At 35.5% G+C, this 288,358-nt stretch overlaps 1 long non-coding RNA gene across 1 annotated transcript; it reads right to left on the reverse strand.

The window, feature by feature from the left end:
• Window positions 1-13,386: 13,386 nt before the first annotated feature.
• On the reverse strand, window positions 13,387-204,259 carry LOC141580407 (uncharacterized). The gene is made up of 6 exons (XR_012512615.1): window positions 204,181-204,259; window positions 163,115-163,190; window positions 46,516-46,632; window positions 35,760-35,841; window positions 23,049-23,220; window positions 13,387-13,950 (listed from the first exon to the last, which is right to left on the reverse strand). It is a non-coding gene; the product is annotated as an uncharacterized LOC141580407 (long non-coding RNA).
• Window positions 204,260-288,358: the final 84,099 nt, after the last annotated feature.

Genomic DNA, 288,358 nt, shown 5'->3' on the forward strand with positions numbered 1-288,358 from the left:
TTTTGGTCTAAACATAACACATGGAAGTGAAGTCACTCTAAGTCACCTACCTGATTGTGGCTTTGAAGGAATACGCTAGTGTGAACACTCCTCTTGCAATGTAAGATCTTATCAGATCCATAATTAGTACTATCTTAGGTTTGTCTGCAAGTGCCAAATTAAACAGGATTTCCTTGAAAAGTTCTTGGACAGGTTAGAGTTTGCAATGGAAAGATTTAACTCTGAAGACCTGGGTTTAATTCTAGCTTTTATCTTGAGTAGAGTCTTTAACCCTGTTGGGGATCATTTCACCTACCGTTAAATGAAAATAACAATATTTGCCCTGCTAGATGATAGAGTGAGCTGCTAAGGTCATTTCTATACATATAAGAATAATCAGACATCCATACCTTTAACACTAAACACATTTAAATATAGGAAATTAGTGTATAGTTGACATAAAAGACTTCTCCAAAGGTGTATTTATTCTGCCCAGGATAACTGGCACTAGGAACCGAAGGCCATTTCTGGATCCCCTTTCTGAGGCCTTTGTAACAGTGTATGGTTCCTCACCTAGACATCAATAATGCTATTAGACTCCAAGTGTTTGTCACACTGTAAATATATCTCTCAGTATTAGTCGTAACTTACCCATCATTTGACTTCAGCTTACTGAACTTTTGCCACCAATTTGTTAATTTAGGTAATTCCACATTACTACATATTTTCCTTATTCCCATAGTACCCTCATTAGGATGACAATTTACCGCAGTTTCTCACCTAAAAATATTGAGTTTCTTTTAGTCAAAACCAACATTAACAATGTACAGTTGGCACAAGTGCTATAGAAAGGTAAAAAATAAAAAAGAAAGAAAATTAAGTTACATATGAAGTAGGAAAGAGTAATATGATTAAAACATACGCAATGTTGAAATTAAGGACAGCTTTAGCAAAGTGGAACAGTGTAGAGGAATGCCCATGAATGGAGAAGGGCTGAAGTTTCCAGAGTGGACTTGTCTGTTAATGGTTCTTAACTTAATCTCTTAGAACTCTCAAAGGCCAGGAACAGAGTTTCTGTTTTTTGGCTTTCTGTTTTGTTTTGCTCCACGATACCTCATTCAATGCCTGAGTGTGATAGCTATGGAATTTTAAAATGTGCTGATTGATTGAATAAATTAAGAATTTCTAGAACAGTGCATAATAAAATTTGTCAAAAATGCACATTTGTAGCTGGGTGCTGTGGCTCACACCCGTAATCCCAGCACTTTGGGAGGCAAGGCAGGTGGATCACAAGGTCAAGAAATTGAGACCATCCTGGTCAGCATGGTGAAACCCTGTCGCTACCGAAAATAAAAAAAAATTAGCTGAGCATGGTGGTACATGCCTGTAGTCCTAGCTACTTGGAAGGCTGAGTCAGGAGAATCACTTGAACCAGGGAGGCAGAGGTTGCAGTGAGCCGAGATCATGCCACTGAGCTTCAGCCTGGTGACAGAGTGAGAGACTGTCTTAAAAAAAATGCACATTTGTATTTTTGGAGACTATCTGGAAACTGTTTGCCTCAGAGTTCTTTTAGATTTTTCAGATGCATTTTACATCATTGGAATATAACAAAGGTCAATATTTTGCATTTATTTTTTTTAAAAGCCAGCAAAACATAGTTATTTTAAAAATTATTAATAGGTCTAAAACAGCAGTAGGAGAAATGAGTTGGTTTTTTTTTTTTTTTCTTCTTCTTCTTTTTTTTTTTGGTCTAGTGCTAAACTTAGGTTTTATAATCAGTTGGCATAGAGATCCTAGTGTGGAAACCTGGCTATCTAGGAACTTGTGTCTTTCTAATCTATATTAAATCTATTTAATGTCTGTCAACAGTTTGTATCAAAAATAAATTGTGATGTTTTCATACACATTTTCACTTAGGCACTTTATCAGTTCATCATCTAATTATGAAACTCAAGTTAGTATCCAAAAGCATTTTAAAAATTGGGTTCTAAGACTATGAACGGGAACATTTGACTAGATTTTCTGCTACTAATTTTTTCAGTGGAACGGGGTGCAAAAAGCATCTGGTAATTTTCAAAGTGTTGACTGGAAGGGAGGAGCCCCAAGTTCCTTCCCACCCTGGTCATTCAATTGTTTTGTGACCTTCAAAAAAAAATCACTAAATCTTTCCATTATTCTGCTTAACACATTTACAAATGTCTCTGTTTTGTGTGGTTTTTCTCTCTTAGAGTTTCTTTTCATAAAGATTTGTAAACTAGTACTCACATCTAGGAAGAAATTTTCTTCTGAGGCAGATATTGATGTGAAGAGGAAAAAATAAAAAACACCTGCATCTGTGCTAATCGTTTGCATTTTAACTGACTTGTAAATTATTTCATTAACTTATTTTTCTTTGTTTGGACATTTCTGTGTTATAAAATTATCAAGCTCACCTCATTTTCTAAAAGGGCAGTACTCCTAAAACAGAAACCAGGTGAAAAATCACCTCTTAATACTGTTCTTCTTTTTAGCTATGCTTTCAACATTTTGTAACATTGATTTATTCAAAGCTGATTGCTCTCCTTCATTGAGTTGTCCAAAATAATATCCTGAGAGGTTACAGAATCCCTCAGGATGTACAAGTAATTTAAATTATTTCTTTGGCTTTGCAATATATTGTACTTTACATTTCATCTACATTTGTGTTCTTCAATCACTCATTTATTATATATTTTTATAATTCTCCACAACTGCTCATTTTTATTAGGAAAATTAAATATTGTAATTATGTATTGAGAGCATATTTCAGTTGCTTGTTATTCACTATCATCTATTGTTATTAACATGCATATTGAAGACACAAGTCTCTGGTTTAGAACTCCAGGGAACGTCATTATCAACTTCCTATCACTCTGAGAATTCTCTTTTTATTCTTACATTTTACTTTCCACTTTGTCGCAAATCTTTAATCTCAGACAAGATTTAATTTTTCCATTGTAAACTGTTTTATTAATACCCTTCTGTGAGATGGAATTGGATTAAAAAAATAGAAAGCTATTTGGAAATCTAAATAAAGTACATTAACTGATAATCATTTGCAATTTATCACATTTAAAAAAATGTTGTTTTAAGGATAAGCATAAGGCTCTGAGTTATCCCTCATATCTCTATCTATAGATATAAATTAACATAAATAGTACTATCTCCAACCATAATTCTGCTTTCACAGAAATAATTACACATATGTAAAGGTAAATTTCCAAAAGCCATGATGATGTAAATGCATTATTGACACACAACTTGTGAATTAACATTTTAAAATACGGATCCACCTCATAGAATTTATCTTAAATATTGTACTTATATATGTCTTAAAAATTATTCACAAGCCAATTGCACTAATTTCTCTTCCAAAATTATTCAGTAGTTATTGATTTTCCATATTTTAATTATACCAAATAATTCCCCTTCCTATGCTGGTAGCACAGTGTATAATACAAGATCATTTCTAAATCTATTAATAAGCTTAGACTTCTTTGTCCTATAACATAATATAAATACATTTGCCTTATTAATTGACTTACAGCAGAGTTATGGAAACCTAGAATGCTGATCAGATTTGGTGATTTCAAGAATATTTCTATAAGGAACTTCTAAAGATTGAGCAAACATTTAAAATGATATCTTTTAAAAATGAATCTTGGTGACATGTAAATAAAATTCTTTAAGGTATAAAGAATATAGATATAGAAAAAAAAGTCACATTATTTCATTCTTGTGCCAAATGTGATCACTGAGCTCCAGACAAAGCAAGAATGAAGAGTTTTTTATTAGTAGATATTCAGGAATTTACAAGTAATTTTCTTAAAAATACATATAAAATGGAAAGAATTCCAAATCACAATTGGAATTATCTGACAAATTATTTTGCTGTAAAATGCAGAGGTTGCAGTTGAATTATTATCAAGGTAATTGACCTTTATTTCTGAGGTTGAGATTGTTTTGCAATGTGTTTTTCATTTTAACTAAATAAATTAGAAGATAAAAATAAGATTCTAATGGAGGCACTTAACATTTTCATCAACCTAGGCACTTCTCCTTAAAAAAAAAAAGACCTATATATAAAACACTTTCTGAAGTTTTTATTTTATTTCCTTACATTATTTTTTACTATTGGCCTAATATTTAATGATTATTCATTGTTTTATTTTAAATAATTTCAATATTATATCATTAGCAACATATCTTCTAAATATTGTCCTGACCACTCACATATTTTTGAGAGTATAAAATGTTTTATTCATACCTGAAAAGAACACTTTTGAAAACTTCATAATAATGCATACGACTAAAATTAGGCTTCCTCTGTTGACTTTCTTTCGCTGAAGGCTGAAATTAATTTTATGCTTTGTTTTTACTTTTGGTGCTAAGATTGATAAGGTTGCTGTACACAATATTTAAGTAGTGATGTGTCTTGTTTACAATTTTCTGTGGTCCATTACCATTGCATTTGAGAGGAACCATATGATTATGGTCTTAAAGGTTGTCCTGTAAATATACTAATTTTGTTCCATTTCCCTACTGTCCTTGTCAATAGAATGCCTAATTCTCCAGTCAATAGAATGTCCTTGTTTTGTTTTGTTTTGTTTTTTTTCTGAAGGACTTATAAGACTGTCAACAGGATGGATTAATTTTGTCCTTCTCTCATCATAAAATGTTTGATCCTAATAAAGAGTCAAGGTCGAATTTACTCTCACTGTGCAAAGTTTTATTGAGCGATAACATGGCAAAAAATGAGTCTATTCTTATCAGAATCTTTAAGTTGTAACTTCATGGTTTGTGTTGACTGTTGCAAAGCACTGAAGAAGTATGTGTATGGTCAAATAACTTTCCCAGATGTAACTTTTAATGTGTATTTATCAACTCTTAAACTGATAATCTGTTATTAGAGTATGCAAATATGATTATCCAAGAAAAGCAATAGTTTGTATCTCACACCAGTTAGAATGGCAGTCATTAAAAAATCTGGAGACAATAGATGCTGGAGAGGATGTGGAAACAGGAACACTTTTACACTGTTGGTGAGAGTGTAAATTAGTTCAACCATTGTGGAAGACCATGTGGTTATTCCTCAAGGATCTAGAAATAGAAATTCCATTTGTCCCAACAATCCCATTACTGGGTATATGCCCAAAGGATTATAAATCATTCTATTATAAAGACACATGCACACGTATGTTCATTGTGGCACTGTTTCCAGTAGCAAAGACCTGGAACCAACCCAAATGCTCACCAATGATAGACTGGACAAGGAAAATGTGGCACACATACACCATGGAATACTATGCAGCCATAAAGAATGATGAGCTCATGTCTTTTGTAGAGACATGGATGAATCTGGAAACCATCATTCTCAGCAAACTGACACAAGAACAGAAAATCAAACACCACATGTTCTCACTCATAGGCAGGTGTTGAACAACGAGAACACATAGACACAGGGAGGGAAGCATCACACACTGGGGGGGTCTGTTGGGGAGGGTAGGGGTGGGACAGGATGGGGTGGGGAGGATGGGGAGGGATAACATGGGGAGAAATGCCAGATATAGGTGATGAGGGGAATGAAGGCAGCAAACCACCTTGCCATGTATGTACCTGTGCAACAATCCTGCGTGATTGGCACATGTACCCCAGAACCTAAAGTACAGTTTTTAAAAAAGCATGTCTTAATTAACTAAGGCTCTAAGAACAATAGAATTTAAAACATTTCTGATTTTTTTCACTTTTTCTCAAAAACTGTATCCCAGTTCATATTTCTCATGCTACAATCACATTAGCTCATTGGCGCCCAGTGACTTTATATGCCCAAGGCAATGTGAAACTTCTTTATCTTCTGAAGCCAAAGGTATTGCTTCATCTATCTGGTCCACAATGTACATCAGTAGAGGAAACAACAGTGTTCATTTCTGGCCTTCCTGCTACTCCATGTGCCTCCATACCAGTTACAAAGGCCTATTTATATCTCTGGTCCTCGGTGAGAATTTTTTTTTATAATGGATACTGTTTTCTTTTATGATTCAGGGAAACTGTTCTAATTAGGTGATTGGAATCACACTGAAATAACTATAGTACGTTAAAAAGAACAGCATGGAACAAGTGCCATTATGATGAATGATTGATTCTAAGACAAAAGTTCTTAGCATTACTCTTGGAAAGCTCTCTCTGTATTTTCCTTGGTAGAATCTTAGAAAGGGATGCTCTTTCATGACAAAACATACACTGACAAGTTAGCAAATCTACAGAAAGGGGACTATTTTTTAAATTTCACTAAAGGAACACATAATTCAAGTATTTCTTAATGTTGTTTCAGATCTAACAGCTGATTTTTTTTTTTTTTTTTTTTTTTTTTTGAGATGGAGTCTTGCCCTGTCGCTCAGGCTGGAGTACAGGTGGTGAGATCTGTGTTCACTGCAACATCAGTCTCCTGGGTTTAAGCAATTCTCCTGTCTCTGCCTCCCCAATAGCTAGGATTACAGATGTGTGCCACCATGCCTGGGTAATTTTTTGTTGTTGTTGTTGAGATGGAGTCTCACTCTGACACCCAGACTGGAGTGCAGTGACGTGGTCTTGGCTCATTGCAACCTCTGCCTCCAGGGTTCAACTGATTCTCCTGTCTCAGCCTTCTAAGTAGCTGGGACTACAGGCATGTGCCACCACCATCCCTGACTAATTTTTGTATTTTTTAAATAGAGATGGGTTTCACATTGCTGGTCAGGCTGGTCTTGAACTTCTGACCTTGTGATATGCCCATCTCAGCTTCCCAAAGTGCTGGGATTACAGGCGTGAGCCACTGTTCCTGGTCAACAGCAGATATTTAATATTTATTCATTAAGACTCCAGCCAACCAGACACAGTGGCTCACAACTGTAATCCCAGCACTTTGGGAGGCCAAGGTGGGTGGATCACGAGGTCAGGAGTTCAAGAATAGCCTGGCCAAGATGGTGAAACCCCATCTCTACTAAAAATACAAAAATTAGATGGGCATAGTAGCGGACGCCTGTAATCCCAGGTACTCAGGACGCTGAGGCAGATAATTGCTTGAACCAGGGAGGCGGGGGCTGCAGTGAGCCCAGATTGAGCCATTGCACTCCAGCGTGGGTAACAGAGTGAGACTCTATCTCAAAACAAACAAACAAAGACAGGACTCCAGCCAACACTGCTGAGTGACTGCTGTGTGGTATATTCTGTGTGACACTTTACAGATTCAAAGCTATAGAGTGACAAACAGAATCATCCCCAAATGGTGCTAGAAATGAACTGGGTTTCCTGGATAGTCAGCTAGCTGCAATTTGGAGATCCTCTGCTCTGTTCATCAGGAGGGGTTGTGCCCAGCCTGACTTTCCATGGATCCCAAGGTGCCCAGTTAACATTCTCAGACAACTATTGTCAACAGGCAGCATCAAAATTCAGACTTTCTGGCACCCAAATTGATAAATTCCTTTCTCACAACTGATGGGATTGAGTTTCTGCTCAACCCATCGAAAGGGGAAGCAGGACTCTCTCCTCTAGGAAGCACATTTATGCTTCATGAACAGTGGGGAGGCCTGGGCAAGCAGCAGCCTTTCCAGCAGATGATCAGAAGACTGGAGGGCCTGTGCCTTTTCTTCTATTGTTGACTGTTGGCTTGGAAATTCACCCAGTCAGGTACTTGTAGTACATGCTATGAGTGTGGGATTGGATTTCTGTGAAGGTGACTGTGCCCTCTGTTCTTGCTCCTTTGTTGTAGGGCAAGCCTGTGACAATGACTCTTTCAGAGAAAAGCAGGCACATAGGAGACTAGAAGTTGTAGGTTCTAGCTGCCTAGGAGCAGCAACAATAGGGCCCTTGGGAGATTGTAACTCTTTCTGTGGGGTGGAAGAAGAAGCTGCTTTCTGATAGGAGAAGAATTCTTAATCTAAGCTGTCTTGCTAGAGTATTTAGAATGAGTCCTCAGTAACTTTTAGACAGTCCTATTCTAACACCATAAAGGTTGACATGACACGTCCCCAGCTTCAATATTATTAAAGTCAAGCAAGGATAAACCAAAAATGCAAAGAAATAATTGTTAATCATGGCAGAAGGAATATAGTCTGTTATGAAGGTATGGTAGAAACTTTGTTGCTTCCCTAGCAAATATTATTTTCATCTTTCTGAGTAGACATACCTTGTACTTGAAGCTGTGAACATCGTCTACTGAAACAAAGCTGCATTTTACAGTCTGTCTTGCAACTGGGATTGTTGAAACTAAGTTCTAGCCATTGAGGTATAAGCACAAGCTTTGGATTTCACTTTTAGAAGCCTCCTTAAAACAGGCAATATATTTTTTTCTTTATATTTCCTTCCTTCTGCTGCTGCATCAGTGGTAAAAATTGGAACTGTGTTTTCTTGAACCAGGAGAGAGAGCCACAGCCTTATGATGTTGGGGTGATAAAGTAGCTGTCCCTAAGGACTAAAGAGCCAAGACAGCCTCCCAGAATTGGCAGAATTGGCTACCCCCAGGCTTCTTTAAGGCAAGAAAAATTTATCTACCATCTTGTTTAAGTCATCGTTATTCTGGAACTGTTGTTTTGGGATTTAGAATAACTAAACCTAATCCCAACTGATAATGTTTTCAGAACCATCATTGTTTTGGAGTTGAGAGAGGTAGAGAGGAAAACAGTTATATACCAGGACAAAGGCATGGCTACCAGAACACTTTAGAAGTGTCTTTATTCACTGAGGAGCCAGTTACCTTTGTACCAACATAATGCTGCCTGGCCTCGACCTAATTTGTTCTTGGCTTCTTGTAAATAAGCGACTTCCAGCAAAGGAAATCAGAGGTTCAGGCAGGAAGCAAGAACATGAGGAAAAAAACAGGGCAACCACATGACATAGAATGACAGGGAACTGAATAGACACAAACACACAAACGTATACACACATATATGTATACGTGTGCATAGGTGCATATTGTATGTGTGTGTGTAAATATATATGTACAACAGTATGGGAAACTGTACTGTATGTGTGTACACAAACAAGTCTAGACAGATGTACGTCCATGTATATACATTTACATAAGTAAATGTCATATCCCTCTTTATCCAAACTCTTTGCCCATATGAAGCTTACAGGAAGTCCTTTAAGTTGTGAACTAAATTAAAGAGGTTGTTCCTTATTAAAATATAAATGCTACATGAAAGTACCTCAGAGTGGCAATCTCAATACAAATGATTTAACTGTTCAAAACTCTATATCATCTGAGTGCTTTGCTTTGTCTATTAAAAATGACAAACCTTCAAGACCTCAAAGAAATCCGTAAAGATTTTGCTCAAAAGGATACTGAAACCTTTCTACAGAGCCAACATGGTGGCTTTTATAGATTATGAGGGTTATTAAAAAATAAGATCACATTTATCAGAGTAACATGGAAAAGCATCCCAGCATGCTGTAAGTAACAATGGAAGTCTGTATTAATTTATAACTATCATACAGTGTTTTCGTAACACAATCCTGAGCTTTGAGTGAAGCAAATGTGGCTTATTGATAGTCTTGATTTCTAAGTACTTGACATCTTGAGTGAAATACTTATACCAAATAGCTTTACTAGTAAAATTGTCAGTTCTGGTTTTCACTTCAAATGCAATTATTAGATAATGTTAGCTTACAGATATTGGTGGAATTTCTTACAAGTGGAAAATAATAACATTTTGATATTTAAAGTCAACTCTTGGTAGACTTTATTAATGAGGCATACTAAATCTTTTGCTACAGACCCAAATTTATTTTGCATAGCAAGTAATTTTTTTTTTTTTTTTTTTACAATTTATCTTACTCAGAAAAGTGTTGATATTGATAAGATTCACTGAAAATCAATTTTGGGGAGAAATAGTAAGAAAAATTTAAAGCACATTTTTGAATTATAAACAAAATGGAAATTTAATGTGGCCCACAAAGAAATAAAAGAATAATCTGAAAGTTATTTTTACATTATGAGCACGCATTAGTAATGAGCAACACCTTTTGTTCTGTGATTTGTGATTGTTCATGGAATTAAATCTTCACTCTCCCTGTCCCCCGACTTTCCTTCCTGGTTTTAACCTTCACTGTGGTCTGCTTCAGTGTTACTACTTATATATTATTAGAATGCTCTGCAAAGACCGTAGGTTCCCTCAGTGGACAAATGCTGTCTCATTCAGCTAGAGAGATGTAAGTTTTTGTCAGATTCTTTGCTTACTCATTGCTGCCCACAGTGAAAATCTATCCTGTGGCTATTGTTACAGCTACACAGCCTAAGAATGCCTTGGGAAGAGGGTTTCTAGTGAAAATTCTCTGCAGTTGTTAATTAGTAAAACAAGCAAATGAAAGTAATTTAGAGAGCAATTTCTCAGTGTTTGCACACAGCCTTAAAAGGATTTTGCCTTTTGACTCAATAGTTTCCATTTTAAAAATATATCCTAAAACACACACACACACACACACACACACACACACACACACAGTCCCCAAAATCAGAGTTTGATAAAAGTTGTATGCACCAAGGTATTTATAACCACTTCAATTATAGTATTAACATTTTTTTTAAATATAGAGTGTCTCCCTCTGTCCCCTCAGCTGCAGTGCAGTGGGGCAACCTTGGCTCACTGCAGCCTCAGCCTCCTGAAGTGATCCTCCCACCTTAGCCTCCTCAGTAGCTGGGACTACTGGTGTGTGCCACCATGGATGGCTAATTTTTGTAATTTTTTTTTTGTAGAGATGAATCTCACTGTGTTGTCCAGGCTGATCTAGAATTCCTGAGCTCAACCAGCCTCCCACCTTGGCCTCCGAAAGTGCAAGGATTACAAGTATGAGACACAGTACCCAGCCTGGAAACAATTTTCAAAACAAAAATGAAATAATTAAGGAAACTATGCCATGAAGAGTCAACATTACATGTTCATAAAAAATTGGTGATAGTAATATTAGGGCAAAATGGGAATATTGGGTATTTTTGGCCAATTTCAAAATGCTGTATCAATGCTATTATTTTTTTAAAAAAAGTTTTAAATTTGTACAATAAAACAAAATAAATGCATGATACATTTTAAACACAATAAATTATAAATTTATAATAAGACATGCAATAGAATTACAAATTTACATTTTTCATTGAAATGTAAACATAATGAAGTATTTTGAGGAACAAAATAAAGTGAAAAATATATTTATGAAACATTTAAAGCAAAATTATATTTGATCTTTTTTCAAAAAAAAGCACTATCTTCAAAAACGTGTCTATATAGTCAAGGTTAAGTTATGAGCGTATTTTTGTTCATTACCTGCAGCTGAAGAAGCCCTTTCTGATTCTATTAGTCAACAAAATGGTGCAAAGAGAGGCAATGAAATAACTCCAAATACTTTGCTCTAAATAATTACTTTCAAAGAATATAAAAATCTCAGTTGATAACCTTGTGGAGATATTTTAATTAAGATTTTAGGCTTTTTTTTCTGATTTTGCAAACTTCTCATTGATAGTAAACTATATATTTTGTTTCATTACAAAGCATATTTCCCTGTTTTGTCCTTTAATTTTATCATGCAGAGATGAAGCTTTAGTGCAGACTTACCTTTATCAGTTTCAATTCCGATTTCTTCATAGTCCATTACTTTGAAATGTTTTTGAAATAGAATAAAAATTGTTCTTGAAAAGGAAGGTTTGCAATAACACAATATATCTGTCTATTAAGACTCAGTAGCATAGAACTGGCTAGATGAGTGATTTGTCTTTTCACATTAATTATATAATAGAGTCAATAATTTTATCTGAATAAAATAATGATGCTGATTTCAGATTTTTAAGATGCCAACATGACGACTTAATTTTTTTTTTTGTTTTTTTTTTTAGAGACAGAGTCTCCGTCTGTCACCCAGGCTGGAGTGCAGTGGCACAAACTCAGCTCACTGCAACCTTCATCTTCTGGCTTCAAGTGATTCTCCTGCCTCAGCCTCCCGAATAACTGGGACTACAAGCACATGCCACCACACTCGGCTAATTTTTTGTATTTTTAGTAAAGATGGGGTTTCACTGTGTTAGCCAGAGGGTCTAGACCTTCTGACCTTGTGATCTGCCTGCCTCAGCATCCAAAGTGTTAGGATTACAGGCGTGAGCCACTGGGCCTGGCCTGACTTAATGTTAATAAAACAGTATCAGAGTATTGATTCCTAAAAATAGCCCCGAATACTGGAAAAACTGACCACAGTAAGTATTGTAAACACTTAAATGGTTCTTATAAACACTATTCAGTGACATGGAGGATTATTAGGGTATAATTTTAAAAACAGAAAGATACATATTACATATATAACGGTATTTATAATACTATATAGTAAAAGTTTGTTATACACAAGTGTGGTGATATATGTGTGTGTGTGTGTGTGTGTGTGTGTGTGTGTATATATATATATATATATATATATATATATATATATATATAATGTTTTTGTCCATGTTTCCTGGCTCATTAACTCCCACGACCCTTTTTATAATGCTGGGGGGCTTTAGGCCTCAGGAACAGTTCTCGGTAAACAGAGTCTCTCATTCTCTTTCTGACCTTCTCTTGCCCTCCTTTCACCTGCTCCTTTTTCTCTCCAAGGCAGAAATCTTCTCTTGCCTTTGTGTCTTAGAGCTGGTTGTAAAGAAATTCTCTGACCTACCTCGTAGGTCATGAGATCCCCATTTCAGAAGAGTTCCTGCCCCACATTCTGAAGGAAGGATGCTGCATGGAGAGGCCAATAATCTAATCAGACAGGCTTTTCTGGGTTTCTCCATTCAGCCCATTAGTATTAGATCATAGCCTTTTTGTTCAATCACTTATAAGGACAATTCTCCATCCTTCAATCATGAAGTCTCCACAGAAGCCCAAGAGGACAGTTACCTGAACATGTGGAGTTTCCTGGAAGGTAGCAGGCTCTGCTATCTCCAGGTAGATAGCAACAAAATTGAATTGGAGAACACCCAGCTAGTGTTGCAATAGAACCCACTGCTTTCTTGCTCTGTGGAAACAAAACACACACACATCCCCAACCCACAGAAGTCTTCTGTCTTGATTGCTGTTGTGGTATGAGAGTAGAGGGGAAGAAAAAGTGTGAATTTTTTCGCCCTACAGAAGCAGCCAGTTTAAAGCATTTGGTGGATGAAAATGTATGTACATTTTGAGATAACTTCATGAAATAAGTATGCCTCACCATTTTTCAAATGAAGACCTGAATATGAAAACAACTTAAGTGTCTGTGGACAGATGAATGGTTAAAGAAAATGTGATATATACATATGTGATGAAATATTTTTTAGCCTTAAATAAGGAGAAAATCCTATTTGTGATGACATAGATGAACCTAGAAGACATTATGCTAAATGAAATAAGCCAGGTACAGAGAGACAAATATTGTATGATCTCACTTATCATAGTATCTAAAATAGCCAAAGTCATTGAAACAAAGAGTAGAATGGTGGTTGCCAGAGGCTGGGATATGGAGAAGCTGGGAAACAGGGAGATGCTGGTCTGAGTTCCATGTTTCAGTTATGCGGGATGAACAAATTATGGAGATCGAGGGTACCACATGGTGACTATACCTAATGTTACTGCATTATTGTATACATGAGATTAGCTAAGAGAGCAGTCAATGTGCTCATCACACACAAACACAAAAGTAACCATGGGAAGTGACGAATGTGTCAATTAATTTGTTTGTGTTCATTATTTCACAGTGTGTATTTATATCAAAACATCACGTCATACACCTTAACTATATAAACTTTTGTCAATTATACCTCAATAAAGCTGGGGAAAAAAGAAAAGAAATGAATATCTGAGGCTTACCAAGAATAGAGTGTGTCTGACGTCATTTGCTAGTGAGTGGCAGTGAGGTGGTGCCTAGATCCCGTCTGAAAGCCTTGGTTTCTACTGTCACATCAGCATTTTAAAATTGGTTTGCCTGCAACCCATAGCAAGAGATTTGTTCAGCATTTTAATCGCAGTACATGGGCACGCACACATAAGCACACACACGATGCTGTATGGATACATGACTCTAGAGGGTGACATATTCTAACTCATCCTTTTTAGCTTGCATCCTAACAATTTGGTACTGCATGTTGATGAACTAGATCCACCTCTCCTGTCAGAACAACAGGAAAACAAACTTCCTCTTTTCAGGAGGGGCCTCGAGACAGCCGAATGTCTTCGCCAATTATTGCCAGAAAAATATCTATCAATTATGAAAAAACCAGAGTTACTGTTTTACACAAAATCATGTGGTATTTTCATAGACAACACTAAAGCATGTTGTTCAATTTAACTCTTCTGTTTGCTGAGTAACCACTCACAGGGATATCACTGTTCAAAATCAAATATGTTACAAGAAGCTTGTTACTCAATGGGTAGGCATCAGAAATGCACAGATCTGGAGTTGCATTATGAGGAATTTTCCGGGCCCTATCCTCAAGTACACCTGCTGCATAGCTCCTATAGAGGCAAAATCCTGGCAGGATTTTAAATCTTAATGATCAGTTCTTTGCTCCTTTGTGTCTTGAATATTTATTGAACACCTAAGAGCAAGACACTGTGCAAGGTCGTAGGAACGTCAGGGTGAAGAGGACAGTTGGAGCCTTGCAAAGCTTATGACTTTGTTGTTTATATTTGTTATGTTTTAACTGTACTTTTAGAACCTAGAACTGGTTACTTGGCTTTGCTATTTAAAGGTCTAAAACATTTTCCAAAACTAAGCTCCTCCACTTCGCCTCCCCTATTTCCTCCTCCAAACAGAACAAAAAATGAAACAAAAAATTCCAAACAAAACAAAATCCCCTATATGGTTTGAATTTGTGTCCCCCTCACAAATTTCATGTTCAATTTTAATCCCCAGTGTTGAAGGTGGGGCCTAGTGGAAGGTGATTAGATCGTGGGGGTGGTTTCGCATGGTTTAACACCATCCCACTTGGAGATGTCATTGCAATAGTGCATTCTCATGAGATCCGGGGTTGTTTCAAAGTGTGTGGAACCTCTCTCCTCGCTCTCTCTTGCTCCTGCCCCGACCTGTCAGATGTGCCTGCTGCTTCTTTGCCTTCCACATGATTATAAGTTTCCTGAGACTCCTCAGAAGCAGAAGCCACTATACTTCCGATACAGCCTGCAAAACCATGAGCCAATTAAACCTATTTTCTTTATAAATTACCCAATCTCAGGTATTTCTTTATATCAGTATAAGAATTAACTGAAATCTGAAACTGAGGCCATTCTGTCCTGTTATTTGAGACACAGTCCTTTCAATTACCCTTGACTTCTCTCTCACGCCGAATCTAAACCATCAGCAAATTCTGTGAGCTCCGTCCTTTTGTTGTTGTTGAGACATAGCATCATTCTGTTGCCCAGGCTGTAGGGCAGTAGCACCATCACAGCTCATTGCAACCTCCACCTCCTAGGCTCAAGGGATCCTCCCATCTCAGCTTCCCAAGTAGGTGGAACTACAGGCACACACGACCACACCCAGCTAATTTTTGTATTTTTTGTAGAGACATAGTCTCACTATATTGCCCAGGCTGCTCTCCAACTGCTGCACTCAATGATTCTTCTACCTCAGCCTCCCAAAGTGCTAGAATTACAGGCATAAGCCACTCTTCCCAGCCCAAGAATTATCTTCACAATCTATTCAAAATCATTTCACTTTTTACTGCCACCATCACCTTGACCTTGATCCTAGCTGCCATTATTGCTTTCCTGGATTTTCCCATTAGTCTCTTACCTGGACTTTCTACTCCCAATTTTGTTCTCATATAGTCCATGCTCAACACAGCAGTCAGAGTAATCATTTTAAGATGTAAATTGTATCACGACACTACTCTGGTCGAAACTGTCTAATGACAATTCACATTCATTCAAAATCGAAGCCAATGCTCTGCCACTGACCCACAGATCCCTGCATAACCTGAACTCACCTGTATCTGTCTAATTTCACCTTCTATAATTCTGCTTGCCTCACCCCCAAACTAGCGCAAGTGCTGGTCTCCTGGAGGACTTCAAGTTCCACCCTAATTTTCATATGACGTCGTTTACCTCAGTCACCAGCTTAGTGTTGGCATATGGCTTTTGCACTTCAGGTATCCGTTCAAATGTCACCTTGTAAATGGACCCTTTCTGACTACACTATTAACAAAACCATAATGCTAAATTTGTCATTCCTTTTCCAAGTTCTTTATTTCTCCACTGAATTTACTACCATCTGAGAAAATACATAGTTTTTTTTTTTTTTTTTTTTTTTTTTTTGAGACAGAGTTTCGCTCTTGTTACCCAGGCTGGAGTGCAATGGCGCGACCTCGGCTCACCGCAACCTCCGCCTCCTGGGTTCAGGCAATTCTCCTGCCTCAGCCTCCTGAGTAGCTGGGATTACAGGCACATGCCACCATGCCCAGCTAATTTTTTTGTATTTTTAGTAGAGACGGGGTTTCACCATGTTGACCAGGATGGTCTCGATCTCTCGACCTCGTGATCCACCCGCCTCGGCCTCCCAAAGTGCTGGGATTACAGGCTTGAGCCACCGCGCCCGGCCCATAGTTTTATTATTTATTCTGTATATAAGTGTTCATAAACTGAAACTCATGGTTATAGTTTATTACTAGAAAGGATACAGATTAAAATGAGTTAAGGGAAGAGACACACAAAGACCAGTTCAGGAGAGTTCAAACGTCAAGATTCTAGCTGTGCATTTTCACTGGAGAAATAGTGTTAACTCCTCCTGGCAACAATGTGTGTGTATAGAAACACACACATTGCACATATATATGTGCATATATATGCTATATATATAAGTTAATATATATTACATATATATATTATATATATATGTATCTTTCCTGATAGATTGTAAGATATACAAGGGTAGAAACTTATGTCTAATTTGAACTCTTTACTGTGGGACACACAGTGTGTAGACTAGTGCCCAGCATATAGCAAACAATAATGTTCACTGAATGATTAAATCAATGAATCAATCAGCAAGTCTATCAATTTTGAATGGTAAATAAACAAAACCCCTGTAAACTAGTAAGACAGACAAGATAATTGCCTTCTGAAGCCAGCAGTCTAAAAAGAAAGATAATTATATGTATATGTGCATGTATGTGTATATATATATATATATATGCACACACGTGTATACACACATATAAATATGCATATATATATTTATATATGTATATACACATATATAAATACACACACATATATGTCAGTATATACAGATATACAAATACAGTAGCATGAATTAGATCCATTGTAGAACATTGAACATGTGACTTGTTTTAATGTGGCTGCCTGCACAGTTTTTTTGTGTGTTAGAAATGAAAGCATTTCCTAAGAAGTCCTATTCTAAGAGAGCAGGCCATCAGGCGAACAAATGTGTGTCATTACTAAGTACAAATTTGGAGAAGAGTCCACAAGAACACCCTCATTCTGACATCACCTGTTGAATTTAGAGGTTCTTATGACTCTTCTCAGTTGTGATAATTCACTAAAGGGATTCACAGACCTTACTGAAAGCTATGAAACTCATGGTTATAGTTTATTACTATGAAAGGATATAGATTAAAATCAGTTGAAGGAAGAAACACATGAGGACCAGTTCAGGAGAGTTCAAATGCGAAGCTTCTAGTTCTCCACATTCAGTGGAGAAATAGATAGTGTTAACTCCTCCTACCAACAATGCGAAAATATCCATGGAGTATTACCAACTGGGGAAATTCATTCAAGCCTTGATGTCCAGAGGTTTTATTGGAGTTCAGTCTCACAGACCTGGTTGGCCTTTAATGTGGCTGACCTCACTCTCCAGACCCTCCAGAAATCAAGCTAATAATGTGTAACTCTAACTCCCTAACATAAATTACGTTGTTAGCATTGACTATTTGATATGGCCCAAGGCCTTCGGGTTAAAAACAAAACAAAACAAAAAAAAACGCTTATCAGGCAGGACATTCCGAGAGTCTCTTGTCTTATACATCTAGAAATATAATTGCTGATTGTTAGGTATTTTTTTTTTTTGCTAAGTGAGTATAGCAAAATATAAACTTTCACTTAATCTAGGAAAAGCAAGGGAATTATACACAAGAAAATTTAGGGTACTGGTACTTCTGGGTGAAAGATTAAAAGTAAGAGATACAGGAGGACTAGATAGTACATATAGTGGTATCGGGTTTATTATTATTCTTTGAAATGTGTGTTTATACATAATCTTTCATCTGTATCAAATGTTTTATAATACAAATAATTTATCAAATTTTATAAACAATGTAGTTGTGAGTAAATAATTCTTGCTATAAATTAAAGGGGCTCTGTATTCTAGAACTATTAAAATCATTTTCCTATACTGTTGACTCAGGGTATTCTCCTTCTCTTTAAAGATCTTACAGCATTTATCATAGTTATATCTACTCAGCAGGCAGCCAACAAATATTAAATGATAGCAATTATGACATTTATGCTTATGTTAATTTCTGCTGTGTTCTTTAGGTTGATGTTATTTGGACAATTTGTTCTCTCATTTAGCTATTCTACTGAGGTTGAATTGTAATAAGCCAGAGTTTTTGGTTCACGTCAATGTAAGTCACATGATTAATTACACATAAAGACCAACTTGCTTTCAGTTCAATAAATTTCACACCTGACCTTTTTATTAGAATCTATATATTCTTTAAATTAAACACCTTTAAACTAGAAATTATGAGGTACTTCATGAATATTAACTCATTGGGTGCCATAAAATTTCAAGAGAGGTTGTTAATATTACTATCCTAACATAAACCTAAAAATCTTAATTTTTTACAGGTGTGTAATTGGAAGGTAAATTAGGCATAAATTGTTATAGGAGTGTTTTCAAGTATTTGATAAATGAATTATTAATCCTTGCAAATAGTCTGCACTCACTCTGTTAAAAAGCAGTGTCAACATTTCTTGACAAGGAAATTTAATATTGTGTAAAAAAATATAAACACCTCAATAGATTATCTCAACACTCAAAAATTAAACCTTAAAATAATTATCTCTAGGATATAGAGATGCCACACCCTGTGGCTCATTACCGACATGTTTCTTCCTAGGAGCCATAATCCACATCTAAAGCACAGGCTTTGCATTCAGAAAGCCTGGTTTTGAATCTTGCTTTTGCTGCTTGCAAGTTCTGTGACTCTGGGCAACTGAATTTTGCTTTTATCAGGGAATATAAAGACTATATCTGCCTCATAGTTTTGCTATAAGCATTAAACGAGATGATGCATATTAAGCACAATTTCTGAATGTAGTAATTTTCAATAATGGTAGGAATTTTCAGTCATTGTTTCATAATAAATCTACAAATTCTAATATGGAAATATTTCCACCGAGACCCATGTTTACGATGGACTTGATTTTAAAAGATGAAAATTTAAATTAAAAAAAGTTTACCTTTCTGAAAAGTAATAGACTTTAGCTGACAGATTGTGTTTGAGCCTAGTGCTAGACAAAATTAGGAAATAGTAATTCAGTCCCTATCCTAATTTCACTTCTACTTTTATCCTTCCTTTGATTCGATTTGAACCTTTTGCTAGGTCTCCTGTTTCCAGCAGTCTCCCAAACACAATTGTCTTCTTTACATCTAATGCCTCACGTTATACATTACATTAGCTAATAAAGACTAAGCCCTTGCAAAAATATCTACACTTTTTTTTTGGTCATCATTGTTGTTTTGCTTGTTTTTTGAGATGGAGTCTCACTTTGTCACCCAGGCTGGAATGCAGTGGCACAATCTCAGCTCACCGCAACCTCTGCCTCCCAGGTTCAGGTAATTCTTTTGTCTCAGCCTCCCTGGTAGCTGGAATTACAGGTGTGTGCCACAATGCCAGCTAAGTTTTGTATTTTTAGTAGAGATGGGGTTTCACCATGTTGGTCAGGCTGGTCTCGAACTCCTGAACTCAGGTGATCCACTTGCCTTGGCCTCCCAAAGTGCTGGCCTTAGAGGTGTGAGCCACCGCACCTGGCCATTATCTGAAGTTTGATATCAACACACAAGAGAGTGACTCACTTATGTTGAAATTTTATGACTAAACAGATCATTAGATGACATGTCATCACTTTGAGCTGCCTGTTCAATCTTTCTCTTGCCTTTTTGGCTTACTTTAATAGTGTTGATAGTGAGGTGACTAGGATAGTTATACATACTTATTGATATGGTTTGGATTTGTGTCCCTGACTGAATTGCATGTTGACTTAAACATCCAATGTTGGAGGAGGGGCCTGGTGAGAGGTGATGGGATCATGGAGGTGTACTCCCCCGCCCTGCCCATTGCTGTTCTCATGATACAAAGTATGTTTTCATGAGATCTGGTTGTTTAAAATTATGTAACAACTCCTCCTTCTTTCTTCTTCTCCAGCCATGTAAGACATGTCTGCTTCCTCTTTGCCTTCTGCCATGATTGTCAGTTTCCTGAGGCCTCCCCAGTCATGCTTTCTGTACAGTTGTGGAACTGTGAGTCAATTAAATCTCTTTTCTTTACAAATTCTCCAGTCTCAGGTTGTTCTTTATAGTAAAGTGAGAATAAACTAATACAGACACAAGGAGTGAGGTATTACTAAAGATACCTGTAAATGTGGAAGAGACTTTGAAACTGGGTAATGGGCAGAGGTTGGAAGATTGTGGACAGCTCAGAAGAAGATAAGAAGATGAAGGAAAGTTTGGAACTTCCTAGACTTGATAAATTGATGTGTCCAATATGCTGATAGTGATATAGACAATGAAGTCCAGGCTGAGAAGTTCTCAGAAGGAGATGAGGAACTTATTGGAAACTGAAGCAAAGGTCACTTTTATTATGCATTAGCAAAGAGGTTGGAGGCATTGTTCTTCTGCCCTAGAGATATGTGAAACTTTGAATTTGAGAGAGATGATTTAGGGTGTCTAGTGGAAAATGTTTTTAAGCAGCAAAGTGTTCAATAGGTAGTAAGGCTGCTTCTAAGAGCATAAGCTTCTATGTGTGAGCAAAGAGATGATCTGAAACTGAAACATATTTAAAAGTGAAGCAGAGGAAAAATGTTTGGAAAATTTGCAGGCTGACCCTGTGATAGAAAAGAAAAACCCCTTTTCAAGGGGAGGAATTCCAGTAGGCTGCAGGAATTTGCCAAAGGGTAGAGAAGCCAAGTGCTAATAGCCCAGACAATGAGGTAAAAGGCTTAAATGCACGTCAGCCTCTCTAGTCACAGGCCCAGAGGCCTAGGAAAAAATAATGGTTTCATGGGCCCTGCCGAGGCCCTCTGCTTCCCCGCACAACCTTAGGACACTGCTCTCTGCATCCCAGCTATTTCAGCTGCTGCAGTAGCTAAAAGGGTCCCGGATACATGGCAAACCACTGCTGCAGAGGGTGCAAGCCATAAGCCTTCATGGCTTCCACATGGCGTTAAACCTACAGGTGTGAAAAGGGCAAGAGTTAGGCTTGGGAGCCTCTCCCTAGAGTCCAAAGAATGTATGAAAATGCCTGAATGTCTAGGCATAAGTCTGCTGCAGGGATGGAACCCTCATAGAGGACAGTGCAGAGGGGTAATGTGGGATTGGAGCCCACACACAGAGTCCTCACTGGGGCACTGTCTAGTGGAGCTTTGAGAAGACAGTCAGCATCCTCCAGACCCCAGAATGGTAGATCCACTGAGAGTCTGCACTGTGTGCCTGAAAAAGCTATCAACACCCAACGCCAGGCTTTGAGAGCAAGCTTGGGATCTGAGCCCTGCAGAGCCACAGGGAAAAAGCTGCCCAAGACCTTGGGTTCCCACCTCCTGCATCAGTGTGACCTGGATATGAGACATGGAATCAAAGGAGGTTATTTTGGATCTTTAAGATTTAATGACTGCCTTGCTAGGTTTTGAACTTTCACAAGGCCTGTAACACTTTGTTTTGGTTGATTTCTTCTTTTTGGAAAGGGAATATGTACCCAATGGCTATACCCTCATTGTATTTTGGAAGTCACTAACTCTTTGCTTTAACAGGATCCTAGGCGGAAGGGACTTGCCTTTTCTCAGGTGAGACTTCGGATTGTAGACTTCAGAGTTAATGTTGGAATGAGGTAAGAATTGGGGACTATTGAAAAGTTATAACTGTATTTTGCAATGTGAGAAAGACATGATATTTTGGAAGTGCCAAGGACAAAATCATAAGGTTTGTATTTGTGTCCCTGCACAAATCTCACGTCAAATCATAATTCTCAGTGTTGGAGGAAGGGCCTGGTGGGAGGTGACTGGATCATGGAGGCAGACTTCCCATTTGCTATTCTTGTGCTAGTGAGTGAGTTCTCATGAGATCTGGTTGTTTAAAGGTGTAGCACCTCCTTTTTCTGTCGCCTTCTCCTTCTCCTGCATGTAAGACTTGGCTGTTTCCCTTTCACCTTCTGTCATGACTCCCAGCCATACTTCCTGTACAGCCTGTGGAGCTGTGAGTCAATTAAATCTCTCTCTCTCTCTTTTTTTTTTTTACAAGTTTTTTTTTTAAACCAGTCTCAAGTAGGTAAGTCTTGATAGCAATGTGACAGATTGTAACAGACTCTTACACACACACACACACACACACACACACACACACACACACACTGTGTAAAGTTTGCACTGTGTTCCATTAGAGCACCTCCCCAAGTTTTGCACATTTTTAGGTTTCTCATAATCTTTTCCCAGGACTCTTCTGTCTACATATTTCCTCTAATGTTGTCCAGTATCATTTCATGCAGCCATTCCTAATGCAAAGACTGAAAAGAAAAAAAGAAGTATCCTGACTGGCTGTATTTACCCTTCCAACTCAGGCAGGATAAGTTTGGTTTCTGCTTTGGGAAACTTCTATGTCCTCCCAATGTCTCACCTATAGATATCCTTCTCTGAGCTGATTTCCCTACAAACTTCTCACAGATTGAGCCACTTCGTTCTTCTTTCATAGAATACTTAAAATACTTTTAGTACAGCATATCTATGTTGTATTCAAATTGTACATTGACTACCTCACTTTTTTTTAAAGTGACCTCCCAAGTTTCTGAGCTGTACCTTTTCCAATCCATGTCTTAAGAGCCTTGTAGAGGAGGTTCTTCACATGCAGTAATGCTGATGAAAGATTGAGAAATCGACTTTCCTCTGTCCAAAGTGTCACCAGTAGTGGGTCGTGACTACAAGCTGTCCAGTTTCTTGGCGTTTTGAACAAAGAATTGGACATAACACCCTGCAAAGCAAAGAAACAATGAAGCAACAAAAGAACGAAAGCAGGGATTTGTTGAAAATGAAAGTACACTCCACAGTATTGGAGCAGGCCCAAGCAGCAGCTCAAGGATCTAAATACAGAATCTCATTGGGTGCAAACACCCCCTAGAAGTTTCTCATTGGTCACTTCATGCTCACCTCATGTAAATGAAGTGGTAGCCCACAATCAGTCTGATTGAGTGCAGAAAACAGCCAACTAGAGGCTGAAATGAAGTTACAAATGTCACATTTCTGTGCAAACATCTGATTAGTTGCAAGAAGCAACCAATCAGGGGCTAGGGTGAAGTTACAAAGTTATACTTTGTATGCAAATGAAAACTCACTGCAATCAATCTGATTGGTTGTGGGCAGCAACCATTCAGAGGCTGGAGTGAAATTACAAAGATACAAATGAAGACTTGACCCTAAATCGGTCTGATTTGTTGCAGACAATTTCCCATCTGTCATGCAGAAAACAAAAATGGGGTTTTGCAAAAGGAGTAGCCTCTGGTTCTTTTGTTACTTAGGTGTGGAAAGTGAGGGTTTTCCTTTCAATTTAGTTCTGTGAAGTCCATGTGAAATAGCCTTTGGTTCCCTGCCTCCACACCCTATTCTCCTGCCTCAAAATCAGGTTTCCCTTTTGTAATTTTGGCATTTATAATAATTTATTATACACATTTATCTTTAGGGGTCTTCTTGAACACACATGGCCTTGAAATAATAACTTTCTAAACACTAATAGCTATTAATAAACAAATAAAACAAAATAGAATTAATCAAATTGATCTGCTTTTTAAGTATTTAGATTTTGAACTAGGCTTGTATTTATTTCTAAAATGTTTGAGTGGAAAGAAGGAAAATATTTACCAGATACTTAGAAAGTAGAAAAATCAGCACACAATATCAGTCAAAAAATCGAAAAAAGTTAAATGATTCTTAATTTACTTTAAGAGAGCAACAATTTAAAAAATATTTAGGGTTAACAATAACTAAAAAAACGAAAATATATGGACACCAAAATATACAAGTATGGGTATTTTACTTTCACCATCCAACTGAGAAATTCCTGTTTAGGCAAGATTCTGTCCAGTCAGAAGTTTGGTTGATAAGCCATCTTCATGAAATACATGATAATAATGCAGAGAGAGAGAGAGTGTGTGTGCATGTGTGTGTGTGTGTGGAGAGAGAGAGAGAGACTGCAGGATTTGAAAGTGGAATGCTGATAGTTCTATTTCAAGTATATCTTAGGAGGTAAATATAGTGACAATCTAATCATATCTAACAAAAATTTAGCCAAAAAAAATTCCAAGATCTCTTTTTGAAACAAGGCTTTACATAATACACTTTCATTCATTACAAATCTCACTCAAGAATACAGATAATGATACTCTAAAGCCAGTGAGTGAAATAGGCAAGTAATTTCTAAGTTTGGGTTAAACTTCCTTATTCCCTTTGACCTGTGGTACTCTGAGACTTGTACGTGTTTTCACTTCTTCACCTTTTAAGTAATACAGCTTAATTTCAACATATTAAAATCAGTCACGAAAATGCTCTTTCAAAGCATTTTAAAAAGCTTCTGCTTACTAGTGTTTCAGTCGTAATTTCAAATTTGCTAACTTCCTTTGCAATACATACTATAGTTTCAGTGTTTCCTCTTAAATCACCACCTCGTTCATGATAAATTGTTGTGATAAAAAAAAGTGCTTCATCTGGTGGGAAGAAGGAACTATTCATTTTGCTAATGTACTTCACATCTGTCATTTGCACTCCCTAAATACCTTGTCACCACGTGAAATATAAACCTTACAGAGGAGGTCTACGAAGTGTGTTTTTATTTTAAGAGTCACTATCCATGATGTAATTTGGAACATTGGAATGACTAGATCAGTCTTTTCTTTTTTTCTATCAGTACCAGAGACAAAGCATGCTAACTATTGAAATGTCAACTTTCATATTCCTGATAAATTGAGCAGTATTTCCAGGATTTATTCTAAACTCAGATTTTGAGGGTGGGACTGACCTTTATGAGCCCATTCATCACAGTTAAGTGATTATTTGTGGTTGATAAGGAATACCTATTTTCTATTGACTAGAGGAATTTTTATTTGCAGTAGATTTTTTTTAAAAAGCTGTCAGAGGAAATTTGGGTGGAACCCTGTCAATTCAGTTAATTTAAGTCTGAGAGTTATTATGGAAAAGAAGGAAGCAGATATCAGCTCTTAAAAAAGACATCTACATTATCCAGAATAGTGCTCATAAATATTATACATTCAAATATATTTTTAATAAGTGAATGTTGAGTAATGGATGACATAAAATATTTTTTTCTAAATAAAACTTTGCCATAATATTAAAAAAAAATTGGCAGGAAAAATCCAAAAGGGAATATCTCTGTTAAGAGATTGTATTCTTTTATTCTTTCTGTTCTTTTATCAAATGATGCAGTCGAAGAGAGAGATCTGAATGAGATGTAATGTAAGTGTAGAAACAGAAGTCTAGAAAATCATCTTCATTATATGTATTTATTTGTACAATCTTACTCTGTCACCAAGGCTGAAGTGCAGTGGTGTGGTCATAGCTCACTGCAGCCTCGAACTCCTGGGCTCAAGGGATCATCCCCCATCAGATGCCTGAGTAGCTAGAACTACAAGTGCATGCCACCATGCCCAGATAATTTTGTAATTTTACTTTTTGTAGAGAAGGGGTCTTGCTTTGTTCCCTCGGCTGGTCTCAAACTCAAAGCAATTCTCCAACCTTTTCCTCCCAGAGTGCTTGGATTAGGGAGATGAGTCACCATGCCTGGCCATCTTAAATGTTTTTAACAAATTGTACATTTAAACTATTTAACCTAGGAAATATTTAAATAAATTGAGAGAAAAATATTTTTTAATTACTTAAGGCCAATCATAAATTAAAATATATCTGAATGGAAATTTACACATAGAGGTTTTCTTGTTTTTAGCATCCAAATGAGAAATTCCTGTTTAGGTACAATTGTCAGAAGTGTGATTGAAAAATCATTTTCATAAAGTACACATTAATAACCTAGTATTGTGTGTGTGTGTGTGTGTGTGTGTGTATGTGTGTGTGGGGATAGAGAGCTAGTTTTGAAATTGGGATGCTGATACTTCCACTATTTCCACTGTGAGTCATTTTAGAGATAAAAACAGTGACTCATCAGATTTAACAAAAATTTGGCCCAAAATCTAAACTTTAAGGATCCCTTTCTGAAATAAGATTTTTACATAATACACTATCATTGTTTATTAATCACACTCAAGAATAAATAATGATGCTCAAAAGCCATCTCAATAATGAAGCAGTAAAATATTGTTCATTTTATCTTTATTTCATCTTTTAAAGTCTGCTTTTGTTTATGTTTATACTGTATTTAAGACAGATTAATCCTGTATGGAATTATATAAATATATGTATATTTGGTACTAAAAATGAAAAAGATATATGAGCCTAATAATAGAATTCTGGAGGTAACTGATAATGGAACTAACTATAGAAGATTGATAGAGCTTCAGAACTTGAGAGGAACTTGTGAGAGATAACAAGAAGCCTCAAACACCTCGAATTTCATGTGGATGGAATGGGCAAACATTGTGCTAAGTGAAATAAGCCAAATACAGAAAGACAAATACCTCATATTTTCACTTACATGTGGAATCTGAAACAATAGAACTCATAGAAACAAAAAGTAGGATGGTGGTTACCAGCAACTGGGAGGTAGGGGAATAGGAGGATTATAGTCAAAGGGTACAAAGCCTCAGTTGGGGGGTGTGTTTTATTTTTAGAGCAATTGCACAGCATGGTGAATACAGCTAGTAATTGAGTCTTGTATGTTTCAATGTTGCTGAGAGTAAATTTCTAATGTGTTCATCAACAAATGTTAAATATTTGAAGTGATGAATATGTTAATTAGCTTAATTTACTCTTTCCATGTTGTATTAAAAAAGCAGAATACAACTCCTATAAATATATACAATTGTAATTTGTATATAAAAATAAAAATTAGAAAACCTTTCTGAAACTGTGTGCAAATCTAAGTGCATGTGCTGACCTGGACGTTTCTAAAAAGAGCCTTCAGAGCTGTCACAACATTGTGAAAAATAGTGACTAATTTTAGCTTAAAAAGAGGCATACTATTCAACACTTTACGCATTTATACTGAAAAATATTTAAATATATGAGAAACAAATATTTAGTATCTGTTAAGATGTTTGAATAAAATAAATAGGATTTACCATAAAATAAATAAGGCTTCAGAGAATGATATAGGTTGCAAAAATATATAATTGTGTCAATTGACTGAAATGCATCAAATAGCAGGTGTGACAACTGATAGCTAAAATGATATTTAATAGAAATTCATATGGGAGAATTTCATTTTTTATTTCCCATTTAGTCATCAAAAATACATGACACATAGAATAAAATGAAAACAGATGAAATGAATTTCCACAGGAGTTATGCCAAGTTTCACCTTCTCAGTGAGATCTTAGGATCTTAGGAAGTCCAGAATCCATTCCTGTGATTATAACTGGAATGTGCAGAATCTGTGAATTACTTCTTCATTCTGCCAACTGACACATGGCTCCATGTGATTGAACACAAGGCAAAGGGAGGCAAGTTTGTTGACTAAGACATCAGGAATTTTTTTCCTTGCTCTCTTCTCTGCATCCCTCTCATTTTCTTCTCCTTCTCCCTCCTTCTCTCACTCCCTTTCTTCTTTTAAGGTCACTTCATGGTTTTAAAAGTTACAGTGCCTTCAAAAACTATTATTCTGACATTATAGTTTCACAAATCTTGTCAAACATAGGTGTTAAAATGCAGTACCTATGGTCACTCTGTTCTGAATTTAATTTCCTAAAATAAGGAATAGAGTCTAGACTAAGTTTTTTTTTTCTTTTTTTTTCCCTCCACCTTAGCTTTACTGCATTATAGACTAAGTTTTAAAGTTGCACTAGGAAGGGTATTTATTTGTTAGCAAATCTAAAAGCTTTCCTCAGTCTGTATGTTAATAATCTTGTGGCAGTGATACAGTTATTTGATGTCACTCAATGAAAAAAGGAAAATTTACAACTTGTTATGAACTTTCTATCACTTATTGAAAGAGGTACATAAGTTTTATTGTGTGTTAATTTGTGGTAGTCTTTCAGCTTCCTGCAATTTATTTAAATGTATTATTTTTCAGCAGGAAATCAGTAGTAGAACATTTTCAAGAGGTAGCATTAAAAAGTCTGACATATAAATATATTTCAAATTTCATGAACTATATCAAAGCTGGTAACATATGACATGAACATTCAGAATTATAGCTACAGATTATTTTCCTAAAATGTTTATTTATGTATCTTAATGCAGCTCATGAATGTTTATTTTTAATCAAAGACATTATTATAAGATATCTAAAAGCAATTGCTATTAATGGTATGAGTACATTTTTATTAAGTGAATTTATAACTTTAAAATATGAATTAAACTTGATTCTTGTCAACTTGAGAGGTTTTATGAATATAATATGATTTATTTACTCATGTTTAAATGCAAAGAAAAAACTACTACTTTTAAATATCATAATAATTACATGTATTTTTAGTTCAGATGTGCTATTTGAAATACAAGTATAACTTGCTAAGAAGTGCCTAATAATTATTTTAACACCATTTGTTAAAAGTATTTAATAAAAAATAAGTATGTTTAATTTACTTGCTTTTACTTTATTTTTATGACAGAGTCTTACTCTGTCACCCAGGCTGGAGTGCAGTGGCACAATCTTCGTTCACTGCAACCTCCGCCTTCTCAGTTTAAGCAATTCTCTGCCTCAACCTCCTGAGTAGCTGGGATTACAGCCGTGTGCCACCACGCCTGGCTAATTTTTGTATTTTTAGCAGAGACAGCGTTTCACTATCTTGGCCAGGCTGATCTTGAACTCCTGACCTCATGATCCACCTGCCTCGGCCTCCCTAAGTGCTGGGATTACAGGTGTAAGCCACCGTTCCCGACTCAATTCCCTGTTTTTATGCATTAATACGTGGAGTAAAGCACTTTAATCTCTGTATATTTTAATCTATCTTTTTATTTTTTATTTTTTTTTATTTTGAGATGGAGTCTTGCTCAGTCGCTCAGGCTGGAGTGCAATGGCTCGGTCTTGGCTCACTGCAACCTCCACCCTCTGGTCAAGCAATTCTCCTGCTCACCCTCCAGAGTGGCTGGGATTACAGGCATCCACCACCATGCCTGGCTAATTTTTGTGTTTTTAGTAGTTGGCCAGGCTGGTCTTGAACTCCTTATCTCGTGATCTCCCAGCCTCGGCCTCCCAAAGTGCTGGGATTACAGACATGAGCCACCACGCCTGGCCTAACACATCTTTTAACTCATAAAAAAATTATTTTAATAGAAATAAACAATGCTCTATGATCAGTGACTTTTTTCATTTATCAGAAAAATGTTTCATAAATGAAACGAAATGGGAAAAGTTCAGTCGTCCCCCTGCAGGGTGTGAGACAGGGGTGGGTTGCTTCTTCAGTGCCCCACCGCTGAAACCTCTAGGCCCTAGGGGACCATACAGATAGGCAGGCTGTGGGGCTCCAACCCCACGACACTGTCTAGGGGTGAATGTTTACATCTCCTGAAGCCCCAGTGGGCAGATGTTCAGGGCACTCTCTCAGTTTGCCGTCTGTCGGTGGCTTATGAAAGAGTGCAGAGTTTTACTGAGTGGAAGTAGCTCTCCGCAGATAGGGGAGCCAGAAGAAAGGTGGGGTTCTCCCTCTTGGCAGCCCCTCCTGTCCTCCGACTGCCCCAGCCAAACTCCGCCACGTCCCGCCCTTTGGTGGCCTGCCAGTGTGCCCTCGTTTGTCCTGTGCTCTTCTGCCAGCGTGCTCCCCTTGAGGTCCTCTCGACGTCCAGCGGCTTGTGTCTTCTGCCTGGTTGGTTCCTCTAGAAGTCCAGTCGCTTCTGTCTCTTCTTTGCTATGGTCTCGGGTTTTTATAGGCCCAGGATGGGGACGTGGTGGGCCACGGTGGCCTAGGGAAATGCAACATTTGCGCGAAATGGCAGGAGTGCCTGTCCTCACCTGGGTCCGTGGGGGTGCAGCCTGAGCCAGGGACCATGCCCTTCCCCACCCGGCACTTCCCTTCCCTTCTTCTGTACCATTTACAGGGGCCATGCGCTTCCGTTTCCCGCCCTCTCGTATTATAAGCTTTTCCGAAAGTCTTTTTTTTCCTTTTGAGATTAAAACATAATCTAGACTCCAGTCTCAGTTGAACATCTTATGGTTTTATTCTTGACACTCATAACCTTAATTGGCATTAGTGGGATTTTTTTTTCCCTGTAAAATGGGATAGTAATGTCTGTTTACCCTTCTCACGTAACAGCTTTTTTGGAGGGAGGTGAAGGTTTTGAAGACCATTTGAGTTAATGGCAATGAAATAATGTTTGACTAATTAAAGTAGAATTTAATATCAGTATTATGTTATTTGTGATCTATAAAACAACACTGATTTTTTATCTTGGAAATAAGTATGAATATTTATTGCTACATAGAAAATTGGGGGATCTATATATAATCCAATCCATATATTTCACAAATCAAGAAAAACCAAATGAAGGATGTGTAAAGTGGTTAGAACCCTAAATACATTACACACTCCAATTACCATGATGCATTGATTTCTATGCCAATTCATTATTTTTGCCAACAGATTTCCATTAAGTTTCAAATCTATCAATTTGAATGTTCTTAGCATGAAGAAAAAATTAAATATTTAAGGTGATGAATATCCCAATTACCCTGATGTGATCTTTATACATTATATGAATATATCTAATTATCAAATGTACTCCAAAAATATGTACATTTATTATGTATCAATAAAAAAATAAATTATCTGATAAATCTATATATTTTACTGATAAATCTATATATTTATATTGGTTTATACAGGGTGGATTAACTACCAAAGACTGTATTAAAGTTGAATGAAAATGTAATCTGGTTAAATTTGCTCAAAATATTAATCACTACCATTAGCACAGTAATCCATTGTATTAGTATAAAGCTTTGTGTGACAGTGCAACTTTCAAATAAAGCATTAGCCAATCTTGACAACAATAGTACAAGATAGAAATTATATTGCATTTTAGAGAGGGTTAATGCTTTGCCCAAAATCATTCAGCAGGCAAAATTCTTTCTATATTGAATCTACTGATCCCCAACAACATGATGAAATTGAAGCTGTGTTAGTTAAGAATTAAGTTCATTTAAATATTGTTTTAAAATACTGGCATATTAACTTACAGGTACATTGTAATCTAATTTAAATATGACTCATTTCTACCCAAAATTGGTAGTGTCTTAATTTAGATGTCTAATTCAATTAATTTCAGTGGCTATCTTAACTATTTAACTTAATTTCCTAGAATTTTTCTCAATTTCTACCTAATATCTGTTCCAGCATGTCATGTTAGACCCTTAAGTCAGCCTTATGGGTGGATGCTAAGGAAAATAATGGCACAGGCATTACAACATAGGCACAAAAATATAATTCGAGACTCCACTATGACTTAAATTTTGGAAATAGCTGGGGGATTTGACTCTTTTGGCTTTTATTAAATGTAATAAAAATATCATCCTGTAAAATAGCTTGGATAGATTTTTCTAATGTTGCATTTGAATGATATTTTATAAAGTGACGGCTTCAGAGCAAATCGACTGGTGTTAGGAGAATTCTATTGGCTCTTTTCATGATTTATTAGCACAGCAAAAAAATCTGCTGCTCATTTTAAGGTACATAACATTGTGATTTTTTTTTTTTTTAGATGGAATTACGCTGTTGTTACCCAGACTGGAGTGCAATGGCACGATCTCGACTCACTGTAACCTCCGCCTCCTGGGTTCAAGCAATTCTCCTGCCTCAGCTTCCTGAGCAGCTGGGACTACAGGCGTGCATCACCATGCCCAGCTAATTTTTGTATTTTTAGTAGAGCTGGGGTTTCACCTTGTTGACCAGGATGGTCTCAATCTCTTGACCTCGTGATCCACCTGCCTCAGCTTCCCAAAGTGCTGGGATTATAGGGGTGAGCCACCGGGCTCGGCCATAACATTGTGTTTTTTTTTGTTTTGCTACCATAAATAATTTTGGCTCTGTAATAAGAGATATACAGTTGTTCTTCTCTATCCTTGGGGAAATAAGTCAAACAAATGACAGGTATGATACTAAATAAATATTCACAGCATTTGAATCATAAATGATTTATTTTTGAGTAGCAATTGAGTTATGCTGTCAAAAGAAATGTCATTTTGCAATGATGTATTATTAATCTTTAATTCTGTTCTAAATCCCACCCTTTTCAACCTAAATCCTAATTTACAAAGATTTTTGAATGTAAATAAAAATATCTCTAAATGTTTTGCACTATTTTTTACAGGTATGAATTTTTTGTGCATAAGTTGTTGCTGTTGTTTAAAATGGTGGTGGATAATAACTTTTTATTTTTGTTGCATAGTGAAGTAAAGATAAGATCATTTGCTATGATAAAATCCTACTCACGTAACCAAATGATATGTTATAATATTTAATTGTTTTTCTCTATTATGAATATGTTTTGGTGTAATGTATATAATTGCTTATTTAACTATTTACATATATAATTATAATTATATAATTATAATTATGTAATTTTTGGTGTAATGTATATAATTGCTTATTTAACTAAACATAAAAACAGAAACAAATCAATTGTATTCTTTTTTTTTCTTTTTTTTTTTTTGAGACAGAGTCTCGTTCCATTGCCAGGCTCCAGGTTGGAGTGCAGTGGTGCAATGTTAGCTCACTGCAACCGCTGCCTCCCGGATTCAAGCAATTCTTCCACCTCAGCCTCCTGAGTAGCTGTGACTACAGGCGTGCACTACCACACTCAGCTAATTTTTGTATTTTTAGTAGAGACTGGGTTTCACCATGTTGGTCAGGAAGGTCTTGCTCTCTTGACCTAGTGATCCGCCCGTCTTGGCCTCCCAAAGTGCTGGGATTATAGGCGTGAGTCACCACACCCGGCATCAATTGTATTCTTAATACAAATTAAATTAATTAATTAAATTAAATTAAATTAATTAAAAACAGCCCTTTTAATAATTTTTTACATGCATTTGATCACTAATTGTTTTCTTAAACATATTTGAAATAGCAGATACTTTTAAAACTGTTGAGACATAATTTTATGAGTAATTATTCCATGTACATCTGTGGGAAAAAATAAATATGTTCATAATTATAACTGCAGTTTGTTTTGATTTTCACAGTGCATGCAGTAAAACAAAATATATTTTATGATTTTCCCAGGTTATATAGTGCCATTTTGTTTTGTTTGTTTTGCTTTCAAAATGCTCAACTTCCTATTAGCTACTGAAAGATGGGACAGAAAACATTTTTTAGAATAGTGTAAAATTTAGGTGTTCTTTATTAAAAGACACTGCCTTTACTGACAGTTTCTTTGTTTCAAAAGAAATAAAGAATATATTTTTTTATTGATGATACAGAATTTTCGTGAGCAAGAGCCTGCTGCATATGGCAGTATTTTAAATGGGAAACTCTCTGGTTGTGGGAAGATGTATCCAAAAAGGAACCACAGCTTGAATTTGAAAGTGTCTTTCAGATACAGATGAGGATATTTTCAGAAAAAAATAAATATTACATTTCTGAGACGGTGTTGCTACTTGTTCTTTGGAAAACATACCATCCCAATTCTACATGAAACTAAACTGGTCAAAGTATTCCTTAAAACATACATGTGTGGCCAGGTACAGAGGCTTATGCCTGTAATCCCAACACTTTGGGAGGCCGAGACAGATGAATCAGGAGGTCAAGAGTTCAAGACCAGACTGGCCAACATGGTGAAACCCTGTCTCTACTAAAAATATACAAAAATTAGCTGGGTGTGGTGGCTTGTGCCTGCAATCCCAGCTACTTGGGAGGCTGAGGTTGGGGAATTGCTTGAACTAGGACCTGGGAGGTGGAGGTTGCAGGGTTGTAGTGAGCCAATATCATGCCACTGCACTCTAGCCTGGGCTACAGAACAAGACTCCGTCTCAAAAACAAACAAACAAACAAAAAACACATGTGCATGTGGGGAACACTCCCGTGTGAGACCCCTAAAAGGTGTGAGTCTCACTATACGGTGAGTTTGATCCCAAACACAGTTTCCTACTGGAGGCAGTCGAGCTATCCGGCAACATAGGAACTGAAAGATGAATGATCAGTTTCTAATATCAACCACAATATCGTTTGGGCCTAAAACTATGCGTTGCTGCTAGACCGAGTGACCCCCTACCGGCAACCAGTTCCTGCTTTTAACCTTTTTATGACTTTAAGAATAATCCTTAAACCTTACTTACCAGACTGCCTTGTACCCTAGATAATGGTTTAACTGTCAATATTTGCAAAGCAAAATGCCACCATAAGGGATGGCTTTGATTCCTGACTCAGAGATTCCTGAATGGGGAAATTGAGTTAAGTTGAGTTAGGAGTAGACAAAGGAGAATTCGGTTAAAAGATATTCTGATAAGCAAAACCAGAGATACCTGCAGCCAGGAGGAATAATGTCTGGATGCAAACAAGCTTTGTGATCACAGGAAATTCTGTTGCTTTTTACAACCACTGATTGTGTATCTGACTTTTCAATTGTATAGGCCATGTGAGGCATACATTTACATTTCTCTTACTATGACGTAAACCAGAGCCAAGAAAGTGTATTTATTCCTGGCCTTTAAAAAATAAAATTTGCTGTTTAGGCACAGCCTATCAGCCCTCCAGACGCCTCGCTTTCTCTCTCTCTGTCTTTATTATTTTCTCAGGCACACTCCCTCTTCCAGGTATTGGGACCCTCTTGCAGGTCGAGAGACCCCCGGGCAGATGTGCCTACCCGTCCGGACGGTCCACGACATGTGCATGTTTGTGCACACACACAAATACACATTTATTAAAAGCTCTTTTTAAATACTGAGCATAAAATGGAGACATGTTAGGGACAAAATATTAGCAGTTATACAAAAACTCATTATATTTTGTCTGGAATAGAGATTAGAAAGATAATTATCTGAGGAGTTTCAGTAACTTTCAGCAACAGTTGGGAGTATTTTGAAAAACTCATAGAATGGGGGCAGATGGTGTAATTTACTGTATTATTATAACTTCTTCTTATATACTGGAGTATGCTTATGTATGTATTTTTGGGTCTTCACAGCATTGTAGAAACAAAGCAGTAAATTCCTTTGCTTTTTTCAGATGAGGAACCTTTAATAATTTGCCTCTGGGTTAGGGTCAAGGTAGAATTGAAACACTCAGGTGTTCTTATTTTTCTTCTCATGGTACAGACAGTCACACACACTATCCAGTTTCTTTTTTACATTCTATATATATATATATTTTTAATGGAGAACAAGCATCTGAAGTGGCACCAGGTCCAGCTGATCCTCTATTCACTAAGTATGTCTGTGATTGACCTCAAAGTCCTCACCTTTAAAAGGGAAGATTGAATTCCATATTCTTCTTTTGTTGTTGCCCATTCCACCATCTAAGACATGAGGATGATTTTCAAGCTAGAAACAGAGTGCATACATGATTAAGAGAAATTATAGACTTAAATAAAGATGAGACTCTAAGATATGTTAAAGGGCTTTGTATAAATCAAGGAATACTTGATAATTGGGCTGCTTCAAGACTCAAAAATCATGAAGCTGTGCAGTCATGACTGCTGACACTTAGAGGGCAAGCATAAATTCTTCACCAACAAGGCACGGTAAGTCAACTTTTAAAAAATTATTACAATATTAGACTGGTAGATTAGTCTAGATGTGTATTTTACTGTGGAATGACAATATTTTTGTGTTCAAGATATAGAAATCAATGCAGGCTAGATAATCAGGTTGGGTGGGTTTTTAGGAGAACAACTATTTCAAAAGAGTGTTGACCGATAGGTAAAATTAACCTGGCATGTGGACTGTAATGATTGACCATTAGATACTACAATTAACTATTTCTTGGAATATATTTTCTTCTATTATTAGAGATCTGGTTCAATATTGTCATTGCGGCTTCCCAAAATTCAGTCTTCTATTAGGTCTTCTTTTCATTAAAGAAATATTTTTAATGTTGATATGTAAAACTCTAAACATCCTGTTCAGTTGTTTCTGTTACTGAAGCAGTATGTGTCACCTAAATCTTTGCCTCCTTTTTGACTTAATCTAAGAAGACAGAACTCTGAGACCTGTGCTTAATGTTGCTAAATGTTTCTGTGTTATAAATGTGTTGTTATTCATGAGGACTTTAGTTTGGCAATAAATGTACCACTCTGCATAAAAGCAAACAAAATGCTCCAAGACATTAATGGAGAGGATTCCAAGATGGCCGAATAAGAGACAACTCTGGAAAGCAGCTTCCAGCGAGAGAGATGCAGAAGCCAAGTGGTCTCCACAATTGCAAATGAGGTTCCAGGTTCATTTTGTGGGTCTGGTTTGATAGTGGGAATAAACCAAATAGGGCAAGTTAAGATAAGGCAAGGCGGGGCACTGCCCTACCCAAGAGGTGCATGTAACTGACTGGAGGACAGGAGATCTCCCACTCTGGGACATCAGTTCAGATGCAGTGCTCCACCCAAGCCCTCTACAATCCACAGAACAGGAGATCTTTGATGGGCTGAAAAGCCCCAGCAAGCTGCCTGAACAGTGCAGAACAGTAACTTTGGCCAGCGCCGGGAGTCAGCACAGATCTAGGCGGAAGCACTGGCTGATGTGAAAGCCAGAAAGCCTGCTGGACGGAGGCACCCACGCCGCAGAAAGAAGAGGAACTGAAAACAGGGAAACAGCCCAAACAGCAGGATGCATCCCCCCTGCACAAAGCCCAGCAGGCTAAAAAACTCGGACTCCAGAGTTATGCACCCAGAACATCAGTTAGAGAGCAACCAGAAACGATCAAGCTCTGCAGGGGGAAGGGCAGCTGCCATTGCAGAAGCCGGCCAAATTTTCCTGAGTAAATAAAAGTCGCAGCTGCTCCATTGAGTCCATGACAAACTAGCAGCGCCTCTGCAGGCAGACAAAGGAAATGCTACATCCCCAAGCAGCTACTGAGATCAAAACTACATAAATCCAATAAGATGGGAAGAAACCAGTGCAAGAAGAATGAAACCATCAAAAACCAGAACACCTCTCCCCCACCATGAAATCACAACTCCTCACCAGCAAGGGAACAAAGCTGGCCGGAGAATGAATTTGACAAATTGACAGAAGCAGGTTTCAGAAAGTGGGTAATAACAAACTTCTCTGAGTTAAAGGAACATGTTCTATCCCAATGCAAAGAAACTAAAACCTTGAAAAAAGATTAGACAAAATGCTAACTAGAATAACCAGCTTAGAGAAAAACAGAAACAACTTGTTGGAGCTGAAAAACACAGCACAAGAACTTCGTGAAGCATACACAAGTTTCAATAGCCGAATAGATCGAGCATAAGAAAGGAGATCAGAGACTGAAGATTGACTCAATGAAATAAAATGAGAAGGCAAGAAAAGAGAACAAAGAGTGAAAAGAAAGGAACGAAGCCTTCAAGAAATATGGGACTATGTGAAAAGACCTAATCTATGCTTGATTGGTGTACCGGAAGATGATAGGGAGAATGAATCCAAGCTGGGAAACACTCTTCAGGATATTATTCAGGAGAATTTCCCCAACCTAGCAAGGCAGGCCCACACTGAAATACAGGAAATACAGAGAACACCACAACCATACTCCTTTAGAAGAGCAACCCGAAGACACATAATTGTCAGATTCACCAGTGTTGAAACAAAGGAAAAAAATGCTAAGGGCAGCCAGAGAGAAAGGCTGGGTCACCCACAAAGGGAAACACATCAAACTCACAGAAGATCTCTCAGCAGAAACACTACAAGCCAGAAGAGAGTGGGGCCAATATGCAACATCCTTAAACAAAGGAAGTTTCAACCTAGAATCTCATATCCAGCCAAACTAAGCTTCATAAGTGATGGAAAAATAAAATCTTTTTATGGACAAGCAATTGCTGAGAGATTTTGTCACTACCAGATTTGCCCTACAAGAGCTCCTGAAGGAAGCACTAAACACAGAAAGGAAAAACCAGTACCAGCCACTGCAAAAAAGAACCAAATGATAAAGACCAACTACACAATGAAGAAATTATGTCAACCAAAGGGCAAAACAACCAACCAGTAATAAAATGACAGAATCAAATTCACACATAACAATATTAACCTTAAATGTAAAAAGGCTAGATTCCCCAATCAAAAGACACAGACTGGCAAATTGGATAAAAAGGCAAGAACCATTGGTGTGCTGTATTCAGGAGACCCATCTCATGTGCAAACACACATAGACTCAAAATAAAGTGATGGAAGAAGATTTACCAAGGAAATGGAGAGCAAAAAAAAGCAGGGGTGGCAATTCTAGTCTCTGATAAAATGGACTTTAAACCAACAAAAATCAAAGGATACAAAGAAGGGCATTACATAATGGTAAAAGTCGCAGCTGCTCCACTGAGTCCATGACAGACCAGCAGCGCCTCTGCAGGCTGCAGTATAACAAGAAGAGCTGCAGCATAACAAGAAGAGCTAACTATTCTAAATATATATGCACCCAATAAAGGAGCACTCAGATACATAAACCAAACCCTTGACAACCTACAAAGAGACTTAGACTCCTGCACAATAATAGTGGGAGACTTTAACACTCCACTGTCAATATTAGATAAATAAATGAGACAGAAAATCAACAAGGAAATCCAGACTTGAACACAGATCTGGACAAGGGAACTTAACAGACATTTACAGAACTCTCAGCCCCAAATCCACAGAATATACATTCTTCTCAGCACCACATAACACTTACTCTAAAACCGACCACATAATTGGAAATAAATCACTCCCCAGCAAATGCAAAAGAATGGAAATCATAACAAATAGTCTCTCAGACCACAGTGCAATCAAATTAGAAGTCAGGGTTAAGAAACTAACTCAAAACCACACAACTTCATGGAAAATGAACAACTGACTACTGAATGTCAATTGGATAAACAATGAAATGAAGGCAGTAATAAAGATATTCTTCAAAACCAATGAGAACGAAGACACAACATACCAGAATCTCTGGGACACATTTAAAGCAGTGTCTAGAGGGAAATTCATAGCACTAAATGCCCACATGAGGAGGAAGAAAAGGTCTAAAATTGACACCCTATCATCAAAATTGAAAGAATTAGAGTAGCAAGATAAAAAAACAAAACAAAACAAAACTCAAAAGCTAGCAGAAGACAAGAAATAACTAAGATCAGAGCAGAACTGAAGGAGATAGAGACACAAAAAAACCTTCAAAAAAATCCAGGAGGTGTTTTTTTTTTAAAAGATCAACAAAATAGACCACTAGCCAAACTAATAAAAAAGAAAAGAGAGAATAATCAAATAGACGTAATAAAAAACAAAAAAGGGGAAATTACCACTGATTCCACAGAAATACAGACTATCATCAGAGATTACTACAAACAACTCTATGCACACAAACCAGTAAATCTGGAATAAATGGATAAATTCCTGGACACTCAATCTCTCCCAAGACTAAACCAGGAAGAAGTTGAAACCCTGAATAAACCAATAACGAAGGCTAAAGTTGAGGCAACAATTAATAGCCTACTAACAACAACAACAACAACAACAACAACAACAACAACCACCACCCAGGTCCAGACGGGTTTACAGCCAAATTCTAGCAGTTGTGCAAAGAGGAGCTGGTACCATTCCTTCTGAAACTATTCCAAATAATACAAAAAGAGGGAATCCTCCCCAACTGATTTTATGAGACCAACATCATTCTAATACCAAAACCCAGCAGAGATGTAACTAAAAAAGAAAACTTCAGACCAATATCCATGATGAACATTGATGCAAAAATCTTCAATAAAATACTGGCAAACAGAATCATGATCAAGTAGGCTTCATCCTGGGGATGCAAGGCTGGTTCAACATATGCAAGTCTATCAATGTAATCCATCACATAAACAGAACCAAAAACAAAAACCACACAATTATCTTAATAGATGCAGAGAAGGCCTTCGACAAAATTCCACAGTCCTTTATGCTAAAAACCCTGAATAAACTTGGTATTGATGGAACGTACCATAAAATAATAAAAGCTATTTATCACCAACCCACAGTCAATATCGTATTGAACAGGCAAAAACTGAAAGCATTCTTTTTGAAATCTGGCACAAGACAAGGATGTCCTCTATCACCACTCCTCTCAATATAGTATTGGACGTTCTAGCCAGAGCCATCAGGCAAGAAAAAGAAAGAAATGGCACTCAATTAGGAAAGGAGGAAGTCAAATTGTCTCTATTTGCAGATGACATGATTGTGTATTTGAAGACCCCATCGTCTCAGCCCAAAATCTCCTGAAACTGATAAGCAAATTCAGCAAAGTCTCAGGATACAAAATCAATGTGCAGAGATCACAAGTATTTCTATACACCAATAATAGACAGAGAGCCAAATTAAAAGTGAACTCCCATTTATAATTGCTACAAAGAGAATAAAATACCTAGAAATACAACTAACAAAGGATATAAAGGACCTCTTCAAGGAGAACTACAAACCACTGCTCAATGAAAAAAGAGAGGACCAAATGGATGGAAAAATATTCCATGCCCATGGTTGGGAAGAATCAACATTGTGAAAAAGGCCACACTGCCCAAAGTAATTTATAGACTTAATGCTATTCCCATCAAGCTACCAATGACCTTCTTCACAGAACTGGAAAAAAACACTTCAAACTTGATATGGAACCAAAGGAGAGCCCACAGAGCCAAGCTAATTCTAAGCGAAAAGAACAAAGCTGGAGGCATCATGCTGCCTGACTTCTAACTATACTACAAGGCTACAGTAATCAAAACAGCATGGTCCTGGTACCAAAATAGAGATATAGACCAATGGAACAGAACATAGGCCTCAGAAGCAACACCACACATCTACAATCATCTGATCTTTGACAAACCTGAGAAAAAAAGCAATGGAGAAAGGATTCCCTGTCTAATAAATGGTGTTGGGAAAACTGGCTAGCAATGTGCAGAAAGCAGAAACCCCTTCCTGACACCATATTCTAAAACTAACTCCAGATGGATTAAATATCTAAACATAAGACCTAACACCATAAAAACCCTAGAAGAAAGCCTAGGCAGAACCATTCAGGACATAGGCATAGGCAAGGACTTCATGGTTAAAACACCAAAAACAATGGCAACAAAAGCCAAAAATAGACAAATAGGATCTAATTAAACTCCAGAGCTTCTGCACAGCAAACGAAGCAATCATGAGAGCAAATTGGCAACCAACAGAATGGGAAAAAGTTTTTGCAATCTACCCATCTGTCAAAGGGCTAATATCCAGAATCTACAAAGAACTAAAACAGATTTACAAGAAAAAAACAAATACAGTCAAAAGCAGGCAAAGGATATGAACAGACACTTTACAAAAGAAGACAGATATGGGCCAAGAAACATGAAAAAATGCTCATCGTCACTGGTCATTAGGGAAATGCAAATCAAAACCACATTGAGATACTATCTCAAACCAGTTAGAATGATGATCTTTAAAAATCTGGAGACAACAGATGCTGGAGAGGCTGTGGAGAAATAGGAACCCTTTTACACCATTAGTGGGAGTGCAAATTAATGCAACCATTGTGGAAGACAGTGTGGCGATTCCTCAAGGACCTAGAAATAACCATTTGACTCAGCAATCCCATTACTGAGTATATATCCAAAGAATTATAAATTGTTCTATTATAAAGACACATGCACACATATCTTCATTCTGGCACTGTTTATAATGCCAAAGCCCTGGAATCAACCCAAATGCCCACTGATGATAGACTGGACAAGAAAAACGTGGTACATATACACCATGGAATACTATGCAGCCGTAAAAAATGGTGAGTTTGTGTCCTTTGTAGGAACACGGATGAATCTGGAAACCATCATTCTCAGCAAACTGACACGAACAGAAAACCAAACACCACATGTCTCATTCACAGGCGAGTGTTGAACAATGAGAACACATGGACACAAGCAGAGGAGCATCACACACTGGGTTCTGTTTGGAGGATTAGGGGAGGACAGTAGGGGGTGGGGAGGTTGGGGAGTGATAACACGTGGAGAAATGCCAGATATAGGTGATGGGAGGATGAAGATAGCAAACCACCTTGCCATGAATGTACCTATGCAACAATCCTGCATGATCAGCACATGTACCCCAGAACCTAAAGTACAATTTAAAAAAAAAAGCAAACAAAGTGCTTTATTTGTTTGAGTGTAATTACATTTTCCTTCCTACAAAATATGTTTTTCCCACTTTTTCCCATAAATAATGTTAAAGTATTTTAGTTAACTTTCTAATCGGATAGTTACATTTTACATATCTTAATTAATGACTGAAGACTTAAAATTTGGACATAGTCTTTAAGAAGAGATGCATTAAGATAATTCTAAGATATATCCAAACTCTTAGACTTCTAAGATGTTTCCAAATACTTAGAAGTCTAAGAGTTTTCAACTAAACCAAGAATTATACTCTGAAAATACTATACCTGGCATTGCACACTTTTCTCGCAATGCTGACATATATTTCTTTTAGAGATGTTGGTGTATGTTTTACTAACATACACTATGTTAGGGGAAAAGTCAACAGCTACATTAGTAATACTATACTCACATAGATGTTCCATTTTGTATACTACTTTGCTATTTGTAGCATAGAATTAAAACTACATTATCCATAGTAAGGAAAGACATAACACAATATTTTAAAACAAATAACAACTGAAGAAACTCTGCAAAACTTTTGCTACACAATGATTGAAATTTAATGTCAACATTGTTACTGTTGATTAACTTTGAATCCTTAATTAAACTACATGTTGTTTCTAAAATGTTTTTAATGTGCAAAAGTCTACAGGTAAAAATTCATTATTACTTCATCTTAGATTACTTTACTAGATTTCAAATATGCTCTATTTTATGTAGTGTTGATATTTTTTCAAACATGAACTAGATATCCATCTGCTATTGCAAAATGATGATCTACCAACATAGTACTCAATATTAGCCTATTTTATATTACCATATCTTTAGTTGTATGAGCTTCTATTTTAGGTGGCTGATCAAAATTAATGTGGTTCCTCTACCCAATGGCATTTATTTTGGTTATAAGATTAGAAATGTAAATTTGCAATAAAAGAAGAAAATACAAAGCTGGTTTTAATGAATATTTTACACATGACTAATTAACAGAATCCCCGACAGGAATTTGGAAGTAATAAGAAATTGACTGAAGATAAATTAAAAATTAATAAAGGAGTCTCCAAACCATTTTGTTTATGAACATTTAACAGTTGCTTTCTTAGTTATAAATATTTCACGCTGTTTTGTTATTCAGTATGTATTATTCTTGTAGTGTTCATAATTTTGGAGGTGATTAGACAAAAAGAGAGTAACACACAAAACAAAATGTCTTTAAAATGTTAAAAACCCACCTTGGGAAAACTTGCTAATGTAAAAATAACGGCTTAATATTCATGCTTTTTGTCTAAAGATATATGCAAAACAGATTCTTATGTCCATATAAGGATCAAAAGCCCTTAAAAGGAGCAAAAGAAAACTCAGCAGCTTCATTTCCATGAACAATGTAAAAGCTTTTAGAGAAGGCTTCTGAGCAGAAGATAATGCTGGTCTTTGTTAAACATTTTGAAACTTAGTTTAAATTATATAAATTCACTCTTGCAAGTAACTTGGTGAGAATATCATCCCAGAAGTGTACTCTCAAACCATCTTTCTTCAAGTATATTATGTCTTAATTTATTCAGGTACCTGAATATTTATAGGCAATTTCCCTTAATGTTTGCAAACTAAAGGCATAAGTTGAAGAACTTTAGCTGCAATATGTCAAAAAAAATTTTTTTTAAGCAAGTTCAATTTCTTCCCAAATTTAAAATGGAAGAACCAATTTGAATGACATTTATTTTCTGTACCTACTATGTCTAAATAAAAACAACACCGAATGACTTTCAGTTGTACTCTGTACATAATAAGTAAAATACATTTGGTAAATGTGCTATATACGAATAATTTAAAATGTAATTTTCAAATACATAGAAAGTATTAATTTTATTCATAAAGATATATGTTTTGAATATTTGAATTAACATCTACAAATAATAAGTTACAAATAATTAGTGAAAGAAGCAGCTCTTAAAGTTACCTTAAGAATATACCATACATTTCTTGTAATATTAAAATCTCTTAGTATTTAAAACTCAGTAGAAGTTTCAGAAATGTCTCATAGGGAAATAATAAACATAAGAGTGGTCCAATACTGAAAGAATTTCAAAAGAAAATGAAAGTTAGATTCTCAAAGTTGGATATATCAATATTCTTTAATCTTCTCTCAAATCTGAAATGCTGTAATAAGAAACTTTTAATGTTCTTTAAATATTATATATCTTTTAACAAGAAAGAAATATTTCCCACGTAACCTACAAATGTTAGAACCAAATTTAATTGTACATGTTCTGATGCAAACTGTTCTCATTACTATTTCAGTTCTACTATCAATCTAGCTGCAAGATAAATATTCCACTGTTCTTCAACAGATCCTCTACAGCATAAAAAGAGCACACTATATATTGGTGTTAAGAATCAGAATCACTAATGCCTCATGAATTTCTTACTCTAATTTGGGTTTTCTATAGTACAGTGAAGTTTTTTTCCTAACGATAAAGAAGCAAAAAGACTTAAGTCAGCATGGCATTGTAATTCATTCATAGAATGCAGTGATAGACTGCATTCTATTAGAAGAAAGGAAATGAAAATATTCCAGAACAGAAAAGAAAAACCAAGAGAAAGAGAGAAAGTGATATCAGAGAGGGAGGAGAAGAGGAAGGGACTGGAGCCTTCAGCTAACAGTAGTTAGATGTTATGTGTTACATGCAAAGCACATTGGAAATGAATTCTCTAAGACTACATAATAATTCTTTGGTTATTCTTTCCTATCCTTTAGCCAGAGCAGAATGCAGCATTAGGGGACATTGTGCTCTCCCTGGTTTTCATTTCCTCTACCTCCACCCTTCTCCTCCTCCTCCCCTTCCTCCTCCCTCTTTTTCTTTCATTCTCTCTCCCTCCCTCTCTTTTCTCTCCCTTATTCTCCTTTCCTATTCTCTTGCATATTCTGAGAAATATAATGTGCCAATAAAACTCTAGAAAAATTTGTATTTTTGGAGCTAGCAAGTGATAATTATAGACTCTGTATTCTTAATAATATTGTCATTATAAATTCTTCTCAGCCTTTAAACAAATGCAAAGACATTTTATTGTATTTTTGCTTTCGTCATTTGCAAGAAAAAATCTTCTTTTTCTATCAGCAAAATATTAATAAAATTTTTATCACCACCAAGTAAAATTTATCTTCAAGAATCTAAATGGCTGCAATGAGACATTTGATACCAAACTTGAGTTGAGATATTCATTTTGACTTTTAAAAGTAAAGACATAATAATATCCTTATCTACTAATTTACCTACCTGATAGCTATACTATCAGGCATTCTTATTTCATTAGTTATGGGGACGTTTTCAATATTGAAATAAACTACTTAGTATTCATTAATAGGTACACAATGTAACCTAAAGTAAAAAACTCAGATCTCTGCACTGCAACTTTAGTTTTGATTGCTATCATTTCCATCTTATTCTGTCCTTGGTAATTCTTACAGCTAAGTGGGTGAGTAGAGCACACAAAGTTACAGATTTACCTGGTGGTTTTTTTTTTTTTTTTTGAGATAGAGTCTTACTCTGTCACCAGGCCGGAGTGCAGTGGCCGGATCTAGGCTCACTGCAATCTCTACTTCCTGGGTTCAAGCGATTCCCCTGCCTCAGCCTCCCAAGTAGCTGAGACTTTAAGCACACACCACCACATCCAGCTAATTTTTTGTATCTTAGTAGAGATGGGGTTTCACCATGTTGGCTAGGGTGGTGTTGATCTCCTGACCTGTGTGATCCACCTGCCTGGGCCTCCCAAAGTGCTGGGGCTTGCAGGCCTGAGCCACTGCACCTGGCCCTGGTCTTCCAAGCAGATAACAAACAAGCAAATACATATATTCAATTAAAATCAAATTTATTTTAAAACATAAAGGTAACTCTGATTCTGCACTAACCTGAGGTCTATTGAATACTTCGTAGCTGTAAACTCTTCAATCTTTTATGTCTTCCAGGGAATCAGTATAACAGTGGGCAAGTTGTTTCATTTGGGGTATTTCAGGACACTCTATTATCTGAAAAAATTAATGAATCTATTCAGTTGCTCATCTATTAGGCACACTAGTAAAATAAATAGTGGTCTAAATACAAGCTTAGGAGTCAGGCAACTTGGAGTGTAATTTTAACACCTTTTTAAGCCAATTTTAGTATTCTCAGTAATGCAGTAAAGTGATATTTTTCAGTCCCTCAATTCTCTCACTGGGAAAGAAATTGCTGGATAACTTAAAATGTGTCAATAATTATTACTTAATAATGGGAATATAATAATAATTGCATCCATTTTTAAATAATTTTCCTTCAAGGAAACGACCAGAGAATTCCCTGTGAACTAATGGAAATTACTCTGTCTTTATTCTGTTGAAATTTTCTTTCCAAGTAATGAGAATCAGTAAATGGCATTGGGTGCTCGATCCAAGCCTCAGGCAAACTGAAAAACAGGCAAACAACCAACAGATTTCCTTTGCATTCAAAAATAAAAAAAAGGTTAGAGAATTGAAAATTAACCATTTCATAGACACCCTACTCTCAGAAAGGATGAAATTTAATGTTAGGTGTTAAATACAGAAACTTTCTCATTCTACCTAATGTGATAATATTCTAAAAGTGCTACTAACATCCGCAGTTATACTTGTTTAACATAGCATCTTTCTGAAAGTAGTTGAACAATAAGCAACATTTGAGAAAACCACCACACAAATTCTATCCACAGTGAAGGAACTCATATATAGTCTTGGCCCTCTGAAAGCAACCAAAAATGAAACCAAACAATCATATACAACATACACCACAGTCATACCCTCAAGAGAAAAAGAATGAAAAATTTAACAGTCTTGTACAAATGATAACAAATTCAAAAAAAGAAGCAACAGCTGTTTCACATAAGAAGGAATCAGTGCCAGATCTCTGGCTGTAAGCGTTATGATAGCTTCAAAGGATCACAGTAACTCTCTAGCAATAGATTCTAACCAGAATGAAAATTCTAAAATAATAGACAAAGAATTCAAAATATGGGTTGCCAGGAAACTCAATGAGAAAGAAGAGAAAGTTGAAAACCAACACACCCAAACTATAAAAATGATTCAGGATATGAGAGATGAGATGGCTACATACCTAACATAACTCTGGAAATTAAAAATTCTCTGAAAGAATTGCAAAACACAATAGAACGTTTTAAAAATAGACTAGAACAACTAGAAGAAAAAAATTCAGAGCTTGAAAATTGGTCTTTTAAATTAACTCAGTCAGACAAAAAAAAAGTTTTTTGTAAGAACAAAGCCTTTGAGAAATATAGGATTATGTAAAGCAACCAAATCTATGATTTACAGGCATTCCTGAGAGATAAGAAAAAAAATAGCAAGACATATATGAGAGAGTAATTTTGGATTTTTTTTTTTTAACCTGGCTACAGAGGTAAAAATCCAGATACAGGAAATTTAGAGAACACCTGCCAGATACTACATAAGATGAATGTCACCAAAGCATATTCATAGTCACCAAGCTACCCAAGGTCAATGTTAAGGAAAAGATCTTAAAGACAGCTAGAGAAGGTCAAATCTCCTGTAAAGGAAATTTGGTCAGAGTAACAGCAGACTTCTCAGCAGAAACTTTACAAGTCAGTGTATATGCTGCTAAACAGAGCTTTGTAAATAAAGGAGAAACAGCCTTTCCCAGACAACTAGAGGACAGATGCTAGAAAAGTTTGTCCACTAGACTGAACCCATAAAAAATGCTCAAAGGAGTTCTAAACATGAAAACAAAATGATAATACTTGCTACCATAAAAGAACATGTAAGTACAAATTTACAGATCCCATAAAGCAATTAAATGTTATACTACAATGTAACTATCAAAAACATGACACAAACAAAACCTTATGTATAACATATAAATACTAATTTTGAGCATACATGACCTAAATTCTCTACTTAAAAGGTATATAGATTGGCAAATTGGATTTAGAAAATGAGACTGAACCATCTGCTGCCTTTAGGAGATGCACCTAACATGTACTGACAGCCAGAGGTTCAAAGTAAAGGTGGGGAGAAGGATACATCATATAAATGAAAAACAAAAAAGAGCAGAGGTTGCAATTCTTGTAATAGATAAAACAGACTATAAACTCGCAACAATAAACGAAACAAAATGTGCGCACACACAGACACACATACCCACACACGGAAGGGTGTTGTATAAAGGGTTCACTTCAACAGGAAGATTAAACTAACCTAACTATACATTGTATACCTATCCAATACTGGAGCAGCTAGATTTATAAAGCAAATACTACTAGACCTAAGAACTTCAATTAACCCAATATTCTTTTACTATGAAAATATTTATAAAGCATGTACTATGCACCAGAGGGTTTTCTAGATTCTAGAGGTTCAGAAACACACAAGAGAGATAGGGCTTCTTAGCTTCTAGAGCTCATCTTTTAGTAAGACGACATTAAATACATAGACATATAAACAATAAAATAATTAACAAGGTAAGGGCTGCAAAGAAATACAACAAATGATATGTATGAATATTTGACAAATGCTGCTACAAGCCTTTTCATTATTCATTGTTTATTGCTACTAGAATATCGCTGTCGATGTGGCAAAAATTCTATTTTTAGGTGTTTCTTGTGAAATACGATGCAGTTCTGAATAATAAAATGTCAGAAGACTTGAAATTTCTGGGACCATTTCATTCCTTTCACAGGTATACCCGCTTCTTTGCTGTTTACTTCCTCCTGGCTGGAATGTGGAAATGATGTCTGATGCTGGGTAGCCACACTGATTATGTCAAAAAGACAGGACAAAGGCCTTGATTTAAGTTTACCAATTGCCTGCATACATCTTAGGTAAGAGAAAAATAAAGTTATAACTCATTTAAGCTATTCTTTCGTGAACATTTCAGACACATAGGAATCCTACTTTCTAGGATTTTTCTGCTCCAGAAAATGATGGTAGATGGCTAATATGCTGGATAGTTAATAAAGGCTTTACTGGTACTTTAACATGACAAGAAGTGACCATGAGCATAAAAAAATGCTATATGGAAAAAAGCATTCTAGACAGACAGAAGACCTTATATGAGACCATGCATCAGACATGTGCTTGATCAATGTGGCCAGATTGTCATGAATTATGGAGAAATTACCTGTGATTATAAATAGGTGGATAGAAGACACTGTCCAGTAAGTGTATCACTGGAGACTGGATTTTTGAAGGAGGTGGGTAAAGCAAAAATATGGAGAGGGATAATAAATGAGAAAAATAATGGTTATTTCTTTGGAGAAGTATTGCTTAGTGTGGATAACAAGACCAGAGACCAGATGAACTTAGCCTGCAGAACAACTTAGTTTCCTAGCCCTTACCACCTGCATATATAATACCTATAACCAATTACTCTACTACTAATGAATTAGTAATGTCTTTATTTTAATGTGAGTAGGCAGAAAGTATTTGACATATTTTCTTTCTTAAAACACAGAGTCAAATATATTATTCTCTATTTGAAAGTGGCCTATATACCAGAAATTTTATTTTCAAAAGGACATTATATTTATATTTATTTATGAATACAAACAAACCTAATATCTACAATCTGAAAATTAGATATCTGAAATTTCAAAAAAACATGAAAATCTAAATGAAAATAAAAAATCCACACATAAGTGAAACCCTATTGATATTGATTTGTTAATGATTGATGTAATATTATATTTAAGCTATTACACATTGTACTCATGTGACTATACTCTTATTGAACTGAGTCTGTATTCTTTAGATTCAAAGAAACATAAATCTATAGAAAAACAAACATTGCACACTGGAAACAATACAAATTTGATGTTAAGAAATTCTATATCTGCTGATGTGGAAGAAATAGCATGCTATTGCTGAGATAGTTCATGAATTTCCACAGTTAGCATGATCTTAATAAAATTTTGGAGCAATAAAACAAAATATAATCATTGATGATACGTACAATTTAAAACAACCAATCATTGTATATTTTCCGTTAACATTTGTGAAACTTCCAACTTTGTTGAATATCAAATCTTATAATTATTCCTTTACCATAATTATTAGTTGATGTTTAAGTTAAAATAAATGTTATTGCAAATTTAAATGCTATGTTATTGTTTTACTTTTATTATGAAAGCTACTCTTTTACCATTTCCTGAAGTAAAGCTTTACCACATGATTTATAACCTTTACCAAAGTGATTTATAAATGCAATTTGTTTTTAAATAAAAGTACAGTGGTACAATGATGGAAATTCTTTTAACTCAAAACTTTTAATTAAAACCTAAAATATGTATGTCATTGTTAAATAAATTAAAATTTCCAGAGCCTTAATAAGAAAAACTATTTGTTAAGGGGTCCCGAAGCAATTGTGCTTTTGAAGATAAGGGCTGAAACAACTTTGTTCTGGCATTTATTTTTACTCTACTTAGCATTTAAGTCCTGCATTCATGGAAATTTTCTCTATTCTTTGTGTAGGAAAGCACCATGGGTATATCTACCTGGAAGGGAGGACCTTTTGCAAAACCAAGGAGACTAAAAAGGGGTCAAATAAAAACGTGGAGAGTTGCCCCCAAAACCCTCCAAAAATATGACTTTTTTTTTTAAGAATCATAAGAGATTATCTTTGAGGGATTTCTGCACTAAACTGTAGTATAAGAGGAAAGATTTTGCATGGACCCATCAGGGGTGTAGTATAACCAGCAGTATTAATAGGGGTTTTATACGGTAATAACTTGCAAGGAGTGGATGAACAGCTGGGGAACAGTTTGATTCACAGATGCTTCCACGTTGGTAGAAGGCCTGTGGTGAAATTCATGGATGTTTTACAAATAACAAATCCATTGCCATTCCAGCTGTGCATCCTCAAGCTGCAGTTAATAGTAAAGGGTCCTTATGCCAAATGCCCCCAGAACTAAAACAAAATTGCTTGTATAACACACAGCCCTGAATAATAACTGGTTAATAATTCTTCATCTGTCAATATTTAAAGCCAAGGTTTTTATTTATCATCACAGTGAACGAGTAAAGTACATGAGATGCAAACAGGAACCCTTCATTACACTTACATGTCTGCCTTACCGTTCTTAGTTATCAGGTTTGGTTCTGAATGTTTACATACGCGTAGATCCCCACTAATCTTGAGACTCATTCCTTTGGCAATTTGTTAAGGCTTAGGGTCTCAGGATAGATTTTCTTCACTGTATAAAGCTGTGTGGAAATGTGAACTATGCCAGTTAAGTGAGTTCAGCAAGACATAATCAAGCAGTATGAAAGCTATTATAATGTTAAGGATCTGGTGGCAATTCTGAATTATTCATTAACCTTCACCCTTTTACCAGCTGATGTGTGGTGTTCTCTGAGTGTTACTTTTATTGCAAACTGGAAAACTGTTCTAAAATACAAGTTTTGCTTTTGAAAAAAAAAATCCTTTCCCCATATATATGCTAAATTAAAAAATACTTAGTGCATAATATAAAATTTAAAGGTATTTCATTTTTATTTGTCATTAAGAAATTTTGGATGATTTATTCCATATAAAACAATAAAAAGGGAGGAGTTGGGGATTTGGGCAGTTTGAGTAGAATCAGTGACTTGTAAAGCAAAAGTCATCTGCAAAAATACTGTTAATGTTAAAAGTCTTGTAAACCATGCTAATGTTTGTGTTCATTCTCATAAATAATATCAAAATGTGACAAAATTATATAAGTGATGATAGTTTTTAAAGGTAACAAATAATTTTAAGATCATATTCTATTGTTTTCTACAATTGAACTGCAGAAAATTTATTTCTTTTTGAAACATTTATTACTTTGGCTTTACCCATGTACTCACAGGTGCATTAATCAATGGATACTATTACTTGTATCCAGGAAGGCAATTTAATCATTTAAGGGTGACTTACTTTACTTGGGGTTAATTTGTAGGCAGCTCTAGAGCTCTGGGGTTTTAAGAAGTTAGTGAAGGTAACAAAATGAAAACTAACAGCTTTCACCCTGTATGGCTATATTACATGGCAGAAATTGTACAAAGCACAAATAAAAGGCCACTGCAATCCCTAAGATTGACTTGGCTTGAGGAGTGTCATTGTGCTTTGGGTGTCATTGTCACCACTGGAGGCTATTTTTGTGTAAACTGATTACAGGAAGTCTGTAAATCCAAAACAGATGAGTAAAATAATCTTCCTGGAAGCAATTGTTTATGATTGCCTATGTCTAGAAAATAATGATGCACTGTCATTTTAAAATGCAAGTGCTTTGCAGACTCCAAAATATGTATGTATGTGCACGTGCATATATACATATATATATATGTACACACATATGCACACAAAAAAATTAAAAAATTGTATCTCACTTCCACTCTGTGAAGTAAATGGTTCACTTTCCATTATTTCCATTTTACAGTTGAGGATATTGTGGTCCAGAAGAGTTACATGGCTATTAAGTGGTGAGGTTAGTTAGCTCTAGCCAAATCACAGATGGACCCACTAGAGTTCCTTGTACCTTCTCAGGCATAGAAATGGGAAGCCTAACATAGAGGCAAAGACTGTACTACTGTACTGCAGAAGACATAATAATAGGGAAGGGTTAAAAAGGACAAGCTTTGGTGGCTTACTGGGCAAGAGTGGGATTAAAAATGAAAATGATTCAGAATTTTAAGTCAATGACACTGATAATAAGAATGTACAATTTTTTAAAGTTAACTTTTACTTTGAGATGAATTCAGACTTACGAAAGAGTTGTAACAATAGTATAGAGTGTCCATATTCTCTTTACCTAGGTTGCACTAATTAACATCTTACATAACTATAGTGCAATTATCAAGACTAAGAAATCTATATTGTTGTAATACTATTAACTGAACTATAAATTTCACTCAGAAATGCAGATGAGATAATCAATTTCATTTATTTGAATAAGTAGCTTCTCATCTCCCATTTTATTTTTGTTTGCATTATAAAACACCAATGCTTACTAGACTCTAGATATGAGACATCAGTCTAGCCAAGATAGACTAATAGAGACCAGGTTTACTCTCCTGCCAGAAAGAATCAATGAAAAAAAAACCCAATAGTTTTCAAGACACTATACATCAAGAAATGGAGGGAGTTGAGCTGATCTTCCACCATAATTTTCCACTCACAAAAACTGATTTCAGTACTGCCAAATGCAACAGGTGTTATTTTCTTGGAAGACTCCATCATCTTCCTGAAAGATTGTATTATCTTCCTAGAAGACCCAGGTAGCAGAGCCATTCCACCACCACATAGGGTAAGTTGGGTTTGGTGGTCAGCTGAGCCTTCACAGCAATGAGACTTAATAAATAAGGTAGTTCAAGCATGGCTGGTCACCACTCGAATTCATTCCTCCCTCTTCTTGTCAGTGGGAGGATCAATCCTCACCCTACCTGGTATCAATAAAACTAAACGAAGAGGTAAAAGTAAGTGCTGGTATACACATTTTAGTTTATTCCACCTCTAACTTCACTGACATCCAGTTGAGAACGGAATATCCATATCCACTAGGCAAAAATGAGAATAAAGTGGTTGGAAGTCAGGTTAGCTAAAATGCTGTTTCTGAATATAACTCCGTAACCCCCCAGCATGGCTTGCAGGTTTAATGGGTTGCTGAGCATCCATCCAGGAGGTAGAAAGTAGTGGTGGAGACAAGTCTAGTTAACACTCTGTTTCCACCAGGTCCTTTTCTGGGTGCAGTGGGACCAAATGGACAACTAAACTTCTGCCTTCCCTGGGTTGGCAGCAAAAAGCCAATATGCATTTGAGTTCTTCATTTCCATCTTCTGCAAAGCAACAGAGCCCTTGGGGAGCTGATCTTAATCCTCCACTCAGCAGTGAGTTGTTGTGAGTAGATGCCATACTTTTAAAGGGAAAGTATCAGCAGGTCAAGAGGGAAGCTAACTGCCATCCCCAGCTGTCTTCAGTGGAGCAGCATGAGTCAGTACCTCGTGATTGCAGGAAAGTGTCTACACGGTATAGTAGAAAGCTGAATACACACACACAAATGTCCTTAGAGTTACAGCTAAACAGAAGACTTTCTAAAAAATGGTTAAATAGGATCAAGAGTGACATTTTATAATATCATATAGGTTCAGAGTGCAATTTAAAAATCATTTCTCGTTCTAGGAACCAGAAAAATGACAGTGTGAGAAAATGTAATCAACAGATGCAAACATCGAGATGAATCATGTCGATATTACCTGACAAGAATTTTGAAACAGCTTCAATAAGCAATTACAAATTCTTTTTAAACAAGTGAAAAAAATAAAAATCTGCAAATAGATAAGAGTTAGAGAGAACTAGATGTAAATTATAGAACTAAAAGATCTAATAACTGAAAACATATTAAAGAATGGGCTTAATATTAAAATGGAGATAAAAGGAGATAAAATCAATGAACTTGAGGACAGAGCAAGAGAATTTACACAATGTGAAAAACAAAAAAAGTGCTTAAAATGATCTGTTGGACAATCCCAAATGGCTAAATTTATATCACTGCAGTCACAAAAGGAGAGAAGAGTACTCAAAGCATTTGAAAAGTATTTTAAGCAATAATGGCTGAAAACTTCCCAAGTTTGCATAGAGACAAAAACCTGCAGTTTCAGAAAGCTGAGCCAATCCAAATAAGATAAACAAACACATCCATGTAAGTACACATCATAGTTAAATTCCTGAAAACCAGGAGAAAAAAAAAAAGCATTTATTGAAAGCAGCCATAGAGAAACAACACAGTAATTATGTACTAACATCGATTTGAATTACAGCAGATTTCTCCTCTGAGATCATGAAGACCAAAAGGAAGTAACACATTTTTTTTAAACACTGAGAGAAGTGAACAACAACAGATTTTATATCCAGCAAAAATATCCTTCAGAATTAAAGAAAATAAATACATTCTCAGATAAAGAAAAATTAACAGAATCCATTGCTAGCAAAGTTATCCTTAACAAATGGCTAAAGGAAGTTCTCTAAGCAGAAAACAAGCAAAATTAGAAGAAACTTCTAAAAGGGAAAAATAATATCAGAATTCATAAAAATAAGGGAAAATAGATAATCTTCCTTTTCATGAGTTTCTTGAATCATAATTGATGGTTGAAGCAAAAATTACAATACCATTTGATGTGATGCCCTATGTATGTAGAAGAAATACTTAAGACAACTTTTTATTTCAAAAGTGGAGAGGGTAAAGAAACCCAAATGGATCTAAGATTTCTATACCTCACTCACTCAAAATTCCTTAACATTGATAAATAATAGAGTACAACAAATTATGTTTTCATATTGTAATACCTAATGAAACCACTAAGGAAACTACCAATAAAATGACATACTCTGATGCACTATAAGTAAAACAAGATATAATCCTAGAAAATGTTCATACTGCCCACAGCAGTCTAAGAAAAAAGAAACAGAAGAACAGGAAACAAAAGGAGCATGCAGAAAACAATAGATTCTTGGTAGATGTGATTTTTAAAAGCCAACAGAAGAGATCCTGTGGTGATGGAATTGTTTTTCATCTTGACTGTATCAGTGTCACTATTCTGATTGTGATATTATTCTATCATTTTTCAAGATGTTACCACTGAGGAAAAATGGGCAAAGGGCACATGGGATCTTTATGATTTATTATAGTTGCATCCTGAATTCTGAATTTGTAGTTATTTGAAAGTAAAAAGTTAAATTAATTATGCACAACTACAGTGAGATGCTACTACGTTCCTATTAGATTGTTTAAAATGAAAAAGACTGATCATACTAACTGCTGGAAATGATTTGGAGTAACTGGAATTCTTATACTGCTGATGAATGTAAAATATGCACCACTTTGGAAGCAGTATGTTCATTTTCTAAAAATATTTACCCATACACCTGCCACATGACGTAGCCATTCCATACCTAGATGTTTGTCAAGATGTCAAAGCACATATCCATATGAACATTTGTTTCGAGAATGTTCATAGAATCTTTGTAACATCCAGAAACTCAGTACGATCTAGATATTTTTCAATAGGTGAAATGATAAACAAATTATGGAATATTCATGCAATGGAATACTGCTCAGCACTAAAAGATAATGAACTATAGATTAACACAATTATATAAATTGGTCTCAAAATGATTAAACTGAGCGAATGAATATAGATAACAAAGAGTACATATTGTGTGATTCCATTTATACAAAACTTCACAAAATGCAACATAATCTCTAGTGACAAAAATAGCTTTGTGGTTGCTCAGGAGACTGTGGGGTAAGAAAGAAGATAAGAAGGAGGGATTATCCAGGACCACTAAAAATCCCTGGGAGTGATGATATTGGTGGATACGTTCACTATCTTGATTGTGGTGATGGTTTCTCAGGGATACATTTATGTAGTAATATGTTAGATTATAACTTTAAGCATGTTCAGTTTAATATTTGTTTCAAATTTACCTCAATAAGACCATTTAAAGCAAAAACACACCTGTAAACCTCTTATTTTTGGTTATTTATGAAAGGCAAATAGATGACATGCTATCATCTTCATTGTACAGATTAGGAAATTGGATTACTGTGTTATTCAAGGTAAAATTACATATCAACATTTCAAAGTCCACAAAGGGTAATCCCCATTTAGGAAACCGGAACTCCTCTTCTTTCTCTCCTGTCCACAACCTTCACACTCTGTGAGCAAGTCAATATATCTATTACATTTTTTTTAAAGACATTAATTTTTCACTGTTACCATGTGTTTTGCTAAGTACTGGGTAGAATACATTTAAAAACATGCTCTGGACATTTGAAATATTGTATCAAAATAAATATATGGCCTCAGTTTAAGAGCTACATTTTCTTTTCTGATAATTAACAATATTACATTACAATGGCTGAACATATAAAAGAATTGTTAAATATTTAGATATATTATAGTTTCACACATTTTGAGAGAAAATGCTTATATTTACTGAGAGTCTTTCACATGCTAGGTTTATGCTGGGAGCTTTATATATTTTATTTCATTTGATCAACATAGCAATCTGACTGTTATTTACTATGAAATTTGGAAAAATAGATTAGGAAATTCAGTCAAATTAATAAAGATAGATAGAGAATTTTTTTATTTTCAAAGGAGCTCTTAAAATCAGAATTTATCTATCCTGTCAATAGATTTCTGTCTTGTCAATAGTTTCCTGTGAATTCTTCATGTACATAGATAGTCCACGGCATAATATATACATTAGACAGCCAATTTAAATGGTATCTGTGTAATTTTTATAATGATATCTATGAATTTTCTTCATTTAAAAACATTTAATATCTATTCAAACCTATTGAATTACTTCTAAAGTAGAAAATAAAATAATAGGTTTAATAGTAAGTTTAATTACAGTGCTTATAAAGACATTGGAACGACAGAGGTTAAGCTAAAAAAAGTCAGATGTCTTCCTAACATATTTCAAACATTTAACTTTATAAATCATAAAATGATAGAGGACAAACAGAAAACCACGTAGGTTGCTGAAAGCATCTCTTTCTCTCTAATGCCATCGTTAACAAGGGGACTAGGACAGAAAATAAGAGACCAATTCCTTGAAACTATCACATGATTTCTGTGAAAGCGCGAGAGGTCAGGTTTGCTGTCTCCCACAGGCCACAGCTGCTTCTCTGGAGATTCCTTTAAGGTTCCCCTAATGCAGGAAAATGCTACTCACGTTGGAATATTGTCTTTGTTCTACCATTTAGAACTACAGGAAGCACCTCAACTCATTTTTGAAGCTTTTAAAGCTTTTATCCCCAAACCCCACAATTTAAAACTACAGAATAAAAAAAGAAAGAAAGAAAGAAATTAAAAACCTTGGGGAGCTGTGTATTTTTACAGTTCCCGTAGGCTTCATCATACCATCAGGAAGGTTTTATTACAAATGTTTCATTATGGAAGCAAAACAAAACCGCAGCTCTCGGTTGGTTCTTGTGGTGTCTGGATTTTCTCTCAAACTGAAATTGGAACAAGAATGAAATATCGAATGCCTTACAAAATGGCAGACAATGAAACATTGGATTCTTTCTAACCAATGTGTATTCTGAAATTTCTCTAACCAAATCTGATGTCTCCACCTTGGTATTAGTTGATGATACAAATACAATATGAAAATTATATATCTGACTATGGGGCATTGTGGAAAGGTCAAGCCCTGAAGAATGAAACAAGAGTAAGATTGAGTAAAAGAAAGTTTCCTAAAGGAATTGACAGGTGCTTCTTAAGAATTAATAGGTGTTACCTACATTCCCAGCAGAGGGAAATGTAACCCAAACAGAAGAATAAAAAAAGGCCCATGAAATTCAAGACATTGGTAAGATATTGGAGACATGCAGCAGAATTAGACATTGGAGAGAATGTGAGTTTGGGGGGAGGACATCAGAAAAAGTTTGAGACAATATTTTGAAGACATTGAAATATTAATAGTTCATTAAAGGACTTTCAGCAGAAAGTTAACTTGACCAGCTCTGTTTTTAGAGAAAAAAAGCAGGGGGATCTTTCTGAGGGGCACATTGGAGGCAAGAGACCAGACAAGTTCTGAAAATATTTTAAGATAGGGTGAACGTTTTAACTAAAATCATGCAGAGAGGGAGGAGGAAGAGTTTAAGGAGCAGAATGCATGTGACTTGGTGACGCTGGATCAACAGGGGCAGAGAAAGCAGCAGTGTAGAAGGATTTCCGAGGTGACTGAATAAAAAAGGAGACAGGCGATCATGGTGTAGACGAAGACAAATTCTGGAGAAGGTTTGGGGAGAGGACAAGGAGCCCATTTGTGGACATTTTGAGTATGATGCTTGCGTGCACATAAGAACATGTCTGGTTGGTACTTTTATCAGTCAGTTCTCCAGAGAAACAAAACCAAAAGAATATATAGAAAGACACATAGATGACAGTGTATGTATTAGAAGATTTGGCTTATGCAATTACAGAGGCTGAGAAGTCCCATAACAGAGTCGGGGGTACTGATAGTGTGGTTCATTCCAAATCCAAAAGCCTCACCACTAGGGAAGTGGATGCTGTAACTCAGTCTAAGGCAGCATGCCTGAGAAACCACGGGGGATGGCTGGTGTGAGTCTTGAAGTCCAAAGGACTGAAAGCTTAAAGTTCTGATGTCCAAGGTCAGGAAAAGTTCTAATGTCCAGCTCCAGGAAAGAAAGGGAGCAAATTCACCTTTCTTCTGCCTTTTTGCCCTATCCTGGACCCCAGCTAGTTGGATAGTCCTCGCCGACATTGAGGATAAATTTTCCCCACTCTGTCTTTGACTCACACACCAATCTCCCCTGAACATGTCCTCACAGACACACCTCAAAATAGTGCTTCACTAGTTATCTAGGTATTCCTTAATCCAGTCAAGTTGAACCTAAAATTGACCATCACAGTACTGAATACAGGGCATGGTATAATAGGAAATGGAATAAAGTGGTGAAAATAAGAAAAGTAAAATAAAACAGAGATACCCATGCCCATATGGATTTTTCCATCTATGGGAAAAGAGTAACAATTGTAGGAATTGGTTTAAATTAGTGCTACTATTGCATGGAATAGGCTGGAAGAATATGTAATGATAGCTTCTAACAGGTAGATTTAACCTAGTTTGGGGCACAGAGTCTCTTTGCTCTGAAAGTTTTACTTAATTTGGCCCTGGAATTGAGTGGAAATTGGCAAGGTGATTTTATGCAGCAGGCATAGCAGAAAAGTGGAAGAACCTTTAACGTATTTACAGCATAATGCTGGAGAAGCTAATCAGTCTGGCCTTGGAGAAAAGTGGGCTACATTCTCTGAGCTATAAGAGCTATAAGCTTTGAGAGATTTTTAAATAGAGAGTGATATGATACAGAGAACTAGAGTTCAGAAACAGTAAATTATGGGGATATTGGTATGATTCGATTTTTAGAAAATATTTCCAAAAGATTAAGGCAAGATTCTCTTTCTTATGTCAGAAAGCAATATGATTATCTAATTTGTCCTGTTATTTAATGGTATGAATTAATAAAATATTTGAAGGGGAATATTAATAGCAGATATTAATAGTAATGACTTAATATTTACTAAATATTACAAATCGTTTTTTAACCTTCATCCTGCTATTTAACTCTGACAAGTTAATTGTCTAAATTCTTTCACCTATTTATGTTTGGTCGTTATTTTTACTTTCAAAGTGAAGATATTAACAGTAACTTTACCGTTAATATATAGTTGCTATGAAGTTAAATACCTTAATAGATAAAGGGTGTTTAGAATAGTGAATGTCACACAGAAAGTGCTCAGTAAATGTTACCTATGTTTACTATTATTAATATACTCATAACCCTCATAGATAAGGTTTACGCATTAGACTATTACCATTTTATATCGCCTTAATGTAAACTATTTTGTCATACCACTTCTTAACTTGAAATAAGCTAGGAAGCAGAATTGTAGGTATTGCTAAGAACATGGAGAGATGTTCATCATTTTCTTCATGTGCTATCACAAGGCTTGGCATATGTAGTCGTACACAGCTCACTGTTTAAGTGAAATCCACAGCCAAAGATAGGACAAGGCGAGCTTACTCATGGAAGGAGTATAGCACAGAGACAAGGTTATTCACTTCACGTGGACACCTGGCTCTCTACAGCAGTGCCCTTGATATTTATCACTGGAAATACTCCTTATTATTACTGGGAGATAGTATAAAAGGTAGGGCTGGAGTTTTACTTTAATTCACAGGGGAGATAAAGTCTTAAGAAGGGGAATACATTAAGTATATCAATAAAACTCATCAGTGGCTATATATGTATTTCACATTAATTTATACAAGAATCTCTCAAGGTGAAAATTATCATCTTTCCTAACTACTCCTGATGAAGGAGTCTTAGAAAGAATAAAAGACTTCCCCAATATCTCACCACTTGTAATCACAAGATAACAGGTTGCAGTCCAGTTTCTAAAGCCTCCTAGTGATGCACACATGTTCCAAGCCCCTTTTGTTTCTGATTTTCACTGGTCCCCACCCTCTCTTGGTTCCTTTTCCATGATACATTATCAGAAACATAATGCTATCTTGATATCCATAGTCTTCTTTATGGTATCACTATCATAAGAGTGTGTGTGTCTGTATTGGAGGGGAACAGATTTTGCTAACTTTCAGATTTGCAGTTGTTTCAATAAATATATTAGAGTTGCACCACTTTCAAAAGTTCCTCAGCCATTCCTTAACCAGAAACTTGTCACCAAGTTGCTATTCAAATTGACCCAAATCAGAACTGAGCTCTTCCCTCTTCTTTCTCAGTCTCACCTTCTAGTACCTGCCCTAATGCCAGTTTCCTAAATCCTTCTGACACAGGAGAATTCACCCTTGGTTTTCCTTTTTCTTTCTTTTCCCCAGAATATTGAAACCATTTCCATAATGTTTTAAAGTTTTATTCACAACAAAAATTTGTCTTTTCCTCTTTGAAATGTATATAAAGCATTCAATCCAGTCCCTGACACAGAGTAAGAGCCTGATTGTCAGTGGCTTTAAAAACGGCAGGGAAAAAAAAAAACTTGAGGATATTGACCAGATTTAGGCGAAGGGGATACTCACAGAACATGATCAGAGTATGTTTGTGATGATGGAGGCTATGCATAAGTCCAATCTTTCTATCTCAACACTTTTTCTCCCAAATAAGAATATATTGAAAAAGTGATAATGGCCTTGTTTAAGGGACAAGTTTCAAGTAGCTCTAGTTTATGTTTTAAAAAGTTAATGATGTGGAAAATTAAAGAGAGGGCTCTGTGCACATTTGTGAGAGATTCTAATGCCTGATACTTAAATACGAGTTTGAATTGTAGAGAAAATTTTCACATCTTTTTCTATGTGTGAACTTCGGTCATTATTTTCTTCAGTTCATTTTAATATCAAGGTTTAAAGGTGGTAGAGAAGAGGAACAGGAGAAAAATCTGGCTTCTGGCTTGATGATCATTCTTCACATAATGTGGGCCCAGTGGGGATGGAGGGGCGTAGATTGTCGCCATTTTTCAATGAGATAACTTGTAAAAATTCTTGGCATCGTCTTTACTTTAGAAAGAGTCTAACAGATGAGATTTTGATTCCAATTTCGGAGTGGCTAATTTTTTAAAGAGTAGAGTTAATGCTGTGCTGAGTGTTCCCATGGATGGATGAGCAAACTGCTTCTAAACAGTAGATTAAGGATGGACTCAACATCTTACGTTTTTAAAGGATTGCTAAAGGAAAAGTCTATAAAGTAAGAGTATAACTCCTAAGAACAAAACCAATTTACAATACCTCTCCTGAATCTAGCAACACAACACAAGAAGGAAGTGGGAAGAAAAAATGTAGGGAGCAAGAAGTGGTTAGGAAAATGTTTTGAACTGAGTGGTTGAGGGGGCAGTAGTCTTTCAGTTGAATCTTTGAATAATGGGTAGAAATTGATAGGCAATGGACAACGAGAAAACACTGATATTTCAGATGAGAAGAATAATAAGGGTGGAGTCATGAATACTGGAATTAACATGGATACTCAGGAGGCCAAATGGAGTCAGTATAAAAGAAATGTTAAATAAATGTTTGGATTTTCATTTACCTTGTACTCTGTGTCGTATAAAATATCTTTTTTTTTCTCCATATAACTCCATAGGTAATGTTGAAATTTCCGAGATAGTTTTAAGAAGGGACCATCCAGGAGGTAAAATGGCCTAAGTCAATCTTCCAGTTTTCTACTCTTCAGTGGTCCTGAGTAGGTCATGAGTTCTTGAGGATTCACTTTTTCTATAAATTCACTACAACTCAACCTTGTTGCTTTCAATAGAGTTTCTTTTTTTCTTTTCTTTTTTTTTTTTTAATTGCTAAATTCCTTTATTCCGAAACTTAGGGATCTGATCTGGTGCCTTATTTTACAGATGAGGTAATAGAGGCTAGAGAGGGGATGTAATTTTGCTGACATCATGAAGCTAGACTCAGACCCTCTCTGAAAGTATAGGCTCCAGGAACAGGGAGTGTCCAAAATGTGGAGTATCTCATTACCGAGACATTCAATAGAGTTTCTTAATGCTGACATTGTGGGATGATGACCATTTGTGGAATTCCGGTTGAAAGATAAAATGGCCTTCATAAGAACACTTCACACTAATCAGACATAAGGATATTTAATGCTTCCCTTGACACTGTCTACCCAATCAAGTACATTTATATACATTCTAGAAACTGTTTCTGTAGCTGAAATAACACCTACATAAACGTTCTGCTATTAATAAAATATGTTAAAAATATCCCAGAAAGACTAACATTAAAGCGGTTTAAAATATAGGCTTTTCTAGTACAACGACCTAGTATGTTCCTGTTACAAGTCCTCCTATTATTTAAACAGCTGAACCGGCAGCTTTAAGGCCCTTTAAAAGTTAACAGTGGAATTTCAATGAGACTCTAAAGTCCATATGTGTTCTAATGAATGTTTTAATTACAGTATCTTATACTTGTTTCTATATGTGTCTAGAATTATATGTTTATACTCATCCATATAAATTACGTTATTGTAAATTTTTATATTTAACTTTTTGTGACTGAAATAGCATTGTGTTTCACTTTTGTTATTTTTCAGGATGTCTCTCATGTTTTCAGTTGTACAATATACAATGTTCTCACAGGTCTCAATGCCCATAGAAAGAGTCCTCAAGCGCTGTGAAAAAGTAACTTGCCAAATCTTTTCAAATAAGATGATCATTTCATTTCTGTCCTTTACGAACTTATGCTTTCTTTCTAGTGTATTTCAGCTTGAAAGAAATTTGTAAAAAAACACACAAAAATAAATTTTAAAGATGTCTTGGCCATGTTATCTGGGTTTCTCAACAAATATTCACTCAGTATTGACTACTTATAGGGTTATGCATACCTTATTGACTCTAAAAGTTGTTTGATATTATAGATCGATAGTCTATGTTTTTGAATTTTATATTTTTACAGAGTTTTAAACAGAAAATACACTATTAAAAGTCGATATGGTTTGGATTTGTGTCCCCACCCAATCTCATGTTTAATTGTAATTCTCAATGTTGGAAGAGGGGCCTGGTGGATTGAATCACAGGGGCAGATTTCCCCATTGCTAGTCTCATGATAATGAGTGGGTTCTCCTGAAAGCTGATGGTTTAAAAGTGTGTAGCACTTCTCCTTTAGTTTTATTCCTCTTTCTCTGGCCGTGTAAGACATGCCTGTTTCCCCTTTGCTTTCCATCATAATTGTGTTTCTTGAGGCCTCCCAGTCATGCTTCTTGCACAGCCTGTGGAACGATGAGCCAATTAAAGCTCTTTTCTTTATAAATTGCCCAGTCACAGGTATTTCTTTATAGCAGTTTGAGAACAAACTAATCCAAAAGTATATGGAAAATTTACAAGGAATACTTTGTTGCATTTGTTCCTCCCTCATTTCTTCTCTGCCTTTATCACTCCCTTTCTTCTTTTCTTCTGTCCAGGCTCCATTCCTTTTCTTTCCTTCTTAGCTGAAGGGTCTTCTTAGCCTTAAATTTTGTTTATTTATCTACCTACCTAGAGGTTAAATAAACCTACTTAGTGTCAGAATCTCTTATTAAAACTTCAGAAAATTTGAACCTTACTATCACCATATAATAATAGATAGAAGAATAGAGTATTAATGTCAAGGGCTGTAAAATAAAATGTATATTTTAAAAAGATAGTCTCAGTCAATAAATTCTGATCAGGATTCTCATTATCAAAGACATTTAGTAAGTGATGATCTGAAGCAAATACAATGATAGCACTGTACACTGGAAAAGTTCTAGCACAAATATCTTTTCAAGTATTTTAACTAAATATAAGTAAATGGTCTAAGCACACTTTGTCAACTACCCCATTATGAAATTGTATAAAATACAAAATATGTAGGAAACACAGTGTAAAATATATCTTTTTAATCACATACATCAAGGGCTAGAAAGAATCTCCATTTACGGAGAAACCAAAAGCTGAGATAATGGAGGTAACGGGGAGAGTCGAACATGTTTATTAGATGTTGAAGGAAAGTACTTGATATACTTTTGGAACCTAATTTGTAGAGTGTGAAACAGTAAAAAAATAAAAATTTGTTTAAGTTATGTCAACTTGGAATCTGAAAGTCAAGATTTAAATTCTGTTATGACTGAAACCAGATATGTATTTGGTCGAATATATCATTCTCTAAGAAATTTTTTTTTTTAAAGAACAACTCAAGTTTATAACAATAAAAATGATAATAATGCGAATTCTTCAGAGAGCATCTGACTCTGGGCTCTATTTCCTGAGAAATTATGTAACTCTTGTATAATACATCAATACGCCTAGGTAAAGAAGTCAGAGGAGAGTGCTAGAAAATGAAGAAGGTGTGGATTTAAGCCTTATCAGTTTCTAAGGATTGTTTGGCCTGCTGTTCTGGTTCCTTCCTCAGGAAGCCAAGATTTGCATGGCTGCTTCTGGATGAGTCATCAGTTTGGGCTCACTGAGCTCTGCTGTGGCCTGGTAAGGAAGAATCCTGTGTCAGGAAATCTTGGATATTTACTGACACTCATGCATGTCTGCAGCTAGTAGGCACAGTTGATTTGAATCTACACATAATAAAGCTGAGGTCAGGGGTTTGATCTCTATATTGGTCGGTTGGCTTTTTCTGTGATCACTGACACAGTGATCACAGACTGCATATCTCACTTTGACCAGTCAGGTGTCTTGTACACATGAGCTACTCATGAGAGAATGGACAAGTTTCTATGTATGTACTAACATCAAAAAAATTTTTTCTCCTAGAAAAACAACTCAAGCATATTGTCATCACTTACTAGCACCAATCTCATTTATTAGGTGAACAATCGATTGTTAGCAAATTAAATTGATTTTTGAGATGGATTTTTGGTATGCAATGAAATAAATATTCTTCAAATCATGTTGTCAATAATACTTTATTCACATAGACTACTATTTTAAGTTAAATAAAGTCACAGTATAAAAATGACAAAATATTAGCCTTCAAAATTATAGGTAATCTTTAGAAATGGTTTAGACACCCCTTGCAGAATTCTAATGCTGGTGAAGTTCCATTACTGAAATATACTAAAAACTTATATTTATCTCAGGTGAGCTTATGTAGTGTATACATGTTGTATAAATAGTGCTTGTAATTTGCTTTGGGAAACCACCTCTTCCTCACTTTTAATTCACAGCTTTATGTAGAATGACCTCACTTTTGAGACCTAAGAGTAATCACAGGACTCATGCCTTGATAATGAAATTTAACTAGTGAAATTTTTGGTAACTATTGTAAAAGAGAGATTTTTCTCTGCCTTGATGAATTAGATAGAAAGGTGAAAGTTGGGCACTGTTAGGATCACTAGAAGGAAAGGACCTACCTGAAAATAAGGCTAACCTGGAGAAAAACAAGGGAAAGAGATGGAGGTGGGGTTGGGGGGTGGTAGACACAAAACCAAAAACAAACAAACAAAAAAAAAGAGTTTTCAAGACATTTTTAAGCCAGTGGGTACAATTATATGTGAAGGTAAATTTTGGGACTTCAGAGATTTATGAAGTCAATAAATCCCACTTCCTTTCTGGGGGCTTTGAATCAATATTATTGTATTTCTATAACCTTCAAACGTAAAATTCCTAACTAATACAAATAAGAACTTTTATTTACTCTAACCCATTTTCTAACACCTAATTTGAGCTTCAGACTTATCACTCAGCTGTATTTTAATAGAATCTGATAGAAATTTTTCTATTATATATGCATATCAAATGTAAATTTTCATATCATCTATAACATATAAAATGAAGTGCCTTTTCAGAAAAAATGACATTTGCATTCATTTAAGTAGCACAAAAATGAACATCTGCAAGCAATAATAACATGAAGATTAATGTTTCTTCCTATTCCCGCAACAATAGTAATGCCACATGATGTTTTCAAAGATCTGAAATTTTAACAGAGGCAAAAAGTGTTTTAAAATTGAAATGCTGAGTTGTCAAAAAATATTTGAGTAATGTGGCTGGAGTGCCAGATGCTTTTTAAAAAGTATTTTATCTCATAATATTTAATCTACCATGTTAGCCAAGCTTGAATAAAGTATCACAGCTCAATTCGCTCAAGCACATGGGATGTTACACTTGTTGTAAACATATTATGTATCATAACTAGTACTTTCATATTCTATTGATTTTCACTATGTTGCATGACTAGATAGGTTAGTTCATATAGATAGAGGTCACACTACAGAAAATGACATTTTTATTTTTAAAATAAATCATTGAATGCCCTTTGCCTATTGGCGTTTTACAATAATACCATATCAAGATTATCTGTCATTGTAATGAGTTAATAATGTTTAATACATCAGAATGAAATACCAAAATCAATTTGAACTTGAACAGGAAATAAAAAACTGTTAGGAAAGAGAAAGCTTCAATTCTAGTCTGTTTTCTTTTTAAACTGGATTTCTAAAATGTATCAGATTTATTATGAAAACTACAGAAAAAAGCTTAAGAGATGAAATGCAGTACAAAAGGGTGAATGGCTAGAATAAAAGTCAGAATTGAATACACCTTTGATATCACCTTTTACATTGTTATTCTTTCTTCAACCTCTCTTCCTATGTGTGAGAACTCTTAATAGAGAATAAAGTGCTATCTGTTTTTTCTCTTTCTTCCATCTTTTATATTATGGCATTCTATCACATTCCCCTTCAAAATTTCCCTGTCAACTTGAATAGTTACTAATGCAGAAGGTTCTTTTATGTGGCTGCTGGTAGGAGGAGCGGGGTCATAATTCAGACGTTATGCTTTCCTTTGGGTCAGTGCACACCTTTCTTTCCTATCTAACAAACAAATGACAACTCTACATCAGAAGGATCAAGATCAAACCCATACACCCTAAATGAATAGATTTCCTTTTTCTCTTACAAAAGAGGAAATACTACTTCCCCACCCCTTCTGAAAATACATGACCTGCTTCTGATGTCCTGAAATTCAGAAAGCTGGAGGGTGGAACAGATAGCTCATCTATTAGACCATGGTTTTTTATGTACCTAAACTAACATGTTTCTTGACCTCTCTGATTATCCTTAAGGGAATATTTAAATCTGTTTCCTCAGGGTTCAGATCAGGTGAGTTTTGTCTAGAATAAATCCCAAAGTCCCATATAACAAAAAGGAAATTCTTCATACACAATAAAAATAAAAATAAAAACAAAAATCTTAAGAAATGGAACAAACTTTTGTCCAATTACTAAGACAGAAATTGTGTGAATATGTGTGTGCATGTGTGTGTGTTAGTCTTGGCTCCTTTTTATCTTTTGATGGATAGATGATAATTGCCTAGGACAAGTACTCATGCTGGTATTTCAAAAAGATCTCCTCAATAACTGCATATGTTGCCAACTACTCGGTTCATTTTATTTAAATGGGGTAATCATTAGTTTAAGCAAAACTCTAGTTATCATGCTAGGTTTTACTTTTCCCTGTATAAACTGTTTCATGATAGGATGAGTATGACTATAAGAATAACAGACTGCTACATGTTAAAAAGTCTTCTCACTCCTTCAAACAAAGTCATTTCAATCACAATAATAAAAACTAAACTACTTTAAAGCAGATGTCTCTAACACGGTTTGAAAAACTTAAACCAGTTTGGAATTACACAAACCTGAACTTGACTCCTGGTTTTCCCATCTATGGGATGTTGGGATGTGTGAGATTCTTCATTTCTAAAAAGGAGAAAATAAAACTATGCATAGTCAGGGAGGTAGAGTTGGTGAAACCATGGCATGAATTAAATGCATACAGAAAATGTTCTATGTTAGTTTTATTTCCAACCTAATTTGCAAATATTTTCAAGTTTTCTGCATGCCAGATACAAAGCCTGGCAGTGCATGACGGACATGTGAGAAGTTGAATGCTGTTATGACATGGTAGTAACTTTGCCTCCTCTTTCTTTTCTAAGTGAAGAGAATGATGTGTTCTTTACCCTCTCCTCTCTCTAACTTTGTCCCTTCTTTGACCTTATTTATCCCAAACTCAGCTATATGAAGTTAATTTTCAAATCAAGATTAAATTTTTCTCCACCTCTTTAAATCAATTCCATGAGTATCATATCAGATCCTGTAATCTGAAATACAGAAATATGAACTCCTCATTTTCTCTACCCAGAGTAGTTCCTCTTGACATCTATGTTTTGTTAATGGCCATACCTTTCACACTATTCTCCCTATTAGACACTTATAAGAAGTGAGAGGAATGTGATGCAGTATTTTTTTTAATTTTAGATTTAGGGGATATGTGTGCAGGTTTTTTACATGGGTATATTGCGTTATGCTGGTGTGATGAAGTATTTAAGAACAAGTTTTATGGAGTAAGGATGCCCAGGTCTAAACCATTTTTGTCATTGGAATAGTAGAATATCTCAAAACTTAACTTCATATTGCTGTTGCATCTATTAAACTGTGCATGAGCAGTACTTAGAAGAGTGTCTGTTACATAGTAATCACTGTAGAAAGTAGTATACATTGCACCAAATATGTTTATCTGTCATTTTATAAGTACATTCTAAATATTTGCACCAGGATTGAATTAGACTCTCTTGTACCCTGTATCTCTACCTGTCTGTTCAAAATAGAATAATAATCCTAAAACATCTAATAATCTTCCCAACTAGATAGAAGCTTTTCTTCTTTTACTCCTATAATATTTAACATTTCCCCTCTGAAATGTGCTTTCTGCTTTATATTAATACTATTTGCATGTTATTCTTCTTCCAAAATTAACTGGTCAGGTCTTAGAATCAAGAAAGTATTTCTTAATCATTTTTGAATCCTCAAAACAAAAGCTTATTCATTGCAAGGACTTAATTGTAAAACTACTTTGAGTTGAATTCTAAATATTACTCTAGAAAACGTTAGTTTTCCATGAAGTACTAATCACATTTCTAGGTTTTATTGAAGCTGTCCTTCTAGTTTTAAAGTTTCTGTTTCCCTGTAGTTACTAGTGAAAAGAACACCCTGGTCTAATCACATCACTAAGTTTTGTTAAAAATGTGTAGGTTTAGTGTCCTAATTCCTTTAGTTTTCTATGTAAGTTATATAAGGAAAAACTATTTGGGGTTTAACTATGCGATTTTGCAGAAATGCAACTTATCTGAGAACATAATAAATTATTGAAGTAACGTTCTAGGGCCTTCATGTGGAGGAGTTGATTAACTACTTAACTGATCAATTTACAGCATTTTTCCCTCCAGAATAAGATGACTTGAATTTATTGATTAAAAAATTTAAGTGCATGTTTAGGGGAGAGATCCTAAGATGGCTGATGTTCTTTGCCTTGCTGTGACCTTTTATAACGTTCCATTTTTTAAAGTTAGTACAAGATTGTTAGATCAGAGAATTTAGGAATACTGCAACATATACTTTGTGTTTGGTATGACATTAGGAAGAATGGGAAAATGGCCAGTGGGGGAAAGACAGAAGAGAAAAAACACAATTTGAAAGAGATAAAACGTTTCTGGGGTTTGAACATAGGGTATAAGTACTAACACAACTTTCATCAACACCCAAGCTTTAATTTAGGTTTTTAGATCATCGGAAACAGTGGAAGAGAAATTGGGAAAAGAGCTATTTATTTGGTATTCCACTCAGCGTTCTTCTCAGTCTTTTATCCTATGTTAGAATCATGTGGTGTTTTCTGCCTGTGGCTACTATCAAGTTACTCATTTATTATTTCACTGATTCCTTTTCCCAATATATTTTAAGCACCCACATCAGTCATAGATAACAAAAGGTACTAGGGGTAGAATGATTAATGAGACAAGGTTCCTGCTTTCATAGACTCAGAGATAGGATTAATTTTAATTAATTAATTAAAGACGGGATTAATTTTAATACTCTGAAATAGTCTCCCTCCTATTTCCAAAGTAATTATACTTTTAATTCATCTAGAAACTTGAAAACTGATTATAAGTGATTATCGAGTGAGCTTCATGGTTCTATAGGTGCCGTTTTGGCCCTTAACTCCAGAGTTCACAAATATTGGCCACAGAGTCTTAGATTCTGAAGAATATCTTATGTTATATTATTTTCCATTGATACTGTTTAAACCTAACGGCTTTGAAAACCCAAAAGATTGGTTTCAGCATTTTTAAATCTTTAAAAAACTCAATTTAATAATGAGAACTGATTATTATATTTTTCTTATTTGAGTACTAAGTATTTCAAGATTTACCTGTGGGAATGAGGTCTCGGTGCTTATATTGTGGAGTTTTGAAATTAGCATGTTTTGTCTCAACTTCACGAGGAGCTCCTCCTTTGACAGGAGATAGCTGTGTTGGTAGAGGAACTTATTATTGAAGTGGCTCCTCGTAGCATCCTGGTTATTTCACTAAAATTTCCAGCTATAGAAACATAGCTTTCTTGAATAGGGATGGAAAAAAATGTTTTGAAATAGATTTCCTAAAAGCACCATGGTAGGGTATCTTGATGCAATAATTGGATCTTAGTTACCAAGAATCTCGATCTGGCCATACACATCTCCTGTACTTAGGATTCTGCTGGTATCTTTGCTTAAACAATAATATCCCTGAATCCAAAAGATTAAATAGAGAAATAATGGAAGCAGAAAAACAAAAAATATAGTGGCTGAGCCACTTAAAGGAAAGCTGACACATATTGGAAGTAGAATAATAAAAAAAATAGTGACTGAGCCATTTAAAGGGAAGCCGGAAAAGCACTACTTACTCAGCACTTCGTCAAAACAACCAGGTGGGAAACACAAAAACATAATTCACTCCAAATATTCATGTCAGGTAGAACAACTGCATAGTGCAGTGTAAAGGGCATAGATTTTAGACTAGAACATAATTGGTTAAAATTCCTGCCTCACTCTTGAAACTACTTAGACTGGACATTACTTAAAGACCTTTGGTTTCCTCATCTATAAAGTTGGAAAATACAATAGTACTTATTTGTTATAAGCATTAATGAGGAATATGTGTGTAATATACTTATCATAGCACCAGATGCACTTGATCAAAAAATGTAGTTCTCACCTTCCAATCAATGAAAAAAAAAACTTACATAAACAAACTATAAAAGATTATTTACAAATATAATACTTTTTAATTGACATAAATAGTATTATTGTTTTTAGAAAAATAGCCTTAAACATTCCACCAAATAATTAAATGAGGGAAAACAGATTTTTCTTAATCATTTCTAACTCTGTTCAAGATTGGACGTCTGAGCAGTGATATGATATTTACTCAATTTTTCCCCCCACTGGAATAAGCACACCTTTAAATGTATCCTGGTGACCAGGAATTGTGTCTTGTGGCTTGACTCCTGTGAGCAATCTTTGTCCAGCTGTGTCTATATACTCAAACAACACAAAGAAATATAAAATTCCTTCAGTTATTAGGCTATATTCAAGTTCCCTAGATTCTATTTTTAACTAACGTGAATCCCTGGTGTAAATAGAAGGAACACACAGGTTAAATACAGTTGTCTCTATAAAAAGCTCATCTGAAGAACTGAACACATTGTGGTTAATTGTGACCCTCCCTGCACTTTGCTATTGGGTGTGAATTTCAGTGAAACTTCATATCCACCAAGCCCTCCCTGGAGAAATCAGTTCAGACATTGAAACTCTGCTCTCAGCTAGATGGGGCCATCTTTACAGATATACTCTATCAAGGCTCTCCCAATGGTGGCCTCTTTGGTAAAATTGAAGAGATATGTCCTTAGATTATCCAGCATAGGGAGTAAAGGTAGAAAATAGTAAGAGATATTTGCTATATTGAAAAAAGGTACATATATTTGCCACACGTTCTGTAGTCTTCATAGGAAATCTTTCGAAAAGGGTTCATTTTATATACGTATGTGTATATATGATATAGGTGCATGCAGTTCATACATATTTACATTTGTCATAATTAAAATTGCCTTCTGAAATTGCAGCACATATTTCTGGGTTGGAGAATTATTATTGGAATCTTCAGGACAGTAAATGTTTATGTAGCAATTAGTATATGCCAGAAATGGAATATAAAAAGCACTTTACACATATAAATCCATCAAGTTCTCTCTCTGAGCTTATAAACTAGGTATTATCAGTTTTATCATATTAAAATAAAGAGTCATAAGAGAAGTTCAGTGGCTCTTCCAAGGTTATGGAACTGTTGTCACTTCTGCTCCATATTTTCAGTCATTGTATCACTTTAGACTATCTTTTCATAAACTTTCTTGGTTATAAAGTTGAGAACCAAAAAATCTAAGAACACACTTCTTTCTAATTTCTTAGGACAGAATGTTTTCCCCAGAAGTGCCTTCTGTATTCATATTTTTTTGCACTGTTGAAAGATCAGAGAAGTATAATTTTGAGATAATTTGAAAAAGTATATAATTATAACTTTCCTGGTTAAATACAGCTTGCAGATCTCTGATCAAAGTTTTAATCCCCCCTCCATTTAAAAATAGTTACACGATTCCTAAATAATTTTGTTTCTATTAAAAATAGATAGTAAACAGTGATTCAATAGAATGAAAAAACTTTGAAATTACAAAAAATGAATATAACAGAAAGTTGATTCTATGTTTAATTCAAGAATCTGTGAGGCATGATACGTTGGATTTTGTCTGGCAGAGAACCGCAGAATGTTGATCAGCTTAGAAACTTAACAGTGATAGAAGGTAAAAAGAATCTGACCTAGAACAGAGAGCAATAGTGTCAGGATGAGTAAATTCAAATCAAGTAGGTTTTATCAAATCTTACATATCATTTATTAATTCATTTATTTAATAATAATAACAGTATTATTGAACATCTATTAGGTCTCAGGCACTGCAATAGCAGACAAAGTACTGAGACAAACACATTATCTGCCCTCATAGAACTTACAACCTAGAATACTATAGCTTCTGATTCATAATAATTCTGGATTTCCTGAGTACCTATAAATTCACTTGCTGGAGTGCATCAGGAGAATAAAAATGTTCACTGAATAATTTAATTCAGGCCAGAAAAGTGGAGGGCCAAGATTTATGAGTAGAAACACAATGTGCCAATGCATACTCTGTCAGGCTCCATAAGTCTAAGTCAGAGCCATACCCAGTACCAGCAAGCAGAGGGTAATTTCCATGTGTTCTATGTGTTAGGAGCTCTGGGCATTATTTTAAAACAATAGCAATAATTTGAGGAGAAATCTGATAGAGAAGAAAGCAGTAATTACATCATCTGATGTTTAAAAATGAAAACAAAACAAAACCCTGAAGCTTCTAGATAAACAACCAGTTTGTAACTATTCCTTTCATTTTATTTCCCCCATGTTTACAGGAAGAGTATAACATAATTAGTTAAGCACATGGACTCTGACACCAGACTGCCTGGTTTTCAATCTTACTCTACTGCTTTCCAGCTGTGTGACATTAGGCTGTTCCTCAGTTTCCTCATCTATAAAATGGAAATGATAATAATAACTTCCTCAGAAGGTCATGAGAATGAAATGTATTAATATCTGTAACATTGCGTAGAGTAACTATTGTACGGGTACAATAGTCTGCAGCCCTTTTAAATTTTAGCTCTTGTTATTAAAATCACATTTAAGGGAGTAAGAGTGTCTCTAGGCTCACATGTTATGATTACACATAAACTCATAAACCCCTTACATGATTTGTTTACCTCTGAAAAAAAATGAAAAGGCGGACATAAATGATGATTTTCCTAGGCAAGGCATGTGTGCCTAGTAATAGCAAGCATTAAACTTGATGAGGTCAAAGAAAGTCAAAGGTGAATGTAGAAGTTTCTTCTCCCCATTACAGTCAAGGCTTTTAGGCTGAAATCAAGAGGAAAACAGGAAGGTTCAGCAATTCTAGGAATTCTCTTTCACATTAATTTAACTTTGTTGTTGTGATTGATTAGATCAGTGATTTTGCCATAGTAGCAAATAGATGTGGTGTAATTGATTTAGAGCAATGGTTTTCAACTAGATGTACAATCCCCTAGAAGTCCTTTGGGAAATGTGTTGGGGCATTTAGTTGTCATGACAAGTGGGAAAGCCCTGCTGTTACTTAGAAAGCAATTGCAGATGCCAGAAGCTCTGTGTTTGTATGGGAAATTCCTGTACAATGAATAACTATATTGTTTGGTATGAATTTCTACTGCTCCACTGAACACACATGCAGGTATAAGACCTGCTCATAAATAAATGAGCCTAGCAAAATTAAGCATTTTTGTGTTGCTTCACTACACACAGATTTTTCCAGTAATGCAACTCACCATACAAACTGAGGAAAGATTCTACTTTGTCTCGTTAAGAACTTTACCAAGAGATGTTCACCATTTCTCAAAATCACATCACTAATGGCACTGTGTTTCTCTGGTTTTGAGATATCAATACAATAAGATGAATCAATTTATATTTGTACCTTTAGCATTCTCAGGGATGACACCTAGAGGAACAAGCATCTACCTATTTCATTATGGTTACTAGCATAGTCATGTCTAAGCATTTACTTATTAAATGCATAGAATTTTTTATAAAGTAATTTCTTCCTTTTCTCCTTCATATCATAGTTAAGACATGATTGATTGATTGATTGATGTATTAAATCTGATGAAGCTGAAAACCAAAGGCTTAGAGCCTTGTATGAAGATGATTCGTTTTTGATACCAGCAGTTTCTATGGGGAGTTCTGCCTGTATTTTTTCCAGAATATAATATGTTCTAGCATTTCTTGTCTTTAATTATCATTTGTGTGTGTTCGTGTGTGACAGAATGTGAAATGATGATCTATCAGTGACGTAATTAGTTCAGAATTTCAATGATTTAATTGAATGCATGCATGACTTGTTTTGTATTTGTCATCTTTTAGTAAAAATTAAACTAATAAAAATACCAAATATTAGGGTAATTTATTGACTTGTCTTTATTGTTTTAGATAATTTATGTATACCACTAGATGCTTAGGCTTATTGACTGATTACAGTGGACAATAATATGCTGAGAGGTAGCAACCTGCTTATTAACTGGAAACATGAACATGAGATCATTCAGTAAAGCATTTATAGGTTTGCCTTATAGAAACAATATTCCATTAAAAAGTCATCATCGTTTAACTCTGATTATATTGTCATGTTTTTACAATCTGTTCTTCAAAAATTCTGAATCTCAATCTTTGCAGTGATACAGAAAATTCTACACTTGCATTTATATTTTCAGTTCTGATAACAGTTTTACAAGTGAAAACAAAAGCAATAAAACCAACCACAGAATGTTATGAAGCAATCATTACAGAACTGTGGAAAATTGATTATATGGAACATCCAAACATTTTAGAATTACTTTATAAGAAAAATCTTATTAAGAAAAACACTGTTGGTAAAAGGACAAACATGAAAACAATAGGAATATACATGACAACTAGTGAAATAGAAAATGGAATACAAATGTCTTATTAAAATGTGAGCTAATAAAATACAATATTGGTTGTTTATAATTCGATGTGGGTCTCTTAATGGACAGAAAAATCTTGAAATGGCATGGAGATGAACTAGATGCCTATGATTCATTTTCTTTGATTATGAATGAATAATTACATTCAATTTCAGAACTGTATCTGCCCAAGTATTTGCATTTGGTGTGTCTTTTTCTCCAGTAAGGTATTTTCCAGCAACACTGTGTGTGTGTGTGTGTGTGTGTGTGTGTGTGTGTGTGTGTGTGTGTGTTGGGGTGAGGACTGAGGATTTTTAACTTAGAAATACAAAATAATATAGAACACCAGTCAGTATATTCTACAGAAAATACAGTTTATTTTAAGGATTTAAAATAGAATTTGAAATTCTGATATTTTTGTACATTATGCTCTTATAGATTCAGATAGTGATTTTTAAAATGAGAGATTTTGTTTGTTTATTCAATGAACTTTTAGGATTTCTTGCAAACACATTTGGGATTTTGACATTGGGAATCATGGAAATGATGGAGAACTTGACCCACCATTGTCAAGAAAGGATTCCTATTGCAATAGGATACTTTACGTCTTGGATCTCTTAGGTCTGCTTTGTAGTTCTACATTTTTCACAAGCTGAGCTATGTAAAGACCTGGAAGTGCATTTCCGATGCCCTGTCCTCTCTTACCTTCTTGGGGATGTGAGCCCTTCCTTCAATTTATTCTCAGTCTTTATTTTCATTTTCTCCCTCCCCTTGCTGTGTTTCATTTATGGTAGCTTATAGAGACATAATAAATGTAAAGATGCACAGATCTTAAGTACTGCATGATGATTTTTAACATATACATCCATGGGAACATCCCTAGATCAGGATATGAAACATATCCATCACCATACTTCATTTTCTTTCCTGTAAGTCCTCACCTTTGCCAGCCTCCCAACTCTTCCCTCCAGAAACTACCCTTCTATTTTCTATCATCACAAATTAGTTTTGCTTGTTTTTGAACTTCCTACAGATTATATCATATCATAGGCATTCTTTGCCTCAGTGTTTTGTTGAACATGTCCTTTAAGTTTAACGTATGTTGCCATGTATCAGTGGTTTGCTTAAAAAGCTATGGAGGGAGATCTGCTGTACAACATTGTGTCTATAAACAAGGACACTCTATTACACACTCAAAAATCTGTTAAGAGGGTAGAGCTCATGGTAGGTGATTTTACCACAGACACACAAAAAGATTCCATTAACTATTCCAAACTTCCATAGAAACTAAAGAATGTAAATGCAATCATTTTTTTAGGCTAAAGACAGATTATTAGAGGAAAATATAAACAGAAAATCCTTTCAACAAGAAATTATTTCTCTTATGCATAGTGAATAAAGTATTATCAACAACAAAACAAAACAAACAGCTATTAATAATTAGTTTAAAAGAATAATAATTAGAAAGCAAAGCCTGCATCCTGGAATACTTTGTAATATGATTGCCGCTGTTTGTGCTTTTATATGACTAAAGCGAAATGATTCAAGCAATAAATAAGATATTGCATTTGAAGTAGTTGGTTTTCTAGTAAATATATCTGTGTTTTAATAACATATTCCCCAAATTATGCTTGAGAATATTAAAAATGTTTTAGGGAATAAAAATAAAATTTACTAAGTTAGGTTGTGGTTTTTGTACTCATTATAGTAATCATAGATCACATGGAAAAATATTTGCAGGAAAATTATTTGCAATGTCCCCTTGTAATTTTTCATTTGGTCAAATGCTCATTGTCCCCCTCCAGTCTGTGCCTTCCCTCAACCCCAGCCGCCCTCATCCTCACCCTCCTGCACTCAGCCAAGTATTTGATTTATTCCTCAAACCAGGATGGGCAGAATCCATGAAAACTCAGAATGTATCTGTGAAAATGCTGAAGTAAAAAGGACCCGACATTATTAAAAATGAGCCTTTCTCTGTGAGGCTTTGCTGCCTGAATTTAAGGCCACCATCCCAGTCGGGGAGTTAAACAGACTCAAATGCTCCTATATGTGTTTGAGCCATCAATGATGACCAGTTACTATGTCCACGTTTTCTCCTGCACTGGGACAAAATTGCAGTCTCCTAGATTAGGAGGAAAGCTCTGATTGATCTCATTGGGAGCTTTGCCAGTGAAAAGACAGTAGTATTGGACTCCTGACATCAAACTAATTTCTTACAAGATGGCCAAAGGTCACATGGCATCTTCCATTGCAAAGCAGAGAATAGGAAGAGAATGAAACAAGGTGTATACACATTTGAAAAGAATGATTTTCTCTGTAATTATTTGTGCAAAGAATTGATCCTGCTTTACCTTACTCAGAAGTAAATGTATTAAGAAAATGAAAAATTATGGAAACCAAGCAACACCTCTAAAAATTTTATACATGAAAACATTATGTGTTGGGCCGGGCGCGCTGGCTCAAGCCTGTAATCCCAGCACTTTGGGAGGCCGAGGCGGGTGGATCACAAGATCGAGACCATCCTGGTCAATATGGTGAAACCCCGTCTCTACTAAAAATACAAAAAATTAGCTGGGCATGGTGGCGCATGCCTGTAATCCCAGCTACTCAGGAGGCTGAGGCAGGAGAATTGCCTGAACCCAGGAGGCGGAGGTTGCGGTGAGCCGAGATCGTGCCATTGCACTCCAGCCTGGGTAACAAGAGTGAAACTCCGCCTCAAAAACAAACAAACAAACAAACAAACAAACAAACAAACAAAAAAACATTATGTGTCTTGAGACAAATTTGTCTATAAAGATTGCATTGTGTACAGAACAATGTGAGACTCTTTACATGTTTCACATTTACACCATGGATATATAAATACCTCCTTTGTCCTGCCCTACCAGGAATGTGTTCCCCAGCCCCACTACTGCTGTTTACTATTTGGTAGTTGATTTCACCAGGAGAAGCCTTTTATTCATAGCCTGCAAAGCATAGCACTACTTCTCTACTCTTAGGATGCATTTGGAGGAGTAATGAGGAAGAAGGCTGTTAGGCCCCACACTTTGAATAATGCCTGGCATTTAGTTGGCCCCAATACGTGTGTCTTTTTTTTTTTTGAGACGGAGTCTTGCTCTGTTGCCTAGGGTGGAGTGCAGTGGCGCGGTCTTGGCTCACTGCAACTTCTGCCTCCTGGGTTTGTGCCATTCCCCTGCCTCAGCTTCCAGAGTAGCTGGGATTACAGGCATACACCCCCATGCCCAGATAATTTTTGTATTTTTAATAGAAATGGGATTTCACCATGTTGGCCAGGCTGGTCTAGAACTCCTGACCTCAGGTGATCCACCCACCTTGGCCTCCCAAAGTGCTAGGATTATAGGCGTGAGCCACTGTGCCCATCCACATGTATCTGAACTATTAATGACTGTCCAGATACATCCTTGTTCAGGAATTAACATGAGAGGATCGAAGAAGTAACTTTTTATTCCCTTAACAATAAATGTTTCAAACTATAGAGGTACTTTAAATTTTGTAATCAAATATACATGCACACATCTTATATAAATAGAGAACTTTAACTGAATAATATATCTGCTGATAACTTTTGAAAATTATTTTTTTCTTTCCCTCCCTCTCTCCTTTTTCTTTCTTTGTCTTCCACTTTTTTCTCTTTTCTTTTTCTCTCTTTCTGTTTCTTTCCTTCCTTCCTTCCCTTCCTTCCCTTCTTTTCTTCCTTCCTTCCTTCCCTTCCTTTCTTCCTTCCTTCCCTCCCTCCCTCCCTCTCTCTCTCTCTCTCTCTTTCTCTCTCTCTTTCTTTCTTTCTTTCTTTCTTTCTTTCTTTCTTTCTTTCTTTCTTTCTTTCTTTCTTTCTTTCTTTGGTATCTCTCTATTGCTGAGGCTAGAGTGCAGTGGCACAATCCAAATTCACTGCAGCCTTGAACTCCTGGGCTCAAGCAATTCTCCCACCTCAGCCTCCCACGAGTGGTGGATTACAGTCACATACTACCACTCCTGGTTAAGTGACAGGGTATTGCTATGTTACTCAGGCTGGACTTGCATTTCTGGCTTCAAGTGATCCTCCTCTCTCAGCCTCACCCTGAGCTGGGATTACAGGAATGAGTCACTATTCTTGGCCTTCTCCCTTTCTCTGTATTACCTCCAACCCACTGTTATAAGTCATATTCACTAGTTCATTTTCTTACACCATTATTCAATTACAAAACAAACCTATCTATCATCTGTCTGCCTATTTATATATCAAACATATATCAATCATCTCTCTCTAATCTACCATTGTCATCATCTGTCTGCAGACATGTAGTAGACATGTAGAGAAGTCATTTTTGGTATTCATTCACAAAAATGGAATCTTCTTACACAAATTCTTCTGAATTTATTCTTCCCTTGCTAGCGTGAAACTTCCCATGCCAAACATCACCATCTAAGGCAGGTCAGTGTATAGGCAGTGTATTCCTACAGAGGAACACATTCATTTACTCTTTTCTTTACGGGTATCCGTGGAAGGAGATTCAGAATTATTCAAAACAATTCTAACTAATAAATTTGGCTCCAATGGATCTACAACAGATAGTGCTTTTTAAAAACTGAATTCACAGTTTTATTTGAAAGCACAAGATGCCATTAATTCTGTTTTGAGAACACTTTTCTAGAAAACCTGGGTCCTGGTGTTTGGGTTTCCCCTCATCATTTGGCGGAGTCCCTGTTCTCTCTTCCTGGGAATGCACACTTTGCAGGACATTGGCAGACCTCTTCCATAATAACCACATTGTAGCAAGAGTTTAATTAACATAGTGCAGTCTGGCAATATTAAGCAACATCTGGAAAGCTGAAAATTCCCACAAAGCCCGGCCTGCTAAATGTCCTCAGCCTCACTTAGGATCAATGCAGGGTAAGGAAGAAGTCCTTCTGTCCTAAGCTGTCAGGGGCTCTGTCTCATGCCTGCCTTCAGTGCTGTGAGATACACACTTCTGCTAATCTGACCTCTCCCTGGATTCTTTGCCCCCATCCAGTAATGAGTTTTCTTCTCTTTGTTGCTCTCTCAGCAGAATGAGCCAATCCCTCAATTACCCTGAAGTTGGAAACAGACAGCCCTGCTTGCCTTTGCTTTTTCATTGTGTCTTTCTCAAGTGGAAAAACTGCAACAACAACAGAAACCAGTAGCCTCTATTGGAAGACACCAGGAAACCTTTTACGGTTCTGTTACTAAACTGTTTTACTCCCTCTGGTAACAGGTCCAACCAATGTGATATGGTTTGGCTGTGTCCCCATCTAAATCTCTTCTTGAATTGTTACTTCCATAATTCCTACATGTTATGGGAGGAAACTGGTGGGAAGTAACTGAATTATGGGAGTGGGTCTTTCCCATGCTGCTCTCCTGATAGTGAGTTCTCATGAGATCTGATGGTTTTATAAGGGGCTTTTCCCCCTTTTGCTCAGCACTTCTCCTTGCTGTCACCATGTGAAGAAGGACATGTTTGCTTCCTCTTCAACCATGATTGTAAGTTTCCTGAGGCCTCCCTAGCCATGCTGAACTGTGAGTCAATTAAACCTCTTTCCTTTATAAATTACCCAGTCTCAGATGTCTTCGATAGCAGCAAACAGATTAATACACAATTCTTTACAATTCTCATCGTTTACAACAAAATATATTATACTCATGTCTTTTCTATTAAACAAATGGTTTGATCTTGTACAAATTAGATGCAGGTAACAATTATAAGAGTTGAAAACAATCATCTTCCTACATGTTTTTAGGCATTAGAGAAGGAAGACAATGGGTATTTAGAATGAAAACCTAGAGAAGCTGTGATAGAATGTTATTGGAAGATTATAATTGTTGGAGAGAATTAGGGCCTGTTTCTTTTAGAATGAGACTTTGAGAAAGAAGTTAATAAATCAGAAAGACAATATTAAAATTAAACTGAAAAAGTCTAAATACAGGTAGTAAAATGTATGGAAGCCTTCAAAATTGTAAAACAGCGTTTCATTGCTAATAGCAATGTGACCTCAACACAGCTGCTCTAAAGACATGAGGAAGAAGAGGCAGTGGCTCACTTCTATAATCCCAGCACTTTGGGGGACTGAGGATGAAGGATTGTTTGAAGCCAGGAGGTTGAGACCACCCTGAGCAATATAGAAAGACCATATCTCTACAAAAAAAAATTTTTTTTTTAAATACAGGCAAGGGTTGTGGTGTGTTCCTGTATTTCTAGCTAATCAGGAGGCTAAGGTGGATTGATTCCTTGAGCCCAGGAGTTCAAGGCTGCAGTGTAACATGATTGTACCACTACAATCTAGCCTGGGTGACAATAGGCTAGATTTAGACAGTACCACTACACCCTATCCTGCCTCAAAAAAGAAAAAAAGATACAGGCTAATCTCAGTGAAAATAACAGCACCCTAGATTTGTCTCTGTTTCTCACATTTCTGGTTTACAAAGCCTTTCCTCTCTGTTCTCTTTAAAACAAATTGGTTCTTTTTAACACCAAGTCAAAAATGCACGTTGACAATCTGGTCTATTTTACACCCTCAGAGTATAATTCTCATTTGAGTTATACTGTATACCTGTGCTTTACAGGGGCTTATACTTGATCTGGGGATTACATTGTTCTATTTTATTGAAATGGAAATGCTTTATACACATTCACCCAGATGCATTTGTTCGAGGTAAATTATCTGGTAGCCTTCTCTACATAGTCTCATAATACAACCTGATGATCCCTTAAGACTCCCTTTTCCTTCCAAATACATTTTTCTTTTCAATCTACAGATGTGTTCATAATTTCATTTATTTTCTAATTTTTAATCTTTCCTGTTAATCAAGATTTGGAAATTAAGTAAACAGGTTTAAAAATGGTAGAATGCATTTGATTTTATTAAATAATTTAATTAAAGTTTAAAAGTGGATTATTATTTCTTTTGGAATGGAGAAAATGCTGAGAGTGACTAGATGATGTAAGAAAGGGTGGCATTAAAACATCTTTTGTGGTAGAATGCAAAATATGATCATAGATTCTTGCCATCCTTTAAATCTGTCTACCCTTTTAAATTGGTCTACCCCTTTAAATCTGTGCTACTCTTGGGATTTGCATTGTGCCATAAAATGTGGCAGATGTGAAGTAGTGTGATCTAAGACCCAAGGCGCTAAGATATTTTACAACTTCAACTGTTGCCCTTTTCCAGGGCTGGCTTTTGGGCATTTGATCTCTAATGAGTAGGACCTGCACTTGGTTTAATGCTCTGCTATCACCATATTTAAACTCTTAATTTTTAACAAGGGGATCCATATTTTGTTTTAATTGAAGTCCCACAAATTCCATGGCTGGCTTGGACCTTCTGAAATCTTGAGGACATCATGATCTTAAAACAGTAGAGCCTCTTTTAGTGTGAAAAATTGGACACAGATTCAACTCTCTCAGTCATTCCAGCTGAGCTTTGACCCTGAAGTTGACTGCAGCTGCATAAGTGAGCCTAGTTGAAACCAGCAGAAAAATGACTCAGGCAATACACACAATTGTGGGAAATAATAAATTAAGGTTCTGGTTAACTACTAAATGTTGGAGTTGTTTGTCGTATAGCAATAATTATAAGAACTTCAAATACAGTAGGATCATCTGTAACTTAAGAAACACATGTTTACATGAAAATATGAAGAGACTAGTTCACCGCATTAAACCTTTAGAATCTGTTTTGCTTATTAATATTATTAATTATGAAAGCAAAACAAACATACATGGTTGCATTAAGTTTAGCTTTTTAAAGGGAAATATTACTTAGAAATATGCAAAGTCTGCAAACTTCCACTTACTTAATGCTCAATTATTTGCAATAAATATTCTGACACATTATATTGAAATTTGTAGTAGTAAAGGCAAAATCTAAATATAAAAACACAAACAGCTCTAAAATTGAGTTGAGATAGACTGTCGGTAGTTGTAACAATTAAACAACATTCAAACAGTATAAAATATAAATGTTTATACACCATTTTTATCAAAAAGTGAATAAATCATTCCTATTATAAAAATATTTTCTAAGGAAATGATTGAAAATTGCTTAATGTGAACTATTTCTTTAGTTCTTATAAACCCTTAAGCCCTATAAATGATATTATAACAATGGAAAAAGGAATTGTGTTACAATTAAAAATACGGACACTTAGGTCAGTCTTTGGTCTGTTAAAAAATAATTACAAGTCTCAATCCTTTCTAAGAGTATTATCTTGAGACATGAAATATAATCTATATGATTCTTTAATATGAGTCTGTTTAGATGTTTAGATTTGCATATGCTTAAAAATGAAACTCCCCTTAATAGTGAATGATGTGAAGTGCAAATATTTTCAACGTTAAGTATTTTGGTATTAAAGATAAGGCTGACATTTTCCAGCACGGTCATCATAGACACTAGAAGTCAATAAATTTTGTTTGAATATAGTGCCTTTCAGATTTCTGAGCTTACTGAAATAATGACTTATCTCACTTAGTACCCATGAATCACTTTGTGAAAGTAACATAGTTGTATCTATTTAAGAAAATCAAGCCTCCTGTTCAATCACTAGAAGATATTCTGAGTAATAAATTTAGTGTGTGATTTTATTACAGTTCTCCACAACTATCAATTTAAGAGAACTTTGTTACATACTTTACATCATAATCCTAACTTCTTAGTACAGCATGTTACCCAGTCTCACATAAAATAGACTATTCTCATTCACACCTTAGAACAATGATCTCAGCTAATATGGTTTGGCTGTGTCCCCACCCAATCTCATCTTGAATTGTAGCTCGAATAATCCCCACATGTTGTTAGAGGCATCCCCTGGGAGGTAATTGAATCATGGGGGTGGGTTTTCCTGTGCTATTCTCATGATAGTGAATAAGTCTCAAGAGATCTGATGGTTTTATAAACCCCTGCACATGCTCTCTTGCCTGCTGCGATATAAGACATGCCTTTCCTTCTCTTTTGCCCTCCTCCCTCATTGTGAGGCCTCTCCAGCCATGAGGAACTGTGAGTTCATTAAAATTCTTTTTCTTTACAAATTACCTACTCTTGGGTATTTCTTTGTAGCAATATGAAAATGGACTAATACACCAGCCAAGGCTAAAAGTGAATTGCTAAGAAGAATATTTTATCTCTTTTAAGCTGTGAAGAATTAATGCAAATTACTGTATTTTCCAGGAGTGATAGTGCATTGACTAAGTGTATACAAAATGTTTAAATATATATCATTTAAAAAAATTTCTAGATGCTTCTGATGCTTGAAGCCAATCCATGTTTATGTGAACTTTATCAGTTTCTCATGAGGTATGAAATATGCCAACATGAATAGTATTACATTTAGTGATTTTTAGATGAATATATGAGACAAATCCTGAAGCATGAATAAAATACATGCTGGAGTAAGGAATTTTCATTGTTTCAGTTCCTCAAACCTGTGGGATATAAAATTTAAAACCAAATTTCTACATCCAACCAGTATACAAAAAGATGTTCAGTGACCTAAAATGAGAACATAATGTTCATATAAAGGAAATGCTCAAATAAATTGTGGCATACCTATATAAAGTAATGCAATGCAATAGTTAAAATGGTAGAACCAGAACAATGTTTTTTAAAATTATAAAAGTTAAAATATTTAACATTGAGTATAAAAAGCCATCGTAGGTTATAATGAATGTCATCATTATACACATTTTTAAATAAAAAACAATACTATATTTGTTTATAGAAAAATACCTACATAGTAGAATATTAAAATTCTTGAGGTTAATAAAAACTGTAAGATTGTGGTTATCTCTGGAGCATAGAAAAGAAGAGGAATTGGATGGTACAGAGCAGAAACTTCCAATGTACTTGGAGTGTTTATTTCTTAACTTGACTAGATATACAGTTTCTACTTTTATGATTACCAAGACTTTTATGTTTAACTGAAATATGTCATATAAAATTTTTAAGGCAATCTATGAAATATATATTTCCACAAAAGTGCTAAGTATTAAATAACCTTAAATATCAGTATCTTAAAAAAATTAGTTTCTATCCAGTAGACTAGTGAAGGGGATCATGTTTACTAAGTTTGTGTAGACAATTTTTAGGTCTTGGCTAGTTCCTTCAGGTGTATGGAGATGAGCTGGATTTTAGCTGATACAAGTTTAACTTGGCTTCGCACACTGACTATCCTCCATATACATCCCATTTTACTGGGTATGTTGTCAAGGTGATAGCAAAAGACTAAGAGAGAAAAAATATAAACTCAAAAGGCTTCTTGAATTCTGGGCTCACAATCCTAGCTAAGTGTCAGAGAGAAAGGTCATCAACAATTTATATGTTAAAGAATGTGAATCCAGAGAAATGAAGAATCTAAGCCACTTTCCAAGACCCCAGTCTGTTCTGATGGAAACAGTTATTCATTTATCTCCCTTATATAAAATACACTCACCTCCTCACTCAATCACACATAAACTCCAACTCTAGGATCTTATGATTTACATCAATTTGAATGTAGCTATTCCTGACCTGGCAACCTACAAACCAAAAGGAGACAAGTTTTCTGTCTCACTCGCATCCAACTTAAAGTAGTGAAATGGTGGTAAGTTAACAGCAATAATGTACTATCACTGGAAAAAGTAAAGAATGAGAAGCTTTATGGCAGTCACTCACCTAAGTGTTCTAAAATCACACTGAGAAATTACAATCAGTATTCTGGATATAGAGAATGCTCTTAGGTCCAATTCTCACAGCTAGGAATGGTTTCCCCTTCTGTTATTCTCTATAGATCTTAGCTCTCCCTCTGGATTATCTTTCCTTTTTCATGAACTCTTTTGCCACTTTTGAAGGCAGCATTAGCAAACATGCTCAATAAAGATCAAAGTTTGTTTCTGATCATAGAAGTATGGGGTCCTAGAAGGCGCTCTATATTTTGAAAAGTCTCATGCCATATAGACCAGCCTGTTGGTTCTTTTGCCAATGCAAATCTCAAAAATGTAGGTTTATCCAGGCATGGTGGCACATGCCTATGGTCCTAGCTACTCAGGAGGCTGACGCAGGAGGATTGCTCAAGCCTAGGAGGTTGAGGCTGCAGTGAACCGTGTTCATGTCACTGTACACCTGCCTGGGCTAAAGAGCAAAAATCTTACACACACACACACACACACACACACACAAACACACACACACACAGTGTTGAATGTATTTATTTTATTTTATTATATTTACTTTCGTTTTTTTTTTGAGACAGGGTCTCGCTCTGTCACCCTGTCTGGAGTGCAGTGGTCCAGTGACAACTCACTGCAACCTCCACCTATCCAGGCTCTAGTGATCCTCCCACCTTAGCTTCCTGAGTAGCTGGGACTACGTATATGTACAACCATGCCTGGCTGACATATTTTTTGTAGAGACAGGGTTTTGCTGTGTTGTCCAGGCTGGTCTCCAACTCCTGAGCTCAAACCATCTGCCTTCCTCAGCCTCCCAAACTGCTGGGATTACAGGTATGAGCCACCATGTCTGACCTGTTGAGTTTATTTTAAAATTTGATCTAGTCCACATTAAGCTCCAAAGACACATTATTTATTTATTTACTTATTTTATCTCTCTTCAACTTGATTCTGGTGCTGGGGTTTATACAGGCTGCTAGGGAACTGTTCCATTCAGTTCCTAGAGGAATCAACTGTTAATTACTTAATCCTCTCAGAGGTCATCATAAAGTGTCCCATAGCCACACCCTTTATTTGACTTTATACCTGAGGCCATGTCTAGCATGAGAGACTAGAAATGAGAAATAGTTTTACCTTCCAATTTAGTAGGTTCTTGTCCCACTATCTTTCCTCTAAATTGTATTTGTAAACTCTCAGCACTATTCTGAGCTCATTGTTTTACTGTGGCATATTTTCACATATAGTTAATAAGAAACAACTGCTATTCCCAATTCTTCCTACAAATTTCTGTGCCAAGATAAAACATTCATTAGTTGCTTTATTTTAGTTAAAGCAATTAAGAGTTTTATCAAAAGTTTAACTCCATAACATGGTTACCATATCTTAGATCTCTATGGTGGCTTCCTTGCCATTTGTCCAACTTCCTTTTAAAGTCTCTTCTGTCCTCTGCCTGCCATTTGGTCACCAAACCAGTGGTGCATGTTTTAGTGATGTTTTATGGCATCACCCTACTCCTCATACCGACTTCTGAATCAGTTACATCTTCCTACAATAATGCTTCATGAGAAATCATCTTAAAAGTAAGTGTTTTAAGTAATAGTCCTCATTTGGCTGATGATCCTGTGTGCTGGTGGTTTAGGCTTGGCCTTGCTTGGAGTTCTTTAGGTATCAGACTCACCCACATGTCTGAGAGTGTGCTGACTGTTGGCTAAGCTAGGCTGACTGTAGCTGGAGTGTCTTAGGCAACACAGCTATGCTCCACATTTCACTTTTTCTCCAGCAAGCTAATCTGAGCATGTTCTTATGGGAATAACAGAAGTGCCAGTATGCAAAGACTCATGAGACTCAGTTTCAAAACTGACAACTGTTTCTGTGTTTATTGTGTTTGCCAGGACCAGAGTCAGAGTAGAGGAAATTTAAAAATAATTATGAAGTAACTGTAAAGTTACATGGCAAGGGCTTAGAATTTAGGTTAAAAATTTGGGCCATTTTTGCCTTCTACTACAGATGACAATCTTACCACCCAAAGTAGTTCATAGATTTACCTTCACAGACCCTGATGAGGTCCTTATGTAAAATACTATCATAATGTGAAAAATTTTCCCAAATTTTATTGTAAACAAAACCATTTTATCTACTTCTCAGGAACACTTTATTTTCCCAAAGATGTATCCACACTTCAGAACAGAATCATAACTGCACACACAAAATATTTAGAAAGCTATTTTTTAAACGTGCATTTGCAGACTTGTTATTTTAAGACTCAAGGAATTTTTTCATGAAAACTAATGATATGAATCTTAAACTAAACACAACAAAATTATTTGTTGTAGAATTAACTGCTAGTTTTAAAACAGCCTTCATATAGAAGATGCCCAAATCCCATATCACATTACACTTTTTAATGAGAATGTTTATGTATAGTAGAAATGTGTGGTACATTAAAACTGGCTACAAATTATTTGCTATTCCTCCCAGTGAGAGGAAGAGTATAATTTTCTTCACCTTGAATCTAGGTTGGAGTGACTTGCTGGACCAACTGAAAGCAGTGGAAGTGACATTCTGAAATTTCAAAGGCTAGGTTATTAGAAGCCTTCAATTTTCACCCAGATCTGATATAACACATGCTTTGGAGCCCTAAGACACATGTAAGAAGACCTTTATGCTGAGACTGCTAAGCTAAATAGGCCACATGTAAACACTTCAGTGGATAGTCCCAGAAGAAGCCAGACTTCTAGACATTCCTGTGAAGGCTTCAGCTATGGGAGTAGCCATATTTGACCATCCAACCAGCTTCTGCCAGATGAGCACCACCATGAAACCTCAGTAATATAATCAAAGAAATGCCTCAGTACTGATCAAATTTCTGACCCAGAAAATCATGAGCTAGCATAAGGTAATTATTTTTTTATTTGCTAATTCTGGTATTATTTTTCTTACAGTAATAGATAATCGGAGCAGAATTTGGTGGCAAGAAGTGGGGACCTGCTGTCACTCAAACCCAGAACATGGACAGTGGCTGGCTTTGAACATAGGTGGCAGGTAGAATCTGGGAAAAATGTGAGTGAATTTTTTTTGAATGCTAGAAGGGCCTTGAAAAAACTATTCGGAGTTGAAGGACACTAAGTAAAACATTTAAAGTTTAGAGCAAAGAAGAGTCTTTTTATATAGTGAAAAAAAAAATTCAGCAGCTCTGTTATCTGTAGATGTATGGAGACTAGAAAGGACAAGAAATGAACTCACAGTCTCACTGGGGAGAGTTCCAGGCAGAACATAGAAAGTGCCAACTGACTTCTTATAGGTCCTTACAATAAAATACCAAAAAGAGAGATAACTTAAACATAAAAAAAAAAAAATTAGAAGAAATTTTGTCTTCCAGCAGAATTTAGAGGAAGTATAAAGTTAGGACATGTTAGAATTGAAATTAAAACTGTCTCTCATTCCCCATCTCTTCTAGTAAAATATTCTCAAGGTAAGGCATGGTCTCAATCAAAAGACTAATTTCAAGGCAGGAAACTGTAGTCATTGGGTAAAGAAACCACGAGTATGGATGATAGGATAAACTCGATGATGTTATTGTATTGAAAAGTCTCCCATGTGGCCAAAGGAGCTTGTCTTGACAGAATTGGTGGGTGTGGGTTTTTTTTTTGTTGTTTGTTTGAGAATTCCAAAAAGGCTTGTAGAAAATCCACAAAGTTTTTGAGAGAATTACTCCACCAGCTGAGACTAAATGATTTAGGGGTAGTACAACAACAAAAGAAGCTTTAGGACCCCAAATATCTACAAGTAGGAAATAGTAAAAAAGGCTACGTAGTGTCAAATACTGGCCATTTCTTGTATAAATGGAGCAGAGAATATAAGGTCATAATAATGAATTCAGAGTGTGGAACCAAGGAATTACTTCTAAGGAGGATGGAGGGTCCCTAACCAATGACTGTTAAAAAGTACCCAGCTGTATTTCAGAATGTCCATGAATTTCAGTGACTGCTTTGTGGTTTCTCTTCTCTCCTACCCTCCATGGAAGGGAAGGTCTATTGTGGTCAGCGTATGCCTATCTCATCAACGTTTGTTACATGTGTCGGGGAGAGGTTCATAAAACTTGTCTCATTAGTTCACGATGCCTCAGAGAGACTAGAACTCTACTTGAGGAGATGTACCAGAGAAACTATACCCAGAGATCCCCATACCTGGAGCTGATTTAGGTGACCAGATCTTAAACCTTGGGCCTGAGCTGACACTATAATTGGATAAGATTTTGGGCAATCTTTGCAGGGTATGAGTATATTTTGGTTTTTGGAGGAATGTGGCCAGAGATAGAACTGTGGCAGATGAGAGGTGGCCACATATTATTTGACACTTCTGTGGATGTGGGATGTTTGTATTTTCCCATTGAATTTTGGCAGTTTTTGGCCAATAAAATACGGTAGATGTGACATTGTGGCAGTTTTCGCTTCTGAGTCTTAAAAAGCTAGCATCTTCAGACCCTGTCTGTAAGAGATGTAAGCCATTATATAAGAAGATATATAATTTGAAGATATATATAAGAAGATATATTATATACATATATCTTATATCTATTATATAATAGTTATAAGATATTATATAATTTGTGTTTCCTGCCATGAGGAAACACAAATTAGCTACTTGGAGAGGTTGTGTGAAGAGATATGGGTGAGCATATCCCAAGTTTTTAGTCTTCCAGCCCAGACACCAAATGAAGAGTAAAGAAGCCTTTTGATAACTGCAGTCCCAGGTGCTGCCTGAATGTAACAGCAGGAGATATGGAATGACTAAGCCCAGTAAATACACAAAATAATGAAAAATAATAAATATATTCTAAGCCATTATGGCTTTGGATATATTTTATGCAGAAATATATCATCGGGAGCAGAATATAGGTATATATATTTTTAATCTGGAACTAATCTACATGTCAAAATCCTGATATTTGAACTTGAGCCCTGTGTTGTAATAGGATGATATTTTGGAGAGTTTTGAGAGGACATCAAGTGTATTTTGCAAATGGGGGAAACATAAATAATTGGTGACCAGAGGTCAGACTGTAGTAACTCCAAATGGCTGCAAATTCTTTCCTATTTCTCCTAATGAGAGGTGAAGTTTCACTACCCAACAGAATGTAGCAGGAGTGACAATCTGGGACTTCCAAGACCAGGTAATAGGAACACTTTAGCCTGTGCCTATCTCTCATAGGCTGATTGTCTAGAGTCATGTAAGTTGGGCTACCCAGAAAGTATGAAGGTGAGGCCATGCGTAGGTGTTTTGGTGGCCAGACCTTGTTAGGCCTGGCCTTTTCACCATCCTTGTAAATGCTCTAGACATGTGAATGAAGCCATCTTGGACCCAAGGACAAGTCCACCTACCAGCTGAATATCAGCAGATAACTTCATTTGACACTACATAGAACAGAAGAATCACCCAGTTAAACCCTGTTTAAATTGCTGATCCATCAAAAACATAATTGTTTAGAGTTACTTAGAGGAACTTGGGGGTACCTAGAGTTACTTGGAGATAATTTTTAAGGCAAGTAATTGGTAACTGCTGCCAAATGTAAATTATAAAATAGAGTGGATCAATTCAAACAAATATATATATTTAAAAAATGAAATAAGAAAAGAAAACTAAGTCTCAAGGAAATTATAAAATTCCTTAACAAATTATTATGGGCATCTGCATGTTACAGAAAGAATAGAAGAACACAGAGTCATATCCTAGAGAGAAAAAATTTTCCCTGCTTAAAAAAACACATACACAAAAAGCTAACCTTGCATTGTATTTTGGCCTGAGGCTTTCGAGTCTACAATTTTCTTTTAACATAAATCAGCTGAACTTAATTCATTAGGTATAGATTCTCTTCAGGTCGTCCGAATTAAAAAATGAGTATATTCATAATTTGAATTTACATTCTATTACATTAAATATTCATGTCCAATATAACCAAAAGCAAGAATATTCAAAGTTCTTTAGACTTAAACTCTTTAAATGTTTCTTAGATTAATACCACCCTTCAAATGATTTGGGGTTTTTTTGATTTCTCATGCTGTTACTTCTATAGTTTACAGGTTACAAAATCCCATACAGATGAGGAGACAGGACTATTAATTGCTGCCAGGATAATATTACTTGTCTATTTCCCCAGGAGGAGTTACTTGCTTCCTTTTCTGTGCTCCCCTAGAGATACCAACATTTCAAATCTTTACCATTATTGAGCTTGTTACACAACATCATAATAACTGGCTTCTGTGCTCTTCCTAAAGTTCATGTTTCAAGAATACATGTGCCAGTGCTTCAAAGAAAAGGGAAGATCATTTATATAAGGTAATCTGGTAACATATTTTTATCTTCCCAATATTTAAAAAAATCTTAGAATTGTATCCTTTTTTTGTTTGTTTTTGAGACAGCATCTTGCACCATCACCCAGGCTGGAGTGCAGTGGCATAATCTCAGCTCACTGAGAGCAATGTGATATTTTACAATTTTACATTTTTATGTTGTTTTAAACTTGTAGGCATGTGGATTCAGCTATTGTTTCTTCAAAGTCTGTAGAACATGATATTTTATGTGAAAAAGGCTAACAGTGACTGTAAATTCAAAGGTAGTTCTGCTCTGTGTTCTGCTTTAGCTCTGCCTTTGAATGGAAAGATAAGTGTAACCTCTTAACTATAGTGTCCTGAGGAAGTTAACTGAATAATCAGTAGATATCTAACATATGACCCATCAAGATCATGCTTGCAGATACTTAAGTGAACTCCAGGGAAACAGCTGTCCCTTTGAAGCAATCTGCTTGCAGAATCAAAAAGAGCCATTTGAGAAATCCTCTATAATACTGAAATTTCAAAAACCACTATCTGGATATCATTTGTCTGGCATTTGGTGCTCTGAAATTCTGAGAAAGAGCTATTTTTTTTTCCTAATTGTCATCTTCATCCAGATAGTAAACTTGTTTTCATGAAATTAGCACATAACTTTTTATTGATTGAATACATCAAATTGTCATGGTAACATGTTCTGTTTCTGTTATGAAAATTCCATGGAAAACAAATTATTTGGTGGAATTTGGTAGTTTAACATGGAAATTTATCCTGGTAATGGAAGCTTTTGAAATTATTTTATGTAAGAATACATTTTGACATTTGGAATTTGTAGTTATTGCTTAGCACATCATGTTTCTTCTATAGAAACTAGCTAATTTTATTGTCTTCCCTTTACCGTCTTTTGGTCTTTAGGGATCAATTATAGATGAACTCTGATTTAGAATTCATGTAAGCCAAAACATTGTATTAATAGTATTTAAAGTAGCATTTCAAATATCTTTATTCTTACATATATCTGGCTACCTATTTGCAATAAAAATATTCTCAGGAAAGAGGAGACTATTAATATGTATGGTAGGAAAAATTGCTCTTACTTCTTTCTGAGTACATGAAAGGAAAGATAAATTTAAAAAGGGCAAAGATATCTTAAAAAGTAAAATATTGATTTTAAAAATAACATTATTTTGCAAATTTAGAGAAATCAAATTGAACTAGAGACATTTCCCTTTTCAATTTGTAGGAATCCAGCTTCCAAGATATAGCTTTTGAATTTAATTATTTAATATTTCCTCTTCAATTATTGGTTATATTTAGTATATTGAAATATGTCATCTTGAGAATTCACCTTGATTTAAGCAAAACTGGTATAAAACTCTGGACAATTCTTTGGTAAGAGATTCATAATTTTCCTTAATAAAAAGCATTGGTATATGATTTGATTAGACAAATTCAATTTGCATACATCTTTTCAGGACGTATCTATTGCATAAAAGGAAGGCAAACTTTATTTTATTAATGAATCTATTCTAAACCCTTGATAATAGTGTGATATATGATTGTTGTTTTTATTCCCAATCCAATTATTAGAGGAATTCAAGCATTCCAGAAATATAGTCTTCTACTTTGATTTTGTCACTCTTTTTCTCTTTAATTGGACAGTTAGGTACTTGATTCTCTATTTTTTATGGCCTATTATCATCTGGCAAATGTGGTTAGTTGAGGAAGCCTAGTGATTTTAAATAAAAGTTACTTCATTTCACAAGAGATAAGGTACATTCTGAAACACTGCAATCATGACCCAAACAATGGAAGAACAGAGAACTATTTTCTCTGAATGCCTAAGGCTATAATGGGAACAAGAAAGACAAATGTTTTGGTTTCCTCTTAAAAATGTAGCATCAAGTTTGTGAAGACAACCACGTTGACACATAACAGATTCCCAAATATTTGCTTAGTAAATGAATAGTTGGTCAACACATTTCAAATCTATCCCAGTTAAATTATTGTCACTTTACATTTTAATAGCCCCCTTCAAATAAGGGTCTCTGGTTGTTGTCAGTTTCAGTTGTCTAGGAGTAGATACTCAGTTGAAATTAGAAGTGAAAGAGACTTTTTTGGTGGGATGGGGTTGGAGAATGTCTGTAAAATTTACACGGGAGATGACACAGGAGTAGGTTGACAGAGACTTCAGACTGTTGATGTGGGCCTGACACCTATGAAGAGAGTGAAGGAAGAAAGAAGGATTTGGTAAGAGGAGCCTAGAACTACACAGAGCTCTGAGAAAACCTTGACCAGCCTGTTGGTGACCCCCAAAACAATGATTTCTCATGAAAGTCTAGCTGCACTGGACAGGAATGACTCAGCTAGTACCTCCACGATGGTCAGGCATTGTATAAGAGCTGTCCTGGAACGGTGGGGAATGTAAATTGGCCTAAATCGGGTAGGGTGGTAGATTCCAAACAAGTGGCAAGTGGGTGCTGTCAGCTGAGTGTTCCTCATAATGGGTTTTCTCTTGAAAGGAGGTTTAAGAGACACACTTCCATGACTGTCGAAGTCTGTGTCCTTCAAAGTTCTAACTAGTCAATGTAGGGTTCTTAATCTGTTCAGATTTCTGAATATATGTCTGTTTTGTTTTCTGATGTCTTGAAAAATACATGTATCCATCCTTTGGTATCTGTTATACCTTCTGTTTATATCCTTTTCCCTCTGCAGGGCTAACTCTACACTCAATCACACACTCTTAATTTTGTGACCCTTGGAATATGACAGTTGTAAGTTGTAACAAGTGGCTGAAGAGTTACATCTCTCAGCAAAGTAAGGAAGAGAATGGGAGGGGTGGATGATCTCTAGGGAAATAAATGATTGATGTAGTCTGCCACACATGTCAGTAAGTGAAAAAGCAAGTGCTACTCTTATGGAAAGAATAGAAAAACAAATGATGGTAAAAAAATTCTTTTAAAATATCCAGGGTGAAGACAGGAGAGAGATGATGTGTTTGTCGGGAAGTGACATTTTTATATAGAATGTTCCAATATGGGAATTTGAGTGAAGGAAGCAAGTAAGCTACACAGTTGTGTTGGGGGAGGATCTATCTGGGTATAGAAAATAGGAAACAAAAGGCCCTGAGCTAAGCACATTTTTGGCCTGGTCAGATAAATGCAAAGAAGCTGCTTCAGCTGCACTAAAGGAGGAAGGAGATACAGTAAGCGATGAGTTAGAAGAGGCAGGTATTGGTCAGAATGAGCACAGAGGGCCTATTGTAATACTGAATTTTATATTTCAACAGATGAGTAACATGCTCTAACTTAGCATTTAAGAGATCGCTCTAGCTACAGTATGTGGTGAATAGATGGTAAGAGATATTATTAGCGATAGAACATCATAAACAAGCATCAAGAAGGCTCAAAACACAAGAATAGAATGTCAAATGGTGTAAGAAGATATAGAAATTCTAAACTGTATGCAATTAATGAAATGGCCTTGGATTATATGAAGCAAAATTAGAACTGCAAAAATAAATTAGAAAATTATCATCATAATATGAAATTTCAACACAAAAATAATTCAAATAAAAAAATCAGATAATAACATCAGTATAGCAAAATTAATAAGCTTGATCTGAGACATATAAAAAACATTTCTGCATCCAACAATTAGAAAATTCTATTGTTCAGGCCTACATGGAATATTTATAAATACTGATTATGTTAAAAGGTAAAAAAAAAAAAAAACCAAGCCTCAAAATTTCAAAGACTAGGTATATGCAGATCATATTCACTGATAATAAAATAAATAGAAGAAAATAACAAAAAATATGTAAATTTTTTATAAATAATTAGAAATCAAATAATCACAATCTGATAAGTAGAAAGGAAATTCTAATGGGATTAAAAACTACCCAGAACTGAATAATAAAGAATACACTTCATATCAACATTTAGACCTTGAGGTAGGAAAAACTCTCCTAAATCAATAAAAATATCTAGCTGTGTAAAAGATACTACATTTTACTCTTGAATTATTTTTCATTTTTTATGTCTAAAAACACTAGTGAAAGTATAACTAACCAATTAAATTTAGGAAGCATTTGCAATGCCTACAAAATATCAAAAATGCATTAATAACCTCATAATTTCTTTAGAAAAATTCAAATAACTAATTAAAAATGAGAGAAAAATACATGAACCAGCATGTCATAAAAATATATGTATATCCCAATACATACAAATGAATACTTAGCTTTATTAGTGTGTATAAATAAATAATACCACAATGAGGCCCTATTTCATACCTCTTCTACTGGAAAAAAAAATTAAAAATCTGAAAGTATCAAGTGATGGAGAAGATATGAATCTATAGACATATTTATGTATTACTGGTGGTAATGTAAAGTAATACAGTTACTTTAAAAAATAGACAGGTGTTGTATAATAGTACTTTTCTCACACTCTACAACCCGAGGCAGATACATGTGTCTTGGCTCAAATTTTCTGGAAGCAGATCCTGAGGCAGGGATTCCTGGACAAGGATTTGTTAAGGCAATGCTCTCAGGAGATATTTATCAGGGAGTTAGGAAGTAGGATAGAGAAAGCAGCAAAGTTAAACAAGGTAGCAGGGCTTTTGTGCATTTTCATTGACTCTCAACTGCCTCAGATGAGGAGAATGGGTGGGAAGAGCACAATCCTAGTAACCTAGGGTAAGGTTGGATCGATTTTGTAACTGCTATCCCCAGGGAAAACTGCATGTGAAATTTAGTAGCAGCACCAAGAGAAACCAGTAAAGGAGTCACTGAGAATCTGGGCAAGCCACTAAAAGCATATGCTACCATCTGGGAGAAACTTTTTACATGTACAAGATTGTTTACAGATGCGCTGCTCACAGTAACCAAAACCTAGAGACAATCATTTTAGTTCATTGACATGAAAGTGAATATATCTGTTAATGTTAATATATTAATATTAATAAATAATATTTAAAACAATCACAATGAATTAACTTAATCCACATGCAACAACATGGATGAATTTCAGCAATATAATATTGAGTACAAAATAAATGTACATACACCATGGAAGTGTTTTTAAGAACTTAATAAAATGTAGAGGAATACGTAAAGATGAGTTAAAAATATATAAACCTATAGCAAGGAAATCGTGAATGAAGCATCCTGATGGTTATTGCTTTGGTTAGGAGTGGCAGGTGGATGTTGTAGAAGGTTGTGGGATGCATATATAGATTGTCCATTGAGTACCAGTTTTGATATTGAATGATAGGTTCATGGGTGCTTGTGATGTTATTTTTAAAAATGAATTGAAGATTAAATACATAAAAAGAAGTTTCTGTGTGGATAAATGAATATGTAATGAACAAATAAGTAGAATTACAAAAATTCTCTATAACAGTTTTTAAATAAGATTTTTAAATTATAGAGTAGGAATTCTGTTCCAGAGATGAGTTAAGGATGATATTAAAATATTTGGCTTGACTACTGGTAAAATGTGATTGTACATTACTTAGATGGGGAACACTAGAAAGAAAAATTTTAAAGATCACCTAAGTACTGAATGTAGATGAAGAAGTGATGAGATCTGAGAAATGATGCTTGAGTCGTTTCAATCATTAAAAGGGAAGAAAAACAGGATTCAGCAAAGGTGTTGGAGGAGTAGCGTATTGAGGTAGAAAAAGATATAAGAGAGAATTATATTAATAATGTTCCAGAAACCAGATAAAGAAATGTTTCAAGAAAAAGCAAGTAATTTGTTGTGTCAAATGCTGTGTAAAAGTCTAGAAGAAAAAGAACTGACCACTGGATTATCAACATGGTAGTCACTGATGTCCTTAAACAGGCAGTTTTAGTTGAGTTGTGGGGTGGTCCAAGAAAGAGTGGCGGAGAAGAAAGCTTGGAAACATCTGATTGCTTAATGTGTGTCTAGCCAGAAACAAGTTAGTGTTCTGAAACACTTCCCTTAACTGAGGCAATCAGCTTCTGGTCAGAGCTTCAGAAATTACGGAATTTAAAATCCAGAAAGTGCCCTAGTGATGTCTTACTGCATTCTATCATTGTACACATGAAATACTTGAGATCTGGAAAGCTAATATACTTATAATACATAAAAACAAAGCTTATGAGTTAATGAGTTAGCCAGAACCAAACTGAAATTTTACAAATCTTAATTCAGGGTTATGTATATCCCACTGGAAAAAAAATCAGCTAGCTTATAATTCTAATTTATCATGAAAGCAGGAATAAAATGTGTTTTATTTAGCTATCAATATAACAGATCGTGTTGCTGTTGTATGTTATACAAAGCTTATTGAATTACCTCATTTCCAGATTGTATCATGAGCCATCACTTTAACCTGTTGAAGTTGTACTTACCATTTGGGTTGCAGCTTATATGACAGGAAAGCAAAACCAAATACAGCAGCATGTTTTTATTCATGCTTTTTTTTTTTTTTTTTTTTTTTTTTTTTTTTTTTTTTTTTTTTTTTTTTTTTTAAGATAGAGTCTCGTTCTGTCGCTAGGCGCCAGGTGCCAGGCAGGAGTGCAGTGGTGCAGTCTCGGCTCACTGCAACCTCTGCCTCCTGGGTACAAGCAATTCTCCTGCCTCAACATCTTGAGTAGCTGGGACTGCAGGTGCATGCCACCACGCCCAGCTTATTTTTGTATTTTTAGTAGAGATGGGGTTTTACCATGTTGGCCAGGATGGTCTCTATCTCTTGACCTTGTGATCCATCTGCCTCGGCCTCCCAAAGTGCTGGGATTACAGGCATGAGCCACCCCGCCTCCCCTATTCATGCTTTTGAATCATGTATTCAATTACCTCTTCTCTTTGAAGTAAGGCTTTACAAGTAGTGAGAGTAAATTACTCCTAGCTTCTCTGAGAACAAAGAAGAGCCCTTTTCTCCCACCAGTATTTTTTCTCTTTAGTTATACATATGCAAACAATGGTTGGAAAACATAGAAATGTATTACTGATTACTTGTACATTTAACCTGACAACTGATTCATGCTCATCAAGCAGCTTTGCAATAAAAAATATGATACCCAAAACAGTTTATAGATAGATAAGCAGTTTGGGAAATATAACTTTATATGAATTTTCAGATTAGGATACATATTCACTTATGAAGAATTATAAGAGTAATATCTCAGTCATGTCAATTGATGGCAAAAGGGAAAGCTTCTTTGAAGAAATAATGTGTCATGCTCTTTGGAAACTTTTATTCAAGAAGAACGTAATATTCTTAGTAATATTGAAATCCCTTAGAGTGTGTGATATGGCTAATGTCATCTTTGTGTCCTTTCTTTCTCTCTCAATTGAAAGCCATGCAATGAGAAAAGTATGGGTTTGTTCCTTTTGTACAAGAAAAAGACAACTAAAGCATATTTGTTATCAAAATTGGAAGTTAATGCAGTGCTCATTAATAATAATCCAGGGCTAAAAGTCAGGAGATGTCTTGGATTAGTCTCGCCCCTGCAAACTAAATATATCGGTTCATGACATAATGTCCAAAAAGGTAGTTCTATGAAGACTTTCCTCATCTTTTTTTGGTATCAGGTTGAAGATTTAGCATGTATTTTGGAAATCTTTGTCTTTGTCTTTAATATTTAATGTTAGCTATAAACATTTGGTATATTTTAAAGAAAATTTAATATGCCTACTTCTAAATAATTTACACTGAATTTTTAAAACTGTTAAGTTTTGATATTTAAACCATCTGAAGAGACCTTTGAAAATATTCACTTAGTAGAAATGGATACTGTATTTATCTGAGGAAAAATATTAGTTAGAATTTTTAACATCTGAGCATTCTTCATGCAGAAAAATACAAAAATAAAGTTGTGTATATTATTATATAAACTTTAATCCCTTTTCAGGATGACTCAGAAACAAGAAGAAAAGCTGCAGGAAAATTAAAATTTTGGGAGCGGTATACAGACCTGGGTGCTCTATGCATATTTTCATATTTAATTGGCACATCAAATCTGATGATGATATTATTGAGCCCATTTAACAGATGAGAAGACCAAAGTTTAACAAATTTAAGTATGTTGCCCAGTTTTACAAAGATTCCTGACTTCTCAGGCTTGCCACCACAATATTCTGCCAAAGAATGAATTACTGAATAAGTTAATGAATTAGCAAAAATATTCTCACAAATACATATGATATAGGTCATATTGCTATATCTTTACCAAGTTAGTTCTTTTTTTTTTCCTACTAGAACAGGGGTGTCCAATCTTTTGGCTTCCCTGTGCCACATTGGAAGATGAATTGTCTTGGGCTGCACGTAAAATATACTAACAATAACAATAGCTGAAGAGCTTTAAAAAAAAATCTCACAGTGTTTTAAGAAAGTTTGCAAAGCTGTCCTGGGCCATGTGTGGCCTGCAGGCCACAGACTGGACAAACTTGCACTAGAATTTAAGCTCGTTGAGGACTTGTAACATGCCTGTTTTTGAGTTAGCATACAACATGGCTTAGAAAAAGAATCCAATAAATACATGTTATTTTTTGAATACATAAATGATTGGTCAAGAACCAGTGTTTCCTCTTCTTTTTTACCCTTTTATGTAGAAGTCAATCAAGCCTCAAATAGTGTCTGTCTTCTTTCTGAGTATTATGAATTTGAATTTTCAGGCTAGGCCATTGTATCCATTTACTTCAAAAACAGTATAAGGCACTATATTTTCCAGTAATCCACAAGTACATCACTGAAAATCAGAACTCCATCTGTGTGTTTAGATACTTAGGATTTGCTCATATTGTGTTTGTATTTCTCTGTTTTTTTTTTTGTTGTTGTTGTTGAACCATTTTCCATGCTGCCATGTAGTCTATGATAATTTATATTTGTTATAAGATATTTCACTGAGTAAATGTGTCATGCTTTATTTATGTATTTTCCTATTACTGGGCATGAAAAGGTCAAATATAATTATTTTACAAAGGATTTTTTTCTCCAGAATGAATTCCCAGAAATGATACACCTGAATCCAAAGCCTAGGGACACATCATAAAACTTACAATAAATATTGCCAAATTATCTTTCAAAGTTAATTTTTAAAATTATGTTGCTCTCAGAAATATTCTAACATGTTTACTTTTTAGTAAATTTGCCAAAATAGGGTATTATTGACATTTAATAAAAAATAAAGTAGTAGGTTTAAAATAGTATCCACTGTTTATGTGTTCATTAGTTTAAAATAGGGAGGTAGAAAACCTTCAAATTTATCTTAATCATTTTATTTCCTTTAGAACACATTTTTGGACAGAAATAGGTATTACCTCATTTTACATGGCCAAGCTACTCTTGCTATAGAAAGGATTTTGAGTAAGCTTTCTTCAAAACTACTGCCCATCCCACTATTACTAGAACTTAGATTGAAGTAAAATATTTGATATTTAACATATGTGAATCCATACAGTAGCAGTCAGAAATTCTGGTGAACAGCTAATTATCTTAGTTTTATATAATTGTGTAATTCTTTAAATTTTTTTGTGTAAAATACACACTGAGTTGACTTCAACATTTAAGTTGTGATCGTTTACAAAAAATGCATATTAGGTTTCAGAGATACCATATTCTTTATAGAAAAAGCACAGACACATATGTAATGTTTTTTGAATGTAACAAATTGCCATTGTTAACTAATTAATCAATATCAGTGAATCCTAATCTAGAACTTTCGTAACAATTCATTTAGAGTTATCTATGTATCACCAGGGATACAGGTTACTGAATTTAGTGTTTGTAGTGAAGTAATATTGAAACAAGAGAGGAAAGATCCGAGATAGAATACGCACAAATTAATTTATCATCCCAGCAATGCCTCGAATCAGCCATAAGGCATTAGATTTTTCTTGCCTAAAATTTTAACCAAAGCTTTCTTCCCTTTTATAATTCACAAAGCTGTAGGGGGTTATAGCTTATGAAAAACTCTTTGTAACCTCTATGTGGATAAAGCATTGTTATTGAAAGTTTTAAAAATCATGAATTTTGAAGATAGCTACTAGCAAAAATCAGGTAATATTATTTCTGTTTTTAGAAGTACATTGGTTCTGTGTCTACATCATCCTTATTTTTTAAAAAATGAGCTTCTCTGAAGTTAGTGTCAATATATAGCTAGATATCTTATAACCTGAGTTGTACTACAGTAAATTTCAGGGGAAGATTAGCTTCTAATAAACAACAAAAAATTTACATTCATTTATTCTATTAGTTAAAAAAAATTAGAGTACATATGTAGGTACTGGGGATCTACAATGAGCATAACATGAAAAATTCCCTGTTCTTTTGAAATTCACATCCTGGTGACCTGAACATTTAAAAAAAATTAAGAGAACAGTGCTAAAAACGGGTCTAGCAGATTCTACAGGAATATAGAAGAATTGCATATTACTGGAAAATGCAACAAGATTAGCCAGTCTGAAGTATTTCACAATCCATTTTATTTGATAGCTGTGTGATGACCTCTATTTAGGGCCTGGTCCTGAATGATTACCTCACCTTTCTCAGGTGGATAGAGGTTCTAATGTGATCGGTCACCAACCGATTCATTGCTAACTTCATTTCTGTGAATGCATCCTCTCCCAAAATAGAGTAAAATTCTTTCAAAAGTGTCTGATGAACTGATTGTAAGTTTCCTGAGACCTCCCCAGCCATGCTGCACTGTCAGTCAATAGAGCCTCTTTCCTTTATAAATTACCCAGACTCGGGTATGTCTTTATTAGCAGGATGAGAATGGATTAATACACTGGTGATGAGTTTGATGGCACTCAAATTCTGAGCATGTTACATTTGGTACTCTTTGACTCTCTCCTTTCTGCTCTTGTCCTCCATAGGTGAAGATTTAAAGAAGATGGAAAATGGTGGGAGGAGGCCAGGCTAATGAGAATGAACACTGAGCAGTGTTGCTAAGGTCAATATTCAGTTTTGACCAGGTATGGAGCTCAGGGAAGGAGTCTGTGCTATAGATATAAATTTGGGCATAATCAGCATGAAATGATATTTCAAGCCTTAAAACTGGATAAAATCACCTATGATGAGATCTATTCCCTAAAATACATCTCCCTAAAAACTATATGTGTTTCCTTGGTCCACTGACATTTTTAATATATTTTGTTTCATATATTTCAGGGACATCAGAAACCACAGATCTCTATTTATAGTGACTAAGTACCAAGTTATTTATATTTTTATTAACTCTGCTACCACTCCTGAAATTATTATAAACAGTCTTTCTTCCTATACTCTTGCTTACCTGAATTCTCCAGGTTTATGGAAGCTACCATATTCCTTGCTCCCCTTTCTTACGTGATTTTTCACCTTCTCTCCCTATTTCTGTTTAAAGACTATTCTCTCAGTTGGCAAATGTTCTTAGTGCTCTGAACAATACACAATGTTTTTGGAACTGCCATTTCTCACTGCATTCAAATTGTGTATTCTTTTTCCCCACGATTTTTATGCTTTATCCCACAAAGCTTTTGTTTCTGAACTAACAAACTGCACCATAATGAAAAATTTGGTCATATAATTCTCTCAACTCCCTGCATGGAGGAATGCAGTATTTATTTTCCTTCAAAAACCCCATGATGATGAAGAATAAGAATTATTTTTTTAATTGAAGTACTACCTGGAAAACTGCTCACCAAAATTTATATCACTATAACATACATATTTATATTTTTTGCTATGATATCCTCCATATTTTAATAGTTAATTATCTTCATTCCATTTTGTCTATGAGATAGAAGAGGATCATCAATATTTGGGTTTTCAGGTAGTGGAATAGCATATTTAATTCTTTTCTGCCACTGATGTGTAGGGGTTATAATTAGAGTTCCCTGGTAATTGTGGATTTATTAGGGTTATAAGCTGTCTTTTCCAGTTTTAAACCAGAAAGTTCTGTGTCCCAAAAAACTCCCTGGTCCCTGGAAAATCAGGACAGACATCCTACACGTAGACTTTTCTGAATCATTTCAAAGTACATAGATCCATTGCAGAGAGGTAGAAGTTGTTTTTACTTGCCATGACTTCAAAGTGACAATTAGGCAATAAGCTGATCTGTCTCCCGTTTATGAGAATGTAGCTCTTAGTAAATAAACTCTTTTCATGTACAATAAAATTAATGGTATTTTTTCACACATTTTCATTTTGATATATCAAGACAGGTGCAATATATTTCTGCCACAGGATGTGTGATTGATTTATCTAAATATTTTATGGTATGTGAGAAGTATAACAAAACAAAAATGAAACAAAACTAAATGTTATCTAGCTTATATCCTTGGTGTTTCTATACGATAAACATGGTGAGAAATTTAAAAGCAATAACAACATCTTATCCCTCTTGTCTACTACATGAATGGAAAATTTCCTCATTCTCTCTTCAGGGTTCTCAACCACTAGCTTCTGTGTGCAAGTCTGTGGCACCCTGTACATATTATCTTTTACTTTGTCTTTTTCTATTTATATTTTCTCTGAATCTATCAAAAAAGTTTCTATGTTTTATAATGCTTCATTCTCCCATAAGAAATACCTGCCTTCTTTAAAAAAAACTTCAATTTTTTTTTTCAATCTTGTTTTGGAGACAGTGTTTCCCTCTGTCACACAGGCTGGAGTGCAATGGCGTGATCACAGCTCGCTGCAACCTTAACCTCCTGGGCCCAAGCAGTCCTCCTACCTCTACCTCCCAAGGAGGACCACAGGTACATGCCACCACACCTAGCTATTTTTTTTAGTACTTTTTCTAGGTAGAGGGTCTCCCTTACTTGCCCAGGCTAGTCTCGAACTCCTGAACTCAAGCAATCCTCCCACTCTGTCCTACCAAATTGCTAGGATTATAGGCGTGAGCCACTGGACCTAACATCTATTATGCTACAACTGCCAACTCAAGATTTGCTTAAACAATTATACATATTTTAAGATGGTGAGTGAAAAAGCAGTATTTGAGGTAGTCTGTTTTTTAATTTTACCCAATGCAAGTCAAAACAGCAACAAATAAATTTTCTTAAAATATGTAATATGCCTCTTTTTCTCATTACTTAACTTTGACAGAAGAGGTAGGTCTTAACTATTAACTGTTTACAATCCCCCTCCTCCTAACTCGAAGTAGAGAAAACATTTCACTTGCTTAAAAAAACAAACAAACAAAAAAAAAACAAGTTAAACAAGGGTTTGTCTATGAAAGCTATAAAATACATGACTCAGTAGAATTTTTTAGTTAACCCCCAGGTTGTTTTTTCTCTATTCCTTAAACAACAGAATTCTGGGTCAGGAGAAATGAGATCTACCCATGCTATCTCAGTTTTATAAAACTTAAAATGACATGGTAGATGACATTGTAGATTCCTATCCTCTCTAAGCTAAAAGTTTAAGTTATCCATTGGACCATTTTTTTTGATAAACAACGTGACCCAAGAATGCCAGATACTCAAAGAGAAAAATGTAGTTATGAGGGCCAAGTTGTCTTTGAGGATATTGGATTTTTTAAAAAATGCAGAAGAGATCTCTGTTTCTTCTTTAGCACAGCATGGTGGCCCAACCCTATTGGAGTCTATATGTGTTGTTTTCTCATTTTTTAAAATTCTCTCTTCTCATCACAAATCAATACACAGCTTGAGAGATAAACACATAATGTATAAAGTCAACTTACAGATTAGTATAATTGAAGAGAAAGCATGAGTTTATTGGCAAGGGAACATATTTCGCCTACACGGCAGGTCTGGTGGTGGAAAGCAGTTTACAGTGTTTGATGTATGACCCATTACACCTGCTACATGGTGAGGGAATGAAGATACAACAGGACTAAAAGGGAAGTGCAGAAATCCTAATTCTCATGCATCTTTTTCCCACTTGCATGTGGTTTATTTCACACAGTTCTGACCAAATTGGGAATTGATTTATTCAGATAAAAGTCATTTTAGTATATAAAGACATTGCAATTATTTTAACAAAAATGCTACTGAGTCATATTTGTTAATGTAGTTCTTCATTATATTCATATAAACAGTTGAATTAACTGGTTACACTGCAACATCAAAATAGTATTTCACATGTTATGCAAATTTCAAGACTCTGTGTTATAGTTTGTCATGCCGTGTAGCTTAGGAGGGTGTCTCTTTGAAAGTGAAGACAAGATACATGTTGGCCTAACATGAGAAACTCTTTCTATAGCAAGAGATATTTTAATGAAGAATATTGCCTCATGAGGTTAGAATTTTCCTATGAAGTGGTTGAGCAAATGTTGTAGGACCTTCACACAGGAATATCATTGAGGGATTTCCATGTTGCTTCCAGTATCAACGTAGGATGTCTTTAAAAGTCCCTTCCAAATCTAACACGCTAACATTTGTATAAGGATTGCATAACAGATAGTTTACTATAGTTTCATATATAATATAAATATATTTGTATGTGTCTATAAACTTGCTATCAATATAACTTTAGAATTTAAAAATGACTTTGGCTGTTTGTTTTGGGGAAGTAGATGTGAGGATGTTAACCTCTTTAAGTGTAGTGAATATTATGCTTTTTCTTGAACATTGTCTTTTGCATTGTACGGTATTCTAATATTTTTTTAAATAAAAACTCTGTGAAACTTTTAAATAATTCATATTCTTTTTCATTACAAAACCAAAAAGTCAATTTTAAAAGTTAGTGAAATTTTTATGAAAGCTAGAGACTATAATAACTTTGACTTTTTAAGGATTTAAGGCAACAACATTGCTTCTTTATATACCTCTTTTCATTAAAAACCAATTTAAACATTTACATTTTTCAAGGAGGGATGATTCTCATAAACAAAACTTAAGTATGCATCACCCTTCACCAGGGTGGATGCCTGTCACTCAAATCACTGTCATGCTGCAAGCTACCCTGACACAATCAGAAAGGAAAATAGAGTTAGTTAGATGAGTTTACAGAATGATGTCTGCACGAGTGACAGATGTTTCTGCTATAACCACATTATGTGCACTCAATTTTTATTACAGAACAATTGCTTCTAATAACTTTTATGTTCATGATCAATGTATCATAAATTCACCTGAATTACAAAAACGACCTAAGAAACCTAAAGAATTGTTCTTCGGTTGTTTTTTCCCAATATATTCAATAATAATAAAAAAAGTAACTGATTTGAGCATGTATTGAAGTGCAGATTCCAACAATCTGTGAGATCTCAAATACATGGCCCAAGTCTTCCTGGTTCATAGAAGAGCTGACATCATGCCCAAGATGATTATCTATCATCAGTGGTACAATATTGTCTGCTCTAAGTGGGCAGTATGATTAATAACTGCAATTCAAGCATGATCTGGAAAGCTGTAATCTTTATTGACTAAGGGAACTGGTGACTCTCTCTTTTCATGTTATTTGTACTCCATTTGTGCTGCTTTCAGTTATTGATACAATTTATTACTATTTCAGTTGTGATACCATTCCACATTATATGAACTCAATAGCAAATGTCAGGTGAAGCAAGAAACATATTCATTTACTTTGTAGAAATACTTTTACCTTACTATTGTGGTCTAATGGAAATCGTTAATCTATGTTTGACAGTCATTTCATTTACATATATAACAGGTTTTTAACCTTTATAGTTATAAGCATGTCTCCTACCTCCACCACTGGCTCTAAGTTTTTCCTTCTTCTCTCCCAATTACTTAACATTAATACTCATTGTGATCACATTTTCAACTGAAAGAAAACAGAAAAATTTGGAAAATATATTTCAGAAAAGTGTACATTTGTTGACTGTTAGAGAAATCAACTGCTACCTCACTGTTGCCCTGAGTATATATCTGTATAATTTTCAAATGCTAGAGTTATATTTACACATACACATACCAACATACTGCAAGGTTCCTACTAAAAATAAGTGTGATTCAAATTAAATGTCTTCCTGTATTTAGTCAGAAATGCCAGCTTTAACTAGCCAAAAGGAACATAGTTTAATGAGTAAGAACACAGTCAGGTAGAGCCAGATGGTTCTGGTTTAAATTTGGGTAAATGACTTATTAGCTATATAATATTAAAAACTGAATTAAGTACACAGTGCTTCAGTTTCATCGTGTGTAAAAAGAGTTCTTGGGAAACTAAGTGTATTCTGTTCCAAATGTTCCTAGAACAGTTTCTGACTCATAAGAAATATTCAGTTGCTGTTAGTTACTATGACTGATTATTGCAGTGATGGTGTCACAGATAGGCAGTTGGTTAAATGGGGTTGGAATTCGTTATCACTCAGATGCCATTTAACCTAAATGAGTTCACCTAGAGAAGAGATGTGGACTGAAAACTGAGCCATTGGTCATACCAGTATTTAGGGATACTTAGTCAGCAAGTGAGACTAAGCAGGAACTGTTAGTGAAACAGGAGAAAACAAGAGTGGTATTCCAAAAGTCCAGTAAATGAAGTATTTCTAAAAGAAGAAGTGATCAACTATTTCCAATGCTAAGTGGAGGTGACAATAGGATTAAGAATCATCCATTAGTTTTAGCAACAGGGGGACCTTGATAATAGCAGTTTCATGAGGTGATGGGGTAAAAAGAAGTGGGAAAGTGAGAAAGTGATGACAGTGAATAGACACCACCAATTCTAGGAGTTTTGCTCTAAAAGGTAACAGAGAAATGTGGCAACAAATAAAGGGGAATGAAGTATAAGAATTTATTTTTAAGCTGAAATGTAGAGTGTTTATTTACTCATAGAAATTATTCAGTAGATACTGAGGCTGATGATGAAAGAGACAAAGGAATTGGTTTTAGGAGCAAATTTATTCAAAAGGTAAAAAGGGCTGGTGTTATAATGCTTTAGTTTACTCCCAGTGTCATTATTTTGTGTTTATTGTTTCCTCCGGCCCTCAAATAAGGATCCATGAGGATAGAGAGTTTTTTGTAGTTGTTTTCTTATAGAGAATAGAATTGGGTTACAGGCATGTAATAGACGCACAATAAATATTTGTCAGGCAAAAAATAAATAAATGAATGAAAAAACTGAATAAATGAAGTAGTTGTGTTTGTCTTAGATGGCAGCACAGACAATTTATTGAAACAGGAGAGAAGGCAGGTATATGAAAATAGATGCATGTAAGTTAGTGGAATTGCGAATCAAAACACATAGGTGTTCCTATCAGATTACTTCTATTTAAATCAGTGAAACAAAATATACAAAACTAGCTTCAAGAAGAAAATGAAAAATAAGAGCTAGGAAATTCTTGCAGAGAGCAATACAAAAATACGCAAGAGACAGACAATAGGGGAATACTTAGAAGGTCAAACATATGACTAATGAATTCCAGAAAGAAAATAAAGAAAAGATATGGGAGAAAGGTAACAAATAAACATTACAATAAGTTAGTTAAAATCATTATGATTAAAGTGAATAATAATTATTAAATTTTCATAATTAAAGGCATGAAGGTGGCCAGGTGTGGTGACTCACACCTCTAATCCCAGCACTTTGAGAGGTTGAGGTGGGCAAATCATAAGGTCAGGAGTTCTAGACCAGGCGGACCAACATGATGAAACCTTGTCTCTACTAAAAATACAAAAGTTAGCTGGGCATAGTGGCATGCACCTTTAATCTCAGCTACTCAGGAGGCTGAGGCAGGAGAATCGCTTGAACCCAGGAGGTGAAGGTTGCAGTGAGCCAAGATCATGCCACTGCATTCCATCCTGGGCAACAGAGTGAGGCTCCATCTCAAAAACAACAAAAAGGCACAAAGGTGAAAGCCTTAAAGCTGTAGAGAGAAGAAAAATAAAAATAAGATGTTTCTCATAAAGTTTTCATACAAAATCAGGAGACTCTCTACAGAAATGTTGGCAGCTAGAAGAGAGGGTAATAATCTCAAAATTCTGATGGAAATTTAGTTTTATCATATAATTCCTTATTGAGAAAACATATCAATTCAATGTGAAAATGTGATGAAGACATTATCAGATATACAATTTTTCCAAAAAGAATTACTGTCTTTGCAGAGTTGAACAGGAATCTACCAAGCTGAGAAAAAGTTAAACAAGAAATGACAAGACATGAGATCAAAGAAACTGGAAATCCAACACAAGAGGCATAACTTCTGGATGTTGCACTGGCAATGGCAAACTGACATCACACACTGGTGGTTATGTCTTATGGAAAGCTGCTTTTGCCCTGACTCTGCTTTAGCTAGTCCTCAATTTGGTCCAGTGCCAGAGCCCCACCTTTGGTGTCAAGTCTCACCTCCTGAGTTGAGTTCTATCTCCTAGCTCATTAGGAAGAACCTATTATTATAGCAATAAATAGGCAAACACATACAAAATAGGGCAATTTTTAACATAGAAAAGACTACTAATGAAAAAAATGTTATTAAATCACTTGGCTTAAGCATCGTAATGTTTTTATATATTTCAAATAGTATAAGCACTACATAACTATTTAATCTAAAAATTACATTAGGATTGTAGGCGGAAAAAAATCCAGGACAGGAGTACTGGTATAAGAGAACAAATTTGGCCAGGCACAGTGGCTCATATCTATAATCCCAGCAAATCAGAAGGTGGAGGAGGGTGGTTTGCTTATGGTCAGGAGTTCAAGACCAGCCTGGCAAACATGGTGAAACCCCATCTCTACTAAAAATACAAAAATTTAGCCGGGCATGGTGGCACATACCTGTAGTTCTAGCTACTCAGGAGGCTGAGGCAAGAGAATCGCTTGAACTAGGAGGAAGAGGTTGCAGTGAGCCAAGATCATGCCACTGCACTCCAGCTTGGGAGACAGAGTGAGACTCTGTCTCAAAAAAAAAAAAAAAAAAAGGAGCTAAATTTGTATCTACCATAATAGCGTAGGAGTACAGAGTATTTTTGTTTGGCCAGCAGACCAGAAGAGTGTGTGGAATACAGCCAGAGCTGCTCCTTTACATGAACCCTAAGCATGTGTTACTTCAATAAAAATAATTTGGGTATGGAGTTATTTGAGTCAGGAACATGTGTATGACCTCCTCACTGTGTGTTCATTAAGACCTCAAAATAAGTTTTCCATATCTTCCTTGTAGATATACTTGAACTTATTGAAAGTTTGTAGTTCCTTAGTGATGTACACTTAGCCATGTCTATGTATTAGCTTGGTGCATGAGTAATTGCAGTTTTTGCCATTACTTTTAGTGGCAAAACTGCAATTAAGTTTACACCAACCTAATACACACAATTGTATAAAAGTACATGCCTAGAAAACATACACACACACACACACACACACACACACACACACACACACACACTTACAAACATACACACAAGAACACATCCTGCTCGGTTAAATGCTAGGTAAAATTCAACAGGCGTTGCTCAATCTCAGTTACCCTAAAAATTAACTAATAGTTGGCAAGTGTAAATGAGTAGAGACTTTTAGGTGATTTTGATGGCTATTTTAGGTTTCTGGTGCTTGTCTTTTTTGTATGTAGAGCAGAGAGGAGCAGTGGTTAAATAGTTATTTTTCAAATTGGAGTAAATTTGTAGCACTTTAGTGTATAGTTTAGATGACTTTTGATAAGTATACTCATGTATCTGGTTCTCCAATCATGATATGGAAAATGTTCATCACTCCAGAAAGTTCTGTCATGCCCTCTTCCAGTCAATTCTCAATTTCCCAAAGGCAAACACTATTCTCATTTCCATAGATAGATAGATAGATAGATAGATAGATAGATAGATATGCCTGATTGTGCATGTCATATGAATCATACAATATAGCCTCTTTTACATCTAATTTCTTTTACTGGAATATCAGGTTCATCCATGTTGTTGGGTATGACACAAATTCGTTCTCTGATTCCCCTTAGAGAAAGAACCCACTACCAAGCTGCTAGAATTGTGGTTGACTGTGTTACACTGTTTCTCAGGATGCCTCTAGCCAACAACTGAGGAAAATTTTAGGATAAGAATCTCAACATTTATACCCAATGCAAGGTCCCTCTTATAAGAAATCTTTGACTAATCTCCTCACTAGACCGGCAGAGACCTTTAGGATTGCAAGACAGCAAGAGGGTCCTGATCAGTTATATTTTCTCTCTTCTCTTTCTTAAGGTATTACTCTCTGTTTTAATTTATTTTGAGGTTTTATAGAAGAATGGGTAATATAAAAAGAACAGAAATTTGTTTCTAGGCTAAGGAAGTCTATGATCAAGCTACTGGTATCAGTGTGAGCCTTCTTACTTCATCTTTCCATGGCAGAAGGTACCAGGGTAAAAGAGAGAAAACCCACTTACGCAAGCCCATTTTATAGTGGCATTATTCCATCATGAAGGCAGATCCCTTCACCACCTAAACATCGCCTATTAGTCCCACCGCCCCAGGCTGTTGCACTGAGGATTCTGTTTTCAACACACTAATTTGAGGGGACACATTCAGATCATAGCAATACATTTTTGTAGCCCTACTTCTTTAGTATTTGCTTCCTAGCAGACTTAAACTGTGACATAAGATGATTTGATAGTTCATTCTATTTTATTAAGACTATTGATTGCAGTTTCAAGAATATGTCAGCATTCTTTACATTCTCTTGGAACTTGGAGTTATTTGCAATATTTAGCTTTATGAATATAGCTACTCTAAACATTCTAGTTGATGTGTTTTTATGTATTTATGTTTTATAAATTATTTGTTGTAGAGGTGGAGTGTCACTATGTTCCCCAGGTTAGCTTGAACTCCCTGGCCTTTAGAAATCCTCCCACAATATCCTCCCAAAGTGCTGGGAGTACAGGTGTGAGACACCACATCCAGACTTACACACTTATATTGTCATTACTTTGGGAATCAAACTGCTGGGCCCTGGTGTGAGCCACATCCAGGCTTACAGATGTATTATTTCCATTGCTTTAGGAATTGAAACCTTGGGCTGTAGGGTACTTTAATTTTATGAGAAATTGCCATTTTCCAAAGTACTTGCATCATTTTATGTTATCATCGACAATACAAGAATGCTCAAGTTGTACTGTATTCTCATCAAATTGGTTTTGCGAGTCCAAAGTTTAGCTATTTTAGAATGTTTAAAGTGGTATTATGTGATCAATTTGCCATGAATTTTTCATATGGTTCCTAATTATTCCTTTTTTTTGTGAAATATCTTCTGAAATCTATTGAGTTGCTTTTCTTTAGCACTGATACATATTTTGTTATTGATTTGTAAGAACTTATATAGATATTTTGCATATAAATCTTTTGCAGATTCATATGTATTTTAAGTATTGTCTCCCAGTAGCTTGCTTACTCATTTTTCAGTGGTGTTATTTGTCAAAATTTCTTTTTAAAATGATGAAAATATTTTTATTCTCGTTTTCTTTCATGATTATTGCTTTGTCATCCTGTTTAAGAAATTTTTGCTGATCATCAGTTGCAAAATATTTTTTTCTAAAAGCTTTATTGTTTTGTCTTTAATGTTTAAGTTTATGAACCCTCTAAAATTGATTTTTGTTTATGATGTGAGAAGGTATCTTGCTGTATTTTTTCTATACATTTATCCAGTTGTTCCAGCAACAGTTGTTGGAAAGAGTTCTTTTTCTTTGATAACTTGCTTTGGCACGTTTGCCAAAAATCAAGTGCATTGTTCTGTTTTTAGAATGTGCATGTGCCTTTGACCCAACTGCCTGTCCTTAAACCCATACCACACTGGCTTATCAATGTAGCATTATAGCAAGTCTTGAAATCAGAAAGTGTTAGTCTTTCGACTATATATTTCTCTTTTCAAAAGTATTTTTGCTATTCTAGGTCACTTGAATTTTTTATAAATTTTAAAATCAGCTTGTCGATTTCTACAAAGAAATGGATATTGATTGGGATTGATTTAAAATATGGATTAAATTAGAAAAAATTAAAATATTAATCAGTGCATTTTCCAGTTCATGAGTATGGAATATCTATTAATTTAGGTTTCTAATTTCTCTAAATGGCATTTCATAATTTTAATTTCAGATATCTTTCCTGTATTTTGTTAAATTTATTCCTACATATTTTATGATTTTGATGCTACTGAAAACAGTATTTCTTAAATTTCAGTTTTTAAATTTATGCCAAAGTGTATGGAAATATAATTGTTATTGGAATATTGCCCTGCTAAATTTGCTTTTTATTTGTAGCAGCTTCATTGTAGTTTCTCACAATTTTATATGTAAAATAGTGTCAGGTTATCTGTTAATAAACTGAGTTTATTTCAAGTGCATTATTGAATAATAGTGTGAGAGTGGGCATTCTTGCTTGGTACCTAATCTTGGAATATTTCAATTATAGTGTCAGCCGAACATTGCAAGACAGCCTTTATAATAGAGGGTTAGTGTGTACTTTGCTGAGAACTTTTTAAAATTAAAAAATAGGATGTTAAATTTTACTGAATGTATTTCTTTCTAATAACAGCTTTGTTGAGATTAGAATTCACTGCCCCAGCTAGGACCTCCAGTACCACATAAATAGAAGAAACTACATATCGTTATCTTGTTCCTGAACTCAGAGGGAAAGCATCCTGTCTTTCACCATTAATGTTATGTTAGTGCGGGTTGTATTGTAGGTGTCCTTAATGATTGAAATAGTTTATTTCAATCCTAGCTTTGCTAAGGTTGTTTATCATGAAAGATGTTAGGTATGTCAAATGCTTTTCTGTGTCTATGGAGATGATTATGCAGTTTTTTTCATTATACTAACCTGGTGTATTAACCTTAATTGATTTTCAGATGATAAGCCAATCTTACATTCCTGGCATAAAGCCTATTTGTTTGGTCTATATTTCTTTTTATATGTCGCTGGATTTGGTTTATAATATTTTGTTGAGGGCTTTTATGTTATTCATAAAGAGATGTAAGTTTATCTCCGTATGAGATATTATGATATGTATTTATATTTCCTTATGAGATATTCATATTCATATGAGATAGAGCAGTTTTGTTTCCTTTTGATGTCTGTCTGATTTTGGTATCATAGAATGATTTGAGAAGGATTCCCTCATCTTATATTTCTTGAAATAGTTTACAAAAGTTGCTAGTGGTTCTTCTTTAAATGTTTAATAGATTATACCAATGAAGTTGTCCACACTTGGACTCCTATTTGTGGGAAAGTTTTAAAATTACTAATTTAATATCTTTATCTGTTATAGGTTCATTTGAATTTTCAGAGGATGATCCTGAGGCTAGAGAGAAAGTAGTTTATTGACAGGTGAGCCCAGAAATGACTTGTGGGGGCTACAGAAGGAGGAAAATGTATGTTAATACGTTGGTTATCATTGCAGTTCATTAGAGCTCAGTTTCTCTAGGAAATTTTGGAAGACAGAATAGGAAAAATCCAAGTATTATCACATCTAAGCCATGAGTTTGCTGCAGAATGTATCCTGAAACTCTTATGTTATTTGCCAAGGGCTGCCGTTAGTGGCATTAATTTTGGGCTATTTCCAGCTTGCTTTGCAGAAGAGATTTGAGAAAGTCCCGTGGCTGGGAATTGACAGTGAATACCATTTGCAAGAATGGAAAGTGAAACACATAAGGGACGTAGATAATGCACCAACAATGTTTGCTCTATGCTCCAAGGTGCAGTGTTTGTGACTATTCCATAATGCCATTACATCTGCTTTTCAATATAGATTGCTGTCTACAAGTCTACTGTCACCAAAATATATGTTTCTCGAATGTTTTAAGCTTTGTATCTTAAACATTTTTCATATCTAAAACCTTTCTATTTCTAAGGCTACTGTACTAGATATGGCTCACACAATAATCTTGACTGGGTGATTACATTAACCTACCAACTTTTATTTCCTTTTTGCTTCTCAGATTCAGGGAGAATATACAGACCTTATCCTGCCAATAGAAGAGTCTCAAAGAATTTTCCAGTCATGTCTTTTTAACTGCTAGAAAGAGATCATGTCTTCAAATCCAACCTCCTCATTTCCATAATATTATTTTTAGTTTTAAAATTCTATAATTATTTCCCCACCCCTATGCTCAAAATAGTTCAAGGCTTCTAATCAGTACTGCATACATAGCCCTTTGGGATCTGGCCCCTGCCTGTCTGTCTAGCTCAGTTTTGGTCTTTCCTCCATATAGCTACACCCAGTAATACTCAGCCTCTTATAATTCTTATAATGTTAGCAACTTTTACTCACTTTTGTCTTTCAGTACAGCCTACCCTTTGCTCAAATAAACACACGAACATGCACACCAACACAACCACCATTACCAATATCACAATCTCTCCCTCTTTCTTCTGTTACAATTGAAGATATGACCAAAATTTTTTTAATGCCAACTCATTACCAATTAACTAAGATGTAATTTTAGTTTGCGTATTTTTCTATACACTAGACTTAGCTTCTTGAAGATAGAAACTATGGTCTTTTAATAACTACTATTCCCAGTACCAAGTGTAAGCCTAACACATGGTAAATTATCAATAAAATATGTGAAAATACTGAAGGCATATACTTATTTTACTTGTATTTGTTACAACTAAAGTACTTAGCATGGCAGTTTACACACACACATACACACACACACACACACAGTGTTAAGCTGATATTTATTATTTTCTGAAGTATTATCATAAATCTGTAGTTTCTCTTAAAGTCAGAGAAGTTAAAGGGTACAAGGGAAAAGAGTAATTGAAAATATATAAGCTTTCAAAAGAACAAAATGTATTTTGTGTTCACATTTAGTTCTACTCTTTCATATCTATGTGAACCAGACTAAGGTACTTACATTCTCTAAAATTCGGTTTCCACTTAAAGAAAGATGTAATCTGGATGATCATGGCAACTCATGCCTGTAATCCCAGCATTTTGGGAGACCGAGGCAAACAGATCACTTGAGGCCAGGAATTTGAGACCAGCCTGGCCAACATGGCAAAATCCCATCTCCACTAAAATACAAAAATTCGCCAGGGTCATGGCGTGCACATCTGGTCCCAGCTACCTCGGAGGCTGAAGCAGGAGATTCACTTTGACCCAAGAGGTGGAGGTTGAAGTGAGCTGAGATCATGATGCTGCACTACAGTTTGGGCAACAGAGCAAGAATCTGTTTCAAGAAACAATAAGAAAAGGAAAACAAGATGTATCTGTTTTCTAGAGGTAGGATTGTAGGTACAAAAAAAAAAGGAGGGGGGCAATGCTTAGTGGTCCTTTTTGAATTTGAGGAGCAACGTATTCCTTATTTCGGTGTGTTACTCCAGTCCATTTTCTAAGTGACCCAAAATGCTGCTTGTTTTGAGTGGAGTTCAGATCAAGAGAAAGCTCTGCAACAGGTCCAGGCTGCTCTGCCACTTGGGCCATATAACCCAGCAGGTCCAGTGGTGCTTGAGGTGTCAATGGTAGCTAGGGATGCTGTTTCAAGGCTTTGGCCCTTTATGGGTTAACTGCAGTGCAGGCCCTTAGGATATTGAAGCAAGGTTCTGCCCTCTGAAGATAATTTCTCTCCTTTTTTTTTTTAATCCTATAAATACTTCTTAATTTATTTTTAAAAAATTGTGCTGTTAACCCTTTTACGGGGCAACAAGCTATGTGAAAAGTACAAAACTTTTTGTCAAATTTAATATTGAGAGTGCTTTTGACATAGTTCACTGGTTTATCATCTGGATCAGTATATACTTCGCAATGGGCAAGGCTAGAATCCATGAACCAAGCTGCAAAGATCTCAAGCTAAATAAGACGGAAAGATTTGGAAAAACAAAAGGAGGAAATTCTTTCCTATCCAATGTATACTCTTCAGACTAATACACTCTTTCTATCAAGCCTTCTAAACTGTTAAATAAAGTTTTCCAAACAAGCATTTAAACTTCATTACACAGAAGAGCAACAAGAATGCTATCCTGCCAGTCTTTATTAGAGACTGAACAATTAACTATGGGCTCACCAAGTTGCCATGTGACCAGAGCTGTCCATCATTAATTGGATTTAATCTGACAAAGGAAATCATAAAGTATACTGTGCATAGAAGAGCTCCATCATCATCAAATGAAAGTTGTATGTATGTGATTTGGCCTTAGCAGGCACTGAAGTTACAGGTAGGTTAAGTGAAGTGGCTCAAGTGCTCAGGGTCCCCATTCCTGCCACACTACTTTCTCTCTCCTTTACAAATGTATAAGGATTTGTATATTATAGGCATACATATGAATTCTCTTTCTTTCATAAACCTATAAGAGAAGTTCCAATGACAGAAAGCAAGCATAGTTGATGCAAGTTACTTTGGAAGTCACTTATAATTTTCTCATTTGAAGCCCACAAAGTTAAAGTAGTCTCTGTAACCTGAAAAGAGTCTTGATATCAGATCTTCCATAGAAAAACAAAATAAAACACAAGTTGACTATTTTTTATACTATAAATATGAGTGTTTTTCCTATGAAAAAATAAGGAGAGAGAGAAAGCAAATCTGATAGGATGAATACATTATTAAAGTTTTTTGTTTGTGAGAAATTTTATAGGTCATAACAAGTTAAATATTAAATCAGAACTATTTTTATATAGCTCTCAAAAATGATTTATGTGTAGTACACCAGATATTATGGAGTTGACTATGGAATTTCACTGATGAATGATATTTGGTCAGGGACTAGAATCTTGTGATTCTGTAATGGTTGATTCACCATGAAATGAGAACTAGTCAAAAACCATCTGGAAAATGACGTGAAATATCTTATCTGTCCTCTGAGATACAAAAAACTGGGCAATATTTTCTTATACTATGAAACTTCTTTCCTTTTGCCTTTAGATAATGTTACCCTCCATCAAGGATTTCCTTTTTATTTTCTATGCTTTTATCAGGGAGGCCTTTTTCTAGAGCAGAAATATAAAAGCCAATATTTCATAAAGCATATTATTGGTAAACTAACCTTTTTAGGAAGAGGGTATAACACAGATAGAGTTGGAAAACATTTAGATTTTGCCCTTTGTAGGTTCATAGCAGCCAAACGATTTCATTTTTAAAATGTGAAAAAAATAATGCCAAGTTTACACCATCATCACATATTTTGTGGCTGATTTATAAACCTCTCAAGAAGGATGAAAATGTTGACACATTAATAACTCTAGCAGAGTGAGTTCTATATACTTCAAGAAAAATAGAGAAAAGAAATAAAATGGACAATGACAATCTAAAGAAAAGGAAGTTTCTTAATAAAAATAAGAGGATACTTGGTTTTACATAAAGATTTTTACTTTCCATATTTTTTCAGTAAGATCTAACTACGATTATTTTAATGATGAATATTTACTGTCATTTTATTTTTCCTTATTCAATATTAAATTTATTCAATTCAATTCATTAATTGAAATTATTCAATTTTCTTTATTCAATATTATTCTAATATTTGAATGCTGTTCAAACAAGTAAGCAATATTTTGATGCCACTTAACATATTTCTTCTTTTTTATTTTATTTTTTTAGTTCTGGGGTACACGGGTAGGATGTGCAGGTCTGCTACATAGGTAAATATGTGCCATGATGGTTTGCTGTGCCTATCAAGTCATCATACATGCATTAGCTCTTTTTCCCAATGCTTTCCCCTACCTCCCTCCCCAGACAGGCCCCAGTGTTGTTCCCCTCCCTATGTCCATGTGTTTTCATAGTTCAGCTTCACTTATAAGTGAGAACATGCCATGTTTAGTTTTCTGTTCCTGCTTTAGTTTGCTGAGAATAATGGCTTCCATCTTCATTCATGCTCCTGAAAAGAACTGCAATAGTCCATTTTCACACTGTTGATAAAGACATACCTAAGACTGGGACAATTTACAAAATAAAGAGATTTAATTGGACTCAGTTCTATTTGGCTGGGGAGGCTTTAGAATCATGGCAAAAGGAAAGGAGGAGCAAGTCATATCTTATGTGGACAGCAGCAGGCAAAGAGATAGGATGAGCTTGTGCAGAGGAACTCCTCTTTTTAAAACTATCAAATCTCATGAGGCTTATTCAGTATCATAAGAACAGCATGGAAAAGACTTGCCCCCATGATTCAATTACTTCCCACCAGGTCCCTCCCACAACCTGTGGGAATTCAAGATGAGATTTGGACGGGACACATCCAAACCATATCAGACATGACCTTATTCCTTTTTATGGCTGCATAGTATGCCGTAGTGTATATGTACTACATTTTCTTTATACTGTCTATCATGTTTCTTGTTTTGAAGTTGTTTATATGTTAAATTTAAATCTTGTAAACCTTAAATTATAAAAATAATGTCAAAAGAATTTTATATAAACATCATAACCTCTTTTTTTTAATTAGTCTAGCAAAACATAAAATATATTTTTAAAAGATAATACTCAATGTTCCTATCAGTTCAGAAAAATATAGGTATGGTTGTATCACCAATTAGGAGACAAATTTGATAAGATGTATTAGATTGGTGCAAAAGTAATGGCAAAAAGCACAATTACTTTTGAACTAACCTAAGTACTTGCAACCTTACAATTCATATGTGCAGAATCAATCATTACACTTCCAAGGATCTATCCTATGTTTTTAATTAGTGATTCAGTTAGATGATTATAAATTGAGATTACATGTATATTATCCTGATATTGCAAAAACTTTTATGAACAATAGAGGAGACATTAATTATGATGCATACACAAATAAAATGAGTACATTTAAAAGACATTTCTTCAAATATAATAAACTGAATAAACTGGTACAAATTTAAGTTAAAAACATATATAGGTACATGCAATAATATGGATGCAGACATAGCAGGATACAAAATAATTGAAATCTCTACCAGTCACTGACACAAAACCTGCTGGAGTGTTTGCAAAATCATCATATGTATGTTTGCAATACGAATTCTACAGAATCTGGTCTAAGGATTCAGGGTTTTCTCAGCCACTTTGAGACTTCAAGATAGTGGGGATGAGAGAGAATTCTTATAAGGATACAATATTTGCAAAAGCTGTGTTGTGAGTCTTATCCTCTTCTGCATCCCAGTAGTGACATAATTTCTTGCCCTATTTCATCAAACCTATTGTTGGAAGGCTTCTGTAGACTTCCAAAGAAATTTTGTATGTGACCCTCTACAATAAGAAGGGATGCAAATTCTGTTCTGACTTCTACCAACACATATCTATAATAAAGGGAGGCTGACTAATGGTGCTTTTAATTGATCCAATCTTTACTGCTCTATGAGAATGACTTACCAGCCTAGACTTTGGTGAAGCAAGGATGAATGGGCAGTTGTCTACAAGATGGGGACAATCAGGAGTAGAATGTGTACATGGCCATATTAGGTCTTGTCTGATTGGGCTGCCCAGAGAAGAGGCTCTAGTAAGAAGAAACAGAAAGTTAAACACCTAGGGGCTGAGGAGTTAGTACCAAGTGAGCATCCTGATCATCTATGGGAGTCAGCATGTCAATGTGAAGTCAAACAATATGGACTTACTACTATTTTTTTTTAAGATAGCTCTTGCAGGCTAATACTCTGCACTGCAATTATGAAAATTAAAAGGATCAATTTGGAGAACAGTCAGTAAATTTTGCATCAAGAGGTGTTTCTTATACAGCTTTTTTGTCAGAAGGGTCTAAATTCAAGTCTGGCTCTACCAGTGACTAGAATGAGTAATCTTAGACAAATTAATTAACTTCTTCAAACCACAGCTTCATCATCTATTTTGTAAAGGGGATAATAATGCTATCTAACTCCCAGACTTAGAGTGAGGATTAAGTGAGATAAAGAATGTAAAGCATTTAATCCAGTGTTCTGTAAGTAGTAAATGCTCAGTAAATCTTAATTACAATATTATCATTACATTCCTTGTCATACAGAGCAAAACACCTGGGACAATCAGTGTGGCTGTGAGAAGACCAGGCAAATGTTTCTGAAGATCCTTCCCCATGTACATCTGGGAGATACAGATGAACTCAGCATTCTGAAAGTCGTCTTGTAAGCAAAAGTCATTTAAAAATCAAACTGCCAAGGGTTTTGAAGACATTAAAAATGCATTTTAAAATTAAGATTCTCAGGTTTTGTGCAAATTGTGAACTAGGAAGAAATGACAACAATTTAAAAAATTTTGGCATTTCTAGGCATGCCAGCAGTAAATGGAAATTCCACAAATATATATATGTCCCCACTGGGAGTATGCCACCAAAAACAACATTCAATACTTATTCTCAGGACCATTTGTACTGTGCTCAAAAATGACACAGGGACTCTCTTGTTTTCTTCTATATGATTTAGCTACAAGGGATATGAAGTTCATCACCTGTTCATTTGAACTCTGTTCCTGCCAATGTCACAAACAGTGTCACCAGCAGAAAGCTCAAATCAAGAAGCAACTTTATTCCAAGGCACATGTGTAGTATGTATATAGGAAGAAATGTTTTCATCATGTGGACACATAGACTATAGCATATAATTTTAAGAATTAAATTAAAAATATGTGCATTCTTCAATTGACCGGACAGTCAGTGGTTCGCAGTGTGTCTGCATGGTTATACGTTGTAGACGCATGGCTTTGAATCCCTAATCTACAATTTACTGAGCTTTCATGCTCCTTTCATGTATAAATACTCGGCTTGGCAAATCTGATTTCCTTTACTACCAATCTTTGTGATTCATTTTCTGCAAATATATGGTATGAGACCCCTGTGGGAAGGCTGATATCTCCCTCCTGCTGCTTTGTCCACCTGTTTAGAATTTACATCCAAAATTAATCTAAAACATACCATTTTTTTCCCTGGAGAATAATAAGTTATTATATTTACAAATTCCAGACGAAATAGATATGTGCTGAGGGCTTTACAATTTTGTATTTTACAAACTACTCTTTGATGGAGCTGGCAATCTCTCTCCACTTTTCAGAGTAAAATCCAAACAGAAACCCCTCCCAAAATAAAGCCCAAACAAAACAACACAAAAAAAGAATTCCTTCTATGAACATTTTGTGAATTTTTTCTCCCTCTAACCATGCATTCAATATGCCAGAACCAAGCACAAATGATTATATGCATTTTAGGTTAGATTTTTCTTAATAAAAACAGACAGAATTTATTTTTCATGGGAATTATGCGATTTTTCTGAAGTACCGGGCTACTTGAATCCTCAGGCAATTCTTCCTATATCACAGCTCAAAGCTCAACTTCCTTTTTCCTTCTTACTAGTAAAATGCATTAGCATAGATTATTTTGCAGTGAACATTGTATGGACCTATTTAATCAATGTCAGCAAAGTCTTCATGTTGGTAAACTTATTCATAAGTTTCTCTTTTCAGTTTCTTAAACTATTTTTGATTGAGAGGCACAAATAGGGGTGAGGTGGTAAAGAGCTTCTTTAATTTAATATGCTCCTGCTAGATGACTCTAGCTTCTGAAGAGAATTCTGAAGAACAGATGTTTGCCTTCCACAGTGAAAAACATGCATCTGTTTCTTAAATGTCAAAACAATAATAGTAAAGTTACAGCATGCACATGTGCAAGTTTGAATGGTGTTCTAAAGCCATATAACTGGGCCTTATTTGTAGACAACTGAGAAATCCACCACAAAAGCACACCCATTATCTTACTTGTGCACACATGCAGTTGAGGGAGAAGGAAAAAAAAAGAAACAGTGTCGGTCAGGCAGAAATTGCACCATATATGGCATAAGAATTTAGCTGTTAGCTTGGTTAATAAAGGTTTGTGATGTAAGCATGACTGTCTCTTTAAATATTCTGCTAGGGTTTCTTTCCATTACTCTATTTTAGACTTACCTGGATTCATTTAGTCACAGTTTCCTATCTCTCCATCAGTACATATTTTGGTTTCTGTAACCTGTGGATCAGTTTGTTTTCTTCCAAATGCCTGCATTTACAGAATGTGGTCAGGAACTGATAGAGTCCAGAATAAACTAGGTTGATTATTTCTTCCTGTTCAGTCAGTACACAAGCTAGCAGGAAGGAACTCCTACCTTTTTTTTCCCTTCAGAAATAAAATGTTTCACTGTTATATAAGAGAGAACAGATTTTTAAAAAGAGGTTAGCTAGAGTGTCAGTATTTTTATATGGAATGGTAAACATTTTAATGTAATTAAATGTTAGGATGAATTTGTTAAACCTTATATTTTCCGTTGTCTGTTCAAGAGATGTATCTCTAATTAAATTTTCCTTTGGCCATACTAATAAAAAGAATATCATCTAGAACTCTAGCCATAGTCAGCATGTGTGTGCAGTAGTGATAAGGCTGGGTAATTGTGGGATTAATAATTGGCTTTTTATTGAGGCTGAAAGCTATGCACTGTATAGAAATTCACTGAATTACTTGAAATCACATCTATAGACTGCTTTGTGCGATTTGCTTTGTACTGCTTCTTCTAATAAGTCCCTTTTCCCTTTATGTGCTCTGATTTTTGCAAGCAGGGTAACAATCGAGCTACGGCTACTCAATTGTTTGCAGGTCATTTTCTTATTATTGGTTTTACATAATCCCCATAAGCAAGAAGTGCAACTTAAACTGCAACAGTCGTTTTGTGATGAAAAATACTGACTTTTAATATCTCCAACTTAGTTTGCTTATTTACAGTACAGACTACAGGGTAACTGTTAATATGGCTATGGATACTCATATCTCTCAAATCTCATAGAATTATCTCATGCAAAAATAACTATGCAAAATTATCTCATGATAATACACAGAGCTTGCTATTGTACTACCACCATATACAAAGTATAATTTTGTATCTTTTCCTTGATGGGACTGGGGTGGAGGTGGTGGTAAGGGGTTTTATGAGGAGCCTGAGCATTGTTCTGGCCTCCAGGGAAGATCATCATCATCTATTCCCATCACCTCCTTTAATATGGAAACAAAACATCTATGGCCTGGTACAAATTCTTTCTTCATGGTCCAGTCATCGGTCAGGTCACTTGATAGCAATATTAGAGTATACTGGAAACAACCTCAATGCGGAGCAGTAGAGAGAATGCCCTCTTGAATTGATGCTATTTGTTACCGGTTGGGCATGATAGTCTTCAAATACTGGAACCAATAAAAAATAAATATAAGTTTAGTCTATGATGCTGACTTGTGCTAGGGAGTTAGGGAATCTGCCACTCATTTCATCTATTTTGTGAACCTACAAAGACACGAGGCATCCATAGTCTGTTTCTTGGTGCACTCTACTTCTGTTTGGGTGACAGAGGTTTCTACATTCTGCTTAACAGCTCATTTTCTTTACTCCAGCATTTATAATCCAATTGTCTGGAAAAATTAGGTAATGTGGGTAGGGCAAAAGCAAATTCTCCAGAGACTCCTAAAGCCTACAAAATACTTTTTTTTTTAGGGGGGGCGGTGCACAGAAAGACTAAAGAGTGGTAATTTGTGGAGGAGAAAACTTGATTATTGAAAGATAAAAAACTAGGCTACATCTATCAGAATTAATTACCAGCCCTAACCAGCTAAGTCTACCTGTTAAGTTGTAGCCACTGCCCATTCCTCTTCTTATGGTGATTCAAGTCATAAAGCTTTAGGATATACAATTCTCTGCAGGCTCTGCTTTTGTTAATATTTGTAGAGCCCTAAAATACTGAATGAGGGCCTGGAGGACTTTAGGTACATTATTATTCTTATTTTGGGCAGCTTAATCATTTAATATTCCTTTACTATCTCCATATATTAATATTTATTAGCATTATCTAGTTAGAGCTTTATTTCATACTTGGGGGATACATTTCCTAGCATCATTTACATAGTTAGTGCTCATGATTTCCAATGCACTTAGCAAAAGAAAAGATTAATCTCTGAAAGTAAAATGTAAACTAAGTGCAGTTAAAAATGAGGTGGTGGAATTCAAGGGCGAGTGAAGTACATGTGGTTCTTTCAAATCACAGATTTTAAAAGTTTGTTTTTATGCGTTTCACTTTGACTGTGGTTTTACTTTTAAAAATCCTGTTTGGATCCTTTATTTAAGAGTAATGTAGAAGTTTATTTTGTTTTAATAATCTTTTCTTATGGTTTGCTCTGATGAAAAAAATGGTCTCCAGAAATTATTTGCTATAAATTTCCATAAAGAATTCAATTTATCCTGCACTATATGTCCATTAACTATTACTGCCTTCAATCTGTCAGCCCTTCAACAATCTTTTTCTTAAATTTATAAGCAGACCTTGTGAAAATATCTTACTTACTCTTTTATTATTCAGCATGTTAATTCAATGATTTTTTAAAAAACTAATAAAATCTACATGCTGAATGAAAATAGAACAGTTTATAATTCAGTGAGACTGAAATATATCAAATCTCAAATTTTTAAAGAGAAAAGTATAGAAGGAGATTTTTATTAATATAAAAGCTTGAAGATGATCTGCACGGGGGGAGTGAAAAGGACATTTTGTGATTATAGTTCTTTTGGTAACAGGCAGAAATGGCTTTGAAAGACACTGTATCATTAAGGGGGAGAATTTTTTTTTAAAGTGAAACTGCAGCATTATGGGTCTCTAGAAGGAGCATACCCAGATCCATGTGTTTCTTCAAGCAAGACTAAGAATTTTTTTTTTTTTTTGGGGGGGAGCATTTAATTCTATAGGTAGAATTTCTAGATGTAGTTGTGGACTGACTGGAAGATTATAAGCATACACATACATGCACACACAAGCACAGATTTGTGTTTGATGGTGTGGATGGCAGTAAGATTGGTGTTTTTCTTTGCTTTTTAACCCATTTCCTGGCAAGAAAAAACTGCTGTTTCTGAAATTCCCGAAGAAGCTGGAGGCAGTTAAAGAAGTGGTGCCTGGCATGGCTGACATTTTAGAATTTAGGTGATGTACACATACACAACTGCATCTTGTTTAGGTATGCCATATACTTATAACTAATATGTGAAAATACAAACACACACACACACACACACACACACACCCTTGGTGAACAAACATAATCAAACAACAACAAACAAGCACAAGCCAGACAATGGGTCAATATATTTTTTACCTTAATTGACTAGAGTTTGGATAATAACATGAATGCCATTAAAGTCTTGATGTTTACTTCCATTCTAGTCACGTTGCTTGGCATGGAAAAAAACTGTGTTGCACATGCTATGCAGTCTTGCTATTAGTCTCAATCACATATTACTAGAGTGGTATGATCTACCAACACTGCTAGGGAAAAATATTTTAAGTCAATGGCAGTCTGTGACTCAGTATGTATAAACATCACCATTAAAAAATGTAACGCACTGAATAGAGAAAGGGTCTAAGGAAAAATGGTGCCCAGAAAGAATGTGTATGAGTTTTCTTCACATAATAAATAAATAAATAAATAAATAAATAAATATAAATTGGAAAGAACTTTTTCTAAAGCAGATTTAACAGGGTTCAGATGATGGGATTTAAGAACATGTCCAGTACACTGGTTCAAAAGAATACTGTTACGTTGGGAGATGTAATACATTGTGGAGAGGTGGTCAGTATGACTACAGTTACTAAAGACAGAATGAAAACGAGTTATTAATTAGAGAGCAATCAATTTCAGCCTTTAAAAAAGTAAAGGGACTACTGTAGCCTGACAAGCAATATCAAAGCAATTAAGATAAATTAAATGTACTTCTTTGTAGCATATAATAGGGTAGATATGTTTTTAAAAGTTCTACCAAATAGTAAAAAGTTCATTTTAATTGGTTCTAATTACTACACAGCCGTGCTTGTTAGTGGAGTGAAAGAACCTTGAGGAATGCCAACTTTAAGAAGGTGATTTTAAAAATCCAGAGATCATGTAGGTGGAGCATACATTCTGACTTACGGCTGGCCAGAAAACATGCAGATTATTGTAAGAATCTTTTAACCTCTCTAGGCCTCCATTATGTATTTGGTAAAATCAGGAGATTAAAAACTAATTTCTAAGAATTTTTCAGATATAAAATTTTATGATATATGAATTAATACAGCAAATAATAAATCAGACCTATTTCTCCACATTAGGCAGCTTCTTACATGAAAGAGGAGACAGCACAAAAGATGAGGATAGCTTCAATATTTTTGGACTTTTAGACTCAAAGAACTTGCTAGTTCCAATGACCAGGATAATGATATGGACTCTCCCAATTCATTTCAGTAGACTATTTTTTTCCTTGTTTCTGTCCCATTTTTTTTGGTGTTTTTCCTTTGTTTGATTGTTTGTTTTACCATCCACGTTTCTTTTGAGAATGAAACTTCTGGCTTCCAAATTTAGTATTTTCATATCAGAAGGGACAAAAACATGGCAAAATTTGATTCAATTATAAAAGCCAAATCACGTTGTCTTTAATACTCCTGTGCATTACATTTTTACAAATGGGAAGTAGTAGGAGGTTTTCATGATGAGACATCCAGGCATTTGAAACAGATACTCTTGACTAAATAGAAGACCTGATAGGACCTAACTCAAGTTTATCTTACAGAGTCTGCGGGAAAATTGCAGTAAAAGTTTGGTCACAATGACCAACTAATTAGAAACCTCAAAGGCACAAGAAATCCACAGCAACTGCAATAGATGAATTCCTAATTATGGAAATGTTACAAAAATGACATTCCTTGCAGAGGTTGACAAATAGCATTTAAAACAAGTGATTTTACTTCTCTGGCATCAAAGACAAAGGTTATGTTAATGATGTTGGTAGGCATTTTATTTTTCATTGATAACACCTCTGCTGCTCTAATCATTTTGTATATCTGCAGAATCTCAAAGAAACAGAGATAACTGAAATTACAGCCACCATTCTAGTAACTGGCTTGATGCCTTGGCAAACAGGAAAGTATGTGTGTTGTGTGTGCATGTGGTTTTCGCTATACTCTCGTTTATTTTACCCTAGCCCAAACAATTCCTCTAATGCAGGGTAATAGCTAACTAGAAGGCTTTCCCCCAGAATAACTTATGAAGATACAGAGAGAACTCTAAATTTAATATATATCAACCTTTTTCACTCTCAGGCACTGCATATATTTTCTTGTATCTGTTTGTTTTTCTTTCTTTTGCTGTATCTTAGCATGTGAGCCAAGTGTCAAAGCCATGACATCCTTCACTCCAGAAGTATTTATACATCTTTAATTCTACCATCTGTCCTGTCCCTACCACACTTTATCCCTCATAGCCTAGTGTTTAGTTGACAACACAGTCCCATCTATGTGCTTTCTTAACCAGTTAGCACCTATATTTCCATTATGAACTTTGTTTTCTGGCTTTATACTGGACTAAAATTTCCTCGTATTAGTTGAGAGTCCTTTGGTTTTAATTAACATATCAGGCGTCCCCAAACTACGTCCCATGGGCCGCATGCGCCCCCCCACCCCGAGGCCATTTATCTGGTCCCCTGCCGCACTTCAGGAAGGGGCACCTCTTTCATTGGTGGTCAGTGAGAGGAGCACAGTATGTGGCGGCCCTCCAACAGTCTAAGGGACAGTGAACTGGCCCCCTGTGTAAAAAGTTTGGGGACGCCTGTAATATAATGTAATTTGATTTAGGAAAAGGGAGAATATTCTCCTATAAATATATATATATATTATATATATATGTATATATATACATATATACATACATATTCACATATTTCCTATTTGTCATGCTCTTTTCTAAATTTTTTTAAATTGTACTTTAGGTTCTGAGGTACATGTGCAAAAAATATTTAGAAATGTTTAACGAAACTCAGGAGCACGGAGACACCAAGAGATCAGGATAAATAGAAAAAAAATGGATGCGAAAATTTAATAGAGGCAAAGGGAGGTTTCTCACTCCACTGTCTTTGTTTTTTTGTCTTGGTATACTTCAGCATTCTTCCTCTTGTATATCAAATTTCCCTGATTCTGTCCAAATAGCTAAATACAACATGGCCACCCTAGATTGCAAGAGCTTATATAATATAATTCCAGCTACATAAAGAATACCACCCTGAACTGCCTTCCCAGATTCACTGTGAAGATAATTTGATTATCCTACCTTGGATTGAGACCTCTCCACTGCTACAATCAGCCAAAGTCAGGGAACAGAGTTAAAATATAAACATAGCTGAGGAGTGATCACCATTATGGATGAAAGGTGGGTACAACCATTTCATTATAATCTATAGATAATCTTTTTTTTAAATTTTATTTTAAGTTCAGGGGTACATGTGCAGGTTTGTAATGCAGGTAAACATGGATCATGGGAGTGTGTTGTACAGACTATTTCATCATCTAGGTATTAAGCCTAATATCCATTAGCTATTTTTGCTGATCCTCTCCCTCCTCCCACCCTCCCTTCTCCAATAGGCACCCCTGTATGTTGTTCTCCTCCATGTGTCCATGTGTTCTCATCATTTAGCTCCCACTTGTAAGTAAGGACATGTGACATTTGGCTTTCTGTTCCAGCATTAGTTTCCTAAGGATAATAGCTTTCACCTCCACCCATGCCCCTGCAAAGGACATGTTTTCGTTCTTTTCATGGTTGCATAGTATTCCATGGTGTATATGTACCTATTTTCATTATTTGGTCTATCATTGATGGACATTTGGGTTGATTCCATGCCTTTGCTATTGTGAATAGTGCTGCAATGAATATTGCATGCATGTGTCTTTATAATAGAATAATTTATATTCCTTTGGATATAAACCCAGTAATGGGATTGGTGGGTGGAATGGTATTTCTGTCTTTAGGTCTGTCCTCCACAATGGGTGGACTAATTTACCCTTCCACCAACAGTGTATAAGCATTCCATTTTCTCCACAACCTCACTAGTGTCTGTTATTTTTTGACTTTTTAATACTAGCCATTCCGACTGGTATGAGACTGTATCTCATGATGGTTTTGATTTTTTTTCTCTAATAATCAGTGATTTCGAGGCTTTTTTCATAAGATTATTGGCTGCATGTTTGTTTTCTTTTGGCACATGTCTCTTCATGTCCTTTGTCCACCTTTTTATGTTTTTTCTTTTTCTTGTTAAATTAAGTTCCTTATAGATGCTAGATATTGGACCACTGTCAAATGCATAGTTGGCAAACATTTTCTCTCATTCTGTAGGTTGTCTGTTTACTCTGTTGATAGTTTCTTTTGTTGTATGGAAGGTCTTTAGTTTAATTAAATTCCATTTGTCAATTTTTGCTTTTGTTGCAATTGCTTTTGACATCTTCATCATTAAATCTTTGCCTGTGTCTATGTCCTGAAGGATATTACTTAGGTTTTGTTCCAGAGTTTTAATAGCTTTGTCTTTTACATTTAAGTATTTAATACATCTTGAGTTGATTTTTGTATATGTAAGGAAGGGGTTCAGTTTCAATCTTCCGCATATGGCTAGCCAGTTATCCCAGAATGATTTAGGGAATTATTTCCCCATTGCTTGTTTTTGTCAGGCTTGCTGAAGATCAGATAGTTTTAACTGTGTGGTCTTATTTCTGGGTTCTCTAGTCTGTTTCATTGGTCTATGTGTCTGTTTTTGTACCAATACCATGCTGTTTTAGTTACTGTAGCTCTGTAGTATAGTTTGAAGTCAGGTAGCATAATGCTTCCAGTTTAGTTCTTTATGCTTAGGATTGCCTTGCCTATTCATGCTCTTTTTTGGTTACATATGAATTTTAAAATAGTTTTTCCTAGTTCTGTGAAGAATCTCAATGGTATTTTAATGAGGATAGCATTAAGTATATGAATTGTTTCAGGCAATATGGCCGTTTTAACAATATTGATTCTTCCTATCCCTGAGCATGGAATGTTTTTCCATTTGTTTGTGTCATTTCTGATTTTTATGAGCAGTGGTTTATAGTTCTCCTCGTAGAGATATTTCACTTCCCTAGTTAGCTGTATTTCTAGGTATTTTATTCTTTTTGTGGCAATTATGAATGGGAGTTAGTTCATGATTTGGATTTTGCAGTTTGGATTTTAGCTTGCTGGTGTATAGAAATGCTAATGATTTTTGCACATTCATTCTGTATCCTGAGACTTTGCTGAAATTATTTGTCAGTTAAGAAGCTTTTGAACTGAGATGATGGGGTTTTCTAAACGTAGGATCATGTCATCTGTAAATAGGGATAGTTTGACTTCCTTTTTTCCTATTTGGATGCCCCTCATTTCTTTCTTTTGCCTGATTGTCCTGGCTGGAACTTCCAATACTATGTGGAATAGAAGTGATGAGAGAGGGCATCCTTGTTTTGTATCAGTTTTCAGGGGTAATGCTTCCAGCCTTTGCCAATTCAGCTTGATGTTGGCTGTGGGATTGTCATGTATGTCTCTTATTATTTTGATGTATTTTCCTTCAATACCTAGTTTATTGAGAGTTTTTAACATGAAGGGATATTGAATTTTATTCAAAGCATTTTCTGCATCTACTGAGATAATCATATGGGATTTGTCCTTAATTCTGTTTATGCAATGATTCACATTCATTAATCTGCATATGTTGAACCAAGCTTGGATCCCAGTGATGAAGCCTGATTGATCATGGTGGATTTGCTTTTTGATGTGCTACTGGATTTGATTTGCCAGTATTTTTGCATCAATGTTCATCAAAAATTATTAGCTGGGTGCAGTGACTCATGTCTGTAATCTCAGCACTGTGGGAGGCAGGCAGATCACTTAAGACCAGAAGTTCAACCAGCCTGGCCAACATGGTGAAACCCTGTCTCTACCAAGAATACAACAAAGTAACTGGGTGTGGTGGTGCTTGCTTGTAATCCCAGCTATTTGGAAGGCTGAAGCAGTAGAATCCTTGAACCTGGGAGGCAGAGTTTGCAGTGAGCTGAGATTGTGTCATTCCACTCCCAGCCTGGGAGACAAGAGTGAAACTCCATCTCAAAATAATAAAAAATAAAAATACTGGCCTGAAGTTTTCTTTTTTTGTTGTGCCTCTACCAGTTTTTGGTATCAGGGTGATGTTGGTCTTATAGGATGAGATAGGGACGATTCTCTCCTTTAAATTTTTTTTGAAATAGTTTCAGTAGAAATAGTACCAGCTCTTTGCACATCTGGCAGAATTCAGCTGTGAAACCAACTGTTCATGCTCTCTTTTATTTGGTAAGTAGGTTATTCATTACTGCCTCAGTTTCAAAACGTGACAATCTTTTATGATCTTTTATCTTGGAACCCCCCAGCTGGCACAACCTTGGCATTGACGTTTCCAAATATTTTGAATAAATAAAAGAAAAATCATCTATTTGTTCCATTCACTAGTATTTCTACTCCTGAATTAGAATTTCTCAGATTTTCATGATATTTACTATTACCGGAAAGGACACTTAGCTTGCCAGTGCAAAGGTGACATTTTGTTGAAAATTGTTCAAAAATTTTTTCTGGATTAAATAATTTGCTAGAGCTACATTAAAAAATAATATTTTTCAGGAGTGAAAATAATGTTGCTATTTTAGAATTTGGGTACATGTATTATTATCTCTTTCTACTTACAGGAAAGAAACCCAGTTTTTTTCTCTAAGACATGAAGCCTCTTTTGCATTCTGTTTTTTTTAGCTATATCTACCTGAAAATGTAAGTGACATTCTGGTGTTTTTCTACCTTGAAGTTTCAGCTGCACTAGGAAGGTCTGCAGTTGTCATATAAGTGGTTTGGATGTTTTTGGTTTGTGTCTGTGTTTTTCCCATAAAAGGTAACCTGTTGCCAGTGACATTGATCCATTAATATTACCAATATTTACCTAGAAAAATTGTGTGTGATTTCAAAAATTAGTTATATCCCTTGTAACTAATGTATATATATATATATATATATATATATATATATATATATATATAATATTTACAGATTAAGAATGTAATGGTCAAATCTAATAATACCTAACATGTAAGGAATCTCTTGAGAAGTCAAGAACTTGGCAACCAAATAAAGATTAAGAATAATCAGAAATAATATTGTAAAGAGTAACACTATATGCATATTATATTAAAATTTGGTACCAACTTAGATGACTAGGTTGTGATTACTTTTAAAGTGATAGTCTTTCCAGTTCTAGCTTTACAAGGTTTATATACATACATTCTATAAATTTGAGGTAATTCCAGTTGCTAAGACTAACCCTAGAATTGCTAAATTTTATTTACTAATACCAGCAAACGTGCATGTTCCTGATACTAAAAGGCAGTGTACCTCTTCCAAAATGTTTTCATCTGTAACTTTGTATCACAGGAATGTATTTAAAGGTCATATTACCCTGCATTCCCTTGGCTTCCATGCTCTTGACTCATGTAGGAAATTAGACCAGAATTGATTTCCTATAGCCAATAAACAGTCAAAAAACACAGCCTGTGCAGCCAGTGTTAGCTTGCTATTTACAGAATAAGCTACTTACTTAAACTGGGTAATCAGCTCAGAACTACACTCAAGTCACAGCATCCACTATAGAGAGAGACACTCAAGGACATTAGCAGTCCATCTATTGTTTAACAGAGCATTTTTTTTAAGTCCTATGAGTGAAGCCTCATAATTAACAAGGGCAGTGGAAAGTATACCTCAGTATTGGTATTGCATTCACTAGGAGATTAAGGTTTTTGATCCTCACTTTAAAAATAGCCAGATTTCTTTCTACACATTTATCTATATATACCAAGGAAAAAAAAAATAGGTATATTCTAAATCCAAACTTTGCTTTGCCCTCTGAGAAAATTTTGGATGTTAGACTTTGTGTTTTATTTTCAAATTGTCTAAAATATTCAGAATTTTGAGGCATCAATAGACTTATTGGCAAAGTTTTAGAAATCTAAGAGATGATGTAAATAGACAAAGCAACAATGGTACAAATCTTATTTGATAGAAAATGTATTAATTTCTGTATTTACCTTAGCATTGATATTCCTTTATGTCTGTATTATAGAGGATGTAGGGAGAAAACAAACAGAGGGAATAGCAGGTAGTAGGGCTCCAGAGTATGAGTAAGCAAGATCGAGAATACAAAAGCAGTAAAAGTCTCTTGAAGGGTATGTGAAGCAGTGGTGCTTTCTTGGCACGAGAAGTCATTGGAGGTATTTAAGCAGGACAGGGATATACTCTGAGCAAAGTGTTGAAAGGATTTTTGGGTCCTGAGTTGAGACTAGAAGTTAGGAGTCCTTTCACAACTTAGGAGCAGAACAGTTAGCAGGTCATTATTATAATAAAGTTAGCAGGAATGGATGGTGATACACAGAGTAAGGTGGTAGCAAAAGACATGCCGAGAGCCAAACAGATTCAAGATCTATTCTGGAGCAGAATAAATAATCCTTTATTATAAAACAGACCATGAAGCAAGTGGCAACTTCTCTTTATCTTTATATAATGAATGATTGATATTAGCATATATTTGCTAGTATCCCTTTATTAGCTGATTACACTTAGGATAAAATCCAAAATCCTTATCAGATCTCACCAGGTCTCTGAGTCTGTCATATTCTTTGGACTCACTTTCTGGCTGTATCTTTTCAATCTTCCTAATCTAGCTGTATTAGACTTTTCACAATTATCTAAATCTGCCATTCTCTTTACTGCCTCAGCACATTTGTATGTGATGTACCTCTGCCCAGATCATTTTCCCTTCTCTTCAGCTAACCAACACATTCTTCTATTCATCTCCTTCCTATCACCTTAAATGTCACTTGTTGCAAACTTACCTTAAAATTGCTTTTTATATACTAAAATTACATGTTTTATTTTTAATGGCTCTTCTCATACATGACTTCTGTAGTAGTAAATACTATGTATGTCTATGTAATTTTTGCATTCTCAATTTCTAGCCCAATACCTAGAATGTAGTAGAAATTGAACAAATACTTTTACTAAATTACTGCCTACATCTTCCTCTTGATGAATTGCAATACACATTAGGCCATCAAAGTTTTCAAAGTCTTCACACACATGCACATACAGTGTATAGCTATATAAAGATAGATATGTTTATGTGTATAGGCATATGTATATACATATATACAAAATACACACACACACCCCGATCTTTGTTTAAACCAACATCTCTGGATATTCTGTGTTCATGGTGAAAGTGAAACATACTTGGAAAATACCATGTTAGATTATGAGTTTTGTGGGAAATCTTATTTTTTACATAGTTTTAAATAGTTAATACTAAATAACCTTCTTCCAATTTCCAAGTTCTTTTGACCTCTTTATGCCATGATTTCCTCTGGTAAAATTAGGATAATATCAGTAATTCTTTCATTCAACTATGAGCATAAATAAGATCACACATATAGGAATGGGGCTTAGTATGGTGCTCTAAACATGCAAATTACTCATTACATATGAAATATTTTATAATAAGTAATTTGCTATAGTATAATCATATATTTGGAGGCATAAAATCTTGCATTATAAACCTACAATCTAGTTTTACTTGAGATGTGTTTTCTAAAAAATAAAGTTTAATGCTTAATGCAGAAAACACTAAGCATTAAATCCTAATCTGTTGTTCTTCTAAAATACTTTATCAAATCATCTTTGGTGTGTCTCCATTTCTGTATAACTTAGGAAAAATATATAATAATCTGCTAAAATATATATTTGTGGTTACCTAGGCTATGGTTACATGAATTATGAGACTAATATCATTTTTTTATAGACAAACATCAGAAAAGTTATCTATTAAAAAAGAAACTACTACTATGGATTTTAATAACATGAAACTGAGATTTCCATAAAATGAACTCAGAAGTTTTACTTATTCATTTACTCTACTAGCACTTTTCCTAGTTTAATTAAGCATAACAATTATCATTTATTTTCTAAGTTTGCAGTGATTCATAAATTAATAACACTAATGATAGCAATAGTAGATAAAATAGTAATAAAAAATCATATTTATTAAATTTCTATATTGTGTTGTATAAAATATAGCCACTATTCTGCTTTTAATACTGTTTGTTTCAGTGACTTTATTGAGGTTGGTTTTTATTATTTTAAATATTACTTTCTTGTAGTTTTATGTTTGTCATTTATTTTATCACTTATTCATCCTGCTTAGTCCTCATTCTATATCAGAACTTTGCAGTTTCAGTAGAATACAGTTGAATATTTGCAGATCTAGTGCTTGTCAGAAAGACTATAATTGAAAATCCTGACTCATCAAGTCATCTCTGGAAATCAAATAAACTAGTTCTTGGCTCATTTTATATGCAGAATAACATATATTGAAGACTATTCATTTTATACTTATTTATATAATTTTTACCAAAGAGAACATGCTAAAAAGAAAACCCCATTCTCAGGGGAGAAATTTAAGCTGGCTGCAGAAATTTGCATGAGCCAAATGTTAATCAACAAGACAGTGGTGAAAATGTCTCTAGGGCACGACAGAGAACTTTATGGAAGCCCCTCCCATCACAGAACTGGAGGCCTAGGAGAAAAAAATGGTTTCCTGGGGCAGGTCCAGGGCCCCCTCTGCTGTGCACAGCCTAGGGGCTTGGTGCCTTGCATCCCAGCCACTCCAGCTGTGGCTAAAAGGTACCAATGTACAGATCAGGCCATTGTTTCAGAGAGTGCAAATCCCAAGCCTTGGCAGCTTCCATGTGTGGTTGGGCTGGCGGGTGCACAAAAGTCAAGAATTGATGTTTGGGAACCTCTGCCTAGATTTCTGAGGATGTATAGAAAGGCTTCAATGTTCAGGCAGAAGTTTGCTGCAGGGATGGTGCCTTCATGGAGAATGCTAGGGCAATGCGAAGAGAAATATGGGGTCAGAGCCCCCACACAGAGTGCCCACTGGGGCACTGCATAGTGGAGCTGTGAGAAGAGGGCCACCATCCTCCAGACCCCAGAATGATACATACACTGACAGATTGCACTGTGTGCCTGGAAAAACTACAGGCACTCAACACCAGTCCCTGAAGGCAGCCAGGAGGGTACTCTGCAAAGCGACAAGGGTGGAGCTGCCCAAGACCATGGGAGCCTACCGCTTGCATCAGCATGACCTGGATGTGAAACATGGAGTCAAAGGAGATCATTTTGGAACATTAAGGTTTAATGACTGCTCCAATGAATTTCAGACTTTCATGGGGACTGTGACCCCTTTGTTTTGGCCGATTTCTACCATTTAGAATGGGTGTATTTACAGAATACCTGTACTCTCTTTGTATTTAGAAAGTAACTAACTTGCTTTGATTTTATAGGCTCATAAGCAGAAGGTACTTGCCTTGTCTTAGATGAGACTTTGAACTTGCCCTTTTAAATTAATGCTAGAATGAGTTAAGAATTTGGTGGACTTTGGGAGGCATGACTGTGTTTTGAAATGTGAGCACATGAGATTTGGGAGTGGCCAAGGGTTGAATGATATAGTTTGGCTTTGTGTTCCCACCCAAATTTTATCTAGAACTATAATTCTCATAATCCCCATGTGTTTTAAGAAGGACCTGGTGGGAGGTGAGTCATGAGGCAGTTACTCCCATACTTTTCTCATGATAGTGAGTAAGTTTTCACAAGATCTGATGATATCATAAGGGACTATTTCCCCTTTCACTCTGCTCTTCTCTGTCCTGCTGCCCTCTGAAGAAGTATGTGTTTGCTTCCCCTTCCACTGTGATTGTAAGTTTCCTGAGGCCTCCCCAACCATGCTGAACCGAGTTAATTAAACCTCTTTGCTTTATAAATTACCCAGTCTCAGGTATGTCTTTGTTAGCAGCATGAGAAGGTACTAATATAGATGGGAATGACAGAGAACTAACATGAAATAAATCTGTATTAATTTCTGTGGGTTTCCACAAGTACCGTGAAATGGGTAGCTTGAAAGAATAGGAGTTTATTCTTTCTCATGTCTACCAGGTAGAATCCAAAATCACATTACTGACGTGGGTCATGCTTTCTCTCTGAATAGCTCCAGAGCTGTTCTGAGAAGTCTGTTTTCTATTTCCCAAATCTCTCTGTCACTAATGTACTCTTGCTCATTCCTAGACTCAACATCTAATTGAGTGTGACCATCTCACTTTTTAGGCAAAGTAGAAACAAATAAACACAGATTCTTCTGCCCACTGGAAGAATATGGCTTTCCTTAGTCCTTAAAGGCAATTTGTGGTAAAATTGCAATGTCTAAACAGACTACATCTAATTAAATTTGGCACCACCTATACAGGCTTCTATAAATAACACTAGAGTTTTTAAATTCTCAATCACACAGGTACAAGAACTTTATCATGAAATTATAGTTGTGGGCTATGCAATTGGTGGCACTTTGAAAATGATAACACATATTTAGAATAGGCAACTTTCTCATTCAAATTATTTCTGCCTTTAGGACATTTGGCTCTAACCCATTTATTGTTGTCATACTGTTGAATTCACCTGATGGCACCTAGTTTATAATGAGCATTTTCTGGTGTCCTATTATGACATATTTAGTTTCCAGATATTCCCAATAATGAACCAAGAAATGATTACTTGCTAAAGACTGCATTCGACTTCCTGTCCCTTCTCTGCCTATTGATCAGCTTTTTCTCCCGTAATTCTATTAACTATACTGTAAAATCAATTCCATTTAATTCCAATTTGACATAAGATAATTTATTTCTAATAATAGCAGATGAAGAATTCTGATACAAAATTGACACTGAGAGTTTAACATTTATTAGGCATGTGGCTTTAGGTCAGTAAAATAAGGAATAGGATATGAACCAATATTTCAGCCATTTGGTTCAACTCAACCCAATAACCTATTTCAAATACCCACATTTCCAAGATTGTATTGCCAATAACCTATTATTGTTACTTATTTAGATATCCATCATAAATATTTGGCAGCAATCAGGAACAGACTCTCATTATCATAAAATTTAAAATAACTTGACCAAAAAGAGGAACTCATGGGAAGGAAACGGCATAGTTTACAGAACTGAATGAAGGACTGAAAAGTCAGGTAAGTCTTTAGACAAGACATCCAGGAACGGAATATTTTTAAGGTGTAGTATACCCGTAAAAATACTACTAGGAAAATTTGCAGAGGAAGACTGTCTTTGGTTATGTCTCTAGACTCCAAATTGATGACCCTTTCATATGAGCTTTTCATTATATGTTTTAAAATTAATTCACAATCTTACATTCTGAGAGCCTTTTGAGTTTTATTATACATAGATAATCTGTATTATGAGTTTTATCCATGTATGATAAAACTCTGAAGGCTTTCAGAATGCACCTCAATAGTGTCTTGCTCAATAATACTTGTATAATTTGGTGGGTGAATTTATAAACATTTCCACTTCCACTTTTAGGCTTTTGCCTAAAAAGCAAATGTGACCTTTAACCACAGCCAATGTCATTTTACCAAATATATACAGCTAGTGCTCAACTTATGACCATGATTGGTTCTGACAGACTGGTCGTAACATGATTTGGTCATAAGTTGAGTAGGCTATATGTACAGTACTGTGAAATGATGTTATAAAAATCTTTAAGTCATATTTTATCATAATTTTCTTTCATTATTGTTATATATCATAATTTCCTTTGTTCATTTTATGCCATTTTTATCATCTCGACACCATTTTGTTTCTTATTTTTACATTCGTCAGGTTTAAGTAAAACACTACATTACCAGTACAACTGGTTTAATATTTGCAAAACACACAAAATTACAAAATACAGGTGCATAAAAAATACAAAATACAGGTGTAAAAAATACCATAGGAAACATTTTCCCAATTGCAAAACATATCAAAATATATAAACATGTACGAAACATTTTATTGGCCGCTGGTGCTTGGCTGCAGATTGTTGATATCGTCATCTGAGGCAGCAGTTGGGGTTACCGGAGTTGGTTTTTTCATAAACATGGTAAGCTTTGTCTGAATTGTATGTTTCTTTTTTTCTTCATAAATTTCATGATACGGACAAAACACATCGTGCACCATCCGTTCAATCATTGTAAATTGTTTGATGTTTGGCTCCATTGCTCCGAAATATATAAGAAGTTTATTCAGTAAAGATAAACCGTCTGATAATCCCTTAGTGGTGAACTTTCTTTCTGGCTCCTCCTCTTCTTTCTCTGCTTCTCGTCCTTCTTCTTCTGCCACTCTTTCTTTTTCCAGTTTGATTAGCTCTTCATTTGTAAGTTCATCAACATTGAAAATCTGTTCTGCTAGATATCCCTCATCTGTAATTAACTCATCCAGACTATCAACAAACTTAAGTGCTCCTTCCTCATCCACACTCGCAGCTTCTCCAGTCACTTGAACACTATGCATTTGGAATCTTTTCTTGAATCTCTGGAACCAGCCAGTGCTTGCTACAAATTCTTGACTGTAATCTTCCCCACCATGCTCCTTCAGAGTCTGAAATAGACTTCTCATCTTCATCTGCACAGTAAAAAGACTTAATGGTGTCCGTTTTTGAGTTTGATCTTCCATCCAAATATATAGCAATTTCTCCATTTCATGGATGGGCCCGCTTCGTTGCTTTGTTGTAACTGTTGATCGCATGGGTGCAGAACCTTTCACAGCTTCACAAATTATTTCTTTATCTTTCAAAATCGTTGACATAGTCGAGTGTGATAACTCATATCACGTGCGATCACATTCACTTTCTTTCCTCCTTCGTACTGCTTAATTACTTTCATTTTTGTGGAGAGATCGATGGCCTTTCTTTCCTTCTTGGCAGGCTGAGGTGTAGACAAAGACAATTTCCTCTTGGTAGACATCTTGGGAGGGGTATGATGAAAAATATCCAAGACACAAAATGCAAATTGCTGTACCGAGTTTGGGATAACAGTTGAAATGGTGCACGTGGAGATGGTAGTGCTGCCGGAAGCTGGTCCGCACTGTCGTATGCCCAGCTGGGCAACGTCTGCACTGCCAGACGTGGAGCAGTCATGGCTAGTGATTGTGGTCCATAAAGTCAAATGGTCGTAAGTTGCATAGGTCATAAGTTGATCAATACCTGTAGACATTTTGCTGTATGAGTATTATGCCAGATTTCTTCCCAATAGTGATTATTGTAGAGATTTACTGATTTATTAAATGCTATATTTTTATGTTATCATTAAAATTAAAACAAAATGAACATTTACATGAAATTGACGTATTTAAATATACCCAGAAAGAAAAGTATGCTCACAGACATATTAATTCAACAAGATTTAAGAAATCTATAAATTTGCACTTAAATATATATAAACCATGCAGTAGGTAAATCTAAGCCCTAATTTACAATATATTTCATATGGAAAAGCCGATGTTATTATCATTCACTGATTCATCTTTCAGAAAGATATTTTTTTAAAGTGGTCAAACTTTCTGCTGCAAAATTTATAAATCATTATTTTTAAATATTGAAAAGAAGGTAATATAAACCTTGCCCCTTATGACATAATTATTTTTATTTTTTTAAAATTATTTTTATTGCATTTTAGGTTTGGGGGTAGATGTGAAGAACATGCAAGATTGTTGCATAGTTACACACATGGCAGTGTGATTGGCTGTCTTCCTCCCCATCACACTATATCTGGCATTTCTCCCCATGCTATCTCTCCCCAACTCGCCATCCCCTGCTGTTCCTCCCCTATTTCCCCCCAACAGACCCCAGTGTGTGATGCTCCCCTCCCTGTGTCCATGTGTTCTCATTGTTCAACACCCGCCTATGAATGAGAACATGTGGTGTTTGATGATGTAATTCTTTTAAAACTTCTGCTAAAAATTGGGCTGCTTCTTCCATAGGAGGGGTTAACAATTCATAAACTAAAGATTTATTAATTTTTCCTTTTCTAATCCTCTATATTAAATATCTTTCAGTGGCTTTTTGTTTTTCAAAAAGATCAATGCAAATGCAAAGTAAAATAGTTGTCTACCTACATTCTTATTGTCTGGATACTTATAAATATAGAAAATATAGCTATTGAATAGCATTTTTGTTCTGAATATTATTTCTGTACTCATTTCACAGGAAGAAATGAGAGGGAATTTGTCTAGATTAATAGGTTGATTCAGTATCTTTGAATTTTGAAGTTAGAAACTTTTGCTCCACTGACTTTTAAAACAACTAAGAATTTTTTGATGTTGTTTTTATTTCATGTTTTCTAAGTTCAATAAAAGTTGGAATGACTACTGATAGGTGTAAATTATTTTAAAGAATACTTTAGTAATAAAAAAAATTCCAGTTAAGAAAAGTAAAGGTACCTGATTATATTTATCCATTCAGTAAATCATTGGCCATTTATTGCGTCATTAGACCTTTGTGTCAGGCACTTGCCTAGGTCTTAAGGATCAAGGATTTTTTAAAAGACTAACTAAATATAATTTTTAGTTAAAAAGATACTGTTGTCACCAAAATTTTTAATCTTTCCCAGTAGTAAATCTCAGTACTGGTTGATGAAACTCTTCTCAGGTTCCACCATGGCCCCAGAACAAAACCACAGGAATCTTCTTTCAAGTCTAATTAAAATCATTTTTAAAAATATCAGTAATCAAGTTTGAAAATTAAATGCGGTTTTATCTATTCATTCTTACATATACTTGGTTATTCAGTTAGAATTTATGCATTCATATTAATACCTACACATAGGAATTATTATTTCTAATATGAATTTACAATCTGTTCAGTTTATATGTTTTGATTCTATTATAGGAATAAGCCCAGACATAATTTATTTTCAGTGAATACATTATTTAACATTGTTGTATTAAAATCACAGTTTTTTGAGTTTTTAAAATTTATTATATCTTAACATCCTTTGATTTTTCTTACCCCTATTTATAGATTCAGACAGAATCACTATTAGCATTTTGGCATGCTTGACAATATTATTAGGGATTTTGGAAGAATCTCAAGGGTACTTACATGTCAGAATTGTAAGGAAAAATAATTATTTATGAAGCTCAATAAAATAATTAAAGCCATTCCTTTCTGAGTATTTACAACTTGGGCCTTATTGTGAAATTAAGACAAGTATATACACTGGGGCCTAAAAGAAAATTTCTAATACCTACTCATGTTTTAAAAACCGAAAAACAAGCAAACATGCTTAGGACTATGAAAACCAAGTTTCATCGGATAGGACCTAATAGGTATCTTTGTATTTTGACATTCTGTGATAGTAAGACTGATTAAATCAAATTCCTATGCCAACCATAGTCTTTCATGTATAAACTAAACCATCGCTTTTGCCTCAGACTTACAACACCTACCCTGCTTTTGTTCCTTTGGCACCTGGGAATTTTCATGGTCTGTTATATTGAATAGGGCTCTAATTTTGTAACTTGGGAGAGGAAAGGGATATAACTCTTAATAGCAAACACAAGGTAACAGAGAGAAGGCTACACGAAATCATATTTACATTAAAAAACCCTACAAACCCTCTCAGGAGAAATAATGAAGGTTATTTGGGGGTGGTTTTGTATCTTCCCCTGGACCCTCCAAAATCTCATGTCCCCACATTTCAAAACCAATTATGTCTTCTGAACAGTCCTCAAAGTCTTAACTCATATTACCATTAACTCAAAAATCCACAGTCCAAAGTCCCATTTGAGACTTCCTCAGCCTGGACTTTATTGTCCAAATCACTATCAAGCTTTTGGTCAAAACCATTCAATAAGTCTCTAGAAAGTTCTAAACTTTCCCACATTTTCTTCTCCTCTTCTGAGTGCTCCATACTATTCCAATCTCTCCATTTAATCCAGTTTCAAAGTTGCTTCCATATTTTTTGGGTATCTTTTCAGCAGAACCCCACTCCTAGTACCAATTTACTGTATTAGTCTGTTTTCATGCTATGGATAAAGACATACCAAAGCCTGGGCAATTTACAAAAGAAAGAGGTTTAATTGGACTTATAGTTCCACATGGCTGGGGAGGCCTAACATTCATGGCAGAAGGCAAGGAGGAACAAGTCACATCTTACATGGATGGCAGCAGACAAAAAGAGAGAGGACTTATAAAGGCAACTCCTCTTTTTAAAACTATCAGACCTTATGAGAGTTATTTACTATCATGAGAAAAGCACGGGAAAGACTTGCACCCATGATTCAATTACCTCCAACTGGGTCTCTTCCACAACACATGGGAATTCTAAATGAGATTTGCATGGGGACACAGTAAAACCATATCAGTAATCTATTAGCTGAAGTTAGAAAGCATTGAAACTTATTATACTCCAAATGTCTTTTGTTCTTTAAACTACTTTTGTAATAGGTAAGATTCATCACAGGAGACTGCCTCCTTCTTATCAATTTTGGCATCAGGATTCCTGGGATAGTCAGATGTAGCCAGAGATACAGATTCTCATTACAAAATCATGGCAACTTACATAAAGGACAAGCATACAGCTGTATTGCACAGAAGTGAGCCCCAAGTTTAGCAGAATGTTTGAGACACCATGACCTATTCAGGAAAAATGCTTCATCAGAGAACCCCAAAAATCTAAAGATGAGCTTGTCTCATTTAGTTAGTTTGCTATAGGTTGGTCTCTAATAAGAAATCTCAAAATAAGGCAAAGGGAATATGGTTTTACCCCACTGAAGCTATTACAATGGTCTCTAATGAAAAATAATTATTTCTCTAGTTTTGTTTTGCCTTTGATCATGGAAATGAACTCTCAGCACAGCTAATATGTTAAAATCTGTAATAGGAGAGTAGAAATACAGAGAGAAATGACTCACAGTATTTACATGTTTATTTAAGTTAAAAGGGAAAAAATCTACAAACCAATATAAACCAAATGTCAAGACTACATATATTTTTTAATATTCTTAATTGCTGAGTGATTTTGATCAGTTCTACAAAGAACTATACAGACTTTATATATCGTCTTCAAACTAAAAGCTACGCAAGTTTTTTCTCTATAAATTTTTGGTCGTCAGTTTCAACTGAAGCTAGTATTTCTTAAATTATAAGAATGAAATAAAATAGGAAGCTCATTTTCTGGTTTACAGCAGAAAATGAGACCTAAGAATAAACTGGTCATCTGGGTATCAGAATGAAATGTTTCAGAAAGGGACATGTCTCTCTTTCTTCTTCTCCTCATGTTTTATTTTAAATGAATATACACGATAGAACAAGGAATTTGTGAATGTGAAATAAGTTCTAGTTCGTTGAAAGAATCACTACAAATTTTACCTGATAAATGATTATTGAAAACCCAAGAGATATTTCAAATAATAAGACAACTTTGGTAAATAAGTGTCTGTTAAAGGAATAGGTATTTTCTACAAGAAAGTTATTATTTTAACATGTTGTTTCCATTATTTTCAGGCAGAATAAGAGACTGCCTGAATACTAAATAACATCAATTTGGTCTGGTATTTTCCAACAGAAGTAGTTGAAAGGCAAACATTACATAAACCCATACATATCAGTGGAAGATGAGAAAAATGATGCTTAGGGCAATCTGATGGTATCCTCTAATACACAAAGTTGTTTGTATCTATTTTTTGGTTATCTTTATGTCCCAATTATTACACCCACTAGTGCCCTTAGGATAAAGCACTGCAAAACAAAACACAACAAAGACCTGTCAGTCTGAAAATGGCAGCGAGGTCTTTGAGGTTATAGGTGGATTTATTGGTTTTCTGTTTCTAAATTCTTCAAAAGGACCTGAGCAATTTACTGCCTGAAAAATGCTGAGGACTGAGCACCTGGAGGCCTTTAATAATGATGATGGTAGGAAAGCTATGGAGTTAATTTTCAATGTAAATTATATTGAGTACTCAGGCCCAGAATGAAACTCCTCTGGTGAAAGAAAAGGAAATATAACATTTCCTAAAGAAGTTATAAAATGTTTCTTAGATTCCATGTGTAAGAGGAATCAACAACTGTAAGAAATAACGCCTCATTCAGACTCCAGTGAACAATACGAAATACATCTCAATACCTATTTTGTGTTTTCATTTTTATACATGATATGATAATTTAAAGAACTAACATAACAGTTCGGTTTTTTATTCTTTTTCAATAGACATTATGGTCCTCTCTTGCACTAAAAATAATCTGATTTTGTGACTCTACTAAATAAAAATAGAATGCATCATTCAAAATTTCTAAGTAAAATAAATGCATTTTTGTGTCCACATATGGCTATTTCATGGCAAATGCTTGAATGATCATTCTACCATTTATTACTTTTTATTCAATAACATTAATTGAACTTCTATGTACTAAGCAGAGTACTAGGAGCAAATGGTTAAAAGGTGATAAACATATATGTGGCTTCTTTATGTGTGCTTTTTTTGGTGCTCAGGATGTTTTAAGAGAGACCAATAAATAAGAACTAAACAGGCAGTCATGACAGTGTGTTAAATGCTCTAACAGGAGAAGCACCTATTTCTGGTTGAATTAAACCATGCGATTTTTTTCAAAGCACTTAAGCTCTCAAAGGCTCAACTACTTTATCTATAAAGTAGAGATTATAATTTATTGCCTGGGTTTAAAAAAAAAAAAAGTGAAGCAGATGCTTTCCAGGGACCTCTTTCCATCCTAACATTTATGATTCAATGAAATAATAATTTCTTAGAAATTGTTTAAAATATAAAACATAGGCCAAACACCCACCTCCCTAGAAATCACAGCAAAAAATAATCAAGAACACAGAGCCTGACACTATGACCTTGTTTTTCCTTTATAATTTAACTAGGAGAGGTCCGTTTGTCATATAGAGATTCACAGTAAGAATGTAGAGTTAGATTGGTAATGTTAATTTGCCATAGCATTTTAGTTTTACTGGCTGACTCCATGGTTATCCTGGTTCTAGTTACCAGACAAAGCTGAAGTTTCCTCTTTTATGGATAAGCAGTAGGTATATTTTAATATAACAATATTTCTTATTAGTATCTAATATTAGTATTCCTCTGAACAGATTCAATAAAGCAGTAAAAGAAATTACTGGAAAAAATTAATAGATTTCTCTAGGTCATGAATATCATATGAAGCTTTCAAAACGTATCAGGAAAGAAAGCTGATATTAAAAAGGAATTGGATACACTTCCAAAGAAGGTACTAATAACTGACATTGGAATATTTGATATTTTAGCACATATCAAACTTGGTATCAGAGTTTGCAGAATATGGTACTAGTTCTGTGCATTTGCCATGTCTTCAAATAAAAGATAATACATGAATGACAACTGCCAATATGTTACTGCATTTTTGTATTTTAAATTTTCTCATTTACATTTTTCTTCCCATGTTTAATTTAAAAAATATTTGAGGATATAATTTTAAAATCCACCCCCAAGTAGGCTAGAATGTCATGTATCTAGAATGATTGACAAGGATTGCAATATTATTGAGGCAGAAGAACACTGGCTAGTCAAAGTCAATTTTGAAGTTAATTTAAAAAATATATTAATTTTCTTACATAGGGATGAGATCATTCAAGTTAGTAATGTGGTATCATTATCACCACCATTATTATAGGAATAAAGAAACTGGGGTAGATGACAACTTCGGTCATTTCAAGTGATAATAGCTTTTGGTAGTTATAACTTTATCATAATGCTATAAATTAAATGAAATACTGTATGTAATGATGATTTGAAAATTATAGTGTTCTGTATAAAGTACATTTCAGGCCATCTGATAGCCAGCTGCTAGTTGATCAGTTAATTCAAATGAATGATCAATTCAGTCTCTTAAAATAGCTTTACTTTTTTTACAAAAATGGTTGGATATGTTACTGTATTGACTGATTATTAAGACAGTGTTAGGGTTCTGTTACCACATTATTTTTGAGGTCAGAGCTGAAGTCTTATAGGTCAGAGTGTGAAGAAGCCAAGCAGCAGCATCCCTAAGTGTTCTTTGGTTAGACAAAGCTGCCTACAGACGCCTTACCATGGGGTTATGTCCCTGTAAGTCCATTGCTAACTTGAAAAGATCTTAAGTCAAACTCTTAGAAGTTGAAGACTGCCTGTACTACAGAATGGTTTGAAATGGATGTGAAAGAACCAGTGACCCAAATATGATGGCATTTTCCTTCTGAATGAAGAAAAAAGAGAATCCATAAAAGAATGGCAGTTCAGGGTAGGGAGACTGTTGGTCCATGGTTATGTTGGGAGTATATTTGGGAATCTAGCTGTACCACTCAGGGAATCATTTAATTAAACAAGTGATTGCTACCTTTCCCTCAGATGTTTATCAGAAGGATAAAAGCTGTCATTTATTAAGCATCTACTTTGTATCAGACACCTGTTTATGTGTTATATTACTTATCAATTTACTTAACAAATATGTGCCTATAATGTGAAAGGCACTGTTCATAGCATTGAAAACAGCAATGACCGAAATAAACACTATTTCATTTTTATGGTGCTTATAATCAAGAGGAACTGGAAGTTTATAAAAAAGGAAAATTAAGGTAATTTCTGATGTCATCAGTGGTAAGAGGAAATAATACCATATAATGTAGAATGACCAGGGCAACATGGATCAGTGCAGTCTGAAGGTTACATCTTATGCAGAGCTGAGGAATGAAAAAAGAGTAGAGTAATATTGTTAAAACAAAACAAAACAAAACAAAAAAGAAGAATTAAATTGCATCTAATTTTGCTGCAGTTCCATGATGAGGGCAGAAAAAGTGTCATCAGATTTAATAAAACTAGAGATCATGGCAAATCATATTTGAGAAGATATGATTATAATTGAAATGGCTAAGAATGAAGATATGGAAGTAGAGACAGTGTACAGAAACTCTCAGTCAGTTTGGCTATAAAATAAAACTGGTAATAGAAGGAGAGAAACTGGTGCCCAAGAAGTAGCATTTTAATATTGTGATATTAGAGTATAATGATAGGCATACTCCTGAAGTATTAATTATACAGATGAAGATAATAATGCAAGAATAGCAATGATGGCTTATAATACGCAAGACATTTTTCTAAGGGTTTTACCTGAACCCCCACAACATCCTTTCAAGAAAGGATACTATATTGCATCCTGTTTTACAGAAGAGAAATCTGGAAGAGTGAGATGGACGACTTTCCAAGGTTTTATACACAGTACATGGCAAAGTAGTGATTTAAACTCACAACATTTGAATATTCACATGCAAATCACCCTAAATATAAAAACCTCCTCTCATACATCACTGCAAAATCAACAAACACAATATCTCTAAAGCTATCCAACACTGCATTTGTTTCAGGGTGAAGAAAAGGGGAAGTAAATAAAGGAAATCATTACATAAAAATTGCCAGCCCTAATGTACCTAACTGGTTATATTTCAGGAAGCCTGTAAGATCTTTTGAATTGAAAGCTCCCTATTTTTTAGTTATGTGCCTGTGGCCAAGTTCCAACATTTCTGAGCATTAGTTTTCATTTTATAAAATGGGGACATTAATGATTCTTTTAGTGGATTTTTCAGAAGTAAACTATGTCTTATATGTACAGGTGTTTTCTTGGCTATAATGTTATACTTAGGTAACATAACGGTTTTCACTGTGATTACTATTGTTATGGTTGAGTGCTGGAGTATGGCAGCCATTTCTGAATTTTACCTCTTTTGCTGGATATTCCTTCATTCCCTTGCGGGAGAAAAAGAAAACAGGATCGGACATCAAAGCAATAAGTTACCTGATTATCTTTCCTTCTGTAGGTTGGGTTCTGCTAACAGGAGGCATAATTAGGAGAGTAGGAGTTAGAGATAAAAGAGAATCTCTCCTGCCCGGCAGTTTTGAAATAGCTCTTTAGTTTTTTACGAAAACCATAGGTCCTATATGAATGCATCTCAGGTTCAGTTAATCATTCCTATCTCTCTTCCCTTTAAGATGAAGGGTGGGAAGTGTTCATCTCACAAAGGGGACTTGTCCACTTTTAGCTGGGGCAATCTTTGCATTTCATACCTGTGCTTGCTCTTGACATGAGAAGTCCCCTCCCCCCAGGTGATATTCCTCCAAGACATGAGTACAAATATCTCTCCATTTTACCATTATGAAATCTATAATTAAAAAAAAAAAAGTTTGCTGGGCACGATGGCTCACACCTGTAATCCCAGGACTTTGGGAGGCCGAGGTGGGCAGATCACAAGGTCAAGAGATCAAGACCATCCTGGCCAAAATGGTGAAACCCCATCTCTACCAAAAATACAAAAAAATTAGCTGGGCGTGGTGGCACACTGTCCCAGCTACTCGGGAGGCTGAGGCAGGAGAATTGCTTGAACCCGGGAGGAGGAGGTTGCAGTGAGTCGAGGTTGCCCCACTGCACTCCAGCCTGGTACCTGGTGACGGACTGAGACTGTCTCAAAAAAAAAAAAAAAAAAAAAAAAGTTTAGATGCCTTCTCCATTTGAGGGAAAAAGGGTGCTTTTTATTGTATAAAGCAGTGTCTTATGTATTTTGATATACCATTGTTTGAACTTCTGTCTTTAGCTGACAGATTCTCAAATATCCTTGATTTTGGATGTTCAGTACATTTGTGAGAGGGGTTTCTGGGAAGACTCTCTTTTTGCCCTAGCAAAAAAGCAAAATCAATGTTTGGTGACTGTGTAAAGCTCAATGTGTAAGAACATCTTTTTGTCTAGGTTTTATTTCTGCTCCTTATTGAAGACAAACACGCATCAAAATGAAAAACAAAAGTTTTGAGAGAAACTAATTTTCTTTGGCGAGAGTATTACTTAATATTTTGGCCTCTGAAAGTTACCCAAGCTAGTACTTGGACTCCTGTGCTAATTGTTCAGCTTACATATCATTGTACATAGAGACTGTTTATTCTGTACCAAACTGATTTCAAAGTGCTACACCGAAAATAAACTGGTTGCTGTTTTTCTTCATAAAGTTCTGCATTTGGCATCTTCACTCTTTCCAAAATGTATCTGTACATCAGAAATGTCACTATTCCAAGTGTCTTTTTAGTGTGGCTTTAGTATGGCTTCTTTTTAATATTGTTCATACATTGTATCTTTGTTTTATGGTAATAAATAATAAAAATGTACACTTTATATTTTGTACAAAATGCCCTACGTTCATAATTTTAAAAGTTCATAGAAACAGCAATTATAGGTATGTGGCACAATTATTTTTCTTTAGAAAATATCTGTAACTTTATGCTTTAATGAAATGTTAAGTATCTGCATACTTTTTAACATTTTGTAAATCAAAACTTTTTGTTTTGACATTGTTTATGAAGAGAAACTTCATACACTTGCCATTTAATATGCTCTTTTATCTAATTTTCAAAAACCCCAAAACAGTGTATCATATGGACTAAATAAAGAAAGTGTGAATTTAAAAAAAAAAAGATGAAGGGTGGGGATGTCTTTCTACTTATTGGTTCCCTGTGCCTGTTTTTACATTGGTCTCTTCATTGAACACTCTTTAATTACCCTTTCTGACTACACCAAGTATTTGTTTGTTTTTAATTTTTGCCTAGATCCTGTCTGATAATCTTGTTCATTAAAGACTTTCACTGTAGATATTCTCAAGGTCTTGTTGCTTTTCTTTCCTTTTTGTTTTTTCCTGCAGTGGTTTTTAATCTTTTTTCTATGGCTTCTTTTAAGAACCATCTGTCGAGAACATTTTTGCATTATTAGCACTGATTCCAAAAAAAAAAAAAAATTGCCTTTTCACAAGATGATGCCGAAAGCGAAGAAGGAAGCTCCTGCCCCTCCTGAAGCCAAAGCCAAAGTGAAGGCTTTAAATGCCAAGAAGGCGGTGTTGGAAGGTGTCCACAGCCACAAAAAGGAGAAGATCTGCATGTCACCCACTTTCCAGTGGCCCAAGACACTGCGACTCCGGAGGCAGCACAAATATCCTCTGAAGAGTGCCCCCGGGAGAAGCAGGCATGGCCACTGTGCTATCATCCAGTTCCTGCTGACCACTGGGTCCCCCATGAAGAAGACAGAAGAGAACAACACACTTGTGTTCATCGTAGATGTTAAAGCCAAGAAGCACCAGATCAAACAGGCTGTGAAGAAGCTCTGTGACATAGATGTGGCCAAGGTCAGCACTCTGATTCGGCCTGATGGAGAGAAGAAGGCACATATATGTTCCACTGGCTCCTGATGACGATGCTTTGGAGGTCGCCAACAAAATTGGGATCATCTACACTGAGTCCAGCTGGCTAATTCTAAATATATCTTTCCACCATAAAAAGAAAAATCAAAGTCATGCAAAACTGTCAACCATAACTTTTGATAAGCATGAAAAAGCCAAGATTAAAATCTAGGTTAGGTATAGACAAAAGTAATCAGCAGTATTAATTATACTTGCTGTAAAGACCTTCTAGATTTTGTGTCCTGTTTCATTATATCCTCAATTAAGCAGAAGGCTTAAATGCTTACATGGTTAAAATTACCAGATTTCCTTAGTTAATTGTTTTTTAAAACATATTTAATAGAACCCAATATAAATTATTCTTCTATATGATATACTAAAATATATTTTATATTTAATGATACATTAATATATGTTAAATATGTTTAATTAAATATTAATTAATATTTCTATTGACTATGTACTGTTATTTATTACATTCTTCTTTTATATTTAATCAAAGTAAAATGAATATTGTGCTATCGTGAAGTAGGACACAAGTGTCATTTTTTTCAAAAGTAATTACAATTGTCTGACTATAATTTATTTAATAGTTTGTTTTCTCCACTTTGTTTGCAATATCAGCTCTATCATAAACTAAATTTCCATATGCCTTTTCTTTCTCTTTCCTCCCTTCCTTCCTTCTTTCCTTCCTTCCTTCTTCTGTCTTCTCTCCTTCCATCCTTTCTTCCTTCCCTCCCTCCCTCCCTCCCTCCCTCCCTCCTTCCTTCCTTCCTTCCTGCCTTCCTTCCTTCCTTCCTTTTCACTACAACCTTCACCTCTCAGGTTACAATTTTCCTGCCTCAGCAGCCCCAGAAGTTAGGACTACAAGTGCATGCCACCATGCCCGGCTAATTTTTGTATTTGTTTTAGTAAAGATGGGGTTTGACCATATTGGCCAGGCTGGTCTCGAATTCCTGACCTCATGATCCGCCCACCTCAGCCTCCGAAAGTGCTGGTATTACAGGCATGAGACAATGTGCCCCACCTGCCTATTCTTTCCATTGTTAATTTTTCTGTCCTCACTCAAATCACCATTTAATATAGACCTATAATAAGTCCTGATAGCTATTTGGACACATCTACTTTACCTTGTTTGTTTTCCTTAAGAATGCCTTTGCTATATTCATGATGCTTAGTGTTTCCAGCCAAATTTTAAAGTTAGACTGTCAACCACTATATAAATATGTTGGCATTTTAATTTGAATTGCATTGAATCTGTTAATTACTTTGCAAGAACTGACATCATTGTGATACTGAAATTTTTAATATCTCCTATTTATGTAAACATTTTTTAATGGCTTTAAATAATGTCCCATAATTTTCTGAGTATTATAAATATTTACACATCTAGGTATCTCATTTTGTTTTTCTACTGCAATCTGTAGGTTTCAAAAAATTATATACTCTATTAATACACTTGAGTATTAATTTGTATCCAGTTGCTAAATCTTCTCATTAAATAAAATAATTCATTTACAACTTTTCTTGCATTTTCTATGAAATCTATTTGTATATTTTTCTATGTAGATAATAATGCCATCACAAATAAAGCATATGTTTCCAGCATCCTGGCAGTTTTCATATGAATAATTATAATGTCATTTAGTTCTAGTTTTAAAATTTTCATTTTGATTTATTCACTGACAAATAAGTTATTTAGAACTTTAAAAAAGAGTTATTGCTATTATTGCACCTTATTCCTAACTTTATATCATTTCTTTATTCATATTTTCAAGAATTATGTATTTAAAATATAGTTATCAGTAAAGGTACAATCATGATGTAGTAATCATCTGCTATTTGACAGAGAAACTTCAAAATAAAGAATTACTTAGTTTAATACAAAATGATTAACTACCAATGAAATAAAACAAACCTTGAATGGGCTCCTTGACCAACCAAATAATACTGCATCTCCTGAATGCCATTTTCTCAATAAATGGAGTCATCATTTATCCTGAGGACCAATTAAGGAAACTCTATTATTTTTATAGACCATTTTTTCCTCATCTTATCAAGTCATCAAATACTGAAAATTCTAGGCCCACCCAATCAAATTTCCACATTGCCACCTAAGTAATATTTTAGAGATGCAAGTTTGATGATTTCTTTCTACCGTTACAATATTGTTGAAATATCATAATATCTCAATGGCTTCTTCTTCCCTTGAGGATAGAGATCTTTAATCTGCCATAAAAGAATCTCTAATGTCTGGCTGAACCTGGATTATCACCCACTCTCTGCCTTTTCTACACTGAAATATTTGCCATGTACTAATACACAATGGGCTTAGGCATGTGTTTGTCCTGCAACCTATCTTTCACAAGATTTTAAAATATATTGGTTCTTTGAATTCCTATACTCAACATGGAGAAGTTTCACTTTTTCCCCACCATTCTTTTCTGACAAGTTTATAGTTGACTTATTCTGTTTCTAACTTCAATTTAAGTTAAGCTCTTTGCTCAAGGTTATACATAAAAAGTTATAAATTCAATTGTACTGCTTAGTTTTCTGGTCTTTTAACTATGCTATTATCTGAAGGACAGAGAGGCTCCACACCATACCATACATAATGGAGAAGTAATTCTAAAGGACACTTTGTTAAGAGTTTCACGTGTTTTAAAAAGAAGCACAGCGTTTTAAAAAAGAAAGAAAGAAATAAAGAAATTGTACTCAGAAACTCAATATGTAATATCTACTCTTCTTCTAGCATCCTGGGTGTAACAATTTGAAAAAAAAAAAAGCTGTATTTGTTTTTGTTATAGCATTAGAAACTATACAGACCTGCATGCCTACATATCAGTGTGGGATAATAGCAACTAGGCAGACAGCTTAAGAAAAACAGGAAACAATCCTCGTCATACTTTAAATATTAATCAAAACAATTTTTCAGGAAGACTTATGTTGAAGCTAAGCTCAACAAAATGAGTCATATCCGGTCCAGAAAGAGCCAGGAATATGGGAGAAGAAAGTGTCAACTTCAGATTCATTCTACTACAGGGAGGAAGGTTATGTAATTACAATAAAAATAAATTATATAAAGCTAACAGAATCATATGCTATATCCTTATAAAAGACCTAACTATTCCAAAGTTTCATGGCTTCATTATTTCATCATATTTTGTCACATTCTTGCAGGATTATTTGTCCATGTATTCAAAGCCAGTAAAAACAGGTGATAGTTTAGCTGTATATCCTGACTTTGAAAACATATTGTTTTTCCCTCTTTTGCGTGGGGAGTTTGTATTTTGTAATGATAAGAAGTTAAGCTTTATTAGTTAGACATAGCTACCAACCTCAACTGTGACATTTACCAAATGTTGACCTTGGGCAACTTCTTTAGCTAAGATTATTTTCCTGCTTCTGTAAATGCAAATAATTATATCTATGTAATATGATTGCCACAAGGATATGGCATAAGGATGAATAAAATTGGATATCAACTAAAAATGATAAAAAAGTGACAAAAATTAAAACTAGCTTATAAAAAGGAAATGTATTTAGAGGTTCTCATAACTCTTAGGTGTAGCAACAGCTTTGCTTCAGGTGGTACCTGACCCAGGTTTCAATCAATGTTACCAGGACTTGGTTATACTCTACACAGTCTAGCACATTTCCCTTGTGTCAGTCACATTCACAGCTTTCCCTCCATTTGTCATCTAAAAATACTCTCATAGGTCCTCATATCCTTTCCTATTCATCCTGTAGAAAGTTCAGTAAAAATAATAGATCTTGGGTTTAGGCATGTGTAGCAAAAGTCATAAAATACACATTGATTGAACAGTCTTAGATTATATGCTACTCTTGGAACAATTCACCACAACCAGGGCAATGCAATAATCAGATTGACTTGGGCCTGCATCACATTGTCCATTGTTGGAGTGGGTGGTTGTCCACTATTCTTCTTAGATATTGTAAACCGAGAGGCTGAAATGAATCCCTGAATAGATATGCAGGGAGAGACAGCTGTTCTAGAAGAGTTAATAGACGGCAGAAAGGGGCTGGTGAGTAAACAAAAAAGTCCTATTTTACATAAAGAGGTTAACTCTGTAACAGCATATCTGACAGGTCTTAGTATGCAACATTATCAAATAACAACCTATCAAACAAACAGACAAATCAAACACTACTCTATATTTGTAACACTTCATCCTCCCTGAAATTTTTGGTTTTAAGAATAGTAATCATAAACAGCAGACTTCTTTAGTTTTGACTAGGTTTTCATTTAGGTTTTTCTTGTGGCTAGTAGGGTAGCATTTATGATTCTCTTCCTTAAACAATGAAGTTTATCAAATAAAAAAATAAATAAAAATTAAAAGTCTTCATTTCTAATATATAGGAAATAATATATTACTCTTCTAAATGGTATTGGATTCGATAAATGAAGATAACAGCAAATCATTGCTGGAGTTAAATAGCAGGATAATTCACAAATAATGTTCAACTGAGTGAAAGCAAAAGAGAGTCCAATCAGTGCCACCTGTGTAGGGAAAGTTAAATGGGAGAAAGTCAAACCAGTCTTACAATGACGATGGAAAGTTGCCCTAAATCTGCCTGTGAAAAGTGTTCGAAGGGAAACCTTAGACAAACTAAATTTAGCAGAGTTTAACTGAGCAAACAATGATTCGCAAATCAGACAGCTCCTGAACAAGAATAGGTTCAGAAAGACAGAAGCCAAAAAAAAGTGATGTACAGAAAGGGGAAGTGAGGCACAGAAACAACTGGATTGGTTACAGCCCAATGTTTGCCTTATTTGAATGCTACTTGAACAGTTGGTTGTAATATAGACAGAAGGTAGGGAAATACTGAGTAGAAGAGGGTGGTGCTTGGCAAACGGCCTACCCTCAAGCCTGAAAACTCGTGACTCTAAATGGAAAGAGGCATTCCTGTTCTCATGCCTAAATGTTATTTTTTCCAAGACCACTCTGGCCCACCATGCCTGGTGAGGGTCAGAGAGGAGATTCGTTGCGGGATGCTGAAACTCCAGGGAAAGATAATCTTCCTACTCCATTCTCTTTCCAGCCTCCCTCCAACCCACTGAGAGCCACCTCCATCACTCATCATCCTTCCCTACATTCACCACGCTTCAAGTGCATGTGACCTGATTCTTCCTGGATGCTGGACAAGGAGCCAGGTACCAAGAGGTCAGGGTGTAAAAGGCTGTCACCCTGACTCTCCACTGAGCTGGTTTAACACTCAAATCATCAGTGGATTGCAAATGCTAAAAAAGTATCAATTGTAACACACCCTAGAAGCTACCGTGGGGCTGGAGCCCAAAAGCGCTCACCCTGGCTCTGCACTGGCTCATCTGCATGCTTTCCCGCCAGTAGGGATTTGAGTGAACAGGGGCCAAGCAAAGGAGCCACAACCCTAATGCAAGTTCCGCAAGCAAGAGGGTCAGGTAACTTTCCCGCTTCAGTCACCTGTGAGTAGTTGAAACTTAGCTTCAGTCACCTGTGAGTTGTTGAAGTGTAGCTTCTGTCATTGGCTGAGACAGGGCTACTTGTTGCAAGAGTAGGCTACCTGCACATTGAGTTAGGTTACAGCTCACCATGTTCAAAGAAATCTTCAGGCCAAACATATAAGGAGGCAGCTTTAAACTAAACTCCATTTAGCAAAAGGCAGCCATTAATAAGCTGATTCTTCACTAACTTGCTTTTCCTAGCATCACATATATCAATTTGTTGCAGCTTATAAGAACATTTTCCAGTTCAGCTTAGATTACACACACCTCTAGATGTTTTGACTTAGTGTTGTAACTTGCCAATCACATCAAAAATGACATGGTTTATCCAGCTTGATGTCTTCAACTCTTTTTATCTCAGAGATGTGGTGTCAGTTTCTGGAAAGCCTGCTATAATGTGGAAGTAGTACAGGGAAATATGTGTTCATTAAAAAGTATTTTTAAATCTCCTGGTTTATGACAGAACTGATATGGTAATTTTGTGCTTCTAATTGCCTGCTGTTTGGGGTATGCTGACTTAATAGAGACTGTTGTGTAAAGAAGTTAGAATGATTTTATGTGTAATAGGTAACTAATAGAGTTGGTTAAAACCTTAGTTCCTAGGATATTTGTAGATTTTAAGTACAACACTGCTACAAATGAAATTTCAGTTACCCTAGTTATTTATACAGCACAGTTTCAACCACAACCGAAAGGAATCCACTGAAGCCTAACCAGTATTAGTATGTTTATGCAGATAATAAAATTTTTGAGATTTTAAATATTCTTACCTATGATAATAGGAAAAAAGTTGGAAACAGTTTATGAACTTATAAATAATTTAGGATGCTAGATTCTGTTTTAGGACCAACTTGAGAAAGACAATTTGTCCTACTTTGGCTAAAATACAATTTCTGTAGGATAAAATGTATCAAGATTCAGGGATAAAAGAAAAATGGCAGGAAAATGTTCTTGTTATTTCATAGTTTCTTAAAGGAAAATAAGCATATCCTTAGATTCTAAGAAGTGTATGTTGAACCATCATAGAATAAACCATTTAGTTGTGTTTTCAAGGGACACTTTCTCACTTTAGCTTTCAGTCTCTGCCATGATTGCCTGGTTCCTCTCAAGGAGAGTTGAGAAGTGACGTTACTCAGGCTTTCCCCTGAGACTTAGAAGGTAAATAGTAGTAAAAAATAGTTATCCTCTTTTTGTCCAAAAGACTCAACTATTACCAAGTCTTGTTCCAGGTGGAAAACAGCAGTGAAACATTAAGGTCTTTTCAGTAATGTAAATGTTTCTTCACTGACTATTTTTATTTGACACCTTCAACACCAAATTTTAACTTTGAACATCTAGATCTGCCACATGTGATTGTAAGTTTATAGAAGCTCTATCTTTATGAAGATTTCACTGTTCTGGGCCACTGAGGAACAATTTGGAGGAATTATTTCTTTTGGTACTGTGAAGGGGACTCAGGAGTACTGGAAACAGAAAATTATTTCACATGGTTGAACATTGTACACGAAGGGAGCAATTTGCTCATTTCAGTCCCTTCCAGGATCAGCCTAAGTACAAGAGGATATCTCATATATTTATCCATTAGCATTAGCATAAGGCACTGAGGAAAACTGCTAAAGTAAAATTAGAATTTTGTAATTCAGCCTGGCCAATTAACACCCATTATTATATTACCTTGCACTTTTTCAAAATCTTGTTTTTAAATATATTAAACTACCCTTTGAGTATTAATTAAAGAACACTTGGCCGGGTGCAGTGGCTTATGCCTGTAATTCCAACACTTTGGGAGGCCAAGACAGGTGGATCACATGAGGTCAGGAGTTCGAGACCAGCCTGACCAACATGGTGAAACCTCATCTCTACTAAATAAAAGTATAAATAAAATAAAAATTAGTAATCACAGTTACTTGGGAGGCAGAAGCAGGAGAATTGCTTGAACCTGGGAGGTGGAGGTTGCAGTGAGCCAATATCACGCCATTGCACTCCAGCCTGGGCAAAAAGAGTCAAACTCCGTCTCAAAACAAACATAAAAGAACACTCATGACTCACTCAAGAGACACCATTTTTTAGGCCAAGGCTATTGTTTTCATGGGAAGAAACACCACGCAATGAGAACCAAGTTGTCTACTGGTCATCAGTGAGTCAGACACAAGCGCATAAACACAATGCTCAACTGCAGTTTTGCTCTCTCTCTGTTGATTGCTATACCTAAACTTCTTATATCCTGGTCTTGCTTCCTAAAATTGAAAAAAAATTTCTACCAGCATGTTGTTGAGTCATAATGAAAGCCTTAGCCATTAAAATCACCAGTCTAAAGTATTAAACGTGTTCTTGCTATTACCTTAATTTGTAAGAGTAACTGCTATTCAATCCGTTTTCAGAACATGCTGTGAGATTGAACTTGTTTAGGTCAAACTGCATCAAGGAGGGCTTCAGAACAAAGACTTTCTGCCCTTAGCACACCTTGCTCTCCTTCCTTTGTAGCAGCCAACACAGTAAGGCAGGAGTCTACCTTGTTTCCTTAGTGTGACTCTCACCCCAGCTGCTGAGTAGAAACAAAAGCATTTAACAAAGATGAAAAGTGATTCTGACATTTTACCCAGATGTTGAGTAACAGCTAAAGACAGTACAAATAAAAATGTTTAATCGCAGTTTTAAAGGGACAATATAAATATAACACCAGTTGACTTTTGGCAAAGGAAAAAAAAGATTTTGACCTTTGTAATGTGCAATTCTTACCTTTATCAAAAAAAGCAATAGCTCTGCATTGTGTTGTGGGTTGGCGCTGGTACAAAATGACTTCCTTCCAGCCCATCTATATAAAAACACAAAAGTAAAATTTTTATATGACCTATTTTAAATACAAGACTGTGTTAAGTAACTCTAATTAAACAGTTTACATTGTCCATTAAACGCCTCATCAAATGTACTGAGAAAAGTTGGTTTTCTTCAGAAAACCTATCATATATTATTTGTCCAAGATGAAGAATATTTAAATGATTCAATATATTTTGACTTTTAAGCTAGTCTACCATGCCAAAGCTTTCTAATTAAATGGTTAAAATATTTTTTATATTCTATAGACAAGTAAACAAATAAAACATTTCACAGATACTTAATTAACCCATCCACCATTCTTTAAACCTACAATTCATGACATCTCTGATCCTTTTAACGTTCTGTTCTCCTCCCATAACCTCACTGATAAAAAACAGAAGTGACTTAGTGTTTTACATCAGTGTACCAGAAGATACAGCCTTGTCAAAATGCACATTAAAAAATAATTTTTGCATCCTTAGAATTGGTTGAAATGTGTAGATAACCATTTTTTAATGACATGCCACCCTATATGTTCAATAAACTGTGAACAGAACTAACTAACTAACCCCCAGTTTCTGGGCATAGTTTTTAACAGTAATATTTTGTTTCAAAAAGTAAGTTCAAGACTTGGAAAAGTGAAATATGGGCCAAATGCAGTGGCTCATGCATGTAATCCTGGCACTTTGGGAGGCCAAGGTGAGCACATCACCTGAGGTCAGGAGTTCAAGACCAGCCTGAACAACATGGTGAAACCCCATCTTGCCTGTAATCCCAGCTACTCAGGAGGCTGAGGCAGGAGAATCATTTGAACCCAGGAGACAGAGGCTGCAATGAGCCAAGGTCTTGCCATTGCACTCCAGCCTGGGAACAAGAGTAAAACTCTATCTCAAAAAAAAAAAAAAAAGAAAAAGAAAAAAGAAAAAGAAAAATGAAATATGATGCATCATTTGTTCTTCCCAAATAAACACTATCCAGAGTTAATTTTGTTAAAAAGCACCTTGGAAGTAATAGTAACAAGTAACTCTGAATCTCAGCAAGCCTAATTTTTCAAGCTCTGGCCATGGAGTACCAAATACCAAACCAGTTAAACCTACTTCATTAAACTGCTAAAAGATAGCTAGTATGAACAATTCTATTAAAACAACATTAATGATCAGAGGCTGCTTGACTTCAAATCACTTTTTTTAGTAAAAGAAAATAAAATTTTATTCAAGGCCTTAGTTTCTACTGTGTGCCCTGAAAAGAAATGGAACCAAAAGTAGGCTGTTAGAAATCACTAGACGTGAAATACTATTACTCATGGACTTGACATGGAATGCTCATTTGCCCAACAGTACCATTTCCCAACATTCCTTCACATCCCTCTTTCCTTCCTTCCAGCCTACTCCTCTGCACCCAGGTGAATCATTGCACAGTGGTGGGCTTCTAATGTCCATAACAAAATACAAAAAAAGAAAGAAGAAGAATATTACAATCACTATTAAAACAGAAGTATTGCTTTTAAGTACTTCCCACTGAACATTGACTCAGGAGAGTGTTTTATTTGTCACATCGGATATCACTTATTCTAAGCCGTTTAACAGAGAAGTCTTCCTCATTGTGACAATCATGGCCTTCCTATGCTTCTCCCATGGACTACCCTTCTCTTTTCCCCATCCCTCCACAACAGGCGCCTCTTAAAAAATGGAAGGGGTTAATGACTGTCAATGTAGAACAAGAGATATGAATGCATTTCTAGCAAAATATAGGGAACAAGACCTTCATTATTGAGGAGGCAGATTTTCCTTGGAATTTAGAGGATATAAAACTGGAGAAAGTGATTGTCTGTAGGAAGGTGGTGTTTGGAGCTGAGATGTGATGCTGGGATTGGCGGTTGGTGGACTTTCAACCCCAGATGGCCCTGATTTACCTAGAGCCGAAGCAATATGCTGCTGAGAGAGAGCCTGTTCATTTTCCACTTGAATGAAATCTGAAACCCCAGAACTCTCACAAGAAACTTGGGTCTCACAAGGTTTCAAACCAAATTTTGCAGATTCAGGAGTGAAGTCAATTGAACTTGATAAAACTGTGTGCTTTGGGTTTTCCCCCCACCTCTTCAAATGAACCATCTGTGCTATTATATCAAGCGCAGGGAGAGAATCATGTCTTATTCAACCTGTCCCAGATCTCTCTCGTTAGCAATAACCATAGGCAAAGCTATTTTAAATATTCTGCTGAAGGTGGGAAACATCACTGACCTCCTTCCCTCTTCACTTTTGCTTGCCTCTTGACCACATAGTCTGATGACTCCTGATAGGTATCCTCTTTTTTCACTACTCCCATGAACTGTGTTAATGACACGGAGCGTGTGAATGTGTTGCCTCAGGAATAGGTGCCATGTACTCGTTGACATTGGACCTGCTATATGCTATTTGATGGGATCTGAGCCTTACTCAGTTTCAACTGGCAGGTCTTCCAGAGAACAGCAGGCATAGAACTAAATGTGTGACAGAGACAGTTGCTCTGCTCCGTTAGCAGGGCACTTAAAATTACTCCATTTGTCTTTAATTAAACCCCATTTGATTTCCTTCAACTTTTTAAAGGTCTGATTAAATATTTAAATTGTGTATTTACTCTGAAATTATTCATGCATTTTCGTCTCAGCCAAAATACTAGTTTTTTGGAGTCAGACAGTCTAAATACTGAAACATTTCTCTTTTTCCATTTGGAATTTGCTAGGACATCATCATTGTTTGGTGGATCAATGTTTAATACATTTAGTCATATTTAATTTGTCATAATTTTTCCCTCGGTCATCATCTCATATCTTTCCTCATCCATTGCACCTAGCACCATGTAAGTGTAGTTCAAGAAATAAAATTGTGCTTGCTATGTACCAGCCATTGTTTTAAGCCCTTTAACATATATTTAATCATGTAATCCTCCTAACAACCTAATAAATAGGTACTAATTCTATCCATTACAGGGAGGTTAAGTACTTTTTCCAAGGTCACAGTCTAGGGAGGGCAAGAATTCCATCTGAGCAGCTCAGATATAGAATCTGCACCCTAAACCACTATGCTGTACTACCTCGTCAGCCTTATAATTTCTTTCAGGGATAATTTATTTTAGGCTGTTGTAAATTGTTCTGGGAGATTTTGCACTGTGCAGAAACCTGTTACAGAAGTATATAATCCTCTTGTGTTCTCTTAAATGGCTGATTGCACTGGAGCTGTTTCTTGCTCAGTTAAAATGTCTTAAAATGATCAAGTGCTGAAGGAAAGTTTTTATCACAAACACATTCCATTTAAAAAAATACATGTACTGACTCCACTTTTACAAACAACAGTGCAATGTAACTTCTTTTATCCAGATTTTTTAGACAAACATCAAAAAGAGCAAGACAATAGATAGTTGATTGACTCCAAAGTGGTGTTTTGAAAAGAGAGGGAGAAGTAAATGTGTACTGTCTAAACTTCATTCCAATAATTTCAGAGACATTTGTTGTTACTGAAGCAGTATGGGGAAGAAAGAATTTCAGATGGGGAGGTTAAAATTACAGTTCTGACTGACTTGACTGCTCTTACTATGCTATTTAGAAAGATAATAAATTACCACTGAATGTGTTGTAATTTCATGATGGACACTTGCTTTTGATCTGTTGGTTGAGTCTTCCATCTGGTGGCTGAATTTGTCTTAAATCCCACTACAGGGGCGATTCTAGATCTGACATTAGCCACAAGAAATGTTTCCTAAACCTAAGGCCTTCAGAATAAGTCCTCTTTTATTTAAAATTCATCTTTAGAAATATTAATAATTTTCCTCCTTTATGGCTGAGGTAATTATTACTTCCTAAAGATTTCAAATTTTATACATTTTATGCTATATTGTTGGTATTTCTTTACAAATATGTCTTAATTGTAGTCTGGGACCAACTCATCAATTTGGGCATGGCTTATAAAAGACAGATTCCTGGGCTTCATCCTACACCTGCTTATTACTTATTAGAATCCCCAGAATCAGGAACCAATACCTGAAATGAATATCCCAGGTAGTTTTTATATACAAAACACTGCGGGGTGGGGTGGGGAGAGTTAGAGAGAAAGGGTCTTAACTTAGGCTCTTTTAAAGGCATATTGCAAGTATCAATCTCAGGTAAAGGAGAACTTTAAAATGCTAAATAAGTGAAAATTATTACAGAAGTATGAGTCAATTAAAGAGGTTGGTCTTCTCAAAAGGATCTTGTAGACATGAACATTGTGTGTACCTGCCCACAGCCATCAGTTTCCCCAGTCTGAAATAATTCCCTCCATAACATCGTCAAACATTTTTAGGGATAAAGTATAAAATAATTACTTATATACAAACATATGTGTGTACATACATAATATGTATCTATGTATGTGTGTGTATAATATAGACTAAGTTTATTCTCAAAATATACTGTATTTTTTTAAAAAAATGATGTGATCTTTGTTCTTAAAAATTACTTCCTGTTTACCAGAACTTCCAGCTGGCACTATACTTTGTAGTGGCTGGCACTAAATTCTTGAACCCTGCACATAAATTAGGATGTAAATCCAAATGTTTGAAAGGGGTCTACCAATCAAAAAATCTTTTGAGTATACAGACAGTCTTTTCCGTATCTCCTCCTATTGGATGGAGGACCTGAGCTATTCTTGTTTTAGCTGGAAGTTATTCCTTTATTCTCTTATGTGGTAAAATTATAAACAGCAGTTGCTTAAGATGATAAAAACACATCCACATCAATGTGAATTTTAAAATGTGGGAGGGGTTTCCATTTTCATCTACCTGTCTCAAATAATGCAAAGGAATAATACAAAAATATTTTACCTTTAACAGCAGTAACAAAATGATAGAAAATCATCTACCTTTAATAACAAAAATAATAGAAAACCATCTTTAATAACAATAACAAAATAATAGCAAATTATTTTGTTTTGCTCACCTTGATCTCTCTGATTGAAATGCCCTTTATAAACATTTTTCTAGTGCTTCCTACACGTTGCTATTTTACTGCCATTACATGCCAGTCTAACTAGAACATTCCCCTAAGGCTTTCTCAAATAATATTCTAAGTCATCTTGGCTAATGCCTCTGAACTGGAGGCAGCTGATTGTAGCCAGTCTTTGAACCATAGAGATGCTACAGTTTCCTTCATTATTTACATCACATTTTCACAGATATGATAAGAAACAAAGTTCAGAAACAAGGTTTTAAAACAAAAATTTCCAAATGTCAGTTTCAGAGGACATGTTTTGGTCAATGCTTAGAAAATTAAAACTACAGAGTTGTTTTAATTAAAACTACAGAGTAATATCGTAATATTTATATCAGTTGATACTTAATGGATAGATACTCTAAAAAGATAAAACAATATGTAAAGATGAAACTGTATTATTGAGGATCTCCTAGACTGGGAACTTCCTAAAAGATTTTCTCATTTCTCTTTGTCTACCCATGTAGTAGAGAAAAATGTCTACATCTCAGATTACAGACAAAGAAAAAATGAGTTTGTTAACTAGTTCTTCTATTTATTGTGCGTTTGGCTAAGTTGCTTCAGTTTTCTCATGTATGAAATAGGAGTAAATATAGTACGTATCTCATTAGAGTTCACAAGCCCTAAGACACAATAAATATGTAACTCTTGGCATTTTTCTTGAAATATTCTAAATTTTGAACATTGATTATTATTATTAATAGAATAATAAATGAGGCTAATATTTTAATTAAGGAGAGTTTAAGACTGTCATATACGCTCTCTAATCTGTGTGGCTTTTTCTGCAAATACGTTGTTTCCATATTCCTTTACTCACCTTGATCTCTCTGATTAAAATCCCCTGTATATGCAGTTTACTAGTACTCTTCATGCAGAAAAATTTTTACTCATTGAGAAATGGAAGGCAAGGATAAGATAATAAGAAAAATTATTCTCAGGGATGTGAATGCTGAAATCAACATGTAATATACAATTAACAGAGAAAGCTATCCTGAAGTTACCTAGGTCATCAATACTTGAGCCTAACTCAGTAGTTCCTACAAGAAAGCAATTTTTGCTCCAACCTAACATTTGGCACCGTCTAGAGACATTTGTGGTTCTCACAACCTATAGCAGTTACTGGATTCTATTAGAGGTCAGAGATGCTCGTAAATATTCTATAATTTACAAGAAGCCCCCATGGCAAATAAATATCCAGTCTGAGAAAGCAATAGAGCCCAGACTGAGAAACTTCTCCTTCACCTGATATAATACACATATCTTTGAAGAAAGATGCAAATATAGCTAAAGAAAGATGATTACCAGAAGAGATATTCATAAATCTTAGAAGCGTAGAAAAAGAAACACAAAGCAATGTTTTCAGTGTCCAGGCAATTATCTTCCTGGAAAAAGCTAGCTTGCCAGACCAACGTGACTTTTGTGCCTTGCTGGCAACCAGTCTACTCTTGTGAAGAAGGAGACATAATTTGGACTCTAAAATCACTTTTTCTGATTTCATACTCATCAAGAAATCTATCCATTTGGCTAAGTTTGTAGTTTATGATGAAAAAGGTGACTTGAGATTTTCTTCATTTGGAAAATGAGACTGTTTAATGTAGACTGACATTCTCAACATTTGGGCAGTGGTGGGATCAATTTTCTTGCAAAGCTGAAGATCAGACCCCTGGGCAACAGACAAGTTACCAAGGTAAATACTTACTTGCAGTCAACATGGGATGATGTTGAACAACTAACTCCGTTTTTCAAAGAGATATAGGGCTTTTCAGGTTATCTTTTTCTTCTTGAGTGAGCTTAAGTCATTTGTTTCTTTCAAGGAATTAAACTGTTTCATATAAGATGTCATTTTTGGCATAAGCTTGTTCAAAATATTTCTTATTATCCTAATATCTATAGATTCTGTAATGATATCACTTCTCACATTCCTATTTTAATATTTTCCTTCTTGTATTTTTTTCTTGATAACTCCAGCTAAAGTCTATCCATTTTATTGATTTTCAAGAGCCAGGTTTTAGTTTTATTAATTTTTTCTATTGTTTTACTGTTTTTTTTTTTAACTTCATTGATTTATAGACTAACCTTTATTTTTTTTCTACTCACTTTGAATTTAATTTGCTCTTCTGTCTCTAGTTTCTTTTTTTAAGTAAAACCTGAAATTATTGATTTGATATAATTCTTTTCTATTATTGGAATTTAGGATATAAGACAGGCATGATGGCTCATTCCTGTAATACTAGCACTTTGAGAGGCCAAGGTAAGAAGATAGCTTGAGGCCAGAAGTTGGAGAGGAGCCTTGGGAACATAGCAAGACTCTTTCTATACAAAAAATTAAAAAATAATGTTTTTATTTTCTTGGTAGGGCACACCTATAGTTACAGCTAACTGAGAGGCTGAGTTGGAAAGATTCCTTGAATCCAGGAATTTGAGGCTGCAATAAGCTATGACCACCACCCTCCTGATTGGGCATTAGCGTGAGACCCTGTTTCAAAAAAAAAAAAAAAAAAGAAAAAATTAGGAATATAAAATTTCCCTAAACATCATTTTAGTGGCATTCCATAAATGCTGCTATGTTGGTTTTCCATTTTCATCCAAACAAAATTAATGTTTAATTTCCTTCTCACTTATTTGACCCACAGTTATTTAGAAGTTACTGAATTTACAAAATTTGGGGGATTTATCAGAAATATTTTTATGTTTTATTTGAATGTTATTCCATTGTAGCACAGAACATAATTTGAATGACTTGAATGTTTTAAAACTTATTAAGACTTATTTTTTGGTCCAGGCTCTGGTCAATCTTGGTAAATGTTATGTGTGTACTGGAAAAAATATATAGTCTGCTCTTGTTGAGTGGGGTGTTCTATAAATGTCAGTTGGATAACAGAGTGGATACTTTTGTTCACTGGTTACTGGGCAATAGTGAACTAACTCATCAAGGCAAATGTTGAATTCTAGGCTCCTCTCTAGGAAGCAATCTGGCTTTCTCCAGCTGATCTCTTCATTCTTACTGTTCAAAATTGCAAAAACTTACTGTTCAAAATTTTAGAAACTTCTAGTCTAGTCTTTTAGACCATGTGCACACACATACTCCACGCTGTGAATGTACATAATGCAGTGCACAGAAATGTAAGCATATTTCCACATCTGGTCTTACCATAACCTCTCTCGTTCAGGACATTATACTTTCATATTATAGAAAGAACCAATGGTGGTTGAGATGGAAGAAATTTGAGGCTGTCTACCTCTCTAGCTCTCTTCCAGGCTAACATCCACACACATTTCTGCAGGTTGTTCATTGCACAAGAAAGAATTAATGGTGGGTGAGATGGAAGAAATCAGAGGCCATCTACCTCTCTAGCTCTCTTCCAGGCTAACAGCCACACACATTTCTGCAGATTGTTCATTGCACAAGAATATCTAGCTAAAGGGGAAAGCAGATGATAAAGTCAAATTTCCACTCAGTTGGCCAGTCCTTCTCTTCTGATGAGGAGCTGTGTCTGTCCAACATAAGAAATGTCTTCTTCCAATTTTAATCATGTGATGCTCTCAGATATTTTATTTATCCAAAGAGAGATGCCTTGTCTAATTATTCCAAACCAGTGACCAGTGGTGTTATATATTCTAATAGCAGCCTCTTCTCATCCATCCCCCATGTTACAGATGAAAAAGAAAAAAAAATGATGGCTAAAGTGATGAAGCCACTTTGCCCTAAGCCACACAGGTATTAAAAACATCTCCCAAAATGCATTATGGAAATAATTATTCTAGGTGAAATATCTATGTGGGTTTTTGCCCATATATGTTTACTATTTATATTTAAAAATATTTGCCCTATTGATTTAAGCAAGACTTTATATGCTTAGATTTTCTTATTATTATATTGCTCTAATGCTATAAAATAATCACCAATTCTAATAACTTGAAGACGAAGTTGTCAGATAGGAATGTGCAGAACACAGATATTACAGGAATAAAGGGTATATATGATTACTTGAGGCAGTTTGATTCACTGTTGTGGCTAAATTTATATTTCATTTCTGGATAGCTTTACCATTGCTAGGTTAGTTGAAGACAGACCATATACTGTAATGATTTTTACCACAACGTTTATAGAAATAAAACAATAAAAGCAGACATCACATCATACTCAGCCAAGAAGCTACAAAGCGAAACATACTAAAGTGTAATTTTCTGAATTCCATTGTATTTGCCATATTAGCTTTATGAATTATTTCATTTTCTTTCTGATATAAAATTCATTAATTTTAATCCAGGATTAACAAAATCCTGGAGAGGAGGGGAGAATTGGTTTTCTGCAGCATCTTCCATACTCACAGTATCCAAATGTGTGCTGTAAATAATGAATGAGATACTGTTAGAGCAGGGACTCTGTGGGCAAATAGAGTAGCCATTGAACAAACTGGCAATAACACTCAAAAAAGATAAATACTAAAATGAAAGTCCTTTCCTGCCCTATCTTTAGTTCCTCTAAGTTTTGGTAAAACTTCTGAGTAAGTTGTTATCTGGGTGTAAATGTCATGTCTAAAGAGAGGGATCAGGGAATGGCTATTAGAAAATCCATTAATCAGGGTTGTATTTGTAGATCACGATAACCATTTATTAGCCCAAGTAACACTCCTGGGCTTTTGCAGTCTGAAACTTGTCCTTCTATGAGAAATTTGGGCTGAGTTTGGAACTCCTAACAAGAAATGCAAGAATGGGAGAGACAGATTACAGCTCATAGAGACTTGTAAAATTCAAGCATATAGTCTTTTACTGCAGTTAATAATGTATATAGTAAACTAAGATGAGTTTACCCTTAAATATATATTTTTAAATCAAAAAACAAACCCTAAACCTAACCAAAATGAGTGACTCTATGAGGAGAAGTTTCCCACATACAAGCCTTAGTCTGTTTCTCTTTAGTTGTAATATATGTATACAATGATTTGTAGAAATATGGTAATAGCTTGAACACCATGATGAATGAGGGAGGAACTGGTAAACTTGGAAGACAACTCCTTTGTAGCTCAAACTCCCTGAAGATATTTAAATAGACTTTCAGGAGGGATTCTAATAAAAAAGTAATTTGCCATTTTTCTACTTTGGGAAAGTAACTCAACTTCTTAAAGACTAGCTATACTGTTTCAAGAAAAAAGAATACACACACACATATATATGGAGAGAGAGAGAGAGAGAGAGAGAGAGAGAGAGAGAGAGACAGAGACAGACAGAGAGAGAGAGAGAGAGAGAGAGAGAGAGAGAGAGAGAGAGATAATTAGGCAGGGGAATGTTTCTTTACACTTCGATATGTTAAGTTACAAAGTGAATTCATTAACGTATTTGCCAGAGGCCTTATCTGAAGGAACAGGTGAATCCAAAAGGAATAGCAGATATATAGGTTAATGCTGAGAAGTAAAAGCCAAACTGGGTAAGGTTTGGATAACATCCATGTGGTTGGAAGTATTTGTAGTCTAAGGGGTGTACATTGCAGTCAAAGAAAGGAGCCAAAATGGGTTAGACAGGAGCCAAAGTGGTTTGCAGAGGTGCTATGTCAGAGCATACATCCAAGGGACAATCAAGAATTCAGAGAAGATGGGGTAAGGGTTCCAAAGCTGTGATAATTAGGACCAGATCTTGAGGCAGACTGGAAGGCAGAAACTGAAACTACAATTATAGGATGTAGTCTGAGTGACTCAGGTGCAATGATGATGTGGGGTCAGCAAGCTTTTTCTGTAAAGGGTTAGATAGCAAATGGTTTATGCTCTGAAGACCACATAGTTTCCAGGGCATCTACTCACTTTGGCCATTATATCATGAAGGAAGCCACAGAAGAATAACTGAATGGCTGTGGCTGTGTTCCAATGACATTTTTCTTGCATAAACAGATGATGGTCTGGATTTGGCCATCAGACTATAAATTGCTAACCTCTGATATGAACAACAGTGCTTACAGTAATTGATAGTTGGGCAGCAATAATTGTGTAAGAGCATGGGATGCAGGGCATGTATGTGGTATACATAGACTCCCGGAGTGTGAGGACTATTCAGAGAAGGCAGGGCTGCTGAAGATTTATATTGGGAGTGGTCATTGGTCAATAGGAGACTTAATTCAGTCTTTGGGCACTGGAGACAAGGAATATTAACAAAATACAGAAATGTAAAGAACAGCAAAGGGAAAATTTACTTATTTCAGAAACTTTGTTCTTCACCTTACAGTCATATATCCAAACAGGCATAGAAAAGTCTTGCCATTTTGGCAGGTAAAGTTTCTGTTTTGTTCTTTATATTTCAAGTTGTGACAGCTGCATGTATCTCCTTTTAAGTTAGGCTACTTTATATACAGGGCTACTAACATATGCCTTATTAGATATATTTTATTATTATTACTAGAAAAAGAATCTGATGAAATTGTGATACTCCCCAGCAACTATCTAAAATAATACAGTGCCTATGTATGTGTGTTTACAAGGTATAAAATTGCACAACAAAACTTCACGAATCAGAGAAAAAAAAATCAGTGCTCAGAGAAAACAAGGAGAAAACAAGGCCTATTAGTAAACTCAACAGTCTGTACTTGAGCCTTAAAACAAACTCCAAATGCAGAAATAGCCTAATATATTTTTTAAGACCTGGAGGCAGAGCATTTTTACTTGAGATATTTTTGAAAATACCATCTTTAAGTTACTGTTAAAGTATTTTTGATCTTTAAATATCTTTTAGCCATTTGTGTGTTTTGTTCATAAAACAGTGGATATATATTCTTATTTTTCTGTTTTGTCTTTTAGCTGCAATAATTCTAAGTAACACCTAGAGTGACATCATTTGCTTTTGTAGAATTATAATATCAAAGGATTAGGAAGAAATAATATAATATCAAGGGAAAAGGAAGGTCTTCTTTATAAATTCTATTTCTACCTCGAAAGATAATTTTGTTTAGTATGGTAAAACTGTAGTTTGTTCCATTTACATTAATTTAAATAAACCAATATTGCCATTATAATCATTATCATCACTATTTATCTTGCCAGACATGGGTAAAGTAGCTGTATACATTATGTCTCTGGTACTTACCATAAGCCAAGGAAATAAATGAGAACAGTAGGCCCAGCTAGATTAAGAATCTTCTTGTGGTCACTAGTTAGTATGTGACAGAGCTAGGACTTGAAATCAAATCTGGCTGATCCTCTTAACTATTATACCTAGTACATATATGAATACATACATACATACATAGGCCTACAGAGTATAATAAAATTATAATATATTAAAACTAATTGCCAACATATATTGAGCACTTATTTATTGAGATAGAACTCTGAGTCTGATGCTTTTTCTATTATAATGTACCCTATATTACCAATGAGCTCTATACTCATGTCTCTGATTTTTAAAGGTGCCTTCAAGAATATTAGTGACAATTCCATTCTTTTTTATTGTTGTTTTGTTTTGTTTTCTCTTTTTTTTTTGGACAGAGTTTTGCTCTTGTTGCCCAGACTGGTGTACAATGGCGTGATCTCAGCTCACCACAACCTCTGCCTCTCAGGTTCAAGCGATTCTGCTTCCTCAGCCTCCTGAGCAACTGGGATTGTAGGTATGCGCCACCAGGCCCAGCTACTTTTGTTTTGTTTTGTATTTTTAGTAGAGATGGTGTTTTACTATGTTGGTCAGGCTGGTCTCGAACTCCTGACCCCAGGTGATCCACCCACCTTGGCCTCACAAAGTGTTGGTATTACAGGCATAAGCCACCGTGTCTGGCGACAGTTCCATTCTTTAGCACAGCACAACTGCCTCTGTCTTAATAGTTAAGTTCTTCTGTCCCTACTTAATTTTGTTTCCTAGATAATAAATACAAATTTGCTTTTAGTGAACACAGAATTGTATTTCTTGGGAGATTGAGTCTTCATTTATCAATTACATTTTATAAGGAATGATTATATTCACAATGAAACTTTTCCATCACTATAAGATGAAATCAACCATATTCCTTTGAATATGACTCTTTTTTCTTTTATGTTCATTCCTTCATTCACTGCAACAATATTTCCTGAGCACATATAATGTACCAGGTCTGATTCTAGAACAAAACTGAGCAATGAACAAACAGGACAAAGTTCCTACTGTCACAAGGTTTTCATTTTAGTGCAGAGAGAGAGAGAACAAATGAATAGGCAAATACATCAATACTATTTCAGGTAGTAACAGGCACTATGAAGAAACAAAAGGAAAAGCAAGAAGTAGAAATTTATGAAGCAAGGTATAGATGTGATGTTTTAGTTATCTTGCTCCAACCTTCTAATTTACTTATATGGAATGGAATGTTGCTTAGACGGAGTCTAAGTAAGTGTAAACTGTGTCATCTATGAGTCTCCAGGGGCTTCTCAAATATCTATTTCTTTGTAGCCTTGAGAGTTCTATATTCTCTCAACTCTGAAATGCTGTGAATAATATAATTAAAAATGAAAATCTATATTGGGAAGTGAAAAACAAAAATTACAATGTCTTATTGCTGTCTTAAGAAACATACTTTTAATGATATTTCAATGCTCATAAAACAGCCAGAACTTCAGGTTTTTCCACCTATGAGTTACTTGACTGATATCCCATGTTTCACATAAGGACAATCTGTGGCTAGAAATTCCAGTGTGTGTATGTGTGTGCGTGTGTGTGTGTGTGTGTGCGTGAGAGAGAGAGAGAGAGAGAGAGAGGAGAGAGAGAGACTGCATTATGTGACTGCTTGACTACAGCCGGAATGTGTGTGGATTTGGCATCAAGTTCAGAAGGGAGCAGTAAGATTGTTTTAAGGTAATTGATTTTAAAGATGGCAAGAGAAAAATTCTGGGCCATTATATTCTTGAGTCTTAAAGTAAGAAATCTGTCATAAGGAAAGTGGATTCAGTAGCATCCAAACAGGTTCAGAGATTGATAGAGAAGCACCTAGAAAACCATGAATAATGGGTTAGAGTGGTGCACCATTCCAACTAGGGATGGCATTTGAATGGTGTCATTAATGTGCAGTAATCTATGAGTAAAGGATCTAGAGCCAACATTAACCATAATGATTCACAGAAGTGAAAACACTTATGCCCAGGTGCAAAGTCAACATTCTTAACAAATCTATCCAGTAACTCCAGATGTTTGTATTGAAGGTCGCTTATAATTAATGCAACTTTTCCAGTTTTTAACAGTCTCCATCCTCATATGGTCCTATTTAAAACAACTTTGGTTTTCTCATTTTTTTCCGAAAAAGATTCCTTTTATCTCTGCTAATTTAAATTTTATAAAGGGAGATATGATTTGTTGAGAATTTTATTAACTTAAAACATCTGACTTTTAGTTGAAGGTCAATTCTGGTGTGTAAATTAATGTACATTCAGAGAAAAACATTTCATAAGATTTCATAAGAGAAAGGGTTTCATAGAAGGACAGAAGGGAATTTATAAAGGATCCAGATCTCCAAGAATGTTAAATTACCATAATATGAAAAATTAATAGTAACTAAAGATCATTATTTTTAAATACTCAGGATATTAATTTTTTAAAACTCTCATTCTTGAAATATTTGGAGAAAAACGTTTAATGTTTAACATAAGCAGGGGTACATTTGTTCCTATTTTGAATGTTCTCCCATGGAGATTTGGCCTATCTTTTATACATACACATACAAGCTGCGAGGAATCACCAAACATTAAAGAGGATTTGAGTAAACTTCAACATGGAGGTGAAGCTCATAACCATGACATTGAAAGTCCTGAGAATACATCATCAGAGCCCAATATGAAAAAAATAAGGCCGGGCGCGGTGGCTCAAGCTTGTAATCCCAGCACTTTGGGAGGCCGAGGCGGGTGGATCACGAGGTCGAGAGATCGAGACCATCCTGGTCAACATGGTGAAACCCCGTCTCTACTAAAAATGCAAAAAATTAGCTGGGCATGGTGGCACGTGCCTGTAATCCCAGCTACTCAGGAGGCTGAGGCAGGAGAATTGCCTGAACCCAGGAGGCGGAGGTTGCGGTGAGCCGAGATCGTGCCATTGCACTCCAGCCTGGGTAACAAGAGCGAAACTCCATCTCAAAAAAAAAAAAAAAAAAAAGAAAAAATAAATCTAAAACCATATAACCTTAGGATTTTTAGTAAAATACTGAAGTGAAGATAATTGTTTATAAAATAATAAGCCATTCAAAAGGTTTTAGGAAACACTAAAAGGGAAACTAAATAGCATTAAATTTTACACACACACCCCTCTTCTTATTGTCAAGTTCTAAAAAAGTGTAGAAAATTCAAAGCCATTCAGAATGTAAAATTGTCCTGTTTATGGAAGAATGCCATTAAAAATGTGGTTACAAAGAGGTTTGTATTAAAGAACATTAAATTTGAAATAACTAAATCAAAAGCTATAATAAAAGACTATCAGAAAAATCTTCTCTCCTTAACGATCTCTTCAGAAATTTGTTTTAACAAGCTTGTCACTGATTGACATGGTACACATTCAAGGTTTTAGTCTTCTGATTTTTAACTAAATTTCTACTTTGAATAAGATAATGCCTTTACAGATATTTTTGCTAATTTGCCAATTTTATATGAATATTGAAGTTGTAGGAGTATATTTTATATTTAAAGATGTAATTTTTAAAGTTTAAAAATGAAAAGAGGTAAAGAATACTTACAACATAATGTATTTAATAAATTAAAATTAATGCCTATCACCTCCTTTTCTTTATCAACTCTTATTAAAAGTCTACTTTTAACATTAAAAATTATTTGAAATTCAATTCCAATATGAAAAATGGCACAACTCTGAACCCAGCAGATGTACAATCTTGGAGAATGAAGAGTCTTAACAAATGCTTTTTATTTTGTTGGTAAATGTTAAAAGATTGATGATTAGAGATTCACAGAGGCACAGAGTTTGGCATACTAGCTTTGACTTCTGGATATCAAGGAAACTTTTCTGTGGAGAAGGTGACACTGAGATGAACTTGGGGTATGGCTAGGGAGCTGGGCAAATGAAAGACGGGGCAGACAATAAGTAAGAAAAAAGAACAGTAGTAAATCTAGAAGCAGTAGAATGTTTATTTCCTATCATGCTGTCTTGCCACACAATCATGGTAGTTTAAAACTTAGATAGAATAAACTAGTTATTCCAAAATTTACTGAGCAACTAGGATGCACCCAGCACCATGCTAGATACTGGGTAGATATAGAGATTCTGTAAATTTCTGCCACTATTATCAATAAACTTACTGAATGGAGACCAACAGGTCACTTCAAGAAAAAATGTTAGCATAATAAAAGCAATGTTCAATTGAATCAAACAAACTAAAGCTTTGTGCTGTACTGAAGGGAAGCTTTTCTGGATTACAGGAAGATGTTTCTCTTTATGCTTTAATAGGTAGAAGACTATTTTTTCATTTCCTCAGTTTGATGTTTTGTTGTATAGTCTGCTAATATTAGAATATAAAGAAGATAAGAAACATGCTCCGAGTTTAGAAAGCAATTTGTATTCTAGGGCTAGGGGAGAGTGTTTTTCCATCTCACTTGGTTCCTTTGCTGTTTACTTTTTCACTTGCTACTAAATTTTTCACAATACCTTTATTAAATAGTCTTTCTCATATTGTGAATCTTGAAGCAGAGATGGACCACGTGATAGCTCATGATCTTTACCTGAGAATCAGTGTTAGGAAAACAGAGCTAAGATACAAACATATTTGTACCTGCAACAATTCTGCCACGTAGTTTGGAAGAGAACTTGCAATCTACTTATGGGTTAAGTCCAGCTTTATTTTAAACCAGTTGACTGAGTTTATTACTAGGGACTAATTTCTCTTCATACTAAAAAGATGTCAGATTCAGACATGTCCTCAATCTAGTCACTGACCAATGAGTCTATCTTATTATCATACCTGCTTCTAGTTAGGTATACACATAGTGAAAATGTGATATGAATATTATTTGAAATATTAAATAATTATATTACTATCCTTAGTAGAAGTAGCAATATGTTTTTCAACCAAATTCCGTGGTAACTATGATTCAAGCAGCCTAGGAAAGTTAAATTATGATCATAAAAAGGCACAATTTGTCACCCAAATTATTTTATAGTCCTTTGGGTTTTGATAAGATTGAACGGTCGGTGGCTCTGGCTGGTGGATATCAATGACCCAATTGGAAGTTGTTAGATGAGGAACAAATAGGTAAGACTTATATCTTCTCCTGGATGTGATAATTGAACTGAGGTGAATTCCTAGAGCAAAAAGATTAGGTGGGTTAGAACTAATAGTGAAGAAAACTCTATTTTCCAGTTTATTCTAGCTTAACTCTAGGGACATAAAACTTCAATTTGCTGGTTGAGCAAAGGTCTTGAGGTGATGTGCAAGCAATGTTACGGTCAGAATTCAAGGTGTCTGGAGTGGATATCAGTTATAATCCAAGAGCTTAGGGTTAGAATGTAATCATTTAAAGTATCAACAGCAAATTTGTACCTGTGCTCAAAATCTATCTTGGAGAAAAAGCTTTCTTTACTAAGAGGTCTGCTAGTAAGAAACATGCATTGGAGACTGACAGGCTACCATAACTGTGGTAACTGAAGTTGTCATCTTCTTTTTTCTTCCCAAGGTTAATTGTTATTAAAAACTAATTTGAAATTAAGCATAATTAGTCACACAGACTTCATTACACATTTTTCTTATTTGTTCATCATTTATTCATTTATTCTTTCATTGAAGATAAATATATTGAGTTTCAACTATCTAAATCAGAGCTAGAGATACAGCATGAACATGATAGACTCTGACTATTTTGTTTGAAACTCTACAATGTTGGTTGTCAATGCCTGAAGTTCTAGAAACCTTAGGAGGTCCCTTGCAAAACACTATCCAGTATTTGAAACCACGGCAACCAGACAACTTAGTGGAATACAGAGTATAATGTGAAAAGAGCTGGATTTGAATACTACCACTGACTTGCACAGAGACCTTGAGAAAATCTATTTCCTCACTTATACGTTAGAGATAATACTTTTTTTCAGTAACAAGTATTTATGGAGTAGTTATTATATGTCAGGCATTAAGGAAGCTGGGGCAAAACAACAAATAAATTATGAATGGTTGGTCAACAATCTGGGAAAAGGGAAAGAAACAGTGTATAAAGTCCAAAGAGCGAAGCAAATATGTCGAATCACATCATAATCCAGACAGCATGATGCTGGATTTATATAAAAATATACATATTTTTATATTTATAAAATTGTTTACATTTTTATTGTTACATCTAATGTTTAACCATTACCATGTATATTTTAAATTCATCAGTTTCCATCTTTTTCTGATCCTGGGCGATCTATAGATTATTTGTTTCCAAGATTATACAAAGGCAGTCTCTTCTGTGAAGGGTTCTCTTTTTTTTCTGTAGAGAAGGAGCATCAGAGTTCCATCTGAAAGGTGGCTGCAGGACACTGTTTCTTAGGTACTCATTTAGAAGAAACAGAAAGACCTCACTCTTCAGAGACACCTCTTGGAATGGTAGGTTGTGTGACTGAGAATTAAGTTTCAAGCTCCAAAATAATTTACCCAAGAAGACTAACGTAAACATTCACAGTAGCCAGGGAATGAGCCATAACTGTTTCTGAAATTGCCTACCTACTGTTTTAAAGGGACACCAGGCAGAAAGAATAGCTGACACATAACATGCTGGAAAATGGGACTGAGTCACAGTCAAGGGACACTTGGTTGGTACTGGGCTATGAGACAGGTGTAGAGTTAAAGAATGACAATGGGTGTCTTTTGATAGTGTGAGAATCGTTGGGTAGACAGAAAAGAGAAGCTTGTAGTTAAGGCTGCAAAGGATCAGGCAATCTGTGGGAACTAATTCATTGTTCAGAAAAAAACAAGGGGGTAAGCAGAACCAATGTGTCTACCCAAAAGGCATTATCTCAGAGGAAGAAGTGACGTCAGCATCACACACTAAGCAGTGCCACAGTTTAGTGGCATGGTCTTTTACTTCCTCTCATGTTAAAGGGACCTCATTCCTCAAGGAATATTAACAAGTGTTTATAGAGTGATGGGGACTGGAAAATAAGACTAAGGAATTTCTGTGAAAGATATACAGAAAGAAAGAACATACAAAGATTCCCTGAGAAAAATACTACTACTCATATATTGCCTTCATACAGATTTGGAAAACTTACAAAGCCCTTTCACTTTTGTTATCCCTCCCAATTCTGAGATTAGGGTGTATATTATATACCTAATATGACTATACCTAATATGTATATATGTCTATGTATTTGTATGTATGTGTATGTATCTGCTCCTGATCAATTGACATATTGTACTTGTACTGTGAACTTACTGAATAATGACCTATGCAAATGTTAGCTTAACGCCTAAGCTCTAGGAGAACTGAGATCAAGGCTGTCTTTTCCTGCTGTATAGTCTGTCTTCAATAATTGAGAAGAGCCACGTAAATACTATTAATATAGAAAATATTTTCTTTATTTTGTAGATAAGTAAGTTGAAACTCAGACAGGTAATGTGGCTTCTGTGTGGCTTCCTAGTGTGAAAATGGTATACTCCAGGATTCCAGATCCAGGTCTCTTCTCTGCACTTGATTTCTTTTTCTTTCTTTCTGGGTTTTTTGTTTTGTTTTGTTTTGTTTTGTTTTGTTTTGTTTTGTTTTGTTTTGGTTGAGACAGAGTCTCCCTCTGTCACCCAGTTTGGAGTGTAGTAGCGTGATCTTGGCTCACTGCAATCTCCGCCTCCCATTTTCAAGCAATTGTTCTGCCTCAGCCTCCCGTCTCCTTCCTCAGACTCCCAAGTAGCTGCGATTACAGGCACCCATGACCATATCAACCTACTTTTTGTATTTTTAGTAGAGACAGGGTTTCACCACATTGGCCAGGCTGGTCTTGAACCCCTGACCTCAATGATCCATTCGCCTCGATGTCCCAAAGTGCTGGGATTACAGGTGTGAGCCACTGAGACTGGCCAGGTCTCTGCACTTCAAATCTCTTGCTGGTATACAAGGAAAGACAAAATCAACTAAAGTTTTTAAGAGAGGAGCCTGGGCAACCACCAGATCCCTGAAAGACAATGAATTTAGGTAGGGAGGAGAACCCCAAGAGAAAGGCAAAAAAGCACACAGGGTGGGCTGTGGCAAGTTCTTAAATCTCTTTCACCTTTCTCAGTCTTGTTGTCAAGATGTTTATTCCTATAAATTCTAATTAACTGATCATAGAGCTATTATAAAGCTGTCAAACGAAGTTAGAGGAAACGCATTTATTAAGCACCTACTATGTTCTAGAAACTATCCTTTTGGGGTTACACACATTATTTCATTTACTCCTTACTGGAGAATAGTTCATACCCATTTTAAAGATGAAGAATCTGAGACTAATGAAAGTTCATTAAAATTTCCTAGTTTATAAGTTTTAAGTTGTTTAAAGTTTTATAGCAAATGGCAGAGATAGTTTTTCTAATTCCTTGTCTCTCCAACTGTAAGTCACAAGCTTATTGAATCAGCAAATAATTCTCAAGTGCTTACCATAAGAACTGACTATTCAGTATGGATTATAGACCTGTAAGGAGGAGAGTACAATTAGTGAAATGCGGTAGGACACTTCCAGATGCTAAGAAAACATTTGGAGAAGTAGCATATGATGCCGTCATGAGGCTGTCAGAAAAATCTTTATAGAGGAGTTATCTTCAGATATGAGACCTAAAGAACACAGAAAGCCTTAAAGTCTTTTCACTGTATTTTCAAAATGTGGAAATTTGAAAATTATTATTCTGTTCAAATTACCTAGATAATTGTCTTAATTGTCCGCATTGCCTAACCTCCACCTCATTCCCACTCATGCAAGTGTGACTTCAGAAATGGAGTTGTTACAAGATGAATGATATTACCAAATGGCAGAGAACTAAATGTGAATTGATTTTATAATGATATAATTTACCAGCAAATTCTTTCTAGCTCTATTGTGGAATCATCTACATGTGACACTTTGATCAATAACTCTCATCATTTTTCTCTTCATATAATACATGTGGCCTTTTCTGTCTTCATTTCTAAAAGTACTGACTTATTTTTTTATTTCACCTTTCTGTGTAACATAATTTCAGATTCTTTTGTCTTTATTATATACCCAAATCACATTGACACAAAGTATATAAATTTGGCTCTGTGGTTTTAATTTTCCTTATTTGGTATCTGTGAATGCCATTAACATGCCATCGACATCTCTTACACCCACACACTTATTTTGAAGACAATGTAATAAATGAGAAACACAAATTCCACTGAGCACCAAACTATATTTCTGGCCTTGCTTTGCTATCTTCAGCTAGCTTTTAATCTCCATGAATATTAAATGACTTTCAGATTTTAGAGTGAATGATTATGGTACACAGCCAGGTACACGACAGTTAAAACACCCACAGACTGTTGGCAGCGAATAAATCAGTGAATGTTCACGTGAGTGAACAGTGTGTTAACAAGGGAACCATATGTGTTCCAATGAAAAGTTTTGTAAAAATGGCTTTATAAAGGTATTTTTTTAGCAATGTAAAGAAAAAAATTCAACAAAAACTATTAAGACAACAGTGCTGCCCTTCATGACCTTTACATGTTGCTAGCAATTAGCCAAGCTCCTTAAGAAGTTGTTTGTAAAAGTCATCTTCAGTTCAAGACTAATAAGTGATAGTCACATTGCCAGAAAAAAATGTTCTCAAATCCACTGCTTTAGGAAGTACTGTTTTGCTTTTTTATCCTCTTCAAAAATATTGTGTAACATGTAAAGATGAGAACAATATAGGTTATAGTAACAATAAGTCAGAAAAGTATGAAAAAATCAAGAGTACTTCTGTTTGAAAGTATTTTGCTCTGTATGTTGCATCAATTTACACACATACACACACACACACAGACACACACACACACACACACACAACTAAAAGAGGAGAAACATATCAATCAATTTATGTTACCTGAAAGCTGGGGTTTTTAGAAGGTGAAAGCTACAGAGCTTGTTTGATAAGTAAAGGAGGGTTTCCCTTCATCTCTGATGACTATCTTGACTGAGGCTTTATATCCACACAAAACTTGTACATGAATAGCAGGTTTGTCATAATTGCCAAAAGCTGAAAGTAACTGACATATTCTTTAATCAGTGAATGTTTGTAGCCACAAACTTTGAATATCCATATAATGAAATATTATTCAGTGATAATAAAAAAATAAGTTCTCAAGTCATGAAGATGTATAAATGTATATTGCTAAGTGAAAGAAGCAGGTCTGAGAAGAATACCTACTCTCTGATTACTATTTTATAATTTTTTGGAAAAATAAAACTATAGAGACAGTAAATACATCAGTGGTTTTCAGCAGTCTGGGGATAGAAGGATGAGTAGATAAAGGCACAGGGGATTTTTGGGATAGTGAAACTATTCATATATCCATGATTATAATATACATGTTACTATAAACATGGATGTATTACACCATGCATTTGTTGAAATCCACCGTGCTTTAGACATGGAACAAACAACAAAACTTAATAAATGCAAATTTTAAAAGTAAATTAGGAGGTCATGTTATCTGGGTATGGAATGTAGAATGTAACAAACCAATCTAAGTACATTGCAAATGTATGAAACAATCTAACAGAAAATGTTGGAGAAATAGGTACTGACATAAATAACTCTAGAAATGTGTGCTGCCTGTGAGACTGAAGGTTAGCGAACAAACAAACCAAAATGTAAATAATTGACCAGGCACAGTGGCTCATACCGATAATACCAGCACTTTGGGAGGCTGAGGCCAGCAGATCACTCGAGGCCAGGAGTTCAAGATCAGCCTAGCCAACCTGGGGAATCCCTGTGTCTACTTAAAATATAAAATTTAGGGCTGGGCACAGTGGATCACACCTGTAATCCCAGCAGTTTGGGAGACCAAGGTGGGTGGATCGTGAGGTCAGGAGCTTCAGACCAGCCTGACCGACATGGTGAAAACCCATCTCTACTAAAAATACAAAAATTAGCTGGGTGTGGTGACACGTGCCTGTAATTCCAGCTACTCCGGAGTACTGAGGCAGGAGATTCTCTTGAACCTAGGAGGCGGAGGTTGCAGTGAGCTGAGATCGCACCATTGCACTCCAGCCTAGGCGACAGAGTGAGACTCAATTAAAAAAAAAAAAAAAAAGCAGGGTATGGTGGCATGCACCTGTAATCCCAGCTGCTAAGGAGGCTGAGGCATGACAATCACTTAAATATGGGAAGCAGAAGTTTCAGTGAAACAACTTTGCACCACTGCACTCCAGCCTGGGTGACAGAGCAAGACTCTCTGTCTCAAAAAGTAAGAATAAAAAACAAATGTAAATAAGCACTGCAGTTTAGTTAATAAAATAATTTACCTTAAAGTTTACAATATAAGAATTCTTATTTCACTCTACTTGCATGCAAAATTAAATAGTTAACTAAATTTACAGCAAATATTAGGATATCACATGTCAATAAGGGAAGAAGACTAAAATGATTTCTATGGTAACAGAATTGGAGACATCAGAATGAACTTATAGATAATACAGATACATGATTATATATAGAAATCTTTACAGATATGTATATATGCATTGTGTGTGTATGTGTGTGTATGGAATTCCTTGTTCTGTCAGCCAAGAGGCCTAGAAGTAACATTTTAGTGGCAATGTACACAGATCTTGGTTTGTAATATCACTTAACATGGTATGGCCATGTGTCCACCCCTGCAATCTCATCCTAAATAATAGCTCCTATAATTTGCAGGTGCTATGTGAGGGACCCAGTGAAAGATAATTGAATCATGGGGCAGTTTCCTTCATACTGTTCTTGAGGTAGTAAATAAGTCTCATGAGATTTGATAATTCTTCAGGGGAAACCCCTTTCACTTGGCTCTCATTCTCTCTTGTCTACCATATGCCATGTAAGACGTGCCTTTCACCTTCCACCATGATGGTGAGGCTTCCCTAGCCATATGGAACTGTAAGTTCATTAAATCCCTTTTTCTTTATAAATTACCCAATCTCAGGTGTGTCTTTATCAGCAGCATCAAAACAGACTAATACAGTAAATTGGTACTGGTAGGGTGGGGTGCTGCTCTAAAGATACCTGACATGGAAGCAACTTTTGAACTGGGCAAAAGGCAGAAGTTGGAATAGTTTAGAGGGCTCAGAAGAATACAGGAAAATGTGGGAAAGTTTGGAACTTCCCAGAGAATTGCTGAATGAATTTTACCAAAATGCTGATAACGATATGGACAATGACATCTAGGTGGAGCTTGTCTCAGATGGTGATGAGGCACTTGTTGGGAAGTGGAGTGCTGTGTTTTAGCAAAGAGACTGGGGACATTTTCTCCTGCGCGAAGGATTTGTGGAACTTTCAACTTGAGAGAGATGATTTAGGGTATCTGGCAGAAGAAATTTCTAAGCAGCAAAGCATTCAAGAGGTGACTTAGGTGTTGTTAAAAGCATTCAGTTTTAAAAGGAAAAAGCAAAAATTTCAGAAAATGTACAGCCTTATGATATAACAGAAAAGAAAAACCCATTTGCTGAGGAGAAATTCAAACCGGCTGCAGAAATTTGCATAAGTAATGAGGACCTAAATGTTAATTGCCAAGAAAATGAGGAAAGTGTCTCTGGGGCATGTCAGAGACATGTAGCAACCCCTCCCATCACAGGCTTAGACGCCTAGGTGGAAAAATAGTGTCATGGGTCAGGCCCAGGAATCCCCTGCTGTGTGCAGCCTAGGGACTTGGTGCCCTGTGTCCCAGACATTCTTGGTTAAAGGGGCCATAGGTAAAAGGGGCCAAGGTACAGCTAGGCTGTAGCTTCAAAGGGGGCAAACCCCAAGTTTTGGCAGCTTCCAGCTTGTGTTGAACCTGCAGCTCCACAAAAGTCAAGAATTGAGGTTTGGGAACCTCCACCTAGATTTCAGAAGATGTATGGAAATGCCTGGATGTCCAGGCAGAATTTTGCTGCAGGTGTGGAGCCATTATGGAAAACCTCTGCTAGGGCAGTGTGGAAGCGAAATGTGGGGTTGAAGCTCCCACAAACAGTCCCCACTTGGGTACTGCCTAGTGAAGCTGTGAGAAGGGGGCCATTGTCCTCCAGACCCCAGAATGGTTGATCCGCTGACAGCTTGCACCGTGCACCTGGAAAAGCCATAGACAAGCAACACTAGCCCATGAAAGCAGCTGAGAAGGAGGTTGTACCCTGGAAAGCTACAGGGTAGATCTTTCCATGAGTGTGGGAACCTACCTCTTGCATCTGTGTGATTGCGTAGTGTGACCTGAATGTCAGACTTGGAGTCAAAGGAGATTATTTCTGAGCTTTAAGGCTTGGTTGCCCCACTGGATTTCAGCATGGGGCCTGAAATATTTGTTTTGGCCAATTTCTTCCATTTGGGAGGACTGTATTTACCCAATGCCTGTACCCCCATTGAATCTAGGAAGTAACTAACTTGCTTTTGATTTTACAGACTAATAGGCAGAAGGGGCATGCCTTGTCTCAGATGAGACTTTGGACTGTGTAGTTTTGAGTTAATGCTGAAATGACTTAAGACTTTGGGGACTGTTGGGAAGGCATGATTGGCTTTGAAATGTGAGGACATAGATTTGGGAGGGGGAAGGGTTGGAATGGTATGGCTTGGCTGTGTTCCCACCCAAATCTCATCTTGAATTGTAGCTCCCATAATTCCTACATGTTGTGAGAGGGACCTGGTGGGAGATAATTGAGTCATGGGGGTGGTTTCCTTCATCTAGTTCTTGTGGTAGTGAATACATCTCATGAGATCTGTTGGTTTTATAAGAGAAACCCCTTTTGCTTGACTCTTATTCTCTCATCTGCCACCATGCAAGATGTGCCTTTGTTCCTTCTTCACCTTCTGGAATGATTGTGAGGCCTCCATAATCATGAGGAACTGTGAGATCATTACATCTCTTTTTCTTTATAAATTACCTGGCCTCTGGTATGTCTTTATCAGCAGTGTAAAAACAGACTAATACATCACTGTCCAAAAAAACAAACTGGGGATCTTTGGAGAAATGGCTAATTATAGAAAGCAGGTAGAGAATATACAATTTGAAGCCTGGACCACCTTGTGTGTGTGTGTAATATAGAGATAATCCTTACTCATTGATAGATCCTCTCCTAAGAGAAACCTCAAAAGTAGAAAATTCTTCCTTTGTCAATCTTTGTAATTTGGACAGAAAGTAAGGAAGTAATAAAAGAAAACCTTTAATGAGGAGAATACATGAAAGGGATACACCAAGCAACTAAAGAGTTTAAGATAGCCAAATATAAAATAATTTGAGCAAAAATACATAAATAAAATAGGTCAGGCATGGTGGCTCACACCTGTAATCCCAGCCGTTTGGGAGGCCAAGGCCAGTGTATTGTTTGAGGTCAGAACTTCGAGACCAGACTAACCAACATGGTGAAACCCTTTCTCTACTAAAAATACAGAAATTTGCTGGGCGTTGTGATGCACACCTGTAATGGTAATGGTACCTACTGAAGAATCTGAGCCTGGAGAATTGATTGAACCTGGGAGGCAGAGGTTGCAGTAAGCCAAGATCATGCCATTGCCCACTCCAGCCTGAGTGACAGGTGACAATAAGACTGTGTTTCAAATATATATATATATATATATATATATATATATATATATATATACACACACACACACACACATATATATATATACACACATATATATGTATATGTATATATATGTGTGTGTGTGTGTATATGTGTATATTTGTATGTATGTGTGTGGTAATACATATAACCACTCAAATATAAAATATGTTTTAGCCAATATTGTATTAATATAAGATTGAATGAATAAATAAATGAGAGATAAGAGGTGAAACTCTCAATGAAGATGTATTTCAAATAATTTATGTAGATAGTTTGCCTTCAAGAAGATGGAGTAAAATTCTTCACTCCTAGGTGTGGGCTGTGCATTGTGAATTCATTCTAGAAAGTACAATATGTAGGCCAGGCATGGTGGCTCATGACTGTAATCCTAGCACTTTGGGAGGTTGAGGTGGGTGGATCACCTGAGGTCAGGAGTTTGAGACCAGCCTGGGCCACATGGTCAAATTCCGCCTCTACTAAAAATATAAAAATTAGCTGGGTATGGTGGCACATGCCTGTAATCCCAGCTACTTGGGAGGCTGAGGCAGGAGAATCACTTGAATCCAGGAGGAGGAGGTTGCAGTGAGCCAAGATCACACCACTGCATTCCAGCTTGGGTGACAAAACAAGATTCCAGAAAGAAAAGAAAAGAAAAGAAAGAAAAAAAGAAAGCAGGAAGGAAGGAAGGAAAGAAGGAGGGAGGGAGAGAGGGAGGGAAGGAGGGAGGGAGGGAAGGAGAGAAGGAAGGAAAGAAGGAAGGAAGGAGGGAAGGAAGGGGAAAGTACAGCATGTAAAAAAGAAAAAGAGAATAACTTCATGCAGGAACCTGCTCAATGCTCCTTCAGTCAGGTAATCAAGGTCATTATCAGAAGTGAAAAGTTGTGTTGATACTATATACCTTTGATATAATATGATGAAATGGTAATACTCTATTACTGTGGTTTTCATCCTCAAAGCATATTACCCAAGTCTAACCATGAGGAAACCATCAGATAAATACTAGTTGAGTGATATTCTATAGAACACCTGACCAGCATGCCTTAAAATTCCTAAGGTCATCACAATTAAGGAAAGACTGAGAAACTGTTGCAGATAAGAGGAGTGTAAGGATTCATGACTACTAATGCAATGTGGTAGCCCGGATAAAATTTTGGAACAGAAAAAGCACATTAAGTCAAAACAGGAAATCTGAATAATATGAACATAAGTGAATGAATAATTCAATGTTGGTTCATTAATTATAACAAAAGTACCTTTCTAATTTACAATGTTAATAGGAAAAACTGGGTGTAAGGTATATGAGAACTCACTGTAGTAGCTTTGCAACTTTTCTGTAAGTCTAAAACTTCTCTACAATAGAAAGTTTATTTTAAACATAAGAAAATTTTGTCAAAATGTATTAAAAATGGAATTAAAATATTAAAAATAATTAGCAAATTTTGGACAAATGAAAGCTACAGAGATTGAGAAGTAAAGGAAGATTTTCTCACTCTCAAGTTATATCTTGGGAGAGAGACCTGAAAAGGAATAAAGATTTTTTATATACTATACACACAATGCACATGTGTACATGTACTTATGCAAAGAAGATATAAACAATATTCATATGATACATAATAGCTACATAGCTCCAGTCCTCAATTCCCTGACACAACCCCAATTCACTCAATCTGCATGCATTTTTTCACTCAGGAAACATTTATTAATTGCTAACTACATGCTTTGTACTATTCTAACCTCTGTAAAGAAGAAGACACAAGATCCCTGCCCTTCTGGAACTTAAATTGTGATGATGAAGAAGGGACAATTAACAAATAAATAATACTTTATATTTTATTTTTATATTGTTATTTATTTATTTATTTATTTTTGGAGCGGAGTCTCACTCTGTCACCAGGCTGGAGTGCAGTGGCACAATCTCAGCACACTGCAACCTCCACCTTCTAGTTTCAAGTGATTCTCCTGCCTCAATCTCCTGAGTAGCTGGGACTACAGGTGCATGCCACCACACTCAGCTAATTTTTGTATGTTTAGTAGAGATGGGGTTTAACCATATTGGCCAGGATGGTTTTGATCTCTTGACCTTGTGATCTGCCTGCTGTGGCTTCCCAAAGTACTGGGATTACAGGCATGAGCCACCGCACCCAGCCTACTTTAGTTTTTATATATACAATGAGGAAATACATAGGATGATAGGTTATCTTGCTAGTCAAGATAAAAATGAAATGTTCAAAAATAAAATCTACAAATATGAAATGAATATTCTACTCTTGAAAATGATAAATCTAATGACTTGCCATTGAAAAATCCACCAATGGTTCTCCAGAAAAAATAAATTCCCTGAATACCATGTCTGCCTGGCAAAAGCAGCGAAAGCAATTGTATTCTGCCCTTACCTCGGTTTTGCCTCCCAGTTCACATGAGAGGACACTGATTGGTCCAACCTAAATCTCATTTTTAATTCCAGCTTCCAGGAAATCTGGAGACATAACTTTTAGCTTTACATTCTCTTCATTATAGAAAATATGTTAGATATAGAAAGGACTGGAGATTTCAAGGCTAGAAAGTATTTGTATCAAATATTGCTGAGTATTCAGGAAAAAAATGAGGTTGGCGATACGTTAATTGATTTGAAACTATATAAATCATTAGTGCCCTTGATAAATTAAGGTTTTTTAAAAAATCAGAATCATGATGACAGAAATCCTATGCATCTGATAAGTCTTGCAAAGGAATGTTCATGAATTAAATTCTAAGCTCAAAGCATTATGATAATTAAATCAATTATTAGGTCTTGACATGAAATTGTTGCTTCCTAGCAAACATTTAATGTTAAGTTTTATAGCAAGAGAAGTTCAAAGATCATGAAGTCAAACTGGTGGGTTAGAAGTGGCTTGTCCTCCAAGTATGGATATCAGTGTTTTATTAAGCTAAACAAATCCAGAGGTATAGTAAGAAGAGAACATGTCTTTATTTCTGCATCTGACCAGACTGAAGTGAAAATGTGGCCAACCCTTAAGCTGAACTATAAAGACAGGGTCAATAGATGATAAACAAATGGTTATTTAGGATTTTTAGAACCAAATGCAATTTGTTTCCAGCAGAGGGTTGGAGAAATTTCTGTAAGAAAGGCTATCAATTGACAGTTTGTGTTTCAGGTATTCCTTCCTCACCATGTGAATGGTGAATGACACACAAGTAAGAAAGATGGTGGCAAAAGGAATCACAGTGTGAGAAAGGAAAATATGAGATGACTAGCTGTAGGACTGAGTAAAATGTTATTTTCCATTTGTATTCCCTTTCAAGGGTGGGCTAACTAGGTAAACAAGGGACCTTAATTTAGCTTTGATATAATGAAGTGTGTAATTCACAGGACTCTACTTCTAAGAATTCTTATTTTGCCTAATTGTAAAAGAATATTCCAAGATGCAACCTATCATTCTTTCTTCCTGGTCTCAAAGTAAATACAAACATGCACATGTTCTGTGAATACAATGTTAAATTGGAGTCTTTCCTTTCAAGACATACCACAAACTTCCCAGTCACATCCTTATTTATATGCCCAACATACAATTTGTCAAAAACAATCAACATTTTAACTATGGAAGCTAGGTCTGAGAGATAGTTGAAGGGAACCTTTATGTACAAACTTTTCTTTGATTCCTAAACTCTTTGTTAGAAATTACAAATGGAAAAAATGACATCATACTTTCTACTAGACAACACAAATTTTTCTTTTGTTTTTTTTTCTTTTTAATTTCTTTTATTTTCTGTCTTTTCTATAATTTCTCTTTCCCTGTTCCCTTTTTCTTTTTTCATTTACTTTATTTATTGATTTTTTGCCATCATTTGGCTGTTTAATTCTTTTATCTCCTAGATTTGTGTTCCTCTATGAATTTCCTTTCCTTCTTAAAGTGCAGCCTCTAATAGAACACATTGCTTTCACCTGTAATCCCAGCACTTTGGGAGGCCAAGGTGGGCGGATCATGAGTTCAAGAGATCGAGACCATCCTGACCAACATGGTGAAACCCCGTCTCTACTAAAAATATAAAAATTAGTTGGGTGTGGTGGTGTGCACCTGTAGTCCCAGTTACTCAGGAGGCTGAGGCAGGAGAATTGCCTGAACCTGGGAGGTGGAAGGTTGCAGTGAGCCGAGACTGTGCCACTGCACTGCAGCCTGGTGCCTGGTGACAGAGTGAGACTCTGTCTCAAAAAAAAAAAAAAAAAAAAAAAAAAAGAACACGTTGCTTTCTTTTCTTTCTTGTACTCTCCAGATGGGTTCTCTTTCTTCCCTCTTACCCCACTACACTCTAACATCATACTCTTCTCTATTTCTCTGCTCAGAAGGACTTTTCCCAGAGGAAACTGTTCTAGGATCAATTTTCATTTGGGGTCAAATTTTGTAACTCCCTGCCCTAAAATACTCTTATGTGATTTACTAATGATGAAGAGATTATTTATATATATATCTGCATTACCTATTTTATTCTCTTGATTTTTATCCTTTACTGTTACATTTTATTTCTCAAACCAAGCTCTGAGCATCTAAGTTATAATAAATTACTTAATGAGTATCAGTTTATCCCTTTAAAACACTAGCATAAGATGCTACCAACCACTCAGTCACTGATTTTGCACTAACATTAAAATAAAGATTTCAAGAATTAGCCAGTAATTATGACAAATAACTTCAAGAATCTCGAGGTTTTTCTTATAAGCATTCAAAAACCTCTTTTCCATAAATGGTTGAAATGTTTTTACTAGATGAGCTATCTTCCTGGTAATAATGAGAATGGTTTTTCTATTTATTGTACCATGTTTTCATATAGATGGATAATCTTTAGAGTATTTTTGTTTAGTTTCCATTATACTGTGCATGTTTATGGAAGAATAATCCATAATTGTCAAAAGTAAACGTAAGTAAATCATCTTTTCATTTCTCCGGGTACCAGCATCTGCAACAGATTCCTTGGATAACATAAATGTACTTCATTATACAAATATTGTAATGTAAAATAAGTTTGCTTTCAACATAAGAATTCAGGTAAAATTATAAATTCCTAAGTAGCGGTGGTCTTTAACCCTCAAAATTACATGAGATTGTAACACCTACAGATATTCATCAAAAACTCTCTTTAGCATTTTTCAACTTATTTCAATAGAAAAATATAAGTAAAATGCTACAGTTAACACATCCAGAACTAACCATTTGTATATCATTTTGTAGCTGGTTTATGAAAGGTTTAGTTACATTGTCACAGTCACTTAAGCAAGCAGTGACAGATCAATTGTTCCTAGCAATATTCACTTTTCATCCATTTTCCTACTCCTTCTTGATTTAGCTTTAAGGACTGACGGGTATATAATTGCTAATAGCTAGCAACCCAACATAATGAAATGATTTACATTTTGAGTGAAGAAACTATTATGAATACTGGTGGAAAGTTAGTATGGAACAGCAGTCCACTCTGCTCTTCTCTCTTAGCTTTCCCACTACCTCTCATTTTCCTTTTATTATTACCTATAACCAACATCTACTGTTAGGAATTTCATTACAGTGGAACCTTGAGAAGAGTATAACTGTCCCCATACAACCCCACCCCCACCCCAACCCACCCCCAAACCAAGTCCTTTTCTCTCTCTTACCAAGATTGGAACTCCAGAGAAGACAATTCACACTTTCACTTATCCTCAGTGATGGCCTGTGATCCTCTCCTCCCAACTCCCATCAAGTTAAATTTTGGGGAGGCTTGTTATGCAGACTTTCACCAGATAGAGTAAGCATAGACACTAAACAATGACTGCTTTCCTACTTCGAAAAACTTACATGAATGAGTTCATTAAAATAGAGAAAAGAGACTGGCAGACTAAATTCCAAAGCCCAACAAGCCTATGAAAACTCCCTGCTTCTCACTCCTCAAATTTCACAAATTCTATTGATCATTGCTGGTAAGAGGATAGATTATTTTATGTTTTATTAGTTCCTTTTACAATTCTGAATTTTCTTTTTTTTAATATATATATTTTATAGCATTTTAGGTTTTGGGGTACATGTGAAGAACATGCAAGACTGTTGCATAGGTACATACATGGCAATGTGGATTGCTGCCTTCCTCCCCATTACCTATATCTGGCATTTCTCCCCATGTTATCCCTCCCCACCTCCCCACACCCAGCTGACCCTCCCCTAGTTCCCTGCCACAGACCTCAGTGTGTGATGCTCCCCTCCCTGTGCCCATGTGTTCTCACTGAATTTTCAATAAGGATGCTGGTTTATTCTATATAGACATCGCTCTAAAAGGTAAATTATGGAATGTGTGTTTTTGTGCATTTCTGTGTCTTTGAATTTAGGATAAGCACTGCAAAGTGGGTAAAGTCTCAAGGATGATAATTGCCATCATTTACAAACATGTGCATATAACTAGTGAATAGAAAATAGCCGATAATTACATGCAAAATAAGCAAGTGATCATTTGCATAATTTTTTATGTCAACCAAAAGAAAAAAATATGCAAAGGGTAAAGAAAACCCAAAACCCTAGAGAACTCATTCCTCTTTTTATAAGAACTGCCTCTCACTTCTGATTGGTGAGCCTGGGTAAAAATAACGTAGTTCTTGTGCTAAGCAGAATAGTATTGTGCAAAGAGCTCTGGGGTCAGTATCAAATATTCTGGGTTTGGTGACATCTCTACCACAACCTATTTTGCAGTAACTTGGGCAAGACACTTGAATTTCTCCAAGCTTGATTTTTCTCATCCATAAGAACTGTGGCTGTATTATGTGCTCAGCCACCTCCCTAATTTGTTATGAAGTTTAAATTAAACAACTTGCATGAAATAATTTTGTAAGATGTAAGTCTACATAATGTAACATTTCTCTTATTATTATTATTTTTTGAGACGGCATCTCCATCTGTCACCAGGTTGGAGTGCAGGGGTGCGATCTCAGCTCACTGCAACCGCCGCCTTTTGGGTTCAAGCAATTCTCCTGCCTCAGCTTCCTGAATAGCTGAGATCACAGGTGCCAACCACCATGCCCAGCTAATTTTTGTATTTTTAGCAGAGACGGGGTTTCACCATGTTGGCCAGGATGATCTCTATCTCTTGACCTCGTGATCACCGGCCTCAGCCTCCCTAAGTCCTGGGATTACAGGCATGAGCCACTGCGCCAGGCCCATCTCTCTATTTGTGTGTGCATATATATATATATATATATATATATATATATATAGAGAGAGAGAGAGAGAGAGAGAGAGAGAGAGTTTTGCTCAGTTCCACCGGCTAGGGTGCAGTGGTGCATCCCTGCTCACTGCAACCTCCACCTCCTGGGTTCAAGCAATTCTCCTGCCTCAGCCTCCCAAGTAACTGTGACAACAGGCGTGCGCCCCCACACACAGCTAATTTTTTTTATTTGTAGTAGAGATGGGGTTTCATCGTGTTAGCCAGGATCACCCTGACATAGTTAATCTGCCCACCTCGGCCTCCCAAAGTGCTGGGATTATAAGCGAGAGCCACTGCGTCAGGTCCCTTTCTCTTATTTTTACTAAAAGACATATCATTTCTTAATGATTAATGAGTCTGACTCCCCACAACCTCTATACATCCACTCCTCACGTGTGAGAGGAGAAAACAAAATGAATTCAATTCTTAGTAAAAGTGGCATATTTTTCTGGGTTGGTTTTTATTGTATAGAAGTAGGCTGATCGGTATTTTATTCAAGGGACATACCTGGTAGGCATAGGGCTTAACTTGACCACTGGAAGTGCTTTATCTTGCCTTCATTAAGCCCACAGAGCATTTCAGAGACGTTGTAAATAGATCGACTTGATGCTTGCTCATAGTGCAAGTAGCTGTTACCTATATCCTTGAATCAGATTAGTGGCACTTGGTCATGCTGACCGCACACCCTCTGCAGGCAGTTGAGCTTGTGATCCTTTTATTCGTTAAATATTTATTATCTTTGTGAAAAGCCCCAGACACTCTGAGATACTAAAGAACAAAAGCACAAGACAGCGTATGTCTCCTTGGATGTGACTAATGCTCTGATAGAGGAGTGAAATTAAGTAGACAACAAATTGCAATATACAGCAGCATTTGACAAATTCTGTATGTGTTGTTAAGAGAATAAGGGCTGTGGGAGCAATCATATCCTGCTGAGGTGATGTGAAATGATTAGGTGGAGCAGAAAATATCTTCCATTTGAAGAGTGGGGGAAATTTTAGAGGGCGGAGAAGGAAGGTTTGGGACCAAGGTAGTGCGCTGTAGACAGAATGCCAAAGACTTGGGAGATGCTTAGGAACAAAGGTACTTTTTAAATGCCTGGATGCATTGTCATATCACAGATAACATTTCCAATTTTACATTGCAAATCACAAATAAAATGCCCTCAGGGATTTATCACTTGACCCTCAGGGATTAATTGATATTAAATGTAATTTCTTTAAATATAATATAGACTGAAATATTGTACCCTATTATTATTATCCATATTAGTATGATTGAATATATCTTTAAAATTACTGTTGTAATTACATTAGACTAACTAGAATGGCAACTGTCACTTATGTTACTATCCACGTATTATGTTAAGAGGTATAGTACATTAGCTAGTTAATGATCATGACTGGTCTGTTAAAAAGTCTTCAATGAAAATTTAGTCTCTTTGCAACATAAAAGGCCTGGAAGTATAAACTCAGATCATACCTGAACTGAGGATAACTTCTAGTTTGGTTAAGACTGTGATTGAGAAGTAGTAAAAACAGTTTTGGACAAGAAAGTAGAAGACCTATCATAGTAGACTATTCTTGCATTACTATAAACACCTGAGACTGGATAATTTATAAAGAAAAAAGGTTTAGTAGACTCATGGTGCTACAGGCTACACGAGCAGAACGTCAGAGTCTGCTCAGCTTCTGGAGAGGCATCAGGAAGCTTTCATTCATTGTGGAAAGTGAAGCAGAAGCAGGAGTCTCATGTGGCAGAGGGGAAGCAAAAGAGAATGGGTGAGAGGTGCTACACACTTTTAAAAACCAGATCTTGTGAAAACTCACTCACTGTTTTGAGGACAGCAGCAAGCCATACAGGATCTGCCCCCATGAACCAAGCACCTCCACCAGGCCCACCTCCAGCACTGGGGATTACAGTTGAGCATGAGATTTGGCAGGGATGCATATTCTAACCATATCAATTATGTTTTGTTCTCAATTCTGCCCTTATCTAACTGGGCACTTTTGATTTATAATTTCTTGAGAACAAGCTTGAATGTTCGATGATTAAGTGAATGGATTGTGAATATAAGCCTTGAAGTGCTGTTGAAAGAAGGGCAGATTTGGGAACTGAACCAGAAATTTCTGGAAAATTCAGGACCAGCCCTAACCTGGAATTTACCCACTTACCAATGTCTACATGTTTACGCTAAAATTCCTTTGTTCTTCAAATACACAAAGTTGGACATTAGATTTGTTTACTGCACATGTTAATCTGGCTAAAGGTGAAAGGAATGTAGAAATAGCATACAGTGCAGACAGAGGAACCATGAATATTTTACAATCACTGGAACAAGTATCCCTTATTCCCTGGGGAATCGAAGTCGGCAGTGTCTTAAGGAATTGCAGACAACTTCTAGGGATCCATCTGTTCCACAGCTGTATGAAGCAGTATGTGTCACATGCATGAGGCTGGCCTCCTTCTCTCTGTATGAGAGGTACAACTTGGCCACCCTGCAGCCACATTCACAAGCGAGAGCTATGCTGCTTCATGAAACCTTAAATGATAGTATACGGCAGCCAGAATTCCTAATTACAAATGGAAAAGTACATTCTAGCTAGTTAAAGGTTTAGTAACTTTACCTAATTACAAATGGTAAAGTATATTCTAGCTAGTTAAACAGTTTTATGAAGGCATAGTTGATAGTTTATGGAACATCAGCGAAGGCCAGAGAACCATATTTGGTTTTTAATGTCAGGAAAAAAAAAATGCCCAATGACACCACGAAACTATTTTAATGGAAATAGCCATGAAGTTGATACCCACACTTCGGAACCTTTGGCTGGAGGATGCCAATATTCCACCTTGCTGTCCAGAACATCAATTTCCCTTTGACCAGCTGCCACATTATACAGGTGCATGTGATTGGAAGAAACTGATCACAGGCCTGCAGCCTAGCTTGAATGGAGTCAACAGAATGTTGATTTTAACTTTCCACCTTATACGCAAAGAAAAGCAAACTAGAAAAATGTTGAAACAAATGCTAAGTAAGCCAAATTTCAGGATCTGCTACAGGTAACATCAAATAATAACTATAATAATAGCAATTGTCATCTTTCATATAGCACTCATTGTATACAGGTCCTGCTTTCAACCTCATAGCTGTTTTTATTTATTTAATTCTTAAAAATCTGATATAAGTATGGTACTCATCTGCATTTTATAGAAAATGAAGCACAAGAGGTTTAGTTAGTTGCCCCAGATTCCGAAGCTGTTCAATGGCAGAAGCAGACAATGGGCCTCAGCAAGCTATCGCCAGAGGCCATGTCCTACATGGCTAGCCACATGCACAGATGGAGGGGGACTCTGACAACTGGGGAAGAAGCAGGAGTGACAAATGCTCACTGGTAATCAAAATCAGTTAGCCCACTTTATTTGCTTTGGTAGAAAAAAAAATGGGTTCTGATCTAGAATTTGGCCCCAAACTGGAATTCAACCTTGGGACACAGAGCAAGTCTACCAGGTAAAGGAATTCTTTTCTTCTAGGACACAATGAAGGTTGTGCAGCTTGACTGTGCTGTGTGGGACAGTAAGAAGCAATCTTATTATTTCTACTTCTCTCAGCCCAGTCTTTTTGTAAAACTGACATAAGAAAACTGGACTGCTGGCATAGCAATGTTTTTAGGAAAGGTCAGGGTATATTGCCTTCTGCTTCTTGACATCATCAAGGCAACCTCTGGCCTCATTGTAATTACAGATCTTTATCAATGACCAGAAGAGATAGTAGGAATGCAGTTTGAGTTTCAAATCCCAGGGTGCTCATGTAACACACACACAAAAAAGAGAAAAATCATCTCTGAGTTGTAAACTGAGAAAATCTGAAACGGAAATCATTGAGTTAAAACAAATATTGACTCAGTCTAAAGGTTTATAACTACATTTTAAAAATGCATCAGCTGGATTTGCTAGGACAACAATAGCTGCCCTTTGCTATTTGATGTTTTTATTGTCTGATTTTGTTGTGAAATTTTGTCCTTTGATGTCTGGATTGTGAGAGCACATATGCCTGTTAATTACTTTATTTAGAAATACCATTGTTCAGATGTTAGCATGGTTCATGCCTGAACTTCCCAGGGACAGTAGGGCTCTCTAGGGGGTACTTCCTCTGATGAAAATGTTGTTCCTGAATATCATTCCTTCCTTGCATAAGTGTGCTAATAAATACAACTAATGAATGTATTAAATATGTTTCTTCCTCCATTATGCACTAGGTCACCCCTAAACCTATCACAGATTCATTTTACCTACAAAATGTAACTACTTATAATATTTCCTCTTTAGAGTATTACTTTAGAGATTTTCTGTTTAAAAACTATGTTATTACTTTTCCCCCATGTGGAATGATTAAAATATTAGAAAGATGTAAATCTGACTGTCATCAGAAAGAAGAGAAAAAATGAAAAAAAAATAGCACAGAAAAAGATATAAGCATTTTGTTAAGGTCACTATTTTTTTTTTCTACTCAGTAGATAAAGAGAAGAGTTTTAAATACTGTATCCATGTATCATTCTTATAATCTACAGTTCTTTGCCCTCAATAAATACATTTGAGCCAAATCAAACAGTGTTTCAAGGGAGTATAATTTAAGAACAACTTTGTTAGGAAACTCATCGAGGTAGCATAGTTACACAGATGTTTTCCTGGTGGTAGAATAAGCTGTACTGTAAAACTTTGAAGGAGGAAAGATTGTCTTATATTCAACAAATACCTAAGAGCATTCACTAGGCAGCTCAGTTGTTCTACAGGTAGATATTCCTGTTGCTCCTATGCATTCTTGTTTACTATAGTCTTTTTATTCTATAAGCAGATGACATTAACTTAGGTGCACTGACTTTTAAAAAGCTTAAGCAGGCTTTCCGAGACAAATATCTATGACCTGTATTCTATTATATCATGTGGCATCAATGCAAACATAACTGATCATAATGGAGTTGCTTTGGTGAAATCTTTCGGGTACTTTCATGTTTTCTTATGCAAAGTGGAACATAATCTCTTCCTGTTTAAGCTCTGGATCTTACAATTGAATAAGAGTTTACAAAGAATTCTATAATCTCTCACTTATTTTTACCCCTATAGATTTTACATGTAATCTTAAAGAAACCTTTAGGATTTTTGTAAGATATGTTACTAGGATAATTTTAAGTCACATAGCAAATTAGAAGAGTGAAATATAAGAAGGCATGAGAAATACCTTTTCTGTTTTAATAAGCAAGTATCTAAAAAGCCTGTATGCTTCTGATTAGAAAGTAAGACTATTTTACAAGCAAGGGAAATATAAAAAGACAGGAGAAAGAGTTCCTTGGAGTGTTTCATCATTTACCAGACAGTCCTTTGAATGGTAGCCAATAAAAGCAGGCTATTACTATTAGCACCACTCATTACATAGCTAGAATGTATTGATTACTTGGTTTTCAAGAAAATTACATAATAAATTCAGACTTGATTCACCATTTCCTTTTTCTGTATTTGTTCTGATTTGCTGTAGAATCCATTTTTTACACATTTAAGTCTGACTGTTTTCTCTATAGAGGAATGTGGGTTACACATAATGAACAGGATCGAATTTGTGTTCAGATTATTAATGGATTGGTAACAACTGTCACTGTGCCATTCTTCTCTCAACAGCTGTTTATATTTTATTTAAAACTGTAAAAACATTTTCATGTAGTACCTTGATCTGTATAATAATTTCCTTTTGTTCCAAGCTGTTGAAGGTGTCTTTGAACCCACCAGAAACTATTCATCTATTCCTTCAAGACAGGTTCGCTTTCATCATAAAAAATGAACATCATGAAAAATGAACTCTGAAACTAAAGTAAGAAAACAAAGGTGATTGAACTCTACAAGGCAATAGAATAAAAGTCGAGGCAGCTGCTGAAAACGATCAGTCACTATTGTTCTAAATCGCTCTTGATTTGCACCACGAAGCAATCTTGGTGCACTACACCAAATCTTTTCCTGTTACCTTTGTGTTCACTCACTACTTAACAGCCTCTTTAAAAATTCAGCTCACTGTTTGTCACAGTCAGGAACAAGTCTGTTAAGCTCCCCCTAGTTGATAAGTAGGCGTTGTTACTTATGGATATCCTGTTGTGCTTGCCTCCTGTAGTCTTGAATTTTCTTATTGTTCAAGCCAGGATGATCTCAGAACAGCATTCTTTGTAAAATACAATATCTACTTAAAAATTTGTCAATGTGTTTCTAAAAATAACTTGGATATGAGTCCAAATGACCGTCCTCTCTACATGCTTCATTGTGATTAAAGTAAAACCAGGAAAAAAAAATCTTCCAAATGGAAAAAGGAGGCAGAGCACATCGTACAAATTGCTATATAACCCACAAAATGCCATGAAAAGTCCTTCCTTTGTGAAGCAAAGGATGAATAAGAGCACGCGAGTCCAAATATGCGAGTAGAGAAAAAAATAAAAAGACAAAAGCTTTTACTGCTGTGTCCGTAAAGGATATTAATAAGCTGAACTGGGTGAGCTGGAGGTGAACTGTAAGGAAGAAGAGAAAGGCTGAAGAGAGAAGATGGAACTACTACGATTTTGAGCATGCGCATTTACAAATAACCTTTCTCTAGTACAAACAGAAAGTATTCATTTTTAACCACTTTATATAGCAATCCCTGTCTTATGTGGAACTCTAGAATCAAATTGTGAGGGATTTCTTGAATCTTATTTAATACCATTTTCCTATGACGTTTTAGATGCAAAGATTGCAGATATTTATTAAGCATCAGAGCATGGATTTCACGATGTTTAACATCTTAATGCATTCTTTGTTTACCAAGTCGTTTTTCCTTGTACTCAGAACACTGCTGTTCATCAGTGAACAGAGGTGAGAAAGACTGGGTATAAGGAAAGGAGGCTTCAGCCTACAAAAAGAGATGCAAGAGTCTACTATCGAAACAAAACCCAAGAAAAATAGCAGAATATTTCCAAAGAGAAATATGTTTATTTGTAGCCTCGGGAGAGGCAATTTATGTGTCAATAATTTACATGGGTTTATGTGCCTATTTAGTTTGCTATTCAATTAAAAAATGTGTACTTACCATGGCAACACCCATCTCTCCTAATACGCAGTTTAATTGTGAGTCATGCAGAGCACCTTCTTAAAGCGACACACAAGCCATCAGATCCCAATACATGCAAATTTCTTTAAAACATATCAGTGAAACAGATGTGCTCCAAACGCTATTTTTATTTTAGAAATGCTTTTTGTGTTTCACATGATAAAGATAATTCTGAGTTGTAAAAGGGCCCTTTAAAAATCGAGTTGCAAAATAGTAGGCACCATAAACTCACAAGTAATCTTTAAAAGAGAAATATTTCCATATATTAAAGAATCAATTTCCTAAATTAGTTGTTCTATTAGTTATAAGGTAATTAGGTTGTCTTCTGTTTCCTCAAAATATTTGTTTTTATTTGCTCTGCATAATTGTAATCAAATATATTAATGAAGGGCTGGGTGCGGTGGCTCACGCCTGTCAACCCTACACTTTGAGAGGCTGAGGCGGGTAGATCACGAGTACAAGAGATCAAAACCATCCTGGCCAACATGGTGAAAACCCATCTCTACTAAAAAGACAAAAATTAGCTGGGCATAGTGGCATGCGCCTGTAGTCCTAGCTACTCAGGAGACTGAGGCAGGAGAATTGCTTACACCTGGGAGGTGGAGGTTGCAGTGAACCGAGATTGCACCACTGCACTCCAGCCTGGCGACAGAGCAAGACTCCAAAAATTGTTCCTCTTCATTTTTTTTGTGTGTATATTTTGATGGTCCCTACCTTAGTAAATATTCTGGTTATTATATTGATACATTGGATGAGACCTATTTAAGAACTTTGGATGGCCTTAAAAGAACTTAGGTGATTTTCTATTTTAAATTATTCAGTTTACATACAAATTTGTATGTAATGCAAGTGCTTCCTGTTATCTTCAATATATTTAGAATACACTGTTGCTGAAATAATTAGATAGCTTAGTGGCCAAGAGCAGAGGTTCTACAACTCAGCTTTTCATGTTTGATTATAAACTCTGCCCTTTAAAAGCTGTGTTTATTCCTTTGGGGTAAACACCCAGCTGTAAAATTGATGGGCCATAAGGTACGTGTATGGTGGACTTTATAAGACATTGTCAGCTTTCCAAAATGGCTTTAACATTTTACACAGCCCTAGCAATGTGAGAGGGTTCCAACTGCTCCTCATTCTTGATGACATTTGCTGTTAACAGTTTAAATTTTAGTTGTTCTGGTGCATGTAAAGCACTATGTCGCTGTAGTTTTGATTTGTTTTTTTCTGATGATAGATGAGCACTTTTTCATATTCTTATTAGCCATTTGTTTGTTTATTAGGCTTTTTTGTGCAGTGTCTGTTCAAGGCTTCCCGTAATTTATTTGTCACTTTATCATAGTTATGTAGGAATCTTTTTAAATAAATTCTGTAGAAAAATTCTTGGTCAGATATATATGTATGATAAATATTTTCTCACAGTCTGTGGCTTACATATATATAAATATTTTGAGACAGAGTTTCGCTCTTGTTACCCAGGCTGAAGTGCAATGGCGTGATCTCGGCTCACCGCAACCTCCACCTCCTGGGTTCAGGCAATTCTCCTGCCTCAGCCTCCTGAGTAGCTGGGATTACAGCTACCATGCCACCATGCCCAGCTAATTTTCTGTATTTTTAGTAGAGACGGGGTTTCACCATGTTGACCAGGATGGTCTCAATCTCTTGACCTTGTGATCCACCGGCCTTGGCCTCCCAAAAACCTCTTTATATTCTTAATGATACCTTTTAGGGAGAACTCCATTTAATAGGGCCCAATTTATAAATTATTTTTTTGTCTTAAGTTTTATCCATTGTGTATGCTAAAAAAATTAGTTTGTAAAACCAGGAGATATTCCCTTATCTTTCCTGCTATAAACTTACTATTTTCTCCTTTACATTTAAGTGTCAATCTAAATTAATTTTCATGTGTGGTCTGAGAAAAGAATCATGCTTTATTTTTGCCTACGTGTATCTCCTTGTTTCAACACAATTTTGGAGGAAGATTTTCCATTTCCCATTGAATTACTTTAGACCTTTTATCAAAATATCAATCAAACATGTAAGTATGGTTCTATCTTTGGATTCTTTTTTCCCCATTGATCTGTTAGTCTATCTACATAAGAAACTCAGGAGCCATCTTCACTAACGTCAGGAACAGAACAAAGTTGTCACTATCACCTTCACTACTTATTGCATATTGATGAAGTCATTATCACCTTCACTACTTATTGCATATTGATGAAGTCATTATCTTAAGTGAAATAAGCCAGACACAAATAGACAGATGCTGCATATTCTCCTTCATATGTGGTAGCAAAAACTTGATCTTATGAACATAGAGAATACAATGATACCAGATACTGGGAAGTGTGGGTAGGTGGGAGAGGAAAATGAAGAGGCTAGTTAATGGGTAAAAATATACAGTTTGATAGAAAAAATAAATTCTAATATTTGATAGCAGACTAGGGTGACTATATTTAGCAACAATATTTTATATATTTCAAGGTAAATGGAAAAGAAGACTTGCAATGATACCAACACGTAGAAATGATACATGCTCAAGGTGATGGACATCCCAAATACCCTGACCTGATCATTACACATTCTATTCTATGTAATAAACATACAGTCATATGTAACCATAAATCATATTATGTGTCAATAAACGAAAGAGGTAAAAGGTAAATCTAAGCAAAAATTTAGCTATATTAAGTATTATTTACAAAACCTGTTGTGGGTCTTTACTATGTGCTGGACACTGAGCTATCCCAACAATGCATTTTAAACTTTCAAGGAACTCATGGTCTAATGAGGAAGATCAATAAGCATAATCAATAATAACTTGTATCAGTAGACTCCTGTGGGAACACAGAAAACAGTCAATATTCCGGCTATTTAGAAAAGGTATTTTTCGGCAGACATTTGGCATATTTGTGAGTGTATGCTAGGCTGAGAACTGTAGGATAGGGCAATACAAAGAAAGCAGAATGTGCAACGACATGGCAGTGTGAGAGGATCCGGAACACTGGGGAGAACTGAGTAATGGGAAGCAGAAAAAAAAATGAGTCTAAATCACAAGGCAAAAAAAAATGTCACATATAATCTAGGTGGAAATAGCTGAAGACTTCAAGTTAGGTAAGTCACTTGCAAATAGTAGCTTTGTGTATAACGGAATATAAGACTGGAAAGCACAGATCCATTTATTAAGCACATAATATTTCTTGGAGCATGCCCAGGCACAGGCTGGTATGAAGTGCATTGGACCAAATAATCTCTTTTTGATATAGCTGAAGAAAGGGCAAAAATTGGATAGGTTACATCAAAAGTAAATCACACTTCCATTAAAGGTGCTAATTTTCTGTCCAAAAGATCCAGTTTGAAACTAATAAAGCAGTGGCAAAATGGGCTGATTTAAATTTCACCTTCTCTCACTTTATATCCAACCCCTATTAGAAGTGCTGATATTCATAGGACTGTATAATGGCCTAAAGACCTCTTGTTGTACGGATAAAGTGAGGATAATGAGGGTAAATTGAATAAATTGCATCTGGAAAATCAGGAGTTATTTGAGAATTCAATAGAACTTTTCACATTTCCTATATTGAACAACCTTTTATATTTTGACTATCATTTTAGTCTAGGTTTTCCATGTAAAATAAATGAAACAGAAGTCATTACAAATTGGGATGGATTGCTGAATCAGATAGATTTATCCACAATGTGAAATCTGTTTTCAGACAAAGCTATAATTTGATCATCTGAGTTTTCATATAGTTATTATTTTATGGTAAGAAAATATAAATATGATTTGTCATCTGCAGACTTTTATGCCATGATAGTATTTACAAGCTTTTTATGAATGCTTTTAATTTTTTAAATTAATTCATCAAATTATAACTGAGCAACTATATTTATTATTTTTAAAATCGAGATCGTTGTGATAAAATTTGGGATTTTTAGATAGTTGACGCTTTACTATCTGTTGCTAAATGCTACTACCCACTTAGACATAAGAATATTACTTTACTAATGACACATTCCCTGCTTGCCATAGAAAGTAGCTTTGGATCACAGAAACACAAGATACAGATTTTTCCTGATTAAGAGCATCAGCTCTGGGCTCTTTCCCAGTTTTCCCACTTGCTCATTGAGTGTACATTAGGCAATTAAGTTAACTACTCTGTACTTCATTTTTTTATCTGTAAGTTGGGGATAATACTAGTATCTGCCTCATGACATTACTACATATATTTGAACGTAATAGTTATGAAGTACTTAGAATAATGCTTGGCACAAAGTTTGTTTTCAAAGTATACCATTAGCTATATTTATTTGCACAGCTCTTCAGACAGCAGATTTATCAGCTTTAAAATGTGATATCCCTATTTCTACTGTTGCATTAATTGAAGTTATCTAATCCAGGCCATCCAAGCCTACTCCAGATCCTATAAGTCTTTTAAAGACCAAGTTTGGCATACAGCCATCTGTTTAATAAAAGGTACCCTGGCTTCCAACTCTTCTTCCTCCCAGTATATTTTGTCTCTTAACTCTTTCCTCTGTAGTTATAATGACAGTTACTCTATTAGTCTGTTTTCACTGTTAAAAGGAAATACTCAAGACTTGGTAATTGATAAAGGAAACAGTTTAATTGACTCACAGTTCCATATGGCTGTGGAGGCCTCAGGAAACTTACAATCAAGGTGGAAGGCAAAAGAGAAGCAAGCTTGTACTTTCTCACATAGGGGAAGGAGACAGTGAGTGAGTGCAGGAAAAACTGTCATTTATAAAATCATCAGATGTTGTGAGAACTCACTCACTATCACAAGAAGAGCATGGGAAAACTGCCCCCATGATCCAATCACCTCCCATAAGTTCCCTTCTCCAACACGTGGGTATTACAATTTGGACCGCAATTGAAGATGAGATTTAGGTAGGGACACAGAGCCAAATCATATCAGCTACCCAATTTAGCCCTTGATGATTCTGAATCATATGTATTTCTTCCTCTCTTAACTGCTCTATAGAATTTTAGTATATTGGACTTAGAATTTCTAACAATTAGCAGTTATTGAATTGCTGTTATTTGCCAGATATGGTGCTAAATGCTGAACATATGTAATGTCACTTATGATACCCCAAGAACTTCATTTTATAGACAGTCAACTAAGGTTCAAAAATTAAAGTACCCTTCTTCCATAGTTGACTAAGCATAGAACTGGGATATGCATTCATATTTTCTCAGGCTCAGATAACCAAAGCCTCAGATACATGGCCTCTACTACTGCTCTGTTAATCTCAGCCATATGAAATGGATAATATTCAAGCCTTTTGGAACTAAATACATATAAACATCACATGATACAATTAACATTATTCTGCTATGCACAATGTAGTTCCTTAACAAATGTCCAGTGTGTTTAAATGATACATCCTCAAAATTTCAAGTCAGATTTTCTCTAAGTAGCTCCCCTCTGCACCATTATTTGTTATTCCTCCATGTCTTATTCCTTCTTTATTGTGACTGCTAAGGCAGTCTACTGTGGTATGAACCCATTTAATCTCAGGCCAATAGAAATCTGAGTTCTTTTCTACCCATCAGTATTATTCATTTTAAAAAATATAAATTCCTCATTGCTGGTTTAGATGAATTTGTATAACCAACAGTAGGAACAAGTTAATTTACACAAAGATTAATAAAATAAAACAAAAAACTGAGGCATTTCCAAGCCTTGTTCTGGTTCAGCTTTATCTCCCCAAGTCTTTATTAATAATATAGAGCCATTCACTGTTTTCCTTTACCATCTCCAATTGCTAAGAAGTCACAAAAAAGATATAATTGAACTCTTCACTGTTTTTCAGTACAAATGTAAGAGACATAAAATGGCAAATATACAACTTACACACTCAAAGAATTATGTATCTTTGCACAAAGTTTCTTTAGCTACTTATTAACAGTTCATGTAGAAATGGTGGAAAAATTCAGACAAGAAGGGTTTCAAACCAAGTTCCACAGTTTACTAAATGTAAGATTTGGGGAAAGAAATTTCTTCTCTTTGAACTTGAGTTCATTTTTGTGTAAAACAGGAACCATTGTTGTTGGCTTAAACAGAGACTGTGAAAGACTGGGTCATTCATTGCTTTATAAACTGTCAAACACTATGCAAGGTAGTATTTTTCCCTCAGACTCTATCAATTTATGTACACCTAATTTGATTTTCTGTTTTGTGTCAAACTTATTGTTGATCTAACATTAAGATTCAGAAACTGCCACCAGGTGGTTATGAGGATCGCTCTAAACTTGAACTGGCAGGGATTTGCATTTTGTCAATTCTCAAGTTAAACCTACTCGTGACTTTGTTATGGTAGAACTATCTAAAGATATGAAGAATTTAATGAAACTTCACTCACAATAGATTTCTGAGCATACTTTCATCTTTCTGAAAAAGCTCATTTTTAAGCTAGTATAGACGGAATTAACATTTTGAGAATAATTTTTAGTGACTGGATTAAACATCATCATTAGAGACTAATATATACCTCATGAGCTCTGTCAGCCTACATTTTTAATTTCTTAGTTAAGGAAAACAAGAAGGTAAGAGGTAAGAAATTAAATGATTTTACAATACCAAAAAAATTGTTTTTTAATAAATTATATTCTTGTGTCAGTTTTGAAGCTCCTAATATATCATAGATATAATTCCCTCCTGTTTTACCCAAGGGAAGAAGAGCTTAGAGTCCTTTTGCCACTTGATGGATGTGAGTGATTTTCCTGAACAAGCACTGCTTTTCTTTCCAGAAGAAGAACATACTTAAGCATATCAACTTTGATACACCTCCTTAAACAATTTCAAATTGGGCACTGCCACTTTAATAACTCACACCTGGTTAAGATTCCAGTTCCAATGAATTCACACTGCAGTAATAAGCCCTGAACATCAGGCAGAGAAATTAATGAGAACAATGCAATTAATCACCAAATTGTGCTAAATTTTAATAACATGAAAATTTCTCTTATTTTTTTTCTTTCCAGAAATAATATTTCATGTAGTGGAAAAGGTAAAGTTTCAATCATAAGCAACAAAAAATTCCTTATATTAAAAAAAAAAGCTAATAGCAGACCACATGAAGATGAGTGCATAAATCAAATACCTATACCATCTGTTATAGAAAATTTAACAGGAATTAAGTGGCACACATTTCTAAAAATACATTTCTTCACAGCATGCAATAGCACATCCCAAGAATTAAGTTTCTGAGGTAGAATATAAAAATGTATTATCGGTCCGGGTGCGGTGGCTCAAGCCTGTAATCCCAGCACTTTGGGAGGCCAAGGCGGGTGGACCATGAGGTCAAGAGATCAAGACCATCCTGGTCAACATGGTGAAATCCCATCTCTACTAAAAATACAAAAAAATTAGCTGGGCATGGTGGCGCGTGCCTGTAATCCCAGCTACTCAGGAGGCTGAGGCAGGAGAATTGCCTGAACCCAGGAGGCGGAGGTTGCAATGAGCCGAGATCGCACCATTGCACTCCAGCCTGGATAACAAGAGTGAAACTCCGTCTCAAAAAAAAAAAAATGTTTTATCAATTAGAAAATCCTATCTCATTAAAGAAAAACAAATTTATAGCCAAACTTCTTGCCAAGTGAATCTACTGTTGTAAATATAAGACAAAACAACACAAAAACAAAAACAAAGCAAACCAAACACTGGATTAGATTTCCAGAAAACTGGGTACACCTGAGTCACTAATTAATTTGTGTGATGTAGGAAAAATCACCCCATCTTTCTAGGCATATCTCCTCACCAGTAAAAAACAAAGCAGTGAGACAGTAAGTAAAACAGAATTTAACAGAGTTTAATTCTGTGGCTCAAGGAATCTAGATATCTGAAGGCTAGAAATTATAATAAGTATTAATTTATCTTAGTCATCTGATTTCTGTAGAATTCTTAGTGACAGCAAGGGAATAATAAAACAAAAAAAGGGCACATTACTAAGGATTGTTTTTTGTTTTTTTCTAAAAAGACTATTATTTCCTCACTGTAGTTTAACCCTGATGGACTACTTGCATATATTCAAGACATATGCAGGAGAGCTGGTCCTTGTGCTATAATATTTGTGTAATACACAGCTAGTCATTTTGCAATTGACATAAAGTCTTCATATTTATGACTGAACGTATTTCTGAAAAAGATACTTCATTAAGGAGTGTCATTTGAAAGACAAGTGCAATTAGCCCACCTGGAAAATTAGTTTATATGCACATTTCTGTTAATAAAAACAAATTGGACATTTAGTTACTGGCTATGCATTTCTGTAGTCTTTCCTCTTTTATAATAGAAAAAGAAAGAAAAGATTTTGCATGCATAATTTAGCAACCGTATATGGTATAAATCCTGTTTTTCCCACTTACTTTGGAAACAGTAAGAAGGGCCACAGATCATAGAATGAATAATTTTTTTTTGCAATTAAAAATGACAATGTGTTCCATGCAATTTGCAGAATAGATTACATGGTTGCTTTCTGAGCTTAACAGAGCCTTGAATGTTTCCTTTTAAAATTTTAAACAAGATAATTGGGCAAGAAATCCAAATGAGTACAAGTAGTGACTCATGCAGAGACTGGCCTTGAGACATTTAAAATACAATAAGAGCTTGAGTTTGATGCTGTAAAGTAAATTCATGCTATCTTGAATAGAACGTTTTTCAGTCATCCACTGCATAAGGACATTATGGTCAATGATAGACCACCTGTAGCACAAGGGTACCATAAGACTGTAGTTTCGTGTTCCTTGTCTATATTTACATATAATTAAATGCAAAATTATTTACCATGATTTACAATTTACAATCGTAACATGTTCTATAGGCTTCTAGCTAGGGGCAATAGGCTATACCATATAGCCTAGACCTGTAATAGGCTATATTATCTATGTTTGTATAAATACACTCTATGGTATTTGCACAATGACAGAATCACCTAAGGACACATTTGTCATACATGACTATTTTGTTTAACTTAAGCAAATAGTATGTCAAGTGCTTTTAAATGTAAAACTGAAAAGTCAGTAGCATTTGGTTGGCCACTAGCTGTTACACACAATGCATTTTACTAAATAACACCACCAAATAATGGGGATTCCTAAATAATGGGGATAATATACTCTTTGGAGCTGATGTTATAGGACAGTTTAGTAAAATAGTCGTATCATGCATGTGGAAAGTTTTTGTTCTTACCATCTTACAAATGAGAAAATTGAAGATCAGAGAGGCTAAGGTCTTTGCTTAAAGTGACATGGTTGATAAATTTGGTATTAGGATTCAAGCCTGAGCAGTGGTGGCAATTGCTTTTCCATCCAGCAAAATGTTAAAAGAATTCCAAATATTTCAAAAATTATATATTGATTTAGAATTATTTTCTAATTTCATTTTGTAGACTTTTAAATTCATGAATAAAATCAGGGATTAAATTAACAACATAATCTCATGATTTCTAGTTCTTTCTGTTCTCAGTATGTGGAAGGAATGGTTGAGGACTGCAAGATGAGCACCAAGGCTTCCTCCAGTTGAGTAGCAGGCCCACCTGCTGTTAAAGATGCTACCGACATATGTTGTAGAGGAATTAATGTTAATTTTGGAGGTTTGGTATAGGTTAATCTCATGACTTACTTATTAATGTGTGTAACCTACCATTAATCTCAAGTACATTTGAAGAAGAAATTAATTTGAAGAAATTAAAAAAAAAGCCTTTTAATAGGCATAATACCAGTGTTATAGCAAAAATATTTCCAATGGTCCAATTTTGAAATTAGTCATAATTTCTGAAGCAATGACTCTAATCACATATATATCAATTTTATTTCAAAAGAAAGAAAGAACAATAATATCTTAGTGCTAATATAACATGAGTACCGTAAATTTCTTTTTTTCTAGAAATAATTCTAAGATTACTTTGATAATATCTAGAACTTTGAAGAAATCCAGAAAATGCCTTTGTTTAGACATTTACCAGTACTAATCATAATTTTTTTAATGCCCTTAACATGGTTTTCATTCTTATATGGCCTTATGTGACAAGCCACAGGCATATTATGATGTAATACCATGTAGTAAATGTTATTAAAAGTGGAAAATAAAATGCTGAGTGTGAATCACAGTCAAGGGTGCTTTATGTGTTTTCACAGGTGTAAGTCTTTTTCAGGCATTTCCTTAAGTTTAGTTAATTTTTTAAATGAATTTTTAATAAATATTTTAATATTCATTAAAATCCTAATAAGGTCTATTTTAAAGGTCAACTTTGTCACTTTCCTCTCCAAGGAGAGTAAGCACTGGGAAAATCAGGTAACTGGGTCTTGTAGCTTAGATAACGGGGTCCACTTTAAACAGATCTTACAGTAGTAGAATATTTCTTAAAATATCTGGTATTTATCCACCATTTCATTTTTAAGTAGCTTATAAACTTTATGGAAATGACCTCTTAACCAATTTATTGTTTTTCAGAAGTAGGTTACAGGGTTAAGTATTTTAACTACTGCTTGAGACCTACTTCTGGGATGTTTTTTCTTCCAAACTCTGACTCTGGGCCCTGGTTTATTTAAATAGCACAATGGTGAGCTCCAGGTTGTGATGAGTCAATGGTAGGCCTTGAATGGGACATGAAACAAATGATTTGACTTTTGAAAGTGGTTCATTAGAACTTGTGAAGACTTGTTAATGGAAGGCCCTGAAGAAACCATTAAGTACATTTCTCTATTACTTTGCAACACAACACCTGAGCTAGCTCAGAAATATAATAACCTGTCTTAAAGAAATCTGTTAAGTTAATGTTTACAATACATTCTAGATTGCAAAATTTATGAGGGGAGATGGTATTGGTCTATCTTACTGTTGAACACCACAGTAGGCACCAGTGCATGTTTACTTAATATATCAATTAATAGATAATAGTAGTTAAAATGCATTGACGATACACTGTTTCAGGCACTATTCTATGAATATTGTGCATATGCATTCATTTAATTATCTGAAGCTGATAATTATTAATTAAAAGAAAAAAATAATATCTTCTTGTGAAATTAATAACTCAAATGGTCAAGCATTCTTTTAGAAAAGGTTTCCTTCTGCATGAGCTAAATAAACCCTTTATGTTTTCTTCTTCTTGTTCCTTCAAGAATAAACATATAGAAATACTAAGGTAAAATATGTTCAGTATTTCATGACTATAAGAAAATAAGGAAGAACACTTGGGAATTTAATATAAACTTCTTTTTCTCAGATGAATTCTCCCTTTATTGCCCAGGCTGGAGTGTAGCGTGATAGCTCACTGCAACTTCCACTTGCCAGGTTCAAACAGTTCTCCTCCTCAGCCTCCCAAGTAGCTGGAACTGTAGGTGCACATCACCATGCGTGGCTAATTTTTTGTATTTTTAGTAGAGACAGGATTTTACCATGCTGGCTAGGCTGGTCTTGATCTCCTGACCTTGCGATCCTCCCACCTTGGCCTCCCAAAGTGCTGGGATTACAGGCGTGAGGCACCACACCTGGCTTATAAACATTATTTCTATAAAAACACAAGAATTATTTGTTACTTTTACATAAAAATACTTTGTATATTTTATCATAGATAATATAAATTTAGATGCATCCCTTTTAAATCCTTCCATTTGTAAAAGATTTATAGTTTTAAAGCATGTGGTGGATATTTTAACTTTATTGAGAAAATAAGATTTATATGCATAATAAAAGATGCAAATTCTTAATGTTGATCTGAATTACAGGCGGAGGTATACTTTTTACATGTTTCTTCTTATTATGGATTTTAGAAAATGCTTTTGGCAATTATTCAGAGACTTTCACAGTCTCTTCCATTTTAGTAACTGCATTTACCTTTGAATGTAAAATTCGTCTGAGCAGGGTCATAGTTTTCCTAAAAGAAGAATGGTCATAGTGCTGGAAAAGACACTGATGATAGTGGAAACACATTTAGGAACCCTAAAACTTACATAGTGTTTACTTACAGAGGATGAAGCCCAGTATTTTTATCAAAAGACACTGTGTACTTGTCCCTGAATTGGTTCAACAATATATGCAAAATAGAAACTTTGCATATATTGTTGCCTAAATCTTGTTTTTTCAGAGTCTTTCATCATCAGTTAGATTTTTATTTCGACATCATGCAACACTGGAACCACATTTTGTAAATCCCTGGCTATGTGATCTTTAAAAAGACATCAGCATCTCACATAAAGTGTTCCAAACAATTTGAGCAACAAAGCACATGCCACAAATAACGTATGTGCCTTTCCCTTCTAATAAAACCAAAAGCACTCAGCATGCTATCTTTGTCCCAAGAATGTCTTACTTGAGAGTAAAAGAACAGAAAGAACAAGTGCCTTAACTTTTTTTGTGTTGTAGTAAGACGATAAGAAATAATAATAATAATAATAATAATAATATGGAGGTATTATTACCACCTAGTGCAAAATGGGTGCTGTCACTCTAAAGAGTGAAATACTGTACAAATGAAAACAGTGTTTTAAGATAAAGTTGTATGTTGATAGCTGTATCCTGCCAATCCATTAGTGTTGATAATATAATTCTTAAATGCTTAGTCCTTTAGAGGCCTTGATGAAAAAAACAGAAATTTGCCAAAATGTGTCTCCTTCATTCTCTTTTCTCTCTCTCAGTCTCTCCCTCTGATGCCTACCCCTTTCTTATAAATTTGAAAATTTGCTGTTACTCTGTTGGAACGGGAGTTGTGCTCTCTTGAAACTATATGGCGTCCACTCAGAAAGCCAGCATTTGCAATAGTGTCCAATTTCATTTCAAAGAGTTGCTTTGTCTAGACTTAAAGTATTGATGTCATTCTGAGCAATTTACAAAATTTGTACCCTGTGATAAATGTTCAGAATCAGTTCAAAAATTAAATTTATATGAAATGTTCAAATCAGGGTTGCAGTAGACACATTTTACGTGGTTTTAAAATAACTTAAAAATATCATTGTCTTTCTATTACACACACACACAAATCATCTATAATTCAATTGATAAAATAATTATTGAGACATTCATGAATATGTATGTAGAGGCTGAATTTCTAGCTTAAAGATTAGGTCTTTAACTGAGATCATGTCTCTATGCTATTGGTGTAGTGATTGCTTTCTGACTGTTATTACTAACTCCTTCCAAGAGAGAGCAGTAGTGAATTGCTTTATTTTTGCTAGCTATGTGGTTTTGTTCAAAAGTACTGATTTTCATTTTCAACTTTATAACCTTTCAACCTATTGACCATGAAAAATGCTCTGACACAATGTGACACATATAAATGTTTAAAGTCGAAAGGGTAATTATCTATATTCATAGTTAAAACTGTGCCTTCATTTCACAATAGAAACCATATGTTCACTCAAAACACTTTCAACAGGTTAAATAACACCCAGATTAACCCTGAGTTAGTTTACTGGTTAAAATAATAACAGCATCTTCTTCCAATTCGGTAGTTCATTTATCATCTCTGATCAAGGCACTGGACATGAACTTTCAAGTCTTAAAAGCTTAAGTTTAAAAAGAAAAAAGAAGCGAGAAAAAAAGCCTACAAATGTTTAAATATCCTCTTTCTTAACCTTATCATGGTCTTATCAGTTCAGGTACTTATTATCAGCTTTGAGAGTTATTATTGAAAACTATATATTCAATTTTGTCTGATATTTAACAAAACAAAACAATTTCTCTCTCAAGTCATGAAGGCAATAACTTGTTGATTTTTCCTTAGCGCTGTACCATATGGAGAGCAATTTAGAATAATCATTGAATTTTTTTTAAAGCAAATTGCCTTAGGCCTTGATCAAACCAGTGAAGTAGACCAGAACAAGGAAGGTATACCTATGGCAAGGCCAGGCTAGAACATCTTGCTTCACTGGTCAAATGAGGGATTTTGTGAGACAAATATGTAAAAGAAACTAAATATCACTCAAAAAACCCAACTTGTGTATATATAGTCATCCTTACAATAACTGATTGTTCTGAAACTTTTAAATCATTGTAGTAGAGAGTTACAAGCAGAAATCAAAATATGTATTATAAAAGTAACGAGAAGCCAAAAGAAAAAGACACAGCAGGCCAGGCACGGTGGCTCATACCTGTAATCCTAGCACTTTGGGAGGCCAAGGCGAGTGAACTACCTGAGGTCAGGAGTTCGAGACCAGTCTGACCAACATGGTGAAACCCTGTCTCAACAACAACAACAACAACAACAACAACAAAACACAAACAAACAAACAAAAAACACATACTGCAGGGGAGAAAAAAAAGACAAAGAGGCAAATGACTTTTCAGCATGTGCCAGCTCTACTCATGTTAAGCTGGCTGCAAACCCCTCTGCACCCTGCTTTGTAATATCACAGCTCTTTGTCAAGCTGCAGAGGAGATCACCTCCAATGAACAGATGATCTACTGCGGGCTTGCTTCATCAAAAAGGACCTTTCTGCCTCTGAAGAAGTAACATTTTTCCTTAATATTTTATTCAAGCCCCATTAGAAGCAGAGTAACAGCACAGGAAAGAAAGAACTAAGAGACCTGTGGATGCTTGGTTGATATTCTTGTTCTGATCACAATATTATTATTTTTATGACTATTTATACAATTGCTTGGAATTGTCATTCCTCTATACAAAGATAATACAAAGGTGTGGGATCTGAGGAGGATAGTACTCCCTTTGGATTTAAGTAAGTTTCTGTCTTTACAGGCAAAAGCATGAACTCCAGGAGGGAGCTTTGACTGAGCACTTTTTTCCTTGAAATAGAAAAGGGATACCCTTCTGCATATAAAAATCAGAAGTTCTGCTTGTTAAAGAACAGCCTCCTCCTATCCATGGAAAAAAATAGCGTTCTAAAATTTTGTAGTTTTGCATCCATCACTGGCTGATATGCTCTAAACAAGAAAGCAAAACCATTCACCCTTAGAAAAGCTGGCTGTCACCTAGTTTATGCTCTATATGTGAGTTTTCATATGTTCTCCTTATAAACCTTTACCATCATTTATGCATCATTTACCATAAAGATAGGACTTACTAATAAATCTCTTCTATAGAATGCTATAAAGTAATTTGAAGGTCTTTCATATTCAATGTCTCGAATGACTCTGCAGCCTTCATTTTGTCATAATATAGATTATTTTTGGATATGGTTTACTTGAGCCTAGTGTTATTTATCAACAAGACTCTGAGTGTGTGAATATAATGAAAAATTCTTAGCATCTGCATGGGAAGAATATGCAAGGCTCTTGTCTCAGTTCCAGTTACGGAAAGTTAACACCAAGGCAGCAAGGTTTTTAAAGTTATCTACACTCACAGTAAGTTCTCAGCAGTGGCTGCTAAAGCCCATGAATCCAGAGGTGGTAAAAAACATTTATGTTGCATTATCGGCTCAAAGTGACAAAAGGCAGGTTGCAGTGCCAGGGCAAGTGTTTCATTAAATTTTCCAGTAAGCGAGTTAGCACTCGGATAAAAGAATTGATACATGGTTAACGCTAGCATGTGAAAGGCTGTGCTCTGCAGATCTAATAGATCTACAGTGATAGAATGAAGGGTTTGAAAGAAGCAGTTGGAGAAGCTGCATCAGAGAGGATTTACTCTTTTATTGGGTTTACTGTTATGATTTTTTTTTTTTTCTGGAATGGAAAGAAATTAAAATTTTTACCAGGAAAGTGAGAGGTTGAGTGATAGTATAGCAAAACAAAACAAAACCTGGAAAAAGTAAGATAAGTTTAAACATTTATTATCTTTTGGCAAATTTGGTGTTCATTAAAGACACCTGCCATAGTAAAAAAAAGTCAGTTAATCAAGGGTAAAGTGTACCATTTTTAGACCTAATTCAGCAGTCTTTAGAAAACATTCTCTAAGGGTGCTGCTTAGTTTTGCTCTTTCTGGACAATCAGAAACTTAATTATGATACTTCCATAATTTCATCTCTTATATCCCAGGATCCTATAAATCTGAATTTAATACAAACTCTATAGAGGTTTCTAACGAGAATTATGCGTTGTAATGCATACCTTATTTAAACATAAATATATGTAATAGCTTAAATACATCCTGTGAATTTCTGATGTTGACGTCTATTTTCTCCTCACTGAACATCCAGGGACAAACCCCAATCAATGCAGCAGAAACTCTGACCTGACTTCTCTTGAACTGTTCTGCTGATTGTTTTGTTTGCTTTTCCTGACCTCATTCCCGTGTGCCATTTGGTTCTGGGTTCTTAGTTTTAGCAACGCAAATGCCCAAAGTTAACTTTAGATGCAGTCAGTAAGAAAGTCTTGTTTCATTCCAAAATGCTCAGGAAAAAAAAAAAATGCCAGCTATCTGCTTGACTTATTAAATGGGAAACCTGTTTCTGTCTCAAAGTTGCCCCTGAAGCACTCTCTCCAGCCTGCTCTGTGATGTCTGAATTCTTTTTCCTACACTGAGGTGAGGGAAAGAAGCGATCTGATCCCCAGGGTGAAAGAAACACTCCCTTGCTGGAGACAAATGAAAACATCTCCTGTTGAGGGGTGCCCTGTCATTTCTTACGTAACAGCATTAAACATGCTTCCCAGGAAAGGGGCTGGAATGTTAATGCTTAGCTACCTCATACTCTAAGTCATCTGGCACAGAGTCCATGTTTTGGGCACAGAGATGGAGAAAAGCTGTTGAAGTAAAAGTAAGTAGTGCAGGAATGTCAGAAACTATTTACTTTTTAAATTACTAAGCATTTACTAAGCAACAACTTTCCATATGTAATATGATGAGTATGGCAGAAAATTAAAGATGAATTAGACCTAAAAATCTTTCTTCAGGGATTTATGGGAGGAAAAAAACTCAGATGCATTAATAACTTTGGTACTAAGTAGAAAGACAGTCAGGGTCATCAGTGAGGAACTGGTTGTTGTCCACCAGGATGAGGAGTAATAAGCAAAGACTTTCTGGAAAAAATGCCCTTTGATTTGGTCTCTAAAAGGTCAGGAACCTGTATGTAAAGAGGTAGGAGTTTGAGGGTCAAAGTGGTTTAGTGCTAAATGGCCTTGCAGATATAATAAATGTAATTATATTTGTTTAATGTAAGTTGTATGGAAAGAGGATTGTCGAAAATTCGTTTTAAAAAGTAAGTTTGAGGGTGATTGTATAAGGCTTTGAAAACCTGGGAAAGAAATTTAAACTTTATTTTCTAGAGCAGCCTTTCTTAACTTTTAATTTCTTCTATCAGAATCTCCTGAAATGCTTCTTAAACAATAATTTTCATATTCATAGGCCTTACACTGAACATCTCAATTACTAAACCGGTAACACTGGAGTTGGTATTCTGAATTCCAAATAAGTTTTTAGCATATAAAATTTATTATTATACTCACTAAAAATTAAGAACTGCTGATCTAAGAAGGATGGAGTCACTGAAAGTTTTCTTTTGTTCAACAGTTAGTTACTGAATGCATACCATATGCCAACCATGCGCAGGACATGCAGTGGTAAATAAGACAAAGCATACTCTCATGAAATAAGAAAGACCTGAAGACTGCTACAAAGCAGAAAACTAAAGAAATGATTGCTTTTCACTAGAATTAGTTATATAATCAGTTAAACTTTCTGTGCTTAATACACTGTGCTTATACTAGGGTCTATTGTGGGAAAACTCATAAATTTAGTTAAGTATAATATTATAAGTTGCAGATAATAAATGGTATAAAAATTCAAAATTCAAAGAAAGAAAATATTTGCAAGATAAGAATAAGTTGATGAAGGTATCTGCACTGTCAGGATTTAAGCTGAGCCTTGAAATATAATAGATTCCTAGCAAGAATCATAATATGATCCCATTTTCTCTCAATGAAAGCACATCGGGAGTTTGAGATTTTTGCTTTCTAACATTAAACTCATGGAGGGATATTATCATGTGCAATCTCATAAAAGTGACATTGAACAATACAGTAAATGACATCCTCTGCAATGGTTGGCTGAAAGTGAGTAACAATTTTTGTGTGTGTGTGGCTATTCTTTATTTTGACTTTCAATGAAAATCAAGGCAAAACATTAAAACAACAAAGGCATCATTAGAAGAAGTCAAGCTAATAGATTTCAGGGATTTTGACCTCTAGTAACTTTATTCAGCAGACCTGAGGCTGAAGTCTATTTTATGTAACCAAATAACAGATATTTTGTGTTACTGTTTAAGGAAAGATCCGTCCTCCAAGAAATTAAAACATCAGACAGTAACATTGATATTCCCTGGGCACACCAGAAGTCTGAATGTGCACACTTATGACAAGAGGGTCCTACTTCTTCATTGGAATCCCAATGTTTTTCCTTAAAAAACAGATTTTAATATACTACTTTGGACAACAGTTCATTGAGCACAGCGTTCTGTGTATAAGATAATTTATTTGGGCCTAAAATATCTTGGGAGTATACGACGTCTTATCCATTAAGAGAAATCCAGTGTTAGGTCAGAATTGTTCCTGATTTTGAGCTGACTGGCTCACCAGAATGAATTAGGTATGAAACATACTCCTAAGTAATAGGATGGATTGATTTGCTGGATGGAATTATTTAGTACTGTCCATTTCACACCTGAGAACTCCTGCCAAAGACTACAATTTTATATTTAGTGGAATTGATGTTAAGCTATTCTGTCTGAGAGTAATTAGCTAAAAGGTTTTATTGCTTCTTAAGGTTGCTCCTAGCTCATGATATAAAACCATGTATTCACCAGAGGAGTGGCCTTTTTGCTATGGCATATGGGCTTGTATCCAACTCATCTAGAAACAGAATCAATCTATTTAAATGTAATATAAAGAGAAAAGGGGCTGCAACATAATCCTTTTAAAAAACTGTTTAGAATTAGAATGAAATCAGTCCAGAGAGTCTTATTCTGCTGCTAGTGTGGCAGTAATACTGTAATACAGGAATAGAATAAGCATAAATATTCAAGGTTCTATGCTGAGATCAACATTTTAGCTTAAAAGGCACTTTCTGCTTTCTTCCTGTCTGTAGCAGAAGAAATTGACACCCAGGAAGACAACACCATTGAAGACATTGATGTTATTATTCCAAGCCCCATAATGATGAGCCAACAACAACTGTCTATGACTTTGACAAGCATGAAGGCAAATGCTGAGAGACCACTGAAGGCTCTGACCGGTCTTGCATTATTGTTAACTTGGCAAGATATAATAGTATAGAATGTTAAGTAGTGTGAAAGTTTTTCTACAATGTACTGTTTCTAAATTATAAGGCTGAGTGATGGCCTGGTTTAGTTAGCATTTTGAGGAGATATCTGAAAAACTAGTGATATTTTAGGATAAAGCAAGATTTCCATGTTGAGGGTGGGGTAAGCTACTGCTATAATCTGAATATTTGCCTGTCTCCAAAATTAATGTTGAAACTTAATTTCCATTGTGTGGTTTTAAAAGATGGTGCCTTTAAGAGATGATTAGATCATGGGGGCTTGGCCCTCATGAGTAGAATTTGCACCTTCATAAAAAAAGGTTTCCTGGAGACTTCCACTTCTTCAACCAAGTGAGAACATGTCAGGAAAGCACAATCTTTAAAGTAGAGAGCAAGCCCTGATCAGATAATTAATTCTGCTGCTGCCTTGCGTTTACTTAGACTTCCTAGACTTCAGAGCTGTGAATGATACATTTCTGTTGTTTATAAATTACTCAGTCCATACTATTTTGTTATGGCAGCCTGAATGTGGGAAATAGACAGACTTAATTACACCAAATAGTCTGGGAAATATTGGAACCTTCTGCTTCACACAAAGGCTAGAGCACTCACAGTTAACATTCTTTTCATGATGGATTTTTAGCCTAAACTGACTAACCAAATGTTTTTAGAACAGATATGGTTTCTGTATCCAAAAAGAAAATAAATCTGAGTTCTACAAAATAAGAATAAACATTAGGCAGCAAAAAGAATGGTTTTTCTTACTTGGTTATTGAAAGTAATTGAGATTTTCTCATTTATCCATTGGATCATGCCATGAATGACATGCCAAAATATACACTTATTTTTTTCCTTGATAGTCTTCTTATATATAATATATATTATATATACTATATATTATAAATATAATTATATAATTTATATTTATATATTATATTTTTATATATTATATAATTTTCCAGTAATAATATGAATTTTCCACTAAAATCTAATCATTTTCAAGTGACTTTATTAGGCAATTTGAATTTTTAAAAAATTTATGTGACTTCCTCTGAATTGTAGTTGAAATTTTATTTTATTATGTTCATTACATTGTTTAACTTCTGGGAAAACTTTTCTGACCCTAAAGATAGACTGGTCAATTCACTTCCCTCAGGTGTGAGACTATCGCCTTTGTCTACTTTGGTGCTATGCGGAGAATAAAGAAAAACTTCCTAGCCAGAGTGCATTAATACCTTCTTAATATTTTATTTTTGTTTATAGAAGTCTGGAGGTCCTTGATTCATTTTTGTGCTCATATTGGGGAGCCTAAAGGATTTAACTTAGAAGTGATCATGTTTTATCCTGCCTAAGATGGAGATAGGAAAATAGGTGATGATTCCTAGTCATCCAATAAAGCTGGTTCCTTAGTAAGAGAGCTATGGAAATACCCACTCCTTATTCTCTAAACTACCACTTGGTAATTGACTGCCATTTAATAAAATGAGTTTGTAATTATATATGGATTTGGCTAGTGCTTTTCTTCTTTGATGAACCCTATAGACCTACAGAATAATTTGTACTGAAGTATTCTGCAAGATACTGATAGAAAACTGAAAGTATCAGCAAGTTTTCTATCAGTAAGAATTTGGCAGAATTGTTGTCAACTCTAGTATTCAGGTTACACATAATTGTCATTAAAGGGTAATGAAATTTATCAGTCTATCAAGTTATAACCAAGCATTATAGTATTCTAAATGGATATTACCTAGAAGGAAATAAGACATAATCTTGGCCATATCAAGAGTTAGATCATCCAAATAACAATGAGCCTAATATGAGACATTCAACCAGTGCAAATCATAAAAGGTCACCCCATATCAATCCAAGAGTGAGCGGTTAAAATATCTGCTAACACTGAATGTGCAGATTGTGGAGAAATGTAAACTTCAGTTTGCTGAGTCAAGAAATTTGTATTGATTTACCCACCATTTTTCAGATGTTTGCAGACAATTTAATTTTGGTGTTTGGGAGTTAACCCTCAAATTTCCTACAAGGTAGGAGTGGAAGTTGGGCATATCTTTCATTCTTTGGAGCTTGGCATTGCTTGTTTCCTGGATGGTTTGTTTGTTGTTCTAAACTAGCTGTTGAATGAACAGGCTTTTCTGAGAAGTCACTGAATAAGGTGTAACTAAGCTCTGACAAAAGGGGTTAGCCTATGGCTGGTCAAAGTGGAATTAAGGTAGTAAGGAATCAATTTGAAAGTTTACAACATCAGTAAAATGATGTGTGAGAAAATATCAGGGTATGGAAACTTCTCAAAAAAAATGTTGATCAAAAGCTATGTCGCCTTTCATATTTACTGTATCATGTCAGTTATGAGGCTCCTGTTTCTCAGCTTCAAATCTATACCCTTCCAAATCCTGCTTTGTTATGCTGAAATTCTGCAAACCAAATTTCTGCTTTGCCAGCAGGCTTTCTGTTAAACCCGCTCAATAAGAGGTGCTGGAAAAAGACAGTAAGGTTTGAGGAAGAACACACTCCACACTCCTTTCTGCTCATTACCTCAGCCTGTTTCTACTTCCTGTTCTTGTTCATTTGTGTCAGCCATAATTCTTTTTCACCTCAGTAACGGCAGTTGGTTTCAACTTGCAATTTTTTCCAGCGCTCAGAGACAGAATCTGTTCTGCCACCCCTTGGAGGTACCAGCAACAGCTCACAGTGTTCCTGAGAGGCCTGGATCTTAGTTCCCCAGACCCCCAACTCCAAGCAGAGACATCTGTGGTGACTCATATCCAATTGGAGGTACTACTCCAGTACTGTGGGGCCCTTTCTCCAAGATTTTATGCTGTAATTATTCCAACTCTTTTGTTTGTTCTCCCAGAAACAATACCTACTTCTGGAAATTTCCACTTCAAGGACATATTAGCTTTCCTTTTTGTATTTTTATTTTTCGATACTTAACAATTATTTAAACTGAATTGCCTTTATTAAAATAAGTGGTGTTTTTATTCTGTGACTGGATGCTATAAATGATACATGCATCATCTATTAATCAAAATGGATTTTTTTAAAGAGGCCTTCTTCATTTGGGAGTAAACAGTAAAGAAAATTAATACAATAGAATATAGTATGTGGAAATAAAATTATGAAATCATTTTGTTTCTTAGAAGATTATATATAGTTCTCCGGGCAAAAATGGCTGACTAGAAACAGCTACAGTGTGTAGCTCTCAGGGAGAGGAAGGAAAGGGGAGAGTAAATATAGTGTCTTCAGCTGAAATATTCAGGTGTTCACTTTGGGACCCTTCAGGGAAACAGCTAGACCCACAGAAAATGAAGAAAAGCAGGGCAGGGTGATGGCCCAGCCGGGAGTGACATGGAGCCAAGGGAATCTCCCCCTGCCTGGGGAAGTGGTGAGTGCATGTGCCACCCCAGAAAACCATGCTTCCATGCTTCTCTCATGGATCTTTGCAACCCTCGGGTCAGAAGATACTCTCTCAAACCCACTCCACCAGGGCCTTTGTTTGACAGACAGCTGTGGGAATCTCTGCAGAGCCACTGCTGAGGCACACACAGAGACCCAGGAGCTTTACATACTCTGGCCCTGGGATCCTCGGTAAAGATACCTACAACTCAGGCAAGGAGGGCAATTGGATTCAGGAAGGGAGCTGAATCCAGGAGGCCAAGCAGTGTAGGTCTGTGGGCTCTAATTCCACAGTGATTCATAGGATAAGATCCACTGTCTCGGAATTCCAGCCAGCCAACCCACAGACCCACTCCCCAACTCAAAACTGTTGCACCTACCTCGGACATGACAAAGTTCCTGGGTGGGGGTGGGAGATATCTGAGAGGGAGACCACCACCCTTGCTGTTTGTACAGCTCAGCTGTTCCAGCTTGCAGGTTTGGGAGAGTCCAAACAAAACTGACTGAAGATGAAAGGGACCCTCTCCCAGCACAGCACAGCTGCTCTACCCAAATGTGACCAGACTGCTTCTTTAAGCAGGACCTCTAACCATTCCTCATCTCAGGGCAGAGCCTCGCAACCAGGGCCTCCAGCCAGCCCCACCCATATTCTCCAGCAGACAGAGTTTTGATGTCTCCCGGGCGTGGAGTGTCCAAAGGGAAAGGAGAGCCCCTTTCTTTACCGTTTGGACAACTCAGCTGTACCAGCCTGCAGACTTATGAAAGTTCAAACCATGTGGGGGCAGAAGGGACCTTCCCCCAACTTCCCTGGCACAGCATATCTGCTCTACCAAAATGCAGCCAGACTGATTCTTTAAGCAGGTCCCTGATCCACCCCTTACCTCTGGGTGGGACCTCACAACTGTGGCCTCTAGCCACCCCGTCTATATTCTCCAGCAGACAGTTTTGGTTTCTCCTTGGGATGAAATGCCCAGGGGTTGGGGCAGGCCACTATCTTTGCTGATGGACAACTCAGCTATTCCAGCCTATTGGCTTAGGAGAGTCCAAACTGCTCACAGGTGGAAGCAGTACCCCAGCATGGCACAGCTGCTCTATGAAATTGTGACAAGACTAATTCCTTAAGTGGGTCCTTATCTATTCATCCTTACGGGGGAGGACTCCCTAACTGGGCCCTTCAGCCACTCCTATCCATGGTCTCTGGCTGACAGAGGTTTCAAAACTTCCTAGCATAGAGTTCCTAAAGGGAGGGGTGGACTGCCATCTTTGCTGTGTCAGCAACTTAGCCATTCCAGTGTCCATGCTTTGGTGAGCCCAACTGACAGGGGAGAAGCGGATGGCAGGCGGTAGGGGCAGAAATGGTACCCGAGCTGCTCTACTAAACATGCTGCTCTACTAAAGTGAGGCTAGATTGCTTCTTTAAGTGGTTTTCTGATCCTGTTCTACCTGGTTGCTGGGTGAGACCTTCCAACCAGGGTCTCCAGCCATCTCCTACAGGTACGTTCTAGATGGCAACAGGTATGTACACCTCTGGGACAGAGCTCCCAGAGGAAGGGGCAGGATGCCATCTTTGGGGTTTTGCAGTTTTCAGTGGTGAAACCTCCAAGTACTGGAAAATCTGAGATGACTAGGGACTGGAGCAGATGCCCAACAAATTGCAGCAGCCCATAGAAAAGTGGCCAGACTGCTAAAAGAAAACCCAGAACAACAATAACAAGAAAAACTCATCCAAAGGTCAGCAACCTCAAAATGAAGGTAGGTAAGCCAACAAAGATGAGAAACAATCTGTGCAGGAACTCTGACAAGTCAAAAAGCCAGAGTGCCTGCTCTCCTCCAAATGACCACATCACCTCTCCAACAAGAGTTGAGAATGGGACTGAGTCTGACATGGCTTAAACAACAGAAGTAGATCTCAGAATGTGGATGATATGGTTTGGCTGTTTCCCCATCCAAACCTTATCTTGAATTCCCACACGTTGTGGCAGGGACCCAGTGGGAGGTAACTGAATCATGAGGTCAGGTCTTTCCCTTGCTGTTCTCATGATAGCAAATAAGTCTCATGAGATCTGATGGTTTTATAAAGGGTAGTTTCCCTGCACAAGCTTGCTTCCCTTGTCTGCTGCCATGTGAGATATGCCTTTCACCTTCCACCATGATTGTGAGGCCTCCCCAGCCATCCGGAGCTCTAAGTCCAATTAAAGTTCATTTTTTTGTAAATTGCTCAATTTTAGATATGTCTTTATCAGCAGTGTGAAACGGACTAACAGAGTGGATAAAAACACACTTCACTGAATTAAAGGAGCATCTTCTAATTCAATGCAAGAAGGCTAAAAATCATGATAAAACATTGCAGGTGCTAACAAACAAAATACTCAGGACAGAGCCAAAAAACACAATACAATAATTTCATAATGCAATTGTAAGTATTAACAGCAGAACAGGCCAAGCAGAGGAAAGGAACTCAGAGCTTGAAGACTATCTTTCTGAAATAAGACAGGCAAACAAGAATAAAGAAAAAAGGATAAAAAAGAATGAACAAAACCTCCAAGAAATATGGGATTATGTAAAGAGACCAAATCTATGACTGACCAATGTTCCTGAGACAGCTGGGGAGAATGGAAACAATTTGGAAAACATTTCAGGATATTATCTATGAGAACTTCCCCAACCTTACTAGACAGGCCAACATTCAACATTCTTGTTAAACAAACTTAACAAGAAAAAAAAAAAAAAACTTTAAAAAGTGGGCAAAGGGCATGAACAGACTCTTCTCAAAAGAAGACATACATGCAGCCAACAATCGTGAAAAAAAAGCTCAGTATCACTGATCATTAGAGAAATGCAAATTAAAACAAAAATAAGATACCATTTCACACTAGTCAGAATGGCTATTATAAAAAGTAAAAATAAAACACAACAAAACAAAAAAAAAACCCAAGAAACAACAAAAAACAGATGCTGGTGAGGATGCAGAAAAAAGGGAACCTGTATACACTGTTGGTGGGAGTGTAAATTAGTTCAACCATTGTGGAAAGCAGTATGGCAATTTCTTAAAGACCTAAAAGCAGAACTACCATTCTACAGAGGAATCCACTTACTAGGTATATACCCAGAGGAATATAAAGCATTCTTCCATAAGGACACATGAATGAAAATGTTCACTGCAGCACTATTCATAATAGCAAAGACATGAATCAACCTAAGTGCCCATCGACGACAGATTGGATACAGAAAATGTGGTACATATACAGTCATAAAAAAGAACAAGATCTTGTCTTTTTTGGGAGCATGGTTGGTGCTGGAGCCTATCATCCTTAGCAAACTAACACAAGAACAGAAAATCAAATACTGCATGTTCTTGCTTATAAATGAGGAGCTAAATGATCATGAACACAAAGAAGAAAATAATAGACACTAGGGTCTACTTGATGGGGGAAGGTTGGATTAGGGAGAGGATTAGACTGGATAACTATTGGGTACATGGATGATATAATAGCATGTACAATAAACCATGTATTTATGTAACAAGTCTTCACATGTACCCCCAAACTTATAATAAAAATTTTAAAAAATAAATAATTCCATTAAAAAGAAAATTATATATGCACTTTAGACAGAAAGACATAAACTAGATAGATATATAGAAAGATACAGATGTAGACGTAAATTTATATAGAGATATATGGGTAGTGTTATGGGTTGAATTGTGTTTTCCAAAAGTATACATGTTGAAACCCTAACCATTAGTGCCTCAGAATGGGATCTTATTTGGACATAAGTACTTGGTAGACATCATAAGTTAAAATGAGGTATACTGGAGTAGGATAACCCCCTAGTCCAATATGATAGGTGTCCTTATAAAAAGAGAAATTTGGACACAGAACACAGACATGAATGAGCATAGGGACAATGCCATGTGAACATGAAAGCATAGATTACAGTGATATGTGCAGAAGCCAAAGAACACCAAAGATTGCCTGAAAACTACCAGAAGATAGAGAGAGACATGGGACTTGTTCTCCCTTACAGTCAATTGAAGAAACCACATTTAGCTACCAGAACTGACTGTAAGCTGAAACTAAAATTCTAAGCCCCCAACCAATTGAATGGACCCCTCCTCTTGGCCAAGGGCATTCCTAAGTTAACCTGAAAAATTAGTTCAGGTTAACTAGATCAGGTTAATGGGGGTCAGACATACCACATTATAATCTACAGTTTTTTTTTTTTTTTTTTTTTTAATTTCAGGCATACTGGCCAGCATTTAACATTAAGACAGAGCTTAAGAATGACAAAGCAGACTCTGTGGCAATCAGATGCTGATATGATAGATGAAGTCTCAAAAAGAAATCAAAGTGTTTTACCCCAAAATATATTTCTTTGACATATTTTGACACAGTCCTGCAAAGGTGTGTCTTCCCTTTTTCCTTCCCTTTCCAGTTTCTTTCCCTGATCCAGGAGACAATTAAGTAAGAGTCTGGCACCTTTATAAGTCTGATAAGAAACACAATATATTCTGTCTGAAGCCTGCTACTTGGAGACTTGCTACATCTGCATAATATAAATCTTGATCTCCACAATCTTTTATCTTAACCCAGACACTCACTTCTATTGATTCCAGATCTTTAGATAAACTCTTTCAAACAATTGCCAGTCAGGAAATCTTTGTATCTGCCTATGACCTGGAACTTGCCAACCTTCCCCTGCCCCTTCAAATTGACCTGTCTTAACAGACTGAACCAATGTACATCTATATGTCTTACATGTATTGATTGATGCCTTATGTCTCCCTAAAAACCAAGCTCTGGCATGATCACCTTGGGCATGTGTTCTCAGGATCTTCTGAGCCTGTGTCACGGGCATGTCCTTAACCTTGGCAAAACAAACTTCTAAGCTGATAGAAACCTATCTCAGATACGGTTTGGTTTACAAGAGAAAATAGATTTCTATTGTTTAAGCTACCCAATTTCTTGTACTGTTTTTAGGGCAGCCTTAGTAAACTAAAGTAGGTAGTTATAAACACACACACATACATCGCAATGTCAAAATAATAGCATACTTCAAAATAGGAGGGAGAAACAGGCAGTACATCTATAATGATTTCACTTGGGTTTCTCTCAGTGTATACTCATAGAACTGAAAACTGATTCTTTGAGAGAGCATTCTCCAATTGAGCATCCATGTTGTCATGATATATAGGAAGTCGAATTGGCTAAGCTTCTAGCTGAATAAATCCCCAAAATACAAACATTTCTATTAGGATGTCTGTGCTCCTGACCCCAGATCCTAAGTCTCTTGCAACGTTTACTCTTTGTTACTCACAGTACAGGGATTTTCAACTCTGAAGACTCCAAAACTTTCCTGTTCCTGTTTAGGCTTCTAAACCTTGCATTCCAAAAGAGCCAGTCACTCTGATGAGGTTGAGCCCAAATTCAGTGTCTTTGACCTTACTTAGTTCCTTCCTCACTTTTGCACTATACTTGTCTGAATCATAGTTTAGTTTCCACAAAACTCTTTGAGATCTTCTCTAACTTCTCATCCTGTTTTTCAGATTCCATCCCAAATACTGTGCCTCCTATTTTATGAAGAAAACAAAGGCTGAAATCTAAGCTCATTCTACTTCCTCCACCCTGCCTTTCCTGAAATTGACTGACTGGTTACTTTAATAATCCTAGATTTTCCTTCTTAGAAAGACCATTTTCTTTCTGAGTTCTCATCTTGAAATACTAGGTTCTCTTTTTTTAACCTCCTGATGCTAACATATTTATTGCTCTATTTCTTTTATATTCATTACCTCCATTTCTCCTACCAACAATGTGCATTCTCCTTATACCAGTGTGTCTTTCCTGTACCAATTTATTGGTTAAGTTAAGGTAATGAGTCTGGACCAGGTGAGGAACAAGTCATATAATAATGGAAAAAGATAATTTGACTCTATAAAGGAAATTAAAAATAATTTTCTCTCAAGCCTTTATTTCATAAATAAGGAGATCAAGTAGATAAGATATCCAACTAAAGAAGTTTTTTTTTTTTTAAGTATTCTTAGCAAAATCTCAAAGTCACATCTTCAGTAAACCTACAAGTTAATCAATCAATTGATGAAAATAAAAAATAATTCAAGAAAAGCCACTAAGGAAATAGGAGTTTGAATGCTGACCTAGATATTATTTATTTTTCAAAACACACTATTAAACAAATATTTACTGGATCGAATATGTAAGGCACTATGCTATGTACATTATACAAACTACCTCATTTCACTCTTGCTGCAATTCTCTGACAGAGGTAGTATTATTATTTCAATTTTAAACCCCAAAAAACTAATGCTTAACTTAGGTCACCTGCTGTGGTCACACAGATTGTAGATTTATGAATAAGGACTTAAATGTCATTCTATCCAGCGTCAAAGTTCTTCTCTGACCAACAATTACAACCAACACGTCCTACCTGGTACTATACTCAACTATTTTCCCCTGACCATATGCTTAGATAATTGGGGAGTGTGTGTGTGTCTGTCAGTCTATCTGTAGTGGGGGTGGGGGAGAGGGGAAGGTGAGAAAGTTGTGGTAACACATGAGAAGGAGTGCATATTTGTTTTCGAAGGGGAGAATGAATTTACTCCAAGCAATCCTTAAACATATTTCAGAGATTTTTTTTTTTTTTTTTTTTTTTTTTTTTGTCTTGAGATTGAGTCTCGCTCTGTTGTCTAGGCTAGAGTGCAGTGGCGCAATCTTGGCTCACTGCAACCTCTGCCTCCTGGGTTCAGGTAATTTTCTCCTGCCTCAGCCTCCCAAGTAGTTGGGATTACAGGTGCATGCCAACATGCCAGGCTAATTTTTGTATTTTTAGTAAATATGGGTTTCACCATATTGGCCAGGCTGGTCTCAAACTCCTGACTTCATGATCTGCCCACCTCGGCCTCCCAGAGTGCTGGGATTACAGGCGTGAGCCACCACGCCTGGCCAAGATACATACTTTTTATATGACTTTGAGTTAAGGTGTTCTCTTCCCAGGTCCACAAGGGGGCGTAGTTTTAAGGGCAAGAGCTTCCTAGTAACATTCCCCCGCCATCTCTCTCCATCTGGGAGATTTAATGATTGAGTTTGAATTTTTCAGGCACAGGAAGAAACTAAGAATCAGTCACTCCAGTGGAAGTTGTAAGGAACTCCCTTCATTGGCCAGGGGTCTTAGAGGAGGTGGGGGTTCCTCCCAGGTTAAAAGTCCCCTTCTTCCACACCCCTTCGGACTCCATGTTTAGGTCCGTTCCACAAACACTCCCTCCGTGGAAGCCTGCTGTCCCCTCCTACACTCCGTCTCTCTCTGTTCCCTTCCACTCAGTGTGGAAGCTGCTTTCCTCTCCTGGATTCCATCTTTCTGGATTCTCACTCAGTGTGAGAGTCAGCTGTTTCTTTCTCTCTCCTTCTCCTATTTCTCTCTCTCTCTCTAAATAAACCACTTTCCTCGAATGCTTTCGAGACGGGCATTTACTGCGCACTGTGCCGTGGACCCCTCTCTCATTCTTGAGAGGGCAGGAGGCCAAGAACCTGGAGAAACGTCCTCTCAGGGGAGCTGAGGGCACCCTGAACCCCAATATTACATTTTAGGAGCCAGCCAGGAGAGGGGTACACCTGAAGAGGGATACAGCCAAGAAAGAGGTACAGCCAAAGAAAAAGACCAAAATCATGAGCGTAAAACCGGCCCCATTCTGTCCTGTCTCTTTAAGAACACCTGAAGCGGCGCAGCCAGGCAGGGCTGCGGGGACCCTGAGCGGCCGCACCTCAGAGGCAGGACCCAGCCCCTCTTAAGCCGCGCAGCCCAGCCGGAATTAAAAGCGCAGTTTTTTTACCTTCAGTCTCTCTCTGCTTTCCGTCTCCTTCTCCATTCTTCAGATATTATCTCTGGGACCCGAACCTGAGGGAGCCTGTGAGGTGGAGCCGGTGAGCAGCCCCGGGGCCTTTCGCTCCTCTGCTCGGGAACAGCCCAGGCCCGGGCGGAACCACAGGGCGGGAGGGGCGGGGTACAACGGGGCCTGCGGGGGCCCGGGGCGCGGCAGCCTGGCGCACGGCTCTGGCAGGCCTCCCTGGCATTCCCCGTGTGGCAGTAGCTCAGGAAGTGGCCCAGGCTGCAAGTGGTTGTGGCGGGGTCAACATGGCGACGGAAAGCCGTGAGGGCGGGGGAACTCGCCGGGCGGCGGCTGTGAGCAGGGATTTTAAACTGACAGGGCAGGCGGCTTTTTTCCTCTGCCCGGGGGGCTCTGAGGGAAGGGAAGCGGCGGAAGCGGCTGCTGGCCGTCAGCCTGTCCGGCTTTTAGGCAGGCCGCACGACTTCAGGGTAGGGCAGTCTCATTCAAAATATGGCTTAAGAAAGCTTTCTGCCTTCCCTTAGCACAACTGGCCTATTTGCACAGTTGGTTAAGATGTGGGGCCTGCAACTGCAAGGTTGCTGGTTCAGATCCCTGGTGGAGTCTGTCTTGACTTGGTGGGGCCTTTTGGGGATATTCAGAAGCTGAAGGCCATGGGGCTTTGTGTTTGGTGTATAATTTGTCTTGCTTAGGATTGGTTCTCTCTACAGCAAAACTTTTCCATCTAGAAGATTATAGTTAAACTGGTTCCGGGGCCCTAATAGTTAATGGCAGCTCTCGCATCCCTAAAGGCATTTTCCTACCAGGGAAGACGGGTTAGGGGAGAGGAGGCCCGGGTCCTGAGGGGGTTGTTCCAGCCTCAGCCACCTGGCCTGCCTTCTTTGAACTCTGTGCTCTAATGGCCCCTCCCTAGAAGTTTACCCTTCTGGGGCAGTTTTATAAATTGGCCTGTGTAAACCGGACTTTTGCTGGGAAATATTGATACCCGTCACCTGAGCCTCATGGGCCTCGTCGGGGCTCATTGGCACATGACTACTCAACCCAATAGCCGCTGTTATTCTGTGATGCTATGGCAATCACTGGAGGTCACGCAGGCAGTGAGAGTGGTCCTATGATGCTGGTCGGTCGTGACTGAAATCCAGCACATAGGAGGCCCTCTGATAAGATGGATCATGTATCTTGGGCACACGAAATTTCAGGGTACTGACTGAGAGACATTTCATTTCAGTACCATTTTACCTGGGGTACGCCTCAGGTCGAAGCCGCTGTAATTTCTTTAACCGGGGATTCGGGCATCTCTTGTGTTCAATTTCAGATGGGTGCTTCTATTCCCAAACTCAAGTCCCCATTAAAGTGTATCCTGGAAAATTGGGACCAATTTAACACACAGTCTTTAAGGAATAAGCGACTTATTTTCCTCTGCCAAACAGTGGCCAAATTACCCTCTGCTGAGTGGAAAACGTAGTCCCCAAAGGGAAGAGAAGACAATCCAACAGCTTTCCTTGGGTGATTACAGGAGACCTTAAGAAAGTACACTCCCGTCACCAGGCTCCATTGAGGGTCAGTTAATACAAAAAGACAAGTTTATTACTTATTCAGCAGCAGATATCAGGAGGAAGCTCCAGAAACTGGCTTTGGGGCCAGAGCAGAGCCTAGAATCATTACTGAACCAGGCAACCTCGGTGTTTTATAATAGAGGCCAGGAGGAACAGGCTGAAGGGAACAGGAAAGATCAGTCTTAGTCATGGCTTTGAGGAAAGCGGACCCTAGGGGCTAAAATGAAGGAAAGGCTTGGGTTAGCCACCAGTCTGGCAGAACTTGCTACTGATGTGGTCTGAAGAAATGTTTTATAAGAAATTGTCCCCCAAAAATGGACCACCATCTCATCCATGCCCACTGTGCCAAGGGAATCACGGGAAAGAACACTGTCCCAGGGGAAGAAGTTTCCCAGGCCCTGAGGTATCTGACCAGATGACCCAATGGCAGGACTGAGGCTTCCTGGAGCAAGTGCCAGCACGAGCCGTCACCCTCACAGAGCCCTGGGTAAAGCTGACCATAGAGGTTCAGGAAGTTAATCTTCTGGACACTGCATGGCCTTCTCAGTTTTTCTCTCCTGCCCTGGAGACTTGGTGCTTGTTAATTCTGTCCCCTCAGACTCTCCCTCTCTAAGCCCATCCTGGGAAGGACCATTTTCGATCATTCTGTCTACTCCAACAGCAGTTAACATAGTGGAAATTAACTCATGGATTCATCATACTTGGCTGAAGCCTTGGATACTTCCTGAGGAAAGTCATAGACCCTCCACTCCACAGCCTGAAGTTTCAGGAGACAACGCTTCATATCCCTGGGAGCCATTTGAAAATCTACATCTGCTTTTCCAACAAGATCCTCAGGGGAGTAACCACGCATAAGTCTAATTTATATCCTGGCATTAATAGGACTATAACCCTCAACTTTGCTATCTCTCAAACTCTAATTATCCTTTTCATAGTGGGAAAGGAACCCGTCTCTTCCTAGGGAAAATGCTGCTATCTTGTAAACCAGTTAAGTGTTGTTTCGAACATAGAACTCAGGAATCAATCAAAGGGCTAAAGACCTTCAAGAACCTGGCTCTGTTCTCTCTGAGGCTCATTTATAACCATTCTATATTTGTTGGCATCTGGGCTTTTCATCTTTAACCACATTGTCACATTCATTTCTTATAGAACCATAAGGTCACAAATAATCCTGCCGCTGGAACCCTGGATGTCCTTGGCTCATGGGCTCTATCATAGACCTCTAGATCAACATGCACTCCTGAAACTCTCCCCTCTGGAGGAAACCTCAACTGCAAGGCCCCTTCTATACCCCATTTCAGCAGGAAGTAGTTAAAGAGGATCGACACGTGTGTTCCAGCAGAAGTTGGGCTTTCCTGTTCAGATTGGAGGAATGAGGTAAGGTGTTCTCTTTCCAGGTCCACAAGGGGGCGTAGTTTTAAGGGCACGAGCTTCCTAGTGACATGCCCCCCTCTCATCTCTCTCCATCTGGGAGATTTAATGGTTGAGTTTGAATTTCTCGGGCACGGGAAGAAACTAAGAGTCAGTCACTCCACTGGAAGTTCTAAGGAACTCCTTTCATTGGCCAGGGGTCTTAGAGGAGGTGGGGGGGGGGGTCCTCCCAGGTTAAAAGTCCCCTTCTTCCACTCCCCTTCAGACTCCATGTTTGGATCCCCTTCCATGAACACTCCCTTCATGGAGGCCATCTTTCTCTCTCCTGGATTTTCCCTCTGGAGTCCCCTTCCACAAACACTCCCTTTGTGTAAGCCTGTCTTCCCCTCCTAAACTCCATCTCTCTCTGTTCTCTTCCACTCAGTGTGGAAGCTGCTTTCCTCTCCTGAATTCCATCTTTCTGGATTCTCACTCAGTGTGGGAGTTAGCTGTTTCTTTCTCTCTCCTTCTCCTGTTTCTCTCTCTCTTCTCTCTCCCTCTCTCTCTCTCTCTCTCTCTCTCTCTCTCTCTCTCTCTCTGTCTCTCTCTCTCTCTCAATAAGCCACTTTCTACAAATGCTTTTGGGTCCTGCATTTACTGCACATTGTGCCGTGGTCTCCTCTCTCATTCTTGAGAGGACAGAATGCCAAGAACCTGGAGAAACAAACTCTCAGGGGAGCTAAGAGCACCCTGAACCCCAATATTACAACTTGACAACGTTTAGAATTCAGTTTTTAGTTATGAGAGACTGTCCCATCCCGGATGGGAATAACATTTCTAACCATGGCCTCATTAACACCTTCCCAATTTAGTTCACAATTCCTAAAAAATGAGAATATTTTGATTCAAGTCATAAAAAGGGAAAATATTCAGAGAGTAGAAAGGAACTTATTGATGTTCTTAAATCTTCAGCCATCAAGGGGGAGATTCTCTGAAGCATGGGAACCAGATAAGAGGTCACATTGATTTCCTGCCAGCGTTCACAGGCTAACCACCACAAACATGGCAACGATCATGAATGGAACTGTATGCACTGGAAAGTAAGTAGCATCAGGGTTATTTAAAATTTTTCAGGCTTCTCCTCTCCATCTTGAAAACTGTTGGAATGCAAAACAATTTTCAAGGCCAATGTCACCTCTTTCAGGACAGGAAAATAAATGTGAAGCTCTATAGCATTGTTTGTTGATTATATTTTATAAAATTTCAAAAAGTTTAGTTCTTCCAGAATTTCTTAAAACCTGTAGGGAAGAAAAAAAACCTCATTGGACATCCTGTTGGCATAAGAACTTCTTTCTCCTTAGAAACTTGCCACTAAATACTTATGTGGCTTTGGCAAATTTGACAATAATCTCTTTAAACCATAGATCCTCATTTGAAACATGAAGAGTTGACATCAAATTAGTTTGACTACTTTGTCCGGGTCTAAGATATCATAATAAATACCATACCATGGCAAAGGACTGATGATATCTCAACTCATATGATTCATACCATGTCACTAGATTTTTTTCAAAATCTATGTTGAATATAGAAAAGGAAGACAACTTTAGAGACAGATCACTTGTCTTCAGCATGAAAGACATATTAGATTCCCAAAGATTTCTGTCTTTGCATTCCTGGTTCTCCCAGGGAAAATGGCTAAAGACGAGCACAAAAAAATCACTAAGGAAGGTAAATGATGGTAGTAGCTGTACTGAAAGCCCTCTTCTGATCATGAATATGTCCCAAGTGTTTCCCAGTGCAAGACGGAGGATCGAATATAATATTGCTGAACACTTCTGGGATGATTAACAGTATAAGATCTTCGCAGTTTAAATTAGCATCCAAACTTGTACGTGTCCTCTTTGTTACGTAGTTGGTGAAATAGTGCTTATTCTGACCCACCAGAAGTACATCTTGACTCAGAATTTTTGTGTACCTCTTCTCTCAACATGGGCTGAATCTTATTTTTAAAGTCTGAGATAAATAAGTTATTACTATGTCAGTAAAAACTATTATTCACAGATTGTAAGGCTAACATATAAATCAGTCAGGAGTCAATTAGAGCAAGAGTACTGAAATATATATACACACAAACAAATTATATACCTTAATTGTTCTACTTATAAGAAAATGCATGCATATATTATTACATGTATGTATGCATGTACATACATGTAATATATGTAAGTATGCACAAAGACATGCACACATACAGACACATAAAGGATTTTATTGCAAGGATTTTACCTTACACAATTGTCGGAGCTGGCTAAGCAGTTTCCGTAAGGCTGTCATCTGTGCGTCTGATGCCCTTGAAGACTATGGGGCAGGTAACAGAAAAGGAAAGATGAATGTAAAATGGAGGAGTGCAAGAACAAGCCAGAGCCCACAAGCACAGGTTGGCCTGGCATGAATTAAACCTCATGCCAGTCTTGTTGCCTCTGATCTTGAGGGTCTGGATATTCTGCAGAATCTGGGGTCCTTCTTATGAAGCTAAAAATACACCTGTCCCAGAACTGAGAAGACATGTAGGAAGATCTAGAGGAAGATGGAACAGCTGGAGGTCTGGTCTCCGTGTTACACTGAGGCAAGCCAGTGTGTGTGTGCTGCAAAAGGACTGCAACTTCACGTCACCCTCCCACAAGATTCCCACAAGAATCTCTCCTGTGGCTCACTCACCAAAAGCAAACCAGGAAAGGGATTTTTAGGAAATGAAGTTCAGCCTAGCTGAAATGATACATTACAAAGCCACTATTGAGATGCTTTATTGACGCCCACATAACCTGCGTGTTACTCGGGTTCTCCGCCCCTCCTCGCGGCGCTCTGGGGACCATGGACGATTCTCGGTGAGACAGATCAAGATCAAGACTGGCATGGTGAATCGGTTAGTCAAAGAGAAAGTGATATATAAAGAAGAAGCAAAATATCAAGAAGAAAAGATTGAAAAAAATGAGAGCTGAAGATGGTGAAAACTGTGACATGAAAAAGCGGGTGGAGTTCCTACAAGAATCCGGGATGATGATCACGGATTGCCAGTGCAGGTTGGAAGCTGCATATCTGGATCTTCAACCGATATTAGAAAATTAAAAATACTTGGACGAAGCTGAGGAATATAAAGAAGCATGTTTAGTACTGGATTCAATGAAGTTAGAAGCCTGAAACTTTTCTTGTATGGGGTGGTTTTTACATTAAATCCTGGGGTTCATTTTACAATTCATTATTTTTAACCACTGCTGTGTGTTAAAGTAGTATGAGAATGTGATTGTTTTTCTCTAGTTACATACATATTTCTTTGTCTAATTCAGTATATCAGATAAATGAGTGTATCTAATAAAATTGTTTATTTCATACTTTTTTTTTTAAAAAAAAAAGGTGCTTTATTGCCAACAGCAATATACTGCTAACAGAAATTGTCCCTTGCTGAAAACTGAGCATGTATCAAGCATTCTGCTGGGCAGCTTATATACACAATTTCAAATAGTCCACATCTTACCAATTGAGCAAAATATTCTTATCGCCATTTTAAAGATGAGAAAACTGAGAACCAGAGACAGTACAAACTCTGAGATGATAGAAGTAATATGATTTTAGAATCTCCTTCTGTCTAACTCTACTATGAGTCTATATGTTGTAATTATTCTATGTAGGATGGAGGCGATGAAAATAACCACCATCTAATCTTGAGTACTATTTTGGCAGATGCTGTGCTGAGTACTTTACGTACACTATCTTACGCAAATTTTACATTTCTATAAAATAGATACTTACATTTCAAAGATAAAGAAAAGAGGATTTGATATGTTAAATAAACATTCCCCAAATCACGGAAGTGGTAAGTGATTGACCCAGAACTGGATCTAAATTTGTCTATAGCTTCAAAGCCAATGTACTTAACGGATGTTGGGTTAATGGACTTAAGTCTAATATGTACTTTTGTTTGTTTAAAATGTTCTATAGCCAAAAGATATGCACAGATTCAAAATACAGTAGCAGAATGAAACTCTCCATTCTCTTTCTTTCCATCCAATCATCATCTCTCCCAGTTTACAAAGGTCGTTTCTCAGCATCTAAGAAGCCCTCTGTGTGCCCCTCTGCATTGCTGTCATCCAGCCTTCTTCCCAGAAGTAGCTAAAAACTTCATTTCCTTCTGTCTAAAGTTTGACACTCTGTGAAGTTTCATTTTGTGTATGTTTTGAAATTTAAATGAAATAAACCATGTCATATACATTTTTCTGCCACTTCTTTAACTCAGAATTAAGTATGTGAAGTTCATCTAACTTGCTAGTTGCTGTAACTGATTCATTTTCCCAGCTGTGTAGTTTCCCCGTTATATCAATGTGTTACAAATATTTGTCCATTCTGTTGTTGGTTGACATTTGGGTTGGAATATTTGCCATTACAAATAATGATTCTGTTCCCTTTTTAAAAACCTGTTTATTACTGTGTGTACTCAAGTGTTTCTCAATGGCATTTTTGCAAGAGTGGACTGCTTGAAGTATAGGGCATGCCCATGTTCAAATACTAAGCAGATGTGGGGCATGGTGACTCATTCCTATAATCTCAGCATGTGGGAGGTCAAGGCGGGTAGATCCCCTGAGTTCAGGAACTTGAAACCAGCTTGGCCAGTGTGGTGAAACCTAGTCCCTACTAAAAAAATACAATAATTAGCCAGGTGTCGTGGTGCACACCTGTAATCCCAGCTACTCTGAGGCTGAGGCAGGAGCATTGCTTGAACCTGGCAGGTGGAGGTTGCAGTGGGCCGAGATTGAGCTACTGCACTCCAGCCTGGGCAACAAAGCAAGAGTCCACCTCAAAAACAAAACAACATAAAACAAATGTACTAAGTAGTGTGAAAATCCTTTTGAAAATGATTAAACAGTTTAAAATTTCTACCAACTGTGCTTCAGCATTCCCACGACTCTTTGTACTTTCTAATATGATATAGACAAGCTTTTAAATTTTAACCGTCATTCAATAGATATAATTTAAAATTTTTAATTTGAATTTTTCTGATAATAATGTTGAGAATATTTTCATGTAATATGAGCCATGTGTGTATCATCTGAGAAAAACTTTTTCATCTGTTGCTCATTTTTTTAAAGGGCTCTTTATAATTTTCTTATTGATACAACTGTTTACTGCTATATGTGCTAGAAATGTCCTCTCCTGGGAAGTGTTTATGCTTTTGTGGGATCTTTAGATGATAACAATTCCTTAATTTTATAATATTCTAGTTTTTCAATTTTTTAATGATGTGAGTGTTGTATCTTCCTAAAAAATTGATTTTATTATGCATATTAAAATATTCCACTTTACAGAGTTTTCGTAAAAGTTTATTTCGTAAAAAAGTTTTGCCTTTTACATTTCATTCTTCAATTCACCTGAAATTACATATTGTTGAAGTAGGAATCCAATTTATGTTTTTTCATATAAAAAGCCAGCTTTCTCGATGCCAAGTTTTCATTATCTATCCTTTCCCTACTGACCCCTGACAATAGCTTTGAAACAAATTTTATCTATATTTGTATGGGCCATTTTTTGGATTTTTATTTCTTATTTATTTTCACTATGTAGTCTAAGAACATATGTCATAATTAATATAGCTTTATAATAAATTTTGATTTATTATAGAACTAATCTTGTTTTTTTGTCATCTTGATTTTTTTCTTTCCTTGTATTCTTGTTTTTCTCTTCAAGTTTTTGTTTTGAGATTGTTGTTTTGGCAATACTTTCCTTATGATTTTCAGAATCACCCTATTGACTGGAATACACACACAAATACACATGGAAAAAGATAAAAAATTCTATTTGAACTTACTGAAATTGTTTTGTTTATAGTGAAATTGGACATCTTTACAAGATTGAATTAATTTTTTCAAAAGCAATTAAGGGATATTCCTCCATTTGTTAAAGTTTTATTTATTGTCTAATATTTTATAATCTTCTAAATAAAAAGATCTAATATATTTGATTAGATTCATTCCTAGATATGTATTATTGCTATTCTAGATATATTGAATAATATATATTTTAAATTATGTATTCTAATTTTTGACAATAAATAGAAATTCAGCTAGCTTTTGTACATTGACCACTATATTGTGAACTTTTAAATTTTTTTATCATTAGTGCTTATAATTTATCTACACTTTTAGCTTTCTATGTAGACCATGGTATCATCTTCAACAAATAGAATTTTGTTTCTCCTTTTCTATCCTTCAATTTCGTACTTTCTTTTTTTATGCTAAACTAGCTAGAATCTTCATTTTTCCTGTTGATTGAAATTATATTAGCAGAATAAAAAAGTATTTTTCTTGATCTTAATGAAAATTTTAAATGTTTTAACAGTAATACTGTTTGTTATAATTTTTTTTCAATTCTCTTTTACAGTATTGGTCCCTAACCTTTTTGGCACCAGGAATTGCTTTCATGAAAGATAATATTTTCACAGGGATGTTGCGGGGGCGAGGGCATGGTTTAAGGATGAAAGTGTTCCACCTCAGATCATCAAGCATTCTCATAAGCAGCACACAACCTAGATCCCTCGCATGCCTAGTTCGAGATAGGGTTTGCGCTCCTATGAGAATCTAATGCTGCTGTTTTTCTGACTGGAGGTGGAGCTCAGGCAGTAATGCTCAATCACCTACCACTCACTTCCTGCTGTGTGGCCAAGTTCCTAACAGGCCTAGTAGCTGTCTGTGGTCTGGGGGTAGGGGACTTCTGTTTTACACTTTTAAGGAAGTATTTTTCCTCCTCCTGATTAGCTGATAGTTTTGTCACGAGTGAGTGTTAATTGTATTGAATACTGTTTCTACATGATCGAGATGGTTTGCCTATCATAATTTATCAGAACGGTAAATTATATTTATCATTTTAAATGCAAAATTGTCTTTGATTTTGAAATAAGCCCATATTGTTTATAATATATGTATGTGTGTGTTTGTGCATGTGTTTTAATACTGTGTTAAATTTGGTTTGGAACCATTGAGAGGTTTTCCAGATCACAACATTTTCATGAATTTCACATACAAAACCAGATGAGGCCTGAATTTTGGTTACAGAGTTTTAGAGTGGATTCTTTTTTTTTTTCCTACCAGTAAAAACCATTGTTTTTGAGTTTCCCTTTTGAATGATGTGCCTATTTCTTGTTTATATTGACAAGATAGCTCTTTTGGTTCTCAGATTTATGAGGTGGTTTTCTATAGGACTTTTCACCTTCAATGGGCTCAAGGCTTTATCCTCTGTCTCAGTTACCTTAAAGCTGTTGAAGTGGAAACCAAAGTCATCTACGGTTTATTTGAAATCCTCTGATTTCCTGTGTTCATATTAATTCTGGCTCCTGTGCATTTTTTATGCTGTTTTCAGTCTTCATGAGGAGAATCATCTAGGGCATTTAGTCTACCAGAGAGCTAGCAACAGCATGGTCTATATATTCTATTCAAATTAATATTGATATATCTCAGTGATTGCAACTCCTAAAGATTCAAGATAATGAAATTCTGAAGAGCTGAATATATATTTCCTATGATTTTAATTAAATTAGTAAAGACACTAAGAGATTTTTGTTATAATATCAACTTCCTAATCACATAAATCTGCTTTATTTACAAATGATAGCACAATTTTCACCAGGTCAGCACTAGTTAATTAATACAATTCCTAGTATTAACATTATTTCTATCATCTGTTCTACTTTGTTTGAACTTCCTCATTTTCATATCTTGCCATTGAACCAATCTAATTCACTGAATTTAAGAACATCTCTTTTTCTGTGTTTCAAATATATTTTTCTGTTGATACCTTAATGGTGACATGGTGGCTTTTGAAAAGAATTCTTAAAACATAAAAAGCCTGCAGTGTGCATTTATGTGTTGCACGTGTACAATATGGCAAAATTAAATCACCACCACACAGGCTTATATTACCTTTGTTATCAATAAATAGGACTAATTGAACATACTTGTTCCTAAGAACTAGAGCTAAGCCTTTGCATTAAAAGCTAGATATTAATCAAAATTGATGTACTGCCAACTCTATGGAACAGAATAACTCATGTCAGGTAGTATTTTAAAAGAAAGACATAGTAGATAAGTGAATTGCAAATATTGCTTACTTAGTACCTTTCTGCAGAATAACATCACCTGAAACATTATGTAAGTTTTACATGTCAATTGACCTATAATCATATTTGTGACTTTTGTGCTCTGTATTGTCCTTATCTGCATCCTCTTCCTAACTTTATTGACTAATTAGTGTTTTCTCTTTCACTGAGTTGAGGAGACAACAGATTCTGCCACCAACAAATATGTTAAGAATTCATTTTGTACTTACAAGTTAGAGACGGAATGGAGAAATCTCAAATTTTAATTAATTGTCTTTCTGGCTGATTTTTTCATTAGGTTTTTCTCTCTTTTCAGAAAGTGTTTCCTGAATATAACTCAGTAGATGAGCTGGCAGTAGAGTATTAGGTTAATGCTATGCTCAGTTTTCTTGATCCTAGATAAGAAGGGAAAAGAGAGATCACTCATTGGTCTAAGGTTAAGTCAGAAACATCAGGGGCATGTTGTTTAATTTATGCTGGGTATTTTTACTTTTGAGAAATCACTTAACCTCTGCTTTGATTTTTCTAGTTGTAAAGTAGGGTATTGAAGAGGTTATATAATTAATATTCCTAAAGTACTCTTAAAATAAAAAATGCTGTATAGGGTGTTAATTATCTTGTCGTGTTGTTATTAATAATAATTTAAGTCATGCATTTTAGAAAACGACCATCATGCCATTTTTTTTTTGCAACCCAGCTGATTGTTTTCCCCAAAACAGCATTCATGTTAGTGTAACATAGATTTAAAGTCTATCAAACATCTTTTCTGTAATTGCTAGAGGTAGTCATATCTAAACAACTTGTAAGCTTGCATTATGTTAATAAAAAAAAGTAAAATAGATAAGAAAACATGCAGACCAGTAATATAATAGCACATGTATGACTCTCTGTGCATGTGCACATGTGTTTGCTGTGCCAACTAAGAGAAAGGCTGAAGGGATATTATTTTAATAAAGGAACTAGGTCAGCAATCCTCAGTTTATTTTTACAAACTGCTTTCTTCTGTCAATTCTCTTCCTTGTGGTCCTAACAGGATGAGAATTTCAAGTGACTTTACTGGTTTGTGCAGGCAATAAAGAAAGAGAACATACAGTAGGTGATACCTCAGGGTACTGACAGCTCATGGGCTTAGTAACAGAATATCTCTTATTCTTATCTCTGTTTCGGTCATAAAATGATGTGAAGAGCAGCAACACTGGCAGGATTCATGTGTTTTCTATGCCATCTGAAAAGAAATGCCCTTTCATCTGAGAAGAAATTATCCTTCTTAGAGTTCTTTAGGACATGTAGCAGGTAGGCTACGTGAGTAATCTTGAAAAGTCTACTGGACATCTGTTATCAGAAGGAGCTTCATTTACACATAGGTGTAAAATACTACTGGACTATCACCAGAGCCAAATATAGAGCCTAATATGCTCATTTCAGCCTGGACCTATATTAATTTCTATCCTCTCTCTCCTCAAACATTTATCTGAACCACAGATTTTGAATCCTGAGATTTTACCCTATGTTGCAAATCACTGTGCTTGTTTTAATGAAAGAATTGTATGGTAAGATACAAAACTTGTCAAAAATGCTTAATGTCTAAAAGAAGACATGAAGTATTTGCACAAATCATTGCATGCATTGAATGTTTATTTTCAAAAACCTCTGTATCAAATGGCTTTTGTCGTATAAGTCACCTCAAAACTTAGTGCTTCACAATTGTGTGCTTGGGTTACATTTCCAAGGAATTGACAATTTTGCACTAGATTCAGTTGATCTAGATCTGAGATTATTCACATGTCTGCAGTTTGATTTAGCCTGGGGCCTCAGTTGTTTTCCACATGATGTCGTGTCCTCCAGCTGGCTAGCTCAGGCTTTTTTATGTTCTGTGGTGTTCCAAGAAAATAAGAGAGAGAACAGCGGAGTGCTTAAGCACCTTTGTATCCTCTGCTTGTGTCACATTTGCTAACATCAGATTGGCTAACACATATTAAATGTCAACCAGATTTGTCTCTTGACCAAACTGCAATGTAACACTATAAGGTCATAAATGTAAGCAGGGAAAGAATTTAGGGCAATTTTTACACTCTACAAACAGTGAGGGGCAAAAAAATGGAGACTCTTTGAAAAGTCAGATGCCGTTTCATGTACTTTGTCAATCAGGCACATATCTGCATATATTAAAAATGTAAAGTCCAATTCCTTTTCTTTGTATCTCTTTCCCTTAAGATTTAAAAAGTTGCCAGGGTATCTTATCATGTCCCAGGGGCCATTTCTCAGTATGTCCAACTCTGCTGAATGTAGAACTAAGGTGTACCTTCTTGAGTTTAGAGAGTCTCTACAATCTTCTTCTTCTTTTTTTTTCCCCAAAAACAAAACAAAACAAAACAAAACAAAAAAACCTGTCCTCTGTAAGAGTGTCTTAGCTTTCCATTACTTGACTATTGTACTATGTCATTGTAAGGTAGTGGTATTGAGCTATGACAGGGCTCAGAACACTCTATCCCAAAATGTGGCACCTTAACATACTAAGTATTTTGAGCTGAAGGGGTTTGAGAATGGGCAGGGAAAGGAAAAACTCTGACCTTACCCTGAAGTAGGTCACATGTCCCTCAGGTGAGATGTGCTCCCCCATTACCTGGTGGAAAGGAAAATTTTTATCCTCAAAGCCAGAGGGACACCGACAGGAATCCTGAAAAATAAGCCTTGTAATTGTCCTTCAGTTTATTACTCTTAGCTCTTACCCTTTTCTCTTATATTTTTCCAGAACGTTCCACTTGTCATCAAATGTAGTACAAAAATGCTCAGTTTAACCATTTCTTTGGATCTTCATTTACTAATGCAGGCTCCCAAGTCCATAAAACTGAAATTAAATACATTTGTATGCTTTCCTTTTGTTAATCCGTCTTTTGACAAGGAGACCTGGCTAAGAATCTAGATGAAGGAAAAGGACATGTTTCTTCCCCTCCAGCTGTCTGTTCTGATTGCTGCCTCTGTCCTTGCTGCAAAATTCCTTCAAGTTGCAAAGTAAAAAGACATCAGTGCCTGTGCTGTCTCAGGCTGTTTAAACATAAATTTCCAAATTTGTGCCTGCTCTTCCAATGTTATATCTGTTTATATTCACTTACATAGTCACCTTACCAGAAAGTAAACCTGCCCTCTTAAAAATTCAGAACTACCGTACTTTTATTTTTTTTAAACCAGTGTAGCTTCTAGGTAAAGTTCAGGAACTGCACGATGGTTTTATTTTAAAGGTTCTGTTGCTCTTACCTGTGCTCAGGCCTATTGCAGGGTCATCCTGGGCCATCCCAAAAAGTTTAGTAACATTAAATTCAGAGATAAATATGTGGTCATGATCATTTCTTGCCAGAGTTTTCCTAGAATTCCAATACCTACTTTCTAGGTACCCTCTCAACATCTTTTATTTTTGAATGTCTCTCTCCTTAAACATCTTCCAGCCACAAAACCTATTAATTACTAAATACTCAGATTTTTGGCCACACCATACCACAAAAGTAGGATGGATTAAGTTATGGAGGAGTTCATGGCAGAGATAAGTGTCAATGCTAAAGATAAATTGTTTAAAACCTGAAGAATCAAGGGAAAGATTTTATGAAAATTATTTCATGTTTTTCCTTTACTTGAAAAATGCATAATCTTTGGTTCTTAAGAAAAAATGGGAAAAGTTCTCTGAGAGGATAAAAGTGGATCAAATGCATAATTACTAGAAGTTCAAGCTGTTTGGGCAGGAGAGAATGCTGGAATAGATTGAAATTTAGAGTTTTTAAAGGGAAGAGGTAGGTGATAATTACTGATGGTATAAAAAAAGAGATCTTGTAATACTTTGAATGGTAGCCTAAGAGGTTTAAATTTTTCCATAGGGGAGTAATAAACATGACAAAATCAGAGATGGTTTAGAAATATGAATTTGAAAATAGCTTAAAGAGTATACTGAAGAGTGGTTATGGGTCATATGGAAATGAGCTTTGGGAAAGCTATCAAAATAGTCCAGGGTTAAAAAAACTTCAGTTCCCATATTTGTTTAATGGGCACAATAATGTCTTTTTTACTTCCCTTGAGAATTAGAAAGGATATTTCACTAAGGCATCCAACACACGACTTGGCACTTAAAAAGAAGTGTGCAATAATGGTAAATTTCTACTGCAAGCTTCAAATTTCCCTAATCAGAATATATGTGTGGTTTCCAATAGAGTGATTCTAAACTTGTTAAGAGGAAACCTATTCTATGCCTTTAATGACCCTTTTCCTCCTTTATATTCGACACAATTTAAGTTCTTAGAAAATACTTATTGAATAAAATGCATACCCATATCGTACACTATTGCTTTTATGTAGAAATATCTATAATTTGACATAGATTTAGTTACTCAAAATTCAAGTATTATACACCTTAAATGTTTTAATTTTATTGCCTCTCTATGCTACTATAAAGGGTTTTTTAACTTCCCTTTATTGTTGGAATTCTCTCACAAATTCAGAGGTATTTGCAATCTGGAAAATAAAGTCAGAGACAGGTTTTTAACCGTCTCATTTTGGTGCCAAACCAAATTTCGGGTTCTAGTTCAGTCTGTCCTATCCCACAGATTCACTCTACCTCTGGTTACCTGTGGCAGATCAAAATCGAGCCCCACGTCTTCCGGTACACATCTAGAACGTGTCTAGTCTGTTGCTTTTGTTCTGTCTTCTCTCCTGACTTTCACGGTATTCTTGGCCTTCTCAGATTTATCTCATTTCTGTATCCCTGTGTGCATATACTTTTATGACTTTGTCCTTAGTTATTTCAATTGAGTTCCATTTGTTATTTGTTCTCTTTGTCTGTATATCACATCTATTACTCTCTCCTCTCTTTAGCGCCCCAGATTCACAGGAGGCTGACTGACTGGAACAGCCTTATTGACCTTCATATTGAGGTAGGGGGATCAGACACTGTTAAAGACTCTGTTCTGTCTTAAGGCAACAAATGTGAGAAATGCCAGAATTAAGTCAAGGCTATAGGCCATTGTAAGTGCCCATGTAACTTCTAGAAGAGTGGGAATAAGCATGCCACAGGTGGCATCCAGTAAAGCATGTTGCTTATTAGTTTGCGTGTTCTGGGATTTGGATTGTTGATGGTGATGGTAATTCAGAGCCTACCCAATCTAAATATGCATATCTTAGGTTTGCATATATAATTCACATATGTTTAGAGACTCACTTGCCTGCAGAGGCCATGTAGTTATCCTTAATAAATAAGATAGCTATTGTGTCAGAAAGAAAATAGAAAGTGAAGAAGACAGTAATGAATCAAGAGTATAATTCCATAGAGAGCTGCCAGCTACTACTCAGCTCCAGCTTGTTCCTCCATGAGGAAATACAAGCCTGAATATATGTAATGTTCTGAATTTTTAAAAAAGAAGATCAAAATCTGTCATTTTATATAACTGAAGTGTACTTACGACACTGTAAGACCAGCATTTTGTGAATGTAACCTCTCTTTTACAATGAAAAGAAAATGGAGTGAAATTTTACAAAGATGTTACTGTATTCAATTAGACATATTAAAATTAAATTATGAAATTGCATTTACTCAGTAGCATAGGCATGCATTTATTTACAAAAAATAAATACTATGCAATGGAATTTGTTTTTCATTGCCAATTCATTTATCTATCATGGGATATTTGGAAAATATTTGCCAGACTTATTTTGTATTTCTCCTGAATAATTTTTCCCTATAGACTTTTTGTACGGGCAAGCCAGGAGGCTTAAGCCTTAGAAAGATGGATGTACCAATTAGAGCAATAAAATCATTACTAAATTTTGACTGTCAAATTAGTCATTAAAGCCACTAAGAATTTCTGAGTCTTTTGTTAGACAATTATTCTGGAAAGCTAGGCATTACTGAGAGAAAAGAGGATTTTCTAAATTCCTTAAGCTCCATTAACATATCAAGAGCCAGTTCTGATAGAGTAAAGCTTGAATAGCCAGTTTTATTCTAAGCCAGGTAGAGAACTGAGGTTATGATGTACTAGGAATTCCTCCTGCCAAACTAGAATGCAGAAACTTGTCTAAGTTGGATGCAAAATAATTCCGAGAGAAAATTTTAATGAAGAAAAACAGGTGCTGGTATATAAATTTTCCCTCAAAGAGAATCCTCAAGGTGGTCTGTGAGAGAAATACCTTGATTAAGATGGAGGAACCCGGAAAAAAACAAAACTCTTTTTCAATACCATCACATTTTTTTGGTAGCGTATCCAGCATGACAAGCATTTGCTAATACATATGAACTTGAAATGATCAAAGAGTAGCTGTCCTGTTTCTTCATAGCCTGCACACATAGGGTTTCTATGTAGAAGTGTAGGATGAGCAGAACATTAACATCTTGCGGTCCAGATGAAAACCTCGTGGTATAAAGGCCCATGAACAGAGGCTAATGGCCATGATCTTGAACTTCTGAAGCTGATGTCTATAGGATATCTCTTTTGCTGACTGATATCTTGGATAAGTTACTGTGGAATAGGCAAAAAAAATTATGAAATACTGATTTTTTTACCCATAAAAAATGGAATCAACTGGTTTAAACCTGAAAAGTCAAGGCTATCCTCACTTGTCATTTTAAGGCCTTACTCCTTTCATCACTATTCAACAGGTTAGGAGCTTAAGAGCAAGACTGTATTAATTGAAAATAAAGTAGCTATTTTCTTGCACACCTTAAGAATTATTTGTTAGTCATTGACCTTACCCCATCTCTAAGTAATTAGAGAGCTTCTTAGACAAGGCCAACTCAATTGTCTTTTCTGGGAAATCGAGTTAATTTGCTTTTTATTTTAATTCCTAATGGTCTTATGCTTTGCTGCTATGTCCAACACTGGTCGTATTTACCTCATTCTCGTCTGCTATAAGATGTTCATTTCTAAAATCAAGTCATTTACCACCAATTGGGGGGAAAAATCAACCTACAACAGCTCACATTTCAGATTTCAATTGTTGAATCCTCATCAACGTATTTTATAGTTTCAATTGTTCCAGTTCTTTGTCACGATAAACTAGAATATTTTATTTCTTCAAATAGTTCTTAGTGATCATTATATAAATCCTCAGTTTTCTATCCTTTTTTTCTGTAGTTTGCCTGCAAATAACCATCAAATGGGAGGATGAGGGGAACATAAACTTTTTTTTGGTAGTGTGGATAATAATTTCACATATAAGACTGCTTACAAGTCCCTGTTTAGCATTTCCCTCCACTGTGAAATCAAACCAAAAAATGTTTGGTCCAGAAATATGAACTTTATGGTACTTGTATAATGCCAGGATAAAGGGGCTTGTTTAATAGTAATAACAGATTAGGGAGTTCTTTTGTTGCCATTTCCTGACGTTGTTCTATAGCTATGCCAATATAACATATGACTGAATTGTGTGTGGGATTGGATGGGAACAGTAAGATATCGAGGATGTTTGGGAAAGGCAGCTCTTCAGTACTAGGAAACCATCATGGTAGAGGAAATCTGAGTGGGAAAGAAACGCAACAAACTAATGGGCTACATCATGATCAGGCAACTTACAGAAAAAGGAAATTGGAATGAACAGAAGAAGAGAAACATTGTTGTGACTGTAGTTGGTACAACCATTGTGGGGTGATTTTGTGGAAAAAAATGGTTTGTATGTGTATACACTCTATCGCACAAAGTTTCCGCTACTAAGTGTAGTAATATCCTGAAGAAATTCACACACATGGGCAAGGAAACATGTACAACACTTGTAACTAGTTATTTCTAGAAACAGGGGATTAAATTTAAAAATAGTAAAATTACACTATGGAAAAGTTAAAACTTTAAAGAATTAATTCTCTCCCTTTCTTGTTTTTGTTTTTTGGAGACCAGATCTCACTCTGTCACCCAGACTGAAGTACAGGGGCACGATAGCGGCTCACTGCAGCCTCTGTCTCCTGAGCTCAAGTGATCCTCCCACTTCAGCCTTCCAAGTAATTGGGACTACAGGTGCATGCCACTACACTCAGCTAATTTTTGTATTTTATGTAGAGATAAGGTTTCACTGTGTTGCCCAGGCTGGTCTTGCTGGTCTCAAATTCCTGAGTTGAATTGAGCTACTCACCTCAGCCTCTCAAAGTGCTAGAATTATAAGTGTGTGCCACCATGCCTGGCCAGAATAAACTCTCTAGATAGCTAAATAGATTACTCTCTATAAAGGTATGTGTGCATGTATTTGTGTGTATATGTTACATATATACCACATAAATATAAGAAAACCAACATGAATAGCAACTTTCAGAATAATACATAAGGTATATTATGTGATACTATATGTAAGAGTGGTAAATATAATAGACATTATTAATTGATACATATATAGATATATGGAAATGTGAAATAAAAATCATGATAAGACAGCCTCTGTAAAAATAGACAAGAAGATATGACATGGAGTAAGCCAAATAACACTTCAACTCTATCTGTATCCTTTCCTTACAATAACACTTGAAGCAAATTTAGCAAAATGGTAAAAATTTTTAAAAATTATTGGAGCATAAATGTTAGTTACATCATTTTCTTTAACATTTACATTTTAAAAATCTCTAAAAATGATTGATGGAATCAGAAATCCCTCATAATTTTCAGCTTAAAAAATAGATATGGATTACACTATCTTCCAGCTCTTTCTAAGGAAAATGAATCTTAACTTTGTTATAAGATGACCCATAGTAATAAGAATTCTGCTCCTTTGCTTTATCTTCCAAAGAAACCTGTTCTTAATTCCTTAAAAAGCACAATGAAGAAATGAATGTAGGATTTTTGCCTCTGTGCCTCTTTGAAAACTGGGATGGCTGCTGGCATTCTCATTGCTAAGTAATTAGCTAAGGCAGCTCCTGCAAAGACAAGGCATGTGATGGTGGCTCTGAGTTGACTTGTCCAACAAGTTGACACTGAATAGCTTGCATAAAACACTTTGCTTTGATGCCATTTCTTTAGAAAAAAGTCTGCTCCTACTTTCATAATCTCTGAAAACTCATGCAGAATTCATAACAAAAAGGAATACATGTAAATTGCTTTTAGATAATATAAATTTTCATAATGGTGTTCATGTGTCTATGCACTTCACACATCTCTTTAAAATACTTTGTAAATGAATGGAAGGTGTAAACTCACTTTCTAAGACCTATGGGGGTGAGAAGAGTATGTGGCATCTTATAGCTACTTAGTGAAAGCAAAAAAAAAAAAAAAAAAAAAAGGAACAAGGTAAGAAATTTGTTATGAATAAACATGGAGACCAAAGTTAGATGCAGTGCAATTAGCTTCATATTCAGAGAGTGACTTGCATTGTAGTTATAAACAACAACACCCAGCCCAGGAAAACATCTTGTAAATTTGTGTGAAGTTTCTCCCAAGATATGGATCTCCAAAATCTTAGGTGAAAGAGTGTTTGAAGGATGCGTTGATGGAAGAGAGGCAGAAGAGAAAACAAAAGACATTATATTCAAGTATTTAAGTGACATTCCCCTTTGGGGACTGAGTTTTTATTCTTATGCCATGATTGATTGTCTTCAGATGAGAATCTGGGAACACCAAATGAGAAGCAGGCCACATGAGGTCCAGGAAATGCACTATTTTTTTAATACTTTAAGTTCTGGGGTATATGTGCAGATGTGCAGGTTTGTTACACAGGTATACACATGATATCATGGTTTGCTGTATCCATCACCCTGTCATCTACATTATGTATTCCTCCTAATGCTATCCTTTCCCTAACCTCCCACCCTCTGCTATCCCTCTCCTAGCCTCCCCAACCCTGGACAGGCCCTGGCATGTGATATACCCCTCCCTATATCCATGTGTTTTCATTGTTCAACACCCACTTATGAGTGACAACATGCACTGTTTGGTTCTCTGTTTTCGGGTCAGTTTGCTGCGAATGATGGTTTCCAGCTTTAGCCATGTCCCTGCAAAGGACGTGAACTCATCCTTTTTTATGGCTGCAAGGTATTCCATGGTGTATATGTGCCACATTTTCTTTAAAAATATACTATGTTTTATAATTTATAGAATTGTGAAACTCTAAGCAAAATGACTTCTTGCGACTCATGTAATACTGGACCCAGATGACAAGGGCCAGCACTTCCACAGACATAAGTGACACAAAAAAGGTAAATAAACCTCATTTTTTGACCCTCTGTAAATATACCAGGGATAATACAACTCAAAAATGCACTTCTTTAACAGTGAGATTGTGTATTTTCCCACTGCATTGCGACATAACCATGGTATGAGATTAAATGTCTCCAGAGATCGGAGTGTTCACAAAGTCAAATTTCACAGCCCTGTTAATTTCTTCATTTCTACATTTTAATCAACATCACACTTAGGAGGAAAAAATATACAGTTACCATTATCATCTGAATATCACTTTATTTTCTCTTTTATGGTAATTTTGTATGTTGTCCCTAACCGGTCATTAAAGTGAATTGAAATAACACACAAATATAAAATAACGGGAAATCTGGGTATGAAATAGTAGCTTTAAACTTTATTTTTCAGAAATAAGAGTCTTTTCATATTGTTATTTTCTTACTGTACTTTTTTTTTCTTTCTGCTTGTCCGTTAATGAGCAGGTTGTTGAACAATGGAAATTTTCTGTCTGAAATGCAGGAATTCTCTGAGAATTCCAGTCACTGAGGTTTTTCTGCTACACTGTGAGTTTTAAAGAGTAACTTACCTTGCCGGTGACTGTTTCATATTAAATTTTATGTGTAACAATTAAATTCCCCTCTGAGCCATCTGGTTTATTGGTTGTTTGAATTTACATTCTTCAACTTGTCCTCCCAATTTACCCATAGTGGGACCAGATTTTCTCAGTTCATTTTTCATAAATTCCCTGTATGTAGCCAGTCCAGTAAACTCTCTGCTGAAGTGGCTATAATGTGGCTCATACTTTTAAAGTTATATATTCATACATTAGACCTCACAAGGAAATGCGTGTAGCTCTACCTCTGTGTCCCAAGAAATGGGACATAATCTATTTTCAGAAAAATGACCTTGCTGGAAACTGAGTTTATTCTTAAATTAGTCCCTTTTTTCGTTTTGTTATAATTGTAGTCTCATAAGAATTCTGTTACATATGTTATAGAGTTCTCTTCTTCTTCTTCTTCTCCTTCTTCTTCTTCTTCTTCTTCTTCTTCTTCTTCTTCTTCTTCTTCTTCTTCTTCTTCTTCTTCTTCTTCTTCTTCTTCTTCTTCTTCTTCCTCTTCTTCTTCTTCTTCTTCTTCATTTTTTTTTTTTTTTGGAGTCTCACTCTGTTGCTAGGTGCCAGGCTGGAGTGCAGTGGCGCAATTTCATCTCACTGCAACCGCTGCCTCCTGGGTTTAAGCAATTCTCCACCTCAGACTCCCAAGTAATTGGGATTGCAGGTGCATGCCACCATGCCCGGCTAATTTTTTGTATTTTTAGTAGAGACGGGCTTTCATCATCTTGGCCAGGCTGGTTTTGAACTCCTGACCTTGTGATCCACCTGCCTCAGTCTCCCAAAGTACTGGGATTAAAGGCTTGAGCCACCACGCCTAACTGAGGTTCTTTATTTATACTTGAAAGGGGAAGATAACCTGTTCTGTATATAGTCATCCAAAAAATTTATTTTAAATAAATGAAAAGAAAAAAAAAATTACATTTTCCCCAAGCTTTTATTTTAGAAGTTTGGTTAGGTCATCAAATTGAGGGAAAATATCCAAGTTCAAAAACCAAACTGCTTTCTTGTTGAAATGCATATGATTTCTTATTTTTCATACCTTTAAGCTGCATAATAGAATATGCAGCCTACTGAATTGACATCAATTCAGTAAAAAGGAGAAGTAACCAGACTTTCATGTTAGTAAAACCTGGTTTAGAGTTAATATTTCATTAAATATAATTTCTGGTATTTATTTTTGTAACATGTAATTTAAGTACCAAAAACAGCAAATCAATCTCATCTTACATAATTTATAGTCTTTACCTGGGTTATATTTTAATTGATTGTTTTATCAACTTTTTAAAACATTTTAAAAAGAAGAATCACTTTTTAAAAAGTGTTTTAAAAATGTCACTCAAATATGCAGACTTTGCAGAATTAATAATTTTGAAATCTACCTATTTTTTTCTAAGCACTTAGTTAAGTATATTATGTATATATAATACCTATATTTCATATATATATTTCGTGCAGATATGAAATATGTATATACTAAAGCCCTTCAAGAAATAATTACTAAACACCACAAGTGCTTGTCACTGTGCTAGATGCTAAGTCTACACTGGTAAATGATATAAACAGAAGTCTTTTTCCTCTTGGAACTTCATGCTAGTGAGGGGATATAGAAAATAAGCAATAAGTAGAATAAAACAACGTATACAGTATTTTAGAAACATAAATTTTATTTGTTATATAGAAACAGATAAGAGAGATTGAGAGTTCCAGGGTAGGAGTGGGTTTTCTGTTTCAGTTGCGGCTGGGGAGTCATGGTAGACCCATGACATAGGACACTGAGTCTTATAAATAATGGGGGAAGAATGTTGCAGGCAGAGCAAAAAAAAAAAAAAAAAAAACAACAACAACAACAACAACAACCAATAACAAGGTCTCAAGGATGACAGTGGGTCTAGAGTAGAGGTGATCTAGCAATGGAGAGAGACATAGTGAATAAGAATAGAGAAATAAAGAAAGGACACAGGTCATCAATGACTTTTTAGGCCTTTGTAGGGTGTTTGGGTTTTACTATTAACAAAAATAAGTACCATAATTTTTACTTAGGTTTTAATAATGCGCCTCATGCTTTTTGTTCCAATTCCTACCTCTTTTGTGAAGTAATCATATTAATGCTTCATTGAATATATTTCTCTTTTCCATTTTTATTATTTCACTATTTAAAAATTTTATGACTATTGATGTATGATCAACAAACAATAGACCACATGTATTTAAAATGCACAAATCATTAACTTTTGACATATGTGTATGCCATGAGCCCATGAATGCAATCAATATAATGACATTTCTACCATCTCCAAAAGTTTCCTCTTGACTCTTCTACCATCTCCAAAAGTTTCCTCTTGACTCCTCGTAATCCATTACTCCCTTCTCACTGTTTGCAGGGAAACCCTGAGCTGCTTTCTTTGTCATTACAGATTACTTTGCATGTTCTACATGCATTAGCTTTACATAAATGGAATTGTATAGTAGATACTCTATTTTTGGTCTGTTTTCCTTCCTTAAGGAAGAAATAAATTTTGAGACTTATCCAGGTTGTTGCATGTATCATTAGTTCATTGCTTTTTATTGCTGAGTAGTATTCCATTGTATGGTTAGACCATATTTTGGTTATCTATTCAATCGTTGATAGACATACATGCTATTTCTACTTTTGGCTATTATAAATAAAGCTTCTCTGAGCATTGGTATATAAGTCTTTGTATGAACATGTTTTCTTTTATCTTTTAAAAATTGAATGGCTGCATCATATGTTAGTTTTGTATTTAGTATTTTAAGACTTTTCTAAACTATTTTCCAAAGTAGGGTGCCACCTTACGTTCCCATTGTTACATGTGAAAGTTCCAGTTGCTCCACATTTTTGCTGAAATTTTGTATGTTGATGTTATATTTATATTATTTTTATTTTTTCTATCTTTATTGAGATACAGTTGACAAAAATTATATATGTTTAAAGTATACAACATGTTTTGCTATAAGTATACATTGTGAAATAATTATCACAATCCAGCCAATTAACATATTCATTATTTCAAATAGTTATCATTTTGTGTGTGTGATGAGAAAATTTGAATATACTCTCCTAGCAAATTTCAAGTACACAAAACAGTATTACTATGGTCACCATACTGTATAGATCTCTAAAACTTATTTCTTTTGCATAACCAAACGGAATACCCTTTTTTTTTCACCCTTTGATCAACATCTCTCCATTTCTTCCATTCTACTTCTGCCTGCCCCCGGCAACCGTCATTCTACTCTCTGTTTCTATGAGTTCAGCTTTTTTAGATTCAACATATAGGTGAGATCATGTAGTTTCTGTCATTCTGTGCTTGGCCTATTTCACTTCACATAAAGTCCTCCATATCCATCCATGTTGTCCCAAAGGGCAAAATTTTCCTCTTTTATAAGGATGAGTAATATTTCGTAGTATATATACACCACATTTTCTGTATCCATTCATCCACTGATGAATACTTAGATTAATTTCCTATCTTGATAATTATGAATAACACTGTAATAAATATGGGATTGCAGATGTTACTCTGACATACTAATTTTATTTCTTTTGCACATATACTCAGAAGTAAGATTTCTGGACCATATGAGAGTTCTACTCTTATTATTTTGAGAGGACTCCATACTATTTTTTATAATGCCTATATCAATTTACATTACCGTTGACAGTGTACAAGGGTTCCCTTGTCTCCACATCTTTGCCAACACTTGCTATAATGTCTTTTTGATGATAACCCTTCCAATATACATTAAGTGATATATATTATTGTGGTTTTGATTTGTTTTTTCCTAATAATTAGTGACACTTTGTGTTTTTTATAGACCTGTTGGTCATCTGTATGTCTTCCATTAATAAGTGTCTATTCAGGTCTTTGTTCAGTTTCAATGGGGTGTTTCCTTGCAATAGAGTTTAGGTCCTTATATACTATGGATTTTAACCTTTTACTTGATATATACTTTCTAAATATTTTCTTCCATCCATAGGTAATTTGTGTCTTCTATTAATTATTTCTTTGGAGCACAAAAGATTTTTTAGTTTCATAAAATCTCATTCGGCTCTTTTTGCTTTCACTACCTGTCCTTTTGGGGTCATATCTAGTAAGTCAGTTTACGCAAACCAATACCAAGAAGCTTTTCCCCTATGCTTTCTTCTAATAGCTTTTAGTTTCAGGTTTTAAATTTAAGTCTTTAATCCATTTTGAGAAGATTTTAAAAATATTTATAAGATGGAGTCCAATATTATTCTTCTATATGTGGATATTCAGTTTTCTCAACATCATTTATTGAAGAGACTGTCTTTTCTCCTATTGTGTATTATTGGCAACTTTGTGGAAAATCAATTGGCTGCAAATGTATTAATTTATTTCTGTGCTCTCTGTTCCAATCATCTGTTCCATGTCTGTTTTTATGCCAGTACCATACTGTTTTGCTTACTATAGCTTTATAGCATATTGAAATCAGGTAGTACAATACCTTCAGTTTTGTTCTTCTTGCTTAAGATTGTATTTCTGTGCAAAATGCCATGGAGATTTTGATAGGAATTGCTTTTAATTTGTAGATAACTTTACATAATAAGAAAAATGTTAATTCTGTATTTCCTGAACACTTTCCATTTAGTGTTCTAGTTTGAGATTTCTTCAACTCTTCTCATCAAGGTTTTATTGTTTTCAGTGTATGGACCTTTCACCTCCTTCGTTAAATTTATTCCTAAAAATATTTTGTTCTCTTCGATGCTAATAAAAAGAGATTTGGTTTCTTAATTTGTTTTTTGGATAGTATATTGTTAGTATATTGAAACATTTTTGTTTTTTGTATTTTGGTTTTGTATTTTGCCAATTTACCTAATTCATTTATTAGCTCCAATAATTTTTATGATGGAGTCTTTACTTTTTTTGTATGGAAACAAATAAAATAGACTCAAAGCATCAATTTTTATCATTCTTATTATTATTTTATTGTCATTATTACTATTTCTAGTTCTAAGTCTCACATGCAATTATTGACCTTACAGTCTGCTCATATCTTCTCCTATTTCAATGTTTGTTTTTTCTTAATTATGTGTGTGACCTCTGCTGCATATATTCTAGATAGGAATCATTTTTAGTCAAAATTTTGTCATAATCTTCTTCTAGTCTCTTGTCTTTAAATTAATTTATGGTATCACTTGTAACATTTCAATCTTTTTGTTAGATTGACTTTCATTATCCCAATACAGTTAAAGTTTAACAATTTTTAAAATATATTTTTATATCTTGTTTTAAATATTCTTTCTATTCTGAGGTTAAAAAAATAAAACAGTCTACATGTTAATAAAATTATTGATTTTTTTCTCCCCTCTCCCAGACACTGAAAGTTTTGAATTTTCTTCCTCTTTTAGGCCATAAAGAATTTATCTAACTTTTTATTTCTTTTCCATGTAAAAAGCTGGTTTTCCTAACCATTTTGAAGAGTCCTTTCCCCAGTGATTTTCCATGTTACCTCTTATTTACTCAGGTAGCTGTTTGTATATGACTGATCCTTTTGTTTATGAACTTTCTATGGGAAGAAAGTCTTATTTGTTTATCTTTTTAGCCATACTAATTAGCATGGCCTAGTTAACAATAAAGTTTTTCAAAGTGGAATGTCATTTCAACTGGAGCTTGACAGTAAATTTACAATCCTCCAAGAGCACATGACTAGGACATAAGTTTTTCTTTTAATATTTGGTTTAAGAAATATGTATTGAAAGCAAATATAAATATAATAACTATTTTCCTATCTACTATACCACTCTAAATTTCTTAAGGGCTTACATTTTCAATTTATGTTTGAATAGCTATTAAACATGAGATCTTTATATTAAAAATTCTTTTTGTTTATTCATTTAAAAAAGCCAATTATTCAATATCTAATTTGCAATGCACTATAGATAAAGGCATAGGTATAAAGTCAGCCAGGTCATTTCTTTTATCCTTATGAAGCACATCATCTTTTCAGGGATAGGTAGATGAAGAAGTAACTGATGTAATAAGTGTTCTAGGAGGGATATGTATAAAGTACAACATAATATAGTGAAGGAAGAGTTGGCTTTGCAATAGAGAGCCAGAGAAGTCATCACTGAAGTGATCATGACTTAGTTAAATCTCCATAAGGAAATTTAAATTCACCAGGCAGAAAACAAACAAACAAACGTGTTTTCTTACCAGTGGACTGACAAGCACAAAGTCATAGAGGCCTGATGGCACATGGCACATTCAGGAAATAGAAAATAACCTTTATAGCTAAAGCAAAGACATCAGGGATGGGGAAAGGAGTTGAAGATTAATCTGAAAAAAATAGATTGGTGTCAGACTTTGAAGAAATTTGTATGAAGAAGTTGGTCATAAATCTATGAGCAACAGGCAATCACTGAAATTTTGAAATGGACACATCACATGATCAAACTTTTATTTCAGGAAATAACTTATGTCAGGATGATAGATGGACTGAAAAGCATAAAGACTAAGACATACTAAAATTTATTTTTTATAGACAGAACAAGAAATGGATTTCTGGGTTTCTGTAATAAAATCTTCACTTGTTTTCTTGCTTCTATCTTTGCCTCTTATAGGATAATCATGACACAGCAGCCAGAGCTATTCTTTTAAAAATCAAACCCAGTCATGTCACTTCTCTGCTCAACTCTTGCAATGATTCTTCAAATCGCTCAGAGTAAAAGATAAAGTCTTTATAGTCAATAACTTACAAGCTCCCATCACCCGTCTGCCCTTGTCTCTTACTCTTCTTTCCTTGGTTCCCTCATTCTAACCTCGCTGGCCTCCTTGCTGATTCTCATAAATGCTAGATTTGCCCTATCTTAGGATCTTTGTCTCATAAATGCAGAGTTAATTCCCTTATTGCTTTTAAACCTTGACTCAAGTGTCACCCTCTCAGTGAGGGCTTCCCTGGTCACCCTATTCAAGATTGCAAACATCCATCTCTTCCTAAAACTCACAATTGTCTATGACCTGCTTCACATTTCCTCCCAAAGCATTTGTTATCTTCTAACATATTACTCAATTTATTCTTTAAATTATTCTATTGTCTTTCTGCCTTGCTAGAGTTTAAGTCAGGAATCTTCTCCTTTGTTGACTAATGTGCCTAGAACTTTGTCTGGTACATAGCAGGCTCTTAATAAAATTAATATTTTTAATGAGTAGAATGATAAGGTTCTAAGACAGTAAGATAGTGACAAGGGAGAAGTTGGATTGAACAGTTTTGAAATGAATTTAGTGTAATTGTGGATGGGACTTAGTAACTGATTTAATACGATCATTAAGTGAGATGAGGGAATAAAACCTTTACCTATTTATTTGGCTTTGTTGAATCAGTGGATTATAGTGTGATTAGCCTATATTCTTCTTTTATTTCTAGTAAGAACAGAAAAAATAGGTTTCTTTATTAATTTTAAAACTATGTAAAGACTATATAAAGTATATTAAAGTTTTTAAAACTCTTTTATAATCTCCAGCTATAAAAATATGTATTGTCTTTGCTTTAGTGTTTGATAAATATTTTCATTTTTCCTTGAAAGAGACAGAGACATAAAGAAAGAGATGGAAGAAGATAGGCTCTCAAATTATCATCTACCTTCTTCAAGTACTATACTGTATGTTAAATAAAGAAAAATAGATCCAAATTACCCTCTATTGCTCTTGCTTCTCTCTTTTTTACTATGGGACCATTGTCTTCATGATCCTGGTTATCATGAACCTTAGCTCTTACATGGGTGTAACTACTTGCTCTTCCAATAGTCTGGTGCCCTATGAGAGCACAGGACCATGACTTTGTATTCTGAACAGTGTGACCGGAGAAGAGGAAAAAAAAAGAGCTTCACTCTAGCTTTGATTCAGAGCTGCTTTCAAGTTCCAGCTTTGTTAATGTATTAGCAACAATCCCTAAAGCCACTTATTTAACCTCATAAAGAATCGATTTCTCTCTTGGTAAAATGATACTATTACATAGTATTATTGTAGTGAGGATATGCAGTTTTTGAAAATCATGAAATGCAATAGACGTACAAGATGCAGTCATCATTCTGAAGAGCAAAGTGGGCTCATAGACAAGGAATCCGGTAGAGACATTTATGTTACTTGGTCTTTAGAAACTATCCTATTTGTTGGGGAGGGGAATAAAACACTAGTTTCAGTTTTACAATTTTTTTCAGCCAAGTCTGGTACTAGGTTCCAGTGCTATTTTTCTACTAGACAGTCACAGACTGAGTTGTCACATTTATATTTTTGCCCCAAAAGTTGCCTTGGGATATAGTCACTCAGGGATCCCTCCAAACTTTATATTGGCTCATATCAGGATATTTCCTGACTAGAAACACTGCTGAATGACATCTCTAAGGAAGTTAAGTGTGTTTAAAAATTAATCAGTACTCTAATTTCACCTTCAGAATATTTGCTAGAATCTATGAATGTGTAGTCACGAATATAGCATCAAACTATTTCTTACTAAATCTAAGATTTGTTTTCCATCTTGATTATATGCTTGGAAATTTCCATAATCAGTAGTCCTTTTTTTTTTCTGTAATTTTCATTGCTAAAGTTCTTCTGATATTACATAAGGAAAGTCGATAGTAATCTTTTCCATCATTTTTGTGCTTGTAAAAGTCAATAACTGGAGCAATAAGACATCACAGGTAAAACAGGACTACTTTGAACCTCAAAGAACTATGGCATTTTAATGCAGTAGAAAGTTCACTGAACCAGAATACCAAAGGTTTACATTTAGTTCTAATCTGCCATTAGCTAGATCCCAGACCAATCATTTTACCTTTCTGTGAATCAACTCTTTACCTAAAAAGTAAGCAAATAGACTACATAATTTGTATCTTTTACCTACAAAGTTTTATGAAAATTATCTCTTCCTGGAAGAGGAATGGCAATTAGGGGAAAAGGCATTATTTTAAAAGCCTGCTAACTGAAAGTTAGCCAAAGATGTTTGAAGCAGATACCATCCTGATAACTTGTAGCCATTGGAGAAGACACCATTTACTAATTGTCCGATAGAATTAAAAATAGCAGCACAGAGAGGCAATTTGATTATGTTTATAAAATTCCCTCTCTAGGTAGTATAAAATTCAGTAGCCAGTGATATCGGAAAGCATGAACTTGTTTTGGCTTCTTTGTGAAACTACTTTTGATATGAGAGTTTGTCAGAAGAGATTAGTGGTGATTTACATTCTCTATTTCTAATTACTTTCCCCATTTCAGATCTCCTGAACAACTCTTGATAAAACTACAGTGGAAGTTTCACAACACCTTCAATATCTTTTTCTTAAAGCTCTTCAGTTAATTCAAAACCAAAGAAAAATCTGATACCCTATTTAAAAACAACGCTGCATATCATACTAAGTATTTATCTGAACAACAGAGGGTTTCAAATAAGAAGTAAAAGCAGTATGTTAGGGGAAGATAGGAAGAGTGATAGGAATTTCATTTTTAACCAATTCTGCTGATGCTGTTATTATTAGTTTTTGGAAATTCTCCTTCATCGAAGAATGCATTCTGGGGCATTCTGGCAGAGCCCATATGGTGTCAATGATAGACATTGTAAAAAGTACTTATGCTTGTTTTTCTATGGAAAATCAAAATGATCCCCACACCAACAGCTACCAATATGGATTGTGAATAAAAACAAACAATAGCTCAGAGTAATTGTGTGTGACCACTGTATTTTTTTCCACAGGCTGAGTAATTCATTCAGGAAACGTCTACTGACAACTTGTTACATATCAGGTACAGTGCTCTAACTTGAAACTGTTCACATTAGACCTTGGGTTTTGACTTTATAGGCTACTAGGTACTTCTATCTAAAAAGAATAACTTTTTCTGGCATCTTCAACATATGCCATCTATTGCTGTTTTTTCTTGATGGTGACTTTACATAATGTTGCCTTATGTCATACTTAACCAATATTCTTAAAACATTTATTGACTCCATCTTGCTTATTACCAACCCTTAAGCTTTCTGCATATTTTGCCATCATATTTTATTTCTGTATTGTCCAGAGCTTTACACTTGAGATGCAGTAATCACAGTTTTGAAGCTTGTGAACATGTTGCATTCCACATTTTACAACTGCATGGAGAATCTCATTTTTCCACAAAGTTCTTATTTTGAAATTTTTCAGGCCAATTGCAAAGTTGAAAGAATAGTATGATATAAACACCCAGACAGTCTCCAGCTAGGACTACTAATTACTAACATTGTGCCATTTTCAGTCTATTTCTACATATACATATTTTTGCTGAACCATTTTTTTAAAAGTTGCATAAACGATGACTCTACTTTTTCACAAAGCTTTGAAAATTTACAACAAAAAGCATGGGGAATTTTCTACATAATTGCAATAATTCCATAATTATAACTCTTGAAAACCAAAAGTTGATCAAACAGATTTATCTAATATACAGTCCATTATAAAATTGCCTCAGTTGTCCTGGGAATGTTTTTTATAGCTATTTAATTCTTGTATTGAGCCAAAATTCAATTAAGGATCACATGCTCTAAGCTAACTGTTATAACTCTTTACTCTCTTTTCACCTTAAGTAGTGCTCTGCTTTAAAAAAGATTATCTTTATGTATTGAAACTTGAAGAATCCAAGTCAGCCGCTTTTGTGATATAATTCCTTCTTCCCTAATAATGCTGCAGAGCTGGTGTTGGACCCTGGTCAATGTGTTTCACTAGAAGTCACATATTGTAAATTTGATCTATTATTGGTAATATGTTATTTTTTCTGTTGCAAAGGCATTTTATGCCCTCTGTAATTATTTTTAAACCCTATTTTAAAAATTCTGAAATAAATCTTTTTTTTGATAATTTACTTATGGTTTGCAGAAGACGTTGATGACTTTTCACTGTTTTGAAAATATAAACATCTTCATACATCCATTACTCTTCTTGCACTGGATAGATTACTTACCACTATCTTCTTGTTTACCCACGATTCTGTCTAGAATAACATGAATTCTTGGGCATACAATTGTGAAATCATTTTTAACTTTTGACCAAGTGTAATATCTATTAAATTTTCATACAGTGATTACATCAATCTGATAAAATAAAGCTGGGATTGTTGAAAATAAGAAATATTGTACAGGAAGAGAGTCTAAATCTACCTGTTGCATGATACAAAATGTTGGCATAGCTTCTAATATATTTTTTCCTGGGAACTAAATCTTAGTAACTAGCAAATCCAGGATATCTGTTTCTCCATTATGTTTAATAGATTTATTAAAAAGGTAAAATAATTTTATGCCGTTTTCTTAAGTAATACTCTGGACCTATAATGTTGTGTTTTCTAAGTTGTTGAACTCAAATATCTTTAAAGGAAGAGAACATAATTATTTAGTTCTTTCTTTATTTTCTTCTTTTTCTTTCTTTCTTTCTTTTTCTCTTTTTCTCTTTCTTCCTTTCCCTTCCTTCCTTCCCTTCTCTCCCTTCCTTCTTCTTTCTTCCTTCCCTCCTTGCTTTCATAATACAAAGAACTTCAATTTTTATTCCCCTAGTTATTTTTGTTTGTTTGTTTGTTTTTTTTTTCAAGGCAAGAAACTCATGGAGTGGTTATACACTCTATTCCTAGGTCTATGTTAAAAGTTAGATAAAGACCAGGCATGGCGGCTCATGTCTGTAATCTAAGCACTTTGGGAGGTTGAGGTGGGTGGATCACCTGAGGTCAGGAGTTCTAGACCAGCCTAGCCAACAAGGTGAAATCCCGTGTCTACTAAAAATACAAAAATTAGCTGTGTATGGTGGTACCTGCCTGTAATCCTAGCTACTAGGGAGGCTGAGGCAGGAGAATCATTTGAACTGAGGAGGCAGAGGTTACAGTGAGCTGAGATCACACCACTGCACTCGAGTCTGGGCAACAGAGCAAGACTGTCTCAGAAAAAAAAAAAAAAAAAAAAAAAAAAAAAGGCTAGATGAGCATATCAACATGGCCAGAAGCTAATGCTTTATTACTCTGACCAAAGCAACATTTTAGACATAAAATACAATATTACAAAGAAAATAACAAATTCAATACAGTATTTTCTGTGAACATTCTATACTTTGCCTGGACCCTCACCAATACTAGGATAAATGCAATGAGAAGATTGCCAAAAATCATTGTCCCTGAGGGGAGGTTTTCTTTCTGTCTATGAAGATGATAAAGTATTTTCATTTTCTAATTTGAGAAGACAGCCAAATGCCCTGCTGGGTTTAATCTTCTCTATTCCAGAGTATTATTTGGATTCCACAGGCCACATTGACGATTTATGTGTCTTCATTAGATTAGCAGATTATAAAGGTGGAATGTATAAATGCACTTCTTCAGCATTAAGATTGGGAGCATATTTCATTTAAATAAGAATTGTATGGAATGATGACTGTAATAAATAATAGGCATTGTATATTTCAAAATTGCCAAAGCAGTAGATTTTAAATTTTTTTACCATTTAGAAATTATATGAGGTGAATCTGTAAGTTTGATTCAATCATTCCACAATATAAACATGTATTGAAATATCATGTTGTGCCGGGCGCGGTGGCTCAAGCCTGTAATCCCAGCACTTTGGGAGGCCAAGGCGGGTGGATCACGAGGTCGAGAGATCGAGACCATCCTGGTCAACATGGTGAAACCCCGTCTCTACTAAAAATACAAAAAATTAGCTGAGCATGGTAGCTCGTGCCTGTAATCCCAGCTACTCAGGAGGCTGAGGCAGGAGAATTGCCTGAACCCAGGAGGCAGAGGTTGCGGTGAGCCGAGATTGCACCATTGCACTCCAGCCTGGGTAACAAGAGTGAAACTCCGTCTCAAAAAAAAAAAAAAAAGAAATACCATGTTGTACCACACAAACCTATGCAATTACTATTTTTATTAAAAATAGTATAAAAAAAAGAAGAGCAACATCACCTATTTAACAGTGCTCTACAGTGTAACCATTTTCATAAGAGATAGGGAATATCAATGAGAAATAGCACAATTCATGTAAATCGATGTGAGAATCATCCTTTAATTTGATTCCTCCTCATTTTACATTTGTTGTTTTTAAGTGAATAATTTCCTAAAGAGTTCAATTTGATCAAACCTGTTATACTCTTGAAGTAGTCAAGTTATACTTAGAGTTCAATTTGTATGCCAATTCACTGTCTTGAAATGGAGTGATGAGTAAGACATATTTCAAACACACTTGGGTGATATCCAGAGTTGACAGAAGCAGAAACCTTGTTTCCATTTTGTGTCTCTTGCATATCAATAATTTATAAGCTCGACCAAAAGGCCTGCATATCTTGCTTAAGATCTTTAAGGAATGACACAAAAAAAGAAACTCGTACATCATTTTTCACAGGGTTTAATTAAAAATAGGCAAATTTGCTTGGGATTCATTCTCCATCTCTAATATTAGTGTAAATAATAATAATAATAGTAATAATAGTAAAACAGTTTCACACGCCTTGCCCTGCAGGTCATGGAAGGTTCGAATAGGAAAGCAGCATGGTGATGGAGCTGACTGTTCCAGGATTGATGTGTCTGTGCTCTGTGAGGAACACAGCTCATCTGTACCAGCAAATGTGTTGGCTTCTGCCTGCAACTGTATCATTCAGGTGTACATTGTAAAAAGAAATCATGGATAAGCCCAGGTAAGTGTTATTACTCATGTCCTATCCTGGTCAGATTATGTAGTGTAGACATGCCGGGAAAGTGCTCACTTTAGTCCAAGTGTTTTTCTTTGAAAAATTTCTTATTGGTCCCTGTTCAGTGTCAGATTCTTGACTTCTTTTGGCAGCACTTAGAGATGACATGTAGGAAGGGACATTACAGTGTTCAGTGTAAATAAGAAATTCCTTCTCAGTTAAACTTTTAGGATTCTCTATCTTATTATCTCTCTTAACTTAAAAGTAAAACCACGAGTTCTCGATTGTGTTATTGGTGGACTTTCCAATGTGTTCTTTCCTTTTTTTTATATTTTGTTTCTTTCTAAATATAGTGAAATGTCTCTAGGTAAAAAAAGAAATGGATAAGTCACAAATCTGAAATATATTCTTAGTCATGAACTTCAAAGGTAACCAGTGTTCATTACAGAGGCTGAAGTTTTTACATTTTAAGAACACTTAAAATCAATGCTTTTTGAGTGGCTCTAAATAATTTGAGCTAGTTTTCCTCGGTTATTTAATGTCCCATAAATGAACTATTGCAACTATTGCACAAAATAGTGCAATGTTCACTTATAATTTTCAAATTATTTTTGCATGAATGTTGCTTTTAATTTCAACAGTATTATATAAGTTAACATTCTGGTGTCTAAAACATTGTTCATTCCCTCTGTAAGGTCCCTGTTACAGACATTGAAATAATTTCACCTTTCTTACATCAGCTTAATAGAGCAACAATGGAGAATCATTTGGTTTCTCTTTCAAAAAGCCTACTGATAAATTTGCAATATAGTTTGCAACTATGGCTCAACAACTAAATATATTTATTTTCAAAGGAAGTGATAGTAACCCTGTTCTACTCCATGAGGCTTGTTAAGGTATTCAACATAAGGCCAAGGGCATATTTTTAAAGAAAACTAAATGAATGCTCTCAATTTATCAATTGTTCTGTCATTAGGGGTCCAAACTATTGTATACATTTTCTTGGATCATTAGGCAACCTTGTAATAAGGAGAAAAAAATGTAAATGTCTGGAACAATTTGTTCATAGCTATAAGCCTACAACCATGGTGTTAAAAGCTCCCTAGTGGCAAGGTAGTTTCAGAATTCCCATGTGATATATAGCACTGCAAATGAGGTACTATGAAAATTTCTACAGATGGCTGCTTAATGTGTAAATTAATCTGACTCAGTAAGGATCTTGCCAGTCACTGGCAGCTATAATTATAGATCAGAATAAGATCTTGCTCTACAAATTGGTTCAACCAGAGAACTGTAGCATATACACAAGTTTATTTAAATGCTTTAATTATTTACTGACAGGATTTGTGACACATGTGTGCTTCAACTTGCAAACACTAATAGGAATGATATAGCACCATGTTAGTAGCATAAAACAAACAAGGTAATTAAAAAGTATAGAGGAAAAACAATGCAAAATAACAAAACCAAGTGTCCATCTCCAAGCACAATAGATTTTCAAAGCAAATGGATCAAATAACAGAGATCAGTCCAAAGGGGCATTTTGAAGGATCTAATTAAGTATGAAGCTGATACTTCTTTACAATCTTATAATCTTAAAATTAAAATTAAAATCTAAGTTACCCCAATTAAGCCCTCATTAACTAGCTGAATTCAGAGGTCTACTTAAACTTCAAGGTAACAGCTGAAAGTTTATTTAAGACAAGCATATTTACACTTAATGAGATTCCTATGAATTTTCGGCCTTTATTTAAAAAGTTAAGGAAAGTCTCAACCTTGAAAGTCACATCTGTTCTGTTACTAGAACTAGAAAACAATCCCCTTCCTCCTATTAACTATGAGAAACAGAATTCTCTAGGAAAAACACACTTTGCAATTGGCAAAAAATCCCTTTTCCCCCCAAGGTAATCTTTGATATTGTCCTTACTCAACTGAGGTAAATCCTAATTTAAATAAACTAATCTGAAACTCCATTCAAAAAAAAGGAAGAAGTGGTATAGTAAGAGGAGACCTACTATTACAATTTCCAAGCACTCCTTGTTCTCTTTGAGGGCAATATTTAAAGATAACATTAACCAAACTCTCTGCCTAATATTGAGGAATGTGGCCTTCTTTTCCATAGTGCCAGTCTGTCAATGGAGAGATGATTAAACTATATACATCTTTCTTCACCTTCATTAAGAAAGTATGTAGCATAATGTAAGGAACGCAAGGCTAGAAATCACGACCTTGGTTTCTACAAGAATAACTGATTGTCAGTAAAGCCCTTAAACTCTATGAACTTCAGTTACTTCATCTATAAAAAGAGAAGCTTGGGCCAGAAGACATCTAAGGTGTCTCTTTCAGTTGAGTATTTAATCATCATATAAAAGAGTGTGTATACAAATGAAAATAATGGACTGTTTCTCTAGCTAATTTTGGCTCTTTAAACAAAACTTTTCAGTGACATGGATGTGTTCAAGGAAAAAAGAAGTTTGCCCTTATTTTTCATGTCACTTTAAAGACACAAAATGCCCTACTTTTAGATAAAAGAGGTATGTACCTCTATGATACATTCTGAGGCACTGGAAAATCCCTATAACTCACCAAAGTCTCTGAAATTGTCAGCTTTAGAGTCACTTCTTCAAGTTAGATGGCAGCATTTTTCTGTAGACTGTGAACTTGATTTACTATTATTGGGTTTATCAAACTGGGAGCATGAATGTTTAGTGATCTGATCTAGTTAAGGTTATTCACATTTAGTGCAAATGAGTTTTCTAAATCATGTCTCAGGTCCCCATTCTGCAGTCCAGTGTGGAAGGATTTGGGTGGAAAAGACACTGAGTATTACCATTTTAGAGAAGACTCCTCAAAGACACTGCACTAAGGATAACTAAGTATTAGCAAACACCAGAAAAGCAAGAACAGGAACTTCGTGTCTCAAGATATTCAGGGTACTCACAAAATGTGATATCCCATTGGGAGGAAATGAGACTTCCTCTTTTCACTAAGAGGAAAACTTAGTGTTTTGCTGCCAGTCTTATCATAAGCTCCTAATAGGGTTTGACTGTTCTACATTCTTTAGTCCCTTAATTAAGGCAAGACTAGAAAAGTGAAGTGCAACAACCACCAATGGCTTAGCACCCAGGACTTTTATTATTATTTTTTCTTAGAAAAACAATATAGCAAAAGATAAACATGATTTGATGATTGCTACCTAACACATATGTTTGGTGTAAGGAGGAAAATAGAGCTTAGTGAAGATGACAACTCCCATGTCTAAAAGGGGGCTGCACAGGTGCCCAGCTGTAATCAGTGTTCCCGTATGACTGGGGCTCAGTATTGCTATGTCTTCCGAGTTCTCACGAGAAGTCTTAAATCTAGACTTTCACAAGGAATTCTCCATTTAACAAAATTTGGCAGCAATATATATTTTTTAAAGTTCAAAATATTACACAGACTAAACATATTGGTAGGCTAGATTGACTCAAATCTACCAATTTTCACCTTTGAACTAGAGCTCCATGAAACATATATGTAGATATCAAACCCTAAACAGCCTACACTCCTAACTGAATAAAAACAACAATAACAACAATAAAAAAACTCAATGCCCAGTTGAAAAACCTACCTGGGGGCATACCATCGGCTATTATCACTTGATTTCCTTGATGTTAGCCTGCTACTCAAATCACAGTGCCATGCTTTTACTGGTTAAGAATTTTTTTTTTCCAATACTGTGGATTTGGAAGTATATATCACCTATAGAGTCAAAGATCATAGTCATTATTGTAACTAAAATAGCAGTCATATTATTAGAGACACTGACATACCCTCAAAAAATTAAATATGGGTGTTTAAACACCACATTTTGTTTTGTTTTGTTTTGTTTTTAAGACAGGGTTTCACCATGTTGGTCAGGCTGGTCTTGAACTCCTGACCTAAGGTGATCTGCCTGCCTTGGCCTCCAAAGTGCTTAGATTACAGGCGTGAGCCACCATGCCTGGCCTGTTTAAACATTTTGAAAAAGGATTGTGCATTGTATCTTGTCTATACTCTTTGCAGCTGATAAGTTATTAAATATGTTTGGAGGACAATAAGTGATTTCTTTCTAAAACAGATAATAGTGTTTTAATTTTTTCTTATTTTTGTCAGCCATTTATAGGTAAGTATCCAGTGTGTTCTATCTTTTGCAGATTGCCACACAAAAGACAATATTGAATTTGAATATGTAATTGTTTTTTAGCTGCTCTAAATGCAGACTAAGAGAAGAAAGAAAATTCAAGTTAATTAAGGCATAATCCACTAATGCCATAAATACCACCACCACCAACAACAAAAATAACACTCAGTATTCCTAAAACACCTCTAGCTCAATTTATTTTTTTATTGAGTGGGGTACAATGCTCCTTAGTTTTTGTATTTTTGGATTGATTTCATAGGATCTAAGCCAATACCTGGGGCAATGGTGCCCAAATATTTTTGGTCTAATCCCCCATTACTTAAAAATAGTTAATATTATATATGTAGCCATATATAATATATAGGCCATGCATATACATATATATAAATACACACACACACATATATGTGTGTGTGTATATATATATATATTCAACAATAATTTATATAGCACCTAGCAAATGTCAGAGAGCAAGACCCAGTAGTAAGCAGGACAGCTACTTTGTATTCTTTCCTAAATTTTATAACCTGGTGATCGATGTAAACATTAAACAAAAAACATTAAAAGAATTATTGAAAGTTTAATTCTGAATAGTGTTAATTAAGAAAAAGAGTCTCTAATGGGGAGATTAACCAGGGCCTGGTGTGGGTGGGGACTGAGAGTTTGGGTCTTGGAGGACAACTAAGAAAGTGGCATTTATGTTAGACTTGGAAGAAGGCATGAATACTGGCCAGACCAAGGATTAGTGGGATAGCATCTGTAGCAGCCAAAAATCAAAGTTGGCTTTTAAATACTTCTTCCCTAATGGGGCCTCATTCAGCTTTCTTTAAGGCCTGTCGACAATTTCACATTTTATTACACATTTGGTAACTGGTAGTACTATTGGAAAAGGCATGGGTCATATAGACTGGGTTCAACGTGCTCGCTGTGGAAACAAAAAAATTGAATAAACTCTTTGAATCCTAATTTTCTTATTTGCAAATAGAAGATATAAATCCTTGTTTCTTCTGTAAACTTTTTTGGAGATTAAATTCGGTAAAATATATTAAGCAAATGGCTCAAATTTGATATATGGTAGTTGTTAATATATTTTCTTTCCTCTTAATGATGAAAAATCCCGAAAAAAGATACACGTTAAGGATATTGCAGGTGGATAGAATTATGAAGTAGAGTGAGAAACTTTAATAGAAGGCGCTTTTATCCCTGTACAAAAGTGCTCTTTTTTTGGCCTATTATTTACTCTTCAGGAAACAAATAATCCTGCTTCCAGTAAAACAAAAGCTGCCATTTGTTTAATGGAAGACACTGTACTGAGTACCTTCAGTAAAATGTTTAGTTTGGTCTTTACAACCCAGGGGATGAGGTATTCTCACTTACATTTTACAAACAGAGAAACTGAAGTTACTGGTGTTAAGTGATTTGCCCAACGTCAAACTCTTATCAAGGAGGTGCTTGGGATTTAAATTTAGGTTGCATAACTCTGAAGGCCATGTTCTTAAACCTCTGGGCTATATTTTATAGAGTAAATATTTTAATTATATGTGGAGGTGGTTGGGAATAACTTGAAAAAACCTATTAAGTGTTAGATTAGAATTTTATATTTGAAATATAAAAATGTTTATTTTTATGATACAAACATCAGAAAGTACAATTCAAAAACTATTTTTTTGGTTCATAATATTACTAATATTTTATGATATTAGTAATGATATATTAGTTCATAGCTAAGATCATAAGATATCATATAATATAAAATATTAGTTTCCTCAAGGGAAGGGTCGGGGAAGCTGAGTTTCAAGATTTTTATTTGATTGTTCTTTTGGATTTAGCCCAGAAAGATTTGAGAACCATTGGCATGGAAAGACATAATAAAATTTAAAATACTTGCTTTAAGAAGTATTTTTCTTCTGATTGTCTCCCAATAGGAAATGATAGAAAATAAAAAAAGAGTTATGTACATGAGAATATTTACTTAAATTTTATTTTAAAACGTGAGCAATTAGAATTGACATCTTTATCCAATAACAGAAAAATAATTGATTAAAACAGAATTAATCCATAAAAATGAATATCAATTAGCCATTTAAAATGATGGTCCTAAAGATACTGTCAAAATAGATATTTTAGTATATGAAGATATTTGGAGGAAAGTGGGATACAAAACTACCTATATTAACATTTTAAGTCAGAATGGAGTCTAGACTCTCCTCCCACCTGCAAGATCCTGTTGCAGTGATCTCCATACCTATCACCATGCCCCCCCCTTAAATAAAGTCTATCTAATAGTATTTTTTAAAAAGAGAGAAATTGCAACTATATAAAAATAGAAATATAATAAACAGACAACAGAATGGTAACAGTTGTTCTATTGGATTTACATATAGGCATTTACATTTTTTTTTATTTTCTATTCTTTTTAAATTTGCCAAAATGCTTTAAATTTTTCAAAACTATTTAAATAAACAGCACACACCAAATCATAGACATTCAGAGCAATTATTTCCAAAATTACTCAATGATGGATTACTTGTCCATCAGTTCACTCTTTTTTTTTAATACAACTAGACAGTGATTATCATATTTTAATATATTTTTATGTGTCTAGTTTATTTGCCAGCCTCTTGACTAATTAAAAACTGGGATTGTGTCTTATCCATTTTTGTACATTTAGTGTTTAGCACAGTGGCCTACATTTAGTAAGATTTCAATGTACTTTGGTTTAATAAATTGAAGAGTCACTATATCTTAATACCATTTGTTTCTCTAGTGTGGATACTAGGGCTTGGTGATAAAAATTAAGTTTTATTTGTAGTGGGAAATTAAGTTTACAAAATAACGGATTCAGGCAATGACCATCAGTAGTGAAAAACACAAGAAAAGGCAAGGAGAGCAGACCTTATTTGCCTCCTGATGGAAATACACAACACCTTCAATGAAACATTCTTGCCTAAAGTTGACTCTGAAATAGAACACATCCCAAGATTCAAGTAGTAGAAATATAAAAGACAGAAAAATATTAGACAACATCATAAAGATTCAATCATCAAAGTCCAGAACATGAGAACTCTAGGGGAGAAATGACCTAGTTTTGTCAACAAATAAATTGAAAAATAAAAAAAAAAAATGGGAGAATGAAAATATATAGACTAAAAGAGACCTAAGAGGCCAATCAATCAACTGCAGACTGGAGCTGGTTTGAATCCTTATTCAAACAAACAAGCAAGCAAACAAACAAACAAATAAACAGTATGAAAAAGAGACATTTGAACTCTGGTGTTTTGATTGTATTATAAAATTAATTTCAACTGTGATAATTATAATATGGTCATTTTATTGGTATGTTTGTGTCTTCTAGAGATGCATACAGGCATATTTATGGATGGTAATGAAGTCTGGGTTAATGGAAGAAGGAGGGGCATAAGTGAAAATGAAACCAGATTGCTTATAAGTCCATAATTGCTAAAGTCAGATGATGGGTATGCGGTGATTCATTACACTGTACTACACATTTATATGTGTTTGAAATTTTTTTTGTAATAAAAAGTTTTAAAAAATAGTTTGGGCCGGGCGCGGTGGCTCAAGCCTGTAATCCCAGCACTTTGGGAGACCAAGGCGGGTGGATCACTAGGTCAAGAGATGGAGACCATCCCGGTCAACATAGTGAAACCCCGTCTCTACTAAAAATGCAAAAAATTAGCTGGGCATGGTGGCACGTGCCTGTAATCCCAGCTACTCAGGAGGCTGAGGCAGGAGAATTGCCTGAACCCAGGAGGCGGAGGTTGCGGTGAGCCGAGATCGTGCCATTGCACTCCAGCCTGGGTAACAAGAGCGAAACTCCGCCTCAAAAAAAAAAAAAAAAAAAAAAAAAAAAAGTTTGAAAATAATTCAAAGCAAAACAAAACAAAGAATCTTAAAAAACTGGCTTAGCAAGGAGTCCCTGTTTGATCTATCCATAATCAATTGCTTTCTAATAACCTGGTGAGTAAAGCCCTTCATTTGTTTTGTCTATGATAGATCAATACATTTCCATCTTATGGCTATAATGTTTTAATGTTTATTTTTCTTTCAATAGTTTTTGGGGGTACAGGTGGATTTTGGTTACATGGTTAAGTCCTTTAAAGGTGATTTTTGAGATTTTATTGTACCTGTCACCCAAGCAGTGTACACTATATCCAATATATACATACTTTTATCCCTCACCTCCTTTCTAACCTTCCTTCCTGAGTCCACAATGTTCATTGTATCATTTTTATTCCTTTGCATCCCTATAACTAAGCTCCCACTTGTGAGAACATATGATATTTAGTATTCCATTCTTGTGTTACTTTACTTAGAATAATGGCTCCAACTCTATCCAAGTTGCTGCAAAAGACATTATTGTGTATCTTTTTATGGATGAGTGTATTCCATGATGTGTATACATTTCCTTTATCTACTCATTGGCTAATGGGCACTTAGGTTGGTTCCATATCTTTGCAATTGTGAATTGTGCTGCTATAATCATACATATGCATATGTCTTTTTCATAGGATGACTTACTTTCCTTTGGAGGAATACCTAGTACTAGGATTGCTGGATATGAATTTTTTTCAATGATTTAGTACTCCCAGGAAGAATACAGCATATAAAGGTAAATATATGCAAATGAATGGATAACTGTTAAAGAACCACTAGTCTTAATTTCACAAATCTCTTTTATTGGGAAAGAACCAACACTTTGATTTCTTTGGCATTCAATTATTTGTTGTTCATCTGCCTCTCCTCGGAATTCAAAACTCCCCAAAGGCTTCCTGAAGCAAAGTCATGTCTGGAGCACTATGTAGAGTTAATTAGGTAAGCCAAATAGAACATAGAGATTAGCATAAAATATAGTTAACTGTGTCTACCACACACTAATTGTGTTTTCTTACCACTTGTAAAGAAATGATTATGTAGTAAATTCGTGTTCCAATTTTATTATTATTTAGAAAGAGCCATTATGTAAAAGACACTAAAAACTTCTGTAATTGTTGGCCATTATGTGTCAGCATAGCTCCATCATGGTTCCCAGATATGAGGTCAAACATTATTCTGGATGTTTTTGTGAGGATGTTTTTGATGAGATTGACATTTCAATCTATGAATGTTGAGTAAAACAGATTTGACCTCCATAATGTGGGCAGACCTTATTCAATCAGTTGAAGACCTAAATAGAACAAAAAAACTGACCTCCACCAAACAAGAGTAAATACTGTTACAGGGAGCCTTTGATCTTGAATGTTAACATTGTTTTTTTTTTTTTTCCTGGAATTTCAGTCTGCCAGACTACTCTGTAGATTTTTGGACTTGCCAGCCTCCATAGTCTTGTGAGACAATTCCTTAAAATAACTCTTTTCACACACACACACACACACACACACACACACACACACACACACACAGAGAGAGAGAGAGAGAGAGAGAGGGAGAGAGAGGGAGAGAGAGAGAGATTATAAAGGCTCGGTTTCCTTGGAGAACCCTGACTAATACAGCCTCAAACGAAAGTTTCAATAAAAATTTCAGTTTAGCATTAAACAGAAAACCTGTTCACAGTAGAATTCAGTAAGAATATTAATGGTAGTCTGCAGCAGCTACGTATTAGGGAAGTCCTACCTTCCCTTTAAATAGCCTTATTTCTCAACCTCCTGTGAAATGTTGTAATGTCTTTTGACTATTTAGTGTATAAATTTTTGTGTTCAATTACTTTTCTGAATTATCCTCTTTTAGAAGCAAATCCCAACTTTTTCTCACTATGAATTGTTATATACTTAAATTTTTATTTACTCTTAAATTATGCAGTATTAAAGATTGCAACAGGTAAGAAACACTGATAGCTCACAAATATATATGTTTTAATGGATTACATTTTTGAAGTCATTCTATGAAATTTATTTAGGACATATAAAAGCTGTTTTAGTCAGTTTGGGCTGCTATCAAATGCCATCCATGGAGTGGTTTAAATAACAAATATTTATTTATCACAGTTCTGGAGCTTGAGGATTCCAAGATCAAGGTGCTGAAAGATTGGGTGTCAGTGAGGGCTACCTTTCTAGTTTGTAAATGGCCTTCTTGTTAAGTCCTCACATGACCCCTTGGTGTTTTAACACAGGAAAAGAGAGAGAGAGAGAGAGGCAGAAACACACACAGAGAGAGGGAAGGAGAGAGAGAGGGGGAAAGTGAATACTTAATTTGTTGGTTTTTGTTTGTTTGTTTGTTTGTTTGTTTGTTTTTTGAGATGGAGTGTCACTCTTGTTTCCCAGGCTGGAGTGCAATGGCACCATCTCGGCTCATCGCAACCTCCACCTTCGGGGTTCAAGTGATTCTCCTGCCTCCCTCTCCCAAGTGGCTGGGATTATAGGCACACACCACCATGACTGGCTGATTTTGTATTTTTAGTAAGAGATGGGGTTTCTCCACGTTGGTCAGGCTGGTCTCAAGCTCCTGACCTCAGGTGATCTGCCCACCTTGACTTCCCAAAGTGCTGGGATTACAGGCATGAAGCACCATGCCTGGCCGAATACTTAATTTTTAAATGTTTTTGAGTGCTTCAATCTATAAAATTTGGAGAGAAAATGAACATTCAGTTCCCAGCAAAGGCAAACAAAAATTATTGGCAACCAAGATAGATCAATGACTCAACTTTATATTTTATGTGTACATTCATCATACTAATTTCATTTCTCATAAAACAAAAGTATTACATCATGTATGGATTTCTGTGGCTGTTGATGTGGTCTGACTTCACTGGTAGATAGGTCGCCGTATGGCAAACAGCCCCTCCTATGATTTAAACAAAACAAAACAAAACAGAACAAATCAAAGTAAAAAGAATGTGAAACAAGTTTTCCTCAGTATAATTGCTTAGTAAGATTTAACAAAGTAGGATGAAGACGAGAAAAAAACAAAAAATGTTTTTCCACAGGCTGGGGCAAAATTCTCTTTATATTTCAAGCAGGATACTACCCCACAGGAACTCTACTACCCCTTCTGTATCTCACCTCTGTCTCATTTTGCCAAATCATCTATGCTGTTTTCTGTTCATCTTTTCTATCTCTTCCTTTTTCTTATAAGAAAAGCTCTGCCCTCATATTGTGCTACCTGGGCTGTTTCCAGCACCCCCAACCTTAGGGTCATTGAGCTTATTCAGTTATTTCCCCCTAAAAGTGAGTTGCTGTTATAAGTAGAATTGTGATGTAAACTGTTAAATGCAAAAACAAATAGAATTAACTAAATTAAAGGTAATGTAGTTAATTACAAACAATTATAAATACTTTAATTATTTCAAACAAATTATTTAGAAATATATATATCATAATAAATTATAAATAGACTAAACTTATTTTTTCAAAGTTAATATAAATGAATTTTTAAAGTTCTATTATATGCTCTTTATAAGAGACATGTAAAATATAAATATAGAGAAAAATTTTAAAATGTTCCGTAAAAGTTATATCAGTGCAATACTAGACAAAAAAAAATGTTGGTTTATCAATATCAGATATCTAGAATTTAAGTCAAAAAGAATCCTAAGGAAAAGTAAGGTCACTGAACAATGACTTCATATATATTGTAGAAAAAAGAAACAGATAATTTGATGAATACACCATTAAAGTGAACACAATTAAACACATTTTTGTAATTAATAGATCAAGTAGTCAAATTTAATAGAGATTAGGATTTAAATAAAACAACCAATAAACAAAATCTAGCAGATATACATAAAGAACTCTGCAGTGAAGATTTTAATACTATACATTTTCTCAGAAACACACATAAAACATTGATTAAAGTTTCCTAAATTCCAAATCTCAAATAATTGGTATTATACCATGAGTTATCATGTCATATTGTAACTGGGTTTTTTCTTGAAATTGTGGGTTCTTGGCCTCCAGCCTCTTAAGGAATAAGTGGTGGGAACACTGCAGGTGGACCATATGCTCGTACATATCGGACCCAAAAAAGTGATTTTATTCAGTTAGAGAAAAGAGAAGCAAAGGAGAAGAGGAGGAATGCTTCCACAAAGAGTGTGGAAGGGGATTCCAGAGGGGAAATTCTGGTGGGAGCTCCCACCGTGTGGGAGGGGATTCCAGAAAGTTGGAAATCCCGAGCAGGTGAGCAGGTGAGGGAATAGGGACTTTTATCCTGGGAGAAACTAACACCTTCTCCAAGACCCTGGGCCAATGAAAGGAATTCCTTAGAACTTCCGCTGGAGTGATTGAGTTTTAGTTTCTTCCTGGGCCGGTGAAATTCAATGCATTTGGAAATAGAATAAATATGTAAATGAAGCTTACTACCTTCTCTCAGTATTTTACTTACTGATATATTTTCACTATGCTGTCCTTTGTGGGGGCGTGGGGTGGTATGAATACTGTACTTTAATCCTCTCAAGTTTAGATCACTCTACTAGTATCAGTTTGCTATATACACTTTCATTGGAAAGTATTCAGGGTAAAGTGTCTCATTTTGTGGCAAAAATTTATTTTGTTTATTTGCTCAATATGTGGTTGGTATTGATCAGAAGAAGGAAAACATATAGCATAGGTTGGTTGAGGCTAATTACGCTACATCTGTTTTTTGTTTAGATCTTTCACTCTACTACACATCACTACCTTTCTTAAATTTAAACTGCCCAAAAGATACATATCTTCCTCCCACAAACCTGTTCATCCTCTTCTTTTTGGTTCTTCTCTGTCAGTGTGTAGAACTGTGTATATCCAGAAAAATGCATTCTGAGTTAGAAACTGCAGGCAGACTCTATCCTCCCTTTCAATCTTCACCAGTCTTTACTATTTGGATTTATTCTCTCATCATGTCTCATCTTGATTATTGCATTCAGCAGGCTAACAATTCTTCTTGCTTCTAGTATTGTTCTCTTCTAATACTTTATGGTACAACCAAGAGAGTCTTTCAGAAATGCAAATCAAATTATAGCACATCCCTCTTTAAATTATTTTATTGATTCACATTACCTATGATATATATTATAAACTTATTTGTGCAGCATATAAGGTCCTTCAAGAGTTTACCCTTTCTCAGTTTTCTAACCTCAAATCTTCCTTTTTCTTCCATTCTCATCAAACTATGCCTTGTAACTTCCACGATGCAAAATGCCTTCTCTTGACTCCCTCTTGGAGCCACTGCTCAGATAGCTTCCTCTGCTTAGAAAATTCTTACTTTTTATCCCATTCAGCTTCAGTAATTTCCATATCATGACTCAGCTCAACATCATCTCCATGAAGGAATGTGTTTCCAGTTACTGCCAGTACGTGTGCTTTGCCGTGTGCACATAATTCCATTGTAATTATCATCCCTGGATAGAATATTTTCCCATGCATATGACACTCTTTAGATTGCAAGCTCTTTGAGAATAAAGAATTAGTCATTTGTGTATCCTTGATGCCTATTATTGCTCAACATATATGACTCTCACGTCTCATAGGAAATGTGTGGCTGGAGTAGAACAGAAAGGAATAAAGGGAGTATGAGGGTATGGGAGGGAATGCAGGGAGGAGGGAGGTTGTCCCTATTTATTAGTTAAATGAAGTGATTTGCATATATTGCATAATAAAATTAGACTATTTATTTGATCTGAAAATCTTATCTATGTATCCCCAAATTTCCCAAAATGCTGCAAGAAATGCTTTGGAAATAAACTCATTTCGCCAGTATGCACAGCATTCTTCTTTAGTAATTTTGATTCATGCTTAAAATATTTATTTTGGCTGGATGCAATGGCTCGTACTTCTAATCCCAACACTTTGGGAGGCCAAGGTGAGAAGTTTGCTTGGGTTCAGGAGTTTGAGTTCAGCCAGGGCAACATAGTGAGATGCCATCTTTACAAAAAATAAAAAAAATTAGCTGGGTATGGTGGTGCAGGCCTGTAGTTCCAGCTACTTGGTAGACCGAGGTGGCAGGATTGTTTGAGCTCTGGGAGGTGGAGGCTGCAGGGAGCCTTGATTGCACTACTGCATTTGAGCTTGGGCAGCAGAGTGAGACCTTATCTCAACAACAGCAACAACAAAAAGAAACATTTTTTCAACTAATCTAAGAATAAGGATTAATGGTGTTAATGATATTCTTGTTTCAAAGACAAAGATCTAAGTTACATAGAAAATTTCCTTCAGTAGTTAAAATTAATTATATTTTTCATATATTTTTCTCCTTTCCTACCATTGTTATTTCTTTTTCCCTCGAAATGGAATTCTATTTTAGAATTTATGCACTTCATTTTTAAAAACATTCATTCATTGTCTCTTCATATTTTGACAGGTATGTTTAACATTATACATCTAAATTTAAAATCTCTCTAGGTGGTCTTAGGATTCTGATCACTCTCTTTGTCTTAGGTGTTATTATTGTCAAGTATTTCAGTTTTAATGTTTTTTCATTTTGTTTTACTTTTACTTCTCAAACTACAAATTCTTATTTCTGTACACAGAATAAATTCTATTTTACATTTAGCAAACTTCATATCAACTCTTACTGACATTTCTTTTTGCATTTTAAATTTTCCAGCTGGGACAATATTCTCTCTTCTGAGGTATATCATTTAGATATTTCCTAATTGAGGATCTGTTACGGTAAACATTTAGTTTGTTCAACTCTGAAAGTGATTGTTTTTTTTTAATTTCAATATAATAATGTAACTGCCTAAGGGGTTCTTCCTGTGGACCATGGCGTTGTAATAAGGAGAGTTTAATAGATACGAGGCCTGCAACACCACATGAGAGATGGAGTTTACTCAAATCATCTCCTCTGAAGCTTATAGGTTAGGGGTTTTTCAAAGGCAGTTTTTGGGGAAGAGGTGGGGGTGACTAGGTAGCAGGTGCTTGCTGCTGGTTGGTTGGGGCAGAGCTGTCCTCTTGCAGGCTGAATTGCTTCTGGATGGTGCCACAGGAGCAGGGCTGTGATGCAGGTGAGCCATGGGTGTCAGACATGCAAGAACCCTAGAAAGATATTTTAAAAGGCCAGTCTACAATAGTGGTATTTGCAGGAGTAACTCAGGCTCCTCTCCTTCCCCAGGCATGATGGCCTCCCATTAACTTTACAAAAGCAGGTGAGTTTGGGTAAGGCCTATTATCATTCAAGTGATACCTCAATGTCTTCCAAAATGAGGTTGGAATAATTATTATTAACATAATTAATAATAATTATCATTATACAATATATTAGTATTGTATTAATCGACATATTTTACTATATTAATATATTATAATGTATCATTTTAATATAATTATTCCTTATATTAAGTTTTAAGTATTCATATAGTTAACTATTAATATAATTAACAATTATAACTATATAGTTCCAATTATTTCTGGCCCCAGCACCTAGAAATAATTAAGGGAAAGGCAAGATGGGCTGTGAGTTAGCTTAGCTTACTGTTAGAATTTTAATATTTGCAAAGGCAGTTTCAATTATTTAATTAAATATTAAGTTCTAAGTTATTTTTTTTCCCTCAGTCTTTCAAAAAAAAGGTCATTAGGCTATTCTGGTTTCCACTGTTAGTACTGAAAAATTATGCTGTTGTAATTGATTTTTGTTTTTAGATGTCTCATTTTATTTCTTTATTCTTTAAAATATCTCTTCAGTGTTCTTCAGAATCATGAAGAACAATTCCTTTTTTGGCTGTCTGGATTTGAATTTGTCAAGCTTCTTAAATCTGAGGAGTCACATTTTAGTCAGGTCTAGAATATTCTTATTTTCATTTTGACCATGGCTTCTCTTCCATTTTTTCCCCTTTTATCCTGAAACAGAAGTTAGGCATATGTTGGACCTCTTCAGTCTGTGCTTCATGTAGCTTCTTTTCATATTTTTCATCTCTTTGTTTCTCTGTGTCAGCATGGGTAGTTTTATTTATTTTATTTGTGATTAACCTCACTAGTTATCTCCCAAGGTATCTGAATTATACCTGCAATACAATGTGTTATGGAGATTTTGATTTCAAGGATTATATATGATTATTGTTATAAATTATATGTGATTAACTTTTAAATGTTATTTTTTGGGGTTTTTTTGGTAAGCAAATAAAGCTTATTGTATATCATTTAACTGTCATTCAATACCACATTATCTTTGTGGCTATAACTTTACTCTTTTTTTTCTGCTTACTCTTTTCTTTTTGTATTTTGTTCCTATGGTTTTGAATGATGAGCTCTAACTACGAGATTGTGACACCTAGAGAACACTTGCTTTCACTACTGTTAAATCCTGATAATACTTTGAGATCGTTTCTTTTGGCTGAGTTTTTTAGTTTCAGTTTTTTAGTTTCTCATAGTTTCAGTACTACATTCGGATGTAGCTGTTTTTTTGAACCCTATGTGTGTAATCATCTTCCACATCTTCCAAGTAAGCTTATTACTCTGATTTCAATTTCTTTAATTTGGAGGGATTTTTTTCTTATTACAATTAGTTATATATTTGAAAAATTATTTTTTATATTGTATCCAAAATTTAAGTGTTTTGTCAAAAATTTGTTTTGTTAATATCTAGTCTGTTGTTTTATTTTTTTCATTCTTTCAATGAAACTATATTAAGTACTAACTATGTACCAGGCATTCTGATAGGTACAGGGAGTTGGGATAAATAAAGACATAAATTATTACTAAATGGTGTAATACTGCTGTATTGAAATCTGAATAAGAATTTATGAACACACATGAGACACTGAATAAAAAAACGATTATTGGCTGAATGTGGTGGCTCATGCTTATAATCCCAGCACTTTGGGAGGCTGAGGCAGACAGATCGCTCAAGGTCAGGAGTTTGAGACCAGCCTGGCCAACATGGTGGAACCCCCATCTCTAATAAAAATACAAAAATTAGCCAGGCCTGGTGGCACACGCCTGTAATCCCAGCTACTCAGGAGACTGAAGCAACAGAATTACTTGAATGTGGGGACTGGAGGTGATTGCGGTGAGCCAAATCATGCCACTGCAGTCCAACCTGGGTGGCAGAGAAAGACTCCATCTCAAAAACAAAAACAAAGAAAATGATTAGCCACTTTTTATATTAAAAAGTGTATGTATATATATGTATACATATACATGTGTATCTATATATATGTATACACATGTAGTGTATGTATATATGTATACATATATAGCATATGTATATATGACTACATATATGTGTGTATATATAGAGAGAAAGCATGTTTACTTTGGAAAATGTACTTTTATCATATGCTTTGGTAAATGGTAAGACAGGCATCCTTTCAAATATGTGATCAGGGTATCAGGACGAATTTTAGTAAGTGAAGATAAAAGGGAATATATTACAGTTGAATAAATGGTAGAAACAATGTCATTGAAATAAAAAAAAATATTGCCATGAATTGCAATACTTAATTGTTCTAATTGGATAGTGAATGGGGTATATAAAAGAGAGGAGTAAAAAATATTGAAAAAGCAGATTCAAGAGAGGAAAAGCTAAGACTAGGACTAAGAAATTTGAGTTTTGTTTTATTAGTAAGAGACAGTAAGTGAACTGAGTGGGTAGTGGTATTTGACATTATTTGAGAAATAAATTACATGAGAAATGCTCTTCTAAATTTGGATAGAATTTTTACAAAGAGAAAGGTGGGTGGAGATATGATGTGGGCAAAATAATTACTCATTCATATCATTTTAAATGTATCTTATAACTACAGGATTATTACTCTATGAAGAGAATTGATTCAGCCAGGGTATTTTAGGAAAATAGAAACCTTCCTAGGTGCTGTGTGCTGGAAGAATTAAATACAGGGGAATAGATGCTAATAAACCTGCTGAAATAGTTGGCAAAATGAAGACCGTGGCAAAACATGATTAAACTTCTGAAAATCAGATAATACAATAATCACAAAGAGCCTCTACCAATTATCTCAGCAACCTGTAGAACTGAAGGGGATTATTCACAGAAAGAAATCAGAAAATCTCTTGTGAAACTGCAGGAAGGCATCTGCCACAGGCTCTCTGCCTGTGTGCTATTTTCAGGACAAAATGGCTTTTCATTTTCTCTGCCTTCCAAATATCACTCAAGTGCCATTCATTGGTGAATCTCAAATGGAACCCTGATGGCAAGGGCGCCTGAGAAATGTAAACTCTTGGTTTCC

The sequence above is a fragment of the Saimiri boliviensis genome, chromosome 11 (assembly GCF_048565385.1).
Source record: "Saimiri boliviensis isolate mSaiBol1 chromosome 11, mSaiBol1.pri, whole genome shotgun sequence".
In the NCBI taxonomy this organism is placed as follows: domain Eukaryota; kingdom Metazoa; phylum Chordata; class Mammalia; order Primates; family Cebidae; genus Saimiri; species Saimiri boliviensis.